The following is a 288,358-nucleotide window of genomic DNA, read 5'->3' as shown; positions in this document are numbered from 1 at the left end:
GACGTTTCGCGAACGCGAAACGCGAACGGACACAAACGTTCGCGAAAACGACCGTTCGCCGCGGGCTCCATTGACTTCAATGGGAGGCGAATTTCGCAAACCTTTAGGTCGAATTTGCGGCCACGGGGTAATTATTAGGGGGTAGCACGTAGTCCCACCACCTGGACAATAGCATAATACATGTATGAGGTGAATTTGGGATCGATAACTACAAGCATTTTTTTTTTATTTGGGAAATTGTTCTGACAATTCAGGACTATGGAGCTAATGAAGGCAATGGAGGAGAGGGAAGGTCAGGGACCAGGGTAGGCAAACAAGAGGGTGCAGGAGATACAGAGCACTGACAGCAGCACCGTAATACAGAGCACTGACATCAGCACCGTGACATACAGCGCTGACAGCAGCTCCGTGACATACAGCGCTGACAGCAGCTCCGTGACATACAGCGCTGACAGCAGCTCCGTGACATACAGCGCTGACAGCAGCTCCGTGACATACAGCGCTGACAGCAGCTCCGTGACATACAGCGCTGACAGCAGCACCGTGACATACAGCGCTGACAGCAGCTCCGTGACATACAGCGCTGACAGCAGCTCCGTGACATACAGCGCTGACAGCAGCTCCGTGACATACAGCACTGACAGCAGCTCCGTGACATACAGCGCTGACAGCAGCTCCGTGACATACAGCGCTGACAGCAGCACCGTGACATACAGCGCTGACAGCAGCTCCGTGACATACAGCGCTGACAGCAGCTCCGTGACATACAGCGCTGACAGCAGCTCCGTGACATACAGCGCTGACAGCAGCTCCGTGACATACAGCGCTGACAGCAGCTCCGTGACATACAGCGCTGACAGCAGCTCCGTGACATACAGCGCTGACAGCAGCTCCGTGACATACAGCGCTGACAGCAGCTCCGTGACATACAGCGCTGACAGCAGCTCCGTGACATACAGCGCTGACAGCAGCACCGTAAGCAGCCCCAGGAGGAAGTCAGCACAGCACAGGGATGGTGTGATCCCCTCATAATAAGAACCCCCAGGAGGAAGTCAGCACAGCACAGGGATGGTGGGAGCCCCTCATAATAAGAACACCCAGGAGGAAGTCAGCACAGCACAGGGATGGTGGGAACCCCTCATAATAAGCAGCCCCAGTAGAAATATGACACCGCTCAACCTCTTCAAAGAGGAGGGTAGGGGCATATAGTACGGTGTGCTTTTTTGGGTCAGGGAAGTGAGCCAAATGAATTAAGAAGGTCTGTGTGCTTGATTCCAAAAATTGTTTATAGACATATACATGGTCTACTGATCACATGTGTTGAATTCCTCCGAGATCCATGCCTCATTCATTTTTAGAAATGTGAGGTAGTTAACACTGTGGTGAGCTAGGCGAGTACGCTTATCGGTCACAATCCCCCCTGCTGCGCTGAACGTCCTTTCGGACAGGACACTGGATGAGGGGCAAGCCAACAGTTCGATTGCAAATTGGGCAAGCTCTGGCCAGAGGTCAAGCCTGCCCACCCAGTAGTCTAGGGGTTCATCACTCCTCAGAGCGTCCACATCGGCCGTTAACCCAATGTAGTCGGACACCTGACGGTCTAGGCGTTCCCTGATGCTGGATCCGGATGACACCTGTCGATGGGTCGGCTGAAAGAATGACCTCATATCCGAAGTCACCAACACATCTTCAAACCGGCCTCTTCTTGCAGGCGCTGTTGGATTGGTACCCGCAAATCCTTCTCTGGGAGTGGGAATTGCTCCTCTGCCAGCGCACGCAAAAGCAGAATGCAGCATTTCTCGAAGCAAGGCCTGGAAGTGCTGCATTCTGACAGCCCTCTGCGACGGCGGTAACATTTCCGCCATTTTGTGTTTGTACCGGGGGTCTAAGTACGTTGCCACCCAGTACTGGTCCTTGACCCTCATGCTTTTTATACGGGGGTCCCTATTAAAACACTGGAGCATGAAGGCCCCCATTTGCACTAAAGTGGAAGCGGTGTGGTGGCCTGGCTCCTGCTCATCATCCAGGATAATGTCGTCCTCTTCATTCTCCTCTCCCCATCCTCGCACAACAGGGATCCCAGAAAGGTTTAAAGCATGCTCTTCTTGCTCCTGCTCATCCGCCCCGGCACCATCCTCCTCTGACTCCTCATCAGACTCCTGTTGTTGACTTGTCTCAGATAGAGTAGCCCCCCCTGGGAATTCATCCAGCATTGCGACTTCCTCATCTTCCCGCTCCTGCTCCTCCACAGCCTGATCAATGACACGACGCAATGCACGCTCCAGAAAGAAGGCATAAGGTACCATGTCACTGATGGCGCCATGGCTGCGACTGACCAGTTTGGTGATCTCCTCAAATGGCCGCAGAAGTCTGCATGTGTCGCGCATGAGCAGCCACTGGCGCGGTGAAAAAAAACCCAGCTCCCCAGAACCGTTTCTTTCGCAGAGTTCATACAGGTAGACGTTAACTGCACGTTTCTGCTGGAGCAGCCTATCAAGCATATAGAAGGTTGAGTTCCATCGCGTCGGGCAATCGCAAATAAGACGTCTGACCGGCAGATGGTGTCGCCGCTGAATGTCAGCAAGGCGAGCCATGGCCGTGTAAGATCTTCTGAAATGGGCCGAGATTTTCCTTGCCTGCCGCAAGATGTCCTGGACCCCAGGGTATTTGACAAGGAATCGCTGCACGACCAAGTTTAAGACGTGTGCCATGCACGGCACGTGCGTGATTTTGCCCTGTTTCAATGCGCTAAGCAGATTGGCACCGTTGTCACACACCACTTTACCAACTGTCAAATTGAGCGGTGTTAGCCACTCATCTGCCTGTGAACGCAAAGCTGAAAGGAGTGCCGGGCCAGTGTGGCTCTTTGCTTCCAGGCACAACAGACGCAGCACGGCATGGCAACGTCTCACCTGGCATGTGGAATAGGTTCTGGGGAGCTTGGGCGGTGCAGTGGAAGAGACGCTAGCAGCGGAAAAGGAGGAGGCAGCTGAGGAGGAGAGGGAGGAGGATGGAGTAGGAGGAGGAGAAGAAGAGTCAGGCCTGCATGCAATCCGTGGCGGTAAAACCAAATCTACACGGGTGCCACGGGTTACATGCTTGACGGCCGTCAGAAGGTTCACCCAGTGGGCAGTAAAACTGATATACCTTCCCTGCCCGTGTTTGCTAGACCACGTGTCTGTGGTCAGATGTATCTTGGCACCGACACTGTGTGCCAGAGATACATTCACTTGCCGCTGAACATGGCCATATAGCTCTGGGATGCCCTTCTCTGAGAAATACTTCCTTCCTGGGACCTTCCATTGTGGTGTTCCAATGGCCACAAATTTGCGAAAGGCCTCCGAGTCCACCAGTTTATATGGCAGTAGTTGGCGGGCTATGAGTTCTGACAAGCCAGCCGCCAACCGTTGGGCAAGAGGGTTATCCGGCGTCATCATTTTTTTACGCTCAAACATTAGGCCCACGGAAGCCTGCCTTTTTGCAGAAAAATGTGAGCTTGGCGTGATGGAAGGTGGAGTGGAGGACAATTGTGAGGAGAGAGGAGAAGGAGAAGTAGAAGACGAGGCTGGACGGTGAGAGCCTGCAGTGTGGCTTTGTGTGTTCCGTTGCTCCCACTGGGCTCGGTGATGGCTGCTCATGTGCCTTCTTAAGGCGGTCGTCCCTAGGTGAGTATTGGGCTTACCGCGACTAACGCGTTGACTGCAAAGATTGCAGATGGCAACGCTATTGTCAGCAGCGGACACGTTAAAAAAAGCCCACACTGCGGAGCCATGTGCCGGTGTCCTGGGAGCGCCAGATGTGACCGTACATGGTCGATGACTCGCTCCTGATACATTTGCAGTCTGCTTTGTCCCTGCTGTGCAATGTAAGTCATTGCTGCTTCTCCTCCCTATCTGCTGGTCCATATCTCCCTCTGAACTCCCCTCCTCTTCCTCTCTTGTGGGCACCCACGTGACATCACTAGACACGTCATCATCAACGTCACCTTCCCCACCGCTATAAGTAGAGTAGGCAGCAACACCGGGGACCAACCTCCTCCTTGGGCTGATCTGGGTACTGGCGTCAGACTGCTGAGTAGCGCTTGTTGCTACCTCCTCTTCCTGATCCAATACCAAGAGTGGCTGCGCATCAGAAATGTCCTCTTGATATGGATCGGAAAATAATTCCAGTGACTCAAGCGGAAGGTATGTGGTGGTGGTGGTGGTGGTCGTGTTGTTGGTGGTAGTGTCTTTGGGGGTGCACATAGCAGAGAGTGAAGAAGAGGGTGCAGATCGAGAGGATGAGGAGGGTGCAGAAGAGTAAGGCTGAGCGAGCCACTCAACCAAGTCTGGTGCATCCTTTAAAGTAATTGAACGCACCTTCTGCAACTTCCCACTTTGGCTCAAGCCTGTTGCTCCTGCCCTACCCCTACCACCCCTGCGGAAGGGCCTGCCTCTTCCTCTGCATGTCATTTTTTAAATGACCCTGTGACAAAACTCTTAGTCCCTATACCGCTGAAGGACTGCTGCAGTATAGGTGAGCGGTCAGCAGTGGTGCACGTCAACCCTATCTATTGTGGACCTATAGCGGTCCTTACAGAACAGCAGACTGTACCGCACTCAAGCCTATGTACCGTAGCACCCTATACCAAGTTACCAGTCCTTATAAGAACTTTTGTGGACCAAGCAGGTTGTGTATTAGTGTTTAGCAGACTGTACGTCAGTCCCTATACCGCTGAAGGACTGCTGCAGTATAGGGCAGCGGTCAGCAGTGGTGCACGTCAACCCTATCTATTGTGGACCGATAGCGGTCCTTACAGAACAGCAGACTGTACCGCACTCAAGCCTATGTACCGTAGCACCCTATACCAAGTTACCAGTCCTTATAAGAACTTTTGTGGAACAAGCAGGTTGTGTGTTAGTGATTAGCAGACTGTACGTCAGTCCCTATACCGCTGAAGGACTGCTGCAGTATAGGTGAGCGGTCAGCAGTGGTGCACGTCAACCCTATCTATTGTGGACCGATAGCGGTCCTTACAGAACAGCAGACTGTACCGCACTCAAGCCTATGTACCGTAGCACCCTATACCAAGTTACCAGTCCTTATAAGAACTTTTGTGGACCAAGCAGGTTGTGTATTAGTGTTTAGCAGACTGTACGTCAGTCCCTATACCGCTGAAGGACTGCTGCAGTATAGGGCAGCGGTCAGCAGTGGTGCACGTCAACCCTATCTATTGTGGACCGATAGCGGTCCTTACAGAACAGCAGACTGTACCGCACTCAAGCCTATGTACCGTAGCACCCTATACCAAGTTACCAGTCCTTATAAGAACTTTTGTGGACCAAGCAGGTTGTGTATTAGTGTTTAGCAGACTGTACGTCAGTCCCTATACCGCTGAAGGACTGCTGCAGTATAGGGCAGCGGTCAGCAGTGGTGCACGTCAACCCTATCTATTGTGGACCGATAGCGGTCCTTACAGAACAGCAGACTGTACCGCACTCAAGCCTATGTACCGTAGCACCCTATACCAAGTTACCAGTCCTTATAAGAACTTTTGTGGACCAAGCAGGTTGTGTATTAGTGTTTAGCAGACTGTACGTCAGTCCCTATACCGCTGAAGGACTGCTGCAGTATAGGGCAGCGGTCAGCAGTGGTGCACGTCAACCCTATCTATTGTGGACCGATAGCGGTCCTTACAGAACAGCAGACTGTACCGCACTCAAGCCTATGTACCGTAGCACCCTATACCAAGTTACCAGTCCTTATAAGAACTTTTGTGGAACAAGCAGGTTGTGTGTTAGTGATTAGCAGACTGTACGTCAGTCCCTATACCAATGAAGGACTGCTGCAGTATAGGGCAGCGGTCAGCAGTAGTGCACGGCAACCCTATGTATTGTGGACCGATAGCGGTCCTTACAGAACAGCAGACTGTAACGCACTCAGGCCTATGTACCGTAGCACCCTATACCAAGTTACCAGTCCTTATAAGAACTTTTGTGGACCAAGCAGGTTGTGTGTTAGTGATTAGCAGACTGTACGTCAGTCCCTATACCAATGAAGGACTGCTGCAGTATAGGGCAGCGGTCAGCAGTAGTGCACGGCAACCCTATGTATTGTGGACCGATAGCGGTCCTTACAGAACAGCAGACTGTAACGCACTCAGGCCTATGTACCGTAGCACCCTATACCAAGTTACCAGTCCTTATAAGAACTTTTGTGGACCAAGCAGGTTGTGTGTTAGTGATTAGCAGACTGTACGTCAGTCCCTATACCAATGAAGGACTGCTGCAGTATAGGGCAGCGGTCAGCAGTAGTGCACGGCAACCCTATGTATTGTGGACCGATAGCGGTCCTTACAGAACAGCAGACTGTACTGCACTCAGGCCTATGTACCGTAGCACCCTATACCAAGTTACCAGTCCTTATAAGAACTTTTGTGGACCAAGCAGGTTTTGTATTAGTGTTTAGCAGACTGTGCGTCAGTCCCTATACCGCTGAAGGACTGCTGCAGTATAGGGCAGCGGTCAGCAGTAGTGCACGGCAACCCTATGTATTGTGGACCGATAGCGGTCCTTACAGAACAGCAGACTGTAACGCACTCAGGCCTATGTACCGTAGCACCCTATACCAAGTTACCAGTCCTTATAAGAACTTTTGTGGACCAAGCAGGTTGTGTGTTAGTGATTAGCAGACTGTACGTCAGTCCCTATACCAATGAAGGACTGCTGCAGTATAGGGCAGCGGTCAGCAGTAGTGCACGGCAACCCTATGTATTGTGGACCGATAGCGGTCCTTACAGAACAGCAGACTGTAACGCACTCAGGCCTATGTACCGTAGCACCCTATACCAAGTTACCAGTCCTTATAAAAACTTTTGTGGACCAAGCAGGTTGTGTGTTAGTGTTTAGCAGACTGTGCGTCAGTCCCTATACCGCTGAAGGACTGCTGCAGTATAGGGCAGCGGTCAGCAGTAGTGCACGGCAACCCTATGTATTGTGGACCGATAGCGGTCCTTACAGAACAGCAGACTGTAACGCACTCAGGCCTATGTACCGTAGCACCCTATACCAAGTTACCAGTCCTTATAAGAACTTTTGTGGACCAAGCAGGTTGTGTGTTAGTGATTAGCAGACTGTACGTCAGTCCCTATACCAATGAAGGACTGCTGCAGTATAGGGCAGCGGTCAGCAGTAGTGCACGGCAACCCTATGTATTGTGGACCGATAGCGGTCCTTACAGAACAGCAGACTGTAACGCACTCAGGCCTATGTACCGTAGCACCCTATACCAAGTTACCAGTCCTTATAAGAACTTTTGTGGACCAAGCAGGTTGTGTGTTAGTGATTAGCAGACTGTACGTCAGTCCCTATACCAATGAAGGACTGCTGCAGTATAGGGCAGCGGTCAGCAGTAGTGCACGGCAACCCTATGTATTGTGGACCGATAGCGGTCCTTACAGAACAGCAGACTGTAACGCACTCAGGCCTATGTACCGTAGCACCCTATACCAAGTTACCAGTCCTTATAAGAACTTTTGTGGACCAAGCAGGTTGTGTGTTAGTGATTAGCAGACTGTACGTCAGTCCCTATACCAATGAAGGACTGCTGCAGTATAGGGCAGCGGTCAGCAGTAGTGCACGGCAACCCTATGTATTGTGGACCGATAGCGGTCCTTACAGAACAGCAGACTGTACTGCACTCAGGCCTATGTACCGTAGCACCCTATACCAAGTTACCAGTCCTTATAAAAACTTTTGTGGACCAAGCAGGTTGTGTGTTAGTGTTTAGCAGACTGTGCGTCAGTCCCTATACCGCTGAAGGACTGCTGCAGTATAGGGCAGCGGTCAGCAGTAGTGCACGGCAACCCTATGTATTGTGGACCGATAGCGGTCCTTACAGAACAGCAGACTGTAACGCACTCAGGCCTATGTACCGTAGCACCCTATACCAAGTTACCAGTCCTTATAAGAACTTTTGTGGACCAAGCAGGTTGTGTGTTAGTGATTAGCAGACTGTACGTCAGTCCCTATACCAATGAAGGACTGCTGCAGTATAGGGCAGCGGTCAGCAGTAGTGCACGGCAACCCTATGTATTGTGGACCGATAGCGGTCCTTACAGAACAGCAGACTGTACTGCACTCAGGCCTATGTACCGTAGCACCCTATACCAAGTTACCAGTCCTTATAAGAACTTTTGTGGACCAAGCAGGTTGTGTGTTAGTGATTAGCAGACTGTACGTCAGTCCCTATACCAATGAAGGACTGCTGCAGTATAGGGCAGCGGTCAGCAGTAGTGCACGGCAACCCTATGTATTGTGGACCGATAGCGGTCCTTACAGAACAGCAGACTGTACTGCACTCAGGCCTATGTACCGTAGCACCCTATACCAAGTTACCAGTCCTTATAAGAACTTTTGTGGACCAAGCAGGTTGTGTATTAGTGTTTAGCAGACTGTGCGTCAGTCCCTATACCGCTGAAGGACTGCTGCAGTATAGGGCAGCGGTCAGCAGTAGTGCACGGCAACCCTATGTATTGTGGACCGATAGCGGTCCTTACAGAACAGCAGACTGTACCGCACCCAAGCCTATGTACCGTAGCACCCTAGACAGACCAAGTTACCAGTCCTGATAAAGAGCTTTGTGGAACAAGTGAGTTGTGAATGATTAGCAGACTGCAGCAGAAGGGCAGCAGTCAAGTATAATATTCTTTCTATATTTGGAAGAAAGAATATTATACGTGTACAAGCCTATTACCGTACCACTGATACCAGTCCTGAAAAGAACCTTTGTGGAACTAATAGTAACAGCAAGTCTTTAAAATTATCCTCACTGCCTGACACACTGCTTCCTGCCTGTCCCTATACAAATTGGCAAAAAAGAGTAGGCTGGAACGATTAGCTGGAACAGCTCTTTTGTGGACCTGATAGTAACAGCTAATGATGATGATGATGATGATGATGAAGAAAGACTAATCTGGCTGAGCTGTCCCTAAAATAGCAGCATACAGCGCTCTGTCCCTTTATCTAAACTGACAAAAGAAACTCAGGCTGCTGACCTAACACCTATACCAGTCCTGAAAAGAACTTTTGTGTACCAAATAGCTAGCGTTTTCTCTGTCCCTACTCCACACAGGATCCTTTCCCTACAGTGACAGAAGAAAGAATGTAAAATGGCCACCGGATCGGGTGTATTTATAGGTTAGGGGGAATGTCCAAGTGTCCATGAGCTGTCATGTCTCAATTGGTTGTCCTGTAACACATGATAAACGTGTCACGAAAGGTTAAAGTTCTTGTATACATTAAACACGTAAGTCCGCCGGGGCGAACGACGGAAAAAGGCGTTCGAACCCGCGGACGGCGAAAGTCGGAAATTCGCCGCGAAACGACCGCCGGGCGAACCGTTCGGCCATCACTACAGGAGGGGTGAGATGAGGAGAGCTGGGGACTCGAGGAAGCATCCATACCGGACGAGAAGTGGTTGAAGACCGCTCCAGGCGGCGTTCTCTCAGCCGTCTGTCTATTTGGATTGCCAGCTCCACTAAGGCTTCTAGAGTCTCTGGAATGCCCACTCGGGCGAGCTCATCCTTCAACGGTTCCGATAGGCCCATCCGGAACTGATAACGTAATGCCGCGTTATTCCAGTCCGTGTCAGAGCTCCAGCGTCGGAGCTCCGACACGTAGTCCTCTACAGGCCGGCGACCTTGCTGCAGCGAATGCAGGGCTGCTTCAGCGGTGGCGGTTAGCTGTGGGTCTTCGTACAACCGCGACATGGCCTGGAAGAAGATGTCCAAGGTTTCAAGGGAATGATCCTTCTTTTCAAGTAGACGGTGGGCCCAAGACTGAGGTTCACCGGTTAGCAAAGAGATCACATAGCCCACCTTGGTGGCCTCGAGGGAGAAGGTCCTCGGTAGTGATGGACGAACTTCCGACGGGACGTTTCGCGAACGCGAAATGCGAACGGACCCAAACGTTCGCGAAACAGAACGTTCGCCGCGGGCCCCATTGACTTCAATGGGAGGCGAACTTTGCAAACCTTCATGTCGAATTTGCGGCCACGTGGTAATTATTAGGGGGTAAAACGTAGTCCCACCATCTGGACAATGACATAATACATGTATGAGGTGAATTTGGGATCGATAACTACAAGCATTTTTATTTTATTTGGGAAATTGTTCTAACAATTCAGGACTATGGAGCTAATGAAGGCAATGGAGGAGAGGGAAGGTCAGGGACCAGGGTAGGCAAAGAAGAGGGTGCAGGAGATGATCACCAGCAGCGTGACATACCGGAATGACACATGCACCGTGATAGAGGCATCTGACAGCAGCACCGTAATACAGAGCACTGACAGCAGCACCGTGACATACAGCGCTGACAGCAGCACCGTGACATACAGCGCTGACAGCAGCACCGTGACATACAGCGCTGACAGCAGCACCGTGACATACAGCGCTGACAGCAGCACCGTGACATACAGCGCTGACAGCAGCACCGTGACATACAGCGCTGACAGCAGCACCGTGACATACAGCGCTGACAGCAGCACCGTGACATACAGCGCTGACAGCAGCACCGTGACATACAGCGCTGACAGCAGCACCGTGACATACAGCGCTGACAGCAGCACCGTGACATACAGCACTGACAGCAGCACCGTAAGCAGCCCCAGGAGGAAGTCAGCACAGCACAGGGATGGTGTGATCCCCTCATAATAAGAACCCCCAGGAGGAAGTCAGCACAGCACAGGGATAGTGTGATCCCTTCATAATAAGAACCCCCAGGAGGAAGTCAGCACAGCACAGGGATATCATAAGCAGCCCCAGTAGAAATATGACACCGCTCAACCTCTTCAAAGAGGAGGGTAGGGGCATATAGTACGGTGTGCTTTTTTGGGTCAAGGAAGTGAGCCAAATGAATTAAGAAGGTCTGTGTGCTTGATTAAAAAAATAGTTTATAGACATATACATGGTCTACTGGTCACATGTGTTGAATTCCTCCGAGATCCATGCCTCATTCATTTTTAGAAATGTGAGGTAGTTAACACTGTGGTGAGCTAGGCGAGTACGCTTATCGGTCACAATCCCCCCTGCTGCGCTGAACGTCCTTTCGGACAGGACACTGGATGAGGGGCAAGCCAACAGTTCGATTGCAAATTGGGCAAGCTCTGGCCAGAGGTCAAGCCTGCCCACCCAGTAGTCTAGGGGTTCATCACTCCTCAGAGCGTCCACATCGGCCGTTAACCCAATGTAGTCGGACACCTGACGGTCTAGGCGTTCCCTGATGCTGGATCCGGATGACACCTGTCGATGGGTCGGCTGAAAGAATGACCTCATATCCGAAGTCACCAACACATCTTCAAACCGGCCTCTTCTTGCAGGCGCTGTTGGATTGGTACCCGCAAATCCTTCTCTGGGAGTGGGAATTGCTCCTCTGCCAGCGCACGCAAAAGCAGAATGCAGCATTTCTCGAAGCAAGGCCTGGAAGTGCTGCATTCTGACAGCCCTCTGCGACGGCGGTAACATTTCCGCCATTTTGTGTTTGTACCGGGGGTCTAAGTACGTTGCCACCCAGTACTGGTCCTTGACCCTCATGCTTTTTATACGGGGGTCCCTATTAAAACACTGGAGCATGAAGGCCCCCATTTGCACTAAAGTGGAAGCGGTGTGGTGGCCTGGCTCCTGCTCATCATCCAGGATAATGTCGTCCTCTTCATTCTCCTCTCCCCATCCACGCACAACAGGGATCCCAGAAAGGTTTAAAGCATGCTCTTCTTGCTCCTGCTCATCCGCCCCGGCACCATCCTCCTCTGACTCCTCATCAGACTCCTGTTGTTGACTTGTCTCAGATAGAGTAGCCCCCCCTGGGAATTCATCCAGCATTGCGACTTCCTCATCTTCCCGCTCCTGCTCCTCCACAGCCTGATCAATGACACGACGCAATGCACGCTCCAGAAAGAAGGCATAAGGTACCATGTCACTGATGGCGCCATGGCTGCGACTGACCAGTTTGGTGATCTCCTCAAATGGCCGCAGAAGTCTGCATGTGTCGCGCATGAGCAGCCACTGGCGCGGTGAAAAAAAACCCAGCTCCCCAGAACCGTTTCTTTCGCAGAGTTCATACAGGTAGACGTTAACTGCACGTTTCTGCTGGAGCAGCCTATCAAGCATATAGAAGGTTGAGTTCCATCGCGTCGGGCAATCGCAAATAAGACGTCTGACCGGCAGATGGTGTCGCCGCTGAATGTCAGCAAGGCGAGCCATGGCCGTGTAAGATCTTCTGAAATGGGCCGAGATTTTCCTTGCCTGCCGCAAGATGTCCTGGACCCCAGGGTATTTGACAAGGAATCGCTGCACGACCAAGTTTAAGACGTGTGCCATGCACGGCACGTGCGTGATTTTGCCCTGTTTCAATGCGCTAAGCAGATTGGCACCGTTGTCACACACCACTTTACCAACTGTCAAATTGAGCGGTGTTAGCCACTCATCTGCCTGTGAACGCAAAGCTGAAAGGAGTGCCGGGCCAGTGTGGCTCTTTGCTTCCAGGCACAACAGACGCAGCACGGCATGGCAACGTCTCACCTGGCATGTGGAATAGGTTCTGGGGAGCTTGGGCGGTGCAGTGGAAGAGACGCTAGCAGCGGAAAAGGAGGAGGCAGCTGAGGAGGAGAGGGAGGAGGATGGAGTAGGAGGAGGAGAAGAAGAGTCAGGCCTGCATGCAATCCGTGGCGGTAAAACCAAATCTACACGGGTGCCACGGGTTACATGCTTGACGGCCGTCAGAAGGTTCACCCAGTGGGCAGTAAAACTGATATACCTTCCCTGCCCGTGTTTGCTAGACCACGTGTCTGTGGTCAGATGTATCTTGGCACCGACACTGTGTGCCAGAGATACATTCACTTGCCGCTGAACATGGCCATATAGCTCTGGGATGCCCTTCTCTGAGAAATACTTCCTTCCTGGGACCTTCCATTGTGGTGTTCCAATGGCCACAAATTTGCGAAAGGCCTCCGAGTCCACCAGTTTATATGGCAGTAGTTGGCGGGCTATGAGTTCTGACAAGCCAGCCGCCAACCGTTGGGCAAGAGGGTTATCCGGCATCATCATTTTTTTACGCTCAAACATTAGGCCCACGGAAGCCTGCCTTTTTGCAGAAAAATGTGAGCTTGGCGTGATGGAAGGTGGAGTGGAGGACAATTGTGAGGAGAGAGGAGAAGGAGAAGTAGAAGACGAGGCTGGACGGTGAGAGCCTGCAGTGTGGCTTTGTGTGTTCCGTTGCTCCCACTGGGCTCGGTGATGGCTGCTCATGTGCCTTCTTAAGGCGGTCGTCCCTAGGTGAGTATTGGGCTTACCGCGACTAACGCGTTGACTGCAAAGATTGCAGATGGCAACGCTATTGTCAGCAGCGGACACGTTAAAAAAAGCCCACACTGCGGAGCCATGTGCCGGTGTCCTGGGAGCGCCAGATGTGACCGTACATGGTCGATGACTCGCTCCTGATACATTTGCAGTCTGCTTTGTCCCTGCTGTGCAATGTAAGTCATTGCTGCTTCTCCTCCCTATCTGCTGGTCCATATCTCCCTCTGAACTCCCCTCCTCTTCCTCTCTTGTGGGCACCCACGTGACATCACTAGACACGTCATCATCAACGTCACCTTCCCCACCGCTATAAGTAGAGATCTCGGAGTAGGCAGCAACACCGGGGACCAACCTCCTCCTTGGGCTGATCTGGGTACTGGCGTCAGACTGCTGAGTAGCGCTTGTTGCTACCTCCTCTTCCTGATCCAATACCAAGAGTGGCTGCGCATCAGAAATGTCCTCTTGATATGGATCGGAAAATAATTCCAGTGACTCAAGCGGAAGGTATGTGGTGGTGGTGGTGGTGGTCGTGTTGTTGGTGGTAGTGTCTTTGGGGGTGCACATAGCAGAGAGTGAAGAAGAGGGTGCAGATCGAGAGGATGAGGAGGGTGCAGAAGAGTAAGGCTGAGCGAGCCACTCAACCAAGTCTGGTGCATCCTTTAAAGTAATTGAACGCACCTTCTGCAACTTCCCACTTTGGCTCAAGCCTGTTGCTCCTGCCCTACCCCTACCACCCCTGCGGAAGGGCCTGCCTCTTCCTCTGCATGTCATTTTTTAAATGACCCTGTGACAAAACTCTTAGTCCCTATACCGCTGAAGGACTGCTGCAGTATAGGTGAGCGGTCAGCAGTGGTGCACGTCAACCCTATCTATTGTGGACCTATAGCGGTCCTTACAGAACAGCAGACTGTACCGCACTCAAGCCTATGTACCGTAGCACCCTATACCAAGTTACCAGTCCTTATAAGAACTTTTGTGGACCAAGCAGGTTGTGTATTAGTGTTTAGCAGACTGTACGTCAGTCCCTATACCGCTGAAGGACTGCTGCAGTATAGGGCAGCGGTCAGCAGTGGTGCACGTCAACCCTATCTATTGTGGACCGATAGCGGTCCTTACAGAACAGCAGACTGTACCGCACTCAAGCCTATGTACCGTAGCACCCTATACCAAGTTACCAGTCCTTATAAGAACTTTTGTGGAACAAGCAGGTTGTGTGTTAGTGATTAGCAGACTGTACGTCAGTCCCTATACCGCTGAAGGACTGCTGCAGTATAGGGCAGCGGTCAGCAGTGGTGCACGTCAACCCTATCTATTGTGGACCGATAGCGGTCCTTACAGAACAGCAGACTGTACCGCACTCAAGCCTATGTACCGTAGCACCCTATACCAAGTTACCAGTCCTTATAAGAACTTTTGTGGAACAAGCAGGTTGTGTGTTAGTGATTAGCAGACTGTACGTCAGTCCCTATACCGCTGAAGGACTGCTGCAGTATAGGTGAGCGGTCAGCAGTGGTGCACGTCAACCCTATCTATTGTGGACCGATAGCGGTCCTTACAGAACAGCAGACTGTACCGCACTCAAGCCTATGTACCGTAGCACCCTATACCAAGTTACCAGTCCTTATAAGAACTTTTGTGGAACAAGCAGGTTGTGTGTTAGTGATTAGCAGACTACGTCAGTCCCTATACCGCTGAAGGACTGCTGCAGTATAGGGCAGCGGTCAGCAGTGGTGCACGTCAACCCTATCTATTGTGGACCGATAGCGGTCCTTACAGAACAGCAGACTGTACCGCACTCAAGCCTATGTACCGTAGCACCCTATACCAAGTTACCAGTCCTTATAAGAACTTTTGTGGAACAAGCAGGTTGTGTGTTAGTGATTAGCAGACTGTACGTCAGTCCCTATACCGCTGAAGGACTGCTGCAGTATAGGTGAGCGGTCAGCAGTGGTGCACGTCAACCCTATCTATTGTGGACCTATAGCGGTCCTTACAGAACAGCAGACTGTACCGCACTCAAGCCTATGTACCGTAGCACCCTATACCAAGTTACCAGTCCTTATAAGAACTTTTGTGGACCAAGCAGGTTGTGTATTAGTGTTTAGCAGACTGTACGTCAGTCCCTATACCGCTGAAGGACTGCTGCAGTATAGGGCAGCGGTCAGCAGTGGTGCACGTCAACCCTATCTATTGTGGACCGATAGCGGTCCTTACAGAACAGCAGACTGTACCGCACTCAAGCCTATGTACCGTAGCACCCTATACCAAGTTACCAGTCCTTATAAGAACTTTTGTGGAACAAGCAGGTTGTGTGTTAGTGATTAGCAGACTGTACGTCAGTCCCTATACCGCTGAAGGACTGCTGCAGTATAGGGCAGCGGTCAGCAGTGGTGCACGTCAACCCTATCTATTGTGGACCGATAGCGGTCCTTACAGAACAGCAGACTGTACCGCACTCAAGCCTATGTACCGTAGCACCCTATACCAAGTTACCAGTCCTTATAAGAACTTTTGTGGACCAAGCAGGTTGTGTATTAGTGTTTAGCAGACTGTACGTCAGTCCCTATACCGCTGAAGGACTGCTGCAGTATAGGGCAGCGGTCAGCAGTGGTGCACGTCAACCCTATCTATTGTGGACCGATAGCGGTCCTTACAGAACAGCAGACTGTACCGCACTCAAGCCTATGTACCGTAGCACCCTATACCAAGTTACCAGTCCTTATAAGAACTTTTGTGGAACAAGCAGGTTGTGTGTTAGTGATTAGCAGACTGTACGTCAGTCCCTATACCGCTGAAGGACTGCTGCAGTATAGGGCAGCGGTCAGCAGTGGTGCACGTCAACCCTATCTATTGTGGACCGATAGCGGTCCTTACAGAACAGCAGACTGTACCGCACTCAAGCCTATGTACCGTAGCACCCTATACCAAGTTACCAGTCCTTATAAGAACTTTTGTGGAACAAGCAGGTTGTGTGTTAGTGATTAGCAGACTGTACGTCAGTCCCTATACCGCTGAAGGACTGCTGCAGTATAGGTGAGCGGTCAGCAGTGGTGCACGTCAACCCTATCTATTGTGGACCTATAGCGGTCCTTACAGAACAGCAGACTGTACCGCACTCAAGCCTATGTACCGTAGCACCCTATACCAAGTTACCAGTCCTTATAAGAACTTTTGTGGACCAAGCAGGTTGTGTATTAGTGTTTAGCAGACTGTACGTCAGTCCCTATACCGCTGAAGGACTGCTGCAGTATAGGGCAGCGGTCAGCAGTGGTGCACGTCAACCCTATCTATTGTGGACCGATAGCGGTCCTTACAGAACAGCAGACTGTACCGCACTCAAGCCTATGTACCGTAGCACCCTATACCAAGTTACCAGTCCTTATAAGAACTTTTGTGGAACAAGCAGGTTGTGTGTTAGTGATTAGCAGACTGTACGTCAGTCCCTATACCGCTGAAGGACTGCTGCAGTATAGGGCAGCGGTCAGCAGTGGTGCACGTCAACCCTATCTATTGTGGACCGATAGCGGTCCTTACAGAACAGCAGACTGTACCGCACTCAAGCCTATGTACCGTAGCACCCTATACCAAGTTACCAGTCCTTATAAGAACTTTTGTGGAACAAGCAGGTTGTGTGTTAGTGATTAGCAGACTGTACGTCAGTCCCTATACCGCTGAAGGACTGCTGCAGTATAGGTGAGCGGTCAGCAGTGGTGCACGTCAACCCTATCTATTGTGGACCGATAGCGGTCCTTACAGAACAGCAGACTGTACCGCACTCAAGCCTATGTACCGTAGCACCCTATACCAAGTTACCAGTCCTTATAAGAACTTTTGTGGACCAAGCAGGTTGTGTATTAGTGTTTAGCAGACTGTACGTCAGTCCCTATACCGCTGAAGGACTGCTGCAGTATAGGGCAGCGGTCAGCAGTGGTGCACGTCAACCCTATCTATTGTGGACCGATAGCGGTCCTTACAGAACAGCAGACTGTACCGCACTCAAGCCTATGTACCGTAGCACCCTATACCAAGTTACCAGTCCTTATAAGAACTTTTGTGGACCAAGCAGGTTGTGTATTAGTGTTTAGCAGACTGTACGTCAGTCCCTATACCGCTGAAGGACTGCTGCAGTATAGGGCAGCGGTCAGCAGTGGTGCACGTCAACCCTATCTATTGTGGACCGATAGCGGTCCTTACAGAACAGCAGACTGTACCGCACTCAAGCCTATGTACCGTAGCACCCTATACCAAGTTACCAGTCCTTATAAGAACTTTTGTGGAACAAGCAGGTTGTGTGTTAGTGATTAGCAGACTGTACGTCAGTCCCTATACCGCTGAAGGACTGCTGCAGTATAGGGCAGCGGTCAGCAGTGGTGCACGTCAACCCTATCTATTGTGGACCGATAGCGGTCCTTACAGAACAGCAGACTGTACCGCACTCAAGCCTATGTACCGTAGCACCCTATACCAAGTTACCAGTCCTTATAAGAACTTTTGTGGAACAAGTGAGTTGTGAATGTTTAGCAGACTGCAGCAGAAGGGCAGCAGTCAAGTATAATATCCTTTCTATATTTGGAAGAAAGAATATTATACATGTACAAGCCTATTACTGTACCACTGATACCAGTCCTGAAAAGAACCTTTGTGGAACTAATAATAACAGCAAGTCTTTAAAATTACCCTCACTGCCTGACAACACTGCTTCCTTCCTGTCCCTATACAAATTGGCAAAAAAAGAGAACGATTAGTGGTTACTGGAACAGCTCTTTTGTGGACCTTGATAGTAACAGCTAATGATGATGATGATGATGATGATGATGAAAGACTAATCTGGCTGTCCCTGTAGCATACACCGTCCTTTCCCTTTCTCTAAACTAACAAAAGACACTCAGGCTGCTGCAAGAATCAGCAGCACAGCAAACCTATCAACACCTAACACCTATACCAGTCCTGAAAAGAACTTTTGTGTACCAAATAGCTAGTGGTTTATCTCTCCCTACTCCACACAGGAACCTGTCCCTATCGTAACAGAAGAAAGAATGTAAAATGGCCACCGGATCGGGTGTATTTATAGGTTAGGGGGAATGTACAAGTGTCCATGTGCTGTCATGTCTCAATTGGCTGTCCTGTATCACATGATAAACGTGTCACCAAAGGTTAAAGTTCTTGTATACATTAAACACGTAAGTCCGCCGCGGCGAACGACGGAAAAAGGCGTTCGAACGTGCGGACCGCGAATGTCGGAAATTCGCCGCGAAACGACCGCCGGGCGAACCGTTCGGCCATCACTAGTCCTCGGCTGTAGAGCAAAGAACAGTTCACATGAGTTCCGAAAAGACCGGAATTTCCCTCGATCTCCGGAAAATCTCTCGGGTGTAGGCACCCTGGGTTCGGGTGCCAGCATTACTACAGCAGGAGTAGCAGAAGATCCGGAAGAAGCAGGAGAGGAGGCGGACAGGGCCTGGACCCGTTCCTCCAGTTGACTGTAGCCCTCCTGTAAACTCTTCACTGCTTGAGTGAGGCCTGCGAGATGGTGGCAAAGTTCGTCCATTGGAGACGCTCCCTGCGTGGGCTCGGACATGGCTGTCCTGTACTGTCACGTACCTGGTGGTGAGAGCCCGGAGTGCAGGGAGCGGCCTCTCGTAAGCCTCTGGCTCGAGACCCCCTGGGAGTGGGAACAGGGGTTCTGGAGGGCAGAGGGCACAAGTGCCAAGTCCGTGTAGGTGGGCCTGGTCCAGGAACTGGCGTCAGACAGCAGTGGCTGAAGACAGGTGACTCTGGAATGGCTGGAGGTCAGCAGCTGGCAGCAAGCAGGTGGGCACACCGGAAGAGCTGACAGGCAGGCGGCAGGCAGCGGTGGTCACAGAACACGGACTGGAACAGCAGGCAGAAGCGGGGTAAACACAAGCCGGGTCGTCAACGGGCTGGCAGCAGAGGTACCGAAGGAGAAGGCAGAAGAATAGTCAGGAGGTCTGAAGGTCAGGGCTGGCAGCAGGCAGGATAATCAGGAACAAGCCGAAGTAGATCAGAGACAGGAACAATCAGGTAATCAGAGGCAACTCTCAGGAACGCTGTAGACAGGACAGCAACGGGCCACTAGAATGAATCACTTAAGAAGCCTTCTGGGCGCCAAGGGCGGTCGCACGGCACGTCCGTTCGCGCCCACGTCAAACCGTGCAACCGACCGTGACCCCGCGCACCCGCGTGCGCACGTTTGCAGCCCTGCGCACCCGCGTGCGCCCGATCGTACCTGCTCGCACCCGCGTGCGTCCGTTCGCGCTAACGCGCGCCCGGGAAGACCTATCAGCGCTCAACGGACCAACATTGTGGGTAAGTCTTCCACGGGCTGCTGGGACTCGGGACCGACCATGACAACCAGTTTACCTTGTTGCGTGACATTACGGACTTAGAACGCCAGCATAAACTGAACCAGACTCCGGCCCTTTTCCACGCCCTGACGGAGAAGCGGGAGACCTTGAAGTCCCTCCTTCATTTGGACCAAAAGCGACGCTCTCGGATAGTAGCCCACCGATTTTATGAGTTGGGGGATAAACCCAGTCGGTTGTTGGCCAACTCGGTGCGACAGCGTAAAAATGCGGCGTTTATTGCTAAAGTTAAGACCCCCTCGGGAGACCTTGTGTTTGATACCCCCCGAATAGCCCGGACATTCAGGGACTTTTATCAGCGTCTGTATCAGGTGCACCGGGACGTTCAAGATAGAGATACACGGGGACGCCTTATTAGCGACTATCTGGCCCGTGCCGCCCTCCCGCCGCTCTCCGGGGAGGTTTTGGCTTCTTTGGAGGGTGAGTTTACGGCTGCAGAGCTTCTGGGTGCCATGAAAAGCATGGCTTGTGGTAAGGCCCCGGGTCCAGACGGCCTCACGGTGTCTTATTATAGAGCGTACGCTGACATACTGCTCCCTTACTTGACCAATTATGCTAATGTGACCTCGACCGGCGGGGACCTTCGCCCGGAGACCACTCATGCCCACATCACTGTATTGCCTAAGGCGGGCAAGGACCCTAGTGACTGCGCGAGCTACCGCCCTATCTCGCTCTTGAATATTGATGCGAAGATTTACTCTAAAGCTATAGCGAACAGGCTGCTCCCCTTGATACCACAGTGGATCTCACGGGATCAGACGGGATTCATCCCTGGGGGGGAGGCGCGGGATAATTCTCTCCGCACGCTTTCACTGATGGCGTATGTGCGGCGGACTTCCCAGCCCACCCTGTTACTCTCCACGGATGCTGAGAAGGCGTTTGACAGGGTGGACTGGGACTTCCTTATGGCGACGCTGGCGCACCTGGGCATTGGTCCCTCTTTGCGCTCTAGGATATCGGCATTGTACCACTGCCCTACGGCTCAGATACGGATTAATGGCACCCTTAGTGACCCCTTCACCTTATACAATGGCACCCGACAGGGATGCCCGCTCTCGCCAATTTTATTTGCGATCTCCCTGGAACCCTTTCTCTCCCTTATCAGGCGGAACCCGAGTATACATGGCGTGTCGATAGGTAGGACGGAACACAAATACGCGGCCTACGCTGATGATATATTGTTTTATGTACAACAACCGTTGATCACCCTCCCCAACCTTATGTCTGAGTTTTCGGCCTATGGCTCGGTCTCGAATTTTAAAATGAATATGTCCAAATCGGAACTGTTAAACATCTCTGTCCCTGCCAGACAAGTGTCTCACCTGAAACGGAACTATCCCTTTACTTGGCAGTTGCACTCCATGAAATATTTAGGCATTCAGCTTACGCCCTCCCTATCGTCCCTTTTCCGCGCTAACTTCCTACTCCTGCTCAACACACTTAGGTCGGATATCCAGAAATGGTCCCAGCTACGACATTCTTGGTTGGGCAGAATTGGGCTGGTTAAGATGAATTTGCTGCCCAGGGTGCTCTTCTTGCTTCAGATGGTCCCGTTTGGGATACCGGTGGGATTTTTTACTATCTTGTCGTCTTTGGTATATCGGTACATTTGGAATAGGAGAAGACCCAGACTGCCTAGATCCCTTCTCACCCGCCCTAAATGTAAGAGTGGCTTAGCAGTGCCAGACTTTAAACTTTATTATAGATCCATTGTGCTGACTAGGCTTTCAGATTTGAAATATTGCAAAGACACGAAACTTTGGGTAAATTTAGAAACGGACCTCTGTGGCGCTGAACCTTCCACACTGATGTGGATCCCGAGGAAATTCCGGACTCTTTTGCCTACCACGTCACCGCTAACGCGTTCATCCTTGATGGTATGGGACTCTATCTGTAGGTCGCATGGCTGGCTGTATAACTCCCCCCTGATGCCCTTGGTGGGTCATGATTTCTTCCCACCAGGTAACATGGACCCTCAGATTCATCCATGGCGGCTGGGCAATTGCGTCTACCTACATCAATTCGCCTGCCCCTCCGGCGTTTTGTCACTTTCTTCCATCATGGGTAGTTCCCCCATATCCTATATGGACCGCTGGAAACATCATCAACTGTTGAACTTTGTTCGCTTGCTCCCAAAACCCTTGCGCTCTCTGGCAGAGCTTACTCCTGTGGAAACTGCATTTGCTGACCTTAGCCCGACTGAGAGGCCGGTTTCATACTTTTATCAGGCTCTGCTGTCCCTCACTTCTACTGGTACTCCCACGTTCCTACGGTATTGGGAAAGGGAGCTGCATACGGATCTATCACCGTCCCAGACATCACAAATCTTGACCCTGGCTCACACATCCTCCGGATCCTCTAAAGCATCAGAAATGGCATATAAGCTTTTGACCAGGTGGCACTACACACCTGTTGTATTACACAGGTTTTCTCCTCAGTCCTCCCCAATGTGTTGGCGGGAGTGTGGGGAGGAAGCCACTCATGCTCATATTTGGTGGTACTGCCCGAGGATCTGCCCATTTTGGTTGGCGGTTCTCTACTGGATTAAAGAGATCCAGGGTTGGGAAGTTCCTAACGATCCATGGTACGTTCTCTTCCACTGCACGGGGAAGCCAACGGGCCCTTATAAAAGGTCGATCACACCGCACCTCCTAAACGCCGCCAAAACCCTCATCCCACAGTTTTGGAAACTGAGGAAGATCCCCACACTCCGGCGTTGGTTACTCAACGTGGATACCACCTATTACATGGAGGACATGACTCTCTCCGGGGTAAATCTGAGCTGGCGACAAAGATCTGGACCTGTTGGGTCGCCTTTAAATATTCCTCTAGCTATGCAGCTATAATGTCTCAACCAATGTGATGTGATCATATCTCTTGTTCTTAAAGTTCCTGCTGTAATTTTGGAAATTGTTTATCAGAGGTGGACCTGCCTTCCTTCCCCTCCCCCCCCTCTACTCTCCCGCATCCCCCCTTATTTCTCTATATCTCTCTCTTCCTTTTCTTTACTCTTTCTCTTTCTTTGTTTAGTGTATTCTCTCCTTAAAAATGGAAGAGATGGGTGTATTTGTTTTACCGCGGAGGCTGCGTGTTCCAGCAGCGGTGGTCTCTGCCTCTGAGGGCTAGAGCCTCGTGGGCAGTGGATTTTTCTGACCCATTGTACCTAAAGATGTAATAACACTGTCCCCGGTATTGGTTATGTATTGCTTGATATGCTGTTGTACATGCTTCTCTTCTTCAATAAACATTAATTAAAAAAAATAAAAATAAGCTTTGACAATAAAACATGGAGGCTGATTGGTTTCTATGCAGAGTTACACCAAATTTTGCACGCTCCATTTTTAACTCTCCCCCAAAATGACTTGCCGTATTTATCGGAGTATAACACGGACCCTAAGTTTAGGAGGGAATTTAAAAGAAAAAAACTTTTAGGAGGGAAGTTTAAGGAAAAAAACTTACATTTAAATGCCCATTAATGTAGCCTTATCAGTGTCATTTGCAGCCTTGCATTGCAGCCTCGTCAGTCATTTGCAGCATTGCAGCCTCGTCAGTTGTTTGCAGCCTTGCATTGCAGCCTCGTCAGTCATTTGCAGCCTTGCATTGCAGCCTTGCATAGCAGGCTTGTCAGTCGATTGCAGGCTTGTCAGTCGTTTGCAGGCTTGTCAGTGTTTTTTTAAAAATGGCGCCGCCGAGATACAGAGCAGATGTCCTGTGTATCTCGGATGTGCTCGTTCTCTGCAGCTTTCGGGTATTTTCGGCCGCACTTGGCCATTCTCGGCTATTTTCAGCCCTTCTCGCCTATTTTCGGCCGCACGCGGCCGTTCTCGCCTATTTTTGGCCCTTCTTGCCTATTTTCAGCCACACTCAGCCGCTCTCGGCGGCTTTCCGAAAGCCGACGAGAACGGCCGAATGTGTCCGAAAATAGCCGAGAGCGGCCGAATATACCCGAGAATGGCCGAAAATACCTGAAAGCCGCCGAGAGAGGCAGAGAAGGTTAGGAAAGGAGGGGGATCGGCATATAACACGCACCCCAGATTTTCCCCTGATTTTAGGGTGAAAAAAGTGTGTGTTATACGCCGATAAATAAGGTACATCTGTTGAGGCTACAGTCACCCAAAAGGTTGGTAAACAAGAACCCTTCCAAGTGCATAGGTGGAGAAGGCCTATTTACACACATGCCTTAAGGGTTCGCATTCTGGGTTCTCTGTGGGGTTCTCTGCTGGATAAAAAGAATCAGTTAGTGCAAGAGAAATCTGCAAAAAAAAAAAAGCTTGTCGGAGGTCTGATCGACAGAGGCGACTAAAGTAATATGTATAAGAATGGGTAGGAGTCTGTTGCTTTATTGAAGAATCACATTTCTTTATTTCACATAATAAAACACGTTTTGTGTCTTTAAATTGCCACTTCCCCAGTTGAGGGTGATAACACTGATGTCTGTAGGTAAAAGTTCTATAGGGTAGTTGATATGACTTTTTTTTTTTATGAATCTGAATAAAAATTGAGACTGATCTTCTTCACTCATGATAAATCTCTATATTCCTATAATGCATGAAAGTTTCAAAACTATGATTCTATAGGAACCATTATCTATTCTGTTCTGACTTGACTTGATAACGATAAGTATTATGCCCCATACAGACGTCAGATTTTTTCCGACTGATTTTTTCCCAAACATGTCTAGCATATACACGGTCGCACAAAGTTGTCGGAAAATCCGATCGTTCTGAATGTGGTGACGTAAAACACGTACGGCGGGATCATAAACAGGCCAGTAGCCAATAGCTTTCGTCTCATAATTTATTCTGAGTGTGCATGGCACTTTGTCCGTCAGAATTGTCTACACACGTTCGGAATTTAAACGATCGGATTTTGTTGATGGAAAATTTTAGATCCTGCTCTCAAACTTTGTGTGTCGAAGATTCCGATGGAAAAAAAAAGGATGGAGCCCACACACGATCAAATTTTCCGACAACACAATCCAATCGCAAATTTTCCGTCGGAAAGTCCAACCGTGTGTATAGGGCATAAGAGCTCTCTCTGTTAGTTCTAATTAATACTGTTGTGGGCGAAACACATTAACAGTAATAGTTATCCTAATACGTATATAATTAAAGTGTATCTGTCACCAGGACCATCTTTATTGATTGGACTCTGGGCAAACATTTTCTTGGGCCCCCCCCCCCCATGCAATTATTCTCTCCACCTGCTCTGAGTCTACAATAAATAGGAGCTAGACTCAAAAATAAGTTTACTGAATCAGATCAGGCAGCGATTGCGATTGGTTGCCAGAGGTTACAGTGTATCGTTACTGCTCACTGACTGGCTGCTAGAGGTTACAGCACACATTATGGCTCGCTGATTATTTGCTAGAGGTTACAGCACATGACTTCTGCTTGTTGATTGGTTGCTAGTGATTACGGTACCTACCTGTATCTATAATAAAAGACAATATAAAAAGATTAGCACTAAATGTCCTCTTTAAATATTATAGCAGCGCTTTCCGTTTGCATCCAAATGAAAACAGATTCTCATCAAAGCACAGTAAGAAAGCACGACTGTATAGGACTGACGCGTTTCGTCATATCCTGACTTCGTCTGAGGGCGTGACCTGCCTACCAGAAGACGCTCTTTCTATGTGCCCCTTGGTATCCTAGCCAATCCGGCGCATACTCCACCTGATAGACAGCATCCACATCCAATAGCAAACGCCATTAGAGAACATTTGGTCATCAGCAGTGTTTACATTAGAAGTAATTTAAAAACTATTAAAGAACCATTTAAAAACATTAAATTACATTTGATTCAGCAGCGCTAGGTAATAATATCCCAACACAACAGTACTGTGAAAGACTTTGTGAAGAATCTGAACACTAATGATCATAACATCAGATTAACTTCTGAAAGGCATGAAGATGAGATCAACTTCCTTGATGTGAATATTTATAGAAAAAATTATAAACTGGAAACAAAGGTATATTTTAAGAAAACTGTCCAAAATAGTTACCTACCAATATCAAGCGGTGACCATCCACAATGGTTCAAAAATATACCGAAAGGTCGAATCATGAGGGTCTGGAGGAAATGTTCTGAATTTGAGAACTATGTCACTGTGTCATCAGGTTACACTAATTTTTGCATGTCCCATTACAGCAACCAGTACATTTGTAATGTTGTTATATATTGTATCTCAAAAGTTATGTTGTGTTGGGATATTATTACCTAGTGCTGCTGAATCCAATGTAATTCAATGTAATTTAATGTTTTTAAATGGTTCTTTAATAGATTTAATGTAAACACTTATGAATACCAAATGTCCTCTAATGGCGTTCGCTATTGGATATGGACGTTGTCTGTCAGGTGGATTATGCGTCTGACTGGCTACGATATCATGGGGCGCATACAAATAGCGTCTTCCGGTAGGCAATGCCCATGGTCAATGGGGATTCACATTGACCATTAATGTAAGCAGGGATTGACACTGACCACCAATGTAAGGGGGACATTCTGTCAGGGCTGGCTTAGCCCTTCCTCCTCTGGGCTGGCCGCTCAGCTGTCGGCTAATTGCCAGCTCTCTTCTCTTTCCACAGTTACCAGGTGTTCCCGATGATGCTCGTCTGACCTGCCTATTTAAAGCCTTCCTGCTCACTTTTTCATTTGCCTTCACATTGGTCACATCACAGGGAACCATCTCCTGCTGTTTGTTTCAAGACTGGCTTGCTGACATCCCACCTGGCTTCTTATCCTGCTTGCGGTTGCTCTCCTTGGATCCCTGACTTCCGGCCTGGCTGATTACCCAATCTGGATAATGAACTTTGGACTGGCTGACTACCCGATCTGGCTACAAGACTCTGGCTATGCTTGACTACGTTTTTTTTCTATTTACCTTTTTTATTTTTATTAATAAACAAGTGTGATTTGATTGTACTTCTGTCTCAGTCTGTTTCATGGTTTCTGACACATTCACACTTGCCACATATGTGAATGAAAGGATTGTACACCAAGCCCCAATGTAATGAGAAGATTTACACTGACCAGTAATGTAACTGAGACATTTAGCCTGCTTTCACATTTGTGTGTCAGGAACACATGCAAAATCGCTTTCCTGACACTACAGAAACGTGCTGCCTGTTAGCAGATACACAGCAGTGCCATTTATTGTTAGTGACACCCTCATGCATCTACTGAGGTGTACGTATCCATATCAGCACAATTCACTGTGCTGTGGCACCATGTTATTTTGAACAAAGGATCCACCTCCAATTTGCTTACCTTTGCAGAACAGGCTGATGTTAAGCTTAATGACCACAGTTGTAGGCAGGACTTTGAAGTATGCCCCTTTACCCCCGCAGTGGGCAGCATTCAGCAGAAGTGATGTTGGATATGACCTCAGGGGGGCATGCTATAGATATGAATTCTGCCTCTATTTACATATCAATGCAGCTGGTCTGCAGCTATTTACATATTAATGGAGGTTATTTACATGTAAACACAGGGTCTGCAGGTGAGTCATCTGTACATGGCAATAGGCAGAGCTGAGCAGCATTAGTAACAGTTCACACTGACATATCAGGACGCAGCATGGGACTAAAACTTCAAGGAACAAGGGAATTTAAACTGGGATAGTTGGCAAGTATGAGGCAGCTGCTTCGGGCCCCACAATAATGATGGGGCCCAGGGCAGCTGCCCCTTTTGCCCTGCCTTAAAGACAGCCTTGTCTGTCACCTGATTTTTTTTTTTTGTGTTTCCGCTGTGGTGGTTCACCCCTCTATTTGCCCTGGGGAACATTTTCTGTAAAACTGAAAGTAATGGGAAATCTATCCACTAAACTTTAGAGCAGGGGTCTCCAAAGTACGACCGTGGGCCACATCTGGCCCGCTAGTACGTTTTGTCCAGTCCGCAGCTACAATCACCAGACTCACTGCAGGGATGGAATCTGCTAGAGTTGCAGGGTTTCTCACAGGCATTGAGGGGGTGTGCAGCACAAGTCTTGCAACTCGAGTAAGCCAACAAAGCTTAACAAAGTTATTTCAGTGCAGCCCTGCTGCTCTCGCCTGTAGTTAAATTTAGTGTCCTTTTTTCGCCGTAATTTTGCATACCATGTACCTGTGTAACAGCAAGATGGGAGCCAAGAATGGCAGTAGGTCTGCTCTGATGCCAATCCTTCAGAGAAGCAGCACAGCGGTAATGAACACTGATCTACGTGGGTAATTAAAAGTGGTGATGGGAAAAGGAATGTGCTGTGGGGGAGGGGCTCTGATGGTGGACCAAAGTATGTGTGTGTGTGGCTGTGATGGAGGACACAAATGTAGGGGGGCTTGATGGGGGACAAAATTGTGGAGGGTGACTCTGATGGGGGACAAAAGTGTGGGGGGACTGTCTTGGTGGACAAAAGTGTGTGGGGACTCTGATGAGGTACACAAGTGTGAGGGGTACACAAGTGTAGGGGGAACTCTGATGGTAGACACAAGTGTGCAGGGGGCCCTGATGGGGACACAAGTGTGGGGGGGACTCTGATGAGGGACACAAGTGTAGGGGGGACTCTGATGGAGGACACAATTGTGCAGGGGGGCTCTGGTGAGGACATAAGTGTGCAGGGGGCCCTAATGGGGACACAAGTGTGGAGGATACTCTGATGGGGGACAAAAGTGTGCAAGGGGGATCTGGTGAGGACATGAATGTGCAGGGGGGCCCTGATGGGAACACAAGTGTGGAGGGGGACTCTGATGGGGGACACAAGTGTGGAGGGGACTCTGATGGGGGACACAAGTGTAGGGGGACTCTGATGGGGGACACAAGTGTGGGGGGATTCTGATGGGGGACACAAGTGGGGGGGACTCTGATGGGGACACAAGTGTGGGGGGGACTCTGATGGGGGACACAAGTGTGGGGGGGGACTCTGATGGGGACACAAGTGTGGGGGGGACTCTGATGGGGGACACAAGTGTGGGGGGGACTCTGATGGGGACACAAGTGTGGAAGGGACTCTGATGGGGGACACAAACGGAGGGGGACTCTGATGGGGGACACAAGTGTGGGGGGGACTCTGATGGGGGGACACAAGTGTGGGGGGGACTCTGATGGGGGACACAAGTGTGGGGGGACTCTGATGGGGGACACAAGTGTGGGGGGGACTCTGATGGGGGACACAAGTGTGGGGGGCTCTGATGGGGGACAAAAGTGTAGGGGGGACTCTGATGGGGACACAAGTTTGGGGGGAACTCAAATAGGGACAAAATGTGAAAAGGGGCTCTGATGGGGGACAGAAGTATAGGGGTGGGGGCTCTAATGAGGACATAATTGGGCAGGGGGGTTCTGATGTTGGACACAAGTGTGGGGGCTCTGATGGGGGAAAAAAGTGTGCAGGGGGGATCTGGTGGGGACACAAATGTGGGAGGGGGTGTCACGAGGATCCTGGCAGCAGTGGTCAGTCCGGACCTTCCGCCGCGCGTCCGTGCGTGTGCGCGCGGTCGTGCGCGCGTGTGTGCGCTCATTGGCGCCAGGCGGGCTATTTAACTCTGTTGGTCACATCCAGTTCTTGATGTCTGATCTACAGCGTGCGAGTACCCTGATTCTGAGAACCTGCCTTCTGTGACCTGTTGACCCGGCTTGTTTACTTACTGCTCCTGCTATCCGCCTGCATCTGAGCCCGGTCTGCCTGACCTCCCCTCTGCTTGATCCTTCGGTGCCTTGCTGCCTGCCCGTTTACCGACCCGGCTCGTCCGACCATCCACCTGCTTGATCCTTGGTACCTTTGCTGACCGCCTGACCTCTGACCCGGCTTGTCTGACTGCTCTGCTTCCAGCCTCCTGTCTCGGTGCCGTCTGCTGCTCTACCTCCAGTAGTGGTTCCAGCACCTGCCTGAAGTCCTGCCTCTGCCAGAGTTCCTGCATTGGTGTCCTGGTCCAGCCTCTCTGCCTGCCGCTCTGCTTCAGCTTCCTGCACCTGCCTGCTGATCCTGTTTCCCTCTGATTCCAGTCATTCCCTGATCCAGCTGTTGATCCTGCCAGACACTCGTGCCCCTCTTGACTCTTGTGTTACCTATATACACTACCAGGGCCCTTGAGTCGGAGCCGCAAGAGAGGTCTCCTCCTGCAAGTCGGGCTCTACCACCAGGTACGTGACAGTATCAGACAGCCATGTCTGAGCCCGCGCAGGGAGCCTCTCCCATGGACGAACTTTGTTTGCATCTGGCTGGCCTCACCCAGGCTGTTAAGAGTCTCCAGGAGGGATACACTCGTTTGGAGGAAAAGGTCCAAGCTCTCACTTCACCCACAACCGCTCAGGGGCCTCTTCCGTCCGCTGCCGTCTCCAGCACCTCTTCTCCGACAGTGGTAATGTTGCCTCCCGAACCCAGGGTTCCCACGCCTGAAAAGTTTTCTGGAGAGCGAAGTAAATTCAGAGCATTCCGGAACTCTTGTGAACTGTACTTTGCCCTACAGCCTCGCACCTTCTCACTTGAGGCCACCAAGGTGGGATTTGTGGTGTCCTTGCTCCTGGGAGATCCTCAAGCTTGGGCTCATCGTTTGCTGGAACAGAAAGCAGAGGTCCTAACCAACCTGACCACCTTCTTTGATACGATGGCCCAGCTCTACGAGGACCCTCAACTCTCCGCCACGGCCGAAGCCGCTCTGCATACCCTTCAGCAGGGGCGTAGGGCCGTAGAGGACTATGTCGCTGAATTCCGCCGTTGGAGTACAGATACGGACTGGAATGATGCGGCCCTTCGTTACCAGTTTCATATGGGGCTCTCAGACCCACTGAAAGATGAACTGGCTCGTGTGGGAGTCCCACAAACTCTGGATGCCCTGATTAATCTGGCCATTCAAATTGACCGACGGCTGAGGGAGCGAAGAGCTGAAAGAGGTGCTGGGTCTACTCGTCCCTCCTGGATGCTGCCTCGGGTACCTAACTACTCTCATCCGGCTCCCGCTCCTAGTCCTGTTCCAGCACCTGATACTTCCGAACCTATGTAGCTCGGAGTCCTTCGCCCTGCTCTCACGATGGAAGAACGCCAACGTCGCCGGGTCAACAACTTGTGCCTTTACTGCAGGGAACCTGGGCACTATGTCAGGAACTGTCCTGCCAAGCTCCGTAAGTGCATGTCTGTCTCGTCTGGCTCTACTACTGCTTGGCTTAAGATCTCTTCTCACCTCGCCCTTTCTGTCTCGTTGCAGCTCCCAGGAAGGACTTTGCAGGTCCCCGCTATCACTGACTCGGGGGCTTGTAGCTGTTTCATGGACTCTTCTTTTGCCAGTAAACACCAAATCCCTTTGCTGTACAAGGCTCAAGGACTCTCTATCCACCTGGCCGATGGCTCAACAATAAAATCTGGACCAGTTACGCAAGAGACTACCCCCCCTTTCAGTTTCTGTCTCCAATCTGCATCAGGAACTGCTTCGCTTGGACATTATCCCATCCCCTTTGTTTCCAATCATCCTTGGCATGCCATGGTTGCAGGCCCATAACCCTGCTATAAACTGGGTGACCGGGGAGATCACATTTTTCTCTCCTTATTGCCAGCAGTACTGTCTCCTGAAGAATCCTGGTGAATCCTCTGCCTTACTATGTCTGGACTCTGATTCTGAGCTTCGCCAAGCAGTTCCTGAAGTATATCATGACTACCTAGACATCTTCAGTAAGAAGGGGGCGGAAACTCTGCCGCCCCATCGGGCATATGACTGCCCCATTGAACTCCTTCCCGGGGCTGAAATTCCCTTTGGCAGGATCTTTTCACTGACCGAACTGGAACAGGAGACTCTGAAAGTGTACATAGACAAAAACCTGAAGAAAGGCTTCATTCGACCCTCCACTTCCCCAGCTGGTGCAGGCATCTTCTTTGTGGAAAAGAAAGACCATACCCTCCGGCCCTGTGTTGACTACAGAGAGTTAAATAAGATAACAGTAAAGAATCGATACCCGCTTCCTCTGGTACCAGAATTATTTCAGAGACTGGGAACTGCCTCTACCTTCACTAAGCTGGATCTCAGAGGGGCCTACAATCTGGTTCGTATCAGAAGTGGGGATGAGTGGAAGACAGCTTTTCGTACCCGCTTTGGGCATTTCGAATATCTGGTGATGGCCTTCGCATTGTGCAATGCTCCCACTACCTTCCAGTATTTCATTAATGATGTCTTCCGGGACTATTTAGACTTGTTTGTCATTGTCTACCTTGACGATATCCTAATTTTTTCCCCTTCTCTGGACTCTCATCGCAAACATGTTAAATGTGTCCTGGACCGGCTCCAGCAACACGGGCTGTACGCTAAGGCTGAAAAATGTGCTTTTGAACAAGAAAGTATCTCATTTCTGGGCCTAGTTATTTCTGTAGAAGGAATAAGGATGGATCCACAAAAGATTTCTGCAATTCTTGACTGGCCAGCTCCCACTGACAAGAAAGGGGTCCAACGTTTTGTTGGCTTCGCCAATTTTTACAGGAAATTTATCAAGGGGTTCTCCGCTATCATCTGCCCAATCACGCAAATAACCAAGCAAGGGGTGCGTTTTCATTGGTCCCCGGAAGCTCAAGTCGCTTTCGAGTCCCTCAAGAGACTGTTTACCTCCGCGGATGTCTTAAAACATCCTGATTCTTCTCTACCATTTGTCCTGGAAGTAGACGCCTCTGAAATCGCTGTTGGAGCGGTCCTCTCCCAACGACAAGGTACCAAAGCTTCACTTTTTCCAGTTGCCTTCTTTTCCCGAAAGCTGTCCCCCGCGGAGAGAAATTATGACGTAGGTGATCGCGAATTACTGGCCATAAAATCTGCCCTGGAGGAATGGCGATACCTGTTGGAAGGAGCCGCTCATCCTATCCTGATCTACACAGATCACAAGAACCTGGAATACCTGAAGTCTGCAAAGAGGCTGAGACCGCGACAAGCTAGGTGGGCCTTGTTCTTTTCCAGGTTCTCATTCCATGTTACTTACCGGCCCGGCTCCAAGAACACGAAACCCGATGCCCTCTCTAGGATGTTTCACAAATCCGAAGAAACTTCGCCCCCTGACACTATCCTGGCCCCAGGGAACTTTCTCCTGCTACAGGAAGATCTGCTCTCACGGTTGAAACAAGCTTCCATGGGGTCAACACCCACCGTGGGAGCTGAGTTACAGGTCAGAGATGGACTGTTTTGGTACGGCAGCAAAATCTTTGTACCCAAATGCTTACGGGTGGCCATTCTCGAACTTTGCCATGATCATGCACTAGCAGGGCACTTTGGTGCCTACAAGACTGCTGATCTTGTCCAGCGTACTTTCTGGTGGCCCCAAGTACTTAAGGACTGTAGGAGTTACGTGGAGTCCTGCACCACCTGTGCTCGGAGCAAGACCCGTAGGTCCAGAGCCTGGGGATTCCTAAAACGTCTGCCCATTCCAGACAGGCCTTGGAAGATGTTGTCTATGGACTTCATTGTCGATCTACCCCCTGCAGCCGGGCATACTGCCATCTTTGTGGTGGTAGATCGGCTGTCTAAAATGGCCCATTTCATTCCGATGAAGGGTACCCCCTCTTCTTCCGAGACTGCCCAGATGTTTATCAGGGAAATAATTCGACTTCACGGAATCCCGACCAATATAGTTTCTGACCGCGGAGTGCAATTTACCTCGCGGTTTTGGAAAGCGCTGTGTAAAGTCCTGGGAATTACGCTATCATTCTCCACCGCTTACCATCCTCAGACGAACGGTCAGACCGAGAGGACCAATCAGACCCTCGAGCAATACCTGCATTGTTTTTCATCCTTTTCTCAAGATGACTGGATCACACTGCTTCTGTTGGCCGAATTTGCTTATAACAATTCCATGCATTCTGCTACCAAGCAAAGTCCGTTTTTTGCTAATTATGGTTTTCATCCAGCTTTCCTTCCTAATTCCATTCCCGAATGTTCTGTGCCAGCAGTCTTGGAAACTAATAATTGGTTGTTCGAGGAGAAAAAATTTATACAGAAGACCATGGCAAGATCCCAGGAGCAGAATAAGGAAGTGTTCGACAGGAAGAAGCGGGGTGAATTGTTGCTCGAACCAGGTGACCGTGTATGGTTATCCTCTGCGAACCTTAGATTGCCTTGTCCTTCCAGGAAATTGGGTCCCAAATTCCTGGGCCCTTTCCCTGTAAAGAGGAGAATTAACGAGGTGGCTTATGAGCTGGAGCTCCCGTATTCACTCAAAATCCACCCTGTTTTTCACGTCTCCCTGTTGAAACCCTTTGTCCCCAATCCTTTTCCTGACCGGAATGAGAATCCTCCGGATCCTGTAATAGTGAATGGGGAGGAGGAATTTGAAGTTGAAGCTATCCTGGATTGTAGGAAAAGGAATAACCAAGCTCAATTTTTAATTAAATGGAAAGGCTATGGCCCGGAAGAGAATTCTTGGGAGCCTGTGGAGAATATCCATGCAAAGACTTTAATCCAAGCTTTCAGGAGATTGCACCCTGAAAGATGGGCCCGCTTGGGCATCCGGAGGCTGCCCCTTGAGGGGGGGCAATGTCACGAGGATCCTGGCAGCGGTGGTCAGTCCGGACCTTCTACCACGCGTCCGCGGGTGCGCGCCTGTGCGCGCGCGCGAGTGTGCGCTCGTTGGCGCCAGGCGGGCTATTTAACTCTGTTGGTCACATCCAGTTCTTGCTGTCTGATCTACAGCGTGCGAGTACCCTGATTCTGAGAACCTGCCTTCTGTGACCTGTTGACCCGGTTTGTTTACTTACTGCTCCTGCTATCCGCCTGCATCTGACCCCGGCCTGCCTGACCTCCCCTCTGCTTGATCCTTCGGTGCCTTGCTGCCTGCCCGTTTACCGACCCGGCTCGTCCGACCATCCACCTGCTTGATCCTTGGTACCTTTGCTGACCGTCTGACCTCCGACCCGGCTTGTCTGACTGCTCTGCTTTCAGCCTCCTGTTCCGGTGCTGTCTGCTGCTCTACCTCCAGTAGTGGTTCCAGCACCTGCCTGAAGTCCTGCCTCTGCCAGAGTTCCTGCATTGGTGTCCTGGCCCAGCCTCTCTGCCTGTCGCTCTGCTTCAGCTTCCTGCACCTGCCTGCTGATCCTGTTTCCCTCTGATTCCAGTCATTCCCTGATCCAGCTGTTGATCCTGCCAGACACTCGTGCCCCTCTTGACTCTTGTGTTACCTGTATACACTACCAGGGCCCTTGAGTTGGAGCCGCAAGAGAGGTCTCCTCCTGCAAGTCGGGCTCTACCACCAGGTATGTGACAGGGGGACTCTGATGGGGGACACAAGGATGGAGGGGATCTGATGGGGGCATAAATGTGGAGGGGGGATTTTGATGTGGGACACACATGTGGGGACTCTGATGTGGAACACAAGGGTGCAGGGGGGCTCTGATGGAGACACAAGTGTGGAGGGAACTCTGATGGTGGACACAAGTGTGCAGGGGGGCTCTGGAGAGGACATAAGTGGGCAGGTTGCCCAAGTTTGGAGGGGGACTCAAATAGGGACAAAATCTGATGGGCACACAAATGTAAGAAGGGGACTCTGATGGGGGACAGAAGTATAGGGGTGGGGGCTCTAATGAGGACATAATTGGGCAGGGGGGTTCTGATGTGGGACACAAGTGTGGGGGCTCTGATGGGGGAAAAAAGTGTACAGGGGGGTTCTGATGTGGGACACAAGTGTGGGGGCTCTGATGGGGAAAAAAGTGTGCAGGGGGGATCTGGTGGGGACACAAATGTGGGAGGGGGACTCTGATGGGGGACACAAGGGTGGAGGGGATCTGATGGGGGCATAAATGTGGAGGGGGGATTGTGATGTGGGACACACATGTGGGGACTCTGATGTGGAACACAAGGGTGCAGAGGGGCTCTGATGGAGACACAACTGTGGGGAGGGGAGGACTTTGATGTGGGACACACATATGAGGGCTCTAATGGGGACACAAATGTGTGGGGGACTTTCATGTGGGACACACATGTGGGGGCGCTGATTGGGACATGGGCAGGAGGGGTTTTAATGGGTGTGGGGAGGTGGCTCTGAGGGGACACAAATATGTGGGTGGCTGTGATGAGGACACAAATGTGCAAGGGGGGAGTGTTAATGGGGACACAAGCTTGTAGGGAGAGTCTGATGAGGACACAATTGGGGGTTAATTATGAAAGGCAAATCCACTTTGCACTACAAGTGTAAACTACAAGTGCAAAGTGCACTTGAAATTGCACTAAAAGTGCAATTGGAGGTGCAGTCACTGTAGATCCGAGAGGGACATGCAAGGAAAATAAAAACAGCATTTTTACTTGCACATGATTGGATGATAAAATCAGCAGAGCTTCCACTCATTTCAGATCTATCCCTTAGATTTAGAGAGATTGCACCTCAAAGTGCACTTTCAGTGCCATTTCAAGTGCACTTTGCACTTGTAGTTTGCACTTGTAGTGCAAAGTGGATTTGCCTTTTGTAAAAAACTCCCAATTGTGTGCCTAGAATCTGTGGGGACACAAAAGAGCAGGGAGGCTCTGATGGGGACACAAATGTACGGGGTGACTCTGACAGGAGCACAGATGTAAGGCCTCATGTACACTTAATATTTATCCTGGTGCACAAGGTTCTGGAATTTAGGTGCGGATGGATGATATAGGTGCACCATCCAGCCCCGTTCTGATGGCAGCCTTTTATTAAATTCTACCCTATTCCATGTTTTTTTTGGCCCACGAATATCTGTAACATATATGATGTGGCCATCAAAGTAAAACGTAGAAACCCCTGCTCCAGAGCAAGGGGTAAGTAAGGAAGGGGGGAATAACCTACTATCCAGGTGATAACTGCATAAGATTGGAACTTCTCCCACTTTGGTGAAGTTTCTCTCACTTTTGCGATTCCAGGACAATAAAATAAGAGAAATTTCCTCTAATGGGAGACAGGCAACACAAAACAAACTAACTGACATTTTAAACCTTCCCTACTCCATGCAAATCTAAAAAGAGATGTTTTGGCTGTATGTACACACCTCAAAAACAACTAAATCTGAAAGAGATTACTTTTATGCCAACACAATGTATTAAAACCAATTTACTGCTTATAGTTTTTCATGGCTCTAAGTCTGGCACATAAAGAAGAAAAATAAAAAAAGACATCTCTGTGGCCATTTCTTATCAGTGTATGACAATGGAGCAGGTCGCACCCCCAAAAACATCTTTTAAGGCAATAGGAACACCTTCTAATAGGCTTTGCTTATGTTATTTGATCAGTATGATGTAATGGAGGGGGTGGGCATAGACACATTTCCTTATGTGTGACAGGTATTGGATTTAGGTGTATACCCATTTCAAGATATAGAGGTAAAAGTGCATTTTTAAACAGTATGCTATTTTTTATTTTTTTTACATTAGACAGGTTTCATTAAAGTTTTAAAACTGTATAGTACGGCATAATATTAGTGTACCATATTTAAATGAAAACAGTAATAGAAATATTATTATTGATTGTCTTGGCTTGGTTTACAGTCAAACTGGCAATTCATTTAGTGCAGACTAATGGAGCCAGTGACATCTAGTGGTATATTTGTCAATTAATTGTACAGGTACTTGCACACATCTGGTCTACATTGAAAATTATATCTCACCGTTTACAGTTTTTTTTGGCCAGATAGATTTTTGTGAATGTGATGCAATTAATTTCACTTAGAAATCCTGCCAGTGATTTTTACTTTTTGTTACTGACTGCCAACCCTAATGCCTGGTAGACGAATGATGATCCGTTTTTTTTTTTTTGTAGCATTCTAGTCTCATATCGAAAATAAAGAGTTTACTAAAGGTAGGAAAATTCTCATATGACAGAATAAAAATTCTGAAGTGATGTAATGTGTTGTAGTGTATTTGTATTGTATTTTCAAACAACAACTGTACTGATTAACCACTTCAATACCAGGCACTTTCGCCCCCTTCCTTCCCAGACCAATTTTCAGCTTTCAGCGCTCTCGCACTTTCAATAAGAATTGTGCGGTCATGCTACGCTGTACCCAAATGAAATTTTTTTTATTTTGTTTGCACATATAAAGCTTTCTTTTGGCGGTATTTATTTACGACTCTTAATTTTTTTTTTTTTACGATATAAGCGAAAAAAGAGCGGAAATTTAGAAAAAAATTTTTTGTTTATTCTATTTTAAATGAAATCCAATAAAATCTAATTTTGTCATAAATTTAAGCCAAAATGTATTCTGCTACATGTTTTTGGTCAAAAAAAAAAAAAGCCTGTTAAGTGTATAATAATTGGTTTGTGTGATCACGGACATATGTACGCAAATGATCATGTACAGATGTGCGCAGGTGATCACAGACATATTTGTGCAAATGATCATTGGGACATGTGATTTTACTGTTATATATGTGGGGGATGGGTGTTTTGGGGATCATTACTATGTGAGAACATGTGTTTTGGGGACATGTGTGTTTACTTTTGCCGCGTACACACGATCAAACAATCGGGTGGAAAAGTTCGGCAAACTCAAGTCCGCCGGACAATCCCCCCCGTGTATAGCCTCCGGCATACTTTTTTGACCCGAAAGTACGGCGGACTTAGAAAGTAGTTTTGCACTCCAATGTTCCCGCCGGACTCGCATTTCGGCGGACAATCCGGCCGTGTGTATGCCAGTCCGCCGTACTTTTGAAATGAACGGACTTTTCCCGCCCGGAGAAAAGTCCGCTCATTCGAGCGGGTCTCCAGGTAGGCGGGGCCCGCGAAGGAGACGTCGCTGGCCCCGCCACCTTGTATGGACTTAAAGGGGAACCCCAACGCCGAAAAAAAATCGGCGTGGGGGTCCCCCCAGGTCCACATCAGACCCTTGTCCGAGCACGCTACCTGGCCGGCCAGGAAAGGGGGGATGAGCGAGCGCCCCCTCCGAGCCGTACCAGGCCTCTTCTTCCGACTTCGGGGGTCTTGTCCCCCTCTTCCGGTCTTCTGTTGCCTCTGTCGCCGCCACCTTCCATTCTTCTTCTCCTTCTTCTTCTCCTGGAGATGTTGACTCAACGCTCTCTCCGGCCGCAATGCCAGGGACGCGCTGCGCGGCGACTTATATAGGGACAAGGGGCGGGGTCATCGGTTGATGTCACATGGGTTGATGTCACATGGTGACAGTCCCAGCATCCTCCGGGACTGTGGCATCATAAGGGGCGGGGTCACCATGTGACATCAACCGATGACCCTGCCCCTTGTCCCTATATAAGTCGCCGCGCAGCGCGTCCCTGGCATTGTGGCCGGAGAGAGCGTTGAGTCAAAAGAAGAAGAAGAAGAAGAAAAAGAAGACCGGCAGAAGAACCGAAGAGGGGGACAAGACCCCCAAAGTCGGAAGAAGAGGCGGAGGCGAGGAAGAAAGCCGGGCTCATCCGCTAGCAAAAGAGCTAGAAGAAGATAGCGGAGGAGTCCGGCGAGAGGACCCCCGGAGCTGTGCAATAAAGTATTTTATCTCGTGTGTTGTGTTTTTTTTTGTACTTTTATTTTACAGGTGAATGGGTAGGGGTACATTGTACCCCATACTCATTCACATAGGGTGGGGGGCCGGTATCCGGGGGCCCCCTTATTAAAGGGGGCTCCCAGATTCCGATAAGCCCCCCGCCCGCAGACCCCGACAACCAACGGCCAGGGTTGTCGGGAAGAGGCCCTTGTCCTCATCAACATGGGGACAAGGTGCTTTGGGGTGGGGGGGCCACGCGCCCCCCCTTCCCTAAGGCATACCCCATGTTGACGGCACGCGGCCTGGTACGGCTCGGAGGGGGGGGGGGGGGCGCTCGCGACAAGGGTCTGATGTGGACCTGGGGGCGACCCCCACGCCGTTTTTTTTTTGGCGTTCGGGTTCCCCTTTATGTCCATACCAGGTGGCGGGGCCTGCAACGTCTCCCTAGCGGGCCCCGCCTACCTGGAGGCGCGCTCGAAATGAGCGGACTTTCCTCCGCGTGTGTGGGCGTGTGTGGGCGAGTCCGTTCATTTCAAAAGTATGGCGGATAGTACGGCGGACTTAGTACGCCGTATTAGTCCGCTGAAAAAGTGCCATGTGTGGACAAGTAGCCCGTTCGGAAAGTCCGACGGACAGTCTGGCGGGAAGTCCACTAGACTAAGTCCGTCGGATAGTCGGCTACGTGTGTACGCTGCATTTGTGTGTTTTTACTGTGTGGTGACACTAGACTGGTGATCAGTGAGTAAAAAGCTGTAAAAAAGTCTCATACTCGCTGGTCACCAGCTGGCTGCAGGGATCCGCTCTCCTCTCCTCAGTGACAACTTCTGTGTGAGGAGAGGAGAGCCGATTGCCTAGCAACAGGCTGTTTCTTTACATTACGTGACGGCCGTTATTGGACATGGCTGTCATGTGATCAGGAGCGCCAATAACAGAGCCCTCCTGCTGATCTAAGATGTGGCTTGTCCGGGTGACGCAAGCGCATCGGGATTGCGCCGCTGCACGGGAACGCGCGCGCCACCCCGCTCCTTCTGAGGGACGTTCCTGAATGTCCACTCAGAAGGAGAGAGCGTCCACCCGGCCGTACATATGCTGTGGCTGGGTGGGAAGTGGTTAAACGAAAATCATACAATCTGGAATTGTGCTAGAAAAATGTTTGTGCTTTTCCCATCCGATAATATTGGATGAACTGTTATAATCGGCTCTCAAAAACGGAGTATTAATGATCAGATTATTGTACGATCACATCAAAAGCGGTATTTTTTTTGTATGCTTTTCTGATCATGTGTATGGGCCATTAGTCGCTGCCTTACAATTAACAGCAGTATTTTGACTCTGCCATGTGCATTCCTTTGGGCTAACTATCAGACCTGTGCTTGCCTATATTTTAACTGCAGGAGTTGTCCACCTGCAGAAGGAAGTGCCTTTACTGGAAGGATCTCCAGGTAAGAAACATTGCAACAGATTCACAAACAATTATTTGCTGAATCACTTAGACCTCAGACCTTTATACCTGTTATAGAGACATTTTTTACTCTTCCATTAAAGGACTGGTTTTTTTTTTCGGTGATAACTTTGTCATTATTTCTAAAACAAATACACCTGTAAATAAATGCATTGCAATTTGAGAACAAATTAGGTATTTGTTAGCCAATATTAATACATTTTATTTTTCCATTTAACCTATAGATAAAAGTGGAAAAAACATTTTTTTCAATATTGAACAATTTGTTTTATTTATTTCTTAATCAGATACATTTTTATTTGGTTTTACAACTTTTAATATACAGAAATAAACCATTACCATAGGCCTGGTATAGGTCTATTCACTGGGAATAAAGTTACCTCCCATAGGGGTCTGGAGGTAAGTTCACCTATGGTGGGTGTAAGGAACAAGTGTGTGTGTGTGTGTGGTCTCATTTACTCCTTACAGCTATATGACCAAAAGTTTTATGTGCCATGCACAGTACCAAATCTATGCTACAAAAGACATGTGCATGTGAAAGAAACAGGAAGATTGCCTCTCCCTGGGATATTCAACTCTTCATACATCAATCAAACATGACCTCCAAGTGGTTCCGGTCTGTTGGTAATTTATCCAGTGTCAAGTTCAGAATACAATGGAAATTTCCAACCATGAGACCAGGTTCATCTTCCCAAAATTGCATAAAAGCTTTCAGATCATCAGATGTGTAGGGTGAAAAAACATACACATTGGTAATGTTACAATAAACAGTGTTGACAACAGTGCAAGAAAAGATATCTTCTTTGCTTGTCAATGTGTGCCTGTCTGAAGGTGACAGGAATATTTTCGTAAAAATATATATTGACTAAATGGCATTTAAGTCTAAAAATAAATCTGTTAAGGATATGGGAGGTATATTAATTCAAGTTAAGCTGCATTATACAATTTTTGTTGTTCAAGTTCCTTTAGATTTACCTTCACCTAGATCAGTGATGGCGAACCTTGGCACCCCAGATGTTTTGGAACTACATTTCCCATGATGCTCAACCACACTGCAGAGTACATGAGCATCATGGGAAATGTAGTTCCAAAACATCTGGGGTGCCAAGGTTCGCCATCACTGACCTAGATAGTACAAGGGCTTGCCTGATTGAATACAAATTGAAAGTGTTTAGGTTTGACCTCATAGTATATGGTTTTAGTAAATCTAAAGGAAAGTTGTACAAAAAAATTGTATAAAAGTTGTATATTGTCTACCCAGCTTTAATCTCATGCAGACAGATAATTGTAGGGTGGAATTGAGATGCATGGAAGATCGCTCTCAAACAAAACAAATAGGTCCACTGTGGAGGCTATACTTCTTCAAGCCTTTTAAGGGATAAAATACTTCCTATGTACAGAAAACAGTATGTGGTTAAAATGCTGTATGCCTGGTCAAAAGTGGTAGCAAAGTAACACAAAATACAAAGTAACTTTTTTAACATATTTCAAACAAAAGTTGCTAAAAAAAAAAACATAATATAATATAAAGTACCATATCAAGTAATGTATAAAGGGCATTTAGAGCCCCCAAAAGAGCTTTAGGGTACTAGTAGGCTTCAGGCAGAATAAGAAAGTTGACGTGCACTAGGACTGCACTTGACATGAAGGAATTTTGCATGCTTTTTTCACTTCTGAAGAGAAGTCAGGCAATGCTGATGCTTTAGAGCCATTTAGAGCAATTAACAAAACGTTTGCTTTTCTCAGAATTATATCACGGTCCTTGTAATTAAGCAGCTTGATCATAAATGATCCGAAAGGATTTCCAGGAGGAAGGGCACACAATGGCACCATCTGTGCTCTTTTCACTTCAAAGAGAGGGGTCAAGGTATCTCAAGGTCTGGATAAGCCATGATACTATAAAGTCCACAGGGTTAGCCTCCTCTGATTCTTCTGTAATGCCAATTAAACGAATATTGTTCCAACGTAGTCCGTTTTTTCAATATCTTATTTCCATGCTGTACTGGTCTCATTTAGGATATCCTGTGTAAGATGTGTAATGGCATCTTCTAGATCTGACACTGTATTTTCCTGAGCAGTAGTGTTCCTTATTTTCTGTATATTTTATCCAGTCAGTAAAAGTTCTTCTTATAAACTCTGATTTTGTACAATGACACTGGTAATGTAGGTTCTGTGCCACCAGGGGATTTTGTGGTAGACCTTGATCCCTCTTCTTTCCTTACCCCAAGATTCCCATTTAATATGGTGGACAACATCAGGGATCAATAGATAAATTCAAGGGGCATAGCATCATATGGTTTGGATATTTTTATGAAGTTTGTAAAATGTCAACAAATGATGTCAGTTGAAAAAAAGATCAGACAGGAAATATGAATATCAATGGATTTGGTTATACTACTACTAAAGACAAGGTACCCAAATAGTAACAAACAACCCATCAGAAACCACGAACTAGTGAAAAAAACCCCCAAAAAACAGCTGAATTACCCTTTCATACTGGGTCGCTTTGGAGGCGCTACAGCGCTAAAAATAGTGCCTGCAAAGTGCCCTGAAAGAGCCACTGCTCACACTCTGGCTTTCACACTGGAGCGGTGCACTGGCAGTACGGTAAGTCCCCTTTCTCACTGCACTAGGGGCTTCCCTGATGAGCGCATACCACAACAAAAATATAAATAAAATTCAGCTTGGCAGGGAGCAGCGATTTTTAGTAATGTTTAACCTCTTACAGACCTGCCATAGTAATTATACTGTGGTGGGGTGGCACGTGCAGACATGTACATCATTGTGCCTGCTCCGGGTTAGGCACGCACAGCTCACCCCTCCTGTGAAAGCTGGGTCCTATGATGCAACAGATTACAGTTACCAGTAATTGGTAACCAGGTATCGTATGATCACTATGGTCTGTCATATCGATCACATGATAACAATGTAAAAAAACTGTCATGAATGACTTTCCATTCATGAACAGCTTTCTTACTGTTGTGATTGGCCCACAGCAATCACATGGTACCTGGCTATCTGTACCAAGTGATTAGCTGTAACCAATCACAGATCACAGTCAAAAGCAAGTTGTTCATGAATAGCTAACCCTTTTATAACAGCTAAAACTATTGCTTTACAGTAATCTTCACTGTATAAGCAATAACAGTGTAAAATAACACCCTGATTACCCCCCAGGGTAGTACAATGTCACTATAAAAGAAAGAAAAATTAAAAGAAATACATTTCACCATTTAGTATACCTGATCGCCACCATACCAGTAATATGATGATGCTGTACTGCAGTGGTAAAAATGTGAATTTTTTTTATTTAATTTCTTTATTTTCCAAAACATTGTGAAAAGAAATGACAACTTAAAAAAAACGGCCATGCCTCTTACGAAATACCTCAGACAGTCTACTTTCCAAAAAGGAGTCATTCGGGGGCTTTTGTGCCGTTTTGTTATTTTAGGGCTTCAAGAAATGAGATAGGCCATCAGTACATCAGGACTGATTAATTTTCAAATATATACACTGCTCAAAACAATTAAAGGAACACTTTGAAAACACATCATATCTCAATGGGGAAATATATCATGCTGGATATCTATACTGATATGGACCAGTCCTGCCTACAACTGTGGTCATTAAGCCTAACATCAGCCTGGTCTGCAAAAGTAAGCAAATTGGTGGGACCTGATTTCAAAATAACTTGATGGCACAGCACCCTGAATTTTGGAGCATGTGAATGCGTACATCTCAGCAGATGTGTGAGAGTGTCATTGACAATTAAATGGCACTGCTGTGTATCTGAAGGAAGGTGTCAGGAAAGAGATTTTGCATGCGTTCCCGACACAAATGTGAACGCAGTCTAAATATCTCACATTGGCGGTCAGTGTAACTCTTCTCATTAGATTGGAGCTTGGTGTACAATTCTTTCATTCACACTAGTGTGAAGGTCCCCCTTACATTGGTGATCAGTGTAAATCTCTCCATACATTGATGGTTACTATGAATACTTCTATTACATTAGTGGTCAGTGTACATCCCCATTACATTGAAGACCAGTGTAGAAACTCCTCTTTATATCCAAACTTGCATTTGTGGTCAGTTTCAAATTCTCCCTTACATCGGTGGTCCATGTAGAAGCCCCCTTTAATTTGGTGGTGAGTGTAAATCTCCCCTTACTTTGGTGGCTAGTGTAGAAATCAATCCCCCTTTATTGGTTGTTGATGTATAATCCCCCATTACATTGGTTGTCGGTGTAAATTCTTCATTACATGGGTGATCAGTGTACATTTCCCTTCACATTGGTGGTAAGTGTAGAATTGCCCTTACACTGGTGGTCAGTGTAAACCCCCTAACATTGGTGGTCGGTGTAGAAGTGTCACCTTACATTGGTGGTCTGTACAAATCTCCTTGACATAGGTTGTCAGTCTAATTCACCCTTATATGGAGGTCATTATATATTCCTCCTTACACTGGTGGTTGGTATAAATGCTCCTACTACATTGGGGTCAGTGTAGAAATCCCTCTTGGTGGGTGGCGTAAAATCCCCCGTTACGCGGTGGTCAGTTTTGATTCCCCCTCACATTGGTGGTCAGTGTAATTCCCTCCTCACATTGGTGGTCATTGTAAATTCTCCATTACTTTGGTGGTCAGTGTAGAATCCCCCACTATATACTTGCCAAAGATTTCCAGCTTTGCTCAACATTATTCAGAATTTGCCACAGTAATACCTCCTAACTAATCCCACCCTCCCCCCACCAATGGCACTGATCCCATCACCCCCCCAGAATTTCCGCTGATCACACACCACCCCTCCCTCAGCATTGTCACTGATCCCAGGAGTCCTAGGATTCCTAGGAGTTTTCTGTCTGTTGATGGGTCCCTTCACCTCTACAGTGCTTGGTGTGCAGCCAGTGAGAAGATGATGTGCTGTAACCTTTAGTAACCAATCAGTGAGCAGTAATGATGTGCACTAACCTCTTGTAGCCAATCTTTGAGCAGTAAGGACATGCAGTAAACTCTAGAAACCAATCAGTGAGCAGTAATAATGTGCATTAACCGATCGCAAACAATTAGTGAGTGGTAAAGAAGTCCAGTAAAATCTAGCAACCAATCAGTGAGAAGTATTGATATACAGTAATCTCTAGCAACCAATAGACAAGCAGATGTCATGTGCTGTAACCTCTAGCAAATAATCAATGAGCCACAATGTGTGCTGTACCTCTAGCAGCTAGTCAGTGAGCAGTAATGATACACTGTAACCTCTGGCAACCGATCGCAATCACTGCCTGATCTGATTCATTAAATCGCTATTTTTTGTGGGGGGGCAAGAAAGTGTTTGCCCAGGGTCCAATCAATATTAAAGATGGCCCTGATATGGACTGGGTAATGTGTTAGGAACGAAAGAATGCCACATTATTTGATGGAAATGAAAATTATTAACCTACCGAGGGCTAAATTCCAAGACACTCCAAAAATCTAAGTGGAAAAATTATGCAGCGGGCTAGTCCATTTGCTAAAATTTCATTGCAGCAACTCAAAATGGTACTCAGTAGTTTGTATGGCCCCCATGTGCTTGTATCCATGCCTGACAATGTCAACGCATGTTCCTAATTATAAGACAGATGGTGTCCTGGGGTATTTCCTCCCAGATCTGGACCAGAACATCACTGAGTTCCTGAACAGACTGAGGTGTAACCTGGCGGCATCGGATGAACTGAAAGATAATGTCCCAGAAGTGTTCTATTGGATTTAGATCAGGTGAGCCTGGGGGCCATTCAATGGTCAATTCCTTCATATTCCAGGATCTGGCTGCATACTCTGGCCACATGAGGCTGGGCATTGTCGTGCACCAGGAGGAACTCAGGACCCATTGCACCAGTGTAGGGTCTGATAATGGGTCCAATGTTTTCATTCCTACACATAATGGCAGTCAGGGTGCCATTGTTTAGCCTGTAGAGGTCTGTGTGTCCCTCCATGGATATGCCTCCCCAGGCCATCACTGACCCACCACCAAACCAGTCATGCTGAATGATGTTACAGGCAGTATAACATTTTCCACGGCTTCTCCAGACCCTTTCATGTCTGTCACATGGGCTCAGGGTGAACCTGCTCTCATCTTTGAAAAGCACAGGGCACCAGAGGTGGACCTGCCAATTCGGGTGTTCAATGGCAAATGCCAATTGAGCTCCATGATGCCGTGCAGTGAGCACAGGGCCCACTAGAGGACATTGGGTAGGGTTACCACCTCATCCCTTTAAACCCAAACACATATTAATTACACAGATTCTGTGGCTAATTTAATGCAGGTAAGGCACCAAGTGAGTTTAAAGGGTTTAAAGGGATGAGGTGCCAACACTAATGTCAAGCCCTCAGGCCACCCTCATGAAGCCTGTTTCTGATTGTTTGGTTGGAGACATTCACACCAGTGGCCTGCTGGAGGTAATTTCCTAGGACTCTGGCAGTGCTCATCCTGTTCCTCTATGCACAAAGGAGCAGATACCAGTCCTGCTGATGGGTTAAGGACCTTCTACGGCTGTCTCCAGCTCTCTTAGAGTAACTGCCTGTCTCCTGGAAACTCTTCCATGCTCTTGAAACTGTGCTAGGAGACACAGCAAACAGCAATGGCACGTATTGATGTACCATCCTGAAGGAGTGGGAATGCCTGTGCAACCTAGGGTCCATGTATCACCTCATGCTACCAGAAGTGACACTGACCCTAGCCAAATGCAAAACTAGTGACAAACAGTCAGAAAAGATAAGTAGGGAAAAAAGTCAGTGGCCCCCACCTGTAAAACCTTGACTGTTTTGGAGGTTGTCTCATTGTTGCCCATCTAGCGCACCTGCTTTTAATTTCATTAACACCAAAGCAGCTGAAACTGATTAACAATCCCCTCTGGCCAGATCAATATCCCAGGAGTTTAATTGACTTGATGCTATACTCTGATTAAAAAGTGTTCCTAAGTGTTATAAGTGTATATATAGTATGTACATAGTATATACATACACATGTAACACTAACCCCCGAAGGAGCTGCTGATTTGATTTAGGCCTGCACTCTACCAATAACCCCACTAAATTGACTCAATCCCCTTGGCACAGCTGTGGTGCAATGCAACACAATATAACATAATACGAATGCAAGTACCTGTATTGTAACCTCAGGATCCACTGGCTCCACCTGGTGGGGAAGAATAGTACGCCACAACACTGGATACTTAATCAGAAATATATTTTACTGTAGAATATTCAAAAAAGAGGGTTACAGAAATTCTGCTGTCATCCCAACATAGGACGACCGCACAATATATTTCAATAGGAACAATTTAAAACAATATATATATATATATATATATATATAGTGCCTTGCGAAAGTATTCGGCCCCCCTTGAACTTTTCAACCTTTTGCCACATTTCAGGCTTCAAACATAAAGATATAAATTTTTATTTTTTTTGTGAAGAATCACCAACAAGTGGGACACAATTGTGAAGTGGAACAAAATCTATTGGATTTTTGAAACTTTTTTAACTAATAAAAAAAATGAAAAGTGGGGTGTGCAAAATTATTCGGCCCCCTTGCGTTAATACTTTGTAGAGCCACCTTTTGCTGCGATTACAGCTGCAAGTCGCTTGGGGTATGTCTCTATCAGTTTTGCACATCGAGAGACTGAAATTCTTGCCCATTCTTCCTTGCAAAACAGCTCGAGCTCAGTGAGGTTGGATGGAGAGCGTTTGTGAACAGCAGTTTTCAGCTCTTTCCACAGATTCTCGATTGGATTCAGGTCTGGACTTTGACTTGGCCATTCTAACACTTGGATACGTTTATTTGTGAACCATTCCTTTGTAGATTTTGCTGTATGTTTGGGATCATTGTCTTGTTGGAAGTTAAATCTCCGTCCCAGTTTCAGGTCTTTTGCAGACTCCAACAGGTTTTCATCCAGAATGGTCCTGTATTTGGCTGCATCCATCTTCCCCTCAATTTTAACCATCTTCCCTGTCCCTGCTGAAGAAAAGCAGGCCCAAACCATGATGCTGCCACCACCATGTTTGACAGTGGGGATGGTGTGTTGAAGGTGATGAGCTGTGTTGCTTTTACGCCAAACATATCGTTTTGCATTGTGGGGAAAAATTTCGATTTTGGTTTCATCTGACCAGAGCACCTTCTTCCACATGTTTGGTGTGTCTCCCAGGTGGCTTGTGGCAAACTTTAGACAAGACTTTTTATGGATATCTTTGAGAAATGGCTTTCTTCTTGCCACTCTTCCATAAAGGCCAGATTTGTGCAGTGTACGACTGATTGTTGTCCTATGGACAGACTCTCCCACCTCAGCTGTAGTTCTCTGCAGTTCATCCAGAGTGATCATGGGCCTCTTGGCTGCATCTCTGATCAGTCTTCTCCTTGTCTGAGCTGAAAGTTTAGAGGGACGGCCAGGTCTTGGTAGATTTGCAGTGGTCTGATACTCCTTCCATTTCAAAATGATCGCTTGCACAGTGCTCCTTTGGATGTTTAAAGCTTGGGAAATCTTTTTGTATCCAAATCCGGCTTTAAACTTCTCCACAACAGTATTATGGACCTGCCTGGTGTGTTCCTTGGTCTTCATGATGCTCTCTGCGCTTTCAACAGAACCCTGAGACTATCACAGAGCAGGTGCATTTATACAGAGACTTGATTACACACAGTTGGATTCTATTTATCACCATCAATCATTTAGGACAACATTGGATCATTCAGAGATCCTCGCTGAACTTCTGGAGTGAGTTCGCTGCACTGAAAGTAAAGGGGCCGAATAATTTTGCACGCACCACTTTTCAGTTTTTTATTTGCTAAAAAAGTTTAAAATATCCAATAGATTTTGTTCCACTTCACAATTGTGTCCCACTTGTTGGTGATTCTTCACAAAAAATAAAAATGTTATATCTTTATGTTTGAAGCCTGAAATGTGGCAAAAGGTTGAAAAGTTCAAGGGGGGCCGAATACTTTCGCAAGGCACTGTGTATATATATATATATATATATATATATATATGGATTAATACGTGGGAGCTCCCCTCACTTAAAAAGCTAAGAATGAGATCTCACTTACAGTACTTAATCCGTGATCTTCTTTCTTCGCTAGCTAAAATAACTCCTTTGTGATTTGTAATCCACAGTCTATGAAGTTAGGTTGAGGTGCTCCTGGTGTGGCTCCAATAACTAATTTACAACACTTGTGGCGCCAGAGTAGATAGGCTTCAAGCCTGCTCAGTATCAGTTGCTCGGTTCCTCCTCCGTGGAACTACAAATTCCAGTGAGGCCTGTATGTGAGTCTAACTGTGTGTAAAAGTTAACAAACCGTGGGCTGTAACCCACTCACCAACTGGATCGGAGCTCCGTGTGGTAACTGGGGTCCCGTGACTGCAGCTTGCTTCTCTGTCAGCTGGGCCAGTCGCTCTGTACCGCTCCGATGTATATCCGGTCCTCCACTGCTCGGATGAGTGTTGCTGGACCTTCTCAATCTGGTCACCGTCTCTCAGGCACTGTCCGGTCACTCCACAAACAAACGGAGTTGTGCTCCGTAATGGCTGTGGGCCACTGTCTCCGGGGAGCCTCCTCTCAGATCCGCACAGGCCAGCAACGTGATCCCAAGAGACCTAAAATGGCCACTCGGTCCCCTTTATATCCTACCCAGCATGCACTGCTTCAGAGAGTGTTCATGGGTAGGTCACACAGACTCCTGGGTAATAAGGTCAACCTTCTCAATTAAAACATCAGTCACTTCCTGTATCAGTCTTTTTGCATTTGTTCTGAGGTAAATAATCATAATAGTGCATTACCTCATTTAGTCACTAGATGGCTCTAAACGCTGAACCGTAGCAACGTCCATAGACTTTATATTAAAGTATGCAAACACATAGCAATACATAAGGATGTCAGCGCTACACACACACACTCTTATAATATGATTGCTGAGTCTTTTTTCATATTTCTTATTTTTTGTGCAACCCAGTTTGCAGCTTATGATTATAGTATGAATTTATTCACTTAATAGCAACCTCAAATCTCAGTGCAGGTCTGCCACAAAATTTGCTGCAAGACAAATTGCGCTGCGATCGCGGCAACCTCGTGGGATGCATTGCACCCAAAAGTAGCTCATTTTTGTGCGACATTCATCCCGCAATGCGGGTTGCTGCAATTGCAGCGTGATGTATCGTGCAACAATCGCGTCAGGCCCGCACCGCGATTTGAGGTGTCTTTCAAATGAATGGCATCTAGAATGTGAGTCCCGCGTTTTGTCATTCACACCTCAGAGCTGTCAAATCGCGGGCAGATCCGCAGATTCAAAACGCTGTAGTGTGAATGCAGGCTCACTGATGCCAGGAGATATTCCAATCCCGTTGACCACAGTCTGGCCCAACTAAACTTTGAAGGATAAAAAAAACGGCCCTTTGTTTAGAAAGTTTGGAGATCCCTGATTTACAGGCTAGGCAGTAAAGGCACCTGCACTGCATCTGTATGAATTTGAATATAGGTTGGAACAACTTGGAATGGAAAATTGGGGGTAGAGGATCTGGGATTTACACCTCATCATTATTTTCTTACCACTCTTTGCAAAGGTCCCATTGATACTGGCTTTCCAACCAAGCAGGGAGCTTGGCGTATGGTTGCATGTCCTCATTCATTATAAAGTCAGTACCGCTGTCCCTTGTAGCACATTGCCGGTCAGAAAGGAGATCTTTCCGATCTCCCTGCCAGCATATTATGTTCCTGCCTACAGATTCAGAGTAAAAGAGAAGTGCTGCCTTCCATACTTCTCTTATAAGCAGAGTTGCTCAGTGGGAGATCTTTCCCACTTCCCCACTGCCACACAGAGCTATAATGCTAATATGCTCTTGGGGTATGCCCAGGCACATCTGGCACACCCCGTGCACACTCCTATGATTCTCATACATATCTATGGGAATGCAGATCCACCTTGAAGCAGGTCATCTGCGGATCAAATGGACCTGTTAATTAATTCTGTATGATCACAGAAGCATCTCAAAGTGATGTCAATCCAATACCACTGAAAAAAAACCTTCAACACCTTACTTTGTCTCAGGCTGGTTCTCAGGGATGATAATCATCATGGTTACTGAAAGAGCAAATTAACTTTGACTTTCCCTACAAATATGGAACCAATCTTCTGACTGGGGTATTGGGGGGAGGATTTTAGGATTAGTGATGTGATCTTCCTACTGAATGTGATCCATATTTTGATTTGTATCTCTTGAAACTGAATAATCATTATTGAAAGAAAATAATACATGACTTAAAGCTTTAAATAGTCCATACTAGCAAATATTTTCTTTGTTTTCAGTATCAGAAATGAGCCTGTCAAGGCTGATAAGCCATCCACTACACCAAAGCCACCAACCAGGTAGCCACAACAGCAGCTGAGTAAAGAGCTGGTTACCCATTTTTCTGAAGCTACGGGAATGTACCCAAAATGGGCCAAACTGTATGTTTTTTGTTAACATTTTTTGGGGTTCTTTTGCATTAACAATGTAAATCATAGTCATAGAACTATGAAGTCCTCAGACCCAGATAACCTTGTGACTTGGTCGCTAAATAAAATGAGGCTCGGTTCATAAAGCTTTAAAACCAGGATAAGTGAGGGAAAGACACACTCAGTCGTACATACCTAGTCTTCTAACCCCTTCTGGGTCCAAGATCCATGCCTCGCCAGATTTAGCAGATACTTTGAGATTTTTACTCAAAGCTTTATAATCTGGACTCGGCTCCCGCTGCTAGCTCAACAGTCTCTTACCTTTAAACCATCCAGGAATACTGACAGGAAGCCAATCTTCCTTCCCTTCTAATGATGATCAGGAACTGTTATCCCAGCCTTTCAGAGTAGAAGAATTTACATTTGCACAGCAAATACACAGCCTGGGAAGGCCCCGCACCTGACGGTTTGCACTTCTTTACTACAAAACATTCCCGACCCAGCTTGGTCCACAATTTACCACAGCCATTAATGCCATCCTGGAGGGGCATAGTGTCCCTTATGACATGTTACGAGTGTCCACCTCTATAACCCCAAAGGCAGGAAAGGACCTGCTGTTGTGTTCTAGTTACAGACCCATCTCTCTTCTAAACTGTGATATAAAACTTGGTTGCGACAGATCAGGTTGGCTTCATCCAGACGCGAGAGATGAGGGACATCACTGTCTGGACGTTGAATGTCATAGAGAAAGCAAAGAGATGCCACATCCCTCTCTTACTCCTTATACTGAAAAGTCATTTGACAGGGTAGACTGGGTGTGTCTCCAGGAGACTCTTCATACAGTTGGAATGCCGAGGTCTGTCCTGGCTTGGATCTCAGCTTCATACACTAACCCCACAGCCACAGTTCGAGTAAATGGATTTGACTCTGATGTGTTTGCGATTTCTAACGGCAGCAGGCAGGGATGTCAACTCTCACCCCTCTCATCTACTAGTTGTTCTTTCCTTAGAGCAGTGATGGCGAACCTTGACACCCCAGAGATTTTGGAACTACATTTCCCATGATGCTCAACTACACTGCAGAGTGCAAGAGCATTATGGGAAATGTAGTTCCAAAACATCTGGGGTGCCAAGGTTCACCATCACTGCCTTAGAGCCTTATCTTCACCATATAAAAGATGACCCAAACATAAGCGGTGTTCAATCCGACCAATATCAGCACAAAATAGCAGCATACGCAGATGATCTATTTTTTATCATTAAACCTCTAACTTCTCTGCCTTCACTGCTGCAAGAATTAAAACAGTATGGCACTCTTTCCAAATTTAAGGTTAACCTCCACAAATCTGAGGCGCAGAATGTCTCTTTATTGGACCATATTCTGGCGGGTCTACGTCCCTTCTTCTCATTTAAAAGGGCCATTCGATCCAATATTTGGGAACCAGAATCCTCGCAAAACTTAAATTACATTCTCCCCCAGTATTTCGGGCCTTCCTGTCAAAATTCACTGCAGACTTTAAGAAATGGCACTCTCTTGTTCTTTCATGGTTTGGTTCGCTGCAATGTACTGAAGATGAATGCGATGCCAAGACTCTTGTATATGTACATGTACATCACTCTAAGGCAATTTCTCTTTGCTGCTCCAAAAGCCTCTATCCCACGTGGAGGGTGCGAGCCCTGTATGCAAACAGGTACTTAAGACAAAAGGCAGAGCTATGAGTAAGCACCCAACCTTGGTGTGAAACATGTAAGCTGATATCTGTAGTTCACCTTTGTATCCAGCATTTGAATAAAGAAATTGCACAGGAGTTCAGCCGTCCAGCCTTCTTTTGCCAAGCCTCTTATACTGACCACAAGCCCTACCTGTTAAAATACCCCAGACTTTTTCTCATGCTGTACGTTCAGCAGTCACTAAGTTTCTCTGGTGCGGCAAACACCCAACTATTGGTAGGCATTTGTTGCTGAGGCTGAAGCTCAGGGGAGGAATTGGCTTCCCAGACCCTGCCCTATATCATACGGTGATGCATATGACATGGGTAGTTGATTGGTGTAGTCATGGGGATTTGAAGCCCAGGTAACACTAGAATGGGAGGTTGCCCAGGCCTGCCTTGGGAAGGAAAGCAAGTGACTTCCCACTTGGCTAACCATCCGCTGATTGGCCCTGCTCTCTCCAAGATGGAAAGGTTCTATCGACTATCTTCCTTCACGAGTTTTCCCTCCCCCATCATACCAATTGTTGGACATCCAAGATTCCCTCGGGCCTTTCGGACTCAGCATTTACCTTGCAGGCTCCGATGGGTCTCTTACATGGCTCTCATTTTCTACGGCCCACAGGTTGGATTCCCACTAAGATGTTGGTGACAGGATGGACACCTATTGCACTGGACCTTTGGAGAGTTATGCAGCTATCTCACTTCTTTGGCTCCATGCCTAAACATACGCTCTTCCTCCGACAGCTTCACCCATTTGAAGAACTCTGTTTGAGTGACGGCCCTATTCGTGGATCCCTTTCTTACAAAATTCTGCTGGACCTTCACATCTCCACAGACCCTCCTTTCTTGGCAAAATGGGAAATAGACTTTCAAACCACATTCCCTGAACCCCAAAAAGAACACATACTTTTCTTTATGCAAAAGTCATCAATTTGTAGTAAATATGAGGAAATTTCTTACAAATGAAGCACACACTGGTACCACACCCTTTCAATTTTTGTAAAATTTTTGTTAAATTATTCCCCAATCAGTCTGAACGCTGATGGCGCTGTGAGCAACACCCAGGTACTATTCTCCATATATTTTGGGATTTCCCTAAACTTCAAACCTTTTGGCAACCAGTGTTTTGTCTCGTTCACAAATTCAGACATTTCCCTATCAAATGACCCTGCTGCCAGTTCTATTAAAGCTCACTCCCATGTCAAGAAAGCATTATCAAAAATCTCTCCTCAAGCACCTTCTCAATGCTGCTTGGGTGTTTATACCGAGCCAAAATAAGCAACAATCTGCCCCTACAGTGGCCCAATGGTTCGCAAGGGTTAATGTTATTGAACGAATGGAAGACCTGACTGCGACCATTCGGGATAAATCTGACTGGCCGGAGCCGCAATTACATCACTCCTGTGCATGTGCACGGGAGCCACAGTTCACGGCACAGGGCTCGGAAGGAACAGCTGCATTTAATTAAATATCTCCTGAATGATGCACGTTTGGGAGATATTTACACTACCTATAGATAAGCCATATTATAGGCCTATCTATAGGTAAAAGTCAGGAAAGGAAGTTTACTTCGTCTTTAACCCAGGTGTTTTTGTATTTCAGAAAATCCAACAATGCAGCAACTACGACTAATGTCCCGGCCACTCAGGAAAATTTGGGCAAGGTGCTGACAGGGTTCATTCTTTAATACTCATGCTTTGGCTAACCAAGATCCAATGTCCTTCAGAACAGCAAGGGCGTAAATAGATCTACAGAACAGTTACCACCATGTAAAAAAAAATAAAAAATGCATAGTTTCAATCAGCTTTACTTTTTCCTGTGATTTGTTTATTGTTTGTTTATAAGTTATTTGGTATATGGTTGTTTTTGCAGATTATGTTTAGACAACAGGGAAAAAGGGTCAAATAGCAAATTGAAACAACATATTTTTTTCTGTTTTCCTTGTTTTTATTTGTATTTTACTGTTATTTGTTAAGAAATACCAAATAATGGTAAAAGAGACAAAAAACGTTGCTCTCTTTATATTTTTAAAAATGCTATTTTTATACCAATTGTCTAAAACAGTGTTTTACAACCTTTTTTCATTCAAGGCACCCTTTAAAATTCTCAAGGCACCCCATGCTAAATTTTAAAAACAAAACTAATAGGTTTACATAACGTAGCAGCAACCACACACTTAGGACGCCCAACGCTAGAGGAGGTTTTTCTTCTAAAGCAAACACACCTTCGTACACTGGTACTGATTAGTATTCCAATGTTTCTCGTCTTCCTTCATTTCTCTCCCTCACTCAGCTAATGTGACCCTGGTGCCAAAGAAGTGGGGCAGAGGAGGGGCAAACAAGGATGCTGTGCAAGTGCCCAACACCCTGCTTATCAACTGATGATGTCATTGGTTGTGAGGACAATAGCGGTGGAAGGTTGTAATTGTGCACAATTAAAACTTGTGGCTTTATGTAACTAATGGGCAGGCTTTATCCGCCCACTGGCTTGTATACAATTTTTAGGCAATTCTCTTACGCATTTTGTCAAGGTACCCCTGAAAAAGCCTGAAGGCTCCCTGGTTGAGAAAGGATGATCTAAAACACTTCATGTAACACCAAACTACATCTAAAATAAGCAAAGGATTTTCATTGGAGGACTGTGGGGGCTTACCGTGTTTTTCAGTAGCAATATCTTGCCTAGTAGCCCTCCAAGGGGCCAAACTTAAAAAAAAAAAAAATGATCCCACTTTGACTTTATTAAAATTTGCGTGATAATGATTTTTTTTTTATTCTCCCATTTAGTTCAAAATGAAGGTTCACTTATCACTGGTGACTATTAAATTTTTTTTTTTCATGAACATATTATACTTACAGTAATTACATATAACCACCCAATCAGGATATTATTACCAAAGATGAGTCATATGACATCTAGTGGTTCATTTTGGTTAGTGCATTATTTGCTAGCAGGATAAATAGCTTGAGAAAACCATTTATTGTTGACGTGTACTTCTAATGAGGCTACCCATAAATGGCATTTCTTCTGTTCTAGAGTAACAGTTAGTTCTCTGTGTTGTGACTCCAAGATTAGCACACACAAAATGGATTCTGTGTCATTGTAGGAAGACTGACTTCAATGTTCATATTAGAGGATACTATAACGCAACAAAATATATTTGTGTGGACAGTGTACTTGTGCTCACCATAAAGAAGTCACTCTCAGAGGTCCCGATAATGGTGTAACTGATCTTGGCAGTGACATCCATTTACCATATGGTTCTAATACAATCAATATAACTGCTTTCTGACAAATATTAAATGCCAATCTTTACATTGACTAAATCAAAGGACGTCACTAGTCCCTTAATTAAAGAAGAACATAAAAGGATCTTTCACAATTACAGGTAATATAAGATAACGCACCTCTTGCTGTGTTAAGATAAATAAGGAATTACATTTATTTAAAAAGGCATATCTTACATGTTCATGTTTTAAACCCTTAAGTTTATCTAACATAAAATTTTCTTGGTCAAAAGTATTTTTTTTCATACCATAACATACAATGTTAAAAAAAAAGTAACACAAAGTACCTTACAGTCTTTCAATGTATATTCAGCCATATTAAGTACTATTAGGCAGAAGTCCATTAGAGTACAACTGAGTTAATTGCACATATTCATTCAGATGCTTAGGAATTAACTTGACTTTACCATACAGTGGGGAGCATTTTGTAGATTATAATTCAACGATGGCCATCATAACAATAAAATAAGAATCTAACAGTAAAAAAAAAAAATGAAAATGCATGTACCTGCTTATTACATTAACATTGGTTTGCACTATGACATTATGCATGATCATGAATTACTGCCCTTGTTTTAAAGCGGTGCCATTCCAGAGTATACTTCCAGTGGCATAGGAGCATAGCTGAACTCCCACTAAGGTGAAGAGGACAAATACATATGTACTGAGTGAATATAACCTTGTTGTGTTTATTATATTCATCCTCTGCAACACTTTATTGGTTATAGTCAGTTCGAAGATAGAGAAATGATTAGTGCTTCAATTACAAATCTATTAGCGTTCCAATACAGTTTATAGAATATCATCTATCAACAATCAAAATCATTTTGGTGGTAGTGTAACGTTAGAACTGGCCAACTAAAGGTTTTTAATCAAAAAGCTGAAAGGCCAATCCGCGATTCTGTACGAGGAGAAATGGTTCCTGGACTCCCATCCAACTTTTTGCAAATGGTGCTTGTGAACTTCTAATGATTGTCCATGTGGGATCTAACTGTAAAAATGAACACTGTCTACTTTTATTCACACATGAAAAATGCATACAAAGTCTTTCTGATATGCCCGTCCCAATATAGATAGCATCTTTTTCATACTGAGAAGAATGGTATACTCTGCTGTGGATATCAATGGTTTTCCTGCAACAGAAAAAGATGTGGATAAGTGCTTAGAAGTAATATACATATGGCAAGCACTATAAAATCCAAAATCCTTTATGATCATTGCTAGACTAGAATGCATTAAGCCTTGCCCTTGTGATCGTTATCATAAGTAATAATGCTGACAATGCAAAAATGTTATTTGAATAGTCATCAAAATCTTCAACTGCATTGCAGAAGGGAGATATCTTGTGTCTGTGTATGTAATGGCAAGCTAAGAAATCCAGAAAAGGAATCTGAAATGCTAAATATCACAAACTGGATCTTTTCATAGTTTTCATTTAATTTATGCAATTTTTCTGTCAAAGTTGCATACAGTAGACCAGCATTGGCTGCTGGCCAAAGATAGTATCTGTGGCACCTCGTACCCCATGCTCAGTGTAGAGTCACAGATGAGGTAGCTGAGAACCCTGTCAATTGAATGACCCATATCACATCAGATTTAAGCAAGACCTTTTTTGCTGCAATGTGAATAAAGCTAAAGGCCTCAGTAGGTGACCAAGGGTCTGCAAGTGTAAGCCTACAAGGGCAGGGGATTCTAGTCTTTAATATGTATTTTTTTTTTTATAAAGAAACTGACCCTGCAATATATTGGTGGTGGTTGTAGCTGGAGATGAGGAAATATAGGGAAATGTAGAAGATATTTTCAAATTTGGCAATAGTTTATTATTTCCAAGGATGATTCTACAATCCTATTTTTCTTAATTGTTCCCCTACATCAAGATCTCCCTTTTAAACGGAAGTAGAACTATATACAAACTTTTTTTTTTTTTGCATTTTGGATAGAGTAATGGAGGATTATAACCTGTGTAAGATTTTATTTTGCCCTCTTTAGCCCTACTTAGGAGATTCCCCTTCACTTCCTGTCCTATAGCCAAAACAGGAAGTGAGAGGAAATCTCTGCAAATTGAAGGAATCCCCTAGGTCACCAGAACTATTGGCCACATTGAAAGATTTCCAATTTCCCCTCTGTTACTTTTCTGAGGAAAACCCAAAATGTGGAATTTTCTTTTACTTTCACATTCAGTGATAATGGTAAACAGGACCAATAGTGAGGGTATATCTCCTTAACCACTTCAGCCCTGGAAGATTTTACCCGCTGTACCCAAACTAAATTTGTGTCCTTTTTCCCCCACAAACATAGCTTTCTTTTGGTGGAATTTGATCACCTCTGTGGTTTTTGTAGTTTGTGCTATAAACAAAAAAGTGACAATTTAAAAAAAAATATATATTTTTTACTTTTTGCTATAATAAATAGCCCCAAAATGTTTTTAAAAAACGAATTTCTTCATCAGTTTAGGCCAATATAAAAAGATTTATAATTTTTTTTACTAGTAATGGTGGCGATCTGCGATTTTTAGCAGTACTGCACCATTGCAATGGACAGATTGGACACTTTTGACACATTTTTGGGACCACTGACATTTATACAGCAATCAGTGTTATAAATATGCACTGATTACTATGTAAATGTCACTGGCAGGGAATGGGTTACCACTAGGGGGAGATTAAGGGGTTAACTGTGTGTTCCCTCACTGTGTTCTAACTGTATGGGGATAGGACTTTGTAGGAGAGGAGACATTTCGCTGTTCCTACTTACTAGAGAAAAAAAACGACATGTCTCTTCTCCTCTGACAGCACAGGGATTTGTGTGTTTTACACACCCAAATCCCCGTGCTGGCGATCGCCGGCATGAAAAATTGAATCCTCTGCACAGTGTACAAAGCTTTGAAGGCACTTTTAATCCTTTTTCAACCGGTAGAGGGAGTTAAAAGCACCCTGCTAGCGGCCAAAAAGTACAGCTAAAACGACAGTTAAGCGCCGCTATTTTTACCGCCGACGTCCCCAATGCCCCAATGTGAAAGTACTCTAATGCCGCGTACACACAATTGGAATTTTGGTCAGAAAAAGCTCTGATGGTTTTCCCGACAGAATTCCGACGGGATTTCGCTCAAGTTGTCTTGCATACACACGGTCACACCAAATTCTGACCATCAAGAACACGGTGACGTACAACACGTATGACGGGACTAGAAAAAGGAAGTTCAATAGCCAGTAGCCAATAGCTTCCGTCTCGTAGTTGAATCTGAGCATGCATGAGTTTTTGCGCATTGGAATTGCATACACACGAACGCATTTTCGGATAGGGACTTTTTCTGACCGCAAAATTGAGAACATGCTCTCAATCTTTTGCTGGCCGAAATTCCAATCATGTGTACGTGGCATAACTGTGAGGTCACTATTCTGTGTCCACAGCCTAAACCACTACCTATGTAGTATTATTAGGACATAACAAATATACAACATAATTGCACTGTAGACTCATTATCCTGTAGCATTATATCGCTGGGGTGAAGTGAGCATCATATCTTCCTCAAATGTGAATCTGAAAGTCCCTTACATTCCAGTACAACATACCTCCTGTTTATGTGCTTTATCCTGCTGATGGATACCATTGGCAGACCCTGAGTTTCCAGTCATCTGTGGGAAAAAAGTATGCATAAAATCAGATATAATTCAGGTAGTTATCAATATTTTACACCTGGACACCCTGTGAGGGTTTGGCATTACGATCTAGCAGCCTTGACAGAAGGTCCATCTGGTGGGCACTCCCTTTTATATGCTGTGTACTAAAATGTTTAAGACCCAAGGTCAGTTGGGAAGTGCCCCTTTACCTTAAATCCTACGTTCCCACCTATTCGCTTTGTATGTTTTCCATTTTTCTAAAAACGCACTACAGTCTGTTTAACATGGTTTCCTATGGCAGTGTTTCTCAATTCCAGTCCTCAAGGCGAACCAAGAGGTCATGTTTTCAGGATTTCCTTTATATGAAACGGCTGTGGTAATTACTAAGGCACTGAAACTGATCAAATCACCTGTGCAAAATAATGGAAAGCCTGAAAACATGACCTGTTGGTGCGCCTTGAGGACTGGAAATGAGAAACACTGTCCTATGGTACATGTTCACAGCTATGTGTTTTTCAGCCGGTCCATTTTTGGAAAGGGTTGGGGACTTTCGTTTCCACAGCAGATTGCGTGTTGCATGCAATAGACTTCAATGGAATCGCACCAGAAATGCGGGATCTAGGGACCCCACGCTGTTTTTTCCCCCAATTTTTTCTTTTTTTACTGCAATTCTTTTTTTGTAATTCAGCTGTGAGCAGCCTGCTACTTAGCTACCAGCTATATACAGTGTTTATAAAGGGGAAAAACAAATGCAAAATGCATGAAAACTGCATGCAAAAACGCATCAAAAACGAGGGTTTAAAAACGCAACCCAAAATGAGCCGGAAAAATGCATCAAGTGCAGCCTGCATAGATGTGAACTTAGACTCTGTCCTAATCAGTACCTTTTTGGAGGTTGCTATAATGCCTGTTTTAGGGTTTATGTTGGAGTTGAGCAGTTTGAATACATACTGTATTCATTTTAAGCGTGAACAGTATATATATATATATATATATATATATATATATATAGTATCTCACAAAAGTGAGTACACACCTCACATTTTTGTAAATATTTTATTATATCTTTTCATGTGACAACACTGAAGAAATGACACTTTGCTACAATTTAAATTAGTGAGTGTACAGCTTGTATAACAGTGTAAATTTGCTGTCCCCTCAAAATAATTCAAAATACAGATTGAACACTTCCATGTCTCACGTTAAAATGATAGCAATTGAAAGAGACCAACTCTCCATATTTGAAAAAATATGGTACCCCTGGATAAAATATCACTCCCCACCAACATTTAATGAATCCGCTCTTCTGCCATGGTAGCTGATGTATCAGATACTTGTATACTTAGTTATTTGAGTATCTAATTGCTTAGAAGACAATGGGGGTTATTTACGAAAGGCAAATCCACTTTGCACTGCAAATGCACTTGAAAGTGCAGTCGCTCTTAATCTAAGGCCGCGTACACACGCGCGGACTGTTCGCCCAACTTTGTCCGTCCAACAGTTTCAGCAAACAGTCCGCTCAAAATTAGCATGGACGGACATGCCCACACACGACGAACGAACAGTTTGCTGAAACCGTGCGCGATGACGTGAACAGCACATACGACGGGACGAAAAATACGACGTCCTATACACTGCATTATAGCTTTCGGCGTGAAAATCCTTTCTGAGCATGCGCGCAACTTTGTTTGATGAACAAGCCTACACACGAGCGGGCTGTTCGCTGAAACAAGGTTTCAGCGGACAGTTTTTCGGAAATTCCGAAAAACCTTGTCCGTCCAACTGTCCGCTGAAACTGTCCGCTGAAAGCCCACACACGAGCGGACTGTCCGCCCAAACACTGTTCAGCGGACAAAGTTGGGCGAACAGTCCGCCCGTGTGTACGCGGCCTAAGGGGTAGATCTGAAATGAGTGGAAGCTCTGCTGATTTTATCATCCAATCATGTGCAAGCTAAAATGCTGTTTTTTATTTTCCTTGCATGTCCCCATCGGATCTATTGCGACTGCAGTTCCAAGTGCACTTGCAGTGCAAAGAGGATTTTCCTTTAGTAAATAACCCCCAATATATTTGAATTCATGGATACTTGAATATCCATACAGCTAGAATGTAACATGAGCTGGTTTTTGGGTTGACCCTGTGGACTTCTTCACATTTTTTTTCTCCTCTTTTTTAATACTTTACCTTTATTTTAAAACTCATTATTCTATCAATATAAATATTATTTCCCATTAAACTATAATATATATATATATATATATATATATATATATATATATATATATATATATATATATATATATATATATATATATATAAAGGGTTTTACTCAATATTACAGTATGCATTTTTTTTGGGCATTTAAATCCACACTAAACCCACAGACTTATTCGAAAAAACAAATGTTTGTATAATTATTACATACATATATTTATATCCACAGTTTATATATTAATCAGCTTTCTTATGTTGTTAATATTCTCTACTATATATTGTTATTATTCTTGTCATTGAACATACAATTAATAAAAACTTTGGACAAGTTTTAGCAGCAGCAGTGTACATGAGGCCTTAGGGTGTGCACACCCTCTGCGCACGCCTATGCATAAAGAATATTTTAATAAAGAATATTATTTATCATTTTTTTTTGAATTTCTCTTTAGCATTGTTGATGTTACATTGACTTTTTGCAGAGCGTTTAAGCCGTTTACTTTTGTTTTGCCCTGGCCATTCCATCCGTTCTGCTGATGCAGTTGTCTATCCCGTCTAGGCCTCTTTCTGTCCTGTGCTTGGACTCGAAATTTCACTAACAATGCAATTGATTTCATAAAAGGGCAGAGCATGTTCACTTTGCAAATGACATTTTCACTTAGTGAATGAAGGGATGTGAAAATTACCTTTGCAAAGAATACCCATTTTTGCTAACACGCGATTGGATGACTTAAGTCAGCTCAACTTCACTTTATGTATTAAACTAAATGAAAATTCACCTTGCAAATTAAATATACTTTACTCCTTTAGTAAATTGACCCAAAATAATATGTAAGGATGATTGAAAGCAAAATTTCTCCTTCTCTTTCCTTGCCAGTACTCAAAAAACACTATGAACAGGCCACACACGTTTATAAACAGTAAACATGTGACTACTGTGAAGGGAATTTCTCTTTGTGCATGTGTGAGATTTTTGATTATGCAAAATAAACTGATAGTCTTAACCCACCATCTTCCCATTGGGTAAAAAGATAACAGTGCCTACACTGCTGGAAAAAAGGGTTCGGTATACAGGTAAGGGAGCGATCTCTTACTCCCACAAAGACCATATTTATCTCTAGATATAACATTGTGCAGATCAAGGTTGATTTGCTTTAAAGGTGATATTTGTTTTAGAAAAAGAGATGCAAAGTTCTCCCTTTTGGCATTCTAAAGGGAATCATATATTTTTATGTCATTGTAATAACTAACTTCTGTTTTCAGATATTTACAGGATTATAGGATAGCCTGTTAAGCAGAGCTTGTGCTACTATGCTGAGACAAGAAGATGAATGTGCCAGGACAAGGCCATCTAGTGCCCAGGGTGAAGATGACAAATTGTGCTCCCCCTCCCTTGATGTGGGTGCCCCTGAACATCTTCTGCATTAGGATTTATGATATTAGCACTATAGTGCCGATTCTGTCTGTCTGACAGTTGAAAGGTGAAAAAAGTTAAATGCAGACAATGGATCTCACCACTTGCGAAATCACTGCCCCTCTGCTTGGGAATTTCCTGTTAGGTAGGGCAACCTCCAGGCAGCAGGGCAGGTTAGTAAAGGATGGAAGGGGCAAGGCCATTTCTCAGCATGGTTAAATGTACTCGATTGGATGCTGCCTCCCCCCACCCTCTACATACAGAGACACTCTGCCCAGGGCAGCTGCCCTACCTATCGCACCCCCCCCCCCCCCGCCCTCCAGTCACAGTGCTGGTGGTGACATAAGAGCACAGTTAGTTAGAAACTATACCTGAGACTTTTCAGCGCTGCTTCTCATGGCCTCCATTAGTTTCTCCACTTGATGACCCTGGTCTAGAGCTATTCGAAGTGCATCTTCTGTGCTAACCAAACGGTGTTGCAACCTCAGAACTTCTGACTCTGTTGATGGGTCTATTAATGAGTATCTCCTCTGATCCGTTCCTGATTTCTCTTTCTCCTAATAAACAGAAAAAAAAGTTTCCATATAGAAATTGATCATAAATGCACATGTGATGTACAGGCATTGAAACATCAAATAAGTCGTGTATTCTACAGCTAGAATTGTACTGGTATTTTTAGTTGATGCTGCCCAATGTACTGTGATCAAATGCACAATAAACAAGTATTTGGATATTCCAGAAGCGTTTTCATTATTTTTCTATAAATCCTATGGATTAACACTAAAAATAATTATCAGATGAACGAAACAGAAAACAAATAAAATAAATATTAGGATGTGTGTTCTAAATACATCACTGACAAATGTAAAAATGAAGGGGATAATTAATAAAAAATGGTATAAAAGAAAAACAGGGGTGTTGCATATCTGTTATAACTGTGCAATAGGTGCAAGGAGATACTGTACTTGTTGATCTCTCCAGAAATCTTTGGAGATTATCTGTGCTCTCTGCCTATGCTGTGCTAAGTATTTATTATTATTATTATTATTATATAGGACTTATTGTATATAGTGCCAAAAGTTTGTGCAGCGCTATAGCATTTAACATTGTTCCCAGCTCTCTCTGTCAACTACAAAACACCTCTTCCCTATATTATAGAGAAGAGAATAGGGGGTGTACTGTAGTCATTTGCTAGGGAGACACTGCTACTCCTCCATAGATACAGTGCAGTCAGCAAGCATTGTCCTCCCAATAACTTGAAGTTTTACTGGCAGGAACACAAGTGAAAATAAAGGGAAAAAGGGGGGGGGGATTGGAGACTGAGGCATGCCAAACCATTTTCTAGTTGGTTCCAGCAATCCAGGGCCAGAGATTTCAGACCAGTCAAACAAAGGATTCCTTGAGAACATGAAGCACTTGAAGCACTCAGGTGACATTTTTGAAGACAAATATGCAAAATGCCCTTTCTGCTCCCCAAGATTCAGAAAATCTTTTCAACAATTTGCTCACCCAGACACTTTCAGTCAGAAGCCAGATTCAGTCACTTTTGGACCTTAACGTGTCCGGTCCCCCCAAAATTGCTTCACTCCCACAAACATCCCAAGATCTCCCCTCAAGGCAAAGGCCCTGATTTTAATCCATAGTCTCACTTTAGGAACCAGCTGCCTTTATCTCGGTACCATCCTCAGGAGAATTATCAGGATTTTACTACACCCTATTTTTGGTGTAAAAAAAAATGGGAGAATAGTACCCCATTATAGATCTAAAGAGATTAAACCACTTCATTCACCTAGAGGGCTTCAAGATGGAGCAATTATACAGACAGTGCACCCGGGAGACCGGGTGTTGTCATTAGACCTCCGGGATGCCTATCTACGCAATTCCCATTTCAGGAATATCTGAGGTTTGCAGTGGGGCAAATCCATCTTTCATTTCGGAGCCTTCCATTTGGTCTGTGCACTGCCCCCAGGGTCTTTAGGAAGGTGCTCTTAACCATCTTTAAAATATAAGTGTGCTTGCACTGCTAAAGCGACTTGATAATAAACTAAAAGGGGTGTGTAATCATTTAAATGTAAATATCAGCATCAAGTAACGCCCATATAAATAATATGATAATATGATCCCACGTGAATCAATACAGTGCACGTGACAAAGCAGATCTTAAAAAAATTTTTTTTGAGATTATGAAATATTCTGAGCACACTGTGCATAAAAGGAAGGCTCTTCACCCTCATAGATTAAGTGCTCCACTGAAACCAGCAATTCCAAATCCAAGCCCAAAAAAAAAAAAAAAAAAATGAGTGCAAGTGTTGAAGGCTCTTCATCCTCATACATTAAGTGCTCCACTGCCAAACAAGTGGTCCTCCAACTGCTAGAGTGCTCGCTGACCTTGTAAGTGGGCCCATAAATAAGTACAGGCCAATTAGACTTATAAGATCCACATCAATGGTGTGATAATCCTCTGGTTTAAAACAGCAGTTTGGCTACTCTTTACATGAAAACAACATCCTTGCATGACCTCATCTCCAACAAGAACTCCATATATAGGAAAGAAAAATGGGCGTATTTAGTGTAGTTTGATCCTTTATTTATAAAATAACTAAGTCAATCGCCATAGTAGCTACTCATATTTAATAAATGAAAAAAACATGTATTACTGCCTTTGCAGGCACTCACATGAGATGATATCCGAGGACATGCAAACTGGTCCTAATCTAAACATCCTCTGGCTCTGCCTCCACGCATTATGCCACTACCCACATGGCTTCATCAGGATGTAAACATAACCATCATAGCTACTCTGTGGTAGAGGGATCGCTGGGTATTTCATTACCTCAAAGATATTCTCCTCTTGGAATGTTCTCAGGCCCAGAATCTCAGGGACATTCTTATGAATACACAAAGTTCGGGTGGCTAATCAACCATGCAAAGAGCCAACTGTCTCTACTCATCCCAGGACTACCTGGGGGCGATGTTCAACACAGCAAGAAGAGCAGTGTCCCTAACACTCCAGAGGGTGGCAGAGATAACAAAGATGCACAGAGCGATGTTGTGTGCTTACCTGTCAACCTTTCAGTGTCTGAGTCTCATTGGCACTATGAGTATTTTATTTTATAGTATGTTCACTGGTACCTAAGACATTTTCAGACAGGTTTTCTAGCCTCAACAGATCTCAGCCATCATGCGCAGGCGTTTCCTCTGGTGGACCAAGGAGCAAGTACTTTCAAGATCCCACCTGTAGGGTCCTATCTCATGGACCATACTTCTGTCCAGTGCCAGCATGAAGGGCTGGGAAGCACATTGCTTAGAAGCCAGAGTTCAAGGAGATGGGATTTTAGGTTAGAATCATAACCAGTGTATTGGAAAATCATGCAGCTTCTTTAGCACTGGCCCAGTTGGCTCCTTATATCAAAAATTACTCAGTATTCCTTCAGGGAGAGGAAGGCATACACAGCAGCTCCATATTGAGGAAAGTTGAGCCCATCATGCTCTGGGGAGAGAGAAATTTGAAGGATGTGCAGACAGTTTATCTTCTGAGGCATCTGAACATTGAAGCAGACAGGTTGTATTGGATTTTGAATGATCCCTGCATCAGATTTTCTGGACTACATTGAATTTTCCCCAATCAGATTGTGGATCCCTGGGGCCTTTCTCAGATAGGTCTATTTGCTTCAGCAATCAAAACGAAGCTAACAAGTTTTATCTCATGCTTTCCCCATCACCCGGCGAGGGAAACAGATGCTCTCCCATGCCCCTGGAATGGCAGTTTGGCCTATGCCTTCCCACCCTTGCCACTTATCTTGAAATTCCTCACAAAACCTGCGAGAGAGACAGTCATAGCTGTTCTGCCATACTATCCAAGAAGACCATGGTTCCTCTGGCTATCGAGCTCAGCATCTGCTTGCCAATACCGATTCTTCTCTTTACAAATCTATTAACTTTTGGAAGGTGGAGATTTGAGTGCTTAGACTGCTCAATGAGAGTCATCTCAAATCTCCTAAAAGCAAGGAAAGTTACAAAGAGCTCATATGCAAAAATATGGGGAAAATGTGTTGCTTTTGCTGCTGGGAAAGGGTTTGACCCTATCTCCTCTTCGATCTCCCACCTTTTAGAGTTCCTCCAAACAGGGCTGGACCTAGGCCTCAGTTTGAATTCTCTCAAACCTAAAGGCTAAGTTCACCTTTTATAAAATATAATAAATGCACATATTTTTTCAGGTAAAAAAAGGTGCATTTATTTATTTGTTTCCTGGAGCCTGCAGAATCTCAGTATAGCTGTCTGCCTAAACCTCCTGTACGGGAAGACAGTTACTGGAGAGTAGGGATGAGCTTCGTGTTCGAGTCGAACATACGCTCGACTCGAACATCGGCTGTTCGACCGTTCGGCGAATTCCGTATGTTGTGGGCCGTTCGCTCCAAATTTGTGTGGCGCTCAAGGCCCACAATGCACTGCGCCATCGCAGTGCATTGCTGGCTCATGATTGGCCAAGCATGCACTATGACCCCGCATGCTTGGCCAATCACAGCGCCGGCAGCGAGGAGAGCCATGATTGGCCACAGGCAGGATGCCTGTGGCCAATCATAGCTCAGGCTGTGTAATACACGCCCCACACTATATAAGGCCGCCAGCGCGGCGGCCTTGTGCAGTGTGTTGGCATCTGTAGGAGTTAGTGGGTGTTCTGTGTACCTTCAACACAGTATACACCGCACAGTATATCATTATCGGCCGATTTTTCGTTCTTGCTCTTCTGTAGTGGTTGTTGTCTGCGTGCTCTGACCGCAGTATACACCGCTATATCCACCTATATAGCTAGCTATATTTCTCTTTTTTAATAGAGCTTGCAGTCAGTTGTAGGAGATTGTGCGTGCTGTCTGCGTGCTCTGAACCCAGTATACACCTATATAGCTAGCTATCTTGCTCATTTTAAATAGATATTTAAAGGAATATTTCACTTTTTTTTTCACTTTAATCGTCATTAAAATCAGTGCTCCCGCCAAAACGGCCGTTTTAAAACTTTTTTTTGCATTGACCCATGTCCCCTGGGGCAGGAGCCAGGTCCCAAACCCTTTTTAGGACAGTAGCTTGCATATTAGCAGTTAAAATTAGCACTTTTAATTTCAAACGTTCGAGTCCCATAGACTTCAATGGGGTTCTAACGTTCGTACGAATTTGGGGTCCGTTCGAAAGTTCTGGTGCGAACGGAACAGGGGGGTGTTCGGCTCATCCCTACTGGAGAGCAGGAAGATCAATGGGCCCTCACAGTTTATTGAGAACTACAAGCTGTTTGCCATGGTTGCAGTCAGTAGTTGTAGTTCATTCATTCACAGGCACTGTAAATAAATGACGCAGCCGTGAAGGCAGAGCCCCGCACAGTTATGCTCTTTTTACATTGTGACAACGAGCGTGGGGAGAGGGGGGATCAGGGGGTGTAGGCAGGTGCTCTTTGATAACACGTTACATGTTACACCCTAAATACGGGTGTAACATTTAAAATATTACCAAAGGTGAACTTATAAAGGTGGCTGCAATTTCATCAGTAACAAGCATTAAGTAGGCAGAGGATCCCCATGTGATACAATTTCTCAGGGGTGTAATGAAGCTTTGCCCTCCTTTTCTCTATTGGGATCTTTGTTAGTTCAACAAGTTTTATCAGAGCCATTCTTTGCACCTGTTGCACAATCTTCATTATGAAACCTAGTCCTCAAGACAGCTCTCCTGATAGCTAGAACTTTGGGCAGAAGGGCTTCGGATTTGCAGGCCTTAAGTGTGAATTAAGCAGTTATTTCCTTTTTCCAAGACAGAGTTGAATTGCTCCCTGTGGAGGGCATTGTTGATAATATGGCATTTTTGTGGCAACTCTCCGATTCTTGGGCCTTACTAATGTTTACTGATCAACACATAGAATCTGTACAAGAGGTGGACATTGCCAAAGTGCTTTAATTCTACCTAGAAGCCACAGCATCTTTCAGATCATCTTACAGACTGTGCGCTATTCCCTGGGGCAAAAATAAGGGAAAAGAAGCTTCATCTAGAACTCTTACATCTTTGATTGTGAAGCCAATTCAAAAAATGTACATATGAAGGGAATGGATCCTTTTTCAGTAGTGAAGGCTCACTCCACAAGATCAGTGGCACCATCTTGGGCAGCGCGGGTTAACGTTTCCATATAGGCTATATGCAGGGCAGCCACTTGGTCGTCTGAACACATCTTCCTCAAGTACTACCATGCAGACCCAGGTGCCTTAACAACTGTAAAGTTTTAAAGGAAGACAGTACATTCTGCAATTAAGTTGTCTAATTTAAATGTTTTGTTCAGCATAATCCTACCTGTTTTAGCTAGTTATTTATCAGAGGTATGCTTCCGTGAAGACACCAGGGTAAATGGAAAATTGTATCAATACTTAATTTTTCTTTCCTGGTGCTGATCCATAGCAACATACACTCCTACCCTCAGTATTAGATATTCAATGAGAATGCTGGGGCCTGCTTGTCTTTTTTTTATACTATGCACTGGTCCTGAGGGAGGAATCAGATCCAAAGCTCTATCAGGAGTATGCTACCATGGATAGGCACCAGGAAAGGAAAATTACAGTAAGTATTGATATAATTTTCCATTTTTATGTTGTCCACATTTCAACCCGAACCAAAGCCCTTATTTTGATTTTCAGGTTAGAGCAATGAAATGTTTATTTGTGTGGACATTGTTCAGCTGCTTTCAACTAATTTTTTATTGAATTGACAAGGAAATGACTAAACACTCTGGAATTTTTTTTATATTATTTTCGAGAGACACAGATGGTAGAATGCAAAAAATGTATTTCATCAAAATTCAGTGTAAAGCAATCATAACTGCGAAAAGAAAAAAAAAAGATAACAGAAATGCACACATGTGCAAATTAAATAAATAAATACTCAGACCCAACAACACTCATATCAGAAATTGTGGATTAATGTAAATAAATCAAAAATGGGTGGATGCAACTTTTAGAAAGTTTTTAATACTCACAAAAGCTGTTAATTTTTCTCTAAGTACATTGATTTCTTCTTTTAATTTTTGCTCTTTTGATCTCCAATCTGCCTTATGGACCTCCCGACTTAAGTCCTTCTCAGGTCCTGGTGAGTGCCGAGTGGCTTCAAGTAATAAAGCTCTCAGTTCATTTAGACTCCTACAGTATGATAGGAAATAAGATAAAGTGAAAAAAAAATGCAACAATTTACTTATTTTAGTCTTACCTGGAATTAATAAAGCATATACAATATTGTGTAAATGCATTTCCAATGTAGTAATATATATAAAGGACAAGGTATGAAATAGTATGATATAAAGTATATTGCAAAATCTGTCATTGTTAAATACTGTAAATGTCTATATTTTTTAAAAATGAAACCAGCGTTTCCCAAATTTTATATAATCTAACAAAATTGGCACACAATGTCCTAAATGTCTGGGTTTTTTTCACAGATGTTTGGGTTTTATGAGCAAAACTGCACCATGAGATAGTATGCCCACTATTTTTGCAAAAGTTAGTGGCAGAATATAGTTGGGGTATGCTTCATTATTAAGAATAATGGAAGCATCTGCTTCTTATGATATAAATGGCCATAATAATAAGCAAAACTTATGATTGGATACTGGTTTTCTCCAAAGTTATAGTGATTATTTAAGTCTTAGACAATTAGAAATGCATATTAACCCTGTTACTGTAGTAGTGCAGAGATATCAGAGATTGGCAACTATTCTTAAATTATTTGGGGACATGTTGAAAAAGTTTCCAAAATATCTAAATAGTCCCTAAACTGCATTAAAAATAAAAGAAGTGACATTAACAACTACAAACAAAAATACATTTTTCATAAATGTCCCCCACAGTGTGCAACTACTGTATAGTATAGTATAGTATAGTATAGTATAGTATAGCATAGTATAAGATTATAAGGCTAAACCTGTGCAAACTCCTAAGCCCTTGTACACACAGTCTGAGAATCTGTCGGAATGAGTCTTATCGGACTGTGTCGTCAGATAATCCGACTGTGTGTGGTATGCATCGGACTGATTCCGTCCGAATCTCCGTCCGACCCAATTTTCCAACTTGTTGGAAATATTTCCCGACCAACTGGGCCGGACGGACCTAATCCGATCATGTGTAGAGCATTTTCATCGGACCAAGTGCCACGCATGCTCAGATCAAATTCCTACATCAAAGCTATTGGCTACTAGCCTGAATGTAGTCCCATCGTAACGAAATTACGTCATCACGTTCTGAAAGATCGTATTTTTCGCCAACTTGGCCAGACCATGTGTATGCAACAGTTTCGGACACAATTCGTCGGACTAAATCCGACGGGCAAAATCCGACGGATTTGGTTGGCAAAATCTCCGACCGTGTGTACGTGGGCTAAGTCACAGTCCACTGACAGGTTTTATAGAAAATAAGTAGAAATGTGCTGGAATAAAAGAAAAAAATTAGGTAAATGTTCCACGTGTCATGGTTTGTATACCATTTAGTTTACCTTAGTCACCCACCAGATGCTTACATTTTTCATACTGAGACCTTGTCTCAATATGAAAATAGCTCAAAATGGAACATGCAATTTAAAGATGAAGTTTAGGTAGGAATTTTATTGCATAGCTACAATGTAAGAATGCATATCTCATACCTGAGTGATCTCTGTGAAAAATCGCAAATCACTGTAATAGTTGCTGCTAGTACAGTGACACTATTAATCTTTTGGTTCCAGTGTTGAGCATCTTTCCCTCTGCATAGCAACCACAGGGAGGGGTCACTCACTTGGCACCATCACCAATAACAGAATTTCTTGTATTTTTTTTTTTCAATTAATAAAAGGCAATCTGTGACCGGATGAGGTGGAGATTGTGGAGTCACCCCTCCTACCTCTTCACGTCATCCATTCAGACTAAACCTGGTATTCACTGAAAAAAGTACCAGGCATGGTTTTTCTATAGATATTTCTTCGGATCCTAAGCCTTGCCTCCTGGGCATCTTGAAGGATGTAGTGCAGGATGCATTTCTTCGAGAAACAGCTGGTAGGGCTCTGTTCCAGGCTGTAAGCTTATCCTATTCCAGACTGTACCAACGATGCATATGTGAGTTGATAAGATGAGCACCACACTTACATATGAAATACTGATTTAAAATAAGGTCCAAGGCTATAAAAAGTACTGACTAGCTGTTTTGGGTTACAGCTAAGCTTATGGGCACAAATAAAGATGCTACTGTTCATAATGTTACAGTTCACGTGAGGCGAAAACTTTACCGCTATACATGTCAATGTCAGGATTAGGTTATGTGACCATTCTTTGACATTGCATTTCCTTATGTATGGAATCTCTGGAATGTTTTTTTTTTCCCTCTATGGTTTGTTGATCTTTTTCCAGATAAAAAAAAAGAAAAAAGAAAAGGCATTTTCTATTTTAGTGACTGTAGCCAACAGGAAAAATAGAGGGTGAATCTGCCCAGTGGGACACAGCTAAATAACTTGGTTAGAACTCTTCCCCACTTAACCCAAAACTGAAAAGAGAGGTTTTAGGTATGCATACATTTTAGGATCTCATGAACTGCTGATTCATTTATTGTCACTCACCTTTCTTTTTTTAGCAAGTCTTGGCTGATCAAGACAAACTGGCCTGATGCGTCATGAGATTTCCTAGAAAAAGCTTCTAGTTCCACTTCTAGCTTCTTATTGTCCTTCACTAATGAATCCACCTTCTTGTCTCCTGATTTACATTTACTCTCAAGTGCTGTAGACCACAGTAATTACAGATATTATAAATACAATAATATTTCTGCAATATTATCTTAAAGGCATCAAGTTGAATTATTTAATTACTAAATAGTAAAGAATGTTCCATTGTTAATTCCTTTGTACATACACGGTTAAGTTTTTCAAGTGAACATATGTTTCACTTTAAAAACGTAACCATGTACAAAGGAATTAATAAATGAATTACACTTGTGATGTTACTGTCTATTGTGCAAATGGGTGTACTATAACCATTGTTCCTAGGCAAGAAAGTTAAACCTTCCATATACCAGCAGGGACTGGATGAATTTTCGACCAGTCTGTGGGCTCCCTCTGCACTTATCAGAAAATTGTCCAACAAGAATTAGCTATAGTTACTGATCAGTGTATTCTGACTGTGGCTGGTGGTCATAATACAATGTCCCAGCAGAGAGGATCCACCTTCTTTGGTGGAAGCTGTTAAGCTGGGTACACATGGTCCGAATATCGGCCATTTCAGCTGGAACTGGCTGACTTTTAGACCATGACAGAAGCTGGTGCTGTGGGAAGGACCCAACAAGTCCACCCATTTCAGGCTATAGAAAACTACAAGAGGGGATGAAGACAAGACCAGTCACAAGGAGAGGGAACCACAGTGACTGGTCTTTATTACAGGAACTTAGTGCACAAAGGCAAAGTCACTGAATTACTGCACAGATCTGGAAGAAATGCACAAAGCACACCCAGATGCAAGTAAAAATACACAACTCTTGTATTTAAACATTTTTACTTATCCCGCAGTTTATCTTTACATTTTTAGGTTTGTACAGTGCTCTACTGCAGAATTTTCTCTGCCGTGCCACAAAATATCAATAGCCAAACATACCATTAATTTGAGCCCTAAGTGTTTCGATATGTGCAGACATGGAGGATACTTCTTTGTCTCGTTTGTTAAGTTTCAGCTGTAAATCTATATAAAAAGTAAGAGAGAGAAAATAAGGAAATTTGAAAGAAGAATTGAAGAAATATTAACAGTTTCAGTCTCCTTTAACCTTGTAATGCCAAAAGGTAAAACATGGACAGTTTTCAACTGCGCAACAATGCAACTTCAGCATATGTTAGTAAAAATTTACATATCATTGTACTTACTTAGTTTATTAGGGTAATTCATATTTATTTATTTTTTCAGGATAAATCTGACTTCATTTGGTGGTAAATGTTAATAGATATCTCCTAACTTTTTATTATCAAAGGAAAACTGGCCCAAAATATCATATTTTTTTAGAACCTAGCTGTATATGTCTTGTCAGTACCATGACCCACCAGTAAATAAACAATGAAATGCATTCTCCTACTCCTGACATATGTGACGTTACCATATATGTGTACATTATTTGTTTTTTTTGCCCATGGTAGGGTAAAAAAGCAATAACGCACATTTTGATTTTTGTTATTTTTATCCTACCTAAAATATACTGACCTTTGACCTGGACTTTGACATTTGACCCTGGTCTTGTCTGTTGATCCTGTCCCTGACATTAAAGTGATTGCAAACGATCACCTTGTAAAGCAACTCATTCAGTTTAAAATTTAAATGAAAGGCAAAACACTTGTGTATAGTTATAAAAACGAAAACATAAATACCCTTGCTTCCTCTTTTTTATAAGTGATTACATTCCCTCTGTTCTCAGTTGCATAAGATCTGGAGGTGTGGAGAAGAAGTCTGATCACTGGAGGACAGCAGACTCAGTTCCCAGCACAGCTAGAGAACTTATCACAGTGTGTTCTCCTGCTTTGTGTGGTAAGTTTGTATTAGGAAAGCAAAGGGATTGGCAGGAGCACCAGGGATTTCACAACAATGAAGCAAGTCAAAGAAAAAAGAATACATGGTACAGCAGACACATATTAGGAATAGGAAACGCTGGGGTAACAAAACACTTAGATCGAGCTCTGGTCTAGCTATATTAGCTTTATTATGGTTCATTTTTATTTATTTATTGAATACAGATTTTTATTTTTTTGTTTTACATTTTTTTCTTTAACTAGGAGAAAAAAAAAATAAAGTACAGTGGAACCTTGGATTACAAGCATAATCCGTTCCAGGAGAATGCTTGTAATCCAAAGCACCCGCACATCAAAGCGAGTTTCACCATAGAAGTCAATGAAAACAAAGATAATTCCTTCCATATTGACTTCTATTGTATGCAGTACCGCATGTGGCCAGAGGTGGGGGCACCGGAGAGACTTGTAAATACTCGGAGACCACTTGGATGCACTTGGAAACCTTTGGAAACACTTGTTTCCAAGTATTTCCGAGGGTTTCCAAGTACATCTGAGCGGCAAAGAGTGTCACTGGCGACCCCCGGGCCTCTGGCCAAATGTGGTACTGCACACTGCAGAGGCTTGAATCCTGCTCGTTTTGCGAGACAACACTCACAAACCGAGTCAGGATTTTTTTTAAATAATAGCTCGTATTGCGAAACACTCGTTAACCGCGTTACTCGCAATCCAAGGTATTACTGTATTTTTTTTGCCATTTGGAAGGAGAAAGAAAGTATTAGCGTGGGTTACACAAAATGATTACTGTGACAACCAATTACAGGCTATCACAGTGATCATGTCATTGGGAGCTGGTCTTCCCGGCTCCTGTTCATAAATATGAGACGCAGAGATGTCGGCTCACGCAATGTGCTGGGAGCACATTATGGAGCGTGCTTTCAGCACAAACGCAGATGCACATTCAGTATCTCACAAAAGTGAGTACACCTGTCAATATATTGTAAATATTTTGTTATAGAAGTGAGTACACCCTTAAGTGAAAATGTCCAAATTGGGCCCAAAGTGTCAATATTTTGTGTGGCCACCATTATTTTCCAGCACTGCTTTAACCTTCTTGGGCATGGAGTTTACCAGAGCTTCACAGGTTGCCACTGGAGTCCTCTTCCAGTCCTCCATGATGACATCACGGAGCTGGTGCTCCTCCCCCTTTGGTTTCAGGATGCCCCACAGACGCTCAATAAAGGTTAGGTCCGGAGACATGCTTGGCTAGTCCATCACCTTTACCCTCAGCTTCTTTAGCAAGGCAGTGGTTGTCTTGGAGGTGTGTTTGGGGTCATTATGTTGGAATACTGCCCTGCGGCCCAGTCTCCGGAGGGAGGGGATCATGTTCTGCTTCAGTATGTCACAGTACATGTTGGCATTCATGGTTCCCTCAATGAACTGAAGCACCCCAGTGTTGGCATCACACATGCAGCCCCAGACCATAACACTCCCACAACCATGCTTGACTGTAGGCAAGATACACTTGGCTTTGTACTCTTCACCCGGTTGCTGCCACACGCTTGACACCATCTGAACCAAATAAGTTTATCTTGGTCTCATCAGACCACGGAACATGGTTCCAGTAATCCATGTCCTTAGTCTGCTTGTCTTCAGAAAACTGTATGTGGGCTTTCTTGTGCATCATCTTTAGAAGAGGCTTCCATCTGGGGCGACAGCCATGCAGACCAATTTGAAGCAGTGTGTGGTGTATGATCTGAGCACGGACAGGCTGACCCCCCACCCCTTCAACCTCTGCAGCAATGCTGGCAGCACTCATACGTCTATTTCCCAAAGACAACCTGTGGATATGATGCTGAGCATGTGCATTCAACTTCTTTGGTCGACCATGGCGAGGCCTGTGTGGAACCTGTCAAGTTAAATCACATTATGGTCTTGGCATACCAATGTACAGTGCAGTATATCTTTCACCCACCCCCAGGCACCCCTGTGCTGCAGCAGCCACAATGAATTCCATTTCCCCCCCTGCCCCTGGATGCTGTCAGCTGCCTGCCACAGCCTGCCTCACAGCCTCTCACTCTCTCTATCTTTCTCAGTCCAAGTCCAACTAGCAAGTGGGGAGATGAGTGAAGGAAGATCACTCTGTCAGGGAACGAAAATGGGCAGCTGCAAGAACATGGATAACGGACGTGGAATGCACTGCGCATGCAGTCAAAAATTAAACAAAAGTCCCTCCACTCTGACCAGCACAGATTATCAGAGAGGGGCCCAGGAAATAGCAAACAGACAGCCCCCTAAGCTAGAGGTAGCGGCTGAGCGGGGATGTAATTTAAAAATCCATATTTTTTTTTATTCCGCACTGACTGTCTGTGAGGCTGCCCAGGCCCCCCATGCAGAGCTCAGTACGTCAGGCCCTTTACAACAGGGCCAGTTGTACTGGCTTATCAGTGGCCCTGCTTGGAAGAAGGCACACTACTACACCGCATATATATGTTATACCAGTGGCGAAGGATTAACATGTCTATATCCAAAAGTTTCTTTTTCGTTTTAGATAGCATTGGGAAGCCCTAAAACTCTTTCAGGAGTTTAGCTGGACTTGGAATAGTTATGTCAAATTTGCATGCAAAAACAGATCATTCCCTTGTGAGTTGTTCTATTTATGCACATAGCATTTGCACTGCTTTAGTGACTTCTTATAGACAGTACACTACACTAGTCAGTGCATTCATATTCAATAGGAAAAATACAAAACTGCATCCAAAAATCTGAATATAAGAACAATTTGTTACAGTTTAGAGGTCAAGTACAGAGTACTCTGACAAGAATGGGTAAGCAATGGCTGGCGTACGTCTCACATGGGATGTCTTGGATTGCATATTGACTTTGTGCCCATTACGAAGGAGCTACTGACCTTCACTATAGTGGCTGAGAATCAAGTTACTTCGTATACAAGAAGTAAATTTAAAGGGAGGGATCTGGCTTGATGAACTGATGAATGCCTGATTTCCTGTGTGCATTTAAATTAAAATATCCATTTCAGTTTACAAGGCTTATAAATCAGAACAGTCCACAAAAATAAGTTAGCAATGGTGTAATTCTCCCTGAAGCTGTATATGATATTTCCAGATTAAGAATCCTAGATATGAAGTAGAGTCTTTCTGCACTGTGTTACTGTGAGAACCAGTTCACACCAGGAATGACACTGTAACCTGCTCGCTCGCACTCATGTGCGATTTCAGCGCAGTGTGTTTTCAGCCCATTCATTTGAATTCATTTGGCTGATATCGAACTGCACCGTACCAAAAGTAGTGCATACACTACTTTAAAAATGCACTACAACTGGATCGATTAGTACTTCTGTAGCATGTGATCCAATGCAGGCAAACACACTGCATTTGTGACCTACATTTAGGGTGTTAGGATTTTCTGAAAGCAGAGGTCCTGTAGAATTAAATAGTGTCAGCTGCAATTTTTGTGTCACATGATATTTGCACAGCTGGCTATCAAACACAGATTTTCAGGAAACAATACATTAAAATGAATTTTAGGGCATACAAACACAATATAATATGCATTTGTTACACTTTTTAAAATGTTTTTTTTTATTTAACGTTCTTCCTATGACACGAGTGCTAACATGTAAAAACTTTGGGCAGGTGACAGGTACTGTGACCCCCATTGTCTCCTCTGTCCACCAAAGCATGTTTGATTAGCTGCTTCCATCCTTCCTGCTAACAGCCAAGGAGTGACAGCTCTGATACCAGAAGTGATGAAATCATTGTCGCTTCTGGCTTCACGAGATGGAGGGAACAGACCTCTCCTGTGTAAAGTGATCCTGACTGTTTACCAGAGAAACAGGAGAGACCAGGAACCACTGTGGACAGAACTGAAAAGAATATGGAAAGGGTTGAAATTTCTGTCAGGCTTTTGTTTCTATATGTGTCCTCCACTCGGGAGATCCTCCCTCACTTCCTGTTCCTCTGAAACCCATACAAGAATTTGGGGATGCAGACATCATACAGACAAAAAGGCATCGAGAGCAGTACAAACATTGTTAAAGGTTATAACTCTCCCTCACTTTAATAAAAACATGCTTCTGTTTTTGTCTGGGCTCCCAGATTGAGGGATTTCTCATCACTTCTTGTCCTGACAGGAAATGAGAACAAGTCTTTCCTATAAAGGCAGAGATGGCAGTAAAATGCTGACAGTAGCTCCAACCATTCCCCATTCCATCAAAAGCTTTATTTAGACTGGAGTTGGGCCCAGAAAGAGTTTATGGGGCTATAGTAATTAGACTATAAATTAATGACAGCAGACATGCATTACATCATTTTACTACAACCTCAGTGATGATACATAATCTGGTAAGTATTTTGAGATATATAGGAAACTGGCTCAATAACTCCTCATGCTACACCAACCAATTTGTGATGCATATTGACTCTCCGTGATCCCTGTCTGGAGTTCTAAATAGCAAATGAAGAAAGGAACCTCTTTCTATAAAACTTATTTCTTCTTAGAAACACAATTACATTGAGATAGATAAGGAAACTCCTGAAGATTTTGGGAACAATTTTCCCTTGACTTTTATCTCCGATTTTTCCCCAAGTGACAAACTCCCAAATCATCGAAAAAGGCATGACAAAGGCATCACATCCATGAGTCAGATGCTTCCGGACCTTGTCTCCACAAAGCACATATTTTCCATTACAGCAACTATAACAGATCTACCACATTTTGCTTTGGTCACTATCTACAACATGAACAAATTTTACATTTGCTCATATCTCATGACCAGACCATGACCAGAGGAACTACACCAAACACACAGTTCTCTACACTGTTTCAGAAAAAAATCTTCATCCTTCATACACCACACTCTTTAGAGGAACAGTCAACTTACCATGACCCTTATACAAATAATATTATTAAGTGGGCCATATTGACCCAACAAACACCAGAGGAGGCTCAGGACAGTATACAGCAAGTCTGGTACTGTCAAAGACAAGTTATGTTTGGAGAATTTGGAAGGAAATTCAATTCAAATGGATCCATATGGCCTACTGGGCCTTCAATATTCCACTTGAGTTCCCACTTCCCAACTGGCAGGTTTCTTGCTGTGTTATATAGTAACTCAAACTCCTTCACGTCATATGGTCCTGTTCTTGCAGTTTTGACAAAAGACACTACAATATATGAACAATACTACGGGCAACACTAGAGTCTTTCAGCTAGTGTTTTGTTTGTTTTTTAATGACATACCTGGGGAAAAATCTGATAAACCTAATCCATCATGATGGGAACACTTTTGTTTACTTAGTATAAAAAGGCCATACTGCCCAAATTGTTTCTCCTGCAGACCCATGTAGTAGCATATCTGAAAATCTGCTTAGGCTGATAGATAAAACATACGGTACATAACCTAGGTTGTGCCATAACGTTTTTTTAAATCTGGCCAAATTATCTTGTCAACCATTTTTTTGATATGTGTGTTGGAATACCTGGTCCCTAAATATTAATGTAAATGTATATTAAGGTGTAGATCTATTTGGTGCTGTAACCTTCCAGTTCATGTTAGTCAAAGTATAGCTGGTGGTTTTGCTGTTCTTTTTGTTCAATGCTCTCAATATAGGGAAAATAATTTTGCTAGATCGTTCTAACCTTTACATACTCACACTTACATATTAAATTGCAATGAATTTAATATGTCAAACGTTTGTTATGTTTATTTGTTACATGCTAAACAAAATCCATGGTAGCCAGATATGCTGGTCAACACATATTGTGATAGCATTTCCTGCTTTGGTAGGTATTTCTTGCTTTGGTAGGTAATTTGACAAAGGGGCAGCTCAAAATGAATCATAGTGATCCAGGTGGTAAACTGATGCATTGTGCATCCCACTTAGGAGTGATGACTTTACAAGGATAACACATTATGGTCCTCAAATTAATCTCACTATGGTGTGTAGGGATTATTTCATCCAGGATACTTAGTCTAGATTCATTTTCCACTTCCATTCTAGCTTTTCAAATGCACAATGTTACATAAGAGTTAAGAACCTTTCCAGAGTACAGAAGTGACACATGTTCTGGGTGTGTATGTAAGGCAGAGAAAATAAGACTTTCTCAGTCTGTGACCTTGACCTCCATGTTTTACCCCTAAGGCATCTCCAGCTGCTGACACATTGCACTGCAAGGATGATGAATGAACTCAGCAAGAGAAATCAGGATTATTTCAGGTCATCATTTTAGGTTATAAATTATTTATTTACCGTATTATTATCTATTGAATGATTTGATTTACATTAATCTTTCTTTTTATGTCTACATTATGGAAAGATGACTAAATGAAAGGAATATGAATACCAAAATACTGTACTTGTATGAGTTGTGATCTCTTGAGAAATTTTGGAAAAATATTTTACATGGCTTTTAGTGGATCATTCAAATAAAATAAAAATATTATGCATAAAAAATGCATCATATGTGGATTGGTATTTTCATTTGCTTTAACGCTTGGCTCAAATTTTGTATCTGTCATAGTTTATACACCAAATCCACAGATTTGTGTGTTAGTGGATTGTACTCTAATACTATACAAAGATTGCACAGCGTGGTAATAACAAGATCTGCTAAAAAGCTGAGCCGTCACGCTATCACAGCTGTGCCAAGGGGAGGAGGGAGTTTTTGGAGTTCTAGACCAGTGTTTCTGAATTTTATTACGTGTGTCTGCTGGTACATTTTTGGATGTACTGTGATACCGACATTGTGTTCTTGTGATGTTTTTTGGTTTATTCAAAATAAATGGGTTTGGCTGATCATAATATGCTAATGTCCAGAATATACTGGATACTGCACCAGCAGACAAAAGATTACCGGTATACCCTCTTCTCTGCCTTTGCTTTTACAAATGTACTCAAAAAGAGCCTCAACCACACACACACACACACACACACACACACACACACACACACACACACACACACACACACACACACACACACACACACACACACACACACACACACACACATCATCTATCATTCTTTGAGAAGGAGAAACCTCTGTCAGTTTTTTCCTACTAGCTGGGCTTTGTTAGGGAGTTTTCACTAAGCAGGAAGTGGGGTAAAATCTGCAGCAGGGACACAAACAGCAATACAAAACTTTTGCCTACTATAAGCCCCACTTTTATTCTGTCTGTGTTGCTGTTGGGAATTTTCTCTTTTCTCTTTTCAAACTTACTGTGAGTAAGGGGAAATCTCTATAATGGAGCCTAGTATAGCAGTAAGATTTGGTAAAGACTCAAACTCTTACATACTCTATTTAAAAGTAAAAAAAAAAAAAGTTTGTCAGGTCATAAACTTTAAGCTGGGAGAGTCAGAAAAGCTACTAAGCACGCAGCTGAAATGGCTTTTACCTGGGGTGCTGATAAGACAGTACAGCCAACCCTCCTGTACTGGGCCCAGGCCTCATCTGTTCAAAAGGGGGGCCTGGGCACTTGCTGAGCAGAAGGGTTGGCAGAACTATCTTATTGCTGACACTTGTGACTCTTGTGCAGTGCTGCCAGCTTCATCTTCTCTTTTCACCCTCCATCTGTGCAGTAGGGGGATCGGTACTAGTATCTGTGCTCTCTGCTGTCTAGGGCCCCTGCGTGACCCTTTCCTCGCAGTGCTACCAGTTCCATTTCTCTCCAGCTGGCAGCTGCTGAGGGCACACAGGAGGGTTATTTCAGGATGAGGGGCGGGGGTGGGGGCTCACCATCGTGAATGAACACACCACCCTGAATGAACACAGAGAGCGATCAGTACCAATTGCTCACTGTGGGGGTGCAGATATTGTTTCCGCGCCACTATTCACTTGTTCGACGGCAGTATCATTTCTTCTCTGGCTGCAAAGCATAGCATCACTGCTGTTGCATTTTAGCAAAAATATCATTTGATATTTTCAGAGGAGGGAGGCCCTGTCGTGTAAGCTATACGGGGCCCAGTGATTTCTATCAGAAGCCCTGGCTTTTACCTCCAAAGCATCAATAATTCTGTATAGCCAGCCTTATGATCCTATCCTCCCTTGCCAGACAACATAGCTAGTTATTAACCTCGCTTTCCTCCTTCCATAGTGGTGCTCCTTTCCTAACCCAGCCTGTGTCCTGCTCAGAAGATTACAGGAGGCTGATTCATAGTGAAGTAGTTACAATATCCTAATTTTTAAGATACAACAAATGATTCAGAATTAATGCACAGCTGGGTTACATGGCATATATTTAAATCTGCCTGGAATTCAGCTTTGAATAATACTCAAGGACTGTTTTGTGAAAACAAGGAAAGAGTACAGTCCTCCAGTACTGCAAAGTCATTCAACAATAGAATTTTATATTTATATTCAGATAAACACTGATATTGAAGACTATACCTTCCATTGTCTTTTTCATTTTTATTTTTTCCTCAGACATTTCATTTGTTTCAATCATCTGCAAGAGAAAATATACAAGAGAATGAATTATAAAGTCAGAATAGCTGCGTAACATCTTCCTGATTGCTTTAATGATTCATGATATCGTCGGCTTTTGTTTCATTAATACCTGAAGCTACCGAGTACAAAATGGGTTCACTCAGCAAATACTATTTGCGTATTTTCACAAAATCCTAGATCTGAGTGATGGAAACAAGAGAGAGTAACAAAACACTTTTTAACAATAGAAGGAATTTGCCCCCAATAAGAGTGCTTGAAGATTCAGCAGTTCTTGCTACAGCTAAAATAGTATGTGTTTTGGCTGATCCCGTCATCATCTGGATTAATAATACAATATGCTGCTAAATCATTTGCACCTAAATAATACTATAAATCTGGTTTCACTAAATGGTGGTCAACAGTCGAGACCTGGACAGCGTGACAGTTTTATTTGGACCGTCAGCCAGCCAGTCCCCAGCTCAGGTCCCCCCTCCTCTAAAGTGATTTGTTGTTAGGACCACCTAACAACAATGACTTCAAATGAGGGCCTCCCCCATCATCACTGGAAGGCAGAAGTGGAACTTTCTCTGTCCAGACCTGTAGCCTGCTCCACTTCCTGGCTCTCACACTTTGCTTGTCTGGCAGAAAAAGGTACTGGGGCCCTCAGATGGGGACACTTAATGTAAGGGGGTACACTGATGGGAACACCCAATGTAAAGGAACACATTGATGGGATCACCTGATGTAAGAGGGCACTGATGGGGACACCTGATCAAATATAAATATTATTGAAATGCTATAGAATGCACAATACTGGTGCACTCAGAATCTGGTGCAGCGGTGCATGGTAGCCAATCAGCTTCTAACTTAGCTTTTTCAATTAAGCTTTGGCAATAAAACCTGGAAGCTGATTGGTTTCTATGCAGAGCTGCACCAGATTTTGCACTCTCCAGTTTTAGTAAATAACCCCCAATTACTACCTATATCCTATCTAAGTCATAACACAAACATGATATTCAGACCTTTGCTGGAAGAAAACATTACGAACCGGTGATGTATCAAATAGTGTCCCCATCACATAGTGTCCACCCTGTACTGCGCTTGCGCTGTACGGAGGACAAGGAGAAGCCGAACATCTCTGAAGATAAACAGCGCCTGCGTAGTGAGTCCAGGTTCAAGCCCCACCATCCAAGTGGACATAGAGTTAGAATAAAAAATAACCGAACGAGGGGCCCTGTTACTATGAGCAACCGTATGTCCACTTGGATGGTGGGGCTTCAACCTGGACTCAGTGCGCAGGTGGCGTTCTTCTTCGGAGACTTTTGGAGTCTCCTTCTCCTCCGTACTGCGCAGTACGGGCTGGACACTATTCGATAGGTGGACACTTTTTGTCAGAACACCGATCCTCCATGAATTTTAATTGAATACCCCTTCTATAAGTCAATAAAAGTAAGCAAATATGGAGCAAAAGTAGGACTATCACCAAAACCAATGATATTGTTTGCTTTATCTGAACTATAACATCTGATGGGTCACAGTAGGCAACAGGATAATATATACCCTGGGTACCTAGTATTTTGTATTCATTTTATTAGCTCAGCTGTACATAAACAGATCTTTTTGTCAGATGTCAAATGGTCCAGTATCAGTTTATTCTTGTTAAAACAGAAGCTGCAAACTCTCCCAACTAAAAATTCTTTCCCTAAGAACTACTTCACATGATAGATTATGCACATATTTTCAGGCATTCCTAAAATATTTTTGCAGCAGTCATTGAACATTTTCAAAGCCCAAAAATGCCAGTTTAACCACAGCATTAGCCAGTTATTTCTAGCAAGGTTTAAATGAGCTGTGCAGTATTTGCTATAATGTATTAAAAATTATAGACAGTTTTTTTTTCTTTAATTGCTTGAAAGAACTATATTTGTTGGCAATACCCACCAAACCGATTCTCCTTCTTAGAGCCCATTCACACCTGTTGCTGAAGCTAATTTATAGCACATTTTAATGTGCATTATCGCAACACTTGGTAACTCATATGTAATTTGGCTTTCATTTTAAATGCAAACACAATGCACATATACAATATGCCGTAAAAAATACACATTTGTGCTATTGCCCACCTCAACACAAAGATATAATTGCGCTGTGCATTGTGTTGTTCTGTGTTGCAAAAACAGTGCAGATACTTTTCTATTTAAACAAGGCAGATTGTAGTTCTGTCAGAAAGGAAGGTATTGATCCTGTGTTTCTGCAAAGCAGGGACACAGCTCTTTGCCCTCCCCAGTCAAAGCACCTCCCCCACAACGAGTAAGCACAACCTAGGCACCCTTTGAGCACCCCCGATGTTAACCTCTTCCCTGCCCTGTCCGATTTGTCCACCACAATATGGCAGTCGCTGATTGCCGCCATTACTAGTAAAAAAATAAATAAAAATATCCCATAGTCTGTAGACCTTTAACTGTTGTGCAAACCAATCAATATACACTTTTTTTTTCCCCCAAAAAAATGTAGCAGAATACATATTGGGGTAAATTGATGAAGAAATTCGATTTTTTACATTTTTTTATTGGATATGTTGTATAGCAGAAAGTAAAAATATTGTTTTTTTTTCCAAATTGTCTTTTTTTTGTTTATAGCGCAAAAAATAAAAAACTGTTTCGCACAATTGCGCAATTGTCAGTTAACCACTTCCAGCCCAAGGGCGTCATATGACGTCTTTGACTTTCAGTGGGGATATCTAAATGATGCCTGCAGCTACAGGCATCATTCAGGTGTCATCTTTTAGACCCGAAAATTCTGTGCACCGTAAGAATGATCATTTGTTCTGCTGCTTGATTATTCTTACAGGCAACGGGAGGGGACATCCCTCCCTCCCACCGCCCTCTGGTGCTTCTCCGGGCTCTCCCGTGCCATTGTGGACCAGGAGAAAGAATCCACTGCCGCCGGATGACGATCATAGGGATTTCCGGTGACCAAATCATCACCAGTCATCTCTATGACTGTCGGAGGCCCGGGCGCCATGTTTTGATGTCAGGTCCGGGCAGCGGTTGTAAACAAAGCCACGATCACGGCTGGAAAGCATGGGATCATTCTTTTTTTTTTGATCTCATGCTTTCCAGCCTGAAGGAGAGATGTGGGGTCTTAGATCCCATATCTCTCCATAAAGAGAACCTGTCACGCACTATTTCTATTACAAGGGATGCTTACATTCCTTGTAATAGGAATAAAAATGATTACATTTAAAAAAAATAATAAAGTGTAAAAAAATAAAATAAAGTAAAATAAATAATAGAAATAAAAAATGTAAAGTGCCCTGTCCCCGTGTGCTCGTGCACAGAAGCAAACACACACGTAAGTCCCGCCCACATATGTAAACACCTTTCAAACCACACATGAGGTATTTCCACGTGTGTTAGAGCGAGAGCAACAATTCTAGCACTAGAGCTTCTCTGTAACTCTAAACTGGTAACCTGTAAAAAATGTTAAATCATCGCCTATGGAGATTTTTAAGTACAAAAGTATGGCACCATCCCATCAATGTATTAAAGCGAAACATGTTGGGTATCAATTTACTCGGCGTAACATCATCTTTCACTTTATACAAAAAAATTGGGCTAACTGTTTTGTTATTTTTTAATTCATGAAACTGTTCTTTTTTCCCAAAAAAACGAATTTGACCGCCATTTTATTTCCTAGGGTGTCTGCGAAAGAAACCCCCATATATAATGTTTGTGGGTAATTGATGATTTTTACATGTAGGAGAGGAGTGCCAGAATAGGCCAAGTATGGAAGTGGTTAAACTAAGGCTGTGCCACATCACAAAAATCGTCTGGTTATAAAAGGAGGTGAATCTTCCAGAGTTCAAGTGGTTAACTACCTATTTAAAGTGAATTGGATACCTTAAGACAATGCATGTCAATGCACACAGAGAGATGTAAATAGATTCTGAATGTATATGATTGCTTTTATTATGAAATATAAGGCTCTTTGAATATATTACGGTACTGTTGTCCAATAGTTGTATTTTCATTTTGTTTGATTTTTCAAGATTATTTATAAGGATCCAAAAAGCTGGCTATAATGTGCCATGCCCTTGACATAATAGAACCTTACACAAAAAGTTTTTTAGTGTGCATATAGATATATATAGACATTTAGCCATATTTCCACCTGGAGATGTAGAAGCCTGATATTTGTACTGGTTATGGTGTATATTTTATAGATATGAGTGACACTGATATGTGCTGAAGTTCAACATACTAATATTAGCCAATATGGATGCTCCCGATGTGGTCTGCCACTCAAGGGCTAGTCACTGGCCCCCCGTTTTGGGTTCTGTTTGCTGGGCCTGCTGGTTGGAATTTTGTCATCATACCTCCCTCTGGAGGGCTCCAGGTAATCACAGTGATGATTTTTTGACTATGTGATAAAAGATTGTACACATTTTCATCTTATTAGATAATGGATGTGATGTCTACTTATTGATAATTTGTGTTTTGTGTAGATTTGCTGTTCCCGTCAGCTCCTGAAGAAGTGGATTTTATCCCAGAAATGCATTCAACTTTTGACAAGGGCATTTCATTTGTATAGATAAAGAAAGATAATTTGTCACTAAGATTTGTTTTTACTACAAATGTATTTATATCTACTGGAAAGTGGGAGAAAAAGTTTTCTATATGACTGGCCTGCATTATGCTTTTATAAATTGTGAATACTTTTTAAAATTTTGCTAATAAAATGATTTGTATTTTATTAATATTGATGTAAGTCATCCCTCAAAAATCCCGCCTATACACACACTACAAAACTTCTCTAAAAGACTACTGTAATTATTATTTGTAAAAATAATTTTCCCCTTACTAGGCACATTTTTGAAACTGTAAAAAAAAGAATTTTTGTGTCATGCATGTCTTTAGTTGTTTACAATGGTAACTGTCTACAAAAATTGTCAAATTGTCAAACATATCCAGAAGTAATAAAAGTAACAAATATATCCTACATTAGCATTTTGTGAAGAATGAATAGCCTCCATTGACTGTAGTTTGTTTTCTAGAACAAGTATTTTTTCCTGTAGTCGTTGAATCTCTTGCTTGTGTCTTGTGTCTGCTTTCTGAAGCATGTCATAGTCCTGCATTTTCTTTTCGGCAGCAGCGATCTGCTCCTTAAGGTAAGCTATGGCTTGTGTCTGATCACTGTACTCAGCATGAAGCTTCTCTAGCCCACATACTCTCTGTTCTGCCTCTCGGTATTTGTCTTTAATGTCTTGGAGCTCTTTGAGGTGCTGATTGGTTTTTGATTCTAATTGTGATCTCCAGTTGTTATTTACTTCCTCTATTTCATCTTTAACCTCTTGGAGTTTGATTTTCAGGGTCTCCCTTTCCTTGACATGAACTGCAATTTCTATCTCATTTTTAGCCTTCAGGTTTTCAAGTTCCAGTTGATGCTCCATTTTAAGGCTTTCATGGCTGGCTTTAAGCTCCACTATTTCTTTGTGTTGTGAGTCTGGGCTGGTAACCAGAGAACCTTTTAGGTCCTGCAATGATTTCTGATGATCAGAAACTAAGCTGTCCAATTTAGATTTCCAACCGTCCATCATGCCTATGTTTTCCTTTGTGGCTTGTTCCAGTTTTTTTTTCAGCTCCCCAATTTCCTGGACATATTTCTCATTTGAGGCCTTAAATTTCTCAATCTCTTGTTGATATCTTTTCATGTTCTTCTCATACTTGTCTCTCTGTTGGCTACTCTCTTTATGGTGTTCTTTACTAGCAGACAGGAGCTGATCCCGTAGCCGTAAAGCCTCAGTTTGCAGTCCAATATTATGTTCAGGTGTCTCTGACTGACTAGAGTTCATTAAACAGTTTTGGAGGTCTTCAATCTCATTGCGACGAAGGTTCAGTTCCTCTTCCAGCTGTTGAATTCTGGTTTGCTCTGCTACTGTTGTTAGCTGTATAAAGGATAGAAAGCACATATGAATGTTACAATATCAGTGCAACAAGTAATCCGACAGTTAAATAATGATAGCATTGTTATCTATTTTAGTGAATTATTTTACACCAAGGCATAATGCTTTAATCATGCAACATTGACATATTTTATTCTGTATTTCTCCATTACTCAGTACAGGCTAACTTTCAGCAAAAAAACTTTTAAGAGATCTTCTTATATGCCATGGTATAAAAACTAATTGGGAATGACATATGATTGTGTGTTAGATGCTCTCTGTTAGTATCAGTAAATTGTCAACAACCAACGGGCATTGCTCTTATGTAATGTTGATCGTGTGCTGGACAAGACATAACTCAAGGTGTTAATTTGCCATCTAAGTGTGCTTCTTTTCATCTTTACAGAGTTTGATGCTTGGATTAACAATCTCTGATATTATGTAAATGAAAGTAACCAAACCCTGACATATTGTTTTGGTTAGATCATGTCACCAAGCTGAACAGACCAACAGCTTTTTATTCGTCTTGGGGAACCTAGTTGAAAGGTTGCTGCACCTGACTTCTGAGCTACACCCTGCTGCCATAATGAGGTGGTCTCATACTCTTCCTGGTTTATAGCAAATGCCTGGAGGTGCATTACCAAGTCCATGAGTGTGCATAATTGAAATGCCAGTTTTAAGTGGACTGACCCTTAAAGTTTACATATTTCTATTCTAGAGTATTCCATGTCCCATGTCATTCAAATGTCCATCCAATAGATCAATTTATTGATGTAATGTACAAAAGTACAACTTAATCTTTAAGATTTTGACATTAAGGTTAAAGAAAACTATTTTGGTTCAGAAGTAATTTAAAGCATTTTGTAAGCTTAAAGCAAGCTTAAAGCAAGCTTAAAGCTTAAAGCAAGCTGTGTTTTACAGTAGCATATCTATTAAAACTACAAGAGAATGCCACTTTGTGACCACAAAAACTAAATTTTTAATGATACAATAACTACCTAACCCATCAGAGGTTTTAGCATTTACTTTAACTATAAATAGAGATAATGACATTAAAAAAAAAAAATTGATTATAGATAGATAATTATTTTGAAGCTTTCACATAAAGTGAGCACATGGCATTAGTCATAACGACTGTAATTTGCCTATAAGCATTTTGACCACGTGGAAATGGCCTGTTTCCGCAGTTAAAATTAAAATAGGTTAGAAAGAGAGACTGTATTTAACCTGAACATAACAACTTTAATGGATTACCATATAAAATGTAGTTGTTTCTGGCTTTTCAGATGATCATTTGTGCTTTCACAGCTGAGAGTATGTCGTCTATAAAATGTCTAATGCCTTAAATAAAAACCTGAAGCCTATATGCATAGGCCTTTGTTGGTCCTGTTGTAAAGTCTTGTCAGGGAGCCCAGCCCAAGTCAGGCTGCTATAAACATGTGGTGCATATCATTTAAAGTGTCCTAGTAGGTTTAGATTTCGATTTTTTTGCCATACGCCTCTGATGTTAGTAGTTCAAACTGCTTCTAAATGCTATTTTAGAGAAAATTAAAGTGTGGCACAATCAATTTTCAGCTTCTTCCCAGCAAGTCAAACTCTTACATTTGAAATGCCAAAAACCTGGGGTAAATTTTCTAAAACTAATATATATTTTTTTAACTTGGGTGGTCAGTTTTAAAAATGAATGGCCAGCTTCAGTGTTCCAAACTTTTGAAACATTTGGCCATATAGATCTGCATATGTTGCTCTGATGCATACATTTAGCCTTTACTGCGAACAAAAAAAAACAATAATGTGATGGCCATATGGAGAACCATAAAATTATTGGAGATAATTATCTGCAGTGAGGGTAATTTTTTTCTGTTCATGTTAGAAAGTTATGGACAAACAAGATCTATTGCACTTAACTATGCCATATGAGCCCCTCTTGCGTCTTACCTTCAACGCATGTTAACCTTGTGATTAATTAAATCTAGCCATATCTACTGTAAGCCTACTATACATACATTTCATGTCATTTTTTAATTTAATAAGCACAGCAAAGTCACTGAGTTTAGTTGACTTACAGAATGTAATGCTAGTATATATTAGGTTACATGAAAACATTTCAAAAAGTCCATCTGGTCGCATAGCAATGGTGAGGTAACTGAATCATTTTTAATGAATGTTTATAACTTTTACTTGTGAGTCACTATAAATAAGTAAATGAGACAATGATGTTTGCTATAAAAATGCTCATGTGTTTAACTGAAAGCCAATGATTCCATGTGCTGAGTAGCATACTTAAAGCAGTAGCACTGTATACCATTATCTCTTCATATTATGTACATGTTATGTACTGTATATCATAACACATTCTTAATGTATGTTCATTTGCCTGAGAAAACTTGCATCATAATTCTTTAACAGGCTTTGTTTTTTTGTGTAAAGAGAACATTTTCATAAAATCCACACAGGTTTGGCTTGTGCATTTAAAGTTCTACTGCTTTAAGTCTGAAAAAAAAAAACTGTTGGCAAATAATAATTTATTTGGGTGTGCACAGAAACGTGGATGCAAAAATAAAACTGTTAAAGCCATAATGGGCAGAAATGACTAAAAGCAAAAAGGTCAGGGCCGGAGGTGTAAATGAAGCTGGAAAGCACACTGCAGTTTAGGTAGGGGTCACTGATTTCATTTTACTATACCCTCTGGTCCTCAAATTCTTTGAGAAGCTTTGCAGTTTTTGCCTTCTCAAACAGCAGGTTCTGCTCGAGCTCCCGAATTCGGGCATGCTCCAACTGCGTCTGTGTCTGCACCCAGGGGATAGGAAAAAGAGAGACAGCAGGAGAAAAAAGGTTGCAATATTATCCAACATTTATATCAGAAAAATATTGTCTTCAGGCTGAAATGGTTGCTGAAAGAGAAATGTTTACATAGGGGGAACAAGTTTGCTCCAATTTAGTGACTGGTTGCCCGAATGCCAGAAAAACGTACACAACAAAGTTGAGACGGCCAGTAGCAAAATGGTAAGTAGAAGAAGGCTTAATTTAACTACAGCAGGTCAAGAGAGCATTTATGCATGTTTGGAAGTAGAAGACAACTGAAACTGGGTGAAAAAACTATTTGATTTTATATGCTCTTATTTGAATCAAATAAACCTGAGCATCTAAGTACTGTCTAAGTAAAAAAGAATTTCTTGTAGACATGTATACTGAAAAAAAATTTGTTAATTTTTGTTTTTTTCAGGTCATTCGTTATTATCGAAATTCGTTATTTTTAAGAAATTCAAAAATTTCAAATCTGAAAAATCGGAAATTCTGAAATCCAAAAATCAGAAAATTCAAATTCGGAAATTCAAAAATCAGAAAAAGTACAAAAATCCAAAAATAAGAAAATCCAAAATAATAACTAACTAGCTAATAATAACTATTAAATTATAGGGATTGGAATTTTCTTTCAAATTTGGCTGTTAGTGAACATAGCGAATACAAATGTATCCGAAGCTCCGAATTATTCGAAATAACAAATGTCGCATCTAATCGAATAGAACGTAACAAATTAATAATAATAAATAATAGGGCTATTACTGATTAAAATTTTCGTGTTCGATTAATCAATTTTTTTTTTTAATCGATTAATCGACTAATTTTGATTAATTATAACGCACACACATCCCGGGAGTTGTAGTCCCCCTCCTCCATCCTGGGAGGTGTAGTCCCCCTCTTCCTCCATCTTGGGAGTTGTAGTCCCCCCTCCTACACCCTGGGAGTTGTAGTCCCCCTCCTTCATCCTGGGAGTTGTAGTCCCCCCTCCTTCATCCTGGGAGTTGCAGTCCAGCCCTCCTCCATCCTGGGAGTTGTAGTTCTCCCTCCTCCTCCATTCTGGGAGTTGTAGTCCCCCTCCTCCTCCATCCGGGGACTTGTAGTCCCCCTCCTCCTCCATCCTGGGAGTTGTAGTCCTCCTCCTCCATGCTGGAACTTGTAGTCCTCCAGCCCCTTGTAGGAATAATAATGTAGAATATGGGGTGTCACCTACCTAGTGGCAGCGATCAGAGCTCATAGGAGAGTGGTGTGGTACTCCCTCCAGCATGGCTGAAGCTTCATTTCCGGCAAACTCACACATCGGGCTGCGGATAGAACTTTCTTCCCTCCAGCCTGCAGACACCGCCGAGCCCTGGATCAGCCCGAACCGCGGACACTGCAGACCCTCATTGTGTAGTCTGGGGAGCACCGGAGGAGCACTCCTACTCCCCCTACTGCTACAACCCAGGAAGTGCAGATCATGGCAAACCACTGCTGAGAAAAGCTCATTGAGGTGCAGAGGAGCCCTCTAATGGCCAATAGTGAGAATACAGCAGACAGAAATTTGGTGTCTGAAGACCCAAAAGACGGCGGAGAAGTGAGTACCTATCAAAAGAATTTTGATCGACCAAAAAAATGTTATTTCCGCAGCCCTAATAAATAATAATAATAAATTGTTGTAATTATTATTATCACTTATTATTATGAATTTTTTACATTCCATTTGTTTAAATGCGGCATTCGTTATTTTTCGGATAATTCATAATTCAGGTGGGTCATATTTAAATTAGGGGGTGCATGCATTTAGTCAAGCCTAGGGCAGCACAAAACCTAAATACACCACTGGAGTTGAGTCATGCTGCCAAAACACAAGAATAGCAAACTCGGAGTGCCTTTTAATCAATGATTAGTATTAGTTTACAGCCCTGCAGAAGCGGCCATAGGAGCATTTTTTGAGAATAATAAAGATAAAACTTTTCTAGATTTAGACCAAATGTCATATTTCTAATAAAGGTTTTCTGAATCAGTTCAGCAAAAAAGGCGACTGAACACATTATCTTTCTTCTTCGTTTGGATATACAGTATGATTGCAGAGCCCGGAAGTTTTCCCCACAAAGGCACTTGAATGTCATTCCACAATGTGTTTCTATTTGAGTGAATGTCAATGGAAGGGGCCATCTGGGAGGATGAACTGCAAAAGAATAGGGACATTGTGACAGAGAGCCAGTGTGCCTGTGCGGCTTGGCTGGGACACGATATTTATAAGTTCTACTAATGCTCTGATAACAAAGCTTCCTGAGAATAACTCTGATAACAGTCCCCGTGCAATCTTTTTCTTTTTCTTTAATAAAAAGTCTGCACAGGAAACAGTCACAGAGTGAACATATTATTGTCTTTCTTCAAGATCAGACAAAAATACCCGTGTGTTTTAATATGAAGCACAATTTAAATTTGCATAGTAAAGTAACTGTCTATACAGTGCAATATTTTCCATGAGTATAAATGTAAAGTTGTACAACAGCTAGCACTTACAGTTTTCCCTTAAACTGGCTATGCATTGATCGAATCTTGTTCGGTGTGTCTGGTAGTCCCGTCTCAAAAGAAGTCACTAGTTTAATTGGCTTCTGTCAAAAAGTGAAGTTTGAGAAATTCCTCTTGATCAGTGGGTGATTAGTTTATGCTGACAGAAGCAGGAGCCACTGTCAGAATATAATATCCGAGCGTGGGGATTCTTCCATCCACCCCATATGTGTGGATGGAAGAATGTGTTTTTTTTCCGTTCAGTTGCCTGCTGTGTATAGCCACCTTTAGGGCTCATGTACACACAGACTATGTTGACCACCGGTCCCGGTAAAATGCAAAATGCGGCAAAATAGCGATGCGACTTTACCACGATTTAGCAACCGGCAGTCAAAATGTTTCTATCCTGAACACAATTCTTCCGCATTCAAGAGAGGGAGGTTGAACCTTTCTTAACTGCAGCTGCTTCTAAACTCTTGTAAAAGCCTATGTGTACATGGACACATAGGCTTTTACGGAGTTGAGTTTAGGAGCTTTGGCAAAAAAAAAAAAAAAAAAAAAAAAAAAAGCTCCTAAACTCAAGTTTAGAAGTTGTAGTGTACTTAGTCCCTTCCAAAGTCCCACAAAGGTCTGTTGAGTCTGTCAGAGAAGTTCACCTTTTGGCACTTCCTGTGAAGATGTGGCAACAATGCTGCACTGCTCCTGAATACAGATGAGAGTTGTCACTCTCATGTAGGATGAGCCTGCTTGCACTGCAGTGGTATGAAAAGATGTTGCAAGGGAAGTGGCTATCAGCATTGTCCCTGCTGATTCACAACCCTGTAACTTATCAATCATCGCCTGGCTCGTCCAATCCTAAATAGACAGCACTGCCTCCCACTGTGATCTACAGTGCCTGGTAGGGGGAGAATATGAGTCATAAATGAAGAGGATTTGGCTCATTCAGGAAAGGACATTTTCTGTTTACTGTATAAGGCTTGAGCATCACATACCTGGATTTGGGACCAATATAGACTGTCAAATAGCAGAATTTAGTTGTATTTTAAAAGTGGCCTTACACAGTCCAGTTGTCACTAGTGATACAATGAACTGGAGAATTGCTTTTGATAACGTCTGGGTAATCCAGACAAAAATAACAGGTGCCAGAAGTATTCATTATCACACATAAAGATCTTGCTTTAAAACCAAACTCCAATCATTCACTGCTCTATGGGGATGAACCTTGTACTGCAGGGGTGCCTTACCTTTTGAAGAGCGAGGGCCACTTAAGCGACTTAGTAACCAGTCACGGGCCACAATGAGCGGAGTGTGCGGATGACAGTTCTGTGTCCACTCTGCGTATGCAGAGCGGACACAGACACAGCCCACTCTATTATATGGGCCCTCTGATGTGATCAGATGGAAGGGGATGGATCCACTTCTTTTTTTTAGCAGATCGGATCTGAGGTAGGAGGACACAAGTCTGTTTTCATCTGCCGCACCATAGATGTGAATAGAGTGTCCAATTGGGTTGGACCAATCATGTAAAAGGGGCCTAAGGCAGCTTTTACACTGATGGTTTGTGGTCTACCCATGCCGCAGGTACAGCACAGTTCACCTGTGGTTTTCCTGTGGGTTAGCTGCACTTTGCCATACAATTCTATTATATCCTGCGGGTTTGGTGCACTTTCTGAAAGCGCCCCAACCCGCAGGTAAAACCAGAAGTCTATGGCTCAGTGATAGTAACCCGCAGGTGCACCTGCGGATCAGTTTGAAAGCAGCCCAGTAACCACTGCAGAACAGATATGCCCTTACATACACTGTGATTTTAGTGAGTTCCATTCAGTTGCTGCTGTCCCAGGCAGAGCGCATTTGGCATCACTCCGCCTATGACATGAGCCGGCGCTATACAGGAAGCTTGGCTTATGCTGCTCTGCTCTGCAGGTACTTGCTTCCTCTACTGTCGGCTTCATTCACAACACCGATGCTCTGGGATGGCAGGTCGGCAACCTGCAATCTGGGCTTGCCAACCTATCATCCCAGGGCAAGAAGTCGCGGGCCACATCAGAGGGCTCCGCGGGCCACTGGTTGGGCACCCCTGTTGTACTGTCTTTGCCATGTCAACATGGTGACCAAGTCAGGTAGAACAGGTCCCAGTGCTCTGGCAGTTTAGGACAGATTTCTCAAAACCTGATGCTTTCAGTAAAACATGTGGCCCTTCACGGCTATCTTGATCCTTGCTGTTAGCATTCTTTTAACGTTCAAAAAATCTAGTAGTGCAAGTAAGCAAGAAGTTTAACGTTTATAATAAAGTATCTGCTGGAATCTATTTTAAAGAGAATACCTTTGATATGCAGCAATACCTGTCATACTGTATTGACAATAGTACCTTGTAAAAAATGTGGACGGGCTCCATGATTGGGAAAACGACTGTATTTCCCACAGCAGCCACATTTTTCCCCCCATAAATGATATAAAACTAATGGCATCACAGATGCTTTTCTTTTTGTGCCTGCTTTCCACTGAGAACCAAGATATCCTTGGCATGCCCATTAGATATGTTATAACTGCCCAGACTGGGTTATTACACCTTCCACCATTACTAGTCACTTTTTCTTTAATATGTCTGCTGGAACTTGGTCACACTTTCCTACCCCGGCACTCGGGAAAATAGTGATGTTCCTTAGAGCAACCAGTCAAGTGCTTTAATCAGTTTATGTACAGTACAGAAAGTAAAATCAAGTCTACGGGTTGTGTGGAAAGCTATGGTAATAAAGCTTTTCTTGGTACAAAATATCTAGCTAAATAAAGAATCGGATACCTCAAGATCTCCTTTTGTAATGGACTCCTCTTCCACTCTGAACTGGAGGTCTTCTACTTTCCTATAACAGCATAACAGATTTATTATTTAAAATACTGATAGATGATTAATTCTTAGACTATTACCTTAAGAACTTGAAGCAACCATACAAAAATCAGATTGATTCAATAATTTGTACCTGTATTTTTCAAGTCATCCACTGTAATCACCTAAAATCTATGTTTATACTGAGTAGCCGCATGGTAGTTGAAAATTAAAGTGGAAGTCCATCCTAACACTTAAATTTCTCCCCTGCAACCATTAATGTGAGCTAAATTCAGCCTTATGCCTCTCAGTTTTTCTACCTTTATTTTGCAGTATCAAGCGCCGTCACATGACTTCAATTCTACTTCCTTCTGAGAATAAAATCAGCCAGTGGGTGTGGTTCCTGAAAGCTAGTGACATCACTTCCTGGGAGGGACACTGTTCCTGTGTAGCCAGTGGACATATACAGGATGGGAGGAGCTGATCGTGGGTTCCCGCCCAGTGTTCTCTCACTGTATACATCCTAATTCATGAGAAAATTAAGAAATAAAAAGCCCCATCCTAACAGGTCTAGGCATGTCTGTTGAAAGGATAGGAGGGATGGGGTGGGGGCGTGTAGAAGAGAAGGACAACATTTTTAGGAAGTGAGAGGCCCCCATGTAGAATTCAGAAATAAGGAAGTAAGGTTGTCCTTGAAGAACAGGAAGAAGCTGATTGTCTGGCTTTGATTAGACTTTCTAAGGTTGGTAGCTATACAGCAAATTAATACTGTCAAAGATAAATATATTTTACATATAGTTAATAACAAAATATTCATTTTTGACTGGACTTCCACTTTAAAATAAGGTTAGTTAGTGGGAATGTCTGCTCTGTTTTGATGGGTGATGAGAGACGTTTACATATGAATAAATGAATATATTTTGCTAAATAAAATAGCTTTACATATTTAAAAAAAAAAAAGAAAAAGTGTCACTAATATAGTCAACCAAAGAGCAGACATAAGACATGCAAAGGTGCTAAGTCTCCAAGAGTACTGTTTTGAAAAGCGCTGTTACGCTTCTCAAGCTTGCTGCTATATAGCATTGCATTGGTCTGTAGATCTCACAAGTATGTAATTTTTCTTCAAATTATTTTACAGGCAAAATACATGTTACATATGTGCTTCATCAGGCTAACGTATTGTTAACTGTTTGTATGGACTAAAATTTTCCCTTTATTTTCGTCGTCATCTCTGACAGCTGGCATCAGGGGCCCAGAATCTTCAAACATTGGGAAGATCTGGTACAGAGGTAAATAAAAGAAGTCACTGCGGCACCCCTTTGGATGTGCATGACATTAAAAGCTTGCGAAAAGACACATAAAATTTGTGTCTAAAGCCCAGTACACACAATGAGATTATAGGATGAAGGATCATCCATTTTTATTTTTTTTTTGCATTCTAGTCTCCATATCGAATAGGTTACTAAAGTGCGAACATTTTCATACAACAGAGAATTTTTTTGGAAGTGCTGTAATGTATTTGTATTGTATTTTCGGATGAAAACTGTACCGATTAAATGAAAATCGTATGACCTGGTCCCTGGTTATATGATCGTGTGTATGATGTTTAAGGGCTACTTAGCATGCCTGTTTAGTTTGTCAGTATACACAGCATATTACTGGACTGTAATTACCGGTATGTGTTTCTGTCAATAAGAGACTGAATCAACCAAGTATGGTGGGAATAACAACATTTAAATTCCTGCACAATGGTGCACTTATTGTCTATTTATTTATTGGTTAGAAAAATGCGGATTTTTGTTTTTTGTTTAATTCATCAAGCTGTAAAAAGTCGTTAAAAGATTCAACACAGAGTTACTATTTATTGTATGCTATATGAAAAGAAAAAAAAAGGCTTTGAAGTGTATAATGGATTTTACCCTTAATGGGCAACAGGGAATATAATGCCGCATACACAAGACCGGACTTTCCAGCAGACTAGGTCTGAAGGAATAAGCCTGTTGGACAATCCGATCGTGTGTGGGCTAGTCCGATCGTTTTTTTTTTCGAAAAAAAATCCAACGGACCTAGAAATAGAACATGTTTCAAATCTATCCGACGGACTTAATTCCGACGGACTCAATTCCGACTGACTAAAATCGGGACAACGGACTAAACAGACCAAATACGATGCAAGGGAAGCTATTGGCTACTGGCTATTGAACTTCCTTGTTTAGTCCCGTTTACGTCATCACGTTCAAAACAAACGGACTTTCGAACTCACTTAGTCCATTCATGTGTGGCCAAGTCCATTTGTTCAGAAAGTCAGTCGGAACACTGCCGAAAGTCCTTCGGGAAGACCGTCGGACCTAATCTTCCAGAAAGTCCAGTCGTCTGTACGCGGCATATCACAAATTTCCAACAAACACAGTCAAATGCAAATCTATCTGCTCACAGAATCTGTCTGTATTTTGAATATCAAAAAAAGTTTTTTTTAATTTTTAATACAAATATATTTCTAATGTTTTTACCTTTTTTCTTCTTCTAGTTGGTTAAGCAGCTCAATTTTCTCTTTCTGTGTTGTTTCTACCATAGAACGAGCCCTCTGTAGATTTCCTTCGGCTTCTGTAATATACTGGCACAGAAAAAAGCTATTAGCACAAAGAAAGCTATATTGTACCCACTCTATTGTACATACCAAAACAATCAAATGCAAATTCAAATTGCTTGTTATAGTAAATAAATATAAAATATATATATTGACCTTTAATATTAGCATTAAAATGGAAATATTTGAAATGCTTTCAGTTTTCAAATTATTAGTAACACGTAATATAACTTGCTGAATTTAGAATAAGTTAAAGGGAACAGCTGGGGCAGTTCCCAGAAAAAAAAGGTCACCCATATTTATGGTAAATGGGCTTCTGGAGTAATATGATATCCTGCAGACATTAACAGCAGATTCAGTTTTACTATCGTCTACAGAGCTTAGCCACCATTCTCTACCATTGTGTTGCCTTGAGTAACTAATCTTTTCATAAGTCTGAGGCATATTTTAATGGACAATGTCTACAGCCAGGCAATGTTTCCATTCTTGGATTCATGCATGACTGCATAAAACAGAAACTGTATTAGTGGTTATCTGTATTAGACGATCGCTGTGATATGCTTGCATGCCTTTCTCTAATAAAAAGCTTATTTGTAGTACTGGCAAATATGAGAATAAGTAGTATTTTTATAAACACTTTAAGGTTAATGTTTCTTTTTAGGAAGATCATAGCTGCACATATCTTGTCTTCCCATAAAATGCTTTAAAAACGTATATTAGATATAGTGTTCTTTGAAAGGTAACTTATCTTCATAGTGCTTAGATTAATTAAGGTTTAATGCAATAAATCCCACTATGAATAGGCGAAAAGTACAGGAGAAGTTACCATGAAATTATTATTATCTTCTTACAGACATTATGGGACCTTTTGTGTTTAAATCATCCGTACAGAAAATTAACAAACAAAAAAATTGGTATACACATGAGTGCCTATAAAAAATAAAAAAAATAAAAAAATAAACTGGTTTCCAATATGCATTTTTCAAACGCTGTATGTAGTAAGTGAATGCTACTTACTGTAGCTGATGGCTCACTTCAAATGGGTGTTAAATTAAACTACCTACCCGTTCCCAACTCTACTAATAAAAAAACAACCTTTTTTCCTATCTGCCTTCCTTTAGAGCAGGGGTAGGCAACCTCGGCACTCCAGCTCTGGTGATACTACAAATCCCATCATACCTCTGCCTCTAGGAGTCATGCCTGTGATTGCCAGGGTCTTGAAATGTCTCATGGAAGTAGTTTCAAAACAGCTGGAGGGCCGAGATTGCCTGCCCATGCTTTAGAGAGATATTCTGTCACTTCCTGTCCTGATAACTGCAACTCTACTGAAAAAAACAACCCTTTATTGCTATCTGCGTCCCTTTAGAGAAATATTCTGCCACTTCCTGTCCTGATGACTGCAACTCTACTGGAAAAAAAACAACAACCCTTTATTCCTATCTGTGTTCCTTTAGAGAGATATTTTGCCACTTCGTGTCCTGATGACTACATTGGAACTAAAATAACTCAAATGGGGACATAGACCAACCCCTACATATTGTATAACCATCCTCCAATATATAAAATTGTAGGAGTTTTAAAATGAAGTTGACATCATTTTTACTAACACTGACAATGCAGTCCTATTACTTGTACAAATTACTACAGGGACAAATCCCATTCCATCAAAGATGTGCCAAGCAGTAGGAAATAATAAGTATATGTCAAGGCAAAACTGTTGAGGTGCCAGAAATGTAATGTAGTACTACTACCTTGACAAGACAACACAGTGTGTTTTTTTGGCTCTGAATTTCAAAGCATGTGTTGTCAGTCCTGCCTACTTCATGTTTGATGCATTACAAAGAACACAGATTTCTCCTTATCCTTTTCCTCCTCCTCATCTCTATAACCTCTCCTTCTGTACAGGCCGAGAGCAGAGGAAGTGATCAGCTCACAAGATTTTGGGTAAAATCAATGGGTATTTTTCCCACTTATCAACTAGACATAACTAAACATTTATAATGGTACATTTAGAAGACCAAGAGCAGATATGATAATTTTATTGGCAAGGTTTACATACACTTTAAAGTGTAAGTAAATTCCCCTATCGTTTTCAGCCAAGGAAGCTGCCATCTTTGCCTCTGTTTAATCTACAACTGCCATGAAGCTGCACATGTGATCAGTTACGACACCAGCCATTGGATGGTTTGACAGTTTGGTTGAGAGCACAACCAATGGGAGTGTTACATTTCCGGCATGTGCCGGAAATTGAACTGTTTTATGGTTGGGTTTACTTCCGCTTTAAAAGTACACACAGTAAGCTAACATTTTGTGTTTTGTGTTTAAAGTAAGCAAAGAGCAATGAAAAACATTCTATGTAAAAAACTATTATGTAAAGAGGTTGCTCTATTGTAGTGGCAATGGCATATATTATTCCAAAAACTTGGAGAATGACTTGCAATAATTGACCTGCCTGTAAGAGGGGGTTAGTACCTTTAATGATAGTTGCTGCCACTCTCCAGTCAGTCAGGGCTGGACTTCTTCTCTCTGGCTAGGTTATAAAAAGTGGGAGAGGAGCTGCTAGGGACGTTGGTGCAAGAGAAGAGATTGCCATGAAGGACTCTTGTTTGTGGTGGCAAGGTAGCCACATGATTTCTCACATTGTGGACCCCAGCTTGGGCATGTGAAATATACCTCAGGGTGATATATTGTGAGGGCAGCTTTGCAGAATACTGGTACTCGACCCCACTATGCAGGTGTATTACTATATAAGTATATAAGTATAAGTATTATGCCACTAGCTGAATTTTGTAATGAAACAGCTGTTAAGTAAAGCATTCAGAAAAGCAAGTTTCCAGACTTGACCTGTTATTGCAGTGGTTCTCAACCTACTAGTGCCGTAACCCCTTGATAAAATTTCACAAGTTGTGGGGACCCCTAACAGTAAAATTAATTTTGTAGCGTGGGTTGTCAGCACCTAAGGTAAGACAAGTAATTTGCGCCCCTAACCCATGGACATTTAGTGCTCCCTGAGTCCCTTCCACTCGTACAGTATTAAAACCATTTCTGGTACATTTTTGAATGTACCACTCTTTCTCTTTCTCTTTGTTCTCCTTTCTTTCTTTTCTTTCTTCCCTTCCTTTCTTTTCAATCTCTCTCTCTATCCTAATTTCTTGTTTATTTTCTCCCCATTTCTCTCTCTCTAGCCATCTTTCTTGTTCTTTCTCTGATTCTTTCTATCACTCTTTCTTTGTTCTTTCCCCTCTTTTCCTCTCTCTTCCATGTATTCTCTCTTTTTTACCTTCTCTTGTTCCTTGTTGGGGGGGGGGGGGGGTGGAGTGGCAGTGCTGGTGGGGGGGGGGGGTGGAGTGGCAGTGCTGGTGGGGGGGGGGTGTTTCAGTGGCAGTGCTGGGGGGAGCAAACTCTGATCAGCCAACTTAGGTGCTCTTGGTCAAGGTCTTCTGCTGATCTGAGAGCTGTAGTGGATACTTGATGACTCTTATAATCACAGGCAGTGTTACTCACGGTGCCCTCGGCTCCATGGTGTCTCGCAGGAGTGACACTTAAGCCAAAATCAGGAGATAAGCTCTCTTCCATCCCCTCCCACTTTACATTCCTCACCAGTCAACTGCCTCTAGTCTCTGCCCCCCAGCCATGCTATGAACTGAATGGGCGGCCACTGGCTCCAGGGACAGCCCTCCCAGGTGGCTGTAAAAAGGCTGGGAGTCCAGGAGCAGCCCGAAATTTGGCAACCCTTGGAAAATCATCATTCGACCCTGGAAGGGGTCGCGACCCACAGGTTGAGGACCGCTGTGTTATTGGCTGAGCTGGGGTGAGTTTTCTGTCTAATCTGGCGTGAAAGGGTTAACATACCGTGGAAGGTCTGTAATATAGTTTAGGTTGGTGACCGGTGTTTCATCCTGTGGCAATACAGGCAAGAGGCAGAGCAAGGAGGATTCCACTGCTGTTATGTAACGTGAGTGGGTGAGACTCGAGATAATGTTCTCTCGAGTCTCCAGTTATATTAAGTAAGCCAGATAAGCCACCCATGGACTGTGGGGTTGGATGCATTTGGGCCATGTAGCAGTGCACAACTTGGTGGCCCTGAGGTCGCAAGAGGATGATGAGGAGGACAAGGCTTTAAGTTTCTCCACCACTAGGGGACCCTATTACATGCTTATGGTCACATTTAGCTAATAATGACCGATGAGATAATATTTCTTTCTATCTATGCAACTGTATCAAAATCCAAATAAGTTTCAGTTAATGATCCAGTAAAGTAGCAGTCAATCTATGAGCTGGCTCCAGTATAGAAATCCTAGCAATTACATTAATGCTCTTTATAGTAATTGCAATTAGTACCATAATATTGCTTTCAATAGGTAATGATGTTAGTGTGTGATCGTATGCCCGTCCCAAAAGTAGTAACTCACTTCAGTGCAAGATGGAAATGAAAAAGATGCTTCAGCAGCAGATGCTACTAAAACCCTAATATCTAGTCATATAATATAAAAGTGAATATATGAATGCATACATCATACGTCATTGGTTTACCTTTTCATGTTGGGTTTTCAAATGTGTAAGCTCTTTCTCTACTTCACAGATGTGACTGGTGGCTTTAGCTACCTCTGCTCGTTCCAGGTCTCTTTCAGCCAATAATTGCTCAATGTGTTGCTGCTTTTCCTTCAGAGCCTCTTGAAGTGCAGTTGTACCAGAGATTTTTCGTGCGTAGCGTGACGATGTTTCTGTGAGCTATGGGCAAATCCGTTAGCTTCAGGTTACAATAACGAAGGGAATACATTTCTTTTTATTCTTATACCAAGACGCAGATGTTTACCATGCATAAAAACACATGGCTCTAAACAGGATATGAGTTACAGGTTACTGAATGTCTTGTTACTTGAATATGAGGTAAATATACAATTAGGTGAGCACTGACAGAAACCTCAGTGGTTTGTACTTTGTAACTTGCTACTTCATTGGTCAGCATAACCATATACTACATAAAGTCCTCTCAAAACTAGCATTTCTGGTTTAAATTTATAATCAATAAGCTGTGTGTTATTTTATTTTCTGAAACTTGACAACCTACCTCATTGTAATGCTGCGTACACACGATCGGAATTCTTGTCGGAAAAAGCTCTGATAGTTTTCCAGACAGAATTCCTACGGAATTCCGCTCAAGCTGTCTTGGCCACACATGGTCACACCAAATTCCGATTGTTTAGAACGCGGGAACGTACAACACTTACGACGGGACTAGGAAGTTCAATAGCCAGTAGCCAATAGCTTCCATCTTGTAGTTGAATCTGAGCATGTGTGATTTTTGGTGTATCGGAATTGCATACACATGATCGGAATTTACGATAGAAAGTTTTTCCGTCTGGAAAATTGAGAACATGCTATCAATTTTTGGCTGGTGGAAATTCGCATAGCTAAATTCCGATGGAGCATACACACGGTTGCATTTTCCGATGAAAAGCTCTCTTCGGTCTTTTTCTGGCCGGAATTCCGATCGTGTGTACATGGCATAACACCTAAAAGAAGGCTTAACACTACTTTTGGTGGATTTAAAATCATGAAAATTAACAAAATAATCCAGCAAAAAGCACCTTTGTAACAGGCCTACAAATTTGGGAACTATGAAAGGGAGATATTGCATTACCCAAATTGTTCTAAAAAGGTGTCAGTTTATGCAACCCACTGCTCTTTATATAATACTATATCAGGGTCTGGTTGAACTGGGACTGGCCCATAATCTGCACATTTATTGCTATGACAAGGTTAACCATAGTAGTTCTGTTACTCATATACATATACAATTTCACATAAAAACTCCTAAAGTATAATTAGAACTAAAGGCAATGTATTTCCTTTTTGGAGAAAGTAAGGAGGATTAAAACCCCCTGTAATTTTTATTTTTTTTGCCATCTGTGTCCCATTGGAAAGATTTCCCATTACCAAAACATGAAGTGAGAGGAAATCCCTCTAAAGTGAGTGAATCCCTGGTTGTCACAACAGTGTCCCCACTGCAAAATTTCCCCTATGCCTGTCTTGCTGACAAACCAAAATGTTAAAAATATGCACTGTCACTGTACTAATGAAACTGGCTGGGGAAGGGTTAACATCTGTGTGCCTAACAAGTGTTTTTTCACTGTGGGGGAGGTGCTTTTACTAAGAGAAGGCATAGATCCCTATCCCTGCTCTGCAGGAACACAGGATCACTGTCTTCCTTACAGACAGAATGGTGATCTGCCTTGTTTACATGGCAGACCAGCGTTCTGCCTGTGTACAGATTGATTGCGTGTACCAGAGGACATAGAATCCGCTGGACCTGCTGAATGGCTCCGATATCCCAGAAATACAGGATCTCGTGTATATATACATATGATTCTGCACAGCGCGACCGCCCTGTTGCAGTAAATCTGCTATGCGGCCGTCAGCAACTGGTTAAGATCATCAGCATTATGATAACTCACAAGCAGCAAGCACTCTATCATGTCTCTGGCTGGCTCTGTCACAGTGTGCCACATAACATGGCTGATGGGTGCTGACACTTATGACCAATAAGTTAACAAAATCAGCCATGTTATGTGACACACTGTGACAGTGCACTGCCAGACAGAGTCATGACAGAGTGCCTGCTGCCTGTGATTTATAATACCATCCATTATGCTAGAGAGACAGACAAAGCGCAATGTAGTCTATTCACAGACACCCCTAAAGCACACCTGTGTTGAAGTCTTGAAGGCACTGGAAGCCCCATCGGATCCGCATCCCCTCTTTTCCTGCAGCTGGACACTGTCAGCTGAGCTCAGCTGCCTCTCTCTGCCTGGTGCTGTCCCGCCCACCTCACGGCCTCTCAAGTCTCACTCTATGGGGCTCCGGATACTACTGGGTGGGGAGCAGAGCTGAGCGGAGGAAGATCACTCTGCCGGGGAAGGCAAGGAGATAGATAGGCAGGCAGGCGACTGGCTGGGACTTGAGCCAAGGCAGAAGAACATGCGAGCGGGAGCGGAATGGGCATGTGCCAGAAACTGAAGAAATAGTCCCTCCGCTCTGACCAGCATATCATCATCAGAAAGGGGCACAGATAATGGACAACCCCCCCCCCCCCAAGCTAGTAGGAGTGGGGGTGAGTAATTCAGATTTTTTTTTTATTCTGCACCGACTGTCTGAAATTTCCTGGGCCCCTGTTCAAATCCAATCCAGGGACAAAACCGGGGACAGACTTGGTCCAGGGACTGTCCCCAAAAACCAGGGACGTCCGGTAAACCTAGTCTTAATGATAAACAGAACAAATTGAGAGGGTGAATCTCCCTAATGGGGGGACATACAGAAATAAAAACCTGACAGGTGTTCTCTTTATCACAAACTTAAAAAAAAAACATTTTACCTTTAGTAATACTTTATGTACTCTCAAACATGCCAAAAACCAAGTGCAGTGCCAAAGTGCCAACACTGTTGCACATTACTTTGGCAGAGCTGATGAATATACTTTATGCATTATGCCAATGGAAAACAGAAATAAAACAAATTTTAAAGCCTAATAAAAATATATTGCATGTTAATAGAATAAACTTTGTACTTTCCTCCAAATTCTATTAACAATTTGCTCCTACCAGGCCACTCCTGCTGGGTCTGCCTCCTACAGAGGATGCCACTGAGCTCACTGAGCTGATGGAGGAGCTGCTGGGACTGTGAGTCAATGCAGACACTCCCATTGCCATCCTTTTGCTTTTCTTAGCTTTAGCAGGACTTGTAGATGGAAAACCAATGCGGATCACTTTGTGGATAGGAGCAAACAGGCCATACTTCGGTGGACACTGAAAGTACCTGTAGTAAACAAAATAAATACAATCAACTGATATTCATTGAGTGGATAACAGAAAATTGCTGGCCACTTATTAACCCTGTTACTTTTTGATCTATTCAATTCCAGATGTCAATGACTGCAGCAAAACCAGTATGTAATATAGCATTACACTGAGATAAAGATCATAGCAGTACAGAATAGCTCATATAAGGGCTTGTTTCCCCCGCCATACATGCAGTCTTTTCTGCATGCACATTTACATGCATTTTAATGCATTTGCATTGTTTGCAGTGTATTTTAAATCACTATTGACTTCTATTTACATACCGGTACTTTATACTTATACTATACAGTGAGAGTAAACAACGCCCCATCATTGGTTCTAGTGGGAAGAATAGTGCACCATTGTTGGTATCAGTGGGTGTCCATTAGTACCATTGAAATAAATAGTTCCCCTATCACGGGTTTAAGTAAAAGGATTAGTGCCCCATTGTTGACATCAGTGGGAAGAATAGTGCCCCATCATTGCTTTTAGTGGGAGGAATAATGCCCTCTTGTTGGTATAAGTAGGAGGAATGGTGCCCCATCATTGGTATCAGTGGGAGGAAAAGTGCCCCCTTGTTGGTGTCAAAGGGAAGAATAGCACTCCATTGTTGGTGTCAAAGGGAAGAATAGCACTCCATTGTTGGTGTCAAAGGGAAGAATAGCACCCCAGTGTTGGTGTCAAAGGGAAGAATAGTACTCCATATATGGTGTTAGTGGGAGGAATGGTAAGCATCATTTGTAGGGTAGGTGGGAGTTTGCCCCCTATGGGAAGGTTAGGTAACCACAGCACCCCAACCCCTGTCCCCAATGGCAGCATCTGCTATAGTTCTCTCCACACCCCCCTGTGTTAACACTGTTCCATCTCATTGTCTGCACTGTGCTCTGTTCCTGACTTTGCTTTTCAGGGCCGCTGATAGAAATCAAGGGGCTCCGTACAGCCTACCTAATGGGGCCCCCTTCAGCCCCACCCCTGGTCCTGCCCCTGGCCCCTTCTTCAGCCCCACCACTGGCCCTGCCCCTGGTCCCTGCCCAGACCTGCCTTGAAACAGTGAAAGTGCAATGCTGCCAATGCCATAATGTGCATGTGCTACCTGCAGAGACAAGAGTGCCATCCATGTAGCAGATCTTGTCTGAATAACCCCCAAGAAGGACACACCTGTGTTAGTCACTGGCAGCCCCACAAACCACTTCCTCTCTGTTCCTGCTGCTGCCAGGACAAATGTCAGCTGAGCCACTTCTTCTGCTGCTGCCGTTTGCCTCACTGCTTCTTCTCCAGTCTCAGGCTGAGTGGAGAACAGAGATGAGCGTCATGAGCAGAGGTAGATAAATCACTTCGCCAAGGAAGGCAATATGCAGGCCGGGACTTGAGCCAAGAATAACATGCGGAGGGACCCAGAAGGTGGAAAAAGACACCCAGATAAGTTAGGCAGAGCAGAGCGGGGGGATAGGGGGGTAGCTTGGGATGACCAGTTGGAGAGAGACTATTTAAATGTGTTTTATTATGCACTCTGTTCAGATTGCCCGTGCCCCCCTGCTGAGCCAAGGACGCCGGGCATGCTTGTTCCGGCTTATCAGCAGCCCTGTTGCTCTCTATGCCTCCATGACTCCATCTGCTTGCCATACAAATCTCTAATTGACTTTTGTACCAACTAAAATCACTGTACAGTGCATCTGGAAAGTATTCACAGCGCTTCACTTTTTCCTAATTTTGCTATGTTATAGCCTGCTACTTTCTGATTGGTTTGTGTAACAGCCTATTCTTACTGTACCATGTTTCAATACTGGATTTGTTTTGTCCTTACTGGCGCACACAATAAAAACTTTGAATGAAAAAAAAAATAATTCTACAAACAATGACAAAGTGAAGACGTTTGTTTGAAATTTTTGCAAATGTATTAAAATAAAAAATAAAATAAAAAAAATCCCATGTACATAAGTATTCACAGCCTTTGCCATGACATTGAAAATTGAGCTCAGGTGCATCCGGTTTCCACTGATCGTCCTTGAGATGTTTCTATAACTTGATTGGTAAATCTGTGGTAAATTCAGTTGATTGGACATGATATGTAAAATTTTTTGAATTTTTTCATAAATTTGCAAATATTTCAAACAAACTTCTTTCACGTTGTCATTGTGGGGTTTTATTTGTAGGAAATTAATGAATTGAATCCATTTTGGAATAAGGTTGTAACATAACAAAATGTGGAAAAAGTGAAGTGCTGTGAATACTTTCCAGATGCACTGTATATAATTGGTCATACCACCTATCACACTGACTTATGTTATAGTATATAATCTGCCAGCAGAAAGTTTGGCTAACGTAAGTTATTAAAAATGCTAACTTTTTGCACAACTTAGATCCCTTCTTCAGGTTTTTATGACATAATTTGAATATTTCAGCAACTGTCACTGTATACATTATGTCACCATCTGTCACACCAATTTATAATAATATAGATAAAATACATAAATAACCTGTAACCAACTATTACTCTGACTGATCTTAGTGCCAGTTCACACCATATGCAGTTCTGTGCAGTTTTGTGTGCTTTTTTTCTGCACAAAATGAATGCACATTGTTTTCCATGTATTCCAATGCCTCTAGTTCACACCATGCAGTCAGTTTCCGGTTAGTTTCTGCACTGAAAACTGACTGCATGGTGTGAACTAGAGCCATTGGAATTTTTTTTCATTTTGGAAAGAGTAAGTCAGTTTATTTTTTAACATCCTCGTCTCATTGTAGAGATTTCCCTTCACTTTCTGCCCCATAGCCAAACAGGAAGCAATAGGAAATCTATGAAAATTAAGGGAATCCATTGCCCCCCGACCCTCAGAGCTAGTGTCCCCACTCGAAAATGTCAGTGCAGGTCAAACAGCAAGGGGTGTGGCCTGGACAGGAAGGGGTGGGTCATGTTTAGATATGGGGGAATAGTCAGTCTAGAGCAGCACAAAACCTAAATACACTACTGTTGGGCACACACTTCACAATCATCATTGCTGTTAAAAAAATGTGCTACACACTTATATCTGTACAAGTTGTACATGAGCATAATAAACACTGAAAAAGTTACATAGGCATGTAACAATGTTAACATCAAGTAAAGGATACAGATTTTTATATGCTGTAATCATACCATGTAACAAACAGAAAGTAGTGTGTCTGTGCTGTTATAAAACTGTCCATTAACATGGTGATCTTTATAGGAATTTTACTTCACCAGTGGTGTTGTTTTTTTGTTTTTTTTTATAATAAAATGCCAATTTGTTTAAGGCAATTAGCATACATGGAGATAAAAAGATATCACATTTTTTTAGAACACAAAGGCATCAGGTAGGAGCCAATTGTTCACAGGAATTTAGGCAAGGTATTCTTATCCCATATCTTCTTAATTATCTTCTTAATTAGTGGGACATCCCATGATCTCAAAGGTTATCCTATATGTTACCTTGTTGAACAATCTCTTTCAAAAGCTTATTTCCTGACAGACTCCATGGCAGCCTACGTATGGGTTAATCCCCGCCTCTCATACCTCATAGGACCACACTCCCATAAATCTTTGCTTCTGAACAGAGACTGTGTTCCTTTTTTGTCCTCCTCCTAGGACCAAGGTGTTTGCTTACCTTACGAAGAGTTCCGGTCCAGTCCTGTTTGCACGAAGATCCTGAGGGTGATTGTGATTCCAGCAGTACCAGCTATTAGCCGGGTGGAAACGGGCGATATATGCGATGCCATGAAGAGCTTACTAACCTGCCATTGGCAGGCAAGCGGCAATTTGGCCATACATCCTTTGCTATTAGCAGGAGGCCTCTATTTTGATGTCCCGTTCGTGCAGTGGGTGGAGTACCCCCAGTCAGGATGGATCGGGATCGTGCCGTGGCGGTATCGTATTGATTTTAATCATTATCATTATGGCAGCCTGTTTATGTGTGTTGTTTGTCATCTCCTTCTTTCCATTTCCTGGTATGTATGGCGGCTGGAGCGCATTTGCATTCCAATCCGCCGCCTCTTCCGTTCGTTCTGCGCAGGCGCGTGCCTCGTTCGGATCGAGGCTTGGTCCGAACGTGCGCAGTTTTCGGAAGACGGCGGTGATCGTGCATGCGCACGAACTCCGCTGACCGACGCCAGGGGGGCATGGTGACGTCACCATCGGCGCCAACTTTTAAATAGCTGTCAGATACAGCTATGGTTGGGATCGCTCTGCGAGAGTGTGCTGTGTGTCTTGCTTGGAGGTATGTTCTGTTCGCCAGGAAGCTCTACTATTTGATTCCTGTCAGGTGCTTATGGTGTTTTCGAATCTCTCCAGCATACAGACTTTCTCATTATGGACGTATCATCGCCCCCCAGTGGCCAACCCTTACGCTGCAGGTAGGAATATTATTTCCTTCTGCTGGGTTGTTTTCGGTAATTACTTTTGGTTTTCTTGCTGTAGTTTTTTCTTTCTATTTAGCCCTTCTAGGTCTGAACGTCATTTATCGGCACGCAAAGATACTGACCAGTCTAGGTTACATCATCGTCAGTCTACATCAAGTTCTAGACGCTCTAGATCACCCTCCAGACACCATAGATCAAGATCTGGATCTGGTCGTCATTCAACCCACCGTTCCAGCCGCTTAGAGAAAGCCTGCTGGGGTTGTAAATCTCACGTTCCAGAGGGTAAATCTCTGTGAGTCTTGTTATTCCAGAGCTATGAAGGAAAGGGGAGCCGGAGACCAGCAAGTGGATGCATTGGTCAGGAAGGTGGTTCAAGAATCTCTGAACAAAGCAGAGTCTGATCGGATGTTTAACCCTCCTTCCGTTACAGCTCCTGTCGATGTAGATGCAGACCCCGTAATTCCGGGTCCCTCCAGACACAGTGTCTCTCCAAGTGAATCTTCAGACAGTGAGATTGATGATTCAACTGCAGGTTTTGATTTTTCTCTTGTCCCGCAGTTAGTCAGAGCAGTCAAGGACACTCTAAAATGGGAAGAGCCAGTTGAAGCACCCTCTAAACAGAGGAAGTACTTTAAACACCTTAAGAAGGACCGCCCGAATTTCCCCTTCTTGGGTGAGCTCGGTGAGATTATTTCAGACGAATGGGGAAAAGTGGAGAGGAAGAACTCCTTAATTTCCAAGATTGCCAAAATGTACCCGTTTAAAAGCGAGGAAGTTAAATATCTGGATTCAGCCCCTCTTATTGATGCGGCTCTAATGCGTCTAGTCAGACATGTTACACTCCCTCTTGAAGATTCCGTTTCGTTCAAGGATGGTTTAGAGAGGAAGATTGACACCGACTTGAAGCGCATTTATATCACCGCAGGCATGGCTTGTAAGCCAGCTCTGGCTCTTGCAGCATTATCTAAAGCCATGGAGTCTTGGACGGATGATGTTGGTGCGGCTTTGGAAGCGTTTCGGAAGAACTTATCCGGAATTCACCAGTACATGAACTGAAGTTAGCATCAGTCTTTTGGGGGAAGCATCCCTTGATATTATCCGCCTAGTGGCACGTGTCATGCTCTCCTCAGTTACTGCGAAGCGCGCTCTGTGGCTTCGTCCGTGGGTTGCAGATCCTGCCCCTAAACAGGCATGGTGTAAGATTCCCTGTGAGGGACCCTCCCTCTTCGGGAACAAACTTGATTCTGCCATTTCCAGTGCTACTGGGGGTAAATCAGGGTTCTTACCCCAGGATCGTCACCTCTTGGGTCAGAGGAAAGTTCAGCCCAGACAAGAACAAGAGCGTGCTAGAGATGCTCGCTGTTACAGGCCTGGTCGGGAATTTAGGAAGAATTGGAGAAGGGCTCAGTCTTCAAGCCAAAAATCCTCTAAGTCAACTACATCAAGGTACAATCCTACCACTTGTGGAAAAAAAAAAAAAAAGAAAAAAAAAGAAAGGTACTCCTGTCTTACACAGATTCCCTGTTGGCTCAAGGCGCTGCCATTCCGGTCCCAACCAGAGAGAGATTTCAAGGTGTCTACTCCCCCCTCTTTATGGTCCTCAAAAGAATGGCTCCTGGAGACCAGTTATCGACCTAACGCATCTGAATTCCTTCATCAAGAAGGAAAAATTCAAGATGGAGACATTACTAACAATACGTCAGTCAATACAACCAGGCGACTGGTTGATTTCCATAGACTTGAAGGATGCTTATTTCCATGTTCTGATCGCAAAAGAGTTTCAGAGGTACCTTCGGTTTGCAGTGGGCGAATTACATCTTCAATTTGTATGTCTCCCGTTCGGGCTTACAACATCGCCTCGAGTGTTTTCGAAGCTCTTACTGGCTGTGGTAGCACTAATCATGATCAAAGGTATTCGATTACACCATTACCTAGACGATCTACTATTGCTTTCCCAAGACAGAGAACAGCTACTGTTACATCGAACTCAAGTTATCTCGACACTCACGGAATTCAGTTGACTGTTGAACCGGGGAAAAAAGTCATCTGGACCCAACTCAGTCTTTGATTTTTCTCGGAGCCCAGTTCAACACGGTCCAATGTACCATCTCCCTTCTGGTGGAGAAAATTCCGGTGATCCGAGACAGGATTCGGCCTGCATTGCATTCTCTTCTTCTCAGGGCCTCACAGTGCCTCAAGATAATTGGCACTATGGTATCCACAGCCCCATGATAAAGTGGGCACAATGGAGGATGTGTCCCTTTCAGAAGGGTTTTCTTCTACAATGGGACCAGGGGTCTCGAGACCATCTGGTCAGGATAACCCCCTCCATGCGGGAGAGTCTCTTCTGGTGGCTCCAACGAAAGAACCTCCTCAATTGCCATTCCATAGCTCCCGTCTCTTGGATCACAGTAACGACGGACGCCAGCAACATGGGCTGGGGCGCCCTGTGTCTGTCAGAAATAGCCCAGGGCGTGTGGGAATTTCCAGCCCAAGAGGTAGTATCCAATGTTCTAGAGCTTCGTGCTGCTCTCCGTGCTCTTCAAGCCTTTTCTCACCTGATTTCAGGGACCTCGGTTCTCCTAAGGATGGACAACACGACAGCAGTGTCTTATATCAAGAGACAAGGAGGCACCCGCAGTCTCTCTCTGCCGAGGGAAGTGAGCCCGATCATGTCTTGGGCTCAGATGAACTTGTCAAATCTGACGGCGGTTTATCTCCCCGGAATTCAGAATGTCCAGGCGGACTTCCTATTAAGGTTCTCCCTGGACAACGAGTGGTCTTTCCATCCCGAGATATTCACATGGATTCTGTCTCTTGGGATCCTGCCAGAAGTGGACCTGTTTGCCTCCCAGTGCAATTTCAATCCGGAGAAATATTATACGAGGTGTCGTTGTCCTCAGGCCTTCGGTATGGATGCACTGATGGATCAGTGGAGGTTTCGCACGGCTTATGCCTTTCCCCCAGTCCCGGTCATCCTGCGATTCCTTTCAAGACTCAGGTGGGAGAAAGTTATGGTGGTGACGGTTGCTCCATTTTGGCCCAACAGGCCGTGGTTTCCGCTCCTAATGCAGCTGAGTTTTCGGGATCCAGTTTCTCTCCCTTTCAGGGCAGATCTCCTGCTACAGGGAACATCTCTTCACCCATGCCCGGCCCATCTTCATCTGATGGTTTGGTTCTTGAAAGGGGAAGGTTGGAAGCATTAGGGTGTCCAAGTACTGCCATCGCTACTCTACTGAATGCTAGAAGGCCAGGTACTAATAAAGTCTATCAAAGAATTTGGGCAAAGTTTGCTGACTATACTTCTTCCGTTGGCAGTTCCTGTAGTGATCCGAAGATTCAAGACATTTTGGGTTTCCTACAGACGGGACTAGACCTGTCACTATCAGTGAGTTCCTTACGAGTTCAAATTTCGGCAATTTCTGCATTCACTGGCGTTTCCTGGGCCAAACACCATCTTGTCAGACAGTTTTTCAGGGGAGCAATAAGACTCAGACCCCAGAAAAAACCAAGATTCTCCAAATAGGATCTTCCTTTTGTCCGGGATTCCTTTTCAGAGGAAAGACCTGAGCATATGGTTCAATCATCTATCAAGACTCTTTCTCTCAAAGCCGCCTTTCTGGTGGCTATAACATCGGCCAAGAGGGTCTCCGAGATCAGCTCTCTGGGTTGCAAAGAACCTTTTCTGACGTTTTTCCCGGATCGTGTGGTCTTGGTTCCCATGTTAGGGTCAAATCCTAAGGTCACATCTGTATTTCATGAGAACCAGGAGATTGTTCTTCCTACTTTTCGGACTTCCGGAGATTCTAACATTCATCCTTTAGATGTTGGAGAAGTTCTAAAACAGTACTTAGAATCCACAGCTCCTTTTCGGTCTTCTGACCATCTCTTTGTTTACTTCCATGGAAAGAATAAGGGATCGCGTGCTTCTTCAAGAACCATCGCAGCTTGGATTGTTCAGGCTATTCAAGGGGCTTATAAAGCTAAGGGTTTGGCTCCTCCAGAGGCGGTGACAGCTCATTCTACCAGGAGCGTTTCAACATCATGGGCGGCTGCTCGTCATGTTTCTCCAGAAGTAATCTGTAAAGCGGCCTCATGGTCATCAATTAATACCTTTATGACACATTATTGTGTTGAGACGGCTTCTTTATCGTCGGTTAATTTTGGTTTGCATGTCTTATCTGTTGACGGTGCCAATTAAACCTTTTTCTGTTAACCAGCAATTTCCCACCCGGGTGTGTATGGCTAGTTATTTCCCATACGTAGGCTGCCATGGAGTCTATCAGGAAAAAGGAAAATTTATATCAAATACTTACCGTAATTTTCCTTTCCTGATGGACTCCATGGCAGCAGGAGTTCCCTCCCATTTGCTGGAGTAGGCTAAGTTACGGAACACAGTCTCTGTTCAGAAGCAAAGATTTATGGGAGTGGGGTCCTATGAGGTATGAGAGGCGGGGATTAACCCATACGTAGGCTGCCATGGAGTCCATCAGGAAAGGAAAATTACGGTAAGTATTTGATATAAATTTTCCTTTATCTAGGTTAGCAGTAGATACTCAAAACTATATTTTCAAGTGCACATGAATAAAAGACATATAAAGGTGTTTTTTTTGGGGCACACTGAGATCAAGCTCCCTAAAAATATAAAGGAGGCAGACTCTTGGACACATAAGTTGGAAATGGTAAATTGCTAATAAATTAAATACTGATTTGTGAACAAAAGGGCCAAATTTTAATTTGGTCCCAAAACTAACGGCAAATATTTCCATCTGCCCTTTGTGAGAGATGAGTCCATTTGACCATTTTAAAGAAGTAAAGGGGTGAACAAACTCAATGGAAATACTGAAGTTGGATTAGTATACCCTCTCACTGAGATAACTATTGAAAAGGAAAGTAGAGAACTAATTCCATCCCTTTTCAGAAAAAATAAGAATATTTGTGTATCGCTGTTCCTGAACTTAAGTCAAACATGAAGGTTTACCTGGCAAAAAGAGTCTGATCCATGTCTAAATTGATTGCAATCCAAGGATGAACACCTACCCTCTGTACCCGTGTGAGGAATGTACTGGAAGATGTCTTCATTCATATCAAAGTGGATGTTTTAAAATAGACCCTCTCCATCTGACATTCAAATTTTTATTGATCAAGCACTATGAACTGATCATTCTCCTCACTACTAGTATTAATCAAGATTTCTCGCAGAATTCCATTAGGACTTCTCTTCAAGGTTAAAATCCAACAAACCCAACATTACAACACAGAAAATCTCTGGAATATTTCCACATAAATGTAAACATACGTGTTAAACTGTGAGCCTAAATTACGTGATGTCCTGGGTATTTGGTCAAGAGTGCAGGTCATCGTAAACTATTTGTTGTCTCCACATCTGCCCATTACAGCACTGACTTTCCCCAGAAGAAAAGTCCACCTGCACTGCATACATCACTGGCTACTGTAATGATACTGCGCTTTTTGGAAATCTGTGTTTACAAACACCATACTCTGGGTTCTAAAAAAATGATATCCCAGCTGTTCTGGGTTTATGTCAAAATCATCTGCATTCTGTCTCTTTTCTGGATCTGCTAATACTCTTGAAATGGCCAAGTATATGAAAATTAGCCAGCAGGCTCAGTACTCATTTTCCATTCCTTGTTCAGATTCCAGACTTGAGGAATGTCAATTAGACAAGTGGATGAGGTCACCAAAGTTTTGGATGACCCCAACAGGGGCCTGGCAGGTGTTTAACCACAAACTGTCATGAAATGCACATGACAAACTAGACAAATAATATGTATAACATGAATATATAAATACCTCTTTACAATTTTAACCATATTTTTTTGAATGTTACATTCTGAAGAGCAAATCCTGCTGTGCTGACAGCTGGGTTAAAGTACAAAGGCTTTAAGAAGAATGTGGGAAAGCGGCAGATAAAGCCAGAGCTAAACTGAGAGAAATGCTTGAAGGCTATCTGGACTAGATAAAAATATATGGAAAAACATTTAAAAAGGGTTGTTGGAACACATAATTAGCATACCTTATTAACACTGGAATGGATGCTAGAAAACACCCTGGAAATTGTTAGTATTTTTGAAGTGTAAAGGACAGTCATCATTATTTCATAAGGTCAGATATGTTTTAGATAGAGATTGTGTATTAAATTTTAATTACTTCTGGTATCCCAGCGTTTCTCCATTGAATCCATTTGTAAAGCAGCCTACAAAATCTCATACAGCTCTCATGTTTATAGTTATGCTGACCATAATTTTTAGGATTTAAAGTAACTTTCCATATAAAATCCTAGAGTCTCCAAAATACCTCTACTTTTCTTATCAGCAAAACTTTCTGAATTTGTCACACGCATCTTAAATAACAAGGAAACTGTCGCACGGCTGGTTCAATACACTTTAATACACTCCAAAAAAAGTATTTCAATTGCTTTATTGAATTGCCCTTCAATGACTTTAGATTACAAACTCTTTTTAAAATCAATAATGACACCGACAGCATCCTTAAAGCCCAACTTGCAGTGGGACCCCCCTGCTCTGCAAGGATTTAATGCTCATTAACTCTAGGGGTAGAAGAATGAGGCATAATATTTGCCTACTCCTTGCTTCGGGAGGGTTTCTCCATCTCTACAACCAGTTCCCCTATGCTTCTTATATAATGCCTTGTACACACAGTTGGAAATTCCGATGGAAAAGGTCCAATCGGATTATATTGTCAGAAAATCTGATCGTATGTGGGCTCTATCTGACTTTTTCCGTCGGAAATCAGGATCTCAAATTCTCCGTCAAAAAAATTAGATCAGACTTTTTCCGATCGTTTGTAGAGAATTCTGATCTGACAAAGTGCCACGCATGCGCAAATCAAATTACGAGACCAAAGCTATTGGCTACTAGCCCCAAAGTAGTCCCGTCGTAAAGAATGTCATCACATTCCAAACTATCAGATTTTCCAGCAGCTTTGTCAGACCGTGGGTATGCAACACCAGTTCAGGACAAAATCCGTTGGAAAAAATTCAACAGATTTTGTTGTCAGAATGTCCGACCGTGTGTACAAGGCATAAGATGCTCCAGCTGGCTGTTACACAATGATGTCATCAATCACAATGATGTCATCAAGTATAATGCAGGGCCAATTGCCCAAAAGCCCTGCATTGTATGTGAGGATGGTGCAGGAATGCCCACAACCCAGAGATAAGGAGAGTTCTGGAGCCTAACAGACAGAGGAGCAAGAATAATACTACTTCTTATTTCTCGTCCCCTAGAGTTAATAAGAATTTAATAAGAGTTGATAGTAGATCTGAAGGAGATTGTAATCAGAACGTGTTTGAACAGCTTTAAAAAGATATGGAGTGTGGAACAGTACTAAATAGAGAGCAACAGCACGATAACTGGACAAGATGTCAAAGCCTTTTATATCAAGTGTGATATTATATGTTTTAGTTAACTATGTAAATTTTTGGGTATAGTTAATATAATACCTCTGTCCCATATAAATGTGCAATTTCCTTAAAGTGATTGTAAAGTCCTGTTTAAAAAATAACAAATATTTACCTCCTTTGTGCAGTTGGTTTTGCACAGAGTAGCCTGTATCCTCTTCTTCTTGGGTCCCTCTTAGCTGGCCTCTCCCTCCTGGTCGAGTACCCCTACAGCCAGCGGCTAGCTATGGGGGCACAGAGCCGAGTCACGGTTCGGTGTCTATTCAGACATGGAGCCCCGACCTGGCCCCACCCCCTCTCTCCCCAGATTGGCTAACTGAGCCAATTGCAACATTTCTGTGTCTCATCCAATCAGGAGGAGAGTCCCGGGTGGCTAAAACACTTGTGCACATCACTTTTTTTACTTTCTACTATAAAACATATCCAATAAAAAAAAATTGAATTTCTTGACAACTTTAGGTAAAAATGTATTCTGCTCCTGTTCTGCGCAAATTCATGATGATCACTCAGGTGCCGGGGCTCATCTATTGCCCAGCACCCAGTGATCAACACCCTTACCTTGAGGTGTCCGATCATGTAATAGGTACGTTTGGCGCAGCCGAGTCGCCTTGCTGCTGTATATCTAGTTCATCAAGCAGTTAAAGTGAAAGGCAAGACAAAACCTAACTAAGCTTAAATCTACTCCACCTTTCATTCATTTTAACCACTTCCGGACCGCCTGCAAGCATTATACGTCGGTGCTTTTGCATTGATTATCGTTATTATGGCAGCAGATAGCTGACATTACCCCAGTATTTTCTGAAATGGTGGGCAGTCCACTTTGGGATAAAAGTGATATCCATGGCGGATTCGCCACAAGATCACTTTTATCGGTGGCGGGAGAGGTGCCCACCCCCCTCCCGCCACGATTTGGTTGTCTCTGCTGCTTACAGTAGCCATCGGTAGTGGTGGAGACGATCCGATCATTTCCTCTCAGAGGCACTGTGTTGAGTGAGGGAATGATGGTCCCCACTTGACTCATGACATTGGATGACGGAAGCGATATCAAACGTCAAACCTTAAAGGGACTTTTTTTATTGAAAAAAATAAAAATACTTTTTTTTTAATTTATTGAATTTAAGTGTAAATGTGAGATCTGTGGTCTTTTTGACCCCAGATCTCACATTAAAGAGGTCCTGTCATGCTTTTTTTATATGACAAGGGATGTTTACTTTTTTTTTAAGGGACAGTGTAAAAATAAAAAATTAAAAGTAAAATAAATAAGAAAAAAATAAATAAAATGTAAAGCTTCCCGTCCCTCCGTGCTTGCCCGCAGAAGCGAACGCATACGTAAGTTGCACCTACATATGTAAATGATATTTAAACCACACATGTGAAGTATCTCCATGATTGTTAGAACGAGAGCAATAATTCTAGCAAAATACATCCTCTGTAACTCAAAACTGGTAGCCTGTAGACATTTTTAAACATTGCCTATGGAGATTTTTAAGGGTCAACGTTTGTTGCCGTTCCACGAGCGGGCACAATTTTGAAGCATGACATGTTGGGTATCAATTTACTCGGCATAGCATTATCTTCCCAATATAAAAAGAAATTGAGCTAACTTTACTGTTTTCTTATTTTTGTATTCAAAAAAGTGTATTTTGTCCAAAAAAATTGCATTTGTAAGACCGCTGTGCAAATACGATGTGACATAAAGTATTGCAACAACCGACATTTTATTCTCTAGGGTGTCAGAAAAAAATCTATAATGTTTGGGGGTTCTAGGTAATTTTCTAGCAAAAAGAAAAACGATTTTAACTTGTAAACAAGTCTGAGAAATAAGCCTTTTCCTTAAGTGGTTAATCTACTCCCATAATTTTAAGTCTATTCTACCCTGTAATAGGAAAGATGCCTATACTTATCTATTCTGAAGTCGCTCAAAGTCTAGTCACATGATCGGGTTCCAGCACCGTCTTCAGTGTAGAGGAGGGACGTCTGACAATGGATGCCTATGGGTGACATCATCACACAGGCTCCGTAGCCATTATCAATGATCTGCTTTTTACACTGAAGATGGCGCTGGAGAGATCATGTGACCAGACAGGTGTGACTTTAGAATAGTTAAGTATAGATATCTTTCTTTTCCCAGGATAGATAAAATAGGCTTAGAATTGGGGAGGGAGTAGATTTAAGCTTAGGCAGGTCACAGATGGTGTGAATTTCTTTCCTGCAACCCGTGAAAAGAAATTTGCATGATTCCCCCATCAACACTGACAGTACTGACGGTGAAATCCCTCATGCCGATCTTAATTCTCTGCTGGGGGGAGCAGACTAATCTGTCCCCGCTGGGAGAAGACAGCAGCTATATTGCTAGCAGCTATAGCAGTCACTAGCGATAATCACAAGTGATTCCGGCAGGCTAGTTGGACCCAAGTTGATCGATTAATGAATTTGAACATTCAGCCTGCCCACACACGGTTCAAATGTCAGCCGGTTCCTGCTGAACCATCTGACATTCAAACTGTCTATGGCAGGCCTTAGGTTTTGACTTGCCTTCCACTTTAACTTTTACCTACAATACTAGTTTAATAGTGTTAAAGCAATACAAGACCCAAAACCTTAGGAGCAAAAAAGGGATGTGAATATTACAGTCACAATTAAAGCTTCTCAAAATGGTAAGGACCTGGATACAGACCTAGTAAATTCTATGTTAATACAGCATAGTGATGATATATTTGCCCACTTAGCCTCCCTGTTCTTAAAGCACCACCATAACAAAATTATTTTCTCCTTTTTTTTTGGTAAAATCTATAACAGCATCTTTGAAGCTAGAAAATACACCATTAATTGTAGTTTGTACGCACCAAATGGATGCTAGAATAATTCTCAAGCTTTTATCACGTTGTCTATAAAAGATCACTTGTTGCTTGCAGGTCCTTACATCAACAGACTTCTCATATAAAACTGTTTGATGTTACTGATCTGCAGTATGATTGCAAGATTCTTTATGATGTTTACACTGCTACAAATTTCATAGCCTTAAATTTAGTGCTACATAAATCATCAGAATCCTGGATGGGAATGAAAATGTTACTCCCTCAATTTCTTTACAGACTGGGTATGAAAGGTTTGAAGTATAAAAGCTTTGAAGGACTGAGAACAGTGAAAAAGACTGTATACCGGTATCTCATTTCTGTATGACCATGAAATTCTTCTGTAGCTGGCATTTCCACATCAGCCATTATTTTCCGCTCCAGCAATTATTAATGAACTTCGAGCCTTCTTTGTGTTATAGATGAATTGCTACAAATTACTCTAATAAAAACATTCAGTAGAGAGGATTGTGTCCAGCTGACCTGCATGGACAAACTTAAATATCTTAGACTTTATATAGATTGGGACCTTATAAGTAAATTCTAATTGCATACAGGTGATACTCGAAAAATTTGAATATCGTGCAAAAGTCATTTATTTCACTAATGCAACTTAAAAGGTGAAACTACACACACTGTGGCGCCACGCCAAATAGGTGTATCCACTAACCTCCGCAGCCTCCCTGGCCACCACCTTTCTGTTTACTCCCACTGTCCCAGATAGTCTGACATCACGAATGTCCCAACACTGGTTTCATAGAGACCTATGAAGGCCCCCTATCCCAACTGACCGGGCTGCGGGAGTGTGGGGTTGGACGGGCGCCCTTTACTCTCCTCTTCTCTCTCTTTCTCTACCTACTCTGTGAATTTTTCTCCTGTCCTAGGACCGTTTACACAATTCTACGTGTCTTTATCTACCTTTCCCACTTTTCCTCTATCTCCCCATTCATCTTAACATAAGTCACATGAATGATTACTAACTAGGTCAGTGGAATAACACAGGAATTGGATCCCCGCTATAAATGTACATCGGTAGTGGTGTAATGTCTGAGTTGGTGTATTGTCATTTACTATGTTTCTGTTACAAAATTAACCTCCCTGGCGGTATGATTCAGTCTGGAATTAGGTGCTGAAAGCGGTACAATTATTTTGCATGGAAATCTGGCGTTTTATTTTGTAGTCCTGTAATTCTTAGGAATAACGCTCTTAAATCTCTTCAAACCAGAGTCTAGCAGACATCCCGGGTATGATAAAGTTTATAATATAATAAAGAATAATAAAAATTATTCAATAATGTAATTAAATCCTAAAACACTGAAAAAGGGACACGTTTTGGTTGCTATGGACAATCTCCAAATTCCAGGCAGAAAAAACAGTATTTATAATATAAAAGTGCATGCAGGGCACTGCACAGACCATTGGGACAAAGGGGGTGTGTATTTTGTAATACAGCACTGTAATCTGTAAGATTACAGTGCTGTGTGTGTTTTGTGTCTTTTTACTTTTTTAAATTTGCCGCCGTTCTCCGCTCCCGTGCGCCGTAACGCCGCAGGGAACGGAGCTCGGCGGCGTTCGGCACTGTGAATCGAGCGGAGGACAGCTCGCTCACACAGCGCGGAGGACATCGCTGGATCCAGGGGACAAGGTAAGTAACTCTCCCTGTGTCCTCCCCTGCATCCAGCGATGCGATCCTGAGTCTGGCTCGGGGTTACCGCTTCTATCAGTAAATTCCCAACCCAAGCCAGACTCGGGATTACCGCTAGGGGGGTTAATGGACCCAGAGAGCCAGGACTATACCACCATGCCACTGAATAGAAGTATAGGCAGCCCGTTCGGTATATGCCACACGCCATACGGAGTAATGTAGCTTGTGACTGCCTTTCCTCATTTACTGTACCTTATTGGGTTTTTTTTCTGTATCTTTGTTATTGGAAATTCAATAAACTGTCAGTTTAAAAAAAAAAGGTGAAACTAATATATGAGATAGACCCATTAGCAAAGCAAGTCATAATTGCAATGATTATGGCTTACAGCTCATGAAAACCCCAAATCCACAAACTCAGAAAATTAGAATATGCAATAAATGCAATAAATAAAACAAGAATTATACATAGAACAATATTGGACCTCTGAAAAGTATAAACATGCATATGTACTCAGTACTTGGTTTGTGTCTCTCTTGCAGCAATTACTGCCTCAATGCGGCATAGCATGGAAGCTATCAGCCTGTGGCACTGCTGAGGTGTTATGGAAGACCAGGATGCTTCAATAGTGGCCTTCAGCTCTTCTGCATTGTTCAGTCTCATGTCTCTCATCTTCCTTTTGCCAATGTCCTATAGATTCTCTATGGGGTTCAGGTCAGGCAAGTTTGCTGGCCAATCAAGCACAGTAATCCCATGGTCATTGAACCAGATTTTAGTGCTTTTGGCAGTGTGGGCAGGTGCCAAGTCCTGCTGGAAAATGAAGTCAGCATCCCCATAGAGCTAGTCTGTGGAAGAAAGCATGAAGTGCTCCAAAATCTCCTGGTAGATGGCTGCGTTGACCCTGGACTTAATGAAGCACAGTGGACCAACACCAGCAGATGACATGGCTCCCTAAATCAACACAGACTGTGGAAACTTCACACTGGACTTCAAGCATCTTGCAGTGTATGCCTCTCCATTCTTCCTCCATACTCTGGGTCTTTGGTTTCCAAATGAGATGCACAATTTTCTCTCATCATAAAAGAGGACTTTGGACCACTGAGCAACAGACTAGGTCTGTTTTTCTTTAGCCCAGGTAAGACGCTTCTGACGTTGTTTGTTGTTCAGGAGTGGCTTGACAAGAGGAATACGACATTTGAAGACCATGTCCAGGATCCGTCTGTATGTGGTGGCTCTTTATGCACTGACTCCAGCCTCAGTCCATTCCTTGTGAAAGCCCAACAATTTTGAATGGCATTTTCCTGACAATCCTCTCCAAGCTGCGGTCATCCCTGCTGCTTGTGCACCTTTTTCTTCCACACTTTTCCCTTCCACATAACTTTCTATTAATGTGCTTTGATACAGCACTTTGGGAACATCCAACTTTTTTGCAATTACCCTTTGAGGCTTTCCCTCCTTATGGAGGGGGTCAATGATGGTTTTCTGCACAACTGTCAGGTCTGAAGTCTTTCCCATGAGTGTGATTCCTAATGAACCAGACTGAGAGACCATTTAAAGGCTGTTATGGTTTAATTAGCTGATCAGAGTGGGAAACTTTGAGCCTAGAATATTGCACCTTTTCACAATATTCTAATTTTCTGAGATTGTGGATTTGGAGTTTTCATGAGCTGTAAGCCATAATCATCACAGTTATGACAAATCACAGCTTGAACTATCTTGCTTTGCATGTAATCTCATATATTAATTTCACCTTTTAAGTTACATTAGTGAAATAAATGAACTTTGGCATGATATTCTAATTTTCAAGTATCACCTGTATTGCATTATATGATTTGACACTTGGGCAATTGTTTACTCTTGGTCCTTTAGCCCCTAAGAAAGCAGGCTAGGCTCTAGCAAAACAAGTTCCATAGAATTAAGCAACTAACAATGTCTATAAATTGATGTACAGGGAGATATTCACTTTGTAAATGTGGCTTGTACCGTATCCAGTCACATATCTAATAATATAATATTGTATGGAAGCAGCGGTAAAGCAATAAACAGGTGATTAAATCCTAAATCAATATTTGTTAAAACAAAACACATTAAATAATATGGGTTATTATGATGACACCAAACTTATTTTGTGACAAACAAAAATTATAAAGTGACCCCAATGGCATTAAGAGGAAGAAAGGTAGCCACAAAAACAGACGGTATTTTTTCATTCTTGTGTATCTTAGTTACTGTTAAAAGCATATGGACTCCGATAAAACAGTGTTTTGCTGAAAAGTGCAGTGGGGATTTGTTTGGGAGTTTGCTGCAGGTATGTGCTAGTACCTTCAGCAGTTTGCCTCCCTTCCCCCCAAAGCCAAATTCTCTTTAGGGAAAAACTTTTTATATTAGTAGGGCTTGCTGGATTTCTCCTTTGAGCCCCTTGAAAATATAATAAGGGAGATACACTATATTACCAAATGTATTGTGCCGCCTGCCTTTACACGCACATGAACTTTACTGGCAACCCGGTCTTAGTCCATAGGGTTCAATATTGAGTTGGCCCACCCTTTGCATCTGTAACAGCTTCAACTCTTTTGGGCAGGCTGTCCACAAGGTTTAGGAGTGTGTCTATGGGAATGTTTGACCATTCTTCCAGAAGCGCATTTGTGAGGTCAAGAATTGATGTTGGAGAGAAGACCTGGCTGACAGTCTGCGTTCTAATTCATCCCAAAGGCATTCTATTGGGTTGAGGTCAGGACTCTGTGCAGGCCAGTAATGTTCCTCCACCCCAAACTCACTCATACATGTCTTTATGGACCTTGCTTTGTGCACAGTCATGTTAGAACAGGAAGAGGCCATCCCCAAACTGTTCCCACAAAGTTGGGAGCATGAACTTGTCCAAAATGTCTTGGTATGCTGATGCCTTAATAGTTCCCTTCACTGGAACTAAGGGGCCAAGCCCAGCCCATGAAAAACAATCCCACACCATAATCCCACCTCCACCAAATGATTTGGACCAGTGCACAAAGAAATGTCCATAAAGACATGGAAGAGCAAGTTTGGGGTAGAGGAACATGACTGGCCTGTACAGAGTCCTGAGTACAACCTGATAGAATACATTTGTGATAAATTAGAGTAGGCACTGCAAGCCGGGCCTTCTTGTCCACATCAGTACCTGACCTTACAAATGCGCTTCTGGAAGAATGGTCAAAGATTCCCATAGACACACTACTAAACCTTGTGGACAGCCTGCCCAGAAGAGTTGAAGCTGTTACAGCTGCAAAGGGTGGGCCAACTCAATATTGAAACCTATGGACTAAGCCCTTGTACACACGGTCGGAGATTCCATCGGAATGTGTCCTATCGGACCGTGTTGTCGGATATTCTGACTGTGTGTGGTATGCATTGGACTGTTTCCGTCGGAATATTCGTCGGACCAAATTTTCCAACTTGCTGGAAATATTTTCTGACAAACTGCTCCGATCGGACATACTCCGATCATGTGTAGAGAATTCCGATCAGACAAAGTGCCACGCATGCTCAGATCAAATTCCTACATCAAAGCTATTGGCTACTAGCCTGAACGTAGTCCCATCGTAATGAAATTACGCCATCACGTTCTGAAAGATCGGATTTTCCGACAACTTTGTCCGACCGTGTGTATGCAACAGTTTCGGACAAGATCCGTCGGACAAAATCCGACAGACAAAATCTGACGGATTTGGTTGTCGGAATCTCCGACCGTGTGTACAAGGGCTAAGACCGGGATGCCATTAAAGTTCATGTGTGTGTAAAGGCAGGCAGCCCAATACTTTTAGTAGTAGAGTGTATCTCCCTTATTATATTTTCAAGGGGCTCAAAGGAGAAATCCAGCAACCCCCCCAGGCTCAAGCAAATTGAGAGACCTGAAACAAAGCTTGAATGTAACATAATAGAACCCAGAAATGCAATCACTGAACTGTTAGATAACTATTTATACCTGGTGCCAGCAACAGCTCCATCATTCTTTCCCAAAGGCTCATCCAGTTCCACTCCGCACCATTCTCCTTTTGCAAAATCTGTCTCTCCAACATAGCGAACGACTCCCGTCTTTGTTCCACCAACCTGAAAGGTAATGCGCATGCATGTAAACCAGGAAAAACACAATATGGTCACTGTATACACTACAATTCATCCTGGAAGAGACAGATACAATTTGGTGATGCATGTTTACAAGCCCTTATTGTTAAAGGAATCACAATGGAAAAAAAATAGTATAATATAGTTTATTGGAAGAAGGATGGGGTAGGATCTTAATGGTGCCAACATATAATAATAGAAACAAGGCGTAATTATATTAAACATGTTTTCCGATTGTTCTTAAATTCCCTAATGAAGCCAACACTGGAAACACGTTGGGATAACACATGAATCTTTATACACCATATAACCGGAATTTCACTTTGGCTACCAAAATGGAGATGTACAATGATTGATTTTACTTGATCGTATATTTTAACCATGTCTATAATAAATGTGATGTTTTAACTACACCTTGTTTCTAATATTATATGTTGACACTGTTATAATCCCACCCCAACCTTCTTCCAGTATATTTGACTCTTTGGGATGAGGTGCCGGTGTTTCGTCAGATTAGGCAACCCATCTGAATGTGTAATAGAAGTGTTGTTTTGTCGCTGCCATCTTGCTACACCCCACACTCCTCCACAGTAAGGATACACTGAGAAGGGGGCAAGCAGACATTTTGTTAAACCCACCGGAGTTTTGCATTTTACACTTTTTTTTAACAGTAAACTGAGTTCATATAGTGAAATACAGTACTTAGAACTCTGTGTGAATGTTTACATGTTGAATTTTAAAAGCAGCAAACTTCTGTCCAATTAGCAAACCTGTGAGATCAGCAGGCTTGCCGCTGCTTTTAAAATGTAACATCTAAACAGTCAAAAATAAGTGTAAAATGCAAAACTCCAGTGGGTGTAACAAGTTGTCTGCTTGCCCCCTTCTCAGTGTATCCTTACTGTGGAGGAGTGCGGGGTGTACCAAGATGGCGGCGACGAAACGTCACTGCCGTTACACATTCTGATGGGTCACCTAATCTGATGAAACACTGGATGTTATGTGGTTACCCGGGTCAGAACAAATACATAAATAGTATAATATAGTATATATCCTATTTACCATTCAGTATTACAAGACAATCTTTTTAAGGTGTTTCATTCATTCAGTGTTCAGAACATTATTTTCCGCATTTAAGGGCTACTGCACATAAGTGCAAAAAGTAAAAAAAACTGTCAGAAAGCTCCTACATAAAAACATTTTTACCTGCATAAATACATATAGAATTGAGCTGTATACTGGCAACCATCAGTGTTGGTGAGCATGCTACTGCAGAATCTGCATACCTGGGCACTTGCCAGGTCTGGCCCAGCAATGCTGTTTTTTTTCGCTTTAGTTACTGGCCCATCTCAGTTATTCCCATTTCCATCAATGTTAATGCAATTCATTCAGAATTACTGAAAGCCAAGGCCACTAGCCCACTGACTAATGCCACCTAATGCCACCCAGTGTATACATCTCACATTGACCCTGAATGAGTCATTCACTAGGCAGTGACGGTGGCATCGGCACAGAATGACCTAGGCCATCAGTCATTGAGTTTATTCTAGGGGAAAATGTAAGGGGTAGATGTTCTGTTGAGCGAAATTAGGCAATGACAACAGTGCATATGGACACAGTGGTGGGCTCCATTCCCCAGTATTGGAGACTGGGGAATTGAAGTGAGCAAGTAATATCCATTTATACGTTATATGTGTAAATGTTTGTACATACAATTAAGATACTTTAAAATCAGACAGTGGACACAACAATTTTTTTTACTTTAGCTTTATGCAGCTCAATGCTAAAGAGGAATACAGCTGAGCGCATGGGATCAACTCCTGTTAAGATGCGTATAAGAGCTCATTCACACGGATACATAGTTTTGTACACATCTAAATGCAGCACTATAGTAATCAATAAGCTCATAAATACTGCAGTAGGTCACAGCTGCAGATTTTACATGCATAGGTCTTCAGATTTTACTCACATACACTCATAAACGCGAGTACTTTTGGGTGTGTATTTTATGCAGGATCTTTCTTTGATGCAGAAAATATGCTTCTAAACGCTGTGTTTATTTCCCCTTGTGAATAAGCTCCAGTTCTGCCTGCATAAACCTTTCTTTCATGCAGAATATACACATCTAAACACAGAATTATACTGCCCATATGAATGAGCCGTACAGATCAGAATACAATGTTTTATACGCCCATGTGCATTAGCCCTAATGTTACTTGAACAGTACTTATCATGTGCCACAATACAATGATTGAATACCTGGGAACTTTGTGTTGACTTCACAAGAAGGTTTCTACTGGATGGATCAGTGTTCTGGTGGCACAGGCAGCAGAAAGGGTAAATACTCCCTCTCCTATCTTGCAGGTACAAGCATTTAATTTTTTTTTTTTTTTTACGATAGGGTCACTTTAAAGGTGAATTCTAGGTAAAGCAGTTAAATACTCAGCTGACAACTCACCTGCCAAAAGATTTGTAATTCTATGCAGCCAATTCTGGTGGCTGAGATTTATAACCAAAGAAAAGTGTTCATATCCAACTAACAAAATTCATTTAAACCACAACAGAAATATAAAAAATAGAATCTGTTTCAATAAAACAATGAAACCTTATGTTTTCACAAATCCTCTCCTGTATATGAACTGAATCATCAGTGAAAAACATAGTAATTTTCATTTAGCTCATTGGTACATTTACCATAAGGCCCTTGTGGGACAGTGCCTAGGGCAGGAGAGTAGGGGAGTTAGCTCCAAGTCTCCAAATTTACAAATAAAGACAACTACTTCCTTATTCATTCTTCTGCATATAAAGCAAACTGCATACTGTCTCCAATAAAACATTGCAGTATCCATTCTTATTAAAATAATCACATGATCCAAATGGCAAAAAAAGACATAATCATTCAGGAGTGCTGAGGGCATCACGACATCTAAATAGAGCCCTGATTTTACTCATAAGAGGCATTATGACTTTTACTAAAGTTGAGAGTTATTAGGGTTGATTTACTAAAACTGGGGAGTGCAAAATCTGGTGCAGTTCTGCATAGAAACCAATCAGCTTCCAGGTTTTATTGAACAAGCTGAAGTTAGACGGTGATTGGCTACCATGCAGAGCAGTGGCGTCACTATGGGGGTGTGGGCCGCACCCAGGTGACACCAACTGTCCCATATTGACCTCTACAGTCACGGATCTTAATGGGCTGTCACCCCAGACTGTGTCCTGGAAATTAGCGCTGCACACGGAAACCTGGCTGCCTGTTCTGTAATCACCCCCACCTCAGCTCCTTCTGACATGGCTGCCTGTGCCACCACCCTGCACATGCCTGCATGTTTCCACAACAGGAGAGCCATTCATAGTGTTGCAGGGGAAGGGTGTGTGTGTGTGGGGGGGGGGGGGGGTGCCCACATGATTAGCTGCAAGAATGGGAGGAATCTCCGGCCACTACCTCTCACTCACCCAATATACTGTCAGGTGCTACCGAATGGGACTGCAGGAACAACCCCAGAGCCTACCTCCTTCTTGTGTTTGCAGTGTGAGTGGACAGCCCATGCTCCCCGGCGTTGGAGATTGTTCCCCCTTCTTTGAGTTCTTGGGATGGTGTATAGCATGTGATCTGCATGTGTGAGCTGAGCAGAAGAGTGAGTGTGCTCTGCATGAGGTAGGATGGCTGCTAAGCTAAGTTTAGCTGTAGTTGGCTTAAAAGAAATTGGGCTCATCAAGATATGACTGCCCGCAGGTACTCTCCCACGTGTGTAAAGTGCATCAATGTGCAACACCCAAGAAATGTGGGTGGATTGCGTTCGCTTCTCTGGCAATGACAACCCTCAGCCAAAACTGCACCTTCCCCATCTATAGAGCTGCACAAGGATGTAATATGCGTGAGTGCACTGTACCAATCTCCACTGGTCCTCCACTTCCATCCCTCCAAGCATTTGTAGTGTGTGTGTTATGCGGGATGGACTAGATAGAGGGTCAACAGAGATCCGCGCACCAGAACAAGTATATATGTCACAGCAGGCCCCCCCTACACTGCTGACCCTACTGTACTTTGCCATCTTCACACCCTGCACTGTATCCTGTACTTTCCTGATCCCCCTGTACTGTACCATGCATGCTCCTGTCTCCGGCACTTAACCCTGCTGGCGTATGGCCTCTGCCTTGCTGACCCCATCCCCTGCCCTGTTGATCCCAGTCCCCTGACCTACTGACACCTCTCCACTGCCCTGCTGATGCCCAGTCATTTCTCCTGCTGATGCCTACATACCACTGACCTCTAAACATGATCCTTCTTACTATGGCTCCCTGTACACTGCCCTGCATACTACGGCCCTCTGAAAACTGCCATACATACTACTAACCTCTGTACACTGCCTTATATTCTACTGACCCCTGCACACTGCTCTACATTCCACTGACCTCTGTACACTGCTCTACATACCACTGACCCCTGCACACTGCTCTACATTCCACTGACCTCTGTACACTGCTCTACATACCACTGACCTCTGGACAGGGCCCTACATACCACTGACCTCTGGACACTGCACTACATACCACTGACCTCTGGACACGGCCCTACATATCACTGACCTCTGGACACTGCACTACATACCACTGACCTCTGGACACGGCCCTACATACCACTGACCTCTGGACACGCTCTACATACCACTAACCTCTGGACACACTGCTGTACATACCACTGACCTCTGGACAATGCTGTACATACCACTGACCTCTGGACACTGCTGTACATCACTGACCTCTGGACACACTGCTCTACATACCACTGACCTCTAGATGCTGTTCTACATACCACTGACCCCTATACACTGCTCTACATACCACTTTCCACTGTACACTGCTCTACATACTACTGACCATGCACTAAGGGCCTGAATCTAGCCTGCCCAGAACCCTACAAGGCACTGTGGCAGGCTAGACAGGAAAGAGCCCAATGCACTAACCTGCCCAATGTCTACTGATCTGTCCTGCTCCTGCTGTCACTCTGCAGCTGCAGGACAGAACTTTGTGGCGGGCTAGGGGGGGGAAAGCCACGCCGATGCTCTAGCCTGCTAGTATGCAGTATTATAAGGCAAATAAATTATCGGAGGGGGCGCCACCATGTTTTATCACACTAGGTGACACCAACCCTAGTGACGCCACTGATGCAGAGCTGCACCAGATTTTGCACTCTCTAGTTTTAGTAAATCATATCCTGCCTCTTTTATTGCACTGGTTTACCTGTTCCCTGACATCAGCAGGCAGACACATGGCTCCCTGGCCTGGCCATTTACTGCAGTTTCACATGAAGCACGTGGTCTCATGAAAACAGGAAACACTGGTTGCTCATTACAACCGGATCCAGCAAATATTTCATTAAGGTAATTGTAGTGTTTTATCAAGACATAATAAATAAGTGTACTTGTTAGTATAAAATTATGCCTGTAATTACCATATCCCAGATCTTTTCTGGCCGGTCATGTGACTTCCAATCGCTCTTTTCCTTCGCTCTAAGGACTACAGGGGGAGGGGCCAAGATCCTCCTCTGACATCAGTCGGGGAGGTCACATGACCCCTGTGTTGTCTGCACAGTCCGTCCCTTTGTAGCCCTTAGAATGGAGGAGGAGCAGCCGATGTCAGTTGACTGGCCAGAAGAGATCTGAGCTAAGGTAATTACGGGCAGCATTTTACACCAACCAGTACACAGTGTGTTATATCTTGATAAAAGAGAGGGGCTGGCAGTAATATTTATTTAATTTTACTGCCAGCTACTAATAGCGTCAGGAAGAGAGGGGAGGGGCAGCTCATACGCACAGGAGCTGACAGGCAGAGAGGGCGGGGGAAAGGGGGAGAGAGGAGAGAAGTGGGATGACGGAGGCACATAACCTGACCATGGTATCATGGATCAGCAGCCATGATTACCGTGGTCAGCACACACGGGGGAAACAGGAACAGGCAGGATCAACCAGGTTTTTTACAGCATAGAGAGGGACAGATTAGACAGCACAACCACTATGCTGTTTGATCTGCTATAAGGTAACAGGATCTCTTTTTCTTTTCTTTAGGGTTACAACCACTTTAAGTTTGTGTGGGATTTTGCCAAGGAGATCCAACTGATTGACCGTTATATGTGATTGCTTTGCTCCCTTGGAGGGCAAGATGGTAGTAACTATATACAGATTTTACAATACATTTACTAACACTTCAGAGTCTTTAAGAGGAACTGCAGTCAGCTCACATCATTTGTAATGAAAACATCTATGCCATTCTGAAGCTTCTCTCCAACCACTTTGCATGATATTTTATATATACTGTGATTCTCTATTTGCCAAATATGCTCCAGAAATCTCCCTCCACTGAGTCTGTGTTAGGTCACCTGAAGCCAGGTGACAGATGCACAATGCTGGGGTCAGGAGTGCACTGCTAAGCTTGTGGACCCTTCGGCTGAGTGCTGCGGATGGAGCTCTGAGTGGTCAAGGAAAGCAGCTCCACTTGAGCACCGACAAGGATCGAACAGGGAGCTAGAGCATAAGATTCCCCAAGGTGCTGAGTCTAAGGGCCAGCAGGTTTTCACCAGGGCCTCTGATGGTGTGGATGGACTTTGTGGCAGATGACTCCAGGTTGTGGCCCCCATGGTCTCCCAGCTCACGCTCATGGCTGGAGAGTAAGCAGCAGTATGGGGCAACAAGAAATAGTCAGAAGGACAAGCCAAGGGTTGGGATAACAAGCAGACAGGGACAGACAGGAGAACACGCCAAAGGTCGGGGCTAGAAGCAGACAGGGATAGTCAGGAGAACAAGCCAATGTCGGAACACAGAATCGATCGTTGAGCACACAGCAAGAAACACACAGGGGAGCTTAAACACACTATGGCTCGGGCAAGGCTAGCTTGCAGTGCAGTGTTAAATAATGTTTTATGTTAGAGGCTTGGGTGGAGCCATGCTGAGAGAAGATTACTTAAACATGCAGGTGTGAAAGTATGGTCCTTAAAGCGGGGTTCCACCCTAAAGTGGAACTTCCGCTCATCGGAACCCTCCCCCCTCCGGTGTCACAGTTGGCACCCTGTCAGGAGGGAGGGGGTGCAGATACCTATCTAAGACAGGTATTTGCATCCACTTCTGGGCATAGACTCCCACGGGAGTCTATGCTGTTTCCTGTCCCGGTGCTCTGTCTGCTGGGACACACACGGGTCCCAGAGACAGCGCGGACCATTCCCATTACGTGACTCGCACATGTGAAGCAGGGAACCCAGGAAGTGAAACCGCAACGTCTCACTTCCTGATTCCCTCACCGAGAATGGCGGATCGATCGGCCTCGGGTGCCAACATTGCTGGACCCTGGGACAGGTGAGTGTCCATTTATTAAAAGTCAGCAGCTGCAGTATTTATAGCTGCTGGCTTTTAATAATTTTTTTTTCCAGTGGAATCCCTCTTTAAGCTGACACATAGGCCACAGGTAAGCAGGCAAACAGGGCATGAAACATTACTGCAGATTCATGACCTCCTTACGAGGTCTCCCCCTTCCCTTGCTTGGAGGGGGATCTTAAATGAAACGAGGTGCAAACACTTTAGATGCAGGGATCCAAGATCTCTCCTCAGGATCAAAATCTTTCCAATGCACAAGGTACTAAAGAATGCCTTTACAGAGACGGGAATCCAGAATTTGACTAACCTCGTACTCCTGATTATCCTCAGAGACTGGAACCGAGGTAGGGAGAGGACAAGAGAACTTATTGAGGACTAAAGGCTTCAGAAAGTAAACATGAAAGTAGTTTGAGATCTTGAGGCTTTTAGGGATCTGAAGTTTAAAACAAACCTGGATTTAATTTAGAAATTATAGTGTACGGGCCAATGAATCTTGGGGCAAATTTAAAAGAAGGAATCCGGAGCTTGATGTTCCTGGTGGAAAGCCAAACTTTGTCTCCTGGCTGTAGAAAAGGCGGCTTACACCTATATGGCCGCGTACACACGGGCGGACTGTTCGTCCAACTTTGTCCGCTGAACAGTGTTTGGGCGGACAGTCCGCTCGTGTGTGGGCTTTCAGCGGACAGTTTCAGCGGACAGTTTGACGGACAAGGTTTTTCGGAAATTCCGTAAAACTGTCCGCTGAAACCTTGTTTCAGCGAACAGTCCGCTCGTGTGTAGGCTTGTTCGTCAAACAAAGTTGCGCGCATGCTCAGAAAGGACTTTCACGCCGAAAGCTATAATGCAGTGTATAGGACGTCGTATTTTTCGTCCCGTCGTACGTGCCGTTCACGTCATCGCGCACGGTTTCAGCAAACTGTTCGTCCGTCGTGTGTGGCCATGTCCGTCCATGCTAAGTTTGAGCGGACTGTTTGCCGAAACTGTTGGACGGACAAAGTTGGGCGAACAGTCCGCGCGTGTGTACGCGGCCTGACGGTCAGCAAAACCTTTACATTTATCAGTAGCTACCCAGAGGGAATCATGAACATCACCCAAATAGAATTGGATGATTGTTGAACCGTAGTCAAAGCTGGAATTATTCTCAGATGGTGGAAGATCGGTGATTAAGTCCATGGCTATGTGAGACCAGGGCTCCTCAGCAGTGTGCAAGGGCATGAGAAGACAAGCAGGAGTTTGTGTGGAGGATTTAGACTAAGCACAGACATGACATGCCTTAACATAATCTTTGACATCTGAACAGAGAGTAGGCCAACAGTAGTGGTGAATGATGAGAAGGAAGGATCGGAGGAACCCAGCATGACCTGCCACCTTGGAATCATGTCCCCATCAAAGAATCTTAGCTCTTAGCTTAGTGGGGACAAAGGTCTTGCCAGGAGGAATTTTTGACTCCAGGGTGGTAGAATGGGCAAGAATGCATGAGGTAGGGATGATCGGCTCAGGTTCAGAGGTAGGCTCCTCATGCTGAATGTCAAAAGACCTAGATAGTGCATCAGCCTGACTGTTGTAGGAACCAACGTAATGGTGAAAATAAAATGGGAAATGAAAATATTGCACCTGGCCTGTCTGGGATTCAATTGTTTGGCATTCTGTAAGTACTCCAGATTCTTATGGTCAGTGAAGATTTGTTATGGAATGTGGGGAACCCTCCAAGAGATGACCTTGTACTCCTGATTATCCTCAGAGATTGGAACCGAGGTATGGAGAGGACAAGAGAACGTATTAAGGACTAAAGGCTTTAACGCTAATTTAATCGCAAGAAGTTCCGGATCCCCAATAGCATAATTCTTATCTGCCTGTGAAATTTTTGGGGAGAAAAACACACATGGTTGACGTTTTTTCCTCAAAGGATAGAAGAAGAACAGCTCCCACCCTAGTTGAGGAAGCATCCACTAAAATAAAAAATGGATCCCCAGAGTCAGGTCACCTCAACAAAGGTCCAGAAACAAAGGCTTGTTTGAAATCATGAAAGCAAAAACAACTTCAGGGGGCAACTCCTTGGAATTTGCACCCTTCTTGGTCAAGCCAATAATAGGTGCAGCAATGGAAGATTAATGCCTAATGAACTACCTGTAATAATTAGTGAACCCAAGAAAGCTCTTGAGGCCGACAGGAAGAGGCCAGTTGGTAATGGCCGAGACCTTTTCAGGATCCATACAAAGACTGAAACTAGAGACAAAGCATTCCAGAAACAGACCTCAGAACATTCAAAAGAACATTTCTCCAGCTTGGCATACAGATTTTCTCAAAGACGCTGAAGTACAATCTGGACATGGTTTCTGTGAACAAACAGATTTTCCAAAAAGATGAGAATGTCATCCAAATAGATGACAACAAATTAATAAAGCAGATCCCTGCAGATTTCATTAACAATGTTTGGGAACAGCTGGGGCATTACAGCTGGGGCATTAAACAAACCAAGGGGCAAAACCAAGTACTTGTGATGCCCATCTCTAGTGTTAAATGCATTTTTCCATTCATCACCTTCCCGTATTCAGATCAGATTGTATACACTCCTGAGATTGAACTTAGTGAAAATGGAGGCACCTTTCAATCTGTTGAATAGTTCAGATATTAAGGGAAAGGGGTATCGATTTTTGATTGTCACTGCGTTTAAGCCTTGATAGTCAATACGGGGTCTTAAAGTATCACCCTGTTTGGCAAAAAAAAAGAACCCACGGGCCTAAGAGAGGAGAGCTCAGGCTGACTAATGACCAAGGAGTGATGGCGTCTCTTTTATAGGGTCCTTTCCTGAAAGTGACTATCGATCTGGTTACACAAGGAGATGGCATCATCCAGATCAGCAGGGATGGTTCTTCCGAATAATTCATCCATCCCTCTGTCAGAGAGGCCATGCAAAAAGGTTGTGACTAAGGCCTCATTGTTCCAGCTTAGCTCAGCAGTTAGTATACGAAAATGAAGAGCACACTGTCCCACAGAAGCAGATTCTTAGCAGAGACGTAAAAGGGCACTGGCGGCTGAAGAGACACGACCTGGTTCTTCGAATATTTTCCGAAGATATTCCGAAAGAGTTTCAAGAAATTAGACAGGTTGGAAACCACTGGATCATTCTTCTCCTACAGAGGGGCAGCCCAGGCTAAAGCCTCGCCAGAGAGGAGAGAAATAATATAGGTTACCTTTGCCCAATCGGACAGGAAGTTTTGGGGCTGGAGTTCAAAATGAATGGTACACTGGCTAAGGAACCCCCTGCAGGCCTTGGAGTCTCCAGAGTAACAGGACAGAGCTGGTAAATGCAAAGGGTTAGTGGCTGTGACCGGAATAGATACGGCAGCAGATTTTGGTTGGGATTGTCAAACTGTTGGGTGGAGCCATGCTGAGAGAAGATTACTTAAAAATGCAGGCGTGAGAGCATTTAAGCTGACACACAGACCAGAGGTAAGCAGACAGACAGGGCATGAAGCATTACTGCAGATTCATGACAGTCTGGCTGCAACTATTTTAACTGTGGGCAGCTGAAGCTACTGCTTGTTCACTTCCTGGATTTACACAGACACACAGAGGCACACCTCCAGCTCTGCATTCAAAAACATTGAATGACTATACATTCCCAATAGAATAAACAGATTTATTGGAATCACAATTTAATTGCATTAAATTGAGGCTAATAAGGACAATTCTTTTTTCAAACATCTGTGCTGGATTGCTCTGTAGTTGTGAATTCATTATCCAGCAAGAACATCCTATCAGAAAAAAAGAATCTTGTGCTACTGGTTACCAAAGTTCTCAGAAATAAATCATTGTAACCTTATAAGAGAACAGTTCTGCGGCTCTAATGCATCCTAGCCAGTTGCTTTTTAACTTGTAACTTAAATGTGTGAGAGTAGGAATATTTTTATGACTGTTTAAAATGTTCTTTTTGGAGCAATGTTGTCATATTACAATTGACTTGAAAATTCCATGGTGGAAACTTTTACATAGATACATCTGTCCACCAATGTGCTACTAAGTGCTATAAATTGTTAAAGCAAATACTCCGTTTTCTTTGGTTATGATTAACATATTAATAAGAAGAACATAGTGTCCATTCTTCATAATACTGCATCCCGTACGTAATGTGGAACACAATAATAACTGGAAAACTGGAGTCTTTTCAGCCTGGTTTGTAAGCTTTATTATTCAGTAATGAATTAAAGAGCCTCTCAGAGTTTCTTAAGTGCATGCGGCTTAAATATATGTCTGGTCTCTTTGCAAGTAATGAAAAGTACCCATTGACCCTGCCAGAAATGCTTCCAAATGTACATTACATTTAAATTAGAAACATCTTTATACTTACCTGCTCTGTACAATGGGTCCCCCACCAGCACTCCTGGCTCCTCCTCTCTGTCCAGTGCCCTCTCGGGAAGCTGCTTCCCCCCACTCCTTGGTCACTGGCTTTGATTGAAAGCAGTAGGAGCCAATGGCTCCCGGTGACCCAGCAAAGCCAGTTAGACACGTAATTGAGGGGAGAGAGTTACAGACAAGCACAAACCTGGATCAAATGAGGACTCGGGTGAGTATATAGGGGGGTGACGGGCCAAAACCGATGCCTAAACATTTTTTACTTTCATGCAAGGAATGCATTAGGATAAAAAATGTTTAGGTTTTAGAACCACTTAAAGAGGAGGTCCGCCCACCCCTGCAAAAATTTAAAGTCAGCAGCTACACTTACTGCAGCTGCTGACTTTAAATAATAGGACACTTACCTGTCCTGGAGTCAGGCGATGTTGGCACCACAGTTGATGTTTCTGTGGTGGGAGTCACTTTGGGCGGGGGGCTTGTGGAGCCCAGCTTGCCTTGGAGAGCACTAGAAGCTCTTGGTCCAGCTTCCATGGCCCCTCCTATGTGTAAGTCATCCTGTGTCCATTCGGGGCACAGGGTAACTGAGAACCCCAGTCTGATCTGTACTAATTGCACTCACTGTGCAACCACACTGGAATGTTGTAAATATATATATATTGTCTTTTGCTGTTGTGAACTGTTTGCTGGGTAGTTTAGGGTGTGGCTGTACTCCATTGTTCTATTGTTTGTGTCTTCCTTGTGAGAAAAGTATTATGGGATGTATGTCTATGTGGATAAGCTATGAGAGGGGAGGGGAATTCATCCAGCAGCCCCTCCCAAAGACAGTCTAGTATTGCATAGTTGAATACCTGTGTGTCATGCTACTGGAGGAGGTGACGTTTACCCTGCCCTGAATGCAAAGGTGGGGGGGATTGTCCGGAGTGTTACTTGTGTTTCAATGAACAGTTTCATGTTTAGCAACCAAAACGAGTACTGTCTAGTTATTGGTTGTCAACGGTTTGGAATATCTGATATCTATGTTCAGACTGGGAGGAAGCGGTATATGACAAAAGCACTCAAGTGCAGTGTGGGATGTTTTGTTACAGTTTCCATCAGCTGTCAGGTGCTGCCACCACCACTGCGGGTAAGGGAACCTTGCAGTGTAGCATTACGGCTTCACGTTGGGTCCCTACTGTGCATGTGCGAGGCACCACTGCGCTCTCCTACTGTACTGGCCTGGTGGTGGGGGAAGGAGGAAGGAGCTGAGCTGTGATGTAATGAGCAGAGGCCCAGACTCCCAGAAGTAGGGACAGGATACCTGTTAAAGACAGGTATCTGCTCCCCCCCCCCCCCCCCCCGAAAGGTGCTAAATGTGGCACCAGAGGGGAGAGGAGAAAAATGAGTGGAAATTCTACTTTTGGGTGGAACTCCGCTTTAGGTTCCCTTAATACTGTAATGAAATAGCAAGAGAGGATGAGAAACTGCACTCAGCTGGTATGGGAGGGGGTGAGAGCAGAAATTTAAGCTGGCCATACACTGAGCGAAATTCATCTGGTTTCTGATGGATTGCAGGCTGATTGAAAGAGATCTATCAGTGCATTACCAGCTTTATAGAGATGAGGAAACAGGGTTGTGCTGACACAGATAAGCAAAGGGTAATTTACAAAGCGTTAACAAGGCTGTTTGGAATATTAGTGCAGCAGACCTCATTGGATGCTGGCAGGATCATCAGCTATGTTTCAGTATTTGCAGTATTTAAAAAGAGACATATGGGTATAAGTTCATGTCCTGAAAAGCTGTACTGAATATATATTTTTTAGATTTTTTTTTTTGATTTTAAGATATCGTTAGCTTTAGTCCTAGTGCTGGTGTAGTTGGTTAGAAATACCAGTCAACAACAGGTTCAGGCATCGGGGGAAACCTTCCATTCACTAAGGCCACGCTTGATAAGTAAGCTAATTTAACGGGGAAAAACTATTTAACTAAAATAAAACTTTTTTGTTTTTAAGATTTTTTTTAAGTACAAAAATATGAAGTATTGTATTAAAAAAAAAATCTTATTTACAACTTACAGCCAGCAGCTGGTAAGTTTTAAGTAAGAACACTTGCTTTTGACTTTCTAAGAACTGTGCCTGTTATAGATGCAGATGACAGCACAATCTAAATTTTTGGTCTATATGTGCAATCTCCCATACTCTTCGTAGTGTCAAAAAAGAGGAGAAAAGTTCTCTAAGTAAATAAAGTTGTAGTGTCTGTGTTGGAATGGCTTATCTCAGGGGTGTCAAACTCAATTTAATTGCGGCCAGCATCAGCATTATGGTTGCAATAAAAGGACGGTTGTATCTGTAATGTCGCGTACACACCACCGGATTTTCCGTCAGAATAAACTCTGATGGTCTTTCCGACAGAGTTCCGACTGAATGGACTTGCCTACACATGATCACACCAAAGTCCGTTTGTTTCAAACGTGATGACGTACAACGGGACTAGAAAAGGAAGTTCAATAGCCAGTAGCCAATAGCTGCCCTTGCGTCGTATTTGGTCCGTCGAACTAGCATACAGGCTAATGGTTTTGCCAATAGTAATTGATTCCATCGAAAAGATTTAAAACATGTTCTATTTCTAGGTCTCTCAGACTTTTTGAAAAAAATAAGTCCGCTAAAGCCCACACATGATCGGAATAACCGATGAAATGATTCCGTCTGACCTTTTCTGTCCGGTGTACGCGGCATCACACTAAATAAATTTACCTATATTTCATCATTGTAAATAATTGCCTCTGCATTCAATTATTACTGGTTTTAGTAAAAATTTAAGGCCTCATGCACATAGGGTGTTTTTACAGCTATTTTTACCAGTGTCAGACAATTTTTTATACAGCTTAAAACCGCCTGTTATTTTATGGCCTCATGCACACACAGGCTTTTAGGAGCTTTACGTGGCATAGGCGTTTTCAAGCTACAAAAAAAAAAACCCAGGGCCAGCACATTCTGAGGACCAGCGGTACAGCTGTAAAAACTACTGACGCTACTAAAGGCTGCCAAACATGACTTAGCACTGGATACAGCGTTAGGCTGTGTGATTCCTTTTTTTTTTTTTACAAGTAAAAATAAATGGTTCCCTATGAGAGCCCATTGATTTAAATAGAAGTCACATCCATGTCGGACCATGATGATCTGACTTGTGGTGCGACTGGTGCACTGAGGATCTTGAAGGGGAACCTCTTGCCAAAATGAAAAGAAAAAAAAAACAGCGTGGGGTTCCCCCCCCAAGACCATACCAGACCGAAGGATTTTGAAGGGAACCCCCACGCCCCAAAAAAAATTTGACCCTGTGTACGGGGCATAACAATAACATGCTAGTTTATCCTTGTAAGCAGAGGCAGAGATATGACAAATGAAATAGAGAATACCAGGAGATGTGTGATAGAAATTGAAGTGCATTTCACATGCTATAGTAAATAAAGCACAACTGTTCCACAAAGAAGGCTAGTAAAAGTAAGCTGCTTAGGCACACCTGCCACATACCAGTATGCAGTGCAGATGACAATGAGATGTGGCCGTGTGGCGCTACAAAAAGCAGTGGGATGTGCTTAAAGTGGACCTTTACCCATAACAGCTTGATAAAAAATGATTTCTTTAGCAAGGAACATAAATTACAGGTTAATAATTATGCTACAAAAATTAGTGTGTGCTCCTATTTCTTCTTGCTGGAGCCCTGACATTTTGCTGAAGCCCAGAGTCACTGAGTTGAAGTAAATCATGAAGCAGAACTAAACCCCATCGATTTAACAGTTTCAAAAAACCAACATTCCCGAAATGCTAGGATTCCTATCTGTCACATTTGCTTGTGTCCTTAACCAAACTGTCAAACCATCAAATGTCTGGTGTCATAACTGATCACATATGCAGTACCATGGCAGTTGTGGATCAAACAGAAGCAGCTTCAGTGGCTGTAAAGGATAAGAGAGTTTAATTCCACTTTAGGGTTGTCACCAGATCGGCCTCTACAAATTCGTCAGTGCCTAAAAGTGCCTAAAAATGGGGTGCAACTGAGCATGTGCGGAGCAAGGTGAGACAGTGTATTACTGGATTTTAAACAGCATAGGCGCTTTTTTTTTATGTTTTACATAGCTATACCTGCCAAAGGGGCCAGCCTGAAGTCATCTAGCAGGACTTCATTTTCTGACTAAAGTTCCACTTTAAGCTCCAGCTTCCTGTAAACCAAAAGTCAAAGACTAGGTTCAGGGGGCTCCTGTAGTGTAGGTCGGATGAGCATTCATACACACAGCCTTTATTCACTAGTTATATGTGACTGGTTTGCTTTAACAATCATAATAAACATCTCTACAATAAATATTTTTAAAGGTTTTCATATTTTAGATTCTAGTTCTGTTCACTTCCCACATCTTCTAAATCCATCTGATTTTATTACTCAGATCTCTATATAAGCCATCGCAATAAATATCCGAATCTTATCAGAAATCAGACAGTATTCTAGTAGCATAGCAATGGAAAGTGATAAGGTTTGCATTGCTGTCTTATCTCTGCTTCCACAAGCTGTCAAAAGGAAGACTGGTGTTAATGTGTTTGTGGCAGCACATGTGATTAATACAAATGATACCATAGATTTGAGTGAAATAATAACAACTACTACAAAGGAAAGAAAATCAGGAGTACGAAACATGAAGGGCATAGATTTTTAAGATTAATATAAAAAAATGTTGGTTAAAACGGAACACAGAAACTGATCTATAGCCACAGAGGTTGGAATTTTTTTTTAAAGAAGATTTAGGGTATGTGACAGGTAGAATCTTCTACTTACTGTCCATTAATAATAATAATACACTCCTTCTGTGTATGCTACATTGCAGAGACCTTGTCTTATTTATTCATTTGATTGAATATGTACAACATACAGTATCTCACAAAAGGGAGTACATCCCTCACATTTTTGTAAATATTTTATTAGATCTTTTCATGTTACAACACTGAAGAAATGACACTTTGCTATCATGTAAAGTAGTGAGTGTACAGCTTGTATAATAGTGTAAATTTGCTGTCCCCTCAAAATAACTCAACACACAGCCATTAATGTCTAAACCGCTGGCAACAAAAGTGAGTACACCTCTAAGTGAAAATGTCCAAATTGGGCCCAATTAGCCATTTTCCCTCCCTGGTGTCATCTGACTCTTTAGTGTTCCGTTGTCTCAGGTGTGAATGTGGAGCAGGTGTGTTAAATCTGGTGTTATCACTCTCATTCTCTCATACTGGTCACTGGAAGTTCAACATGGCACCTCATGGCAAAGAACTCTCTGAGGATCTGAAAAAAACTATTGTTGCTCTACATAAAGATGGCCTAGGCTATTAGAAGATTGCCAAGACCTTGAAACTGAGCTGCAGCATGGTGGCCAAGACCATACAGCGGTTTAACATGACAGGTTCCACTCAGAACAGGCTTCACCATGGTCAACCAAAGAAGTGCATGTGCTCAGCGTCAAATCCAGAGGTTATCTTTGGGAAATAGATGTATGAGTGCATTTCTGCAGAGGTTGAAGGGGTGGGGGGTCAGCCCATCAGTGCTCAGGCCATACGCCACACACTGCATCAAATTGGTCTGCATGGCTGTCGTCTCAGAAGGAACCCTCTTCTGAAGATGATGCACAAGAAAGCCTGCTGTTTGCTGCAGACAGGCAGACTAAGGACATGGATTACTGGAACCATGTCCTGTGGTTGGATGAGACCAAAGTAAACTTATTTGGTTCAGATGATGTCAAGTGTGTGTGGCAGTAACCAGGTGAGGAGTACAAAGACAAGTGTGTCTTGCCTACAGTCAAGCATGGTGGTGAGAGTGTCATGGTCTGAGGCTGCATGAGTATAGAAGCTGAGGGTTAAGGTTATGGACTGGCCAAGCATGTCTCTAGACTTAAACCCTATTGAGCATCTGTGGGGCATTCTCAAACAGAAGGTGGAGGAGCGCAGGGTCTCTAACATCCACCAGCTCTGTGATGTCGTCATGGAGGTGTGAAAGAGGACTCCAGTGGCAACCTGTGAAGCTCTGGTGAACTCCATGCCAAACAGGGTGAAGGCAGTGCTGGAAAATAATGGTGGCCACACAAAATATTACACTTTGGGCCCAATTTGGACATTTCACTTAGGGGTGTACTCACTTTTGTTTAGCGGTTTAGACATTAATGGCTGTGTGTTGAGTTATTTTGAGGGGACAGCAAGAAATCGATACTGTTATACAAGCTGTACACTCACTACTTTACATTGTAGCAAAGTGTCATTTCTTAAGTGTTGTCACATGAAAAGGTATAATAAAATATTTACAAAAATGTTAGGGGTGTACAAACTTTTGTGAGATACTGTAGGTACAAGTCTTTGTCATTATGAATGTTATTACTTTATGCTCGTATCAATACTAATAAAAACATACACATTTTTTTATGGCCAAAACCTGTTGCAAAGGCTCAAGGTTTTTTACCTTCATGCATTTGTAGCCAGGAGCTGGATATCTACCTATTCCTGCAATCAGGAGACACTGTTTGGCATTGTTGCAGGGGGAGCTGTTTCTCTCTAGTGTTGAGTTGATGCTGACCTGTTAACTTCTTAAAGCGGGAGTCCACCGGGACTCCGCGTTTTTTTTTTTTTTTTTTAAAAGCCAGCAGCTACAAATACTGCAGCTGCTGACTTTTAAATAGTGACACTTACCTGTCCAGCGCGCCCGCGATGTCGGCACCCGAAGCCGATCGCTCGCTCGGCTGCCGGGTCCCGCCGCCATCTTGGGTATGGGAATCAGGAAATGGAGCCTTTCGGCTTCATTTCCCGGTTCCCTACTGCGCATGCGCGAGCCGCGCGGCGCAATCCGGACGGTCCCCGCTGCCTCTGGGAGCTGTGTGTTTCCCAGCAGGCAGCGGGGCACTTGCTGAAGGGGGCGGGCGCTTGCGGAATGGAGGCGTAACCTACGCTCGTTCCGCAGAGCGCTAGCCCGGAAGTGGGTGCAGTTACCTGGATTATCCAGGTAACTGCACCCCCCTCCCCCCTGAAAGGTGCCGATTGTGGCGCCGGAGGGGGGGGGGATTCCGATGAGCGGAGGTCCATTTTAGGGTGGACCTCCGCTTTAACCACTTGCTGACAGGCTCACACCGATATACATCAGTAGAATGGCTCTCCTGGGCAAACTGACATACCTGTACCTCAGTCCGTAAAAGCAGGATAGCGGACGGGTGCAAGGAGAGGCAGAACGGGAACTATGTATACAAGGCATTTTCCCGTTCTGCCTAGTGACACGACAGGAAATTACTGCTCCTAGTGATTGGGAGCAGTGATCTCTGTCATGTTTCAGTAAGCCCATCCCTCCTACAGTTAGAACACGCTGAGGGAACACACTTAACCCCTTGATCATCCCTAGTTTTAACCTTTTCTCTGCCAGGGTAATTTTTACATTGATCAGTGCATTTTTACAGCACTAAATATAATAATGTCACTGGTCCCCAAAAAGTGTAATTTGGGATCAGATTTGTCTGCCGCAATGTCACAGTCCCGCTAAAAAAATGCAGATCATCACCATTACCAGTAAAACGATAAAAAGAAATCAAAGTCCCTAAATCAATCCCGTAGTTTGTAGACGCAATAACTTTTGCGCAAACCAATCAATATACACCTATTGCGTTTTTTTTTTACCAAAAATATGTAGAAGAATATATATCGGCCTAAACTGATGAATAAATTAGTTTTTTATATATATTTATTTTTTGAATATGTATTATAGCAGAAAGTAAACAAAAAAAGTTTCTTTTTAAGATTGTTGCTTTTTTTTGTTTATAGCGCAAAAAAAAAAAAAAAAAGCCAGAGGTGAGCAAATACCACCAAAAGAAGGCTCCATTTATGGGAAAAAACAGGACATCAATTTTCTTTAGGTACAGTGCCACACAAATTGTCAGTTAAAGCAACGCAGTGCTGTATCGCAAAAAAAATGCTCAGGTCATTAAGGGGGCAAATTCTTCCAGGGCTGAAGTGGTTAATCAGAGACAAGCCAGAGCAAAGAATTTTGGAACATGTAGTTTATACAGATCGGATTCATCCTCTCATTGAGTGATGTGGAACTACAACTACCAGCTGGCTGATGGGGGAGAGCAGACCACTGGGATAGACTATAAAAGGGAGGGACTGAGGCCTGGTGCGCTCTCTTGGGACCCAGCGTGGATCTGTATGCAGGGAATCTGTTATAGGCGCAGCCTGCTTTGCAGAATTATACAGCAGATATCTGAAGGGATACCTGTGGACAGCTCACTTTAGCTGTTCGACAGCAGCCTGGAGGCCGCTCCAATCCTATCCATACTGCGCTGGTATCAGATTTGGGTGAGCCGTGGTACGGTGCAGTGGAAGCCGGAAGTCATCCCTTGAGACACATTCCTGAGAGATCATCATCATCATCCTCATAACCATCATCATCTTCATCACCAACATCATCATCATCATAGTTTCATAGTTAGTTTCATAGTTAGTAAGGTTGAATAAAGACACCAGTCCATCCAGTTCAACCTGAGTGAGTGTCTACCCCTATCCCTGTACATTGCACACTCACATTGGTCCCTACCCTCAAGGAGCCCACAATCTAAGGTCCCCATTCATATACTAAGGCCAATTTTGGTCAGAAGCCAATTAACCTACCTGCATGTCTTTGGTCATCTCCTGTTCCCATCTAGTGAGCGGGCAACAGCCCAGTCTTATAGACACTGTATATAGACATCATTGTATCCTGCATTCCTTGTCAGCTTTAGTATCAAGGATCTAGATTAAACATCATAGACACTATATACAGACATATTTGCTTTCCATTGTTCTGCTGTTGCTTGTAGTTCCACAAAATGTAACAGCTTTAAGTCCGTCATCACTATGAATCCAGTTACAGTTTAATTTACCCAAGAAGATTGTTTATTTTCTATTCTCAACTTATTGGGTCAGTTACTCTACTTTACCATCCATAGTTTCTTTGCATGCCATCAAACATCAAAGAGCTAGCTGAAGATCACCCAGATTGCCACACAGCAACACAGGACTACTTTCACCTCCCTCCCCACTTCAAGGAATTTTTTTTCATTAAAGCTCACAGAGTTATAATTCACCAATAACTCTCTGAAAAAGCAGGTTAAACTGCAACACAGTTCTCTTTGCTAAAAGTTGTTTTTGTTGTTTACTTTTAGCATTTACGTGTGAAGGAGCAGTTGTGATGGGTCTGACACTCAAAAGAGCCATTCCTCTGCTCTACTGTCGCGTCTTCACATAGGCATTACTAATGCTCAGTTGAGCACAGGGATTAAGGTGTTCACTGCTGAAAGTTTGAATCTCATAAGAGATTGTTATTCAGTTATTAATGACATTTCTGTGTGAGACAACATTTTAAAGAGTAAACTTGAGTTGACTCTTTGATTTCCTTTTCCTTTCATCTCATTAGGTAAATTTTTGCTGATTTATTCAATTCTGTGTATTTCCTTCTTATTGTTGTACTTCAAAGGGAAAGGGAAAAAATGTATGAACCCAGGGTGTCAGAGGTGGCAGAGGACTCACAGAGTCAGGGCAACCAAGGGGGTATTAATATATCCTATGACCCTCAAGAGGGCAGCGCTACACATTCTATGCATGAAGACAAAAAACTTTCTGTGTGCAGCAGATCTCCCAGCCCCCCTAAAACTTACCTGAGCCCCATCTTGATCCATTGATGTGCATGAGAGTCTCAGCTGTCCTGGGTCTCCCCTTCTCATTGACTGAGACAGCAGTGGTAGCCATTGGCTCCTGCTATTGTCAATAACAGCCAGTGAGCCAATGAGGGGAAAGCAGGGGCGGGATCAAGCCATGCTGCATGTGAATGGACATGTGGCGCAGTGGCTCAGAAACCCCATAGCAAGCGCTATGGGGGCACTAGGCAGGAGGGAGGGGCCTGGCTGGGGACCCAAGAAGAGGAGGTTTCTGGCTGCTCTGTGCAAAACCACTGCACAGAGCAGGTAGGTATAACATGTTTATTTTTTATTTATTTTTAAATAAGTCTAATCTCATTTTACATGAACAAGTTGAAGTTAGAAGTTGATTGGCTACCATGCACAGCTGCACCAGATTCTGAGTGCTCCAGCAAATCTCTCCCACTGTGTCTGTGTGATTTTAATATAACGGAGAGAATTCAAAATGGTAAGCATAACTTTAAAAGGACAGTTCAGCCACCTAAGTGCAGCCAGATGGTCCATATTAGCTCCTGATTTCTTATATGACTAGTGTACTTTACAAGCAAGATCTCCCTGCCAGAGTTCTTAATTCTGTTCCTGTTCACATGAGAGTCTGGCGTCTTCTGACCTCATTTGTACACATTTCCATAAGATAAAATTAAAATCCAACAGGGATGGTGGGACAATTGGTAAACAAAGATACATTTTGCCCCCCCATTTAATTACTGTACGCACACGTGTTTATTTTAGATTCAACATTGTAATACTTTAACCACTTTCAGACCGGACCATTTTGCTGGTAAATGACCAGAGGTCTTTTTACACTTTGGCACTGCGCTGCTTTAACTGGTAATTGCGCGGTCATGCAATGTTGTACCCAAACAAAATTTGCGTCCTTTTCTTCCCACAAATAGAGCTTTCTTTTGATGGCATTTGATTGCCTCTGCGACTTTTATTTTTTGCGATATAAACGTAAAAAGACCGCAAATTTTGAAAAAAAATGATATTTTCTAATTTTTGTTATTAGAAAAATCCAATAAACTCAATTTTAGTCATACATTTAGGCCAAAATGTATTCAGCCACATGTCTTTGGTAAAAAAAAAGTCAATAATTGTATATTTATTGGTTTGCGCAAAAGTTGTCACATCTACAAACTAAGGTACGTTTTCTGGAATTTACGCAGCTTTTAGTTTACGACTGCCTATCTCATTTCTTGAGGTGCTAAAATGGCAGGGCAGTACAAAACCCCCCCAAATGACCCCATTTTGGAAAGTAGACCCCCTAAGGAAATTGATAAGAGGCATGTTGAGCCCATTGAATATTTTATTTTTTTGCCTCAAGCGATTGAATAATACAAAAAAAAAAATTTTTTTTTTTTTTACACAAAGTTGTCACTAAATGATATATTGCTCACACATGCTATGGGCGTATGTGAAATGACACCCCAAAATAAATTCTGCTGCTTCTCCTGAGTACGGGGATACCACATATGTGGGACTTTTTGGGAGCCTACCCGCGTACGGGGCCCCGAAAACCAAGCACCGCCTTCAGGCTTTCTAAGGGCGTAAATTTTTGAGTTCACTTCTCACTACCTATTACAGTTTTGAAGGCCATAAAATGCCAAGATGGCACAAAACCCCCACAAATGACCCCATTTTAGAAAGTAGACACCCCAAGCTATTTGCTGAGAGGCATGTTGAGTTCATGGAATATTTTATATTTTGTCACAAGTTGCGGGAAAATTACAAACTTTTTTTTTTTTTTTTTTTTCACAAAGTTGTCACTAAATGATATATTGCTCATGCATGCCATGGGCATATGTGAAATGACACCCCAAAATAAATTCTGCTGCTTCTCTTGAGTACGGGGATACCACATATGTGGGACTTTTTGGGAGCCTAGCCGCGTACGGGGCCCCGAAAACCAAGCACCGCCTTCAGGCTTTCTAAGGGCGTAAATTTTTGAGTTCACTTCTCACTACCTATTACAGTCTTGAAGGCCATAAAATGCCAAGATGGCACAAAACCCCCACAAATGACCCCATTTTAGAAAGTAGACACCCCAAGCTATTTGCTGAGAGGCATGTTGAGTCCATGGAATATTTTATATTTTGCCACAAGTTGTGGGAAAATTACAAACTTTTTTTTTTTTTTTTTTTTTCACAAAGTTGTCACTAAATGATATATTGCTCACGCATGCCATGGGCATATGTGAAATGACACCCCAAAATAAATTCTGCTGCTTCTCCTGAGTACGGGGATACCACATATGTGGGACTTTTTGGGAGCCTAGCCGCGTACGGGGCCCCGAAAACCAAGCACCGCCTTCAGGCTTTCTAAGGGCGTTACAGTTTTGAAGGCCATAAAATGCCAAGATGGCACAAACCCCCCCCAAATGACCCCATTTTGGAAAGTAGACACCCCTAAATTTAGGGGTACACTAGTGAGACTAGGTAATAAATGGCGGGTGCCCTGAAACTATAAAAAAATAACTAACCAACCAGCGTCACCTGTAACAGTTATATGGTGATCACTGGTGAAAGGGTTAACTAGGGGGCAATCAGGGGGCTTTATGCGGTAGTATATGGGGGTCCCTGGCGCTATAAAAAGCTGCAGCGAACCTAAATACCTACCTGCCTAACTAGCGTCACCTGTGACACTAATACAGCGATCAGAAAAACGATCGCTTATTAGGCTGGGTTCACACTGGAGCGATGCGGGAACGCCACGAATGCGCGGCGGGTTCCCGCATCGCATGCCTCCCGGCGGCAGTTCACACTGCCCTATGCGAACTGCTGGGAGTGTCAGTGAAATGTTACTGACACCCCCAGGTCAGTTCGCATATCGCAGTGCGATCTGCAAACTCGGATCGCATGGTGTGAACACCCATGCGATCCGATTCTGCTGCGGGCCAAAAAAAGGGTCCCGTGCGAATTTGCGGCGGGTGCGGCGGGTGTGGCGGGTGCGGCGGGTGCGGCGAATGGCTGAACTCGAATCGCACAGAGATCGGATGTGATTTGCACTGCAGTGCGGTGCGAATCACATCCGTTCTCATAAACCGCTGCAATGTGAACCCAGCCTTAGTGACACTGGCGACGGGGGGTGATCACGGGGTTAAACCTTTATTGGGGGGGTTAGGGGGGTACCTTAGAACTAAAGGGGGCTAACCCTAACTGCCCTAACAGTTATTAGTCACAAATGACACCCGCCGGCTGATCAGGGGGTTAAACCTTTATTAGGTAATAAATGGCGGGTGCCCTGAAACTATAAAAAAATAACTAACCAACCAGCGTCACCTGTAACAGTTATATGGTGATCACTGGTGAAAGGGTTAACTAGGGGGCAATCAGGGGGCTTTATGCGGTAGTATATGGGGGTCCCTGGCGCTATAAAAAGCTGCAGCGAACCTAAATACCTACCTGCCTAACTAGCGTCACCTGTGACACTAATACAGCGATCAGAAAAACGATCGCTTATTAGGCTGGGTTCACACTGGAGCGATGCGGGAACGCCACGAATGCGCGGCGGGTTCCCGCATCGCATGCCTCCCGGCGGCAGTTCACACTGCCCTATGCGAACTGCTGGGAGTGTCAGTGAAATGTTACTGACACCCCCAGGTCAGTTCGCATATCGCAGTGCGATCTGCAAACTCGGATCGCATGGTGTGAACACCCATGCGATCCGATTCTGCTGCGGGCCAAAAAAAGGGTCCCGTGCGAATTTGCGGCGGGTGCGGCGGGTGTGGCGGGTGCGGCGGGTGCGGCGAATGGCTGAACTCGAATCGCACAGAGATCGGATGTGATTTGCACTGCAGTGCGGTGCGAATCACATCCGTTCTCATAAACCGCTGCAATGTGAACCCAGCCTTAGTGACACTGGCGACGGGGGGTGATCACGGGGTTAAACCTTTATTGGGGGGGTTAGGGGGGTACCTTAGAACTAAAGGGGGCTAACCCTAACTGCCCTAACAGTTATTAGTCACAAATGACACCCGCCGGCTGATCAGGGGGTTAAACCTTTATTAGGTAATAAATGGCGGGTGCCCTGAAACTATAAAAAAATAACTAACCAACCAGCGTCACCTGTAACAGTTATATGGTGATCACTGGTGAAAGGGTTAACTAGGGGGCAATCAGGGGGCTTTATGCGGTAGTATATGGGGGTCCCTGGCGCTATAAAAAGCTGCGGCGAACCTAAATACCTACCTGCCTAACTAGCGTCACCTGTGACACTAATACGGCGATCAGAAAAATGATCGCTTATTAGGCTGGGTTCACACTGGAGCGATGCGGAAACGCCGCGAATCCGCGGCGGGTTCCCGCATCGCATGCCTCCTGGCGGCAGTTCACACTGCCCTATGCGAACTGCTGGGAGTGTCAGTGAAATGTTACTGACACCCCCAGATCAGTTCGCATATCACAGTGCGATCTGCAAACTCGGATCGCATGGTGTGAACATCCATGCGATCCGATTCTGCTACGGGCCAAAAAAAGGGTCCCGTGCGAATTTGCGGCGGGTGCGGCGGGTGTGGCGGGTGCGGCGGGTGCGGCGAATGGCTGAACTCGAATCGCACAGAGATCGGATGTGATTTGCACTGCAGTGCGGTGCGAATCACATTCGTTCTCATAAACCGCTGCAATGTGAACCCAGCCTTAGTGACACTGGCGACGGGGGGTGATCACGGGGTTAAACCTTTATTGGGGGGGTTAGGGGGGTACATTAGAACTAAAGGGGGCTAACTCTAACTGCCCTAACAGTTATTACAGTCACAAATGACACCAATGCAAAAAAAAAAAAAAATGACATTGGTGTCACTGTGACTGGGGGGCAGGGGTAATTGGGGGGGTGATCGGGGGGTAAAGGGGGGGTGTGAGTGTGCCTGGCATGTTCTACTGTGTGTGTAGAGTGTTGGTGCAACTCACCAATCCGCTCTCCTCCGTGTCGGAACGAAAAATACCGACACGGAGGAGAGAATACATCACTTCCTCTCCTGTGTTTACATTACAGGAGAGGAAGTGATGTCACGGGGGATTTCTATTCGTCGGGAGCGATCGCGAGGGGGTGGCCATGAATGAATGGCCGCCCCCTCGTCCCGGATCGCTCCCGGACGAAAACCGACCGCCGCAGGCACCGGGCGGGGGCCCGATCGGGCCCCCGACCCGCGGGAGGCAAGGGACGTACATGTAAGCCCTTATGCCTGCCCGTGCCATTCTGCCGACGTACATCGGCGTGCGGCGGTCAGCAACTGGTTAAGGCTCCATGCACGTTAGCTTAAAAATGGCTTTTTCTACAGGAATTTTGTGTTTTGCCTGTAAAAGCAGCTCAATGTTATCCTATGTGTCCATGCACATTAGTTCAATTACAGGCATATTTTGAGCTCAGTGTTTAGAGGCAGGAAAAAACCTTCTGGTTGGCATTTCTGACTGGCGCTTACTGGCAGAAAAATGCTAAACTCTCCTAAACTGTGTATAAAAATTTTCTATATGAGCGTTTTCTTCTGCCATGGGAACTGGAGTATTTTGTTAAGCCCAGCTTAAGCGAACTATGTCAAACAGTTGCTCTTTCGCTCCTTCTCTTTGACCTTCAGTGGTTTAGGGTTAAAACAAAATGAATGTGGTTCCAACTGTTCTCCAGTTGTACTTTCTTACAGAATTTTCAGCTAAATCAGAGTGTCCAACCTTCTGACCTTCCTGGGAGACATTGGAAGGAGAGGAATTGTCTTGGGCCACACATAAAATACACTAACAATAAGGATAGTTGATGAGCAGAAAAATTTCCAGCAGATCACAAGTTAAAGATCACTGATATAAATAATGTACGTAATAAAGAGTAATAAAACTTTTTTTTTTTAAATAATATTTTTTATTATAAAAGTAAAAAAGGGCAACATAAAATTAGTGTGGTATTTGACACTGTTTTTGATTAACGCATCGATATCTGGTTTAATAAATGTAGTATTATCAAGGTGCTTATCCGATATTTTGGTTCTACTTTTGGCCTTCATGTGCTTCATCCTTTAAAATAGTTGTGCACAAATATAATCTGTCATAAACTCTCACGTGGTTTAAATATGCAACTGGGATTAGGAAATGGTCACCCTTTAAGTGTATAAGTTAAAGTGTTTGTTAAAGTGGTTGTAAACCCTTACAAACCACTTTGACCTACAGGTAAGCCTAGATTAAGGCTTACCTGTAGGTCCAAGAAATATCCCCTAAACCTATACGGTTTAGGAGATATTTACCCAAAGACAGCCACCGCTGTCTACAGCGCATGCGCCGTAGACAGCGGTGCACAGACGCATTGGGCAGGCTGCAGATCGCGGTGATATGCTGCGAGTGTCGGCTCCCGTGTGCATGCACGGGAGTGACGTCATCGCGGCTCCGGCGAATCACAGCGCCGGACTAGCGAGACCCGGAAGTCGCTCTGGGATACATGGCAGCGGCGAAGAGGAAGACGGAGGACCACTTCGGGGGCTTCGTTCTCAGGTAAGTTATTCATAATGAGCTAGTATGCTATGAAAACTAGCTCAGGGTGTGTTTTTCATTTTTTATTTTTTTTGCTTTTACTTCCTCTTTAAGGCATATATATAAGTCTATGCCAGCCCCTCTGTAAATACTGAATTTGAGCTGTCTTCAGGCTGGTCTCATCACTCAAAGCCACTTTTCAGCTCTGATGAATGTCTTCTGTGGTAAACATCCCTTGTAATAGAAAAAAGCATGACAGGTCCTCTTAAATATGAGATCTGGGGTCAAAAAGTCCTCAGATCTCATATTTGGGCTAAAATGCAACAAAAAAAATAAAAAAAAATAAAAAGAAAAAGAAAATCTGACATTTAAAAAAAATATACCTTTAAGAGGTATGGGCGGAAGTGACGTTTTGACGTCACTTCCACCCTCCTATGGTATAGAGACGAGTGGGGGCCATCTTAGCCTCACTTGTCTCTATGCCCAGCAGATGAAAGGACCCGATCGCCTCCGCCGCTACCGACGGCTCCGGTAAGCGGCGGAAGGTGCGGGAGGGTGGCGGGAGGGGGGTGGCACCTCTCCCGCTGCCGATAGCGGTGATCTCGCAGCGAATCTGTAGCAGAGACCATTATCGTACAGCCGACCGCCGCCTGAAGAGATGGATATTTCGGTTGTGGCAGCAGCTGCTGCCGTTACCGAGATATCCCTCTTCAAAAATAGGACGTACATCGTCGTGCGGCGGTCGGCAAGTGGTTAATATAAAAATATCAGCGGCGGGGTGCAGGAATGGGCCAGAGACAGACAGAGAGGGCGCTGACAGGGAGGAAGGAGGGGTTGAGGGGAAAGAAAGGAGAGCAGAGAGTAGGCACCCTATCACAGAGGGAGGCACTTTGACCACGGTGATCAGGGCAGAGCTGGCCTGGTTATTGTGGTCTGTTTAGAGAGGCCATACAGTAAGTGGTAGGTTTAGGGGGTTTTTTTTACATTTCAGAGGGGGTCAGATTATATAGCACTGTGCTGTGTAATCTGCTTGTTTTTTTTTATTTTTTTATTTTTTTTTTTTGGGTTAACAAACGCTTTAAGTATCAAAGATAAAGAAAGAAGCATTTTGCAAGCCTAGAGCCATTCAAATAGAAAACAGGAAATTGAAGGAGCTACTTGTTTCCCGATAGCACTTGGATATTACAAACCAGGAGCTTGGTATGCAAGGTCCCAGTAACCACCTGACTCACAGTATAAATTATTCCCAGTGGGTCCTTGTGCTGCTACACAGTCTGCACAATGGTATGTCCAGTCCTGTCCATCCCATAAGACCTCTTTCACATTGAGGTGCTTTTCAGGCACGTTCACGCTAAAAAAAGCACCTAAAAAGCTCCAGAAAAACTATTTCCATTAAAATCAATAAATGCTTCTACACTTGGGCAGTGCGCTGGCAGGGCGGTGAAAAAAAACACCAATCTCCTTTGAAATTAATGGAAAGCTCTTCAAAAGTGCCTGAAAAGCTCTTCAAAAGCGCTCAGTTTTTTACTGGCAGTTTAGAAGTGCCTCCGTTTGAAAGGGGCCTAATAGTCACCACTGTGCAGATCTGGGAACTTACCTGCTATCTCACTATTCAAGCGTTTTAACCCTCAAGCATCTAACAAAATACATTTTGAGTGGATTGATCCTTTTAAATAACATGCTAAATGTTTTTATACTAGAACTGCCAGTATTTTTCTGAACTTTTGTCACATGTGAGCAAAGAGATATTACCTAAGTGAACTGCCATGACACTAAAAGCTGCCTATTGTAGCAAAGACCAGCTTTGAACATTTTGAGTTTAGTACTCGGGTCCCTCTTCAAGCAGCTTAAAACTCAAAGCTCATTTTATTCCATTAATAAGGTTATGTTGGCAATATCATTATGGAAATAATGACATAACTGGCTTTGCCATCTTTAGAATTGCTGCAATTCAGCTTTTAAATGGTTTAAAGAAGACCAATGAAGCTTAACGGATCCATCACAATTCAGTACAGTAAAACCCATCATATTATTCTGTATTAAAGAATAACTAGATCCAAGAACAAAAATGTAATACATTGTAGCTTACAGTCCTTAAATGTGGTGGCCGCACTGGTTTTATTTTTCAAGCAAAAACATTTTCAGCAAATACAGAAAATGCCCGTTGCTCTTGCTAGAAATGTAGCATCTTTGTCACTTCCTGTAAGCTGCACATTTCCTTTCCTAGCTATATTCTGTATACTACCAATTGTCCTGCCCTCCGTGAAATGGAGATGAACAGATGTAGATATGTTTGTCCAAAAAATTAGCCTAGGGCAGTGATGGCAAACCTATGGCATTCAGAGCCCTCTCTGTGGGCACGTGAGCTATAGTCTACTGAGCATCTTCGGGCACACAAAGGCTCCTCACACTTCACTAGGAGGACAAAGCGCCCAGTGTCCCCACACCCCCCTGCCTTCTCTGGATTACACACAGCAGTTTGACTCAAATCTTTGGAGAAAGTGCTGCAGGACCACCTCACTGACCAGCAAGAAGGGTGGCCAATCACCTCCCTCTGCTAAGGAATGAACAGCCAATCGACTGGCACGGGAGGAGAAGTGGGTGTTTGCCCGGGGGTTGCCTGAGTGCACCTGCTTCATTCCATTGGGGGGAAATCCCAGAGATGAGGCCAGAGCTGCCAGTGATAAGCCACGCCACGTGACCGTGTTTTTTGCTATGGGGATAGAAAGAGAGGTATGTGTGGGCAGACCGAGCATGACAGGATGTGACAATACACACTTCTCCCAGGAATTCTAAGAAGTCTCTGTTACAGGGAAACTTCAAAAAATATCTTTGTTACTGTAGCTGGCAATTACACTATAATGATTGCTTGTGGCACCACTACCATACCACAGCAGGGGCGGGGGGAGGGTGGTGAGATGAAGAGGGGGGAGCAGATGTGTGATGTTCTACATGGCAATGTTCTGCATGGAGATGTTCTTTATGGCAATGGGCTATATTGAGGTGTTCTGCATGGCAGTGTGCTGCATGGAGATGTTCTGCATGGAGATGTTCTTCGTGGCAATGGGCTGCATAGAGATGTTCTGCATGGCAGTGTGCTGCATGGAGGTGTTCTGAATGGAGATGTGCTACATGGAGATGGATGTTGGCACTTTGAAATAAATAAGTTCATTTTGTGTTGCAGTTTGGGCACTCTGGCTCAAAAAGTTTTGCCATCACTGGCCAAGGGTGTTAACCATTGCTCCCCCATACATAACTGTAAGGCGTAATGTAGCTACCCAGGAACGGGACTGCTAGGTGGAAATAAAACATCATGTAATTAGGTAATTCTGAAAGATACCTTATTGGTAGGTCCACTGGTAAAATATTTTGTGTAGTAACACTACTTAGACTTAAGCTCAAGCTTAAAACACAGGACAATGTTATTATTGCTCTCCATGCCTTTCTATCCCAGTGATCCATTTCTTATACCAATGTCACATTCACAAGAAAATCTCCTAACTCTATTCAAACCTACAAAAAAATGGGGGGACTATGGCTGGCCATGAATTGTACAACTTTCTTGTACAACTTCCCTTTAGATTTACCAAAACCATGTAATATGAGGTCAAACCTAAACACTTTAAATTTGTATGCAATCCGGCAGGCCCTCGTTGAAGGTAAATCTAAAGGAAATTGAATTAAGAAAATTGTATAATGTATGGTCAGCCCTAGGCTTTACCAGTATTTCTGTAATTGAGTCTAATATCAAGATAGACATGACTGTAAATATCTCCATTGCATGCCTGTGCTACCCTATAAATGTACCGGCAAGTAAAGCTGGATACACACACTATAAGAAAATCAAGCGAATGATCATCTGCTTTTTCTCATTGCTTCACAGCAAGTCGAAACCGAGGATGGAACTAATTTAATTATTGTATGACAAAGGCTTTTTTTTTTGTTTCGTTTGTTTAGTGTTTCTGATCATGCGTACTATTTTGTAACTAATTTTTCTTGTATGAAAACCATATGAAAACAATACACATTAAGGCTAGGTTCACATTGCTGCGATGCGGGAACGCCGCGAATCCGCGGCGTTTTCCCGCATCGCATTACTCCCGCCGGCAGTTCACACTGCCCTATGCGGACGGCTGGGGGTGTCAATGTTATGTTAATGACACCCCCAGATCCGTCGGCATATCGCAGTGCGATCTGCCGACTCGCACAGGAATCGGATCGCATGGTGTGAACCCCCATGCGATCCGATTCCGTTGCGGACCCAAAAAAGGGTCCCGTGCGAGTTTGCTGCGGGACCGCTGCGAGTTCAGCCATACTATCTGTATGGCTGAACTCGCAGCGCTACGGAGATCGGATGTGATTTGCTGTGCGAATCACATCCGGTTCTCCCCCCCGCAGCGGTGTGAACCCAGCCTAAATGAAAATTGTTGGTTCTGTTCATGTACGAGAAAAAAGTTGCAGTTTGTCCCTTCGGAAATTTTCTTTTTGAAAGTCTAAACCAAATGTTGAAAGTTGTGTACACACTATTTGAAAATCAAATGATCATACCCCGTATGGAATTTTTCTTCTGATTTTCTTATTGTGTGTACCCTACTTAAGCTTCATAAAACACTGATGTTGTAAACATTTCCTCACACTGCAAAACATGTCAGCAGAAGTAAATCTATACCAATATGTCAAGTTAAAGTGATACTAAAGTCTCATTTTTATTTTCATTAAAAATAACAAACATGTTATATTTATCTGCTCTCAATTTGCAGAGAGCAGCCCAGATCCTCCTCTTCTTGGGTCCCTTTGTGGTGCCTCTTTCTCCTGTTGAGTACCCCCACAGCAAGCAGCTTCCTATGGGGGCACCTGAGCCGAGCCACTGCTCTGTGTTTCCATTCAAACACAGGCCCGGCCCCACCCCATTTCTCTCCTCATTGGCTCACTGCCAATGGCACTGCACTGCTGTTTCAGCCAATGAGGAGGGGAGTCCCAGACAGCTGAGTCTCTTGTGCAACATTGCTGGATCTAGATGGGCCTCAGGTAAGTATTAGGGGGGGGGCTGAGGAGGATGTTGAACACAGAAGGTTTTTTATCTTAATGCATAGAATGAATTACAACAAAAAAAACCTTCTGCCTTTACAACCACTTTAAAAGTAACCTACCACTAATGACCTCTCCTACTGAAAATGCTAGTTGACTAGCTGTTATGCAGCTGCTTTGACTTCAACAGTTTCTGAGTCTCTGGCCTCAAAAAATATATACAGAAAGAGTTTAATTAGCTATCATTTATTGCATGGTCATTTTAAGTCCGGAAAGCAGACTTAAAGGTTGATTTACTAAAGGCAAATAGACTGTGCACTTTGCAAATTGCAGTTGTACTCTGCACGTGCAATTGCTCCAGAGCTTAGTAAATGAGCAAAGGTTTTGCTGACTTCCATCATCCAATCATGTGTAGGCAAAAATGCTGTTTTTGAAATTTCCTTGCATGTGATTGGGTATTCTTTGCAAAGGGAAGCTTCACCTCATTTACTAAGCTCTGGAGCAATTGCACTTGCAGAGTGCAACTGCACTTTGCAAAAGTACACAGTCTATTTGCCTTTAGTAAATCAACCCCTTAGAATGAAAACCCTTAGTTAATTAAGATGGCCACAGTCACTGCTGTATTCCATTGTGATGCTGATCCAATAGCTAATGTGCTTTTCAAGCCCGTGTTTTAGACCAAGAAAATGTAGGAGGATTTCCTTCTTTATTCTGACTTTCCTCATGTGCATGCTTGTTCAAATGAATGTCTCAAAGTACATGGGCCCGGAACAGCCAAATAGCTTGCATGTTTCCTTGAAGTCAGACAATACCCGTAACTAGCATTTTCAGAGGGTGGCTAGCAATGGCTGCTCCCCTACTTTATTTTTTACCTACACAGTACAAAAGAAGATGGGCAGTGTACATATTAATGTATGTTTAATATTCATTTGTAATCTCTGTACTTTAAATGATAATTCCAACAAAGAAAATATACAGCTCATGTATTTATATGGTGAAAGCATATTTCAATGTTTACTAGCAGTACACTGTAATTATGGAAGGGAGTTATGATAGCGTATCCTTCAGGAATGTCTTTCACAGAGGGTATAGGAAAAACATGAGACCCCCTTGAAAGTGACCAAAAACAATACTTGTAGCATATAAAACAGAAGTTTATTACAAAATGATCTATTCAATAAAAAGACTTAAATCATGAAAGACAAAAGTATACATTAACATTTGTATGGATTATGATACATATACAGACACAGCTAAGAAGGCCCTGATTATCGGCATACTCGACGTGCAACGAAACAGAGGTATACTCCCTGGGCTGGATACCTAATTAAATTCTCCTGCCAAGTCTGGGATTGCAAACATTGGATATGTCTCTTGTTTTGGGTGATAGGCCTTCATATGCTTTCCACTTAGATCATCCGATCTTTTGCTGGAGGCCTTCTCTGGACCTTCCCTGAGAGTTCTTTGTAGATCTTTGTGCCATATGGGAGCGGCCTTTACTCATTTATTTTCTCTAACATATGGGACGTTTTAAGTTCCCATACTGTATGGTTTACTGATATTTTTCGACACCTGGTTTTGTATGTTAAAATACCCCTGAAGAAGGGCATAAAGCCAGAGATGTCGGGTTCATCCAATAAGCCTAGACGTGTCTGTATATGTATCATAATCCATACAAATGTCAATGTATACTTTTGTCTTTTATGACTTAAGTCTTTTTATTGAATAGATCATATTGTAATACACTTCTGTTTTATATGATACAAGTATTGTTTTTGGTCACTTTCAAAGTCCCACCCATCAAGGGGGTCTCATGTTTTTCCTACATTCTTTGGATGTGGTGACCTCAAACATTTGATCCTGCAGATCTTGGAATCTTTTTTCTTCACAGAGGGTATTGTCACAAGATAAGCAGCACAAATCCCCTACACAAAACTGCATTCCAGAAGCCAGTGTGCTACAGTAACATAATACTGCTCCAATCCTTTTCAGAACATGCTCAGACACTTCCTGGTCCTGAGACAACATGGAGCAATTAGTAACCCGTCTTACCTTATCCATGTTTACTTCTAAGGCCAAACCATGGCCAAATACATTGTTGCCATGTATTTATTGACCACGTTTTAAAATAAAGGTTGGCTATACAGATAGATAGATAGAATGACCCAAAAGATGGCTTCCAAATTACATTTGTCTATCACTGAACAGGTAGAGTGGCCTCGGGAGCATTTAATAAATGAGTAATAGTTGCTCACTCAGCAAAGAGAATGCTATAAAATAAGTTGAGACTGTGTCTAATTTAAATATCCAATCATGTCTAAAGAAAACATATATATTTTTGCTAGTACATGATTGAAGAAGTTAGGTGATCACATCTTCATCCCATTCATTCATTCAGCTCATTCATTCAGCTGAGTGGACATTTACTACCTTAGCAAATCAACCTTAGTGTCTCCCTTTATACCTTGCAAGCTTCATTATGGAACTCACATGCAACTTCCATAAAGCTGTTAAAAAAATAAAACTTTGGCTGACTGGAAGAATAAAAGAAATAATACCACAGTAAATACCATTCATTGTAAATCACAGGCATATATACAAGCGTAGATTATCAATGTTCCAAGGAACCTGTCTGACAGACTCACCAGAACACGGTCGCCAAGCCGTAGATCCTTGTCCCCCTTTTTCACTGACCCACTGTCGGAAAGGTTTGATCCAGACTCATTTCCTGTTTTGATAGTGCTGTTCAACACACTTTCTCGTAGTGGCACAATTCGAGTGGTTAAAGGTGGTGTGGCAGTTCCAGAATGCAAAGACAAATTTTGCGTTGTCAGTGATTCCACTGAATGTGAATCACTTCCTGTACCGTCTGCCACAAGCTGGCGAGTCAATTTGGATGGTCTTGTAAATATTCCTTGCAGTGCTTGACACTCAAAGTAACGCACTCCACCTACAGATCCATCATTCTTTCCTACTGGGTCATCAAGAACCACACCTGCCCACTGGCCTGGGGCAAACTGGGTTTCTCCTAAATACTGTACTACTCCAGGCTTAACTCCATTGACCCACACACGTTCACCAACCACATAATCTCCTAGGAACTCATCGCCCACTTCAGTGATTTTTGATCCAGTTTTTTCTGCACCAACAGATGAAGTAGAACCTTGTTTGTGAAGAGGGGAGCCTGTAAAGACACAAGGTCAACATTAAATATTCTAATTTTACGTGATATTTATTTTTAATTATAATTACTCATTCCCTATTCGCCACCAAAATGATCCAATGATTCTGCCAAAGATCTTGTCAGCATTCGATCCTGTTCTCTAAAAAAAAAAAGGATGGGTATTTGTTCCCCATCTGTCTAGCAGATAGGATTGGGTGGCCTTAGGGTATAAATAGACAGGCAGCCATTTATATCCGATCGCCTATAGAGGACAGCAGACAAACCATCCACCTGCTCAGTGGGGATCAGCGGACAGATTCCCTGCTGAGCAGGCAGACTCCTGGTGGAGTCCGCCCCATGTGAAAGGAGCCTTAGGACATACAATGCCATCTTCACGTTTCCTGTGCAAATGCAGTATTGTCACTCAAACCTATAAACTTTAATCATTATTTTGCTATCCTTAGGCCTCATGCACACTGGAAGTTAAAATAACGTTATAAAAACACCAGTAGCTTTGCAGTGAGTTTTTCAACTTTTCTCAACGTTTCTGCAATAGCGTTTTTAGCGTTTATTAGTGTTTTTTAGCGGGTTTTTTTTTGTGTTAGCGATTTACCTGGGTTTTTTTTTTTTAATGGATCAAAAATGTTGAGCAAAGTTTTTGAGCCTTTATCGACGTTTATCAGCATTTATCAGTGTTAGAGCGTTTTTGCAGCTGAAAAACGTCTTTTAGAACCCATTCGTTTTGGGGGGTTTTTTACTGCTCAAAAACGTGACGGCCCAAAACTGCTGATAACAGCATGTGTGCATGGACACATAGGATAACATAATGGAGAGTTTAATGACTGTAGAAAAAACGTCTACAGCCAAAAACAGCTGCTGTAAAAACGTCAAAAAAACGTCCAGAATACATGAGGCCTTCAAGTTGAACTTTGTGCACAAAAAATGTAATTGAAATATATTTGTCAGTAGCCACAAAGGAAATAAATTCAATTTGTGTGCAACAAATGTCAATGCAAGCCCAGATATTACCTTGGAAAAGTAGTGAAAATTTTATTATTTAGGCAAAATTTGTTTAGCTCAGATTTCAGCTTTAAAGTACCCTGTCAGTAGTGCGGTGCGTCCATAAGGGCGCACGGGCACCGCCCCCTCTCTCCAGCCACCTCCTCTATCACCAATAGATAGATTCATGCATTGCATGAATCTGTGCACGACCACCGCTGACACCACTTGTTCAGGTACCCAGCTTTTCGGGTGCCTGAATTACAGTGGCAGTGGGTGTTTTTGAAGCACCTGATTAGAGCCATAGGCTCTAATAGGCGTCAAAAAAAGTAAAAAAAGGTGTTCACCCAGGTGTGTTAGAAGAGCGAATGAACATTCGCTTTCCTAACACTGAACTTACTCTCCATATGGGGCATGGGCAGGACAGGGGTGCTTTAAACTTTTTTTCAAATGTATTTTATTTAAATTTTTTCATTCAACTTTATTGCTATCACAAAGTGTGCACATTCCTTGTGATAGCTTTGGGAAGTGACAGGTAAACTTTATGGAGAGATCAGGGCTCTATTAGAACCCTGAGCCCTCCCCTGTATTTCAAGACAGCCAGTCAAACAAAGATCTGTTTGATCAGTTGTTTCCCTGACATACCAGCCAGGGAAATAGAGCAATGAAACCATAAGTGACAAAATCCTCATTGCTTTGGGCTTCATCTGTCAAAGAAGAGATGGGGATTGGGGGGGGGGGGTCGGATGTTCTTCCACCACCTCTTTAAGCAGCCGACCAGCAGTTTTGGGCTCCCATTGGAATGAAAGAGCCTGGGAACTGCGGATGAAGGTGGTGGGAGAGGGGGTGGGGGCCCTTCCGAGCTCTGTTAAATTTTGGGCAGCTGTAAAGCAGCTCGTATCACTTTTACATGAAAGCCTATTGCTGGCTGTAAATAACAGAACAAAGATCATGGCTATAGCTGCAGCCATGATCCTGGTATAACCGCATCCCAGTGACAATATATGTACAGTAGGGTCACTGGTTGAGAAGCAGACAAAAAGCTCTATAAATCAAGATGAAATGTACACACATGGCCCCTCTGTCCAACTCCCCTCAGACTACTTGGTGTCTCTCTTTTAGAGTCAGTGTGCGACTCCAGTGGAAAAAAGGAAAAAAGTATTTGCTGTGCTACTCTGTGACTCCCGTGCCATAAGCACACTCAGTATTTAATGTTTATAGCACATTTCCTTGTCAAGATGACACTGGCTGGCAGGGTTGTAAGCAATATATATATGCCATCACCTAGGTATCTTATCTACACATTGTGAGGAATCCCTGAATTTCTATTGTTATGGAGAAAACACATTTTTTGTTTTCTTAGATTTTAAAAAGCTCTGGTCTGGGTCCTGGAACTTAGAGACTTTTCAGAGCTTTGGATGTATCCCACTGGTTCCCCCCAGTTCTGTGCTGATGCTAGACATGTTCCAAAGTTGAAGGGAAGCAAGCATGATGTGTCTTTCATCTGCTGCATTATGTTTCCTTGGCTGACCACTGCATATATGGTTCTCAACGTTGCCTGTTTCTTTGTGCTTCTTTAAAAGAGCTTGAGCAGCCCATCTTGAAACTCCAGTCTTTACCTGGGAGAGACCTTGCTGATGCAGTGTAAGTACCTTGTGTCTTCTGGCTGTGCTCAGTCTTGCAATGGTGTATGACCTGTGACATGAAACTGTCTTACACAACCTCACCATAGTAGCAGAGTTTGGCTGTTCCTCACCCAGTTTTAAGCCTCCTAAACAACTGTTTCCTTTAATGACAGTGTTTCAAACTACATATTAAGTTGATGATCATTAGCACCTGCTTGATATAATTGGTTAATCATAGTCCTGACTCTAATCCTACAAAATGCCTGACTGTGTACAATTGACAATTGATGCTGGTTTGAAGTCAAAGGATAGTCAAACCAAATATTGATTTTGATTTTGATTGTTATTCACTTTGCATTTTGTAAATTGATCAAGATGAACAATTTAAATATATATTTTTGAAAGCATTCCTAATTTACAGCATTTTTTCACACCTGTCTAAAACTTTTGCACAGTACTATATATATTTATTTAAAGTACTTTTGGTATTTATTTTGTTACAGGTTTCTCAAGTGAGCACAATTTTAAAATGGTTAAAATATAAAACATCTAAAATCTTTAACTGGTAATTGATTTCTATATTTAGTATCTTGACTTCCATAATTCAGCCTTTGATTTTTTCTTCATAACTAAACTTACAAAAAAAAAAAAAAAAATTGAAGGCAGCTGTTTTTCTCAAGAGGCGTACCAGGTCTGAAAGGCTTTTAAGGAGCCTTTGTTCTCCCTTTACTGAGACAGAAAGCAGAGTTTGGGACACGTTGTAACCAGAGCGGCCATGCTAGCTGCTTTCTAGCATAAAAATGGTTGTTGATCATATATTTCCTTTAAGACTGATCTACAATGAGATCATATGTTCATACTATGTGTTTCAGCATATAAGAGAACACCTTTGAAATCTATAAAAGAGACAGAGAAATGTTTTACAAATTGTACTAGGCTACCAGCAGCTTTTGTGGCAGTGTTGCCATGGGAACTAAAAGAAATTCATTCAAATATATGGAATATAAAAGGTTTCCTTGAAAGACACATTTTATTCGGTGTGTAGGAACATGTAACAGAGAAAAAAAAATGATGGTATACTGAAATTAAAAGAAAATGCTATCTAGGAATATTTTTATACTTCACGATTGTCCGATATTTTTGAATATCTTATTGAGACAAGACATTGATCATTCCCTTTGCTCCATAAAACATTACTAGGAATGTGGATTTACGAGAAGTGACCTGCCGCAGTACCAAGTAACAATGGCATGCTTCCATCTCGGGTAAATTGTATAAAAAAAGGAGGGCAAGTGGGACTTTACATGAAGCATGTCAATTAAAAATTAAAAATAATAAATACATGTAAGTAGATGAAATGATTTACATTTAATTTATAATCAATTACTAGGAATGTGAAATATCCATATGGTAATCATGTAAGAGGTAAGATTGTGGAAATTCCTGGTATGAGGAAGCATTAGGAAGACATTGTGACACACCTGTCCCTTTGTGAACATCTAAGGTTCTGCAAATTGAAACAATGTGATCTCAATAAAAGATACATATATTAGGATAAAGAGAATTGCCTTGTTCCAGGACTACTACTTTACATACTGTCCAATTACGTAGAAGGATGAAAGTCCAGCAACACGATACAATATCACGTAAAATCCAAAGAATCTTTACTATTGTCCAAAAAGACAAAAGGGGAATCCATTACACAGCAAGGCTGATGCGTTTCATCCCTTTAATGGGCATTAGTTCTTATGACTAAGGCCCATTAAAGGGCTGAAACATGTCAAACTTGCTGTGTAATGAAACACAAACATTCAATTAACCTTTAAATAAACTGAGCATATCACAAAACTCTGTGTAATTCAAATAAATCTTACATAAAATATAATACATTAATAAATTACTTTGTAAACAATAAAAAGTCCCACTCTTCAAAATGCAACTTCAATATAATTAAAGTCCCAGTCTTCAAAATACAAATTCAGTTAAAGTGACCTTGCTTCTATTAAACTGCCAGTGCCCCTTTTGGACATAAAAAAAGTGCTCCAATCCACAGTGCTTTATTGTGCCCCACCTGGATTTAGACTAACCATATCTATCTGACCAACTATCTCTAGTATGGTCAAATGTGCTTGCAGAGCAATCCCCTAACAGATCTGTGCTGCTTGTGTTCCACCAAATGCTTGTCTACTATACTCGTCCATAGTACTCAAAAGGAAGGATGACAGGGAAAGGGGCTCATTGCATAAAACCATTGTGGTAAGTTTATGAAAATACTGAGGCATACAGAATTACACTCACTTTCCACTGTTCCCTATAACTCAGCAGCTGGTACATACAGCCTTGTGTGTATCAGGGAATGATGGCTGCCCCTCGCTCCAATATTCTTCCTTTTGAGTATTATGGTGGAGTATAGTAGACAAGCATTTGGTGGAACACAAGCAGCACAGATCTATCAGGGCTGCCCCACAAGTGCTTTTGACCATACTAGAGATAGTTAGTCAGAGAGTGAATCCACGTGCGGCACAATAAAGCACTGTGGTATTGAGCACCTTGTCACGTCCGTAAGGAGCACTGACAGTTTACTATATCATAGGAGTATATCACAGAAGCACTGTCACTTTAACTGAAGTTGTATTTTGAATATTGGGGCTTTTCATTACACTGAAGGTACATTTTGAAGAGTGTGACTTTTCATTGTTCACAAAATAATTTTGTAGTATATTTTATGTAAGATTTATTTGAATTGCACATAGAGAGTTTTGTGATATGTGCAGTTTATTTAAAGTTTTTTTTAGAATACTTATGTTACACTTAGTATACATATGGCTGCAGCATTCCTGTATTTACTTTTTGCACAAGCACATGTTAATTTGTATAAAACAGCACATCCAAGGTGTAGAGCAATTTTATTTATACTTGCTGTGTGATGGATTCTCATTTTGTCTTGTTGGAAACTTAATAAAGATGGATTATATGGATTTTATTTGATATTGCATCGTGTTGCCATAACTGTAAGGTTCTGTAAGCCCTGAAATGTAAAGAATACAATACAGTAGAGATCACAGTTCAGGGTCAGAGGAATGTTTGCTGGTGCACAATCTTACACCCACTGCCTTGCCCAGGATGGGTCTTGGTAGACTCTAAGTCTTCGGTCTGCTGTCAGGGAGGTTTGAATCTTCAGCATCTACCAAAAATTGTACTAATACACAAAGGTTTTAGCCAAAATACTTGACGTATTTGTAATGCTTGGACCTTAGAAGGGGGTAAGGATGCAAAAACTTAAACTTGTAATCAATAGTGCAAATAAAAAAGCATCATGGACAGCAGTCAACTGCATTGCCACCCTATCCAGGAGACCTCCACATCAGAACTACTCACAGGTGTGTTGAATGCCTAATCCCCTGCTGCACCCTGTGATTCCATCTGAGGACTTCTACATTACTACAGGACACAGTAGTGAAGTAGGGGTCAGGAAATGGAACTCCTGTGTGCAGAGGGGGGCACAGGCATCCAACATTCCCAAAAGTGAGCTCCGGGAAAATAAGAAGAAAGCCTTTGCTGAACTCTATTTTACAAATGCTAGTTTCCTGAATATTATGTTGACATTGTATTGTATTACAGTGGAGGCTGTTGCTCAAAATTTTTGGGGGGGTGCAAACAAACTGAAAAATACTGAACCCCCCCCTCCCCCATCAATTGCAGCCTCACTGTGCCCAGTATATGCAGCCACTTGTGCCCATCATATGCAGCCACTTGTGCCAATCAAATGCAGTCACTTGTGCCCATCATATGCAGTCACTTGTAGCCAATATATGCAGCCACTTGTGCCAATAAAATGCAGCCACTTGTGCCCATCATATGCAGCCATTTGTGCCATTAATATGCAGCCATTTGTGCCCATCAAATGCAGCCACTTGTGCCCATCATATGCAGCCACCTGTGCACATCATATGCAGCCACTTGTGCCCAGTATATGCAGCCACTTGTGCCAATCAAATGCAGCCAGGCACATCCCCTGGCTCGGCTGTCACTTCACTAACCCGCCCATGGCCGGTACAGTGGCACTTACCGCTTGTGTGGCGGAGCTCTGCTCCTCTGCTAGAGTGATGGGACTCCTCCTCCTATAAGTCTGAGTAGAAGGCTACCAACTCTCTCATAATACTGTCATGGGAGTTCACCACCCACCCTTCCTGATTACAGAGAGCCCCGATAGCTGGAGAGGCCTGCTGGGATTGCACTATTCTAGCTAGAAGACACCCTCTGCTTCTATGTCTTTAGTTGCAAGAGCAACAGCTCCTGTGTTGAACTAACAAATATGATAAATGAACAAATGTGTTTAACATGGTTTCAAAGTGTTTTGAGTGTACTGATAACATTGAAAAAGTGTTTTCAAAGGATATCATATCTAAAATGAACAAGCTTTGTATGCAAATAGTTAGTAAGGCAATACAGGTATGCAGGATCAAATTTCCAATAGGCACTGACAAGGGCCCAATAAGGAAGGGAAAAATATGTAAAGGAGACCTTTTCCACCAAGTTTCCTCATATCTCTCTACACTAGGGATCCATTTAGACCTGTAATATTGGGCTTTGGGCCAGTGTCAACAGGCAAATGCTACTTAATGTATTGATAGGTGCATTTATCCTACAGCTATTTTCATCCCATAGACTTATATATAGAGAGAAATTTTGATGAGAAAAAAGGCCATTAACTTAGACTTCTGTTGTTATGTTCAATCCTTCTAAAGCTATAAAATGACTGCAAAAAACGACTGCACATTATGTGTGTTGCTAGCTAGCACCTTGTAATAGATATGGGCACCGGTGGGGAGAAACATCATAATTTATGATGTGCCAGGCACACGTTTCCTGCCAAACATAAGTGTAAGAAGCAAAAAAATAAAAAATAAGTAGGCCTTAGGGTAAACCATAACATGAGGCCCGGCAAGAGTTCCTAAAGAACTGAAATATTTAGTGTTGAAAATATTTTTATTAAGACATGTCAAATAAAAAAACAATAAACAGTAACCATCATGAGGCATATGCAGACAGGAACAGTAACTGAGGTACAATTACAGGAGACCGGCTAACGACAAACGGCCACAGCCGGTCCCTGACAGGAGGCTTGGAGAGTAGAAAAGACGGCCTGTGCTCCGATCCCTAAGGTCACAGTAGGGAGAAGCACCCATGGGTTACTACATGATGCAGTTTTTAGACAAGAACATAAAAAAAAAAGAAAGAACAGAAAGGAAGAGAGAAGAGAAAGGAGCAAAGTAAAGAGGAGCAAGGCAGTATAGGGGAAAGCTAAATAGCAGAAGAAGAAGAAGAAAAAAGGGGGAGGAAGGGGGGAGGGGGGAAGGAATTTGGGTAGGGGGGGGTAGGGTAAGGGAGAGCCCACAGCGTCCTCATGCGTTTAGGATTTGGTTCATTAAAGTGTCAGAAGAAGAGAAGCGGAGCCAGATTGACCACTGAGAAACAAATTTGGTGTGAGTGTCATTGTCCAGTGCCAACATCTCCTCCATTCTCATGGTGTCATTCATAATCGATACCCACCGTGACAATGGGGGGGTGGTCGTCGTCTTCCAATAGGCAGGTATCAGCTGCCTAGCGGAGGACATAAAGAAACGGAGCAACCTCTGTCTCTGTGATTTAATAGACCCTGGCAGAATAGAGAGTAATGCAATTTTTGGAGAGATAAGAACCGGGGTATCAGCCAAGAGATTGTAACATTCAAAAACCTGTGTCCAGAAGGGGCAGAACTGAAATATTTACAACTTCTTTCAGAGCATCCCAGGAGCTCCAAACCCCAAGCATCCTAAAATGCATACATTGATCTGAGAAAGCTAAGTTGTGGGCTCCTCCTACCTCATGTGCCAAACTACTATCATTTATGCCGCTCATCATATTTAAGGACCAGATTTGAGGCCACCTGCTTCTCTGGATAATGGCTAGAGGTACACTTAGCAACTTAAGGCTGCACACACTTGTCTCCAGTTATTTTGGATAAAATGGGTTAATTTAATGTGATTTAAAATTCTTTAAACAGAAATCATGAGCCACTTAACATAAATTATTAAGATAAATAAAAGCTACTTAGTAGAAAGCATGGTAGACAGAAGTCATTAAAAGCAGACATCTAGCATAAATATCTGCACATTTTATTCATTTTTCTGACCTCCCAGGGTTTGTGTCAAAACTTGGCTTATGCAAGAAGCCAAATAGATTATTCATTTTTATTCAGTCTTACACTGTAGATTAGCTCTACTTTCTTTAAGTCTGACACTTCAGCTGGAATGTCAGGGGACCCCTAAAATCTGACTGCCCTTCTAAGTTCCTGACCTCACATACTGATTGCTATCCACTCTTAGGAGTTTGGAGACAGCACATGCTGTCATGCAGTTAACGGTCCACAATTGTTAAGTCACCTTTATTTCCCAAAATTCAAACTGAAGTGTCAGGCTCTGACAAGGTAAAGTTAAATAATGGGGGAAATATAACATTCCCTTCCCATTGTAGAGATTTCCCATCACCATTCACAACTCTGTCCCCAGCTGCATCACCAATCTTGTCTCCACTTCTCCCAAGACCTCCTGCTCTCAAGCTCCCTTGTCTTCACCTCCCATGCTCGTCTCCAAGACTTCTCCAGAGCCTCTCCCATCCTCTGGAACTCCCTACCTCAATCTGTCTATCTCATATGCTGGCTGCCTTAAAGGGGTTGTAAAGTAAACATTTTTATTTTTTTAAAATAACAAACATGTCATACTTACCTCCACTGTGCAGCTCGTTTTGCACACAGTGGCCCCGAACCTGCTCTTCTGGGGTCCCTCGGCGGCTGTCTCTGCTTCCTCCCGCAGGTGCTTCTCACGTTAATGCGAGCTCCCTCGCATTGGTGAGAAGCACTGTGGGCGCGCTCCCGTGATACAGCCGGCGGCTATAGCCGCTCGCTGTATCACAAGGCCCCGCCCCCCTGCGTCATTGGATGTGATTGACAGCAGCGCGAGCCAATGGCTGCGCTGCTTTCAATCCATCCACTCCAGCCAATCAGCGGCCAGGCTGAGCGGCGAAGAGGACGGCGGGGGCGAGCGCGGGATTTTCGAGGGGTCAGGTAAGTAAAACGGGGGGACTGGGGGCGCCAGCAGTGTGAGATGTTTTTTCACCTTAATGCATAGAATGCATTAAGGTGAAAAAACATTTACCTTTACAACCCCTTTAAAGCTCAACTCTTCAGGGAAGCCTAATCTTTTATCACTTCCATCAGTTCATCCCCCACAGTTATAACCTTTTGTACCACTTGCCCTATCCTTGCCCTATCCTATTAGATTGTAAGCACTTATGAGCAGGGCCCTCTTAACCCTCTTGTATTTATTGTATTGTAACTGTACTTTCTTGCTTTTATATTGTAAAGTGCTGCATAAACTGTTGGTGCTGTATAAATCCTGTATAATAATAGTAATAATAATAATAACTTCCTATTCAATAGCCAAACAGGAAGTGAGATGAAATCCCTGAAAATTAAGAGAATCCCTTAACCAGAACCAGTGTCCCCATTGGAAGATTTTTTTTCCCTATTACTTTTCTGGTGACAACCCAAACTTTGGGATTTTCTTTTACTTTCACTTTCAATGATAATGGTAAACAGGACAATTAGAGAGGGTGACTCTCCTTAATGGGGACACAGACACCAATATAAAACGGTGTTCTAATCCCTCTGCACTAAATCCAACACTAAAAAAAAAGTGCCTTTAGTTCTACTTTAGCTCTTATTTAGAGCTTAAACTGCTCTAAGAGAATTTTAGTAGACTAGGAGAGTTGTGGTGACACATGCGATTGTCTTTGAAACATTTTTGGCTAATGTAACTACTTCTAGAAGCTTTTCACAGTCATTAAAGTGGTACTAAACGCTTTCAAGGCATGCCATGATGGATGAGATTACTGTCACATTTACTTTTGGCCTCAACTCATCTGTCAAGCCATCAAACGGCTGGTGTCATAACTAATCATCTGGCAACTGCAGCACCATGGCAACTGCAGATCAAATGGAGGCTAAGATGTCTGCTTCCTTGGCTGTAAGACCCCTTTCACACTGGAGCGTTTTTCAGGCGGTATAACGTTAAAAATAGCGCCTGCAAAATGCCCTAAAACAGCTGCTCCATTCACTCCAGTGTGAACGCATGAGGGCTCTCACACTGGAGCGGTGCATTGGCAGGGCGTCAGAAAAAATCCTGCCAGCAGCTTCTTTGGAGCAGTGAACTCACCGCTCCTCCACCGCTGCTCCCCATTGAAATCAATGGGGCAGCGCTGTGATACCGGCAGCGTTTTGCGGGCAGATTTAACCCCTTTTCGGCCGCTAAAAATAGCGCCTCGGTGGCGGCTCAGTGTGAATGTATAAGTACAGGAGGGTTTAGTTGCTTAAAGAAGTACTGAAAACATATTTTGCGTTCATCCTGATACATGCAAATTGCTGTACCCAGCATCTATGATATACTACAGAAAAGAGCTCTGTGTTGAATGATGTACAGAGTCACTGAAACCCCAAAAAATCCCAAAAGAGCTCCCACCTTGGTTTTCCTGCATTCAATTGCTCAGCGTAAACATGTTTTCTAGCTCAGAAGATCGATTCCACAAAAAAAGAGAAAACAGCTGGGTGATTATAAGAATTTTGGATACTGCTTAATGTTTGGTGGGGCTGGGTAAATGCAATGATTGGTAATGATTTAAAGTCTATTGGGTGACGCAGATGTCTATTGTCAATCCACTCCCTGGATAAACATCAGTTGGACAAAAGACCCTTCCTGATCCTATAGTTTCCTTTGGGAGTTAAGGGCACTGGTAATCTGCCGACACTGCTCTTATCCCCCCTACTCTCTAATGACATAAACATGAAATGAAATTCAAAAATTTGGAAGTTTGGAAATTGGAAATTGGAAAATCAGAAAATTCAGAAATTTGAAATTCGATAATCTGAAAATCCAGAAATGAGAAAATTCGGAAATCCAAAAATAAGAATGAAAATCTGAAAATTCAAATGAACAAAAATCAGAAAATAAGAACAAAAATTTGAAGATTCAAAAACCCGCAAATTGGAAAATCTGAAATAATAACCAACTTATAATAACTTAACTATTACTAACTATTAAAATACAGGTATTGGAATTTCCTTTCAAATTTGGCTCTTAGTGAACGTAAGGAATACGAATTTATCCGAAGTTACAAATTATCCGTAATATCGAATGCCATATCAAAACGAATGGAACGTAACAAATTAATAATAATAAATAACAATAATAATAATAATAAAAACGTATTATTATTTACTATTATTTAGTTTCTTTCTATTTGTTTAGATGCGGTATTCTTTATTTCAGATAATTCGTAGATTCAGATAAATTTGTATTCGTTACATTCACTAACAGCGAAATTTGAAAGGAAATTCCAATACCAATAATTGAATAGTTAGTTATTATTAGTTAGTTATTATGTTGAATTTTTGGATTTTTGTTCTTCTTTTCGAATTTACAAATTTTTTAATTTTCGAATTTACAAATTTTCGAATTTACGAATTCCAATTTTTCTAAATTCAGAATTTTCAAATTAATGAATACCGAAATTTTGAATTCACGAATTTTCTAATTTTCTAATTCGCAAATTTATGAATTATGAACTTTCAAATCTACAAATAAAAAGTATGAAAATGAAAACGAATGAAACGAAAACAAACAAATTTTTCAGCAGTGCACATGTCTACATGCTAGGTTCAATTAAAGTCGACTTATACACAAACTATACTAATAGAAAGGAAGGAATGGCGCAAAGGCAGGTACAAACACTGCGTTATGGAACTAATGACAATAAATGAAGGAACATATATTAAATATAGGGCTATGTACAGGACATAATATACTTTATAATAAAACAGATCAACCTAAAGGAACAGAGTCCCAGTGTAAAACAAGTCCACGTGTAAGGATAAAACAATAAAACAATAGCACTGATGGCAGCTCCCTTGAGAGTGAAGCAGACTCTGAAAGGCAAGGTGAGAAACAAAAAGGGGAGTCTTCTAAGTGCAGTATGTTTAAAATGATAATTTATTAATAGTATAATCAGTCAAATGGCTACTGACATGACAGTAGTGAGAAACAAGCATACGTGTCTCAGTATGGGGTGTGCGGTCACTCTGTAGTCTGGGGATTTGTCCTGAGTGTGGTCCCAGTGTGCTGAACTGATCCTGGATGATGCAGGGATATCTGAAAGATGGAGCCAGCTGACCTACGTTCTGCTGGGCATCGAAGAGCGTGTCACCCGGCCTGTGATGGAACCTGCCGGCCTGTGTCTTGCTCCCGCGACCGCTCGGGGCACATGGAGAACCGGTTTCACACAGTTTCCAGTTCTCTGAGCAGTGAACTGACAGATTGGTCGTTCATACAGAGTATGAACTACAATCTGTTAGTTTCCCTACACAGTTCCCATCCCCCTTCAGTTAGAACACTTCCTAGGACACACATTAACCCCTTCACTGCCCCCTAGTGTTAACCCCTTCACTGCCAGTGACATTTTTACAGTAATCAATGCAATTTTAATCACACTGATTGCTGTATTAATGCTAATGGTCCCAAAAATGTGTCAAAATTGTCCGACGTGTCCGCCATAATGCCGCAGTCATGATTAAAATCGCTGATCATTGCCATTACTAGTAAAAAACTAAATTATTAATAAAAAAGCCATAAAACTATCCCCTATTTTGTAGATGCTATAACCTTTGCGCAAACCAATCAATATCAACGCTTATTGTGATTTTCTTTACCAAAAATATGTAGAAGAATACGCATCGGCCTAAACTGAGGAAAAAAAAAGTTTTTTTTATATATTTTTTGGGGGATATTTATTACAGCAAAAAGTTAAAAATAATGCTTTTTTTCCATAATTATCACTCTTTTTTTGTTTATAGCGTAAAAAATAAAAACCGCCGAGGTGATCAAATACCACCAAAAGAAAGCTCTATTTGTGGGAAAAAAAGTACGTCAATTTTGTTTGGGAGCCACTCGACGTGCAATTGTCAGTTAAAACGTTGCAGTGTCGAATCGCAAAAAGTGCTCTGGTCTCTGGCCAGCCAAATGGTCTGGGGCTTAAGCGGTTAATGCAGGCCCCCGTAGTGGGCTTCCCAGCTCTATTTCTAACATATGTGAAATAGTTCCATGAACAATCTTTCTGCAGTCAAATGTCAAAACTTCATTATTAATGATGCCAAATACTAATTTCAATAAGATGCACAGTGTGTGTATTTCCATAAATAGAACAAAACGTTACAGCGCACACATACAAAAATGACATTTAACTCCTGCAAGGCTATTTAAAACGCTATATGGTGTGACCAAATCCCCATATTTTTGAAAATGTTTAGGCGTTTTAAATAGCCTTGCAGTTGTTAAATGTCATTTTTGCACGTGTGCGCTGTAATATTTTGTTCTGTTTGTATAGTCTTATGGCTGCACCATCTTTAATGCATTTTTTAGGGTGTGCCCCCCAAGTATTTGTTTATTTCCATAAATAAATACATACTTTCTTTAGAACCAGCACTGCTAGTAACCCCAGACCCGGCTGAAGATCTTCCCACTGGGCTGGAATGCTTGGCTCCCCTCCCTGGGATTTTCAGTCCACTTGGCTTCAGCATATTTGTGGCTCTTGCTTCACCTTGTCAGCAAATTCACCGCCTCGGTCAGAGTCTTCTCACGTTTAACCATTAGACTTGTGTGGTTTGGATGCTTCCTCTCATGCTTGGATACCTAGAACAAAAAAAAAAATCACATTGTTCATACAGTACAGATGGATGTGCTGGTGATATTCCAACATGTATTATTCAGAAATATATTTTATATGTAAATACATATAATTGTGATTGTTTCAAAATTAGAGGAAAGGTGACAAGTTTTCTACCAGTTGTTAATTCATCTAAGGAGAAGCCATGGTAAAAAAAAAAATATATATATATATAATATATATATATATATATATATATATATATATATATATATATATACAGTATTTATCAGCATATAACACACACATTCATTTTAAGAGGGAAGTTTCAGGAAAAAAACTGGAGAGAATAAATTTTTTTTTTTTTCGCATAAAAATTCCACTCAAGCTGTCTTGCCTCCACACGGTCACATCAAATTCCGATCATTTATAACACTGTGATGTACAACACGTACGACGTGACTAGAAAAAGGAAGTTCAATAGCCAGCAGCCAATAGCTTCTGTCTCGTAGTTGAATCTGAGCATGCGTGATTTTTGGCGTGTCGGAATTGCATACACATGATCGGAATTACCGATAGAAAGTTTTTCCGTCTGGAAAATTGAGAACATGCTATCAATTTTTGGCTGGTGGAAATTCGGACAGCTAAATTTCCGATGGAGCATACACCTGGTCGCATTTTCCGATGAAAAGCTCTCATAGGTCTTTTTCTGGCCGGAATTCCGATCGTGTGTATGAGACATTACACTGCCCTTATCCCAATGAAAGCCAGAGGCAGGAGCTAGGTAACTGTTTTTCATGGCTTGGCAGCTATTTTTACAGGCTGATGGATGCAGACAATCTGAAAGCAATATAACAAAATGTAAGTAATACTATGGAGATAAGCGACTGCCTAATTTTGCTAGAACGCTAATAGAAGTTAATATGGCACATGGAATAGATACCACTGTATTGTCTCCCTTTTATATTGTAAACCGCTGCATAAACTGTTACTATATAAATCCTGTATAATAATACCACAAACATAACAAGGCACCCTTACAACTCTCACAACAGAAAGGTGTTTATAATACAGCTTCTTAAATGGTTTATCCTTAAGGGATCGGAAGCTCAGGGCAGTTGCACATGTGTTTTATACGAAAGTCAGCAGGATGCTTGTGTACCGGTCTATTCCATAGGAAGCGCTACAACAGATGTTCATGTGTGCTGGAAAAAGTTGGGAAATTTAACACTGTGATACTTTTACTCTTGTGTCATATTCATTTAAACTTTATAGCAGCTGTAATACTAAAAGTTACATTTGTTACTATTTAGGGTACTATTTGGGCCCAAAAATCAACAGAGCTTTGTTCGTCGAAAAAAAAAAAAAATTGTACTAAAACAACTTATCTGACTATGTTTATAAAACCCCAGTCCAAAGAGCTATTTAATAAAAATGTCAACTTAGGGTCCATTTACACCATAACACGGCTTGGGAAACCGCATTCCTTGGGCATTTCCCGCAACCGCTTTCAAATAGCACTGCACTAGCGATCTCAAGCGAGTGTCAATGCAATGCTACCAACACCCCAAATTCAGGTCACAAACACAGTGTGTTTACTAGCACCAGAACACATGGTACAGAAGTACCACGTGATCTGGTTGCAGTGCGATTTTGTTAAAGATAAGTATGGGAAAAGCAAAAAAAATGAAACAACATACTCACCTAGATGGCTGCAGCACCAATCCCAGCTACAGCTGTCCCCTGCTGGCTGTACACTGAGAACTATGCGATCAAGCAATTGCTTAGTTTTCCCCCTCTGTCAGTCCCCAGCTTTCTGCTCTGCCCCTCCACTATTCGCTGGACCTCTGAGCTGTGGAGGGGTTGAGTCAGGCTCTCAGTGGCATCCTGAGAGGCCGAGGCAGCTGTGGTCCAGGCATCTTTACAGTATCATCAGTGTCATTAACCAACAGCGGGCTTTAGCTGCAAACGGGTCACAGGAGTGCAGCTTTGGCTATAGTTCTCCTGTACTACTTTTGGTGCGGTGCAGTGCAATTTTAGCCCATTTAAATGAATGCCTAAAAACGCACTGCACTCAAATCACACAAAACCCCTGTGTGAACTGACCCTAAGGCCTTACTCAGACGTGTTTAGAGGCAGACTAGGAATTCATGCGGTAGACTCACATACAAAGCAATGAGAGGCTGACAGTGCCCGCAGCCATTCACGTATAATCAGATGTATGCAAGTACGCGTGGATGATCAGCCCTGAAGCAAACTGTTTGGGTCAAGGGCCAGTCATCCACAGGTAATCACTCCATATCTGATTGCATGCGAATGACTGTGGGGGCTGGAAGCCTCTCATTACTTTGTATGGGGCTTCTGCATGCAGCTGTTCGCTGAAACCCCACTGAGTCTCCTGAAAGAATTCATAGTCTGCCCCTAAACACATGTGTGGATAAGGCCTTAAAGTGTAGGCTAGTGATTGCTTTCAGATCCAAATTTGGTGAAGGATTGTAGGGACTTGGAGAATTTTACAATATTCGTCATGTAAAACCATACAGGGTTAGTTTTATGTTCTAAAGATTGCTCTTACTGCGTGAATTTTATAGTTTTAAAAGTAGAATATTCAGTTAAATGACTGGCATGCTGGCACATTGATTTTAATACTATCTGAGTCAATGATCCAGAACAAACATGCAAATCAGGAATTACAGAAAACTCATAACAATCTATACCAGACTCTCATCTAGGATAAAGGTCTAATATGGATATTGATGGGAATCCCAGCCACTTAATTCTGTTTGTAAAGCAGCCAGATGCCACTTAAAGTGGTTGTAAATCCTTACAAACCACTTTAACCTACAGGTAAGCCTAAATTAAAGAAGAAGTAAACCCCGATGGGTTTACTTCCTCTTTGATTCCCTGCAAAGGTAAAGCATAATGGACTACTATGCATCGCATAGTAGCCCATTGTGTCACTTACCTGACACAGGAGCCAGCGAAGTCACCGCTGTCCCCTGTAGTCTGGAGCCTCCATATTCTCGGTGGGTCTAGCTGCTCCGCCGCTGTCATTCGACCCGCGCATGCGCACAGGAGCCGCCACTTGTGGCATATCGCTGTTGACAGCGGCGTGCTCAGTGCGCCTGCGTGCCGCTGTCTACGGCGCATGCGCCGTAGACAGCGGTGAATGTGTTTTGGCAAATATCTCCTAAACCGTGTAGATTTAGGAGATATTTCTTGGACCTACAGGTAAGCCTTAAAGTGTTTGTAAACCCTTACAACACACTTTGACCTACAGGTAAGCCTAGATTAAGGCTTACCTGTAGGTCCAAGAAATATCTCCTAAACCTACACGGTTTAGGAGATATTTGCCGAAAGACAGGCACCGCTGTCTACGGCGCATGCGCTGTAGACAGTGGTGCGCAGTAGATTGCTGTCAACGGCGATATGCCACAAGTGGCGGCTCCCGTGCGCATGCGCGGGAGTGACGCCATCGTGGCTTCGCCGAATTACAGCGGCGGAGCAGCGAGACCCACCGAGAAGATGGATGCTCCGGACTACAGGGGACAGCAGTGACTTTGCTAGCTCCTGTGTCAGGTAAGTGACACATAATGGACTACTATGTGATGCATAGTAGTCCATTATGCTTTACCTTTGTAGGGAATAAAAGAGGAAGTAAACTCATCAGGGTTTACTTCCTCTTTAACATCTATACCAGACCTTACCCAAGATGGGGTCTAGAATGGATTGGTAGGGGGGCTCGATAAATAAAAAAGAAAATGGTGTGGGGAATATCATTTAGCAGCAATATTTGTAAATATCACTCTTTCTTTAGAATATTTATACATCTATGGCAGGATTTGATTTTTACAGAATATGTGGAATGAGGGTATAATTGATGTTTAACATTGGCTTTGGTCGGCCTGTTGCTAGGTCCTTTGCTATATAAAAAAGTGTTACCCTTTTCACAAAATGTAACTTCATAAAAAGACTTAAATTAGAATTCAAGGCAGGTGACCATTTAGTTGACTTGTACATCCATAACAACATAATAAAAAGGAAATACCAGATATTCTTTTTCTAATTTAAGATAGACAGCAACTTCTGTTAAAGTTTTATTGCTGTTGTGGTCCCACTGAAGGAATTCTGACTTCCTGTCCCAGTGGAGAAATTGACATTGACCTCTTAGAGCAGAGGTAGGCAACCTTAGCCCTCCATCTGTGGTGAAACTACAAGATCCATGAGACCATGCAAGACCCTGACAATAAAAGGCATGACTCCTAGAGGCATGATGGAATTTGTAGTTTCACTACAGGTGAAGTGATGAGGTAGCATACCCCTGTCATAGAGGCTCTAACTGGTCCTCCCCCAGAGAAAGAGCTTTTGTTGCTTTTTGTGTTCCCATTAGAGATGTTTCACTCACTCCATTTTCCAGTGACCAAAGATGAAGTGAGGGGACTCTCCCAGTGGAGAATTGTCGGAGACCTGATAGAGTCTCCTACTGGTCTGCCTACTAAGAAAAGTGCTTTTGTTGCACTCTGTGTCTTTATTAGAGGTGTTTCACTCATTTTATGTTCCAGTGACCATAGTTGGAACACAGAAGTAATAAAAACAAAGCTTCTGACCCTTCTGCACCCTGTCCAAAACAAAAAAGAAGTTTAGGCCTAGAGTTCTATTTTAAATGTATTTTTCTACAAAGCTAGTAAGGCTTCTTTCACAATAGCAGACTGATTGGGTCCACCTGAAAAACTGACAGGACCCTCCAGTCTCCTCTATGAAGAGGCGGGTGTCAATGGACATGTGTCAGTTGACACCTACAACATTCCGATCCTATCCGCTAAAAACAGATGGATGGGGATCCGTTTCCCATCCAACCAATGAATCGGATTGGATGAAATTTGGGTGTAAATGAACAGGCAGTCTGTTTACATCCTACATCCCATAGAGGAGAGTGAGCTTTGTCTGTGTCTGTTCTGGATAAGCGAAGTGCACAGAGACCAGCCATCTGCCTGCTCAGCGGACATCAGCAGACAGATCCCCCAATAAGCAATGGAGCCTGCCACATGTGGATTGGCTGTCACAGTGGACACTTAATCAGATGTCCCTCCTGTCAGCTTCTGACCATTGTACTGCACAGAAACCTTGGCCATCCATGGGCGCATACATGTGGGCATTAAAGCCTGCTCTCTTTGTGGCTTCACATATGAATTACTTGGGTGGTAAGAGGTTAAATCTGAATTCTGTGGAAATTTCAAAACTACCCTTGCAGTAGGGCTCCCTCCTGCACAGCAAGGGTTAAATGCGTCCTTTTGCCCTGGATACCATTAAAGATCAGTTTCACCCTATCCCCTGCTCCCTCAGGCTCTTCCTGGCTGGTCCCCCAAAACTGCTTTACTTCTATGCATTATTGGTAGCACTCTGATGTTGTCGTGTAGAATGCAGGACCAGAAGTCACATACTTTTAGTGAGGCTATCAAGTGTCCCTTCCAGTGGTGGCCCCTCCATTAGGTACCCCCAGGTGCTGCCCCCTCTCTCCTCACCACCCCCTATATGCATAATGGATAGATTCATGCATAGATTTATGCAATAGCCCTATTAATGCGTTTGGCCCCTTTCAGGGCACTGGGTACATGAATTACAGAGGTCAGGATTTTTTTTTAAGCAACTGATTAGAGCCAAAGGGTCTAACAGGCTTCAAAATAGAGTGGACTCAGGTCGCAGAGGATGCGTCGGGAGCCCATCCAGGTATGTTACAAAAGCGAATAAATATACTGATTCTCAATCCGGCCAATTAGAAGTGGGTTTGAGACCCGTTTTCCAATTGGCCAAAAAGAGAAGATTCCCAATTGGCTGCCAGGAGGAAGGAATTAGAAGCCACCGCCACCGTGATGACCAGGAGAATGAGAGGCCACTGTCCCCGCAGAGCAGGGGAAGCCGCTGGTGATGGGGTAAGTGCTACCTACCGACCGACCAATGGGGGGGTTGGCATACTGTTTGCCGCCCCCCCCCTACAAAAAAAATTCACAGGCCGCCACTGGTCCCTGCACAACTCAAAGCGCTGTGCTACCAGGGGCAATGTAGGATAATATAAGTAAAACTGCTTTTTTAATGTTCCCATAGACGAAAAGGAGTATTTAACCCTTGCTGTGAAATGAAGCCCCACTGCAAGGGTAGTTTATACATTTGTGCAGACTTCACTTTAATTATAGTGTAGTTTTAAGGAATGTCCAGGGACTATCTGACAAGGGTGCAGGGGCGGATCCAGGGGGGGGCAACGGGCCAATTGCCCCCCCCGAGAATACCGGCAGGCTGGTTCCGCGGGTCCAATCGCGGCCGGTTCCGTGGGTACCAGCAGGCCGGTTCCGCGGGTCCAATCGCGGCCGGTTCCGCTGAGTGGACGGTGAGGGGGGGCAGCTGGGCGGCTTAGGAGGGCTGCTGGCCAATCAGGAAGCCAGCAGGCAGGGGAGCAGGGAGATGACATCATCTCTCACTGCCCTGCATCCCTCCAGTTCCGCCCTCACTGTGTAGGAAGCTGTGTGCAGCAGAGAGATTGTATCATCTCTCTGCTGCCTATCTTCACTCTGGGACCCAAGAAAAGACCACCTTAGCGGAAAAGTGACACAGTAGGTGACAATCCGCAATGTGTGGCAGGCTACGTGGCAATCCGCAATGTGTGGCAGACTACATGGCAAGTGGCAATCCGCAATGTGTGGCAGGTGATGTGGCAAGTGACAATCCGCAATGTGTGGCAGACTACGTGGCAAGTGGCAATCCGCAATGTGTGTCAGGCTACGTGGCAAGTGGCAATCCGCAATGTGTGGCAGACTACGTGGCAAGTGACAATCCGCAATGTGTGGCAGGTGACGTGGCAAGTGGCAATCCGCAATGTGTGGCAGGCTATGTGGCAAGTGGCAATCCGCAATGTGTGGCAGGCAACGTGGCAAGTGACAATCCGCAATGTGTGGCAGGTGACGTGGCAATCCGCAATGTGTGGCAGGCAACGTGGCAAGTGACAATCCGCAATGTGTGGCAGGTGACGTGGCAAGTGACAATCCCCAATGTGTGGCAGGTGACGTGGCAAGTGACAATCCCCAATGTGTGGCAGGCGATGTGGCAAGTGACAATCCGCAATGTGTGGCAGGTGACGTGGCAAGTGGCAATCCGCAATGTGTGGCAGGCTACGTGGCAATCCGCATCTGGTGGCAGGCGACGTGGCAAGTGACAATCCGCAATGTGTGGCGGGTGACGTGGCAAGTGACAATCCGCAATGTGTGGCAGGCTACGTTGCAAGTGGCAATCCACAATGTGTGGCAGGCTACGTGGCAAGTGACAATCCGCAATGTGTGGCTGGTGACGTGGCAAGTAACAATCCGCATTTGGTGACAAGTGACGTGGCAAATGACAATCCACATTTGGTGGCAGGCGACATGGCAAGTGACATCCTCAGGGCTCCCACTGATTCTGCATTATGGTGAGTTGAACCATTTAATTTTATATTACAATGTATTAATAGAAATAATACGCTTCAATCATCTTGACACCATAACAACCATGGTGCCATAATGATTGAAGCGCAAATACCAGCCATTTCCCATATAAATTGCCCCCAAAAAAACATATTTTATAGCAGTGCCCCTCCCGAGATTAGACTCTGGATCCGCCCCTGCAAGGGTGGTTGGATAACAAAACCAAACTGACAGAATTACAAATCTTTTGCCAGAGGTAACACAGTTTTTATATATGTAATTTTATGTATTTAGCTATTTGTCTGGCGTTCAGCTTTAATAGCTCGCCATCTGACCTACAGACTCCACAGCAGCAGAATCCAGTGTTTGCTTGCTCACTTCCTGTAATCATCACATTACTGCTGGTCCATTCAATGATTCCAGAAGGGTTTCACAAGCTTGCTGCACTGACAGAATCTGACAGTACAGCATGTGTTGTCTGGGCTTCAGCAAAAAAGATGAGGACTCCCTTTTTATTTTTGATACGATCAATTCCAAATGTTTTATCACACGTGGCAGCCAGTTGATGGCTGCATAATAAAAGGGTTTGGATGGAGCAGACACAGAGGATGTGGGGCTGCCAGGAAATGTATAATCTATCTCTTAAAGTAAGGATAACTGCCATATCTTCCCGGCCAATAGCTGGTAGACTGCCAAGTGCAAAATGCTTAGCCTCAAATCCTGCGCAATGAGGCTTACTATATCACCATTCAAACATAAATGAATCATATTACTTTATATACCTGTACTCAGCATTTGTCAGCAAGTTCAGTCAGCCTATCAGAATAAAACCCGGATTAAATTTTCATGCTGGAGGCATCAAGAAATAATGTGACCTGCATGAGTTCACAAGGTTTAAGAAATTAAACAGACTGCCATGCTATTAGTGCGTCTTTTTGGCTTATTTTTAGAGACAGTAATATGAAATAACCAATAGCAGCTGCCCCATTTAACCTCTCAGTAGCTTATAGCAGTCAGAAATACAAATGATTATTCTAATAGGTTGCCATAGGTTACTGCATTTTGCCAGAAAATTTACTTATTATAACCATGTGTCTTTCTCCATGCTTCGGCGCTAACCATACGTGACGAATAAAAAAAAAACTATAGTCTCTGATGTTTTTTTTTAGAAAACACAAGATATGTGATATAAGATAGAATGATCAATATACCATGCCTCCTAACTTTCTGAGAAGAGGGACACATTAGTCTAATGGCCAGCACACACGATAAAATCAGACGAAAATGTCCATAAGAGGAACGATTGGTCGATTATCTGTTTGTTAGTATACTGTAGTGTTTCGACAGCTGATTCCGACTATTCGGACGAAAAAAAACAAAAAAAAACAAAGGTGCAAGCTAGAACATTTTTAATAGTTTTAACACAACGCCCAATTTTCGTTCAATGTGTATAGTAATCATACGGAAATAATTAAACATATTTCGTGGATGTGGCTGAAAGTGTGGCGTACACTATATCACTTCCTCTGCTACACTAGTACGTACCTACATTTGACTTTGTCATTCGAAATTTTTTGTACAAGTTAACTGCTTGCCATATACAGTAAATATACGGCGGCAAAGCGGCTCCCCAGCAGGATGACGTACCTGTATGTGATTCTGAACTTCCAGGTCTCGGGAGCTCATGTGCGTCGCTGGCGAACATCTGCCACGGTGATTGGATACAGCAGGAGCCAATCAGCCAGTCCGGCAGGCGCAATGTCTGTTGGGACCCGCCGATCATTTAGGAGACAGGCAGAACGGCGTGTAAACAAGGCAGATCACCGTTCTGTGACAAGGGAAGGCTGTGATCCTATGTTTCTGCTAAGCAAGAGTGCGGATTTCTGCCTTTCAACATTACAAGCACCCCCCCCCCCCCACAGTTAGTAAGCACTCCCTAGGCACATATTTAACCCTATGATCGCCCCTGATGTTAACTTCTTCCCTGCTAGTAGTGCCATTAATACAGGCACAGTGCATATTTTTAGCACTGATCACTGTAATAGTGTCACTGGTACCCAAAAACTGCCACTTAGTGTCAGATGTGTCCGTCGCAATGTTGCAGTCCCGGTATAAGTCGCTGATCGCCGCCATTACTAGTAAAACAAAGAAAAAGATCCAAAAATCTAGCCCATAGTTTGTAGACACTATAACTTTTGAGCAAATCAATCAATATATACATTTATTGTGATTTTTTTATAAAAAATATGTGTAGCGGGGTCTCTTTAAGGACTATAAAACTACTGTTCCCAGAACCCCGCTGGTTCCCAGGATGTTTGGAGTTATGCCCCAGAGACTCATGGGGGAGGGCATATAAGGAGGGGGAGAAGCCTAGTTTTTTCTTTTGGACACCCCCCCCCTCTCCTAGCAAGAGGAGGTCTGTGCTGAACTGCTGGAGGCACAAGGCCTGAAGCCTGGGCCTTGTGCTCTTTTCCAAAGAGCCCTCTGCCAGCCTAGCTGCACCTGAGAGACATTTTCTCATCCTTGCTGCAGTACGCCAGAAGGATTGAAGACTCGGAGGTCGGTGGATTCCTGTTCCTAGACGAATCGGCGGAGGAAACGGACTTGGACTTGTCCGGGTGGTGAGAGCTGTTTAAAGACAGATACTTTATCTTTATTATTCGTTTGGATTACAAAGTTGTTCTTCAAGTGCACCACCGAAAGATTGCTAGCGAATATTGTTTCACTGGACTTCCATCTAGATCAGTCAGGCCTGACTGCATAGGTAGATAGTGCTGGGTGTTAGTTTACCCATGCGGGGAAGTAGCTGAAAAAGGGCAGCGCTAGAGTTGCATAGCAATACTTTATTATGCTGATTACTCTGTTTATCTTTATTACTGGTTACTGCAGGGACCTGCTTATGTGTTGCAAACCAAATGTTCGATTCATGTTATTCCTTTTATAAAACAACAAGTAAAGTCAGTTATATACTTTCAAAGATTGTCTATGAGCTTGAGTTATCCACCCACGCACACACACATATTTAGAGTATAAGCGATTTAATGTGTATTGCTAGATACTAACTGTGCCAGAGTGGGTAGAGCAGATTGCCAGGGGGGTTGGCGGAGCTGTGCTCAGGGCCCAAACCAAACTTGCGGACCTCTTAAGTGAGGGTATCGCTATATATGTAGCAGAATAGATATTGACATAAATTGATGAAGAAATTTGATTTTTTTAAATTTTTTATTGGATGTGTTTTATAGCAGAACGGAAGAAATATAATTTTATTTGTTTAAAGCGCAAAAAATTTAAACCGCAGAGGTGATCAAATACCACCAAAATAAAGCTCTATTTGTGGGAATAAAAGGAGATACATTTTATTTTGGTACAGTGTTACACGACCGCACAATTGTCAGCTAAAGTAACAAAGTGCAGTATCGCAAAAATGGCCTGGTCATGAAGGAGGGTAAATCTTCCAGAGGGCAAGTAAATAATATTGTTTTCGGTTACATCATGATACACAACTTGAAAATTGGACTACCGCTCATCCAATTTTCTCATGATGTGTACTAGGCTCCAGATATGTAGAGTAGACCAAGAACACACCCCTGTGATGCAAGTTACATAGACCATGACAAACGAATAGGCAAAAAAATAAAAAATGATTGGTTCAACCCACAAGTCATTTTTGTTCACCATTACTAACAAAGCTGAATCATTTATGGGTTGGATGTATGGCTTGCTGCAGTCAGGGCTGGACTGGGACAGTTTACATCAGAGTGTCCCATCAGCAGCCCCCTTACATCAGAGTCCCATCAGCAACCCCCTTACATCAGAGTGTCCCATCAGCAGCTCCAGTCATGTCAACAAGTGATAGGGGAGAGAGGAAGGAAAGTGTGCTGGCCGTCTATCTCCCCCTGCAGGCTGGAGGGAGCAGAAAGCCTAATGCTCTCTCCAGCATATGATGGAAGAAGCTTCTCCTGACAGGAGTGAAATCGCGATCACTCACTCTCAGAGAGGAACAGCTCCAGGACTGCACCTGACTGGCCCACTGAGCCATCGGCCCACCGGGAAACTCCCGGTAGTCCCAATGGCCAGTCCATGCCTGGCTGCAGTATAATGATTCTAGTAACTAAATAGTACATTACTTTATAGAGGTCTATGCATCAGACCAAAAAGAGGGACAAATAAGGAGTAAAGAGGGGCAGAGGTATTTGATTCTACAAGAGGGACAGTCTCTCCAAATCAGATACAGTTGGGAGCTATGATATACAGTACAGTTATTAATTTATCTTGTCAATTTGTGCAATTTTAAAACTTTGTTTCTATATATAATGAATTATATATGTATTTGGTGCAGCCACATTCTTTACTGCTTCTTGCTATATGGTGCTGTAAAATGGCCGGCCTTTACATGTTCCTCTCTCTCAGTGCAGCTCTCAGGGTTCGGTCCGTTCCACTGAAAACAATGTCAATATCTTATCTCAAGAGTTATGGATGATGTAAAAAAAACACTCTTACTCTAGTAAAAAATATACTAATGTGCTTGTTTTAAATACCGTATATACTCGAGTATAGGCCGACCCGAGTATAAGCCGAGGCCCCCAATTTACCCCCAAAAAACTGGGAAACCTATTGACTCGTGTATAAGCCGAGGGTGAGATATGCCTGTCCATCCCTGTGTGTGTCCGTCCATCCCTCTGTGTCCGTCCATCCCTGTGTGTCCGTCCATCCCTGTGTGTGTGTCCATCCATCCATCCCTGTGTGTGTGTCCATCCATCCATCCCTGTGTGTGTGTCCATCCATCCATCCCTGTGTGTGTGTGTGTGCGTCCATCCATCCATCCATCCCTGTGTGTGTGTGTGTGTGTGTGTGTGTGTGTCCATCCATCCACCCATCCCTGTGTGTGTGTGTGTGTCCATCCATCCATCCATCCCTGTGTGTGTGTGTGTGTCCATCCATCCATCCGTGTGTGTGTGTGTGTGTGTGTGTGTGTGTGTGTGTGTGTGTGTGTGTGTGTGTGTGTGTCCGTGCAGCCTTGTGTGTCCAGCCTACCTGTGTCCCGAGCCTCCGTCCGGTCCCGTCCCGAGCCTCCGTGTCGTCCCGTCCCGAGCCTCCGTGTCGTCCCGTCCCGAGCCTCCGTGTCGTCCCGTCCCGAGCCTCCGTGTCGTCCCGTCCCGAGCCTCCGTGTCGTCCCATGCCAGGATCGCCGCTCTTCGTCGGCGCCCTGGCGGCCATTCCCCTGTTCAAAAGCCGCGCCTCCGCCTCCGCCTGTGATAGGCGGAACACTCAATTTCCCAGCAGTCAGTGTTCCGCCTATCACGGACATCGGCTCATCCGAGGATGAGCCGATGTCCGTGATAGGCGGAACACTGACTGCTGGGAAATTGAGTGTTCCGCCTATCACAGGCGGAGGCGGAGGCGGAGGCGCGGCTTTTGAAAGGTAGAATGGCCGCTGTCTGTCTGCTCGACACGCTGTTCGGGCAGTCAGACAGCGGTGACTCGAGTATAAGCCGAGGGGGGCACTTTCAGCCTCAAAAAAGAGGCTGAAAATCTCGGCTTATACTCGAGTATATACGGTAATAATAATAAGAAACATCAAGTATAAAAAAGGAAAAGTCACATGAAAAAATGACTTCAAGGGTCAATTGGAGGATCAAACCGTGTGTTCGGTGCTCAATTTCTTTTCAGAATCTTTTAACTGCTAAAAGTGTCTCACATTAGCTCAGCATTCATTCAAATAAGCTTTTTGCTACTTAAAGCAGAACTAGACTGCATCTGAGCACCACTGACCAAAAATGCAATACATTCTTTTTTCTTTAGCATTCAAAGCAAACTCACCCATTCATTCATGTCCCCATGCTTTATTTTGCAGAGAAATCACTTTGAACCTGACTCCCCTCCCCAGTGGAGTTTCTTGTCAAGGTCATCTTGAGTAAGGGCAGATGACTCATATAACATTTACTTCCTGGAATCCATCTGCTCTTAGCTCAGGCATGCAGACAGGGGGATGTGCTCAGCTGAGAAAACCCTCCACCCTCCTCCCCTCCTGAAGACTCCTGGGATGTACTGTATGACACCATTTGCCAAGGCCAGAAATCAGAAACTAAAAAAAAGTTTAAAGCAAGTAAATATGATATACTTTCCTATCTATTTACTAAGGCTAGCAGCAGAAGGATAAAAAAATAGTTAGTGTTGATTGAGAGAGTGAAGTGGCTCTTCATATTTTTAGTTAGGCACTGCAATGGAATAAATATATATTTAGTTAATCGTTGGATCATTCCATCTCTACTTTCTCTTTGGAAAATCCAATTCCCACTTATCTCTTAGATATAAAGTATGGGTGACAACTGTTCACTTGCCATATATAGGCCCACTCCAGCACTAAAACCATTTATATCTTTCTGATATGGCTTGTAATCAGAATCCCTGAGTATCCCACTATCCCAAGTCTCAGAACTTACCCTGTCTTCTGAGCATCCTTTTTTATACTGTGACTTTTTCTGCTTTCAAAAATGTTTGTTGGAAAACCTTCTTCTTATGAGATTTGTCCCTTTCAATAAACCTTTTTCCCCTTGACTCGTTTTTGAGTAGACAGAAGAAAAGGTTGTGATGGTGAGCACAGGACAGCAAACTCATAATGTCTAGACACAAGGTTGGAAGCACAACAGACATGTCCAAAAAGAATAATCTGACTAAAATGGGGCCTTTGATATGCAAGTGATCATATTTTTATTATACCAATTAACCTACCGCACATATACTATAAAGTGGTACTATGGACACATTCTGCACTTCCAGCTGAACTGCAGGCAAACAACCAAAAACACAGCTAAAATACAGTATATATGTATATGTAGACACTTTTAATTCTAAAAGTATTTCTGTTCAGCCAGCAGTTTAAAACAGAACTAAACATCGGGAGAGACTTTCATAAACCTCTTCTGCCAAAGAAGAAAAAAATCTTTTACCAGTCTGCTAACAAATGGCCTATGTCACATTGACTGTGGAGCATTGTCAGTACTTTGGACATTCCTGGCCCCTCTGTAACATATTGAGAATGGAGTTGGGAGGTGAAATAATGTAACTCCAGCATCACGTGCGGTATTTATTTTACCTGCACCTGCCCAATGGGTGAAGCGAGAAGACATTGGGCCCAGAAAAAAAGCATGGAAGTGGAGACAATGGAGTGGAGGCAGGAAGCTCTGAACCTTGCATGGTTGGAGTAGAATTCAATTAAATAAATATGCACCACAGAAAAAAAAAAAAATTTTTGTTGGTTGGGGGAGAGCATATCCACACTTAAGTGTGCCACAATATAAGTATGCTGTGCAACTGGCCCCAAATTACAGTACCTTCTGATAATTGGGCACATTGGGGTATGATGAGCCCCAGCTCCAACTGAGATTATGGCTGCTCTTCTTCCTGTTTTTGTTCCCTTCATACTCAGTGCTCTAGTACTCACTTCTGCCCACCCCTTCCCCCAGTCTCTCATATCTATTATGCCCTACTTGATACTTCTCTTTCCCTCCCAAATTTCCAATTTTGATCCCTCTCGATTACCGCACCTTTGGGACACTTACTTGTGGACCTTATACACTTTTTGTTCACATCTGCATGTATTTCCAGCTTTTGTTATGACCAGAATATATAGAAGTTCTTCTCTTTCTCATACACCTAAACTTTGTAACAAAAACACACTGTAAGTCTGCTTGACACTGGACAGGGATCCAGTTGTGTCTCCAACAGACCTGCAATGCTGAATATTTACAGTTTAGATTTTTTTCCTATACAATGTAAGATTATGTTAAGGGATATTACTGTACGGTGAATGTGTATTGGGATTGTATTGTTGTAAACATGACTAGGTCACCAGTTCTAAGCTAAGATTTGTATACCTCCTTGCTGTCTACTTTACAGTAAAATAAAATAAAAATTTTAAAAACAAGCAAGTATGCTGTATATTTATGAGATGACATCTATTATTATTATACAGTATTTGTTATAGCGCCAACAGTTTGCGCAACACTTTACAATATAAAGGGAGACAATACAGTAACAATACAATTCAATATAACAGAGTCAGGAAGGCCCTGCTCCTGGGAGCTTACAATTTAATAGAGAGGGGCTGTTGGGATAAAAGGTAATACTGTAATTGTGAGGGATGAACTAATGGGAGAAATAGAAGATTCAGTTATTAGCTGAAGGCAGGATAGGCTTCCCTGAAGAGATGGGTTTTCAGGGATTGCTTAAAAGTGGACAGATAAAGGAGATAGCCAGACACATTGGGGGTAGGGAGTTCCAGAGGATGGGAGAGGTTTTGGAGAAGTCCTGGAGATGAGAATGGGGGGGGAGCCAAAGAGAAGGAGGTCTTGGGAGGAGCGCGGAGGACGGTTTGGGTAAAATTTGGAGACAAGATTGGTGATGTAGCTTGGGACAGAGTTGTAAATGGCTTTGTATGTTATTTTTAATGTTTTGAATTTTATTAATTGGGTGATGGGAAGCCAATGGAGGGACTGGCAGAAAGAGGTTGGTAAGGCGGATAAGTCTGGCAGCAGCAATAATGATAAAGGGAATAGCCTGGGAAGAGGTAGGCCAATGGAATCAGATTCACTAGAAGGTAACAAAGATTAATTCACAGGACTTACCTTCTTCTACCAGTCAGGTGACTGAAGTTCCATGGGCATATTTTTGCTAAAGATACCTAGATTAAATGGTGTTTTTCAACTCTGCCCGATGTTCAGTTGTAAATCAAGCATGTGCAACATGGAATTCACCTTTAAAAGCTATTCAAAGGATTTTGGAGTTGGAAGCAGGGGATTTACAGAAAGAGGCTCTGCAGAGAGAAGTGTCATGTTTGATTTATTTGCCCAGTAATATAGACTTCTGTTATGTAGCTACTTTGAGTCTCTTCACTAACATTTATCAAGGTGACCCACCACAGCTATTTTTCATCACTAAGCAATGTAATAGATTGTTTCAGGATGTTTCCCTGCAACTTTACATAAAACAATACATTTGGGGAATACAAACATAATATAACCACAAATCCAAGTTTGAAAGGTTAGGAGATGCAAAACTTGTGAAGGGAGACAGGATTTACAATATGTAAACACAATTATATTTAAAGTACTGTAATTCTCAGCACAAAGGGTTTTTTACCTGAATGAATTTTCTGTTTATATTGTTATCATTATCTGGACTAATGTCTTTAAGGAAAGGTATATGATAATGATATCTGTGAGTTTTTACTAAGTACAGTACTACATCATAAATAGGTATATTTATTAGATCCCTACCTACAAATCAATCAGATGTTAGTGCACAGTGGTAAAGCTAAAGTTCTTTACTATTATTGTACCAAATCCCCCAACTGTAACAAGCATAAATAGTACAGAAACCTGCCTTGTTCCAAGCTTTCTCATTATGCATTGCAGATTTTATTAAAATATGTTAGGCCATATGTTGGGAGAATAATATGTGTGTCGAAATAAAGCTGGGAATCTTAAATCAGCCATACATGGATTGTAATTCAGTCGGTGTTTGGTCAGATTAGGCGACCCGTCAGAATTTTAACAGAAGTGACATTCCGTCACCGGCATCTTGCTACACCCTGTACTCGTCCACAGTAAGAATACAGTGAGGAGGTGGCAAGGGGACATACTGTATTTCACTATATGATCTCAGTTTACTGTTAGAAATAACATCTGTTTCTGGTACATAGAGCTTACTATACCCCTAATAGACTGTTTATGTTTGGTCGGAAGACCAGATACCAAATGCCCCAGGTGCCAGGAGACAAGGAACCTTATACATATGGTATGGAGATGCCCAAGGCTATTTTGGTATTGGGAAGAGGTTCTCGATATCATAAACACAATATACGTGACTACCTTAGAATTAGATGCCAGGCTGTGTGTGCTGGGATACATGGAAGAATTTAGAGAATCGGTAAGCACTACAGCAGTGGTATTGAGGTGCCTTTTTCAAGCAAGAATTTGATTGCACAGAGATGGCAGTCGGTGAGGGCTCCGTCATCTGGGGAATGGGTTAAAGTTATAAATGAGACAATGTGGAAGGAAAAAGTGGTACTCATCAAACAAGGTAATTTTAAGAAATTTGAAAAGATGTGGAAACCATGGTTGCGAAAGATGGGTTATCCCCCTTAGAGAAAATGGGAAAGAAGATTAGAGCATCGGTCTGAGGTCTTTTTTTACGTGTAGGGAAATAGTAGTCATAGTGAGACTTGACAAGAATAACAGACGAGAAATGTAGGGCACAATAGATAACATTCAGGATGATACGGGTTGTTTTTAAGGGTGAGTGAACACTGGGTGGGCACGGGAAGATAGGTGAAAAGAGTAGAGAAGGGCCAAAATGTATGCAGGAATGGTTGTAGATATGAGAGGAGAAATAAAAAGATCAAATGAGGGTGTATACGTTGGCATAGGAAGGGGGGCGGGGGGAGGATCGGGAGGGAGCAAATGTAGGATGCATGAAATGTAAGGTCTAAAAATTTATGTTTTATAATTGGGGAAAAAAAATTCAATAAAGAATATTTAAATTAAAAAAAATAAGTGTGAAATGCATGACTCCGGTGGGTATAACAATATGTCCGCATGCCGCCTTCTCGCTGTATCCTTACTATGGACGTGTGGGGTGTAGCAAGATAGCAGTGACGGAACACTTTCGTTAAAAAATCTGACTGGTCGTCTAAACTGACGAAACACTGGTCCCTGATGAACTGGCTAAGTTTCAATCCATGTACGGGCTGGGTGGTTATACAGAAGTTGATCTACTCATTGACCTCAGTACAACTGCCCTGTCAGATATTGTCCACTCGATCGGCACCAGATATAGCCTGCAGCATTGATCAGTGTATTCTGATGGGGAGGAAGTCTTCCTGCTGTCAGAATACAATATCTCAGTAGGATTCCCTCATCCACATCAAGTGTGTGGATAGGGAAATTTAGTCTTTTTTTTGTTGTTCAACGAGCAGGATGACTCATCTATGGCCAGCCTTAAGGCCCGTACACATGATAAGAAAACCGAAAGTAAACGGTCATCTGGCAAACGATGAACCTGAAGGTGCATGCTATAAAAAATTTTGCACATAATGTCCGATTTTAGTTTAATTGGTACAGGTTTCATCCAAAAAAATTCATAAGACCAGGACTACGCATGCTCAGAAATGAATGAATACATTACAAAACAATTCAGCCCATTACATAACTTCTGAAGTTGTATTCTGTGGTATGAGAATTTTCGTAAGTTGAGTAACCTCTTCATTTTCCATATGAGACTAGCATGCAGGAAAAAACAGATGATTATTCGTCTGATAATCTGATCGTGTAATAGTCTATATGCAAAGGTGAGAAGATGTGTAATGATTGTCAGTTTTATCTTTGACAAATCTATTACAGAGGTCTGTTTGTACAAACACCCCTGTTATAAATGAAAAGTTAGCAGTAATTAATAATTCCAATTAATTCTAATTTAAGCCCCATATACACATTGCATGACTGATCCCACCCTGACAATGGGGCCATAAAAAAGTCAATAGATGCAAATTATTGTGATTCAGGGATCAAAAAATAAAAACGAGCTTAGAGGGTCATAGCTCGGCGACCTGATGTCACAGAGACCCGAAAATTTGGGGCTCCTATGACCTATGGTTCCCGGAGATACGGGGCTCCTTGAATGGCCTATCAGAAGCTACATACAGAGTGACCTGTTTAAATACAAGCTGGCACACTGTTTGCAGCGGACTGAGAGTTTGAGCTCACAGTGCCTCTCCTCACTTCTTATCAGAGGCACTGAGCTCAATGGACAGCTTGGAGTCTTGGACCAATTGTAAAGTACCATTAGCCCTAGCTGTCCAATAAAAATTCTGCAGTGGAAGTACGCCTCTCACTGCAGTGCCAAAAAGACAAATGCTCCCTTCTAGCCCAGCCCTCTTAACTACAAGGAAAAAACATGGGTTTCTGGGTATAAGATTTACCCACAATCCCATGTTTTTGTCACACAGTTAAGAGGGAGAATGAGAATCTGCTGCTGTTGAAAAGGTACTGTTATAATCAAGCTAAATCATATATTATTATGCTATATGTTATAAGATAATAATGTATTATTTATCTATTTACTGTGAAATTATTGGTTTGAAGTTATAACTTCAAACTTCAGTAATTTATTCATTAAGCCATCTACTTGAGTACAGTTTTTGAAAATATAGTAAATTATCTTAAAAACAACTTCTTCACTTCTACATTAACCACAAATATAAGGGGACACTTATACAGAGACCACCAATGTAAGGGAATACTTTTATACAGACCATTAATATAAGGGAACACATCTACACTGCCCAGCAATGTAAGGAGACACTTCTATACTGATCACCAATGTAAGAGGACACTAATACACTGATCACCAATGTAAGGGGAGGCTTCTACACTTACCAACGATGTAAGGGGACACATCTACATTGACCACCAATGTAAGGGGATGCTTTACCACTTATGTAAATGGTCAGTTCTACACTGACCACCAATGTAAGAGGTCACTACAAGGGGGTCCTTCTCCACTGAGCACTGTTTCCAGTGAGGAAACAGTGCAATTGTCTTCTTTCTGGTTGTTCATTTTAATATTCCTTTCATTTAAAAATAATTTGATCACATAAATCAATCCAGAGCATTGAATATGCTAACTACCCCGCATTCCTTATTATTTTATCTCAATGTACTGATCACACTAATTTACTATGAGTTGTAAATATAGTAATTATCAGCAGGGTTCAATGTTCAGCTATTTGAAGGTTTCCTACATGTTTAAATGTTGAGAAAGGCTGATTTAAATGGTACCTAAAATAAAAGGGACACCCAAAGAAATACATTGCAGATATCTGTCATATTAGGGCACATTATGTACATTTATTAGTTCACTGTTTTAATGTTTAAAGTGACAGTAAACCATATCCCAATTCTTAAAAAATAATCCATACATATCCACTACTTTAAACACAAAGCATACAAATGAAGTTAAAGCCCTGTGTCCACTCTTACTCAAACCAATATGGTACTGTCACTAAAGCCAATAAGCATATAGAGAAAATTATTCCCCTAGGGCGGGGAAACCAGTAGGCTTAATAAGTGACGAATAGTGTGGAAAGCTATATTACAAAAAAGTATAAATCATTTATTATCAAAAATTGTACCACCTAAAACCATATATCAAGAATGTACAAACACCCGGGCAGGGAACACCTGGAACCACTTGTGCATTGCATGACAAGCATGCTAACATAGAAAAAAACCACAGACAATTACATAGAACATGGAACAAAGTCATCAGGATGCCAAGTATACTGACCCATGGGGTACCACCCTGGCCAACGGCCATATCACTATGTCATTAAATAATTTCAAGGTAGTGCTCCAGTGTGTCAGCCCCTTGGAGGCTTGATCAGGGGGAGACAGAAGGGAACCCACAGGCAGGCGGGTGATTAGTGGTATTCCTACATATGCTGTTAACTGAAAGGATCCTGTCGTCTTATGTAGATGAAGAAAAATAGCGTATTAGTCCTTTATGGATGCAGGGTTCCTGTGTGGTTAGGAAATATTAATGATCATAGGCTGCAGAAGGATGGGCAGGGTCCTGGGATAGTGATGTCCGAGAACTGGGATTGATGGTTCTGTGACCAATACACCTGTTGCAGTGAGGATGAGGGGTTACGATTTGGATATGAGGGTAAAGCAGGTCACGATGAACAATACGTACCTATGGGTGAAAACGAATCCTCTAACTCTCACAGCCACTGATTGTGACTATATAGAGATGGTTACAATTGTGTCTCCACCTCGGGTAGAGCTTCCCCTACTAAATTTCCTTAAAGGAGCCTGGTTTCATTCACCCTCTGCTCAGAGAGCTAGAGGATGTACAGGTTTTGTCTAATAATTGCGTCAAAGCAATGTCCACCCATACAATCACCACAGACAAAAATCAATAGATCTGTAGGGAAGGGAGGGGATTAGAGCATCAAAAAGGTAAGTACATACGTACAGAGAGGTTATACGTACTGGACAACGACATACAAGCACAAAGAGACTGGTAGAAAGTGTACCAAAATGTAGGGCCCTAGAATAGTACCTCAGACTATTTAGTTTATTCCTCTATAGACAGACTTGCAGGTTAAGTTCAGTTTTCAGGCCATTGGGCAGGAGGGACTGCAATCTGTATATCCACCACTTCTCTTTTTGTAGAACTATCAGATTGAAGTCACCTTTTCTTGGTGGAAGTCTCAACATATAGATTCTTTTAACCTGCATGCCTTCTAACCTACCATGATGATCTTGGGCAAAGTGTCTAGCTAGAGGTTTTTCTTGAATTTTCTCATTGATTGCAAACATATGTTTGCCTATACGGATCCTGAGTTGGCACCTTATCTTTCCAATATAAATTTTGTCACATGGGCATGTCAGCATTTATACAACTTTAGTTGTGGAACAGCTTATAAAGGCCCCGTATCTGATAGCTTTGATCATCCAATCAAGCATCCTTTTAAGGTTTCGGTCCTGTCTACATAGGGGCAAACCCCGCAATGTCCACACGGGAACATACCAATACTTTTTGGGTATTGTGATAACCAGGTTGCATCTGATTGCTTAGTGAATTTCGATCTTAATAATGTGCCTCCTAAATTCTTTGCTTTTCTATTGTAAAGATCTACTTTTTGTTTTGCTTTCCTAAGTTGTTTATGAGAATAACCTCTTTCACTAAAATGTTTGTAGAGATCATCACTTTTTTGTCTAAAGTCTGTCAGTTTAGCACAATTCCTCTTTATACGTAGAAATTGGCCAACAGGAATTCCATCCTTTAGCCATTTTGGATGGTGGCTGTCAGCTCTCAATAATGTGGCCGCTGTCTCTTTGCGGAACGTGTGTGTAACCAATGAGGTATCCTTAATACTGATCCAGAGATCCAAAAAGGAAATCTGTTTTCTATTGATGACATAAGTGAATTTAATGTTGCAATCGTTGTTATTTAGAGCACCAATAAACTCATGGAGAGACTGCACATCACCCTTCCACACCACCAGCACGTCATCGATGTACCGTAGCCACGTGTATACGTGGTCATGGTACATCGGAGAGATGTATACGACTTCATCCTCCCAAAGCCCCAGCTCAAGGCATGCATATGCCGGGGCCCATGGGGACCCTCTATCTGTTTGTAGTATTTGGACAGAAATTGAAAGAAGTTATTTTCCAGGGCGAAGGTTAGTAAATCAGTGAGGAATTTATTCTGGGGACCACTTTCAGGATAGTGCCCTTCAAGTAACACCTTTACAGCTTGTATTCCCCAGGCATGTGGGATCGAGGTGTAGAGGGACTCTATGTCAACTCCACCCGGCCACACCTCCTCATCTATTGTTAGGTTGGATATTCTGGCTAGAATGTCTCTTGTGTTCTGGACATAAGGCAGGCTACCATTTCATTCAAGAGGGAGTCAAGATATCTGCCTGTCTTTTCCAGGGGCCCTTTCACCTTTACTTTACTGCCCTGTAATCTACTTTTCATTAAATTGTTTGTTACTAGGCCAGCCTCCTTGTGACATCCTTCATGAACTCCTGACCCTCTCTTTTTCCATCTCATCTCCATTTGTCTGGAACAAGCAGTACATATTAGTTGTATGCGCTGCTCCATCCCCTCTACAAATACCATAATTCCTAGACCATCTTGGAAGTGAGCAAAAGAGGGTGGCTGCATTACAGCATTCAACGTGATCATGGAAAAGGAACAGCCAATCTGTAACAGCAAGTCAGATCACAGCATCAAAATAGGAATTTGGAGATTTGGAGGAGGCTGAGAGAAATAGAAGGGACTTTTTTGAGTTAAGAATACATACTTGACTAGAATTTTTTCTAAATAGAGTTTAGTTTCACTTTAACTATACGGCAAAGCAGAACACAAAGACTGAGAAGAAGAGTTTCAAAAGAACTGCTGGCTGCGCAGACATCTGACAGAGAAGTGTCTGCTCTCCACCTGGAGTGTCACTTTAAAAGCCAAAAGTCTGGATTCCTCATCTCCACTGCTAGAATTTCCTCCCTGGCCCAAATGTGTTCTTTTGAAAATAAATGATGTGTTTTTCTTTGCAGACGTGTGCATTTCCCTATGCAAAATCACCACATAAATAAACACAATTATACAAGATTTAGGAAAGTTAATATTTTATAGGCCAAAATAATTCCATCAGAGAGGCAATGATAATATTGCACCTAGCCATAAATGTATTTATTTTAATATTTTATATATTTTTTAACTGCTTACATTTTTAAATGTGCTATGTTCTTGTATATTAAAGGTATACCTAATGGCTAATGTGTTTGCAAGGATTTTTTTACTGACATAGAAATAACTTTTAGATTGTAAGCTCTAATGACCAGGGCCCACTGATTCCTATTTGAATTGCATTGTAACTATACTGTCTGCCTTCATTACATAAAGTGCTGTGAAAACTGTTGGTGCTATATAAATCCCGAATAATAATAATATTTACATTTTGGGAAAAAAAATTGGAGTGTTTTTAAAGCCTGCCTCCAGGAGCCTGCCTTGGCGAGAGACCTGGATTTCCACATTTCTATGTTAAATAATGTCAAAGGGTTACATTTGCAGGTATGAGACATTACATTACTATGAGTGCATTTATCTTCCGGCAATCTTTGTTTTGCCACTGTCAACATCTATGTCTGAGCTGTAATGTTAGCCTAGGGATGATACGACCATATAAATCCTGGTACCTGTAAGCAGCGTTCAATCTGTAATCTGACAGAAAATGTGAGTGATGAGGAAGGGGAGACTTGGAAAATTCTTTATTCTGTCTGCAGCAGACACAGATGACATACTTTTGCCAGTCTGGACCCATTTGCCGTGGATCATTGCCAAATCTGCATCACAAAGTTTACATTTTGGAGTGAAACTTTATAGCTCCACACCAGGTGGAAGTGTTGTATTAGCATTGAGCACTTAGGGCATACGCTGGGTCCCTGGGTGTCAGCCGCCATTAAAGCTCCACTATTCAGCATGGGGCTGTACAGTGTTGACCCTAAATGTAAACACTGTAGAGTGGGTGGAAGTGTAGACAAAGTGTGTGCTCTCTGTCAGTTGTAATAAAACTGTGTAGTATTTAACCAAAGTGCTTCAGCTTTTAAAAATTATTGTGCTGAGGTTTAACCACTAGAGATCCGCGCTATAGCCGAATGACGGCTACAGCGCGGACCTGCTTTGCCGGGACTACGTCTATTGACGTTGTCCCGTGCACGAGCAGCCTGATCATGGATCGGACCAAGGCTGTCAGCGCGAGGAGAAAAAAAAAAAGCCGATCACCGGCGGCCGTGATCGGGACATCAGTCCAGATCACTGCCAGCTTATCAGTGCCCACCTGCCCCCTGCCAGTGCCGCCTAAATAATAAAAAGTGCCCACCATCAGTGCCCACAGTGCCACCCATCAGTGCCCACAGTGCCACCTATCAGTGCCCACAATCTGCCTCAACAACAGTGCTGCACCCCAGTGCCACATATCCGTGCCCATCAGTGTCATCTACCCATGCCCATCAGTGCCCAGCAGTGCCACCTATCAGAGCCACCTATCAGTGCCACCTGCCCATCAGTCCCATCTATCAGTGGTACCTATCAGTGCCCCTTAGTGCCACCCATCCGTGCCACCCATCAGTGCCATCTTATCTGTGCCCATGTTTTCCCATCAGTGCTGCCTTATCTGTGCCCATCAGTACTGCCTTATCTGTGCCTATCGGTGCCACCTTATCTGTGCCTATTAGTGCCGCCTTAACTGTGCCTATCAGTGCAGCCTATCAGTGCCCACCAGTGCAGCCTATCAGTGCCCACCAGTGCCACCTCATCAGCGCATTTCAATGAAGGAGAAAAATTACCTGTTTGCAAAATTTTATAACAAACTATGAAACATAATTTTTTATTTTTTATTTTTTTTGCATCTTTTTTTGTTTGTTTAACAAAAAATAAAACTCCCAGCTGGAATTAAATACCACCAAAAGAAAGCTCTATTTGTGGGAAAAAAATGATAAAAATTTAATTTGGGTACAGTGTTGTATGACCGCGCTCATTCAAAGTGCATCAGCGCTGAAAGCTGAAAATTGGTCTGGGCAGGAGGGGGGTTTAAGTGCCCAGTAAGCAAGTGGTTAAATGTGTCTGTAAGACTTTTCTTTTGACATTGTAATTAAAGCCCCACCCTGGGCTACTTTTAAATTTACCCATGTAGTGTGGTCCCCCCTGTGCTGGGTTAAATGCCCATTTGGCTATGGGGAAAAGAGTTAAATACTTTTTTCCTTACTCCTGCAGGCTTCCTTGTTTCTGTGCGACTGGTCCCTTGAAGCTGCTTTGTTGCTTGGCTGATGTGATCATATACAATGCAGGACAGCAGTCCTGCACTGTATGGGAGAACAACAATGGCCCATCCATATTACGGAGCATCGGACAGTGTAGGATAGACCTGGCTGCCAAAGCAGCAAGGAAAATGGAAAGTATTTTTACTTATTTCAAGCATCATTTAAACCATGCATTGTGGGTGGGTGGGCACTGCAATGGTAAATCACCTGGAATTTGGCTTTAAAGCATATTTGTGCAGGTACAGGGACTGTGACACAGATGTGCAGTGTATAAAACAAGTTAGCTTAGGTTCTGGTTAACTATGCTGCTTCAAGCTCCTTCGACTGTTAGCACGCTGTGGCCACACTCATCTTTTGCCAAGCTGTTCTAACCATTATTGTTCTCCTTGACGTGCCATGGGGTGCTCTAGGCATTTTACAATCCTATTGGAATGACACTCAGGAATCTATTCTGTTTCAAATTATAATTATTGTTTCATTGCCAATATGTTAGATTTACATTCTAATGCTTTACAAATGTGAAAAAAATAAGAACTAAATGCAAATGGAAAACATATGTTTACAGCTTGTGTTTTTTTTTTATTAATATAAGGCCATTGTCAGTTGTCTTTGTGTGGCTAGTCTGGCATGTTGGTAATAATTCCCTTCTTGTGTCCCAGTACTGGAAGAATTTTATTTGGGTCCTCAAATTAATATGTTCAAGAATCCCTGGTCTCTCGTATGACATTCAAAACAAATACCACTAAAGTGGAACCTAAAGCGGTAGTAAACCACAACTGTTTAAAAAAAAAAAAAAATCCTGCCCAGCCCCGCCCAATCTTTCTCCTTATTGGCTCACTGACTAAGATTGACAGCAGTGGGAGCCAATTGCGCTTTGCTGCTGTCTCGCCCATTGAGGAGGGAGAGTCCCGGACAGCCGAGTTTCTCATGCAACATTGCTGGATTGAGATGGGGCTCAGGAAAGTATTTGGGGGCTGGGGGGAGCTGAGGGGGCTTGCTGCACACAGAAGGTTTTTTTTATCTTATGCAGTAATATAAAAAAATGTTTTACCTTTACAACCACTTTAAGCTTTAAAGGGTTTCTAACATGCCACTTATCATTTAGAGACTGGAATTTTGCTATAATACATTTTAAAAAAAGTCTAGTTATTAACTTAATAATATTAAGCAATTATTAACCCCTTCCCTTCCCCTCTTGGCAGCCCTTTGGCTAGATCTTAGTACTGGGTGATTGATTATCGCAGTGGTCACATTACCAGGTGCCCCCACCCATTATAAATAGAGCTCTGGATCTCTCTGTAGCAACAGTGAGCCCACTCTGAGCATGCGGGTTAAACATATATGGATTACATGGTCAGGAGGAAGTTAGGAACAGGAACAGGATACATTCATATAGGTAATAGAAAAACATGCCAGACTTAGTCCTAGGGCACACAAATTGCAGATGTTTGCTTGCAACAATTGATTACAAAAACAATCATACTCAGCTAGGTGGATGCTGCATCTGTCCCCAGCTGTCTCTAAAATGGAGAGCTGAGTGATCAAAGACTTGTCAGTTAGTCTATCAGTCAGTGGCTTTCTGCTTGTCCCCTCCAGCACTCACTAGAGTGCCAAGATGTGGAGGGGGCAGGAGTTGCTGGTTCAGGTTCTCAGCGGTGTGCATGGCTCAGCATCTGGATGGGCCCCAAAATCAAGTCATTAAGTCGGCATCCCTCCAGAGCCTGGACTGGCGGAGTGACATCTGTCAGCTGAATTCGAGTTACAGGAGTGCAGAACGAAGTGCACTTCTGTGACCCAAGGACAAGTAGGGCCAAAAGAGCTTTGGCCATACTTCTCATTTAGTGACAAATGAAACCTTTATAACAGTTAAATACATTACAGGTGCATCAAACAAAAGGTGTTAAATATCTTCCTGAAATGCAAGAGCAATCATCTGGATGTATGATAGTAAACAATATACTGACAACGACTAGCAGATGCTTTTAGAAAGAGGAACATTGTCCTCTTGCTATTTTAAATTGTATACGTGTACTATTATGATGACGTAACAAAAGATTTGTATGTACCACCCATTTTCACATATTGACATCATCCAAAACAATGGGTGTTCCCCTAGGCTGACCAACATTCTGAGGACATTTTGGCAAAAAAACACAGCCAAGACTCTTGTACTGCATATGTCATTTATAATCTATTACCCTAGTGGAAAGACAAATTCACATTCAATAATAACTCCCAATGAGCAGCAGAACCATTTCACTTGAAGTAAAGTCCGCTTTTTATTTCAAGTTATTGTAATGGTTCTTTTTTTTTTTTTTAATAACAAACATATCATACTTACCTCCACTGTGCAGCTCGTTTTGCACAGCGTGGCCTCGAACCTCATCTTCTGGGGTCCCTCTGTAGCTCTGGCGGCTCCTCCCCACATCAGATAACCCCCTAGGAGAAGCGCTCTCCCAGGGGGTTACCTTGTGGGTGCTCCCGAGTCCATCATTCGGCGTCCATAGCTGCCGAATGTAAGACTCAGCCCCGCCCCCAGCCACCCGCATCTTTGGATTTGATTGACAGCAGCGGGAGCCAATGGCTGCGCTGCTATCAATCTATCCAATCAGGACACAAGACGCATGCCGGAGCTGGTGTGCTTGTTCCCATCGTGCAAATTTCAGGGAAAGTATAAAGGGAGTTTGGGGGTGCTGCTGCATTAAAAAATGTTTTTCACCTTAATGCATAGAATGCATTAAGGTAAAAAACAGCGAGGGTTTACAACCCCTTTAAGCCTATATTAAGGCTAACCTGTAGGCAGTGGCGGCCCGCCCATAGGGGGCGCCCGGGCGCCGCCCCCCCCTCTCCCTAGGTGTAAAAAACAAAAAAAACAAAAAGTAAAAAAAAAACAAAAAAAAAAAACGGGCCCTTTAAGACATTTAAAAAAAAAAAAAAAAAATTTCATTTAACAATTTAACATAGTGTACTGTGGCGCCGGTCACAGTGCACTATGAGAAGCGCCACGTCGATGCAATCACAAGATTGCATCCATGGCGCTTCATTTGCGGGTTAAAAACCCGCCTTGCGGCACACTGCAGAACGCCGACTAGCTTCCGCCCGTAAAATCACTGTGATTCTACGGGCGGGAGCATTGTCATTCTTAGACAGGCAGTCACTTCCGGCTTTCGGCTGCTTCACGAAACCCAGAAGTGACGTAGGCAGCTCCGTTCCTTAGTCCGAGCGGAGCTGCCAGACAGTGAGAGGTGAGTTACCGCATAAAGGCTTTCTAGCTTCTACTTTGTGGAGAATGTTCGTGCATTTAGCTGAATGAATGCAAAAAACTTTCACAGCCAGAAAGGTTTCCCCAGGCCAGGCGACTTTTGCCGTGGCCAATCAGAGAATGAGCTCTGAAGGGGGAACTCCACGCCAAATTTCTGAAAAAAAATTTGACGTGGGTTCCCCCTCCGAGAGCATACCAGGCCCTTAGGTCTGGTATGGATTCCAAGGGGAACCCCCTACGCCGAAAAAACGGCGTGGGGGTCCCCCCCAGATCCACACCAGACCCTTATCCGAGCACGCTACCCGGCCGGCCAGGAAAGGGGGTGGGGACGAGCGGGCGGCCCCCCCCTCCTGAGCCGTACCAGGCCGCGTGCCCTCAACATGGGGGGTGCCTTGGGGGAGGGGGGGCGTGCGGCCCCCCCACCCCAAAGCACCTTGTCCCCATGTTGATGAGGACAAGGGCCTCTTCCCGACAACCCTGGCCGTTGGTTGTTGGGGTCTGCGGGCGGGGGGCTTATCGGAATCCGGGAGCCCCCTTTAATAAGGGGGCCCCGGATACCGGCCCCCCACCCTATGTGAATGAGTATGGGGTACAATGTACCCCTAGCCATTCACCTGTGAAAAAAAGTACAAAAAAAACACAACACAGGGTTAAAATATTTTATTGCACAGTTCCGGGGGTCTTCCGTCTTCGGGGGTCTTCTCGCCGGACTCCTCCGCTATCTTCTTGTAGCTCTTTTGCTAGCGGAGGAGTCCGGCTTTCTTCCTCGCCGCCGGCCTCTTCTCCCGACTTCGGGGGTCTTGTCCCCCTCTTCGGTTCTTCTGCTGGGCCACCGCGCCTTCTTATAGCTCTTTTAGAGGCGTTGGCCCGGTCTTCTGCCGCCGCCGCCCGTTCTTCTTCTTCTTCTCCTTCTTCTCCAGGAGATGTTGCCTCGACGATCTCCCTGGCCGGAATGCCAGGGACGCGCTGCGCTGCCACTTATATAGGGACAATGGGGCGGTGTCACATGGGTTGATGTCACATGGGTTGGTCACATGGGTTGATGTCACATGGCGACTGTGACATCAACCCATGTGACCAACCCATGTGACATCAACCCATGTGACACCGCCCCATTGTCCCTATATAAGTGGCAGCGCAGCGCGTCCCTGGCATTCCGGCCAGGGAGATCGTCGAGGCAACATCTCCTGGAGAAGAAGGAGAAGAAGAAGAAGAACGGGCGGCGGCGGCGGCGGCAGAAGACCGGGCCACCGCCTCTAAAAGAGCTATAAGAAGGCGCGGTGGCCCGGCAGAAGAACCGAAGAGGGGGACAAGACCCCCGAAGTCGGGAGAAGAGGCCGGTGGCAAGGAAGAAAGCCGGACTCCTCCGCTAGCAAAAGAGCTACAAGAAGATAGCGGAGGAGTCCGGCGAGAAGACCCCCGAAGACGGAAGACCCCCGGAGCTGTGCAATAAAATATTTTAACCTTGTGTAGTGTTTTTTTTTGTCCTTTTTTTCACAGGTGAATGGGTAGGGGTACATTGTACCCCATACTCATTCACATAGGGTGGGGGGCCGGTATCCGGGGCCCCCTTATTAACCTCCCTGGCGGTACGATTATTTCGGATTTTAGGTGCTAAAAGCGGTACCATTATTTTGCATGAAAATTTGGCCTTTTATATTGTAGTCCTGCAATTCTTAGGAATAACTCTCTTAAATCTGTCCAAACCAGAGTCTAGCAGACATCCCGGGTATGATAAAGTTTGAAAAATTAAATCATAAATTATAATATAATAAATAATTATAAATAATTGTACCAAATAATAATATAACAATAATAAAAATTATTCAATAATGTAATCAAATCAAAAACACTGAAATTTGCTCAGTTGCAGAATTGTCACTGTCATTACTTTTCAGTATTTGATGACGGATCTCCCCACAAATCGCTATCGCTTAATTCTGCGAGTGATTCTAATTTATTATCGCTGTTTTCTAGCTGGTCTAAAATCATTTTTGATGTACAGTGACAGTTTGGTTGCTATGGGCAATCTCCAGTTTCCAGGCATAAAGAACAGTTTTTATTATATAAAACTGCATGCAGGACACTGGGCAGACCACTAGGGACAACGGGGATGTGAAATATTTACATACAGCAATGTAATCTGTAAGATTACATTATACTGTATGTATACTGTTTGTTTCACTTTTTGAATTTGGCGCCGATCTCCGTGCCCGTGCGTCGCAACGCTCGCAGGGCACGGAGATCGGCGATGTAATGCATCGAGCGAGACACGGCTCGCTCGTACAGCGGGGAGACAACGCTGGATCCGAGGGAGAAGGTAAGTAAACCTCCTCCTGGATCCAGCGATGCAGTCCCGAGTCTGACTCAGGGATACCGCTTTTGGTATAAAAAATCCACCCCGAGTCAGACTCGGGAATACCGTCAGGGGGGTTAAAGGGGGCTCCCGGATTCCGATAAGCCCCCCGCCCGCAGACCCCAACAACCAACGGCCAGGGTTGTCCGGAAGAGGCCATTGTCCTCATCAACATGGGGACAAGGTGCTTTGGAGTGGGGGGGCCGCACGCCCCCCCTCCCCCAAGGCACCCCCCCATGTTGAGGGCACGCGGCCTGGTACGGCTCAGGAGGGGGGGGGCGCCCGCTCGTCCCCACCCCCTTTCCTGGCCGGCCGGGTAGCGTGCTCGGATAAGGGTCTGGTGTGGATCTGGGGGGGACCCCCCACGCCGTTTTTTCGGCGTAGGGGGTTCCCCTTGGAATCCATACCAGACCTAAGGGCCTGGTATGCTCTCGGAGGGGGAACCCACGTCAATTTTTTTTTCAGATTACATAAGGGGCGTGTTTTATGAGAAGTGGGAGGGGACAAAATGATGGGCGGGGTCATGATGGGCGGGGTCTGACCAGCCGCCACTGCCTGTAGGTACAGTAAATATTGCCTAAACATGCACCATTTAGGAGATATTTACTTTAGTAGCAGCTGGTGATGTCGCCAGCACATTGAAAGAGCTGTGCCATGGTCGTGATTCCTGCAGAGCCTGTGAATCTGGAAAGATGAATAGCCCTGTCAGCGATGACAGCGTGCCGCTGGAGGGCTTCATTTTAAGGTACCGTATATACTCGAGTATAGGCCGACCCGAATATAAGCCGAGGCCCCCAATTTACCCCCAAAAAAACTGGCAAACTTATTGACTCGTGTATAAGCCGAGGGTAAGACATGCCTGTCCATCCCTGTGTGTGTGTCCGTCCATCCCTGTGTGTCCGTCCATCCCTGTGTGTCCGTCCATCCCTGTGTGTCCGTCCATCCATCCCTGTGTGTGTGTGTCTCCATCCATCCATCCATCCCTGTGTGTGTGTGTGTGTGTGTGTGTGTGTGTGTGTGTGTGTGTGTGTGTGTGTGTGTGTGTGTCCAGCCTACCTGTGTCCTGAGCCTTTGTCCCGAGCCTCCGTCCCGTGCCGAGCCTCCTTGCCTCCGTGCCTCGCCGCCGTGCCTCGCCGCCATGCCTTGCCTCCGGTCCCGTCCCGTCCCGTCCCGTGCCGTGCCGTCCTGTGCCTTGCCTCCGTCCCGTGCCCTCTTCGTTCGTCGGCGGCCATTGTAAAATTCAAAAGCTGCGCCGCCGCCTTCGCCTGTGATAGGCGGAACACTGAATTTCCCAGCAGCCTGTGTTCCGCCTATCACAGACGTCGTATCATCCTCGTCCGTAGTACGAGGATGATACGAAGTCCGTGATAGGCGGAACACAGGCTGCTGGGAAATTCAGTGTTCCGCCTATCACAGGCGAAGGGGGAGCCGGAGGCGCGGCTTTTGAATCAGAATGGCCGCTGTCTGTCTGCTCGACACGCTGATCGAGCGGGCAGACAGCGATGACTCGAGTATAAGCCGAGGGGGGCACTTTCAGCCTCAAAAAAGAGGCTGAAAATCTCGGCTTATACTCGAGTATATACGGTAAGTCATTATTCTGCAGGAGCCCAATTTTATTTATTTTTTTCCTAAGGTTTACTACCGCTTTAAAGAGGAAGTAAACCCTGATGGGTTTACTTCCTCTTTCTTTCCCTGCAAAGGTAAAGCATAATGGACTACTATGCATCGCATAGTAGCTCATTATGTGTCACTTACCTGACACAGGAGCCAGCGAAGTTGCCGCTGTCCCCTGTAGTCCGCCGCATCCATGTTGCTTGTGGCGTCTCGCAGCTCCGACGAATCACAGCGGCGCAACCGTGATGACGTCACTCCCGCGCATGCGCACGGGAGTCGCGTCTCGCAGCTCCGCCGCTGCCATGCGGCGAAGCCGCGATGACGTCACTCCCGCGCATGTGCACGGGAGTCGACAAATTTGGCAAATCCATTCTTGGATTTGCCGCATTTAGTGCGCCTGCGCGCCGCTGTCCCATTTTCGGTATTCGATATTCGATATTGCTTGGACCTACAGGTAAGCCTTAATCTAGGCTTACCTATAGGTCCAAGTTGTTTGGAAGGGTTTACTTCCTCTTTAAGGCCCAGTTTGCTAAATCTCATGAGCAATTCATACCCTGTAAAAAATGATTCTATTGTTGGATACACAGTGCCTTCCATGGAAATAATAGATATATCCAAAGTATAACATTATGTGTCAGATTCCAGAAATTGTTACAAATTGCATGACTGTGATACAGTGAAAAGATCAGTGTTGGAAAAACAAAGACTGTCAAAACAAGCCATAATATCCCGGACATTGCCTGCCCAAAATTTGATTCATCCAGACAAATACTTGATTAGGACAAACTCATCTCACCTTCTAATAAAACACAAGATACTTTTAGAACCAGAGGTGATCAATTCAAATGAAAACTTTAGGGAGGTACCAGAATGATATAAGCATACAAATACCAACCTCCCCCCCAATCTCTGCTGTACATTTTTTACGTTCTTGTAAACTGTTGGCACCACCACCCATGGGCAAATTTGACTATATAAAAATATACAATGAGGATCACGTCAGGATATACATCTCAACTCTCCACATCACCTGTGGGGTTTACTTGTTCTCTGTGAACCATCTATATAAATTATGCATGGTTATAAATAACTATTCATGCCCTTATGTACACAGTGTTTTTAATCATGTATTTATATTAATAAATTGTTGTTTTGTTCTTACTTTGGCCTAATCCTTGGGTACCGAGATAGTCCCCAACTCTCATAGTGCCGGGGGGCATGTTTGTAGCAGCCCCAGGCACCCCCTTTCCAAAAATATACAGTACCTAATGTATACATTGACACTGTTAAATTCAACTTTGAAAACCCCAGAATTAAGCATGTACTATAAGACCTTATGCACATTAGGTTTTAAAAACACCACTTTTAACCACTTACGTTTGATGTGGGTTTTTTTTTTTTTTTACTCCAAACAGCCCTCTCTGTTAGCCTATGTGTACATACACACATACTCATTTACAGGTGTTTAAATGCAGAAAAACCCCACAGGACCAACACATTCAGGAGAGAAACATTTGGCTGCAAAAAAAATGCCCAGCGGACCTAAATGCGTGTAAACAAATCTAAACAAACTTAAGCAATAAGGGTGTACATTCATTTAAATAATACATAAAGTAATATTCTGGCCAATGAACGCTCAAGATCTTGACATGTCTAAACACGCCTAAATAAATTTTTGATGCTGCATTTCTCCTGCAAGGAGAAAGGAGTTTAGAAGAGTCCAGTGTGCACAGAGCCCAAGGAATTCTGGTTTTAAAAAAAAATACATAAACTGCAATTGCTGGCATCTTTCCAAACTGCTAATCCATTGGCTTGATTCTAAGCTGCTAAACCAGAACAAGTAGGCAGCAATTATAATCAGAACTTAAACTTTGCAAGCTTGCTGCATGTCAGAGTTTTGCCAGGCATCTAGAAGTTTCTGAGGTAGGTAAGCAATTGTGGCCTACAAAATTCTGTCCTTTTAGTGCTCATTCACACATCGTGCTGTGGCTGGTGTTTTTCCATACTGGATAAATGCCAGTTATCACTAGGCAACATACACAACAATTGTTTTCTATGTGCCTTGTTCACACTGCAATGCAACCCGGAGGTGCATCGATCAACTTTAGCACAACCAGCCTGTCAGGTTTCTTTCATATGATCACTAAAAACAAGTGATCATTGTTTTCTGACCATGTGGAAACAACCCTCTGATGAACAGTCATGCTGGAGAACCAGCATTTGGTCAGCACTGATCTGTGTATTTTGACAGGGGAGTCCCGCTGTCACAATACAATAGCTCAGCAGGAGAGATCCCTTCATGCACATTTCTTGTGCTGATGCAGGTATCTGTCAGTTATTTTTTCTTTTGTGATGTGATGGTTGAACGAAAGGATACAGAATGTGTATACCCAGCTTTAGGCTGTACAATCTGCCGGTCAGTTGATTGAGATTTTCCATCTAAAGATATCCCATGGATGTGTTCTTCCATATAATGCTAAGGAATTCATTGATTGATAGCTGAGAAAGCTATTAGCTGTGGGTTGTGGGCAACAACAGTACTTATCAGGAGGAAAAAGTATTGATGATGACTGCTTTTGTTTGCATGGCTTACAGGAAGTGAAGATAGCTTAAAGTGGATGTAAACCTGTTTCATGAAATTTAAGCTGGGCACATATATCTGTATTGTTTCCTTATCTCTCTCCAAAGCTCTGAGTCCCATAGCTTTCTCCTGCTCAGTAGCTCTGTTATCAGCCTGATAACTTCTGACAAGTTCTCCGAGAGGGCAGCCTTAAGTTTGTGTCATTGGGGGTTGCTATAAATAGATTAGCAGTCAGCTTGCTGTCTCACTGGAGAGTTCTGCACATTCCTTCCTTCCTTTACCAATGTGGAGTAGGGGTGTGTGCCTTTCCTCCAATCAGCTGTCTTGGCTGTATGCCAATAATCCACTCCCAGTGCTGACCAGGAAGAGAAAATCTGTAACACGAGGAGCACTTTCTAATGCCCCTTTCACACTCGTGCGGCTTGTCCTGCGACTTGGGCTTGCAAAGTCACATGACAAGTCGTACCCCATGATTTCCAATGAGTACCATTCATATATGTGTGACTTCAACTCGCACCGACTTCAAAGTAGCCCCTGTACTACTTTGGTCCAATTTTGATGCGAGTTGAGGTCCATAGACCTTAAGATTACACAGGCATTCCCTGAAATTGCGGCAGAATAGTGGCAAAATCGCGGCAGTGTGAAAGGGGCCTAAAGGATATATACAGCTGAAGACAGCAGATATACATGTAAAGCTAATGTGGTAAGATTTGTTTAATCTCTGTGTATAATCTGAGGCTGTTCACTTCACTGGGTATATGTGAGTTTTACATCCACTTTAAGATAGCAGCTGCACCTTTTAATGTTGAGATGCAAGTTTGCAGGAAATTGAGAGTAATCACTTTCAATACAGGAAAGAACTTGCTACAGTACTATAGTCTGTAAAAAAAACGGTAAGGTTGGAATTCCACTTTAAGGCCCCATTCACACCTGAGCATATTGGAATTGCAGGCAGAATTGCAGAATTCTGCCTGAGATTCCAAAACTACAGTAAAACACAGGACGTGATTAAGGAGCCATTATTTCTTAATGGCACCCCAAACGCAATGCAGCTTTGCCACATTTGCTGTGTGACAAAACACGCAATAATCAAGGCAAAACACGCAACGCCAAACGTGTCTGGTTCAGTGCCAAATTTGGCACATGAACTTCTATGGCACGTTTTGGAGTAGAGGGAGGCCCATTCAAAATTAATGGTGCAGCTCCAAAAATGCACCACAAATAATTATGTGGCAGTGTTACTCAGGTGTGAACAGGGCCTCAGGTAGCCTTGGGGTAGCAGTTTGTGTTAGACTCACAGTCATATTCCCAACTATCCAGGTTACTTCCTATAGTTGCAACAGACACCTTCAATTTAGTGCCCAGACCATGTATGACCCCTCTAAAAGAAACCTGAATCTATGACAGGAATACCAGTTACCAGAATATCAGTTCAAAGGCCCTTCCAAAACACCACTCAATGACTTGGTGGGCTCACTCATTTCTGTTCTTCATTTCCTCATTTGGGTTCTTGTGAAGCTATACATATTGTCCCTGAATATATATCTTTCATTGTATTTCACATCTGCAGTATAATAATTATATACCACTCAAAGCCCATAAAAGTAAAAAAACGAAACCCCACATTTGCTACACCAAATTCAAAATGCCGCTCTGCTGATGGAACAGATTGCAATGCTTGTAAATTCTATCTTGCAAGCTTCCTGTTTCACAGAAAACCCTCAGCTATATAAAACAAAAAGGGTAAATCAGCTGAAATGGGATTTTTTCCCAACAGGAAAGAATGATTTATCTTATACTGGTTTCATCTTTATTCATTTGGGCTTCATACCCTACAAATACCACATGCTGTCCTATGGGGAAGACCAATGGGAACACAGTCATTTCTTGCTAGTAGGATAAACACTGAGACATATGTAAGTAATTAATGCAGTGGTAGCTCTAACAGGAAGTCAGAGAACCCAAACCACGCTAGATTACTGTCAGCATGAGTCACAATGTTTGTACGGCTGAAGGATCTGGTGCAATCCTAGGAAATATTTTTCTTAGACACAGGATGCTTTGACTAATAAAAAAGCATTCTGTCTGTATCGCCTGAAGGCCAGATAACGCACCATTATTGTGTAATCGCCACCGTGCATATTCTTGTAGGCAATGCACACTAAAGCTTGAACATTTTATAGACTGTAACTGTATATTGCACTTTTATATACTGCAAACTTTCAAAGGTTTAAAGAGGAAGTAAACCCTGATGGGTTTACTTCCTCTTTCATTCCCTGCAAAGGCAAAGCATAATGGACTACTATGCATCGCATAGTAGCCCATTATGTGTCACTTACCTGACACAGGAGCCAGCGATGTCACCGCTGTCCCCTGTAGTCCGGCGCATCCATCTTTTCGGTGGGGTCTCGCAGCTCCGCCGCTGTCATTCGGCGGAGCCGCGATGACGTCACTCCCGCGCATGCGCACGGGAGCCGACACGCGCGGCAGCTCCATTTTTGGAAATGCCGCGCTCAGTGCGCCTGCGCGCCGCTGTCTACGGCGCATGCGCCATAGACAGCGGTGCCTGTCTTCGGGCAAATATCTCCTAAACCGTATAGGTTTAGGAGATATTTCTTGGACCTACAGGTAAGCCTTAATCTAGGCTTACCTGTAGGTCAAAGTGGTTTGTAAGGGTTTACAACCACTTTAAATACAGCTGGGCTGAGCTGTTCAAGGTTCGGATAAAAATGAATTCATAAATAAATTCAATTACAGCACCCTTAGGTCACCAGTTTGAGTTCCCCAAATTATAACTGTACGGACATCTACTTTGTATTAATAATGGGATCAATGTGAGCGCCATATTAGCTATGGGATACCCTGTGTATGGTTTATGGAGTCTGGTGCAAAGCTTCCAACTAAGATACTATGGGGTTGATTTACTAAAGGTAGCTGTTTATTTTGCAAGGGAATTTTTTCGATGTTACTGCTGCAAACACAGCAAACACAGAGCAGTCCGAATTTGGTATCACAGACACAACCATTTGGGATTTTTTTTTTCATTCACCAACAGCAGACAGCAGCAGCCATAAGGAAGGGGGAGTCTTTTTCACTGGAAACGCATTGGCTTGACCATTTGTTGCTACTTTTAATAAACAACCTTAAATTTACCTCTCGACTTTCATTACATTGGTGATTGGGCGCTCCTTCCTTTTCTACCTGTACTAGTACATGTGGAAATGACCTTAGGGCTGTACTTAAAGCAGCACCCTTCCTACCCGCCCCCACCATCACCCAACCATTGACCCACTCCAACTCTACAAAAGTTCACTTTGCAAGGGAATTTTTCTCTTTGCTTGGTGAATGTGGTGAAAATACACTTTACAAAGAATACCCAATTACATGCAAGGAGGAAAAAAAAAAGTATTTTTGCACATAATAGTATAGTGTAAGTGAGCAGAGCTTCACCTCATTCACTGAGCCAAAGGAAAATTCCTTTGCAAAATACACCACATGTCCTTGAAAGTAAACAGCATATTTGCCTTTAGTAAATCAGTCTTTGTATGCCAGTATACTGGAATGTCTGATAAAAGACAACTCTAGGATAAGCAAATACAGTAATAAACTTACATACTCACCTATGTGTAGGCAGCATTGATCTGATGCTGCAGCTGCCCCCCTTCGGTTCTACACTGAGAACTGAGAGATCTAAGACAGCTGATTGGTCAGTTTTTGGCTCCACTCTGAGCACAGAGAGACGACTGTCAGTCACTGATTCTTTGCTCTGTCCCCCCCAGCTCTCACTGGCATACTAGACTATGGAGCAGGCGGGAGCAACTGGCTCAGTCTCTCAGCGGCACTCTGAGAGGCTGAACCAGCTGCCACTGAAGCATCTGGGCAGATTCCGATATTATTGTTGGGATTCCTGCAGAGCCTGGACTGGCTCTGTGACATCAGGAGCTGGTAATCTGGGTCACAGCAGTGCAGAACAAAGTGCACTCCTGTGCCATGCAAGAGAAGTATGGCTAAAAGCGCTTTGACCATACTTCTCCTTTAAATCAATTAGATGATGTCTTCATCTGTGCTTGTGTATGTGATGCCCAGTGTTTGATATCCATTAGGAGTATAAGCAAGTTTTGTAGCAGTGTACAAATTTTGATCTAGAATCAGCCTTAAAACTAATATCTAGTCAGATACAACAACAACACAAATTAATTATTATTAATATTATTATTCAGGATTTATATAGCGCCAACAGTTTGCGCAGCGCTTTACAATATGAGGGCAGACAGTACACTTACAATACAAATCAATACAGGAGGGATCAGAGGGCCCTGCTCATTAGAGCTTACAATCTAGAAGGGAGGGTCAAGTTGAAACAAAAGGTAATAACTGTGGGGGGTGAGCTGATGGAGAAAATGAAAATACAGTTAGGTGTGGGTGGGGTAGGCTTCTCTGAAGAGAAGTGTTTTCAGGGATCATCAAAAAGCTAATAAAGTAGGAGATAAGCGGACAGATTGGGGTAGGGCATTCCATAGGATTGGGGAGGCTTTGGAAAAGTCCTGGAGGCGAGTATGGGAGGAGGTGATGAGAGAGCTAGAGAGCAGGAGGTCTTGAGAGGAACGAAGAGGACGAGTAGGTTGGTATTTAGAGACTAAGCTAGTGATGTAGCTGGGGGCAGAGTTGTGGATGGCTTTGTATGTAATTGTTAGTATTTTGAATTTAATTCTTTGGCTGAGTGGAAGCCAGTGGAGGGATTGACAGAGAGGAGTAGCAGACACTGAGCGATTGGTAAGGTGGATGAGTCTGGCAGCGGCATTCATAATGGATTGAAGAGGTGATAGACTATGTAGAGGTAAGCCAATGAGAAGGGAGTTGCAGTAGTCGAGGCGAGAGATGACCAGCGAGTGAATCAAGAGCTTTGTTGTCTCATTGGTTAGAAAGGGGCGTATTTTGGAGATGTTGCGGAGGTTGAGGCGGCAGGATTTGGACAGTGATTGGATGTGTTGCTTGAAGGAGAGTTCAGAGTCCAGGACTACACCTAGAACCTTGGCATGAGGGGATGGGCTTATGGTTGTGCCATCAATTTTGACAGTGAGATCAGGGGAAGGGGCATATGGGGGAGGAAAAGTTATAAGTTCGGTTTTGGATAGATTGATTTTGAGGAAGTGGTGTGACATCCAGACTGATATATCTGATAGTAAATTAGTGATACGTGAGGAGACAAAGGGAGTGAGCTGAGGGGTAGAGAAATAGATTTGGGTGTCGTCAGCATAGAGGTGGTATTGGAAGCCGTGGGAGGCTATCAGTTGACCCAGGGAGGAGGTATAGATTGAAAATAGGAGTGGTCCAAGAACAGAACCTTGGCGGACCCCAACAGAGAAAGGAAGAGGAGAGGAGGAAGTAGAGTTGTAAGAAACGCTAAAGGTGCGGTTGGATAAGTAGGAAGAGAACCATCGTAGAGTACAGTCACGGAGACCAAAGGTGTGGAGTTTTTTGAGAAGGAGGGGGTGGTCAACCGTATCAAAGGCAGCAGAGAGGTCCAGGAGGAGGAGTACAGAATAATGTCGATTGGTTTTGGCCGTTAGTAGATCGTTTGTTAGTTTTAGGAGAGCAGTTTCTGTGGAGTGTTGAGGACGAAATCCAGACTGAAGGGGATCAAGAAGGCTATTATCAGCGAGGTGGATGCTCAGTCGGTTGTAGACCAGACGTTCGAGTAGTTTGGATAAAAAGGGGAGCAAGGAGATGGGGCGTAGGTTGTTTGGATTGGATGGGTCCAGTGAGGGTTTTTTAAGTATGGGTTTGACAAGTGCATGTTTTAGAGAGTTGGGGAAGATGCCAGAAGAGAGGGAGAGATTGAAGATGTGAGTTAGAGAGTGTAGCATAGAGTCAGAGGGTGAACGCAGCATTTGCGAGGGAACAGGATCCAGAGGGCAGGTGGTAAGGTGGACATTACCAAGTAGTTTAGCAACTTCGTATATAGTGGTGGGGTTGAAAGAGGGAAGTAATGATTGTGCCTGTGGGCATGATGTGTAAAGCGTGGAGGGTATCAGAACAGTAGAAATCTCCACGCGAATTGTATCAATCTTCTGTTTGAAGTGATTAGCAATCTCCTGGGCAGTGAGTGAGTTGGCGGGTGGAGGCGGTGGAGGACGAAGTAGAGAGTTGAAAGTAGAGAAGAGTTGACGGGGATGGGATGATAGGTTGCTGATGAGAGTGATAAAATAGTTCTGCTTGGCAGAGAGGAGGCTAGAATTGTAATTTTGGAGGGCAGATTTATATTGGTTGAGACTTGGTCTTGCGCCACAGGCGCTCATGAGCACGACTACGTTTTTTCAGACTTCTAGTGGCATCTGTTTGCCAAGGTTGAAGGGGTCGGGGCTTGATTCTGTGTGTAGTGAGGGGGGCCAGTGAGTCCAGAGAGGCCAGAAGTGAAGTGTTTTAGACAGAAGTGGCTAGGTTGGTGCAGGATAGGGGTGAGATTTTGTCGTAGAGGTTGTCAATAGCAGAGTAGAGAAGAGAAGGCTTGAGATGACGTAGGTTTCTGCGGGTAACTTTAATGCGGTTGGAGGGAGAGGAGGTGAAGGAGAGGGAGAGAGTGAAACTAATAAGGTGGTGATCAGAGAGAGGGAATGGATAGTTAGAGAGGTTGCATGGAGTGCAAAGGTGAGAGAAAACGAGGTCAAGGATGTTGCCTTCTGAGTGAGTAGGATCATGTATCCACTGTTTCAGGTCAAAGGAGGAGGTTAGGCTGAGAAGTTTGCAAGGAGCAGAGGTGTTAGTATTAATAGGGATGTTGAAGTCCCCGAGAATGATTGTGGGGATTTCAGAAGAAAGAAAGTAGGGTAGCCAGGCAGAGAAGTCATCAAGAAATGTTGATACTGGTCCAGGGGGCCTGTAGATCACGGCTATTCTTAAAGAAATTGGAGTGAAGAGACGAATGCAGTGTGCTTCGAAAGAGGAGAGTGACAGAGAGGGAGGTGGCTGAAGTACCTGGAAGGTGCTATGTGGGGCTAGAAGGTTTCCAACACCTCCTCCCTTATGTCCATTGGATCTGGGGGAGTGAGTCCAAAGAAGACCACCATGGGATAGGGCTGCAGAAGATGCAGTGTCTGATTCGTGGAGCCAGGTTTCGGTGATGGCGAGTAGGTTAAATGAGTTGGCGATAAAGATGTCATGTAGAGAGGTGAGTTTGTTGCAGACAGAGCGGGAGTTCCAAAGGGCACAAGAGAAAGGGAGTCTGGTCTTGGGAAGAATAGAAATGGGAACTAAATTGTGTTGATTGCGGCTGCTGCCAGAGGGTGCAGGGTGATGGGTACAGTTTAATGATGGAGGTCCAGGGTTTGGGGATATATCTCCAGAGGTTAGGAGAAGCAGGAGGGTGAGGGAGGCAATATGCAGGCATGCAAGATATATAATAATTGCATTTTACTTTCAACTAGCATAAGTACTGCTGTTTGAATTGCATCACCTCCTGTCATTCCTTGCACAGCAGCAGAAGAAAGGACAGCCCTAGGAGACAATAAGATGAGCTGCAGGGCACCGAACACATAGAGAACTTTGAGTAGGAGAAGATATGACCTCATAAGTCATCTGCTGCTCTTTCACTGTCCAGTTACAGGCTGCTGGCAAGGAGGTGTCCAAACTGAATTGCATAACTGCAATAGAGAAAGGCCAGGTCTCCAGCTTGGTTGTACCGTAGCAGAGCTGCGGACTTTTCAGAGCTGGCCGGACAGAAAAACAAATCCTTTAGCAGGTAAAACCTATCCTTTATATACATTTCTACTGTGTATTGCCACTTGCTTGGAGTTTCGTTTTAAACATTATGATCCATCATCAGTTTGAGATTCAGACAAAGGTATCTTGACACAAGTGAATCTTTTTGCAGAATGACTAGCTAAGTGTCTCTGCTAAGTATTTTAAAAACCACCATTGATATTGTTCAATGACTGCTAAACAATAACAGTCCTAACGCCATTCAATTTGTGGCATAGTGGGGTGACCAGAGAATGATCTCTACAGACTGTGACTGGCAGATGCATCCACGCTGAATACAAATGAGACCTTCTAGAAATGCGCCAGTTTTGTACCGAGCCTAATTTACTGGAACACAGCGTCTCTCATGCCAAAACATCAATGCACCCTGTTTATGTGCTTGGATTCATTTGTGCTGGTCACAGAGAATGACATGAGCTGCATTACAAGTTGTATTATGTTGTACAGCAAAAGGATCACAAGGAAAGAAAGCTGCTTTCACCTTTTTTTCTGTTTAGTAATACTATACTGCAATTTACTGAGCAGAGGATTGTTAATAGACATACTAGTTTTAGAAAAAGAAATCATTTCATAAATGCATCTATGTATGGGAACGTTCACATAAATATTTGTAGACCTATCCAATATCGCTATGATGTAGGGCTCATTCTGATTTACTGTTCTTTAAGATTAAAGCTAAATTAATAAATCAATAATAAAAGCAATATAACAATAAATAACACATTTATGGAGAATCCCAAGGAAGCCATTTTTTTTAACTGAAAAGGAAAATAAGAAATACAGCAGTTCCAGAGCAAATCAGCTTCTATAGCCAAAATCAACAGTTACATGTACATAGTCAAGAGCAGGCAATGATATAGACTGGGCAAAATCATAACAGAGACCAGCAAGTATAACAAAAAGCATACCAGCAGCATAGTAAATGAAAGACATTATACATCATAGGTAACTTCCTTAATTTTCTAGCCACTCAAATAAATTCAATAGTCATTGGTATATATATTAACTCATCAAGAGCCTATACATGACAAGGTCTAGCGGCTCAAGCTTGGGGTGTGCAGCCATGGGCCCCAAAGGTTATCATATTTACAAAGGCATACTCTGTGTTGCTATATGTACTTCTCCAATCTGAATGTTTCTCCCATATACTGAAACCATTCTTAATGGGAAGGGGGATCAGGTGATTTCCAATGCTGTGAAATAACCCTCCAGGCTTGAAAAAGGGCTCTAGCCACTGCTTCTCTGATAGGGCCTGGTAACTGAGGTCATCTAGTATGCCCAATAGGCATGGTTTAGGGTTGAGTGCAATAAGGATTTGAAAAACGGCATTGACTGTATTCACTACCCCTGCCCAGTATATGTGCAGTTTGGGGGAACGCCGCAGTAAATGAATTAGGTCTCTGTGGTCTTGGCAGCATTTACTACAAGTAGGGTCTCTTAAGAGGCCCATCTTACACAGTCTAGTCAGGTGTAGTGTGCCCTATGAAGTATGTACAATTGCATAAGCCTTTGGGTCAGAGTAAGAGAACATAGTGGCACTGCTTGAAGAGCTTCCTCCCACTGGCCCTCTATAAAAGTGCCAAGGTCCATCTCCCACCGCCTCTCCTAAAGAAGTCTTTAGTAACTTCCATGTTGCCTGCCCAAACAATACCATACAATTAAAAGGTGTTGTAAAGGCAGAAGGTTTATGCATTAAGATAAACAGCATTCTGTGTGCAGCAGCCCCACTCAGTCCCCCTAACACTTACCTGAGGTCCCTCAACGATGTCCACGAATGTCTCAGCCGTCCAAGATCCTCCTTCCCAATTAGCTGAGGCAGAGCAGCAGCTCCATTGGCTCCCATTGCTGTCAATCAAAGTCAGCTAGTGGATCAGGGGAGAGAGGAGGTGGAGCCAGGACTGGGCCCGGTGTCTGAATGGATACATGAAGCTGTCACTTAGCTCGTTGTACCCAAATAGCAAGCTGCTTGCTGTGGGGGGCACTGAACAGGAGGGAGGAGCCAAGATCACAGAAGAGGGACCCGAGAAGAGGAGGATCCAGGCTGCTCTGTGCAAATCCACTGCAACAGAGCAGGTAAGTATAAAATGTTTGTTATTTTTATATAGAAAAAAAAAACGAGCCTTTACAATCACTTAAAGTATATGTCAAACCAAAACTTTTTTTGTTTTTGGTTCTCAGAGTATGGAACTGCTATCTGGGGCTCCATTGCGGAAGCCACACATGCTTGATCATGGTGAGAATCAATCAAAATAAGTGAATCTGCCAACAATGCTGTATAAATGACAATGGTCCCAAAAATGGGTCAAAAATGTCCGATGTGTCCGCCATAATGTCGCAGTCACAATAAAAATTGCCGATCGTCGCCATTACTAGTAAAAATAAATATTAATAAAAATGTCATAAAACTATCCCCTTTTTTTAAATGCTATAAATTTTGCGCAAACCAATCAATAATCGCTTATTGCGATTTTTTTTTACCAAAAATATGTAGAATACATATCGGCCTAAACTGTGGAAAAATATATTTTTTATATATATTTTTCAGGGGATATTTATTATAGCAAAAAGTTAAAAATAATGCGTTTTTTTAAATTGTCGCTCTTTTTTTGCTTGTAGCGCAAAAAATAAAAACCGCAGGGGTGAACAAATACCACCAAAAGAAAGCTCTACTTGTGGGAAAAAAAGGACGTCAATTTTGTTTGGGAGCCACATCGCATGACCACGCAATTGTCAGTTAAAGCGACACAGTGGCGAATCGCAAAAAGTGGTCTGGTCTTAAGCCAGCAAAATGGTCTGGTCTGAAATTGGTTAATGCCTGGACGACCTGTTGCTAGGCTATGCATTGCTACATTCTGCCTTTCAGAAAATTGGGATTTGTATAGGAGCTTCATATAGGAGTCTCAGTAATATTGTGAAGAGGATCATTACAACATAGAAAGTAAGATCTGGCACCTTGCTATGCCTATTGTCTCACAATTAGTTAATTTGTTTACTATTTGGTACAGTACAATAATGTCCACAAATGTAGTTCCCATTATTTAAGGAAATAGGTGGAAGATTTAACATTCTTTCCAGGCATAAATAAGGCACCAAAAATTTGTTTCTTAGGCCTCTTTCACATGAACGATCCCTTCAAGTCTGCCTGTCAGTTTTTTAGGCGGACCTGAACGGATGCTCCATAGAACTCTATGGAGCGTCGGATGTTTGCAGTGAAATGTCCGCTGACATCCGACCTGCTCTGATCCAAAAAAGTGTGACGGAGGAAAAACCTACTTTTCTATTTGTCTGCGGATCGGATCAGGTGAGGACGGACTCTGCGGTCCGTCTTGAGCCGATCCCCCATAGGGGAGAGAGCGGCGCTCTAACAGGTCCGTCCCTGCACAGTGTGCAGAGACAGACCTTTCATCTTCCTGTTCAGTGGGGATCCCCGCCGAGCAAAGCGGATGTCCGCCGAGCGGATCATCACAGATCCGTCCCGTGTGAAATAGGCCTTACAGAATTATATGTACGGAATTGCTTCCTTGATAAAGCAATAAAAAGTACTGGAAAAGTTTATACCCTAGTTTTTCTGTAATAATAATTCAGTGGAAGAACATACACTAATCTCCCCGAAAAAAAAATTAACATTTGTATTTATATCTCATGTTAACTAATGTCCTGATTGGGGTAAGAAAGTATTTCTTGAATGCAGTGAGGCTGATGTACTAAAGGATTTTAGAATGTTACACAAAACATTCCCTTCAATTATCCAGTCATGTGCAATGAAAATCCCTGTTGCCAATTCCATCCATAGACTATTGGATAATTAAATTGCATGTTCATAAATTTTATTGTGTAAATATTCTCAAATCCTTTAGTAATTCCATCTTATTATATCACTCTTGCGGCATTATGTGAATTTCAAGCACTCCAGTTTAACTAAAAAGCAAAATTATCTTTTGAAACGAAAAGGTCCTGAAATCCCTATATTCATCTAATTAACACTTGTACCTCCTTTTTATGCAATAGGAGCGCGGTTAACCTGCGGTCAAGTCCCTGAGACCCTTGAAGAACAGCACAGCTTAGAACCCACTCAGATATGCACATTTTGGTGAGGAGTGATAATGAACACCTGTTAAAGCAGAACTAATTAGCAAAAAATTATATTTAATTCACTTTTAATATGCAAAGCAAACTGACCCATTCATTCATGTCACAATGCTTTATTTTGCTGAGAAATCCCCTTGAAAAATGACCCCTTAGCATTTCTGGCTGTGGCTATCTTGGTAAGGGCAGATGACTCATGTAGCATTTATAGTACTTCCGGGAATCTATCTGCCCTTAGCTCAGAAATGCAGGCGGGGGGTGTGCTTAGCTCAGAGAACCCCTACTCCCCTCATGAAGACCCCTAGCATATATGACATAATTTGCCTAAATCTGGAAAGCAGGAAGTACCTGAAGAAATGTAAAAAAAAAAAAAATCTAAAACAAGTAAATATGATATATTTTCTTATCTATTTACTAATGCTAGCAGCATAAGGATTACAAATAGTCAACGTTGATTGGGAGAGTGAAGTTTTGCTTTTACCACTTAAGGACCGCCCGCCGTCTTTATACGTCGCTACTTTGATGTTAAATACCGGGGTTATGGCAGCAGCTAGCTGCCTTAATCCCTGTATTATTAAAAACGGCTGGCAGTCCTCTTTCATATAAAAGTGGTATCAGCAGAGGATTCGCCGTAAGATCACTTTTCTCGGGGGTGGCAGAGACGATCGCCTCCTTTCCCCACACTGTCTGGATGCCGAGTGAGGGAAAGATGGCCCACACTCGGCTTCATAACATTGGAGGGCGGAAGCGACCTCAAACGTCACTCCGCCCAATTTTTTTAAATTGCATTTTAGTGTAAATATGAGATCTGAGGTCTTTTTAACCCCAGATCTCATATTTAAGAGGTCCTGTCATGCTTTTTTTCTATTACAAGGGATGTTTACATTCCTTGTCACAGGAATAAAACCCAAACCCAAACATTTATTTTAAAAGGACAGTGTAAAAATGAAAAATAAAATGTAAAATAAATAAGAAAAAATAAATAAAATTTAAAGCACCCCATGGCGCCGAGCTCATGAGCAGAACCGACTTATACATAAGTCGCTGTTCAAACCACACATGTGAAGTATTGCTGCGATCGTTAAAGCAAGAGCAATAATTCTAGTACTAGATCTCCTCTGTAACTCTAAACATGTAACCTGTAGACATTTTTAAATGTTGCATATGGAGATTGTTAAGGGTAAACGTTTGTCACCATTCCACTACTTTTACCTTTAGGTAAGCCTATAATAAGGCTATAGAATGGAAGGGTTTTGGAACTTTACGTGAGGCATGAAGTCAAGTCAATTTTCAGCTTTCCACGCTCTCACAGTTTGAATGACAATTACTCAGTCATGCAACGTTGTACCCATATGAAACTTGCGTCCTTTTCTTTTGGTGGTATTTAATCACTAGTGGGTTTCTTATTTTTTGTGTTATAAATAAAAAAAGACCGTAAATTTTGTGAACAAAATGCCTTTTTTTTGTTTCTGTCAGAAAATTTTGCTAATTAGTCATTTTTCTTCATAAATTTTGGCCAAAATTTATACCTCTACATATCTTTGTTAAAAAATAACCCAAATTAGTGTATATTATTTGGTCTTTGTGAAAGTTATAGAGTCTACAGACTATGGTGCCAATCACTGAAAATTGATCACATCTGATCAGGCTTTCAGTACATCAGGTGTATCTCATTTCTTGAGACACTAAGTCAGGAAAGTACAAATACCCCCCCCCCCCCAAATGACCCCTTTTTAGAAAGTAGGCATTCCAAGGTATTAAGTAAGTAGCGTGGTAAGTTTTTTTAAGTTGTAATTTTTTCCCACAATTCTTTGCAAAATTAAGATTTTTTTTTTTTTTTTTACAAAATTGTCATATTATCAGGATATTTCTCACACGCAGCATATGCATACAACAAATTACACCCCAAAATACATTCTGCTACTCTTCCCGAGTATGGCAATACAACATGTGCTTGACTTCCTGGCCACATACAAAGGACCAACATTGAAGTAGCACCTTCAGGCGTTCTACAAGCATAAATGACATGTCTCATTTTTCAACCACCTATTACACTTTTGAAGTCCCTGGAGCACCAGGACCATGCAATTTTCCACAAAATGACCCCATTTTGGAAAGCAAACACCCAATGTATAATCTATGAGGCATAATGAGTCTTTTGAATGGGTAATTTTTTTCCAGAAGTTTTTGTAAAATGTGGGAAAAAATGAAAACGCATTTTTTTACACAAAGTTGTCCATTTATACGATATTTCCAACACATGTATATAGCAAAAATTACAACCCAAAATACATTCTGCTACTCTTCCCGAGTATGGCGATACCACATGTGTGAGACTTTTACACATCCTGGCCACATACAGAGGCCCAACATGGAAGTAGTACCTTCAGGCATTCTAGGAGCATAAATTACACATCTCATTTCATTCCTACCTATCACACTTTTCAAGGTACTTGCACACCAGTCCAGTGGAATTACCCACAAAATGACCCTATTTTGGAAAGCAAACACCCCAACATATATTCTATGAGGCATGGGCTGCAAATAGGTACTCGGGCACACTGATGGGCTGCAGATAGGTACTCGGGTACTCTGAAGGGCTGGAGACAGGTACTCGGGTAACTTGATGAGCTGCAGACAGGTACTCGGGTACTCTGATGGGCTGGTGACAGGTACTCTGTTACTCTGATGGGCTGGTGACAGGTACTCGGTTACTCTGATGGGCTGGTGACATGTACTCGGGTACTCTGATGGGCTGGTGACAGGTACTCGGGTACTCTGATGGCCTGGTGACAGGTACTCGGGTACTCTGATGGCCTGGTGTAAGGTACTCGGGTACTCTGATGGGCTACAGATAGGTACTCGGGTACTCTGATGGGCTGGTGACTGGTGTTCGGGTACTATGAAGGGCGGTGATGGGTACTCAGGTACTTATATGGACTGTGACAGGTACTCAGGTACTCATATGGACTGTGACAGGTATTCGGGTACTCATATGGACTGTGACTGTGGGTATAGGATTGTGTATATGGGATCATACGTTTTTTTTTGTTTTGTTTTCTCCCTTTTATTGGTTGAACTAGATGAACTTGTATCTTCTTTCAACCATACTAACTATATAACTATATGTAATCAGGTATTCTGACACCTGCTGGTGGTGACTGTCAGAATACATTGGCCCAGGGGGATTCGTACACCTGTACTCTACAGTGCAGATGGAGGAATTAATTTGTTTGTTTTTTTCATTCAGCTGAAAATAATCGAATAATGTAAGGCCAGCTTTAGGAATGATCCGGGCTCTTCCCACACCCAATCCTACTGCCCTTCATGAGCTATGGTTTTTACTCTGTGTAAATCCAAGAAATCAAATAATTTATAATGGCCTTTATGTAGGCTAGTATACAGTGGAGTTGATTTACTGGAGAGTGCAAAATCTGGTACAGCTGTGAATGGTAGCCAATCAGCTTCTAACTTCAGCTTGTTCAATTAAGCTTTGAAAAACATACCTGGAAGCCGATTGGGTTCTCTGCAGAGCTGCACCAGATTTTGCACTCTCCAGTTTTAGTAAACCAACCCCAATATATTTTATGGAATGACTTGCCAGCTATGAATGTAAGGCAAGAGGATATGCTGTTTCTTTTAGTTCTTCCTCTGTTTAGTAAATGTAACGGTGGTTCTGGATATCAGATGATAGCCTGAAAAGACAGATTGGGGCATCATTTCATGACTACAAAAACCTACACACTTCAGTGTGCAGGGGGTAGGCATCGGCAATCAGACAGGTCAGAAGATCTAATTTTATCACTATTGTCTCCCCCTAGATAATCCAGCACCAGAGATGTCAAAATGCATCTTCTTCCCTTCTTTTCGGATGTCCTGGGCATTTATGTCTGAAAGCTGGACCCATGAAAACATTTCAGGCATCTAGGTCATGCATGTGCATCCGACCATACTTTGATGTTTACAGTCAGTTTGCATTTGGGGACTTCTTACATATTTCTCTGCCACAGCTACAGGGTGCTTATCACAAAGAAAAAGGAAGATTAGTGCAAAATGAGCCATGGTATTTTCTCCATACAAATACTGTACAACTAGGCCAACATGACCAGCAGTAACTACATTTAGTTGCTTCAAGTTCCCTCCTCAAATACCTGAAATAATATAATAGAATCAAAATAAACTTGAGCCAAAATAAAGATTACATATGCAATATGCCACTATTGTTATGGCATAATTATGTCACATATTGGTTCATTTAAAAAAAAAATGACTTTTGTTTTTAATGGATATCATATATTTATAATGAAACCTACAGTCATCTTCAACCAAAATATTTTTAGTTACTGAAAGAGTAGAGAAGGCATGAAACCATTGTTTTTATCGCTGTCTTTGACTCCTGGGGAGATTTCTATCACTTTTTATCCCTGTGACACTAGGAGGGGAGGCTTACTAAAACTGGAGAGTGCAAAATCTGGTGTAGCTGTGCATAGAAACCAATCAGCTTCCAAGTTTTATTGTCAAAACTTAAAGTAGTTCTAAACCCAGGACCCTGCGTTCACTATATCTGGTCTCCAGCAGTATACAGAACATGGAAATGCAATCAATCTAGTAAATATAAACTGCTAAATACCTTTTTTTCATTAGCAGTTAGAGCAGTCTTGTGACTTGTATCAGTGTCTGGTTAAAGCTTGTAGGAGGAGTTTTCATTTTCCCCTAAATGTGTCCTATAAGGCTGCAGGAACCCTGACCCGCTGCCTGGACAGTGCTGATTGGCCATGTTCTGATCACGTGCACTCTCCCAAGGAAAAAAAACTCTAGCAATATACACCAAACTGAGCACGTGCAGCCTGACTCCTAATGCTCTGTTCTATCAGGAGATGGATTGGAGCCAGTGGAAGAAGGGGAGGATCAGAGAGAGACAGGATCACACAGCCTTTATACACAATGCAGAAGATTAACCCCTTCCACAGTGAACATAACAAGCATGCTTTACTGCATATACAGACTGTATTTACTGTTGTAGATTTATTAACATTTTAAAGTGGAACTTCTGGTACAATAATAGCACATTAAACAAAATGAAAAGGCATGGGCTGACAGAACATGAACATTTAACCATTTAAGCCCCGGACCATTTTACTGGCAAAAGGCCAGAGCACTCTTTGCGATTTGGCACTGCGTTGCTTTAACTGACAATTGCGTGGTCATGCGGTGTGGCTCCCAAACAAAATTGACATCCTTTTTTTCCCACAAATAGAGTTTTTTTTTTGGTGGTATTTTATCACTCCTGCAGTTTTTATTTTTTGCGCTATAAGCAAAAAAATAGCAACAATTTTGAAAAAAAACACATTATTTTTTACATTTTGCTACAATAACTATCCCCCAAAAATATATAAAAAAAACTTTTTTTTCTCAGTTTAGGCTGATATGTATTCTTCTATATATTTTTGGTAAAAAAAAATCGCAATAAGCATTTATTGATTAGTTTGCGCAAAAGTTATAGCCTTTACATTATAGGGAATAGTTTTACGGCATTTTTATTAATTTTTTTTTTTTACCGTGACTGCGACATTATGGCGAACACATTGGACGTTTTTGACACATTTTTGGGACCATTGTCATTTATATAGCAATCAGTGCTATACAAATGCACTGATTCCTGTGTAAATGGCACTGGCAGTGAAGGGGTTAACCACTTGGGGGCAGTGTATTCTAACTGGGGGGGCGTGGCTACATGTGACACGTCACTGATCTCTGCTCCCAATAGGCAAGGAGCAGAGATCAGTGACACTGTCACTAGGCAGAATGGGGAGATGCTTGTTTACATTAGCATCTCCCCATTCTTTCTCTCTGTGAGACGATTGCGGGTATCCCTGGGGACATCGAGTCCACGGGGCCCGTGACCCGACTCACAGAGCTTGCCGCGGGCGCCTGCAGACCGTCTCTTAATGGGCAATGTACAGGTACATTAGTTTGCTTGTACGAGCCCTTCTGCCAACGTATATCGGCGTGAAGCGGTCTGCAAGCGGTTAACTTTTATAGGTAATAAATGTCCTCTGAGCGACCTAGGGAAACAAACTGAAGGTCCACATATGTCTTCCAGGCCCAAGGGCCTACAAGGAGAGTTTGTGTTGCAGGTGCACTAGTTTGCATCAAGGGAAAAAATGTGTTCAGTTCCACAAAATGCCCCCGGCTGGGGTGGGTAGTCAGTAAATAGGAGAATAATTAATTTTATACCTAGTGGTGTTAGCCGCATGTCAGCAAAGTAAAGAAGGGGGGCCCTAGACCTACTCTCTCAATCAAATTTGAATATTCTTAATCCTTATGCTGCTAGTATTAGTAAAAAGATAGGAAAGTATATCATATTTACTTGTTTTAACCTTTTTTTTGTTTGTTTTTTACATTCCTTCAGTTACTTTCTGGTTTCCGTGCCTAGGCAAATTATGTCAAATATTCAAGGAGTCTTCAGGAGAGAAGGAGGGCCTTTTTCCGCTAAGGGCAGATGGATTCCAGGAAGTAAATGCTACATGAATCATCTGCCCTTATTCAAGATGGCCAAGGCCAGAAATGCTAGGGGGGTGTTTTTTAAAGTGATTTCTCAACACGATAAAGCATGAAGACATGGATGGATGGAGGAGTTTGCTTTGAGTATTAAATTTTATTAAATACAGTTTTTGGTTTGTAGTGCTCAGATGCAGTGTCAGGCATACCCCACTTTTAAAAGCAAAAAGAAAGTGTAGTACTATTTACTGCAAACAATATATCAAAGTACTCAAACAGTGATGATATGATAAAATGGTGAATATTGCAAAAAAAATATAATAATAATGAAGTGTCAATGTGCTCAGACAGTGACAATGTGTAAATAGCAGCAGTATATGCAATGCTTATCCCAGATCACAAATGTTGGCGTTCCATTGGCTTTCTTTGCCTTTTTGTTTTTTACACCATGGGATTGTTCTGAGCCATTCTGGAACCTTTGCTGAGACATTTTCATCACAAGACGTTTGGTGTGGATAGAATCTACTCTCCATGATGGCCTCCTTGCAGGGGCGGACTGACCATTGGGCCACTCGGCCACTGCCCGAGGGCCCCATGCCACTAGGGGGCCCCATCAGGGTTGCCAGCCTCAGTAAACCGGGGACAGTATGTAAAAATGTGTGTTTTTTTTTTATGTCTGTCTATGAAATGTCACTTACTGACATCCTTTTGATCTAAAAATCCTGAGATTATAGCTGCCCCACCTCTCCAGTACCTTCTCAGCCAATAGGAACATGTCTATGTATACTGTGTGATTGTATACTGTGTGTGTGTGTCTACTGTGTGGCCCCATAATCTCTGATTGCCTGGGGGCCCCATAATCTCCTATTGCCTGGGGGCCCCATAATCTTCTATTGCCCGGGGGCCCCATAATCTCCTATTGCCTGTGGCCCCATGAGTTGTCAGTCCGCCCCTGCCTCCTTGTAGCCAGGATCATCTGGCTCCTTCCTCCCTGTGTGCTAGTGGTTCTATCACTTCACGCCTGTATGATACATTGCCGTATGGTACTTGTATGTATGGTCGAGTCTGAGCCGCCTGGAAGGGTGCTCCTGGGGGGAATGGGTGCTGTGGTTGGTCTGGCCCAGAGGGTCGAGTACCTGGCCTTCTGGCCTGGACTGGGTAGTTCTAGCCCTGGACAGTCTTTTGGGAATTGGTCCTCCTTGCTCCTCCTTGATGGGTGATGAGGAGCGGTCAGTACTTCCCGAATGTAATTAGGTAGGAGTGAGGGGAGCGACGGTGGAGCCTGATGGCAAAGGGCTCCCACCAAGCTTCCTGATCTTCATGCCTTCCTGCCTAGGGTGGGGGCTTCTATGGTCCGGACCGTGGTTCAGAGCGGTCTTGAAAGCCTTTGGATTACGTGCCCCTGGAGTGGCAGTCCAGGGGTGCCTTAAGATCACTGTGAGTGAGGGTCACATTGATTTTTGGCAAAACGGTCACCTGCACCAATAGCACGCTTTTTTAGCACCTGCCTCTTGGGCCGGGCCTTTTGGCTGGGATCAGAGGAATTTTTTATTCCTGGCTGGAGGGCCTGGTCTTTGTTTCACACAATAGCCACCTTTTCACTCTCCTCTCCACTATCCCTTTCCCATTTTACTTATTTATTTTATTGTGTGTGTCACATCTTTGTTTGTCACTTTCACTGTTTGCCGTGATGAGTAGGGTCACAGGTCCCAGGGCCTGTCCTGAAAGTCTGGGGAGGGGGTGGACATGGCCTTCTGGCTTAGTTCGCCCTCTTTCTTAGGGTTGGGGTCTCCCTTCGGGGGAGCCTCGTCTAGTATTCGGGTGGGTCTGTTATGGCAGACCTTCCAAAGAACGGAGTCTGTCTGGTTTCAGCCAGAAAGACCAAGTTTTAAGTGTCCTTGTCCCTGTCAGGAGCCTAACGCCCTGGGGGATTCAGGACAAGACCCTCTGATTTTAGAGGGCTTGTGTAACCGGCTGCGCTTTTTTGTGTCACCTCTTTATGTGTGTGCACATTTTTATGCACCGGGTGAAGTTTTTGAGTGTGTTTTGCACGCCACAGGCTTTCAAAAAAAAATAAAAAAAACTTGTATCCAACTTATCTGGTAAGAGTGTTTTATCTCTGTATATGATTTCCACCTTGTGAAGCTACCAAGATTGATTCAAGATTCACTCTGACTAAAATTTTGGGCGATTGAGTTACTGATCACTTGATTGGACTATTCATTGTGTGGGATTTTCTGTTATATCACCACAACTTTGGGCAATTGAACCACAGATCACTTGATTGCACTATTCACTGTGTGGGACTTTTTATTTTAATACCATCGTGGGTCATCCCCTATACAGTTTATGCATGTATATTTGTTTATATACATTGATTTCTGATCTGGGATAAGCATTACATATATACTGCTGCTATTTACACATTGTCACTGTCTGAGCACATTGATACTTAATTATTACTGTTTGAGTACTTTGATATATTGTTTGCAATAATTAGCGCTACACTTTCTTTTTGCTCTTGAATTTTTTAACTTTGTTTGAGTGTGTGCTGCTTTTTTCTGATATATTTCTTTCTTTTAATACCCCACTTTTAAAGTGGTTGTAAATCCTTACAACCAACTTTGACCTACAGGTAAGCCTAGATTAAGGCTTACCTGTAGGTCCAAGAAATATTTCCTAAACCTACACGGTTTAGGAGATATTTGCCGAAAGACAGGCACCGCTGTCTACGGCGCGTGCGTCCATAGACAGCGGCGCGCAGGCGCACTGAGCGCGCCGCTGTCAACGGCGATATGCCGCGAGTGGCGGCTCCCGTGCGCATGCGCGGGAGTGACGTCATCGTGGCTTCGCCGAATGACAGTGGCGAAGCAGCGAGACCCACCGAGAAGATGGATGCTCCGGACTACAGGGGACAGCAGTGACTTTGCTAGCTCCTGTGTCAGGTAAGTGACACATAATGGACTTCTATGTGATGCATAGTAGTCCATTATGCTTTACCTTTGCAGGGAATCAAAGAGGAAGTAAACTCATTAGGGTTTACTTCCTCTTTAAGTAAACAATGGGACCAGAGCATGTATGTAAAACTAAAATGTACTTAAAGTGAAGCAATACCTTTTTTCACTTCTCAATGTATCTACTGCATTGCAATAGTCAATTACAGGTATAATTGATTACCTAGGCAAGCTGGCCAACCCCAAAATCGGATAAATCGAGAGCAGTGCCATGTGAAGCTGACAAAGATTTCCCATAGACGCCAATGTGTCCATACTCGCAAGTGTATGTAAATTGAGTACATAAAGCGGGGTATGCCTGTAGTTCTGTTTTAATTTACCAAGCTAAAGTTAGAAGCTGATTGTCTACCATGCACAGCAGCACCAGATTCTGATTGTTCCCTATTTCATAAATCTTCCCCTTGGCATCAAAAGGATAAACAAGAAGAAACAGAAAGCAATAAAAACATTACAAAAATTCAAATGTTTCCCCATTCTACAAAAAATGTGTATTGTTGCTGTTTGCGCCCCATTGGAGAGATTTCCAATCACCCCCAGTCGCTGGTTTTGGTGAAATTGGGTGGTAAACGACAGAAGAAATATGAACAAGCGACTATATTATTTCTAAACCCAGTCAAGCAACAATGTCCCATGAAATGTCAACTTATAAGGAATACATAAGCATCTAGCAACACATAGAGATGAATTATATTCGTAACGTACACAACCAGTGACATGACATAGAGAAAAAATACTCTTATAGCTAGGATAAATAAGCACTTTGTAATTCTCTACACCAATATGTATAATGTAGCGGAATCCCCGCAGGGGCTGCTAAGAGTTGTCTGTGTCTGTCAACCTGCCCAGCCCTGCATTCACTCTCAGGCACTCCAAGACATAAAGCATTGATCTTTGTTTTTTTTGTTTTTTTGAGGGGTATAACTTGGATGGGGTTAGTAGATATGGGATGCCCAACATGAATAGATAGACATAGCAGTTGGTTTTGGGACAACTATGTACACACACTCCTTGTACATGCTCCTTCAGCATCCTCCTACACAACTTGCTTGAAGCTTCCACTCCTCATTCCACCAGCACATCACTTGCTGCAGACTGTTACTTCTGATCACCTCCAGCACATCACTTGGTTCCCCAGGAACAGCTAGCACTATTTGTTGGTTAGGCTTGACACTGACTCAGTTAGACCTCAGCAAATGCCTTTGCAGGCTGGGACTGCAAGCCACACAGGTGTAGCAGAATAGTCCTTATGCTAGCCACCTTAGCTATGACTACTGATCCCAGTTAGGCCTCTTCAGACCCTGCCAGCCCTCCTGGCTGCAGCTGCTTCTTTCCACTGCCCCTTCCACCACAGTCCACACTTCTGGTTCTGCGCTCATCTCAGACTGCAACAATCTCCCAGTCCTTTCAGGCGTGCCTCCCCAGTCCTCCTGACTGTGCCTTACTGCGACCAGTTGTCCTCCTTGGAGTCTCTTAGTAGTGTTCTCTCCCCCTGTTCTCTCCTTGCTCTCTCCTGTGCCTCCAGTCCAGGACCTCTCCATATAATCTTGGAAGTTATCCCGACTGCACACGGGCCCAGGCCAAAAGTCACCCCCCCAGACTGAGGAGCTTCCTCAAAGGCCCCAACAGCCTCCACACTCTTTCACTTCAGCTCTTCCACCTGACAGCTCCTTCCCAGCTGGGCTGAACCTGGGTATTTAAGGAGCTGCTTCCTGCCAATCCAGGTTAGGGATTGGTCAGGGCTCCCTAAAACACCCCAGGCAGCTCCACCTCTCCTCTCCTCCTCTCTTACCAGATCTTTCTAGCAAACTCTGGAAAGAAGAGGGAGGTATCAGTGAAGCTGCTTGTGAGTCACCAGCTGCTACCCTGAGCCCCTCCTAGCCCAGATCAAAACAAACAGGTCTGGCTGCTAGCCAGGCCTGCCTACATTGACCTGTCCTCCAAAAAATCCTAACTCTAGCACTTACCTACCTAGAGGGAGCTACAATAATTTCTAAGCTATTTTATCCTTTATAATTCTTTAGCTGACAGACAGATCTTATGAAGTATATGGGAATCCTTACCCTGTAAAACAACCCATTCAGTTAAAAATAGAAACAAAAAACAGTCATGTATATACAGTATCTCACAAAAATGAGTACACCCCCACATTTTTGTAAATATTTTATTATATCTTTTCATGTCACAACACTGAAGAAATTACACTTTGCTGCAATGTAAAGTAGCGAGTGTACAGCTTGTAAAACAGTGTAAATTTGCTGCCCCCCTCAAAATAATTCACACACAGCCATTAGTGTGTAAACCCCTGGCAACAAAAGTGAGTACACTGATAAGTGAAAATGTCCAAATTGGGCCCAATTAGCCATCGTTAAGTGTTACAAGGCCTCAGGTGTGAATGTGGAGCAGGTGTGTTAAATTTGGTGTTATCGCTCTCACTTTCTCATACTGGTCACTGGAAGTTCAACATGGCTCTCTGAGGATCTTAAAAAGGCCTAGGCTATAAGATTGCCAAGAAACCTGAAACTGAAAAGACCATACAGCGGTTTAACCGGACAGGTTCCACTCAAAACAGGCCTCGCCATGGTCAACCAAAAAAGTTGAGTGCACGTTCTCAGCATCATATCCAGAGGTTGTCCTTGTCTCTTCTAAAGATGAGACACAAACCCGCAAACAGTTTGCTGAAGACAAGCAGACTGAGGACATGGATTACTGGAACCATGTCCTTTACAGACCAAGATAAACTTATTTGGTTCAGATGGTGACAAGCGTGTGTGGCGGCAACCAGGTGAGGAGTACAAACACAAGTGTGTCTTGCCTACAGTCAAGCATGGTGGTGGGAGTGTCATTGTCTGGAGCTGCATGAGTGCTGCCGACATTGAACAGCTACAGTTCATTGAGAGAACAATGAATGTGACATATTGAAGCAGAGCATGATCCCCTCCCTTCGGAGATTGGACAGTATTCCAAAATGGTAATGACCCCAAACACACCTCTATGTGTGATGGACTGTCCAAATGTGATAGACTGGCCAAGCATGTCCCCAGACCTAAACCCTATTGAGCATCTGTGAGGCATCCTCAACTGGAAGATGGAGGAGGAGATGGAGGAGCACAAGGACTCTAACATACACCAGCTCCATGATATCATCACAGAGACGTGGAAGAGGACTCCAGTTGCAACCTGTGAAGCTCTGGTGAACTCCTTGCCCAAGAGGGTTAAGGCAGTGCTGCAAAATAATGGTGGTCACAGAAAATATTAACACTTTGGGCCTAATTTGGAAATTTTCACTTAGGGGTGTACTCACTTTTGTTGCCAGCGATTTAGACATTAATGGCTGTGTGTTGAGTTATTTTTGGGGGGACAGAAAACTTACACTGTTATACAAGCTGTACACTCACTACTTTACATTGTAGCAAGGTGTCATTTCTTCAGTGTTGTCATATGAAAAGATAATACAATATATAAAATATATACAAAAATTTGAGGGGTGTACTTACTTTTGTGAGATACTGTATATTACTTTTTTCTTCTGTTTTATAAGTAATTACATGACCTCTGTTCTCAGCTGTATAAGGGGCTTAGAGAGGTGGGGTGGAGACTGTAGGGGGAGCGTGTCAGAAAGAAGCAGAGAAACAGCAGTACACTGGTCTCCCCAGTGAATGGCTGTGTAGGGGGGCATCAGCAAATGTCTGATCATTGGAGGAAAGGCAGGCTGAGCTCCCAGCACAGCCATAAAACTGGGCACACTGGGATGAATGAGCTTCCATGCCTAGCGTGGTCAATTTGAAGTAGGAAAGCAGAAGGACCAGCATGATCCCCCAGGTATTTCACACAAAGAAAGCAATGCAAAGAAAACAGGAAACTTTTTAACATAAGTACAGGATTACACATATACATATCAGGAATATGAAATGTTTGGGTAACACACTTTAAACATTAAACCTTAAAAATATTAAATTACTATTTTTTATTTGCTGGTTTATATTCATAGCATAAAGGAAAATCAATTTTCTGTTGTACAGACAAATCACCAAAAAATAAATAAAAAAATACACAGTTATATTTATAGAAGCTTAAAAAAAAATCACACACCCACGCAGAGACTGAAGCAGTCACAGATCAAAAAAGCAAAGCACTGGAAGGCAGATTACGAATGGGCATGCTGCTTTCTGTTTAAACAATTTTTTTGTTTTAATGACAGCTCACACATATAGCAGTGCTTTAGTTAAAAAACGATATAGTTGAATCATAATCTACAGCCCTTTAATATCTGAGAGAGAAGCAAATGTAACGGGTTCACAGTTCGCAGAGGGTCAGCAATCAGCTTGCAATGGTGTCCTGCAGTGCAATATGTACTATTACAGTGTAATATTAGAATGAATGATCGACACATTCACATTCTTGAAACCAGGGGAGAAACCTACCAATGGGTCTGCACAGATAAGTCTTTAATAACTTCTCACACCGCTAGCCTGAAAACATCCCCAGTGCACCTACAGGTGTTCTATCCTGCATCACTGTGTGCTAGGGAGGTAAACCAAAACCATTCAGGTCCTGTTTGGCCATCTAAAACAATCAGAGGGAGGCAATCAAGACTTTTCTTTAAAGGACCTTTGAGATCGTGATCTCCCCTTTCACTGTCAACCATGAAGCATCCTTTGGAGACCACAAAACATTAGCATCAGAGGATGAACTGGATGCTCAGGTTTTACAAAGGAACAGTCAAAAATACTTTGCACTGTTTCCCACTAAACATGATCTTGAGTGTATGTTCTCATTTATTTATTTATGTTACTTATATAGCGCCATCAATTTACGCAGCACTTTACATATACATTGTATGTTCACATCAGTCCCTACCCTCAAGGAGCTTACAATCTAAGGTCCCTAACTCACATTCATACATACTAGGGACAATTTAGACAGGATTCAATTAACCTTCTTACTGCTAGGTGAACGTGCTACCCACTACACCCCTGTGCCGCCCACTCTCACCAGGGCCGTCTTTAATATTGATTGGACCCTGGGCAAAACTTTTCTTGGGCCCCCCTACCACGCAGTTTGCCTCTTCACCTGCTCTGAGACATACAATAAATAGCACTCAAAATCAGTTTACTGAATCAGATCAGGCAGCTATTGCGATTGGTTGCCAGAGGTTACAGTGTATCATTACTGCTCACTGACTGGTTGCTAGAGGTTAAAGAACATATTACAGCTCACTTTTCAGTTGCTAGAGGTTACAGCACATGATTTCTGCTTGTTGACTGGTTGCTAGAAATTACTGTGGATATGACCTCAGGGGGGCATGATATAGATATAAATGCAGCCGGCAGCCGCTATTTACATATGAATGCCAGTAATTTACATGTAAATGATTGAAGAACACTGGACGGCCATACTCCAAGATAAATTTAAATTACTTTTATTCGTGAAGCAGAATCACACAAAAGTGGGTCACAGCAAAGCACAAAATCTAACGTGTTTCACACTACTGTTTTCTTGGATTTGTGGACTTACCTGGAGCGATGGTTCTCTCAAATTTACATGTAAATACAGGGTCTGCAGGTGAGTCATCTGTACACAACAATAGGGCAGAGCTGGGCAGCATTAGTAGCAGCACTTCACACTGAGATATTAGGACACAGCACAGGACTAAAAACCTCAAAGGGTGTGGGAATTTAAACCAGGATAGTTGGCAAGTATAAGGTATTTGCTTTGGGCCCCACAACAATGACAGGGCCCAGGGCAGCTGCCCCTTCTGCCCTGCCTTAAAAACGGCCCTGGTTCTCATGCTAAGAGATAAAGCATGCCCAGGACATGACTGACCTCTGCCTTGCAAAGCTTACATCAATGCCTGGATATTGCTGAGACCACACTTACTGCTATCTAAGCCCACCATCCCACTTAGCAATCTCTGTTCACCACCAGTATATCCAGGCAATATGGACACACTTAGATGATGCTGAAGATCACAATGTCTACAATATTATTAGATTTCTGAGCATACCTGAGGCCAAGAGCCAAGAAAACCAAAAACCATACAGCTCAAGCGATCTTCAGTATTCCCCTGAGCAATGCATACCTTGATCCTTTTGAGCTACAGAGAGTTTACAGAAGCCCTAGTGCTTGCAATGCTGACCCATCTAACCTTAGAGATATCATGTGTAGGGTGACAGTGTGCTGCGAGGTTAAGAACAAAATCATGCAAAGCGCTCAGGAAAAGGGCACAGTGGACTTACAGTGGTGTGAAAAAGTGTTTGCCCCCTTCCTCATTTCCTGTTCCTTTGCATGTTTGTCACACTTAAGTGTTTCGGAACATCAAACCAATTTAAACAATAGTCAAGGACAACACAAGTAAACACAAAATGCAATTTGTAAATGAAGGTGTTTATTATTAAAGGTGAAAAAAAATCCAAACCATCATGGCCCTGTGTGAAAAAGTGATTGCCCCCCTTGTTAAAACATACTATAACTGTGGTTGTCCACACCTGAGTTCAATTTCTCTAGCCACACCCAGGCCTGATTATTGCCACACCTGTTCACAATCAAGGCATCACTTAAATAGGAGCTGCTTGACACAGTAAGGTCCACCAGAAGATCCTTAAAAGCTACACATCATGCCGAGACCCAAAGAAATTCAGGAACAATTGAGAAAGAAAGTAATTGAGATCTATCAGTCTGGAAAGGGTTATAAAGCCATTTCCAAAGCTTTGGGAATCCAGCGAACCACAGTGAGAGCCATTATCCACAAATGGCGAAGACATGGAACAGTGGTGAACCTTCCCAGGAGTGGCCGGCCGCCCAAAATTACCCCAAGAGCGCAGCGACGACTCATCCAAGAGGTCACAAAAGACCCCACAACAACGTCCAAGGAACTGCAGGCCTCACTTGCCTCAGTTAAGGTCAGCGTTCATGCCTCCACCATCAGGAAAAGACTGGGCAAAAATGGCCTGCATGGCAGAGTTCCAAGGAGAAAGCCACTGCTGAGCAAAAAGAACATCAAAGCTCGTCTCAATTTCTCTACAACACATCTTGATGATCCCCAAGACTTTTGGGACAACATTCTGTGGACCGATGAGACAAAAGTGGAACTCTTTGGAAGGTATGTGTCCAAGTATATCTGGCGTAGAAGGAACACTGCATTTCATAAAAAGAACATTATACCAACAGTAAAATATGGTGGTGGTAGTGTGATGGTCTGGGGCTGTTTTGCTGCTTCAGGACCTGGAAGACTTGCCGTGATAAAAGGAACTATGAATTCTGCTGTCTACCAAGAGATCCTGAAGGAGAATGTCCGACCATCTGTTCGTGTACTCAAGCTGAAACGAACTTGGGTTCTGCAGCAGGACAATGATCCTAAACACACCAGCAAGTCCACCACCGAATGGCTGAAGAAAAACAAAATGAAGACTTTGGAGTGGCCTAGCCAAAGTCCTGACCTGAATCCTATTGAGATGTTGTGGTATGACCTTAAAAAGGCCGTTCATGCTCGAAAACCCTCTAATGTAACTGAATTAGGACAATTCTGCAAAGATGAGTGGGCCAAAATTCCTCCAGGACGCTGTAAAAGCCTCATTGCACGTTATCGCAAACGCTTGGTTGCAGTTGTTGCTGCTAAGGGTGGCCCAACCAGTTATTAGGTTTAGGGGGCAATCACTTTTTCACACAGGGCCATGATGGTTTGGATTTTTTTTCACCTTTAATAATAAACACCTTCATTTACAAATTGCATTTTGTGTTTACTTGTGTTGTCCTTGACTATTGTTTAAATTGGTTTGATGTTCCGAAACACTTAAGTGTGACAAACATGCAAAGGAACAGGAAATGAGGAAGGGGGCAAACACTTTTTCACACCACTGTAGGTGATGTCATCATCATCACAGTGTTACCTAACCTGTCCTGAAGGACTTTGGATTGGTGCCCTAGGTCCCCTCACAAATTTATTACATGAGAAAAATACCCTTTTCTTCTCACCATCCACCCAATGATACATTTTAGGCTTGCACCGATACCACTTTTTTAAGACTGATTACTTTTTTACTCAACGATACCGATTATCAATACTTTTCATGTGACAGTCGCACTAATATGCAGCACTGATGGACACTGATTGGTTTTTAATTTTAAAAAAATGTTCACAATTTTATTTTTGCAATTTATTTTTTTAATTATTTTTTACAAATTATAAATACAAACACACACACACATACATACATATATATATATATATATATATATATATATTTATGGCTGGAGCCCTATGGCCGATACGTATCTGAACAAAACAAGCTTATCATGAGACACCTTCTATGAAATGGACCTGAAAGTGTGCCCTGGTCTAATGGACGGTATACCAAAATAAGGGGGCATACCCAGTAATTAGAATGAATATGATTGAAGAGAAATGTTTTTTGATAAATGCCCTAAAAAGGGGATGGGAGGGAGGGTATTGCGCACCGGAAACCGACAACCACCACAGGCGAACGGGCTGGTTAAATACCCCCCGGGCTCCTCCCATAAATTCAGGCCACCATACTGGCCTTCTTACTTATGGCTGGAGCCCTATGGCCGATACGTATCTGAACAAAACAAGCTTATCATGAGACACCTTCTATGAAATGGACCTGAAAGTGTGCCCTGGTCTAATGGACGGTATACCAAAATAAGGGGGCAAAACAGTCAGGTAGGGATAAGAGAGTTTTATTGTTTCCTGGTTAATTTTTATTGAGCCAGTTGAGTGAATGCTCGAGACATCTCCACCTGTGGGTTAGGGATGTACCGAGTGAAGCAGGCCGACTTCCACCTGCCCAACCTTTTGATGACGTGGTCCGGGACCCCATGCCGGGATGCGGATGAAGCTGCTCCAATGCGGAAGGAGTGGCCGGAATACTCACTAGGATTGAGGAGCAGGTTGCGGAGGAGAATCCTGATATGCTTAATAAATTGTTGGTTAGTTAGTGGTTTCACCGGGAAGGGCAAAAGTGGGCTAGAGTCCGGGAGCTCGGGCAGCCGAGCGAGAAACTGTGTAAGCATCGTGACCGGGCACCAGGCATTGTTGGTTTTGTAGAGGTGGATGTCTACGCCGGTGCCTGTCTGCTGGGTCTTGGTTACCGGGAGGTGGAGGATGAAATGGTCCTGGTGACGGAGCAGATGACGTCTGCGGAGGACTGGGCCGTGTAGGCTGTTGTGAGTGAACTCACCGGGCCGAAGGAAGCCATAGAAGGCTAGGTAAATGGCTGCCTGTATGACCAGACTGGGGAGAACACCAAAGGGGTAGCTGTTGAGTATGGTGGACATGTCCCTGAAGATGGCACTGGTGATGGGGAGCCGCTTGACTTTTACTGGCGGCTGTTGCTTTTGGATGCCGCGTAATATGGCTCGGACAGCGTGGGACGAGAAAACAGAGGGTTTGGTAGGATCCTGGATTGAAAGGAAGTGCTGAACACCAGCTAAGTATAAGCGAATGGTGTTAAAAGACAAGGCCAGTTGGTTGTGGCAGTACGAGATGAAGGCTAGAATGTGTCTAGTATCTGTGGGGGTGCCTACTGAGGAGGTGACCAGAAATGCGTTGAAGGTTCTCCAGGCTACCTGGTAGGCTTTGAGAGTATTGTCCGATAACGAACGGTTGATGAGCTGCGTGGCTCCTAGTAAATGCGGCTCTAGTCCAGGGTCAACTGCGACCAATGCGGGATAGGCGCTGATGCGGCATCTGCACTGGGAACCTGTAGAAAGAAGGACCGGAAATTAAAGCGGGACAGGGCGTCAGCTGCCCGGTTATATTTCCCTGGGATAAACATGCAGATGACGTTAAATTGGTGCTGTAGTGACAGCTGCACCAGCCTGCGTAGGAAGGACATCACGGAGGGGGATTTAGACCTGCCTTTATTGACAATTTCGGCTGTGGCCTGATTGTCGGTGGTGAAGCCTACCGTTTGTCCGGACCAGGTAGGGCCCCAGAGCTGGGCGGCTGCAACCATGGGGTAGAGCTCGAAGAGTGAAGAGGATTGACTAAAGCCCGGGATGCTAAGTATCTGAGAAGGCCAGGGTCCGGCGAACCAATGGTGGCCAAAAATTGCTGCAAACCCTGTAGAGGCCGCGGCGTCTGTGACTACCTGTGGTGAGAGAGGTGAAATGCACGGGATGAAAAGGGAGATGCCATTCCAGTTGGACAGGAACTCGTCCCACATTGCCAGGTCTGCTAAGGCTGCGGTGTCTAGGCAAAGGATATGATCCGGGTCTTGAGCCTGAGACAGGTAGACCAACAGTCGTGAGATAAAGGAACGGCCTTGTGGGATAATGCGCATGGCATAATTGAGCATGCCCAACAGTGACTGCAGCTGTCTCCTAGTACATCCCCTGGTCCGAGTGAACTCGTGAAGTGCCGCCCTGATGCGGGTTAGTTTGTCAAGGGGCAGGCTGGCTTTCATGGAGCCGGCGTCTAAAATAACACCAAGGAAGGTGATTGAATGTGCGGGTCCGTCCACCTTATGTTCAGCGATGGGAACATTGAGGTTCCCGAAAACGGTCCTTAACTTGTCGAGATCTCTGGGAGGTGCGCCTGGCCGTTCTATCAACAAAAAATCATCTAAGTAGTGGATAACTTGCTGACAGCCGACCTTGTGTAAGAGAATCCACTCGAGAGATTGGGCAAATATGTTGAACAGCCACGGGCTGCTTTTGGAGCCGAACGTCAACTTCGTGGCGAAGTAGTATTGATCCTTCCACTTAATCCCGTGCCAGCACCAGAGGGACGGGTGGATAGGTAACAGTTTAAAGGCGTCGGATATGTCCGCTTTCGCCAGCCATGCGCCTGTGCCTACTTTAAGGATGGCCTGGATTGCCATGTCCACTGAGGAATATTTTAAGGAGAATTCTTCAGAAGGGATCAATGAGTTTAAGCTAGGGATGTGAGAAGAATGAGGCGCAGACAGGTCATACACTAAACGACTTTTATTGGAAAACTTGCCCTTGACAAGCCCAATAGGGCTAACTCTCCACATATTGAAGGGGGGCTGAGTGAAGGGGCCTATAACGAAGCCTCGATCCACCTCGTTCTGCAGCAGTAGGTCGATGGCCTGTTCGTCAGAGGCTGCTGAGCGGAGGTTTCTGCACTCGTGGGTTTGGTGAGGTAGGGAGATGAGGCCGGTGTGAAAACCTGCGGTGAAGCCGCCTATGAGGAAGGTGGTTAGTGAAGGAGTGGGGTGCGTGTTGAGGTAGAAGCCCAGGCAAAGTATGTCTATACGGCTCAGTCATGAACCTTTGTGCGCTTTGACCTCGCACAAATTCCTGGGGTGCGCCCTGTGGCATATAACGCAGATATGCAGTAGACGGCACTGGCTGTAATTACAAGAACCGTAGTTGAAGTTATTGCAGATGGCCGCACCCCCAATGGTTTGGACCGTGCGTCCAAACTTGTCCACCTGGTTTTTTGGTGCCGAGCCTGATGGGCCTGGGGCTGCGGCAGAGGTGGAGGGGAATTCTACCGGGCGAGTAGCCGGTATGTTGGCGCACCAGGGAGCGGTATGGGTGGAGGACTGGCAGACGGCACACAGGGGTGAACGAAGGCCGGCAAAATGCCGGCAGAATAGTTCCGTGTCCATCAGGCTCCAGTCTGTGAGAGACTGGAACTGTGCCAGTTTGGCGGCTGCTTTCGCTGAGAAGGAACGATGGTAGTCGTAGAATGCAAAGCCACCATATTTGTACCCCAGGTCCACCACCGTGTGGAGATACAAATCTAGTTCAACCCTCCTGGCAGGAGAGGCTGAGCAAACGACATCTCTGAGCATGCCGAAGGCTAGGGTAAACTCGGGGATGGATAGCTTCCGGTTTAGCCTGGGGTCCTTAGCTTTGAGAACTACGGATACATCCCCCCAGGTGTAAGCCTTGTTCTCTGCCAGGTCATGCACCGAAATGAGCAAGGAGGCAAGGTTAACATCCTTGCCGTCCAAGATGTCCTTCCTAATGCTGGCCGGCACAAGATGTGCTGGACAGACCACGGGACATGTGCCTTCGGTACCTGTTGGTAGAGGAGACGGGACTGCATCCGGAACAGTGGTGGCTGTAGCTGGAGGTGTTTCTAAGAGGGTCACTCTGGTTTGAACATCCGTGACCGAGCTGGACAGAGAAGACACCATGGTATGCAGTTGACCTATGGCCGAAGAGATGGACTGCAGCGTAGCCTGAGGCGGGGTACTAGGCCCGGCGGTAGCTGGGGGGGCAGAGAGGAGCCTAAACAGCTCTGCCTTCCTAGCTGTGGCTGGGAAGGGAATGCCCCTGCGTCTGAGCTCCGCTGACAGCCTAGGGATAGTCCAGCCCCTGAAAGACTGAATGCTGTCGCCCACTGAAGGCGGGCGAGGTGACAGGGGGGCAGTAAGGTCTTCACTGCTGGTCTGGGACATGGTTCCTGATGGATCGAGCCCCGGGAGTGATGTCCTATCTCTTTTGGGGAAGATAGATGGACGACCGGAACCTATAGAGGATGACAAAGTCAAGACTGTTTCTCTATTTTCCAAGTGAGCCCACCTGTTGCTTGGGTACTAAGGCGGAAGCGAACGCGAATACACATATATACTGACGTTCCTTCGCCTACATACATATGTGTACTGGTCCGTCTCGCTGTCGCCTTTTCCACTCCTAGCCCTTCTTTTTTTTTTTTTTTTTTTTTTTTTTTTTACCTGGGAGACGACGTCCAAGCTGGTGCAGGGTGGACCTACTAAGCTTTGACTGACCTGGAGAGAGAAACAACAGATGACATTTGTTTGAAGGAGCCTAACAAGGAAAACTGGCATGTGACGTAAGTAGTTGGCTAACACAACTGAAGTGCACCGGTGAGTAGATATTTCTGCGCCATGATTCCTAAACCATCACGCCGTTATTCCCTCATTGTTTCTGTTATCCTTTTGAGATTTCCGTTTTTTTTTTTATTTTTTTATTTTTTATTTTTTTGGCCCAGCGCCAGACAACCTGTGGAAAAAATAAATGAAATGTGGCTGTTCCCTCTGGGGTACGCCGAACCGTATCGATGCATCATAGATGCTACTGGATTCGGATCGGAGCGCTATAAGTGACCATGAAATGAAGCACGATTTGCCGTGACAGAGGCACAAACTGGTCGTGTCGTTAGTACAACTGACAGCAGAACGGACTCTGGAGCACGTACTGAAATGAGGGCAACAACCTGGGGGCGAACCGGAACGAATCGGTGCATCCGATCGTGCGACTGGATTCGAACCGGAGCGCGGAATGTGACAGTGAAATGAATGAAGGACTACTGTCATGACAGAGGCCTGGGATGGCCGGCCCCAAACTGAGGCTGGAACCAACCCGGATTTCTGGAGCATGCACTGAAATGAGGCCGAAAAAGCTACAAAATGTGGGACCGTCCGGGCGAATCGATGCAAACGAAATGCGACCGGATTCGACCCGGGCGAACTAGATGAGGATGAAATGTTTTCCCATGGTAGAGCTGCGACTCGGAGAGGACGCGACTCGCAACCGTCAACGAACGGGCTCTAGCACATGTACTGAAATGAGGCCAACGACAACTGGGACACGTCGACCAAACCTGTGCGTTTTTTTTTTTTTTTTTTTTTAAACGACTGGTATTGATTCGAACGTAGTGGTGACGTGAAATGAATCCCATGACAGGGCCCGGGTTGAAATGGTAACGCACGGGCTCTGGAGCATGTACCGAAATGAGGCCAAGCTATTTGGGACACGTTTAATCGAACCTGTGCGTTTTTTTTTTTTTTTTGGCAAACGACTGGTATCGATTCGAACGTAGTAGGTGACGTGAAATGAACCCATGACAGAGACCCGGACGGTTGGAACGAGCGGACTCTGGAGCATGTACCGAAATGAGGCCGAATACCTAGGGGCACCCCGGGACGAATCGGCGCATTTAGGTGATGCAACTGGATTCGAATCGGAGCGTAGTAAGTGACAGGTGAAATGAAGAAATGGCCTACGTGAGCCAGTTTGTGGCAGAGGCATGGGTCGTTGTGCCGCAAGATACGACTGGCAACGATATGACTGCGGAACACGACGAACAAGATTATGCAACCGGTAGCTAACAAGGTATCACAGACAACCTACCGAACGACGCCCGTGAAATGAAGGGCGTGTGCGGGCAAGTGCGACATGAGTGATAACAACCCGGTATCATCCCGAACGATGTGACATTTTTTAGGGTTTACGACACTCAAATAAAATAGAAATGAATAGAAATGAAGGTCAATCGAGACCCCTACCTGCGGCAGTCGAGCCGGCGAGATTTGTACAAAACCGGACGGAACACGAAAACTACGAGACTTCCAAGAAGGGAGACGTTTGTCTGAATGGTAATCAAATGGTGATCAACACGAGCTGTCGGCCTAGTGACGTGGTATTGCGCACCGGAAACCGACAACCACCACAGGCGAACGGGCTGGTTAAATACCCCCCGGGCTCCTCCCATAAATTCAGGCCACCATACTGGCCTTCTTACATATATATATATTTTTTTTTTTTTTTTTTTTTTTTTTTACAATGTTTTCTTTTGGAGGGGGGGGGGGTGGGTGTGTCAGTGTTTTTCTCCCCTTTGAGAAAGGGACTAAGGACCCAGATTCACCAGTCCCTTTCTCTGCAGCCTCAGCTGCACTGAAGGTAAATGGACAGGAGACAGAGGCTCTTGTTCATTCATAAACTGATCACTGACTCTGTGCATTCAAAAAAGAATGAGCCAGTAAATGACCCGGTGAGCACACAAGGGACCTGGAGGAAGACACGGAGGGGGACCCAGGGGAGGATACGGACGGGCACCGGAGGAGGACACAGAGGACCTGGGGAGCCGGAGGAAGATACAGGGGATAGTCGGATGTGATTGCAGCGGCGGTGTGAGGAGTCACATGTCTGATCTCCCTGTGTGGCTTTCAGTAAAGCAGCTGAAAGCCACGGGAGGGAGGGGGAGGAGGAGAAGAGCAGCCTAACTGTGCCCATCATTGCAGCCTCACTGTGCCCATCATTGCAGCCTCACTGTGCCCATCATTGCAGCCTTACTATGCCCATCATTGCAGCCTCACCGTGCCCATCATTGCAGCCTAACTGTACCCATCAATGCAGCCTCACTGTGCCCATCAAATGCACCTTTACGGTGCACATGAATGCAGCCTCACTGTGCCCATCAATGCAGCCTTATTATGCCCATCAAATGCAGCTTTATGGTGCCCATAAAAGCAGCCTCACTGTGCCCATCAATGCGGCCTCTCTGTGCCCATCAAATACATCTTTACGGTGCCCATCATTGCAGCCTCACTGTGCCCATCATCGCAGCCTCACTGTGCCCATCATCGCAGCCTCACTGTGCCCATAAAATGCAGCTTTATGGTGCCCATGAATGCAGCCTCACTGTGCCCATGAATGCGTGTCTGTGTGTGTTGTCGGCGGCACTGTAACAAGGTCCCACCACCTTCGACCGCCTCGTGTGATAGTAAATTGAATCAGTGTTCCACCTATCACAGGAGATGGTCTAAGGGGACGGGACCTTATTACAGCGACGCCAACAACACACACAGACCCAGCTCAATGACATGTGACAAACAAGAGGAGGAGGCAGGAGGGAAGCGCTGCAGCCAGCCACAGATCAAAGCGGCCCCAGGGCAGGAGGCCTACTGGGAAATTTCCCGGAATCCATGTAGGCCAGTCCAGCCCTGGTAGTCAGACTTGTGCTGACACACCCCTGCGCAGCTAATCAATGGGATGATCGTGCACTGCTGTTCCTCTGCCTCTTGCTAACACACCCCCCTGCAGTCTCCACTTTCACCTCTCTAAGTTTCTTATGCAGCTGAGAGCAAAGATCATGTGAGAGGGTCAAGTTAGAGGGGTTTTTAAACTAGGCGACGGGGGAGGTAGAGATAGTCAGCTCGGAACATATTCCAGAGGGTAGTATTGGGGGTATTGGTGGTAGGTTGACTAAAGCACATAAACCCAAGGTAAGTATAGTAACAAGTCCTAATTGCAATCTCGGAACACCCAATAAGAGGATAGTATGCGACCAGTCTAAACTACATGGCATGTTCACCAATGCCAAGAGCCTGGCGGACAAGATGAGTGAACTAGAGATACTGTTATACGAGGAGGATTTGGATTTTGTGGGAATTTCAGAGACTTGGTTCAACAGCTCTCATGTATGGCTGGCAACTACTTAAGGGTATACCCTTTATTGCAGGGATAGAGAGGGTAAAAAAGGGGAAGGGGTATGCCTATATATTAAGAATAATGTACAAGTGAATGTGAGAGATGACAGCACTAAGGGAGCTAGGGAGGAGGTTGAATCCTTATGGGTAGAGCTCCAAAGGGATGAAGCTAAGGGGAAAATAATACAGGGAGTATACTATAGGCCCCCTAACCTAAGGGAGGAGGGGGAGACGGATCTCCTATCACAAGCTGGATTAGCAGCAAGGATGGGAAGTGTTATCATAATGGGGGATTTTAATTATCCAGACATAGACTGGGCGGAGGGAACCACACATTCGTCTAAAGCTCGCCAGTTCCTAAATGTCTTGCAGGAGAATTTCATGGTTCAGATGGTAGATGCACCAATTAGAAATAAAGCTTTACTGGATCTGCTGATTACCAACAATACAGACCTGATCACGGATGTGGAAATACGGGGCAATTTAGGAAACAGCAATCACAGGTCAATTGGCTTCAGTATAAATCACATAAATAGGAAACATAAGGGGAATACAAAGATACTGAATTTCAAAAGAGCCAACTTCCCTATACTACGAACCTTGCTAGAAGGCATGAATTGGGATAAAGTCTTAGGAACAAAGAACACGGAGGAGAGATGGGTTTTCTTTAAGAGCATATTAAATAAGGGCTTTAGCCAATGCATCCCATTGGGTAATAAATTTAAAAGAGACTGAACAAAAGTCCTAGGAAACTCATTCAAGTAATTGCCAGAACATTTTTCCTAATTTTTAATGACAGTCTACTGACTGGAATGATACCAGCTGATTGGAGAAAAGTCAATGTAGCACCAATATTTAAAAAGAGCCCAAAATACATCCCTGGGAATTACAGACCAGTTAGCCTAGCATCAATAGTATGCAAGCTCTTGGAGGGGATGATAAGGGACTATATACAAGATTTTAGTAATGAGAATGGTATCATTAGCAGTAATCAGCATGGATTCATGAATAATCGTTCTTGCCAAACCAATCTATAAACCTTCTATGCCCCTGTACACACGGTCGGAGATTTCGACAACCAAATCCGTCGGATCTTGTCCGAAACTGTTGCATACACACGGTCGGACAAAGTTGTCGAAAAATCCGATCTTTCAGAACGTGATGACGTAATTTCGTTACGATGGGACTACATTCAGGCTAGTAGCCAATAGCTTTGATGTAGGAATTTGATCTGAGCATGCGTGGCACTTGGTCCGATCAAAATTCTCTACACATGATCGGAGTATGTCCGACCGGCCCAGTTGGTCGGGAAATATTTCCAACAAGTTGGAAAATTGGGTCCGACGGATATTCGGACGGAATCAGTCCGATGCATACCACACACAGTCGGATTATCTGACAACACGGTCCGATAGGACACATTCCGACGGATTCTCTGACCGTGTGTACAAGGGCTAAGAGGAGGTGAGTTGCCATCTTGATAAAGGAAGGCACATAGACTTGGTGTATCTTGATTTTGCAAAAGCATTTGACACAGTTCCCCATAAATGTTTACTGTACAAACTAAGGTCCGTTGGCATGGACCATAGGGTGAGTACATGGATTGAAAACTGGCTACAAGGGCAAGTTCAGAGGGTGGTGATAAATGGGGAGTGCTCAAAATGGTCAGGGTGGGTAGTGGGGTCCCCCAGGGTTCTGTTCTGGGACCAATCCTATTTTATTTGTTCATAAACGATCCGGAGGATGGGGTAAACAGTTCAATATCTGCATTACATTACTAAGCTAAGCAGGCCAATAACTTCTCTGCAGGATGTAGAAACCTTGCAAAAAGATCTGAACAAATTAATGGGGTGGGCAACTACATGGCAAATGAGATTTAATGTAGAAAAATGTAAAATAATGCATTTGGGTGGCAAAAATATGAATGCAATCTATACACTGGGGGGAGAACCTCTGGGGGAATCTAGGATGGAAAAGGACCTGGGGTCCCTAGTAGATGATAGACTCTGCAATAGCATGCAATGCCAAGCTGGTGCTAACAAAGCATACAGAATATTGGCATGCATTAAGGGGATTAACTCCAGAGATAAAACAATAATTCTCCTGCTCTACAAGACTCTGGTCCGGTCGTGCCTAGCCCTAGAGTATGCTGACCAGTCCTCAGGAAGGATGTACTGGAAATGGAGTGAGTACAAAGAAGGGCAACAAAGCTAATAAAGGGTCTGGAGGATATTAGTTATGAGGAAAGGTTGCGAGTACTGAACTTATTCTCTCTGGAGAAGAGATGCTTGAGAGGGGATATGATTTCAGTTTATAAATACTGTACTGGTGACCCCACAATAGGGATAAAACTTGTTCGCGGAAGAGAGGTTAACAAGACACGTAGAGGGTTCTTTACTGTAAGTGTGGCAAGGATGTGGAATTTCCTTCCACAGGTGGTGGTCTCAGCGGGAAGCATCGATAGTTTCAAAAAACTATTAGATAAGCACCCAAACGACCACAACATACAGGGATATACAATGTAATACTGACATATAATCACACACATAAGTTGGACTTGATGGGCTTGTATCTTTTTTCAACCTCACCTACTATGTAACTATGTAAATAAATAAATAATGGTTTGGGTCTTACATACATTTGAAGCAGCATAAAGACATTGATTACATTTGTGCACTGATATGAACATTAATGAGAATGTATGAAATATAATAATAATAGCAGGGCAATAGCAGAAAAAAAAAAAAAAAAAGTACTCAAAGAATATTCTGGAAAAAAAAGGAAGTCGTATATGTGTTTTAACACACGTGTTATGTGTGACACATGCTACAAAACATGCCTGAAGAATGCACTCCACAAAGAGCACTTAACATATTAGTACTAAAGCATCCATTAATCCTTGGTTCTCAGCAGAAACACATACCACACAGTATTTCCTCCTAAGTTCTCCCGTGGGTACTGTATAATCTAAAACGCCATATAATAACTATTTATCCTGGTCTTACAGAAAACACTACAGAATACAGTCTGTATACCAAACATTGATAAAAGAAGTGAATACAGCATTACGCCAAACAAAAGCTGAATTTCTCTGATTGCATTTGGCAGTTGAAAAGCGCACAATGAAACAGGAAGCAATTACAACATTTATTGGAGATGAACAATTTGGCCTGCTCTCTCTAGCTCCACTGAGCTGGCTGTTTACAAGCACTGTAAAATCACTTCTGACTAGTCCAAAATGGCTGAAATTACAACACAGCTTCTATCTTTGTACATATAAACAATACAAATGCAAGCCACATGTCCTAATAACAATCTATCACTTAGATCTAAACATCCAGGAATTTGTCATGTGGTTTGGGCGAATATGATATCAGTGTCACCAATATTTTATGAACAATAGGGATGGTTGGAATAAACCCACAGAAAGGCAAGGTCTTCTAGTCATCTCAAAATCATGTATAGGTTCCAAGCAAAATAGTAACCATGTTTGATCAATCACATTTCTGCAGAGGAACAGAACTATAGGGATGGTTGGAATAAACCCACACACTATAATTGACACACTATAATGATAAGGTCTTTTTGTACATGCTCCATCTCTTGTGTTGTGTGATTAGTATCAGAAAAACTAGAACTAGAATGCACTACTACATGTGGTCTGCTCCATAAGCAGCTTTACTTTTCATCTGCATAGCCTATAAAATAAGGAAAAGAAGATTGTTTTATGTCTAGGTGTTTGGCTCGTGGTGGTGGCACAGTTCCATTGACCTTTAATAGGTGAGTTTGACATGCAGTGCCACCTGTCAAACTTGGCAACCTGAGTTAAATTTGCAGTGGCTGTGGAGGAAAGCATCGTGGGCACGGCTTGTGTACAGACCCCACTTGGCTGCTATGTCCGCTTAAAGGTAGGGAAGCAAGGGGGTGAAAAAGGTCTTAATCTTCTTCTACTGAATTGAATCAAAGGTGTCTAATAGTGATGCCACTTCTAACTCCACTGCTCTAGACATTCGCCTACAAGTACTGCTATGATAAAAACAGTCATAGTGAAGGAATTTAAACCATCACTGCAGGTACTGCTGCAGCTTATGATCAAAAAGCGTATTACTTCCTGATCTGTACAGTAATCCAGCTTCCTATAATAAAGACCTGTTGGTGCTGCTCCCTCTCCTGCAGAGTGCCTGGTCTTGTATCTGCCCCTTCCTGTGCAGTGTTGCCAACCGTCAGTATTTTTACTGGCAGCCAGTAAAAAACAGACACTTTTCTCCTGCCAGTAAATGCCAGTGACAGGAAAAGGTTGCCAGTAAAAAATATGGCTGTGATGCATCCAAGTGCCTGCTACAGTGTGTTTGGGTGGCGCAGGAGGGCATCTGATGGAAGCGTTCCCTGAGTGTGTTGTGTAATGTTATGGTGCAAGAGGAGTCCAAGAGGAACATAAAGCGGCCTCGTGTGCGTATCTGTCAGTGCTGTTCGGACTGGTGGGACCACCTGGCAAGGAGAAAGACTGTATGTTTTTAACCCTAATATCTACCTTAAATCACATTGCTAATTGCATATTGTACTTGTTTGTAGCCTAAATACTGAAATTTGCACTTAAAACTGTAATTTTGTAAGTTTTGAAAATGCCAGTAAAAACTTGGCTGTGCCAGTAAATTTTGGGAGTCATGTCAGTAAATTTAAATGTAGTAGGTTGGTAACACTGTTCCTGTACTTTTCTGCAGGCAGCCTTTAGTAGCTGTATTTGTTGGGTCCCTTTCACAGTTCTGCTCTCTGCATAGGCTATGTGCAGCACAGCGATGATACCACTTTTACAATATAATTACTGGGTTTCTTAAGACATTTGGTATGCACACAGTAGATTTATATCCTCAGTGGCTACTAAGGTATATATTTAATTGCTTATCAACCAGCCGCCGCAGTTATACTGCGTCACGTTGGCTCGGCTGCACAAATCGGCGTACCGGTACAGCGGTCCCTTTAATGGCTCTAGCAGGCGTGTCACCAGAGCTGATGTGCATGGCTGGTGGCCACAATGTCGGCTGGCCACCTGCGATCGCTCAATGGGGATCTGTCAATGAAAACAAACAGATCCCAGTTCTGACAGGGGAGGAGAGAGAAATATGCTGTTCCTAGTGATCAGGAACAGCGATCTCGCTCTACTCTCAGTCAGTACACTCCCCCCACAGTTAGAAACACCTCCCTAAGGAACACTTAACCCCTTGATTACCCCCTAGTGTTAACCCTTTCCCTGCCATTGTCATTTATACAGTGATCAGCGGCTCTTCTTAGCTCCGATCACTGTAATAATGTCACTGGTCCCAAAAAAAGTGTCAAAAGTGTGCGGTCTGTCTGGCACAATGTCGCAGTCCTCCGAAAAATCACTGATCACTGCCATTACTAGTTAAAAAAAAATTATAATAAAAATGCCATAAATATTTCCCCTATTTTGTAAATGCTATAACTTTTGCACAAACCAATCAATATATGCTTATTATTTTATATATATTTTTTTACCAAAAATCAGCTTCTATTTATTTATTTTTTTCAAAGCTTAATTGAACAAGCTGAAGTTAGAAGCTGATTGGCTACCATGCAGTGTAGACCGGTTTTAGTAAATCTGTCCCATACTGTGCCAAATTACCACTCCTCTGATTACCTGTGAAGATACAAATATGAAAACCACCATTGCTGATTTGGCTTTAAAGATACAAAGTCAAGCGCTCCCTTGAGTATCCTGGCTTTAAGAGGAGACCTCACCTAGTGAGTAACAGACCTGTAGGTAGCCAGTGAGGTCAGAAAAAGTTCCCTTTTTGCGTTCCAAGTCAGTGACTTACTAGGCAATAAAGGACCAGGATCAATATGACAAACCCAGGTGTTTACATTCTCTTGAATGGTTGAACATTTATCAGATAATACATATTGGAAGTGCTTATTCTTGGCACTAAATGTGTCTGAAATGCTTTAAAGTGATTGTAAAGGATTGTTTTTTATTTTTTTTTAAATAACAAACATATCATACTTACCTCCACTGTTCAGCTCGTTTTGCACAGAGTAGCCCCGAACATCCTCTTCTGGGGTTCCTCGTGGCTCCTCCCTGCATCAGATAACACCCTAGGAGAAGCGCTCTCCCGAGGGGGTTACCTTGCGAGCGAGCTACCAAGTCCACATTTGCACGAGTCCACAGACACGAATGCCAGACTCGCCCCTGCCCCCCAACACCCGCGTCATTGGATTTGATTTTACAGCAGTGGGAGCCAATGGCTGCGCTGCTATCAATCTATCCAATCAAGAGCTGGGACCCCATGGGGAGAGGGACAGCGCATCCTCGCCGAGGAGATGAAGGGGCTCAGGTAAGTAATAACAGGGGCCTGGGGGGCCGGTGACTGCCAGGTGTTTTTTCACCTTAATGCATAGGATGCATTAAGGTGAAAAAACACAAGGGTTTACAAACCCCTTTAAGCAGCATCAATGATGACACTTGCTTACACTAGATTGGAATGTTTCTCTAATGAAAGCATTATAACTGTATAATTTGGCCTAGAATATTAAAGCTGAAGTATGGGTAAAAACCTTATTGGGGCATTAGCTAGGTACCGCCAATGGTGTTGACCCTCGTGTTCCGCCACCATAGGGGGCCCCCGGCCGTGGGGGTCAGCTGGTCCCTGAAGGTTCTAGTTATGCCCCTGCCCAAAACTGTCCGTTGGCAATGCTTTAAAAGGTCATTCATTTAGGGTTAAGAGTTAATGATGGTATTAGAATTATTGTTTCACCCCAGCAAAGGTGGCAATACCTAATATGTATGGCGGAATTGTCCTTTTCATACGCCTGGGAAACAGATGCGTGTGTTTGCATTCATATGTACAGTACACGTATGTTGTGCTGGGTGGCTTTTCAAGTATTTTTATAGCATATTTAAGTTTAATTTAAGTTTTTTTTTAATAGTATACAGTATTTAAATTTAATGTAACTTAGTTGTCATCACAAAGGGAGCTGATAAGAAGACATTAGGGGTCTGTTAGACCCCTCTTATCACATCCACACTCTATTGAATCTAATGGAGCAAAGACTGTGCTTGATCAGCTTTTAGCAGAGTGACTTGAGGTTTGACAGCCACGAACTTCTGGGTTCATGCTACCAAAGGTTGAATAGATGCTTGCTGATCTCCCAATGCTCTCTATTCTGACATACCATGGAGGTCCTTAACACCCAGGAGTGACAGTAAAGACACAAAGACAACAACTAACTGTAAAAAGGTGAACAAACTGTGTAACCTATTTACTTGGGGCAGAATAAGATTTAATTTTAGCTATAGATGGTGTCTAGTGAGTTTAATTCCCCCCTTGGCTACTTATACGGCTTGGAAACTCCAACAGTGTCATTTCCTGCCATAACTCCCAACTCTGTTTATGTCCACCTAGAAGTTTTAGGTGTTCCTCCTGTTGCACTGCCCATAACAAAAAATTTAATCCAGTAGAGAAAGTGCCAAATCATCATAATGACAACAAATGGTGTGCACAGACCCAAAACTCAGGCACATAGATCAACTCTCCAACCTGTTAAAAATGTGAAATATCACTTTTCGGTGGACAAACCCTTTAGCTAAATCCCTGCCGTCATCGTGAAAAATAAGTATGACAATTTACTGCTTCCCTCCTTTTTATATGGATAGTCCAGGGAAAACTGCTTATTCATCACTTTTTGACTGTCTGGAATGCTTACATGTAGATATGCCTGATGTGACGAGAATCATGGAATTTAGGGATCCAATCAAATATGCTGCATCGATTGAATCGATTGTCAAAAGTATTGGAACACCTGCCTTTACACGCACATGAACTTTAATGGCATCCCAGTCTTGATCCATAGGGTTTAATATTGCGTTGGCCCACCCTTTGCAGCTATAACAGCTTCAACTCTTCTGGGAAGGCTGTCCACAAGGTTTAGGAGTGTGTCTGAGGGAATGTTTGACCATTCTTCCAGAAGCGTGTTGGTGAGGTCAGGCACTGATGTTGGACAAGAAGGCCTGGATTGCAGTCTCCACTCTAATTCACCCCGAAGGTGTTCTACAGAGGTGAGGTCAGGACCCTGTGCAGGCCAGTCAAGTTCCTCTACCCCAAAATTGCTCATCCATGTCTTTATGGACCTTGTTTTGTGCACTGGGGAGCAGTTGGAACAGGAAGGGGCCATCCCCAAACTGTTCCAACGATGTTGGGAGCATGAACTTGTCCAAAATGTCTTGGTATGCTGAAGCCTTAAGAATTCCCTTTACTGGAACTAAGGGGCCAAACCCAACCTCGGAAAAAAAAAACCCACACCATAATCCCCCCTCCACCAAATGATCTGAATGATTTGGACCAGTGCACAATGCAAGGTCCATAAAGACATGGATGAGTGAGTTTGGGGTGGAGGAACTTAAAGTGGATAAGTGGATGTTATTTGTTCATGTGCCCGTGAAGGCAGGCATCACAATACTTTTGACAATACAGTTATTATTATTAAGGGAGAATCACAAAATGTGACAATCACTGCTCTGTTATGTCTGGTTTTCAAACACATTCGCTTGTCTCCTGTTCAAGGACTTGTCCAAGCCCTATCCAGGACTAGAGCTGGGCCTTAAGGGTCTTGGGTCCCCAGGAAGTTACTGCCTTCGCTTTGTTGCTAAATGACGGCAGCAACCAGAGAGAAATTATATTTTTTATGCTTATCACAGAGGCATCTGCAAACTTCTGAACTGTGTTTGCCACCATTTTAGGCTTTAAAAAGTTAAAGCGGAGGTCCACCCTAAAGTGGACCTTCCGCTCATTGGAATCCTCCCCCCCTCCGGCGCCACAATTGGCACCTTTCAGGGGGGAGGGGGGTGCAGGTACCTGTACAGTACAGGTATCTGCACCCACTTCCGGGATAGCTCTCTGCGGAAAGGGGCGTAGATTACGCCCCCTTTCCGAAAGTCCCCCGCTGCCTGCTGGGAAACACACAGATCCCAGAGGCAGCGGGTCCATCCTTATTGCGCAGCGCGACTCGCGCATGCGCAGTAGGGAACCGGGAAATGAAGCCGAAAGGCTCCACTTCCTGATTCCCATACCCAAGATGGCGGCGGCAGCACCCGAGAGGCGATCGAGAGATCGGCTTCGGGTGCCGACATCGCGGGCGCGCTGGACAGGTAAGTGTCACTATTTTAAAAGTCAGCAGCTGCAGTATTTGTAGCTGCTGGCTTTTAAAAAAAAAAAAACGCGGACTCCCGGCGGACTCCCTCTTTAAATGCAGTGGCAGTCCAACTAAAAGGTTTTATGTCTTCCTTTCAAGAGTGATAGTGCGAATTTAGACCACTTGGCATAAACTTCTACCTAATTCTGGTGATGGCCTGGCGTGCTACAGACAATACTTTTGCCAACTCAAGTGCTCTAAATTCAAGTAATTTTCTGTTCAAATAAAACATAGCTGTCATATGTTTATTTCATCTGGTCACGTTATTTCCTGTTACATCAATTCCAAACATCTTTATAGTTAATACACTCCTAGTGTTTCAGATAAATATTATGTTAGCCAACAGTTTTTTAAAATAATTTTCATTTTCCGGTAAATGGTTTCATCTGCAGTGCAACGATGACTTCTGCAATCCATAAATGTTTTTTTTTTTTGGCAGTGATAAAAATGAACCAGTATATCACCCTAGAATAAAATAATATATGGCCACATACAGATGGGTGTGTCATTTGTCAGCTGTATTAGGTGTTTCATATTTTTTATATTTAGATTATTTATGATAAAATATAAACTATAACAACTCTATCTATACAGTATATATATATATATATATATATATATATATATATATATATATACACACACACAGTATACTGTATATATGTTATATAACAGATATATTCGATTTTGGAAATATTTTTACCAATATTTTCAGTTGGATGAAAAACAAATAATAAAACAACTTTATGGCTTGATTATCCATGGTAGATATGTCCCCATAGACTGCCTTCCCTGTTGGTCAATTCCATCTGTGTCATAGGGGATCACCGCCCCAGCTCTGGGGGCTGATCTGCCCTTGCCTTCTCATGCCTATGCCCAGACTCATGGTTGGTTTGTAAGTATGAGCGGGGGATCTATTCTAGTATTTTTCCTTATAAACATTACCCTAAGTAATACTCTTTTTTAACATGTTTCTAGACATCCATACCGCGTCTGCCCCTGAAGAGTGGCACTTCAGCCACAAAACACATCAAGCTATTAGATGCCTCTCTTGTTATATCCTAATACTGTTACTAACATCGTGATTTATTGGATCCTACCAATCTAAATTATGTTTTATTGTGGAGGCACACAACGAGTCTGGTGTTTCTATGGTGTTATTATTACAAAACCATTATGTTGCTATGCCAATATGTTACTATTTATTATGTACCATGTTATGGAATAAAGTTTCTTTATTTTACTATATTATGTTGGATGTACTATGTTGCTATGCAAAATATATGGTACTAATCTATGATATACCCACCAGACAGTATTATTCTGTGATGCCTCCCTGGCTGAAACTTTTTATATAAAGTCCCAACCTTGCTCCTATATACCTCAATTGTCGGGGATGGATGCACATGTATTTGGCCTCATATAAAGGCCCGAACCTTTTTCCTTCATTCAAATAATAAAACAAAGCATCAAGTGTATCCAAAGCACTGATAGGAAGATAATAAAGGGCACACGTTGTTTGTATGTATGTCTGCACCAAAGTGCTAGACTGACTGTCACAAGATTTGAGGTAAGTGAGAAAGCCTAAAGTAAGCTAATGAGAATATTGCATTTGTGGAGTCATGCACATTACTACATACACATACATTTTAAAGGAATAAAAATGGATTGCTTATCCATGAAATGATTCCAGCTCACTGTGTCCTAGTGTGTCATTGTGTCACTAGTTTACCTCTGATGTGTCTCAGAAATTATTTATAGGCAGAGATCTCACTAGATCTTGAGTAGACTGTGAGAAACCCATGTTTAAAGATAGGTAAGGTCTGTTAACTATCAATATATCATTACAAAGCAAAAATTTGTAACCTGGAAAAAATCCACTGAGGCCTGCATATCCTATGCACATTCAAATCACGTGTTAAGATAGGTAAATTATAGGTAGATAGATACTCAATAGAAGATAGATAGATAGATAGATAGATAGATAGATAGATAGATAGATAGATAGATAGATAGATAGATAGATACTCAATAGACGATAGATAGATAAATACTCAATAGACGATAGATTCTCAATAGACGATAGATAGATACTCAATAGACGGTAGATAGATACTCAATAGACAATAGATACTCAATAGACGATAGATAAATACTCAATAGACGATAGATACTCAATAGACAGATAGATAGATAGATAGATAGATAGATAGATGCTCAATAGATGATAAATACTCAATAGACGATAGATACTCAATAGATGATAGATAGATAAATACTCAATATTAGTTTTTATTTATTTATTTTTATGCTTGAACTAGATGGACTTTTTTTTTCAACCTATGTAACTATGTAATAGATGAGAGATAGATAGATAGATAGATAGATAGATAGATAGATAGATAGACCTTATAAAAAAGATGTGGTGACAGCAGGGAGGACTTTCTACATGAATATAGCAGTGTTGATGGCCAATGTCATGGAGCTTGCACTGGTATAAAATAGTGTATCATACAATACAAATAGTATGGTATGGTATGGATTGCTACCAGTGCATGGAAGATATAAGGAATAAACAATCACCGGTTGGGGCATCCAGGCAGGGCTGTAAATGTGATTTACACCTGAGATGAATGTGATGGATAAATGAGATGTGACCATGTGGCTGTAGAGTGTGTAGATGACAGGCAGCATGGAGCTGTCCACCCACCCACACACCCATCCATCCATCCATAGCACGCCGGTTGCTCCTTTGTTGCAGATCTTCATCAGTGAGGTTTGTGGGAAACTCCCTTCCAGCATCTCACCACCCCATCACCCCAGAATGATGAAGCCATGAGAACCTTACCTCCTGACATGTCAGCAGCAGCAGCAGCAGCATCCAGTGTAGGCAGGGTATCAGCAGCGGGTCCCAGCCCAGCCCTGCAGTGTGTCCCTGGCTCTGAGCTCCCAGCCACTCCCTACAGCCAAAGGACACAAGTTGGTGGGGGAGGAAACGGTAGCAGAGTGGGCACAGACAGTGGTGACAGCAGAGACAGCTCCCTGAGAGCCCCGATCACTCCTTGTCCTTCCTGGTAGGGGGTGAAGGGCAATCCAGTGCAGGGACCATCAGATGGTGTCTGTCGTAACATCCTGGCAGTAGAGGAGAGATGGATCCATGGTACCTCGATGAGTCCTGTGCTGAGATCTCCTAGGCTGAGCTCTGTGTACTCCCCTATGATGGGTTATGTGTACTCCCCTATGATGAGCTCTGTGTACTGCCCTATGATGAGCTCTGTGTACTGCCCTATGATGAGCTCTGTGTACTCCCCTATGATGGGCTATGTGTACTCTGTGCTGAGCTCTCTGTACTACCCTGTGCTGAGCTCTATGTACTACTCTGTGCTGAGCTCTGTGTATTTCTCTACGATGAGCTCTGTGTACTCTACTATGTTGAGCTCTGTGTACTCTCCTGTCTTGAGCTCTGTGTACTCCCCTGTGCTGATCTCTGTGTATTTCCCTATGATGAGCTCAGTGTACTCTCCTATGGAGTGGTGTGATGCGGCTCAGCCTGCTCCACTCAATGGATGAAACAAAAGAGGAAGCAGAGGGGAGATCGCAGGCAGAGGGAGGGAGGAGGGGACATCCAGCTGTTTTTAGAAGGCAGTGTAGAATACAGACTTCTGTTTCCTAGATCTGCCATTTTTTCTGGAACCAGGAGGGAGGGCAGATTTCACCAACATTTCTCAGTCTAGGAGGATGGTGGGAAAAAGATCTGCAGTCTGTTTATAGCTCTACAATACAACTTTCCTATTACTATCCATTTGCTAGGACAAGCACACCAAAGATATGCAAGCTTTCTACAACATGGAAAGATTTCCTGCAATCTCTGTGTTATGGAATACTGACCACAGACAGGAATGTTTACAAATCCTTTGTTATCAAACACGTCTGCCTTTGTCTGCACAATATAAATAGATAGTAAATAGTACAAGATAAGCTAGTAAATTAATATATTGCTTTATTAGAATATTTATACAGTGAGGTTTTTTTTGGGGGTGGGGTTTTTTGAGCCAGTTTGCACCAGAAATGCACAGAAACGCAGTATGCATTCCTGTGCGATTCCTGGGCACGCCCCCCAGTGTGATTTTCAACCCATTAATTTAAATGAGCTTCAAATCTCACCGGAACACACGAAAAGGTAGTGCATGCACTACTTTTGAAAAACGGGCTGCAGCAAAGCGTGCCATGTGACCTGGTGCCCGCTGATGCTATCTGTGTTTGCGGTGCTGTCAACGTACTGGCACCTGCAGTAGATCACAAAGGCAGTGCTTTAGGCAGGGTGGTTTTGTTTTAAATCAAGTTGATTTAAATCACTAGTAAAAAAGGCTTGATTTAAATCAACTATATTTAAATCATCATTTTTAAAGAGCATCAGTCATCCTTGTGCCGGAGCGGCTCCTCCTCTGGCCCACTGTTGACTCACCGACAGTCCCATTCACTTTAATGGGACGGCTGGTGATGTGACAGTAACACAAGGTGAGGGACGTAGTGGCAGCAGGTGAGTGGATGCCCACTAACAGGCACTGCCATTATGGATCTGAAATGACAGGTGCTCTTTAACCACTGGACCACTGGGCACTTAAACCCCCTTAATAACCAGAACAATTTTCAGCTTTCGGTGCTCTCACATTTTGAATGACAATTACTCAGTCATGCAACACTGTACCCATATGAAGTTTTTGTCCTTTTTTTTTCACACAAATAGAGCTTTCTTTTGGTGGTATTTAATCACTGCTGGTTTTTTTTATTTTTTGTGCTATAAAAGAAAAAAGGTCAAAAAGTCTGTAAAAAAATTAATTCTTCTTCATTTCTGTTTAGTAATTTTTCTTCATAAATTTTGGCCAAAATTTATACCACTACATATCTTTGGTAAAAATAAGTAAAGATTGGTGGATATTATTTGGTCTTTGTGAAAGTTATAGAGTCCACAAGCTATGGTGCCAATATCTGAAAATTGATCACATCTGAAGTACTGATGGCCTATTTCACATCTTGAGACCCTAACATGCCAGAAAAGTATGAATACCCCCCAAATGACCCCTTTTTGGAAAAAAGACATTCCAAGGTATTTAGTAAAAGGCATGATGAGTTTTTTGAAGTTGTAATTTTTTCCCAAAATTCTTTGCAAAATCAAGATCTTTTTTTTTTTCACAAAATTGTCATATTATCAGGTTATTTCTCAAACACAGCATATGCATACCACAAATTACACCCCAAACCACATTCTGCTATTACTCCCAAATATTGCGATACCACATGTGTGAGACTTTTACACAGCGTGGCCACATAAAGAGGCCCAACATGCAGGGAGCACCATCAGGCAATTCTGACATTTCTCTCCTACATGTAAAAATCATCATTTATTTGCTAAAATTACATAGAACCCCAAAACATTATATTTTTTTTAGCAAAGACCCTAGAGAATACAGTGGTGGTCGTTGCAACTTTTTATCTTGCACGGTATTTGTGCAGCAATTTTTCGAACGCGTTTTAAAAAAAAAACAAAAAACTGTTTTCTGCTTTTAAAAAAACAAAACAGTAAAGTTAGCCCAATGTTTTTACATAATGTGAAAGATGAAGTTACGCCGAGTAAATAGATACCTAACATGTCACCCTTCAAAATTGCACACGCTCGTGGAATGGCGCCAAATGTCGCTACTTAAAAATCCCCATAGGCAACGCTTGAAATTTTTTTACTGGTTACATATTTTGAGTTACAGAGGAGGTCTAGGGCCAAAATGATTGCTCTTGCTCTAACATTGCTCTAACGATACCTCACATGTGTGGTTTGAACACTGTTTTCATATGTGGGCGGGACTTACATATGCGTTCGCTTCTGCATGCGAGCACATGGGGACAGGGGCGCTTTAAAAAAAAAAAAATTATTGTTCATTTTACTTTATTTATTTTAGTTTCCCCCCCAAAAAATTTTTGATAGTTTTTATTCCTATTACAAGGAATATAAACATCCCTTGTAATAAGAATATGGCATGATAGGTCCTCTTTACAGTGAGATATGGGGTCAATAAGACCCCGCATCTCACCTCTAGACCAAGATGCCTGAAATAAAAAAAAAAACGATTCTGGCTTTGATCGTATTGGCAAGTCGGGCGGAGGGAGGGGGGCGACGACGTCCCCTCTTGCCTCCTGTAAGAAGGAACAAGCAGCAGAACAGCCAATATGATCATTCTTATGGTGTAGGGAATCGCTGGCTGAAAAAGCTGATATCTGAATGAGGCTTGTAGCTACATGCTTCATTCAGATATCCCCGCACAAAGTCAAGGACGTCATATGATGGGCGGCGGGCGGGAAGTGGTTAAAATCCCAAAATAGATTCTCCTACTCCTCCTGAGTAGGGCGATACCACGTGTGAGACTTCCACAGCCTGGCCACATACAGAGGCCGAGTACAGCCAAGCATGGCCGAGCATGGCCGAGCATGGCTGGGTATCACCGAGTATTGCAGGATATCACCGAGTATGGCTGGGTATTGCAGGGGATCACTGAGTATGGCTGAGCTTGGCTGAGTATGGCTGGGTATTACAGGGTATCACCGAGTATGGCTGGCTATTGCAGAGTATGGCTGGGTATCACCGAGTATGGCTGGGTATTGCAGAGTATGGCTGGGTATTGCAGGGTATCACTGAGTATGGCTGGGTATTGCAGGGTATCACCGAGTATGGCTGGGTATTGCAGGGTATCACCAAGTATGGTTGGGTATTGCTGGGTATGGCAGTTTATGGCAGAGAATTGGCAGGGTATTGCAGGCTGTTGCAGAGTATTGCTGGGTATTGCAGATTATTGCTGGGTATTGCAGAGTATTGGCAGGGCATTGCTGAGTATTGCAGAGTATTGGCAGGGCATTGCAGAGTATTGGCAGAGTATTGCAGAGTATTGGCAGGGTATTGCAGAGTACTGGCAGGGCATTGCTGGGTGTTGCAGAGTATTGGTAGGGCATTGCTGGGTATTTCAGAGTATTGGCATTACTGTTCTCCCTAGCCCACTAAACACTTACTTGAGTCACCTCTTGATCCAGCACTTTGCCCAGCTGCAGGTCTTCTCTCTTTACATCTTGGTCTCACAGGAGATTCAGGCAGTAATGGAAGCCATTGGCTCCTGCTGCTGTCAGTAAAATCCTGTGAGGGAAGGATGCTAGGGGGATAGTCGAGCCAAGCTCTGTGTTTCCATGGATGGAGCATTGCTCAGGGGCACGCCCACAAGGATGCACATGGCTTCCTGTGGGGGCACACGCAGAGAAATAGGAGCAGAAAGTATCAACGGAGTACTCCAGGAGAGGAGGTGAGGGACTGCTTTGTGCAATGGTAAGTATAACGTCTTTTTTATTTTAATAAAAAAAAAAATAGGCTTTACAACCACAAGTTATTGAAAAAAGTAGATAATTTTCACTTCACAAAGTGAATGTTTATCAATAAATATTTACTCAGCTTAGTGAATAAGGTGGAGCTGCATTCATTTTAATCAACCAATTGTAGAAGAAAATACATGGATTTAAATTTTCCTTGCACATGTCTGGGTGTTCATAGTGAACATAACTTCACTGATTTCAGTAAGTCAAATGAACATTCACTTTCCTATTTGTAAAGCAGCCACATTGTATATTCAGCAGTGAAACATTGTAACCAAAGTCAGCCAGGCAGCTAATATTTTTAAAAGAACGCCAGCAATGGCATTCATAATTTTCTCAGTGCAATTTTCCAGTCAATGTTCTACCTACTTGTACACCTAATGCCACGTACACAGGATCGGACTATACAGAGGACCAGAGTCTGCTGGACAATTCGCCCGTGTGTGGGCTCCGGCGGACTTTTTGTTCCCAAAAGTCCGGCGGACTTAGAAAGAAGTCTTGACTCAAAATTGTCCGCCGGACTCGGCAGTCCGGCAGACAATCCGCCCGTCTGTGTGCTAGTCTGCCAAACTTTTGAAATGAACGGACTTGCCCACACACGGAGTAAAGTCCATCCATTTTGAACGTGACTTCAGGTACGGCGGAACTAGTGAAGGAAGTCAATGTCGCCGCCTCCATCGACAAGATTGACACCTCGCGAGCCCCGTCTCCTGGTATGGATTTAAAGTGGAACCAATACGGTGGAAAAAAATGGCGTGGGGCTCCCCACAAAGTCCATACCAGACCCTTATCTGAGCATGCAGCCCGGCCGCTCAGGAAAGGGGGTGGGGACGAGTGAGCGCCCCCCTCCTGAGCAATACCAGGCCGCGTGCCCTCAACATGTGGGGGGTTCTTTGGGGAAGGGGCGGCCCCCCACCCCAAAGCACCTTGTCCCCATGTTGATGAGGACAAGGGCCTCTTCCCGACAGCCCTGGCCGTTGGTTGTCGGGGTCTGTGGGCGGGGGCGGGGGGCTTATCGGAATCCGGGGGCCCCTTTAATAAGGGGGCCCCCAGATCCCGGCCCCCACCCTATGTGAATGAGTATGGGGTACATGGTACTCCTACCCATTCACCTGAGGGAAAAAGTGTTAATAAAAAAAACACAACACAGGTTTTTAAAGTACTTTATTGGACAGCTCCGGGGGTCTTCTTCCAACTTCGGGGGTCTTTTCACTGGACTCCTCTGCTATCTTCTGCCGCTCTTTTACTAGTGTAGGAGCCCAGCTTTCTTCTTCGTCGCTGCCTTCCGGGGGTGGTCATCTCTCTCCACAATTACCAGCTGTTCCTGATCATGCTTGTCTGACCTGCCTACTTAAAGCTGTCCAGCTCACTTCACCTCTGCCTTCGCCTTGGTCACATCACAAGAAACCATCTCCTGCGGTTCTGTTTAAAGACTGGCTTGCTGACATCCCTTCTGGCTCCTTATCCTGCTTGCTGTTGCTCTACTTGGATCCCTGACTTCTGGCCTGGCTGATTACCTGATCTGGTTATTGAACTCTGGCCTGGCTGACTACTCTATCCGGTTACTGGACTCTGGCTATGCTTTGACTATGCTTTTTCTATTTACCTTTTTATTTATAAACAAGTATGATTTAATTGTACTTCTGTCTGGGTCTGATTCATGGTTTCTGACAGTGTCAATCTCGCTGATGGAGGCAGCGACATTTACTTCCTTTGCTAGCCCCCTCTACCTGGAGTCACGTTCAAAATGAACGGACTTTACTCCGTGTGTGGGCAGGACGGTGATTCCAAAAGTCCGGCGGACCTCCGCCAAAAGTCAGCCTGAAAAATATGGTCATGTGTGGGCAAGTCCGCTCGTTCGGAAAGTCCAGCGGACCTCCGCTGCAAAGTCTGGCAGATTGTCCACCGGATAGTTTGATCGTGTGTACGTGGCATAAGTTATCAATAAATATTGTAGATAGAATTGCTCCTTCAGTATAAGACTCAAGTAACAACAATAAAGTATAACTAACGTCAAAAACTGAATTTTTATACTTATGCCCCGTACACATGGATTTTTTCTGATGGATTTTGGCCCAAACTTGTCTTGCATACACACGGTCGCATAATGTTGTCGGAAAATCCAATCGTTCCGAACACGGGGACGTACAACGCTTTTGTCTCGTAATTTATTCTGAGCATGTGTGGCACTTTGTCCGTCGGGAATTGTCTACACACGATCAGAATATAAATGATCAGATTTTGTTGTCGGAAAACTTTAGATCCAGCTCTCAAACTTTGTGTGTCGGAAATTCCGACGGAAAAAGTCAGATGGAGCCCACACACGATCGGATTTTCCGACAACACGATCCGATCGCACATTTTCCGTTGGAAAGTACGACCGCGTGTACAGGACATAACTGTAAAATGTGTTTCCTGGAGTTCATTATGGATCACAGTACTCAGTTATTTCTGAGACGTTTGGGTTATACAGCTGCCTACAGGAGGATTTGGACACTGGGAAAGAAGCTGCCCTGCCTTACTGCTTCTCAAAGGTCACTTTTAGACACCCCTATAAAGATAGAGGAACTGCAGTAGGTGATTAGTCTTGCTCCTAATTCTAAGGCCCCTAGGGATGGTGGCCTCTCAATGGAAAAATGCAAGCAATATGGGGGATCCATTCAACCACAATTACTTAGACCCTTTTCACGCTTTACATGCGCTATATCACTAAAAATAGCACCTGCAAAGCGCCTGTAAAGCGCCTCTCCTGTCACTCCAATGTGAAAGCCCGAGGGCTTTCACACCGGAGCAGTGCGCTGGCAGGACATCCAAAGAAAAAGTCCTGCAAGCAGCTTCATTGAGGACCTTTAGGAGCGGTGTATACGGGAGGCCTGGCCTGGCCTGGTCTGGCTTGGCCTTGCCTAATCCATGGCTTTTGAGAAAAAAATATAAACAGTGCTTGTGAATAAGTGAATAAGTACAATTAATAAACCATAATAAACATAATTTGCATGAATGACTCTAAAGATAAAGTGCTTAGTGCTCAAAAAAGGTGCTTAAAAAGTGCATAGGTGCTCCAATATTATTAGTGCCGTGTGCCACACTCCCCTATTGTAACCCAACTCAACAGATGGCAAGGACCAGTAGCTTTGCGGTCTAGGGGTCAGAAAAGCTTGGATCCAATAGGATCAGTTGGGAGACACAACGTTTTCTCTGGAGACTCTTAGGCCGCGTTAACAAGGGCGGACTGTTCGCCCAACTTTGTCCGCTGAACAGTGTTTCAGCGGACAGTCCGCTCGTGTGTGGGCTTTCAGCGGACAGTTTCAGCGAACAGTCTGCTGAACAAAGTTTTTCGGAATTTCCGAAAAACTGTCCGCTGAAACTTTGTTTCAGCGAACAGTCCGCTCGTGTGTAGGCTTGTTCGTCAAACTAAGTTCCACGCATACTCAGAAAGAATTTACAGGGCGGAAGCGCTCGGTCTTGTAAAACTAGTGTTCATATTGAAGCTAGCATATTCGTCATGCTGCTAATTTTGTGGTTTTTTAATATAGCCCGTTCTTTCCTTCTTCGTAATGCAAGAAAAGTGAAGTAGCTTTGCTGCTTATATTCACACAGAGTTATACTACATGTTTTTATTCATCCTCATCCTATGATTAATTTTCCAATTATAGAAAAAATATATTCCAAATTAAAAAAAAAACAAACAAAAAAAAAACTATGAAAAAAAAATAAAAAAAAAATAAAAATATATATATATATATATATATTTTTTTTTATTTTTTTTTATTTCAGAAAAAAAAATTGAATTTATCTATTACTATATATTTTTGGAACTACTATTGTCATTTTTTTTTTTTTTGGTGGGGGGTTTGAAACAAGATGGACTTGCATTTTTTTGGGCCAAGCAGGACTATGCAAGTAGAGATAGATAGATAGATAGATAGATAGATAGATAGATAGATAGATAGATAGATAGATAGATAGATAGATAGATAGATAGATAGATAGATACCCAAACCAGCATTTTAGCTTACACATGATTGCATGTTCAAAATCAGCAGAGCTTCCCCTCATTTCAAATGTTAAGCCTCACATTTACAGCGACTGCACTTCCAAGTGCACTTGCAGTGCTTTAAAAATTGCACTTGAAGTTAGCATATTTACATGAACGTGTGTTTTGTAAATAACCCCCAGAGTCTTTTGACATGTATCTGCCTACTCACAAATAAACTTTGTTTTTTAAGCCAAAATTATACAAAAATATTGAAAAAAAAAAAAAAAAAAAAAACATACAAGATTTTTTGGAAATAATACATTTTTATTTTTCCTCAGAACCAAAATAAATCAAGAGGGAGGCAACACTGGAGACAATTTTGACGTTTGTGAAGCCTTTTGTCCCCCAGGCACACATCAAGTGAGTGGACACCAAAATTCCAAACCTGCGTAGCATGTACATAGGGAGCAGAACCAGGTCCTAGAATCCCAAAGACCAGGAACAGCAGCAGATGAGATCTATGTCCCCAGACTGTGGTACTACAACAGCCTGCGTCTTCTTTCAGAGCAGACTGAAGCCAGGCAGTCACTTGCGACTCTTCTGTCTAGCCTTCCCTCCACGCGTCGCTGGAGGCTGTGCCTCTGGTGGTGGAGTTGTGGTAGGAGGAGGAGGAGGAGGAGGAGGAGGAGGAGCAGTAGGGTCTGTGTTGTGAAGCTTAGTGGTGGGTGTGAGCTCACCCTTCAGACCCCGTTGGATGGCATCAAAAAAGATTGCCTCACACAAGTTCCGCTGTGGCTTGTCCATTTCTTGGAGCTTGCTAGCCAGATAAGTGGCATAGGCCTCCTCCGGATTGGAGGGTTTGGACAAAATTTGTGTGGCTTGCCGTATCAGCACCAAGGACTCCTCCTCTGTACGGCCCATCCTCCTGGGCCTTTTGCTGGCTAGGTGGAGGGGAGGGACCTGGCTCTCAGTCCGGCTCCTGCTGGGCCCAGCTAGCTCCTGTGTGTGGCTGGTCCCGGCCTCCTCCTCCATACCACTGGTCCCGGCCTCCTCCTGGGTGAGCTCACCCTGTGTAAAAAAACAAAACAATCACTAACTAAAATATGTCTATATTTAGAAATCAGCAATCACTAACAATTTTACAGTTCTCACTTGCAAATACATTTGTCTTGAAATACAAAAGGCTATCATTTTGACACCATCATTTTTCCATCAGTTCACCAAGATTTGAGCCACATTTGTGGAAACTACTGTATCCTTCTATCTAATTTAATTTGTGATGAAATCCTAGATTTGGAAGCAATTCAAACATTGAACTTTACATCATTAATATTTGAGCAATCCAAACGTTAGAAACTAAAATATACCTGGCTCCAGCTGGGGGCGCATCAACTTCGTCCAGCAAGGAAGGGTCTGGATCTTCCAGGGATGGCTCACCTGAGGCGGAGGGAAGGGTGGAGGGACGGGTAGACGGAAGAGTCGAAAGTGACGGCCTGGCTTCTGACGTGTCATCCAGAAAACGCAGCCTGTCATAATACCACAGCCTAGGTACATAGACCTGACCTGCTGCTGATCCTGATGTTTGGGACTCTAGGATCTTTCTTTGCTCCCGCCTATACACGCTACGCAGGTTCTTAATTTTGTTGTTCACAAAGTCAGTGTCTGCCTGGGGGAGTCGGGTTTTCACAAACGCCAAAACTGTCTCCAGTGTCTTCTTCCGGGCAGCACGGATTGGATATTGGGGGTGTTTTGTATCCCACAGATTGCTGTGCGACTCCACTAAATCAAGAAAGGTTGAGAGGAAGGCCTCCTCCTTAAAGGGGTCTGCAGTATACTTTTGCATTTTCTAAAAAAAAAAAAAAAAAAAAACAACAAAAAAAAAAAAAAAAAAAAAAAGTCAGACCAAATGCACACTATATTGTGACAATGTAGGCGAGACACACACTACTACACACGCTACCCCCCACACACACACACACTACCCCCCCCCCCACACACACACACACACACACACAGTACCCCCCCCCCCACACACACACACACACACACTACCCCTCCCACATACACACTACCCCTCCCACACACACAAACACTCCCCCCCACACACACACTCTACACACACTACTGCCCCATACACACACACACACACACACACACACACTACCCCTCCCACACACACAAACACTCCCCCCCACACACACACACACACACACACACACACACACACACACACACACACACACACACACACACACACACACACACACACACACACACACACTAGCCCCACCCCCTATACACCCACCCCCACACTACCACACAAAACACCAAGCCCACTCAACCACCAACCCACATAGAAATCAATTAAACATCAATAAGAATAAAATTCAATATGCATATCCCTAACGCAGGCTTTAAATTAACCGAAAATAAAATGATAACTATCTTACCGTCGCGTGTAGCACTCGCTGCTCCCGTTCGGACAAGCGTACGGCCTCGTGGTAACACTTTATATACGGCGCATGCGCTCAGGCTCCGCCTGCGTCGCCCGCCCCTGACGTTCCTTGCGACCGTGTTTCCCCGCCCCTTTTACCCTCCTTCCGCTGTGGGTGTATGAGAGTAGAAAATGGCGGACGTAAATTCTAGGAGCAGCGTGAGCAGCGCGGAGGAAAGCCATGGGCCCCATGCTTCAGGAGCAAGGAGGAGATATAAGGCCACCAATATGGCCTTCGAAGAGATGGTGGAGATGGTGGCTATCTTAAAAAGGGAGGATTATGATGGGAAACATGGCCCTTACCCAAAACCTAATGTCCGGAAAAGCGCCATCTTGGACGAGGTAGTCACAGCCTTGGAGACAAAATTTGGGGTACGAAGAGGAAAGGACCAGCTGCGGAAACGATGGTCGGACATCAAGTCCAGGGAGCCGGACCAATATTACCGCATCAAAAAGGTCCTGAAAAAAAGTGAGTAAACTCCGCGTTTCTCGTGACTGTCGGACATAATCGTTTGAATTGATCGTAATCGTTCGTGTAGATAGTGTATGTAAATCTGGCGGATTTGATCGTAATCGTTCGTGTAGATAATGGCTGTAAATCTGGCGGATTTTATATTAATCGTTCGTGTAGATAGTGTATGTAAATCTGGCGGATTTGATCGTAATCGTTCGTGTAGATAGTGACTGTAAATCTGGTGGATTTTATATTAATCGTTCGTGTAGGCGGTGTATGAACATCTGGCGGATTAGATCGTAATCGTTCGTGTAGGTAGTTTATGAAAATATGGCGCATATGGTTGTTCGTATATGTGGGCGTAAATAGCATGAATTTGTGTATGGTGTAAATTTATCTGGTGTTGGATTAGATTTTAATTAGTTATTATTTTTTTTGTATTGTTCATGATAAACTGAATTGTCACGCTCAGTTTATAGGATATAAATTTTTAATAAAGTTTCATAAATTTATTCAGTGCAATGTAGACTCAATTAAAAAAATTAGATAGATAGATAAAATGCTGGTTCAACATCTGGACTAGGAAATTTTTATAAGTGTAGTTTGGGCCTTCATAGAACATTTTTGACATAATCACACACAGGTACTCCAGGCGTTGATTCGAGTGTGTCCGTCTGTGAAACTTGGACAAAAGATATACAGTATCACAGTTTGGTTAAAGGCTAGGTTCGCAGTGCTGCAATGTACGAGATCAAATGTGATTTGCACCGCACTGCCGTGCAAATCACATGTGATCTCTGTGTGATGCGATTTCAGCCATGCATATAGTATGGCTGAATTTACATCGCATCCGGACCAAACTTGTACATGGCCCTTTTTTTAGTCCACAGCCGAATCGGATCACATGGGTATTCACACCATGTGGTCCGATTCCTGTCCGAGTTTAAAGATTGCACTGTGAAATGAGAACTAATTTGGAGGTGTCAATAAAACTTTACACTGATACTCCCAGCAGGTCACATAGGGCAGTGCGAACTGCACATGCGATGCGTGAAACCACAGTAGATTTGCAGCGTTCACACATCGCAGCAGTCTGAACACAGCCTAACTAAAAAAAAGTCATTTTAAGGATGTATTAAACTAGGATCTTGTAATAACCAGCTAATAATTTTACACCACTTCAAACCAATGTTTCATATTCCAATTTCTGAACTCAAATATCACTATGCTTAAAAGTTTTTTTTTTTTTTTTTTTCATTCTCATAGGGAAACAAAGACTCAGACAAGAGGCGGAGCAGCCCAGGACCCCCCGACCTCGCCAGCCTGATTGGGCAATTAGCCCCAGCCCCAGCCCCAGCCCCGTGTCGGTGATGGAGCCATCCAGCCCCGCATCAGTATTGGAGCTGCCCAGCCCAGTGTCCTCGAGGGAGCAGCCAAGCTCGGTATCCTCCGCTGGACCAAGCTCCGTAGCTCCACTGGATGAGCCCAGCCCAGGGCTAGATGTGGAGGAGGAAGAGCAGGTGGAGTTACACACCCCACAAAGTGAAAGTGAGTGTCTGACAACCCAGCTTAAGGTAAACAATTAATGACTGTATACGTTAACCAATTTTTTATCTACATATGTTTTTAGGTGATGATCTGGTTGTGGAAGGACAAGCCGAGCCATTTACCTCGGACAGTGCCCACAGGCTGATTGGGCAGGTCATGGCCTGGAATGCAAGGATGGATTTGATGGAGAGCAACATCCAGGCCATGCTACAGCAAATACAGGCTCTACAGCAACAGCTGGTCCCTATGAGGCAGGAAATGAAGGACATGATCGATGTTTTAGGGAGAATCTAAGCCCCTTTTCCCTAAAACACAATCGATCATGTCCTTCATTTCCTTGCCAAAAAGTTTTTAAGGTTTTTACAAGATTTTTAGAGGCCAAATTTTGAAGATGCACACGGTGTGTCAACATGTGCTATGTGCCATCAGAGGATCGCAATGGACGCATTTGGTGTTTGCAAACCCTTCCTCATTCAAGTATGTGAGAGGAAGGGATTGCAGACACCAAACACGTCCATTGATCACTCATGATGGTACATAGCACATGTTGACATTACCAATTTTTGGTGTGCATCTTCAAAATTTGGCTTTACCCCTTGTTTTATGTAAATAGTTAAAAATCTGATTTTATTTTTTTTATTTTTGTGATAATTGCATTTTTGATATATTTATATATTTCTATGTTTACCAAAAAAGAAAAAAAAAAAAAAAAATAATTTATAAAAACAAAAAAAAATATAAAAAAAAAATAATTTTAAAAAACTATTTCCCCAAAAAAAAAAAAAAGGAATTAAAAAAAAAAAACACAAAAAAACAAAAAAAGATCTAAATAAGAGGCACTGGTTGGAATGTGCACTATTAAAAAATCCAAAAAAAAAAATGTGTGTGTCTACTTCTTTCAATACTCAATACCAGTTTGGGAAGTCATTTTGTGTTTTCTGTCACAAAGGGCCTTATTTCCTATTGTCAAAAACCACTTTGCTATACAAATGCACTAGGACAGGAATATGCAATTAGTGGAAATCCAGCTGTTGCAGAACTACAAGTCCCATGAAGCATAGCAAGACTGACAGCCACAAGCATGAGACCCAGAGGCATGATTGACTTGTAGTTTTGCACCAGCCGGAGGTTGGCCAATTGCATATCCCTGAATTAGGACAATGTAGGATACAAGCAACGTGAAAAGCAAACAAGAACCAAACTTCAAAATTTGAACAGACAAGACATATTTCAAGAAAAATATACTTTTATTGGTCAGCTGGCATTGGAATAGCCCCCCTACCATTAAAATAGCTGACATAGCGGTCACGCACCTCACGTGCTGTTTGGGGGGCTAAGCCAGGAAGGGCATGATCCAGCCCTGTCAGTTCTGGAAGCCTGAGTCCGACCTCAGGCCCAATAGGCTGCAGGTACTGGTTACCAGAAAATTTCCGTAGAAAATTGTGAAGAATGCAGCAGCACAGAATAACATAGTTGAGTTTATATTCTGCCAGGTTGATGGCTGTCAGTAACAGACGGAACCGGCTGGCCATAATGCCAAAGGCACTCTCCACAACCCTTCTTGCTCTGGCCAGCCGGTAATTAAAAATCCTCCTCTCCGGGGTGAGGGTCCTTTGGGGGAAGGGTCTCATGAGATGTTCACTCAGACCGAACGCTTCATCAGCCAGAAAAACAAACGGGAGCCCCTACACATTTTCGGCATCTGGTGGCAAGTCCAGGCCACCAGTGGTAAGACGGTGGCAGAACACGGTCTGCCTAAAGACTCCTCCGTCAGACATCCGGCCGTTCTTCCCCACATCCACATAAAGGAAGTCACATTGTGCCGACACCACCGCCATTAGCACCACACTATGGAACCCCTTATAATTCCAATAGTAGGACCCCGAATGGGGTGGGGGCACAATCCTCACATGTTTCCCGTCGATGGCCCCTCCGAGGTTGGGGAAGTCCCAACGGGCAGCGAACTGGGAAGCCACAGTCTGCCATTCCTGTGGCGTTGAAGGAAGCTGGGGAGTCAAACACATGAAACAAAAAAAAAAAAAATTAGTCATTAAATAAAAACAATTCATAACAAATAAAATTCAAAAACATTTTGGAACAACAGTTAAACAGAAATCTTGCAAATTTGTTTTCTGCCAAGAAAAAAAAAAAAAAAAGTAGGCGGACCAATTCACAGATTAATCAGCCCTCTGATGGACCAGGGGACATAAATTAGGTGGGTAAGTGGGGTGGGGGGGGGGGACTAATTACTAAGTATACAACACATGAAACAAATTTGAGTGGGGTGAGGGACTAATTACTAAGTATACAACACATGAAACAAATTTGAGTGGGGGGGGGACTAATTACTAAGTATACAACACATGAAACAAATTTGAGTGGGGGGGGGGACTAATTACTAAGTATACAACACATGAAACAAATTTGAGTGGGGGGGACTAATTACTAAGTATACAACACATGAAACAAATTTGAGTGGGGTGGGGGACTAATTACTAAGTATACAACACATGAAACAAATTTGAGTGGGGGGAATAATTAATGAGTTGACAATCCATATCTCTATCTATATATCTATATATCTCTCTCTATATATCTATATCTATATATCTCTCTCTATATATCTATATCTATATATCTATATATCTATATATCTATATCTATATATCTATATCTATATATCTATATCTATATATCTATCTCTCTCTATATATCTCTCTCTATATATCTCTCTCTATATATCTATATCTATATATCTCTCTCTATATATCTCTCTCTATATATCTCTCTCTATATATCTCTATCTATATATCTCTCTCTATATATCTATATATCTATATATCTCTCTCTATATATCTATATATCTCTCTCTATATCTCTCTCTCTATATCTCTCTCTCTCTATATCTCTCTCTCTCTATACCTCTCTCTCTCTCTATATATATCTCTCTCTCTCTATCTCTCTATCTCTCTCTCTCTCTCTCTCTCTCTCTCTCTCTCTCTCTCTCTCTCTCTCCCCACACACAGGGTGTATACACAAAAAAGGTAAAAAGGTAAAAAAAATGACACAAAAAAAAAAAAAACATTTAACCACCTCAGTACAGTGCAGTTACACCCCCTTCCTGACCAGACCAATTTTCAGCTTTCAGCGCTCTCACACTTTGAATGACAATTACTCAGTCATCCAACACAGTATCCATATGAAACTTGCGTCCTTTTTTCCACACAAATAGAGCTTTCTTTTAGTGGTATTTAATCACTAGTGGGTTTTTTATTTTTTGTGCTATAAATAAAATAAAACGTAAATTTTGTGAAAAAAATGCCTTTTTCTTCGTTTCTGTCATAAATTTTTGCTAATTAGTAATTTTTCTTCATAAATTTTGGCCAAAATTTATACTGCTACATATCTTTGGTAAAAATAACCCACATTAGTATATATTATTTGGTCTTTGTGAAAGTTATAGAGTCTACAATCTATGGTGCCAATCACTGAAAATTCATCACTTCTGATCAGGCCTTCAGTACATCAGGTGTATCTCATTTCTTGAGACTCTAACTAGTCAGGAAAGTACAAATACCCCCCAAATGACCCCTTTTTACAAAGTAGACATCCCAAGGTATTAAGTAAGTAGCATGGTGAGTTTTTTTAAGTTGTCATTTTTTCCCACAATTCTTTGCAAAATGAAGATTTTTTATTTTTTTTTATTTTTTTTTACTAAATTGTCATATTATCAGGTTATTTCTCACACACAGCATATGTATACAACAAATTACCCCCCAAAATACATTCTGCTACTCTTCCCGAGTACGGCGATACCACATGTGTGAGACTTTTACACAGCCTGGCCACATACAGAGCACCAACATCGATGTAGTACCTTCAGACGTTCTACGAGCAAAAATGACGCATCTCATTTCTCAACCACCTATTACACTTTTGAAGGCCCTGGAGTACCAGGACAATGGAATTTCCCATAAAATCACCCCATTTTGGAAAGCTAACACCCCAACGTATAATCTGTGAGGCATAATGAGTCTTTTGAATGGTTAATTTTTTTCCAGAAGTTTTTGGAATATGTGGAAAAAAATTAAAACGCATTTTTTTTTACACAAAATTGTCAATTTATAAGATATTCTAACACATAGCATGTATATAGCAAAAATTACACCCCAAAATACATTCTGCTACTCTTCCCGAGTACGGCGATACCACATGTGTTTTTTTTTACTAAATTGTCATATTATCAGGTTATTTCTCACACACAGCATATGTATACAACAAATTACCCCCCAAAATACATTCTGCTACTCTTCCCGAGTACGGCGATACCACATGTGTGAGACTTTTACACAGTCTGGCCACATACAGAGCACTAACATTGATGTAGTACCTTCAGACGTTCTATGAGCAAAAATTACGCATCTCATTTCTCAACCACCTATTACACTTTTGAAGGCCCTGGAGTACCAGCACAATGGAGTTTCCCATAAAATTACCCCATTTTGGAAAGCAAACACCCCAACGTATAATCTGTGAGGCATAATGAGTCTTTTGAACGGTTCATTTTTTTCCAGAAGTTTTTGGAATATGTGGAAAAAAATTAAAACGCATTTTTTTTTTACACAAAATTGTCAATTTATAAGATATTTCTAACACATAACATGTATATAGCAAAAATTACACCCCAAAATACATTCTGCTACTCCTCCCGAGTATGGCGATACCACATGTGTAGGACTTTTACACAGCCTGGCCACATAGATGGGCCAAACATTGAAGTAGTACGTTCAGGCGTTCTAGGAGCATAAATGACACATCTTATTTCATTCCTACCCATCACACTTTTGAAGGTCCTGGACCACCAGGACAGTGAAATTACCCACAAAATGACCCCATTTTGGAAAGTAAACACCCCAACGTATATTCTATGAGACATGGGCTGCAAATAGGTACTCGGGTACTCTGATAGGCTGGAGATAGGTACTCGGGTACTCAGGTGGACTGTGACAGGTACTCGGGTACTCAGATGGACTGGAACAGGTACTCGGGTACTCTGATGGACTGGAACAGGTACTCGGGTACTCTGATTGCCTGGTGACAGGTACTCGGGTACTCTGATTGCCTGGTGACAGGTACTTGAGTACTCTGATGGCCTGGTGACAGGTACTCGGGTACTCTGATGGCCTGGTGACAGGTACTCGGGTACTCTGATGGCCTGGTGACAGGTACTCGGGTACTCTGATGGCCTGGTGACAGGTACTCGGGTACTCTGATGGCCTGGTGACAGGTACTCGGGTACTCTGATGGCCTGGTGACAGGTACTCGGGTACTCTGATGGCCTGGTGACAAGTACTCGGGTACTCTGATGGCCTGGTGACAAGTACTCAGGTACTCTGATGGCCTGGTGACAAGTACTCAGGTACTCTGATGGCCTGGTGACAGGTACTCTGATGGTTTGGTGACTGGTATTTGGGTACTCTGAAGGGCGGTGACAGGTACTCAGATGAACTGTGACAGGTACTCGGGTACTCAGATGGGCTGTGACAGGTACTCGGTACTCTAATGGACTGTGACAGGTACTCGGTACTCTAATGGACTGTGACAGGTACTCGGTACTCTAATGGACTGTGACAGGTACTCGGTACTCTAATGGACTGTGACAGGTACTCGGGTACCCTGATGGGCCGTGACAGGTACTCGGGTACCCTGATGGGCCGTGACAGGTACTCGGGTACCCTGATGGGCCGTGACAGGTACTCGGGTACCCTGATGGGCCGTGACAGGTACTCGGGTACCCTGATGGGCCGTGACAGGTACTCGGGTACTCTGATGTGCCGTGACAGGTACTCGGGTACTCTGATGTGCCCTGACAGGTACTCGGGTACTCTGATGTGCCGTGACAGGTACTCGGGTTCTCTGATGGGCCGGGACAGGTACTCGGGTACTCTGATGGGCCGGGACAGGTACTCGGGTACTCAGATGAACTGTGACAGGTACTCGGGTACTCAGATGGGCTGGGACAGGTACTCGGGTACTCAGATGGGCTGGGACAGGTACTCGGGTACTCAGATGGGCTGGGACAGGTACTCGGGTACTCAGATGGGCTGGGACAGGTACTCGGGTACTCTGATGGGCTGGGACAGGTACTCGGGTACTCTGATGGGCTGGGACAGGTACTTAAATGCTCTGATGGACTGTGACAGGTACTCGGGTACTCTGATGGGCTGGGACAGGTACTCGGGTACTCTGATGGGCTGGGACAGGTACTCGGGTACTCTGATGGGCTGGGACAGGTACTCGGGTACTCTGATGGACTGTGACAGGTACTCGGGTACTCTGATGGGCTGGGACAGGTACTCAAATACTCTGATGGACTGTGACAGGTACTCTGATGGACTGTGATTGACAGGTACTATGAGGGGTGGTGACAGGTCCTCTTTATTGGGGGGGGGGGCAATCAGTATGTTTGGTGTACACTGTATGCGGTAACGAGATGTTACCGCAATCTCCTCCTCACACACGATCGGTGTGTGAGGAGGAGAACCCGGTAACATCCCGTTACCGCGGTTTGTTTACATTTTAGTGATCGGCTGTGAAAGGATCACAGCCGATCACGTGGGTAAACAGCCGGCCAATTGCTGTTTACCAGTGTCGGTGACGAGCAGTGTTCCCGGGGAACACGCCGCCACCAACGTGCACGCGCAGCGCGCTCGCGATCGCGCGCATGCGCCGTGCACGTAGGGGGTGTGACCATCTGTGATCGGCCGTGACTTCATCACGGCCGATCACGTGGTAAACAGCCATAACGAATGGCTGTTCACCCCCTTCGGTGGCGAGCGGTGTCTCCGTGACACGCCGCCACCGAAGAAACAGGGATGCGCGCGCACGATCGCGCGCATCCCTGTTTAAACGGGAGGCCGTCATATGACGGCCTCCCGCCACAATAGCTGCGCCGCCTCGCCGTCATTTGACGGCCGGCGGTCAGCAACTAGTTAAAGAAGAAAAAATGACACAAAAAAAAAAAAAAAATTGCATGCATTCATATAAAGGGGACATTCACATCATATTCCTGTCATGGATATTAAAAGTCATGGTGAAATTAATACAAACATACAATGCAATATTAAAAGAACAAACTTACCTTCATATATTCCTTCTGCAGGACCCGAATAATGGCAGAACAGGTCTCTGGAATAATGATCCCCAGAGCCTGGGGGGAGATGCCTGTCGAGAACTTGAGGTCCTGAAGGCTTCTCCCTGTCGCCAAGTAGCGCAACGTGGCGACGAGCCTCTGCTCCGGAGTGATGGCTTGCCGCATGCAGGTATCCTGCCTGCTGATATAAGGGGTCAGCAAAGCCAGCAGACGGTGAAAAACGGGGTCCGTCATCCTGAGATAATTCCTGAAATCATCAGGATTATTCTCACGGATCTCACGGAGTAAAGACATATGCGAGAATTGGTCACGCTGGCGCAACCAATTCTTTGTCCATGAACTCCTCCTCACCCTGTTCACAGACTGGGCTCGGGTCAAAGTATTAACCCCAACACCAAGCCCCCATATAGCACGAACTCGTTCCCGAGTACGTCCACACTCCATGGCTTTGAAACGGTCGGCTGGACAGACAAGCTCAACTGAACGCACTGAAGAACAGCCAGACCTATGAAGAACGACCTGAAACCCAGAAACGAGCGGACCAGAAGCGCCTAATAACAGGTACAACTGATCCACGCGTACCGAAAGACAGATACAAACCTCACAGGTAGACTGCGCCGCAGCAAACGGACAAATTAAGCTGAAGTCTGAAAAGCGCAAATCGTCTCTAACCAAACTTCTACTAACGCAAAGTCAGCAGAAGGAGCCCAAAGGGTGCTTTGCTGTGCCTTGGACCTCCTATTTCTAGTCCCGTCGTACGTGACATACGTCATCGCGCACGGTTTCAGCGAACTGTACGTTCGTCGTGTGTGGCCAAGTCCGTCCATGCTAATTTTGAGCGGACTGTTTGCTGAAACAGTTTGACGGACAAAGTTGAGCGAACAGTCCCCGCGTGTGTACGCGGCCTTACAGTGCCGACTTCCATAAATGTTCAAGGTTACTCGATCATGTTGGAAACAAAGAATTAACCAATAGTGAAGTGCTGTATGGTATAAGTATATTTGCACTGGCTAGGCACTACTTACAAGAAACCAAAACATAAAAGGCATCAGCATGGATCTCCGGGTGTGCCACTGGTCGGCGTGTATTCCAACGGAGGACGGAAGTGATGTCAGTGGTTTGGGAGACCAGAAGTGCCTCAACACGTTTAGCCCCTCATCCAGAGCATCATCAAAGACATCACTTCCAGTTTCGTGTGATCTAATTTATACCCAAAAATAAAAATAGAATTAAAAAAAATTAAAATAAAAATAGAAATAAAAAATTAAAAATAAAATAAAAGGAAAAAGATAGAAGAAAATTAAAATAGAGATAAAAGTGAAAATAAAAATGCAAATAAATACAGAAAAATTTAATGAAAATAAAAATGAAAACAAAAATAAATATAAAAATAAACGTGATGATAAATGTGATGAGATAAAATTGACAATAATTTGTTTGACTGAACACCAGTGCACCAGGCAGATATTATCAATTGGACAAGAAACAGTTGAGATTCAATTCATAATACCAAGCCTATAGATCAATTTGGTATTTTTCTCTGAGACAGCTTTCTTAAGATTGGATCCCCTCCACCCTATCAATTTCACAAAAAGTCAGACTACTTGGGTCTCTGTTGGGGAACAGTCTAAAGTGGCTAGACAAACTGGTGTTTGAATCCTTTTTATTATTCTGTTAACATGCTCCCTCAGCCTGATTCCCAGCTTCCTTGTGGTCCTCCACACTTACTGAAGACCACAGGGGAAGGACAAAGGTATGTAACATGTCTGGTCCCACAGGTAACACATTTCATAGGATCTACCTTGAGAATGTGAAAAAAATTCAGTAGTTTTCCTTTGTCTATATTTGCAAGTTCTACAAATTACACATTTGCCACAGTAAAAAAAAAAAAAATTTGATCTAAAAAAGAAAATTGTTTTCTGGGGGATTGATAACATTCCATGTCAACTGTAGCCTGGGTGTGGGTGGTTTTGTGTAATTGAACTGTGGTTTAACTGGTAAGATGTTTTTTAGCTCTCTATCTTTAAGCAACAGGGGCCAATGATCTTTTAATATTTGTTCAAACTGTTTGTGTTGCCTGTCAGGAAAAAAACACCGCAATCTATCTTCTTATTCTCTTTTTCGTAAATAAACACTCTCTATCCATATTTCTCACTATTTCTTTTGTTTTCCTTAAATCTCTCCAGTCATAACCCTTTTCATGGAATTTTTCTTAAATTAATTCAGCCTGGATATCATAATCCTCTACTTTATCACAATTCCTTTGCACCCTAATATTCTGACTCCTAGGGATGCCATTTAGCCATCTTGGATGGCGGCAACTTCCTAGTGGGATATACCCATTTCGGTCAACCTCCTTGAAGAAAGTCCGGGCTAACAATTTCCCATTTTCTTTGTATATGACTAGATCAGGAAGTTGACCGCCTCCTGGCTAAAAGTTTCTAAAAAGGAGATGCCAAAGGAATTGTCCTCCATCTAATTAAGAAAATTACAAAAAGATTCCTGTGATCCTGCCCACACTATTAAGATATAATCAATATATATTTTATAAAATCTCAATTCTGGTATATTTTTTCCATATATAGCTTTGTTTCCCCACCGACTCATAAAGAGGTTGGCCACTGACAGAGCATACTTGGCCCCCATGGCCATTCCTCTTATTTGTCTAAAAAACATATTTCATGTAAATAAAATTATGGCTCATTGCTAAATCTAAAGCCTGTAATAGAACCCTCCTTCTGTTTAGATTTAATATTTGTCTTTCCTAAAGCCTATTAGACTGCTTCCAAGCTATGGTCCTGTCTGATATTGGTATAAAGTGAATCTACATCCACACTAGCTAGGATATAATCCGCACCAACTGACAGGGGTTTCAACAATTCCATGAGATCCTTTAATTAATTTAATTTATAATATTAATTAATCTTTTCAGTTTAGCTTTAAATGTATTGGTGGGATTCTCCTTTAATTCCTCATAGGTTTCTCTATCCTCCACCAATCTGTTTAGTTCATCCAAATAGTCCTTTTTATTACGAATAACCAATCCCCCTTGTCGGCTGAGCTAATCATTATATTTTTCTTTTTTTTATAAATGTTTTAACCCCCTCTCAATAGCTTTCTTCCACCCATGGTTTTATTATCTTGCAGCCCAATTGCACTATATTGCCCAGACCATGTCTTTGCCACAGGTGGAGGCAGAGGGACATTCTGACGTAGATCCCATCAAGGCCCTTATGTGTCATGTAACAGGGGTTAACGACGTGGCAGAGAGACTAGAGGCCTTGGTCTATGCAAAATCCAATAAACGGTTCCCTATGTGCAGTTGTGCTCATAAGTTTACATAACCTGGCAGAATTTA

At 43.5% G+C, this 288,358-nt stretch overlaps 1 protein-coding gene across 2 annotated transcripts; it reads right to left on the bottom strand.

Moving 5' to 3' along the window:
* Positions 1-57,140: 57,140 nt before the first annotated feature.
* CLIP2 (CAP-Gly domain containing linker protein 2) lies at positions 57,141-265,551 on the bottom strand. 2 transcript variants are annotated; one of them, XM_077482366.1, is made up of 17 exons: positions 264,817-265,551; positions 179,381-179,604; positions 164,683-165,221; positions 128,989-129,113; positions 108,478-108,691; positions 105,410-105,607; positions 100,800-100,903; positions 98,266-98,326; positions 92,850-92,954; positions 89,223-90,167; positions 84,182-84,239; positions 74,880-74,963; positions 73,856-74,012; positions 71,259-71,418; positions 64,624-64,809; positions 60,582-60,644; positions 57,141-58,142 (listed from the first exon to the last, which is right to left on the bottom strand). In XM_077482366.1, exons 2-17 carry the CDS (start codon positions 179,490-179,492, stop codon positions 58,131-58,133), a joined length of 3,123 nt encoding a protein of 1,040 aa, XP_077338492.1. In that variant the 5' UTR covers positions 179,493-179,604; positions 264,817-265,551; the 3' UTR covers positions 57,141-58,130. The 2 variants fall into 2 exon arrangements, with proteins under 2 accessions (XP_077338492.1, XP_077338493.1); XM_077482367.1 differs by lacking the exon at positions 92,850-92,954.
* Between the last annotated feature and the right edge of the window lie 22,807 nt (positions 265,552-288,358).

Source organism: Lithobates pipiens, unplaced genomic scaffold (genome assembly GCF_037356315.1).
Source record: "Lithobates pipiens isolate NorthernLeopardFrog02 unplaced genomic scaffold, aLitPip1_a1.2 Scaffold_16, whole genome shotgun sequence".
In the NCBI taxonomy this organism is placed as follows: domain Eukaryota; kingdom Metazoa; phylum Chordata; class Amphibia; order Anura; family Ranidae; genus Lithobates; species Lithobates pipiens.
This window is presented reverse-complemented; position numbering and strand designations above follow the sequence as displayed.

Excerpts from the sequence above, each read along its gene's own strand:
- CLIP2 (XM_077482366.1), bottom strand. The coding sequence starts at position 179,492 with ATGCTGAAGCCAAGTGGACTGAAAATCCCAGGGAGGGGAGCCAAGCAT. Across the intron at positions 129,114-164,682 it reads GGCTTGGCGACCGTGTTCTG|GTTGGTGGAACAAAGACGGG; the intron begins GTGAGTCTGTCA and ends ATTACCTTTCAG. Across the intron at positions 60,645-64,623 it reads GCAGCGCTGAAAAGTCTCAG|ATGACTGGAAACTCAGGGTC; the intron begins GTATAGTTTCTA and ends TTTTTCCCACAG.